Source organism: Moschus berezovskii, chromosome 8, assembly GCF_049115385.1.
Source record: "Moschus berezovskii isolate FMDL1 chromosome 8, NW_MosBer_1.0, whole genome shotgun sequence".
NCBI classification, from domain to species: domain Eukaryota; kingdom Metazoa; phylum Chordata; class Mammalia; order Artiodactyla; family Moschidae; genus Moschus; species Moschus berezovskii.
The window spans coordinates 92,132,313-92,383,856 of record NC_142467.1 but is presented as its reverse complement, the minus strand read 5'-3'; the positions used below and the strand labels follow the sequence as shown (position 1 = coordinate 92,383,856).

Here is a 251,544-nt window from a genome sequence, read left to right as displayed (position 1 = left end):
ATGAATTGGGAGAATATTTCTGGCAACTTTAACCCTAATGACGGTCATTTAGTAGGGAATTTTCCATTACCCACCCTCGATTTTTTTCTCTCTTGAGAACGTCAAGTTTAATTCTACGTTAGTCTTCATTTTCGCTGTTTCCTATAGCTGGAGTGCTTTTCTCCTGTTCTTCAAATTTATCTGCGGAAGAGAGACCCTCCCCAACCACCCCAGCCAGTTTACCCCCCAATCACAACACACCACGTTTTCTTGCCATAGAGTAAAATCTGTTCATTTATATACTAGTTTATAGTGTACCGCAATACCGAGAGCAAACATTTCCCTTTATAGTTGGCGTGCATATTCGTTGACTACTAGGTACCTGCTGTGAACAAAAATCTGTGAATTATTATACTTTACTCTGGACTGAATACTTATTATACTTTATGGACTGAATGAATAAAATAATGCACTTGTAGGAGGATGAATGGGTAAAAAAATAACAGTTGTTCGCATTTAAAGAGCGTCTGTGATGCTCCGAGCGCCAGATACCCAAATACAGCTGCAACACGTGGCCGACTCGGCACCACGTGACGACTCAGCCAACCCACAAGAATCCTCCACCGTCCCATGATGCACCACTGCATTCCCGCTGTAGAGGACAAGTCAGTCCTGATTTCCGGCCTCCATTCGCTCGCAGTGGTTACTTGCCCTAACGACCAGCTTGTCCCAGCCTCTAAAGTGCGTCACTTCCCCTTACGCCAGCCTTGATAAGTGGCGCGCCTGCGCAGAATGAAAGCCAGGCGGTGCTGCCTCCTTCTGCGCAGGCGCCGCAGTTGGAGGGGAGGGACCGGGCGGCGCCGTGGTGCGCAGGCGCAGCCGTCGGTGGGTCCCGGGTTCGGCTGCCTGAGAGGTGAGTAGGGGGGCACGGCTCTGGTCCGAATGGGCCTGAGGTCCGCAGTTCCGGGCGTCTGAGGCTCCTGGGGCTCCTGTTCCCGTAGGAAGACGTCGATCCGGGCCCGGGGTCGCCATGATTTGCGGAGTGTTGTGAGTGGGCGGCGCGGAGGGGAAACTGAGGCCAGACCGCGTCGGGCAAGGCCTTGACTGCCCAGGCTTCCTTCCTCCGGACTTCAGGCCTATGAAGTGCGGATTAGGAGGCCCGGGGGTGGATAGTGGGAGGCATAGCGCCCCGCACACAGTGAGCACTCGCAGGGTGTCCGCTGTGTCCCGGAAACACGGTCTTTTTGAATCGGGGCCCTGGTCCTTGGGATTCAAGTCGGGGCTCCCTGTCCCGGCACCTCCACTGTCCACCTGGGTGACCTTGACCAGCCTCTTGGCTTTTTGGAGCCTGTTTCCCCCTCCGTATAACGGGCGTCGTCACAGTCCCTGCATGGAGTAGGGGGACTTTCCGAGAGGACTAAAGCCGCAGGGCCCCCAGCGCGAAGTGACAGCTCCAAGGGATCAGCAGCGGTTAGTCCGATTTCACGAAGACGACATCTGCCTGTTGTGCCGGAGACGGGGGCGAAATCTGGCGCTGAGGACCGGCTCGTCCACCTCTCGCTGGCTCTGTGAGCTTGGGCAAGTCGCTTGCCCCCTCCACGACCCTTTCCTGCCACGAATAGGGGCTGTAGAAATATGTCTTTTACGGTCATTATGAGGTTAAGTACACGTGAAACCCTCTTTCATTAGGTTCTTGCTACTTGTCTAGAGCTTCCTAGAGGACAGCTGGTTTTGTTATCAGATGCCAGGAAATGCGTGAGCACTCTGCATCTCTGCCCAGCAACATTTCCCATTTTCTTTCGTTTCTCTCTCTGGTTATTTGTTTTGTCTGCTTTTCCTCTCCCTAGGGCAGGCATTCTGTCCTCTCAGGGAACACGGGGCCATGTCTGGGGACATCTATGGTTGTCATAACCAAGGGCGCTCCTGGTATCGAGGGGGTGGTGACCAGGGATGCTGCTCCACATCCCACAGTGCCCAGGATGGCCCCGCGGAGAACAGTCTGGCCCTCAGTGTCCACAGTGCTAAAGTACGTCCTACCTCAGACTAGTGGTTTTTCACTCGTGGTCTCCAGAGGGGGTGAAGGGTGTGAACCCCCAATAAATCATGTGCAAGGTTTGGTGTGGGTGTCCACTTTTGTGGGTGAGGAAAGGGTATTTTGGAGTTTGGAGCTCTAGGAATCAGGCTGCGCAGGTTCAAACCTGCTGATGTGCATCTTCCCTGGATGACCTTGGAGGCTGCTCCCATCCCTCTGGGCCTCAGTTTTTCATGCTGTACAGTGGGAGTTCAATTAAACAAATGTGACCGGGGCAAGGGGGCAAATCCCATTTCAGCCTCTTTTGTGGGGGGGGTCTAGTTCCCTGACCAGGGATCGAACCAGGACCCCCTGCATTGGGAATGTGGAGTCTTAGCCACTGGACCACAGGGAAGTCCCTGCAGCCTGTTTTTGTGAATGAGGTTTTGTGGGATAGAGCCCACTGGATCACAGACATGTTACCTGGAGCCTGTGAAGCTGAACGCCGTCACTCTGGCCCTTCTTTTCAGAAGATGTTTGCTGACCCCTGAAATAAGCAAGTGTGGGTACAGTATACAGCCCAGGCCTGTAAGTGCTGGGCACTCCAAAGATTTCATTCAGGGCTTTATAATTAAGTCTTCCTGGAAGGGTGAGTGGCCCTGCTGCTGCTGCTGCTAAGTCACTTCAGTCGTGTCCTACTCTGTGTGACCCCATAGACGGAAGCCCACCAGGCTCCCCCGTCCCTGGGATTCTCCAGGCAAGAACACTGGAGTGGGTTGCCATTTCCTTCTCCAATGTGTGAAAGTGAAGTCACTCAGTCGTGTCCGACCCTTAGCGACCCCACGGACTGCAGCCTACCAGGCTCCTCCATCCATGGGATTTTCTAGGCAGTAGTACTGGAGTGGCTTGCCGCGGGTTAAGTGCTGCCCTGTATTGAGAGCTATAGTCTTTTTTATAAACTTTTATTTTGTTGTTTGTTTATTTTGGGCTGCACTGAGTCTTTGTTGCTATGCATGGGTTTTCTCTAGTTGCAGATAGCGGGGATCTCTCTAGTTGTGGTGTGTGGGCTTCTCATTGCGATGGCCTCCCTTGTTGCAGAGCAAGGGCTCTAGGGCACCTGGGCTTCAGTAGTTGCAGTTCAAGGGCGCAGTTGTTATGGTGCTTGGGCTTAGCTGCCCAGCCACATGTGGGATCTTCCCGGACCAGGGATCGAACCCATGTCCTCTGCTTTGGCAGGTAGATTCTTAACCACTGGACACCCAGGGAATTCCTGAGGCTGGGGTGTTTTTAGTAAGAAAATGGAAAGGTGGATGGAGAAGCCAGCAGGGCTACTGAAGGCACCAGGAGGAACTGGCGCTGGGTCCCTGGCCTCAGCCACACCCCAAGGCCATTGTCCATTCCCGGCCAGTCTCCTGCCTGCACCCCAGGCCTGCAGCCAGTGCCCCTGGAGCCCTCTGGGCCTCACAAAGCCCTTGCTGTTCTGTGAGAGAGAACGGTCCTGCTGAGGATTCTGTTACCCAGCCAAAGCCTGACAAGTCGGAATTGTTCCCGAGACCCCGGTGCCCAGTAGCAGCTGAGGAAGCGCATGTGCCAGCGTTTCTGGACCCACTTTGCTGGGAGCAGGAAGGTGATGCGGGCCACCCAGATGGAGGAAAATGGCCACTCGCATGGACCGCCTGTGTCCAACAGGCGCCAGTCCCACTGCAGACTCGGTCTCTTGTCTACAGTCCTGAAACCCATTGTGCATGCATGCTGAGTTGCTTCAGTTGTGTCTGATTCTTTGCAGCCCTGTGGACTGTCGCTCTCCAGTCTTCTCTGTCCATAGGATTCTCCAGGCAAGAATACTGGCATGGGTTGCTGTGACCTCCTCCAGGGGATCTTCCTGACCTAGGGATCGAACCTGCATCTCTTCTGTCTCCTGCCTTAGTGGGTGTGTTCTTTACCATTTGAGCCACCTGGGAAGCCCCATGTAACCCAGCATACTCGACGAATGCAGGATTTGCTGAAAGTTCGCACCCAAGTCATTTGGCCAGAAAATCTGCCCTTTATTTTTCCCACGTGGTGTGTATCAGTGACTTTCAGCTGGGGGTTTGGTGACGTCTAGAGACTTTTGTGATTGGCAACACCCTGGGCTGGGTGGGGGGATTTTCCCGGGATCAAGGGTGTGAGGGAGAGGGATGCTGCCCCATCCCTCACAGCTTCCAGGACGCCCCCTGCACAGTGACCTGACCCCTTGTCAGCTGTGCCGAAGGGGAGGGCCCCTGCATTCATTCACATTTGAGAAAAATATTGAGTCTGATCCCTGCTCACACTGGACACCACAGTAAGTTCCCGATGGTCAGACAATGTGAACAGGAGTGCCCCAGTGTCATCTCCCCACACTGGGTCACCTCCGCCCCCTTCCACTCAGGTGTGTATTTAAATATGATCAGCGTCCCAAGACCTCAGAGGTCACATGGTGATTCAACCAAGTCTTGTCCCACCCCACCCCCCGCCCTCTCCCAGAAGATGGATGCAGAGGATGCTGCTAAACACCCTTCAGTGCACATTCTCCCCAGCCCTCCATGTTGACAGAGCCTGGGGGAGACACCTGCATGAGGTGCTGGAATCTCCCAGCAGCCTCCATTACCCTGTTTTATAGGAGAGAGTGAGGACATCCTTTGGGCCCCCTTCAGATGGGACGCGGAGCATCCCAGCCCTGGGGCAGGGGGTGACATGGAGCTGGCCTCAGATGGAGACTGCTGGGCCTGAGGCATTAAGACTGTAGGGCCTAGCATCATCCTTGGGTGGGCTCCAGGGCCCTGGTCTTGGCGCTCAGTGCGTCAGATTGGGGGCCACACCTTGGGAGAAGGTCCTGTCATAGACGAGAAGTAACCCTGGAAGCAGGAAACCGGGCTGCAGTGGCCTCAAGGGAGGCATTTGTCGGGGGAGAGGGCTGTTCCCAGTACATGAGAAGGTCCTGGGGTATGGCGGGGGATGGGGCTGGAAGAACTGGGAGTGTGCAGGGAACACACGTGACTTCATCTCTCAATTCCCTGGCCCCCCAGCAATCCCTCAGAGTCACTCCCTCCGTCCTTACAGCTTGGTCACATAGACATCAGGTTGCCTCTTTATTTTCTTAACTAAATGCCTGTTGTTACAGAGGCCACGTTTATTCCCTGGGAGGGAAAGCAGACCCCCGCCCCATACCCTCCCATCCCAGCATGAATCTGAGTGACCTAGTGCTGCCTCTCATGGGTCTGACGGGGGCCATGCCCCAAAGTGCTACCTGAAAGACATGGGGGAGCCCCAGCTACCCAGTCCTGTGACCTTACCCTGTCACCTATTGACATGTGACCCCCCTCTGGGAGACCCTGACACCCTTCCATCCAGTTCATTGAGAAGTCAGCAGGGGGGTGGAGGGTGAGCTGGTAAACATGAAGGCCTGGTGGTCAATTCTCGGGTTGAGGGGCAGTGAGGAAAACTGAGCGTGTTACGGAGGCACTTCTGTAGCGTACAAATGCAAAAGACATTTTCAGCTAAATAGGTGGCTGCCAGGTGTGGCCCTTGACCCTTGATTTAGAGCAGAATATACGAAAGGACTAGGGTCCTGGAGTCTCAGAGGTCTGCATCCTAAGAGGACCACTTTGATTTTTGCAAACAAGTATTTTCTGATTACAGTAGAATACACATAATATAAAGTTCACCATCCTAGCTGTTTCAAAGTGCACAGCCCAGTAGCATTAAACACATTCACATTGTCGTGCAACCATCCCCACCCTTGTCTCCAGAACTTTCTCATCATCCTGAACTGAACCTCTGGCCTCATTAAACACTGACTCCACTCCCCTAGCCCCACCATCTACTTCCTGTCTCTGTGGATCTGACTCCTCCAGGAGCCTCCTGTGAGTAGAGCAAAACAGTGTTTGTTCTTCTGCGTCTGCTGCTCTTGCTGAGCATCATGTCTTCAAGGTCTGTCAGGTGGCAGCAGGTGTCAGAACCTCCTTTCTTTCTAAGGCTGAGTAATATTCCACTATGTGGATGGACCGCATTTACTGATCCGTCGTCCATCCACTGACATTGCATTGTGTCCGCCTTTTGGCTGTGGTGAATGAAGCTGCTGTTTGCAAAACAAATACTTGTAAAAACCAGGTGGTGAAGATGGTGAAGATAGGGAAGCCTGGCGTGCTGCAGTCCATAGAGTTGCAAAGAGGACACGACTGAGCAACTGAACTGAAAAACCAGAACACAGTTGACATTTTGGGTGGCAGCTTGCTGGTTCAGCTGGGGAATATGACTCAGTGTTGGGGCTTCACTGTCCTCTGAGCAAGTGAGTTGTGTGGGTTGGTCTCCATGGCCCCTCTGTGTTGTTCCTAAGATCCTGTGGCTGCAGTGCTGGCCGTGTGCCCTGGCCCATCCTGACCTTAGACCTCCTAGTTCCGGGGATACGGTTGAGCCAAAGGCGCTTGCTTGGTAAAGGCTCATTGTGTCCAGAAATGGGGGAGGAAAGTCATTCCACTTCCCCCACCCCGAAGAGCTTTGGGGAGTGGGACAGTGGCCAAGATGCCCTGTCCAGCTGCATAAAACACTGCTTCTTCAAGTTCACTTTTTAGAAATTGAGATATTCACATCCTATAAAATTGAGTAGATTTCAGTACATTCACAGTGCTGTGCAACTGTCCCCTCTGCTTCCAGAACATTCCCAAAGAAGCCCCAGTCCCTGACAACCAGGGACCCACTCTCTGTGTCTGTGGATTTGCCTGTTCTGGACATTTCCCATCAGTGGAATTGCACATCGTGTGGCCTTTTGTGTCTAGCTTCTCTCCTTTTTTTAAGCTGTCAGTGATGTAGTTTTCTGCAAACCGGAAACAGAGCCCTAAGTGCCTCCAGGGTCACATGTCTTGAACCTGAGGGCCAAGGGTGGACAGCACCTGTCTGCTCTCAGCCAATGTGCAAAGCCTGGGGCTTAGGACTTGCTCTAGTTTGATTTACCTGCCACTGGCCAGTGATGGGTTAGTGATAAGTTGGCCAGGAGGCTGCCCCTCAATTTCTAGGCCACACAGGCTATTCACCACATGGGAGCACGTTAGGGGAACCAAGATATTTCACACTGCACATCCCAGCTGCCAGGTCAGCCCTGCGCAACCCTGGTAAGCATGGGCTGCCCCCTCTGAGCCTGTTTATTCTCTGACTGGGAGGTGGTCCCCTTCAGGGGGCGAAGCTGCAGGGATGTGAAGTACCTGGCACATCATGGCACTGTGGGGGCCTGCCTCCCCAGCCATGACAACCATAGGTGTCACCAGGGTGTCCTGGGAAGGGTCACACAAGGCCTAGGAATACAGCAGGGTGTGGTGGAACCCAGAGGAGGCCCTCGGGCGGCCTGGAAGGGAGGGAGTCAGTGCCCTCTGGGCCTTTGGTCTGCTCAGGCCCACCCGCTGGTCCTGTCTGACCCTCATGGATGGTGCTTGTCCTCCCAATGTTTGGGACTCAGAAACTGTCAGAATGTTTTCTTGTCCTGAGTTTAGAGAAGCAGCAGGTGCGGTTGTGACCCACCCTCTGTGTCCCTGGGGAGCCCTGTGTACCCCATCCAGCTGGTGAGGAGTAACGACCACGGGGCCCAGGGCCATGTCACCCTGGGGCTGGAATCATTCGGGACTGCAAGGGGCTCTGGGTGGCCTCAGTGTCCCGTACGTGAAATGGGGAGAATTAACTTTCCTGCTTCTCTCTTTGAGCAGGTACAACTAGCCAGTGAGTTAAAGTGGCTCCTGCAGGTGGGGTGTGGGGGGCCTGGATGGCCTGGAGCAGGTGGTGCATGATGGTAGATGTGGGGGGCAGCGGAGGGAAGGCCTGGCTGTCCCTGCCACGCTGTCCTCATGCCCTGGACCGTGGCTGCAGATCCTGAAGCCCCCAGGCCTGTCTCCTCCTATGTCTGCAGGTCCTGAAGCTCCCAGGCGTGTGTCCTCCCACCTCACAATGGACAACAAAAAGCGTCTGGCCTATGCCATCATCCGCTTCCTGCACGACCAGCTCCGGCATGGGGAGCTCTCGTCTGATGCCCAGGAAAGCTTGGAAGGTATGTGGGGGCGTCACTGCTCTCTCTCCCTCCTTGGAGCTTGGGTCCTCTGCCCTCTGCTGCCAGCTACTTTCCCCCATCCTCCTCCTCCCTTCCCCCATCAGTGCCTTGGAGCTTTGTGGGGCAAGTGTGATGGGCTGGTCCCCGTCCTCTTTCACAGGGAGGGACGCTGGGCCTCCTGCTGGTTTTCTGTCACTTCCTCTTACAGTGAAGTGCAGCCCCCTAGGGTTCTGAATCCTCCTGCTGAATGTGTGTCCCTACCCACCAAAGATGGAAATGAGGCTGGGGAACCCAGGCCAGACTCGGCAATCAGACCACCCGGGCGGCCCCAGCATTGTGACCCCACAGACAGCCCTGAGGTCACCATCTGCTCCCTGCTAGGCAGGGATAGCACCGTCTTCTCTCCTCCCAGCCTCAGGGCTCGAGGGGTAGGTCCGTCCTCTACTTCTTGAGGAATCAGAACCACAACCGAGCGTTCCGAGGCCTTGGCGAGCTGGCCCGAGAAGGGAAGCTTGAATCTTGCCTGCCAGGATTGCAGGCTCGGGGCTGGGGTCAGCAGAGCGCACCTCTGTTCTTGCAGTTGCCATCCAGTGCCTGGAGACCGCCTTTGGGGTGACGGTGGAGGACAGCGACCTCGCACTCCCCCAGACTCTTCCGGAAATATTTGAAGCAGCTGCCGCGGGCAAGGTGAGCCTTCAGGTCCCACAAGGCCATGGGTCGGTCGCAGAACAAGGGCCTGAGTCACCCCCAGAGGCATGAAGGGTGCTGAGCTGGGGGAGGGGCATGAAGGGTGCTGAGCTGGGCGAGGGGCATGAAGGGTGCTGAGCTGGGCGAGGGGCATGAAGGGTGCTGAGCTGGGTGGGGCAGGGGGACGGTGTTTTCCTACTGCCTCTCCAGCAACTCAATTTTGCTTTTGGGACAGGAGCTGCCACCAGATCTGAGGAGCCCCCAGGAAACCCCGCCTTCGGAGGAGGACTCGGCCGAGGCAGAACGTCTCAAAACTGAAGGTGAGGGGCGCCCCACAACCTTGCCTCTAGGTGCTGCAGGAAGTAGAAGCCAGCTGGTCTGTCAGAGTAGATGGCGAGCCAGCCTTGGAGTCAAGGTCAGGGGCTTCTACATGTATGTGGAGACGTAGAGAAGTCAGACCCTCAGTGGGAGGGCGGTAAATGGCAAGGCCACTGTGGAGCTTCCCAAGTGGTTAGAGTGATCACATGACCCAATCAGTCCACCCAGGGGTGTGCCCAGAAGGTGTGCAAACACATCCACAAAGGTGCGTGTGCACTTGTGCTCATAGAGGAATCCAGCCAGTTGCCCATCAGCCAGTCAGTGGTACACACATGTGGTCTCTCCATAATCGGGAATGTCACTTAGTCCCAGAAAACGGTGAAGCGCTGACACTTGCTCCCATGTGGATGGACCCTGAGAACACGATGCTCAGTGAGAGAAGCAGACACAGAAGGACACACAGGGTGCGATTCCACTGCTGGGAAACGTGCAGAACAGGCCAGTCCACCAACATAGAGAGTGGGTTCCTGGTTGTCAGGGGCTGGGTAGTGGTGACAGCTATTGGTCCTTATTTCAGCTGATGGAATGTTCTGGAGTTAGTGGTGATGGTTGGGCCACTCTGCACATACTAAAAACTGCAGAATTATGTACTTTTAAAGGATAGGATTCACAGTATGTAAATTCCACCTCACTAACACTGGGCTCTTTCTGAAGGAATGAGCAAGAGTGATGGCATCCGAGGCTTAGCTTCTCGAATGGCCCAGCTAGTCCACGACAGTTGCCACCACCCTGACCTGTGTCTTGAGTGTCACGTCCTGGGCGCTGAAACCCCATCCTCTCATAGGGAAGCCGAGAGAGCTAAGAATGCTGTTTCCAACCCCAGGATATATGTTTCCTTTCCTTTTTCTTTAGGAAATGAGCAAATGAAAGTCGAGAACTTCGAGGCCGCTGTGCACTTCTATGGGAAAGCCATCGAGCTGAACCCTGCTAATGCTGTCTACTTCTGTAACAGGTGTGACCTGGAGCGTAGGGGAGGAGGGAGCTGCTGGCAGGGGCCTGGGCGGGCTGTGGGGGAGGATAGAAAAGGTGGTCGCACCTGAGGGTGGGGTGCTGATGGCGCAGCTGCCGTCCTAAGTGACACACCTGGCTGGGTGGGTAGCCAGGCGTGAGTGAGCATGAGCAGGTACCAAGCATGGGCACTCAGCTTGCCCAGGCATCCCACTCTTCGGTGATCCTGCCTCTGCCCCACCGGGTAGCCAGGGAGACCAGGCGAGGGGCTGCGAGGAGGAGCCAGCGCCCTGACCTTTCTGCTTGTCCTACCCCAGAGCCGCAGCCTACAGCAAACTGGGGAACTATGCGGGGGCAGTGCAGGACTGCGAGCGGGCCATCTGCATAGACCCATCCTACAGCAAGGCCTATGGCAGGATGGGGTGAGTGTGCCTGCCCATCCACCCCGCGGACACCGTCTGCCAGGTGCGCTTGTGTTAGGGATGAAGCCCCACACCATCCCAAGTCCAGGCTGACACCTGAGCTTCTGACCCCATGGCTGTAAGTCAGAGCTCTCATGACCCCTCCCTGGGCTCAGCGATTCCCCGGGAGGCTCACAGAAGTCAGGAGAACGTGTCATTTAGGTGATTTTCTTTTTTCAATATCTCTTTGGCTGTAATGGGTCTTAGTTGTGGCACATGGGATCTTTTAGTTGTGAATTCTCAGTTGGGGCATGTGGGATCTAGTTCCTGGACTAGGGATCAAACTCAGGTCCCTTGCATTGAGAGCTCAGCATCTCAGCCACCGGACTATCAGGGAATTCTTGTGTCATTTAGTTTAATCAGCTATTTGTGAAGAACACAGATGGACAGCAGGTGCAGAGACATGGAGGGTGAGGCTGGGGAGGGTCCCAGGCAGAGCATCTCTCCCCATGGGGTATGGGGTATACCCCACCTGGCACTCGGTGGGGTGTCATCATGAAGGTGGGTTTTATAACTGTCTCTAGCACTTTCCTATGTGGATGTTGGGGGTGGCTGGCTGGTGTCCTGGCCTGCAGCCCATCCTGAGGCTCCTCCTTGGCATGAACTCCCAGGTGGTCCAGGAATGCACCTGAGACCAGCTCTGCCAAGCAGGGAGGTAGGGTTCTGACCCCCCCACCACGAGAACTGGGGCTGCCTCCCGGGCTCTCCCCCATGCCCTCTGTCCCTCCGTTTGCAGCCTGGCACTGTCCAGCCTGAACAAGCACACAGAGGCCGTGGCCTACTACAGAAAGGCCCTGGAGCTGGATCCTGACAATGAGACCTACAAGTCTAACCTCAAGGTGGCTGAGCTGCGGCTGAGAGAGGCACCCAGTCCCGTGAGTCCCCTGGGACGGCGGTTGGGGGCAGGGCAGCTGGGGTGGAGGGCGAGGCCTGACTCGGGTGTGGAGACCCTCTGGTGCTGGGGGCTGGTCCTCTGTTCAGTTGGGTCCTGTCCTGAGAGAAGAGGCTGATCCCAGAAACAGAAGGGGACATGTCACCCAGGGAAGCCACTCCTCAGGGGGTGGGGTCTAGAGCCTGTCAGTGGTTCCCTGGGGAGGAGTCAGCCCTCAGGGCCAGCAGGCTCAGAGTAGCTGTTGTGAATGATCTGAGGTGACCAGGGTGGGGACCGCGGCTCCCACTGTGGGGGCCCCGTGAGGGAGGGGTCATGTCGGCCTGTGCTGGGAGGTGTGCGAGTGAGAGGTGCAGTCGTGGGTGAGTTGGTTATCGTCTCTAAGGACTTGCTGCTCTCGGGGGGCACTGTCCCTTCTCAGTCAGCATCAAGGTAAAACCTGAGGTTAACATGCTGAGCTTCTCCTGGGTGACCCACACATGGTGTTTCCTTCTACAAAGCTCCCTCTGGCTGCAGGCCTGGACTTCCTGAGCTGCAGGGATGCCCAGGATTCCAGCAGGCCCCCCATGGGAAACCTTACCCCTTACTTCCTGGGGACTAGCCATCGAGGTCCTGTGTCCCGGCACCACTGACCAGGGCTTTTCTCATCCACAGACGGGAGGTGTTGGCAGCTTTGACATCGCAGGCCTGCTGAACAACCCGAGCTTCATGAGCATGGTAACGGCCTCGCCTCCCTCACTGCCCCTGCCTACGGTCAGAACAGCCACAGATGTCCCAGGGTGGGGGTACCTGCAGCACCCCATCAGACTCCTCAATGTCAAGCACAGGGGGCAGACTGAGCCCACCTCTCCCAGCCCTGCACCCCCAGCTGAGCCCCTCCTCGGTGTGGACACGGTGACTACAGAGTGGCTACACCTGCTCCCTGAGGTGCAGATGAGACTCAGCAGGGCATGGGGGCCCCAGAGAAAGGCCACCATGCATGCAGAGGTGCGTGTTCTGCACGGTGCATCCTCTGGGAGCAGGCACCTGGCGTGTCCACACACCTGTGCAGTTCCAGGTGGTCTTGCTGGTCCTCAGGGCTCACTGCTGGCTCGAGGGGCCCCAGGGTCTCAGACCATTAGGAAGAGGAGCCCAGCTGCCAGAGAAATGTCTCTGCCCCGGTGAGAAGTGTCTGGCCTTCCATGTCATAGCTGGGCCTCCGCTCTCATCCAGGAACAGGTGGCCACAAGGCAAGAGGACACCCAGCCAGGGAAAGCAGCTGGTAGCGGCCGCTCCTTTGGTCTCGTCCATTGGGGTCAATGATCACAGCCCCCCGAGGCTTTGTGCAGTGCTGTTAGTACCCAGCCATGCCTGGTGCTCACACAACTGTGACCTGAGACAGCCACAAGGGGCGGTGGACAGGCCACGGCCAGGCGGTAGTGCTGCCTTGCCCCTTTTGGAAAGAGCCACAACCTGGAAGTCACCCCCCTCACCTCTGCTCATGTTTGTCTTAAAATTGGCCCAGAGGAGATAGTCCCAACTCGGCGGTGGAGGGGATCAGTGCAGAGGAGATTCCCAGGTGTCATCATTTATCCACGGAAGAGAACTGGGACCAATTCTTCTGGGGCGTCCTCCGTCCAGGGTGGTGATGAGGTGCCTGGAATCTCCTAACATGAGAGTCCAGACAGTATGAAAGTGGGGAAGTGGGGGAGGGTTGCAGCGCAGGGGTGGTGAGGCCTGGGAAGAGGTAGGCGGGTGCTCCGGGTGCTGGACTGGAGGCCCATGGTGCTCATGGGGTAACCTTATCCGTAGCAGGATGCGTTGGGGAGCATGCCCTATCTGACAAGTCTCTTCTCTTCTTCAGGCATCAAACCTGATGAACAATCCCCAGGTTCAGCAGCTGTAAGTGACCATTGTTCTCCTTCGGGTCTTTTTGAAATGTTTTTTTGGCTGTGGTCTTAGTTGTGGCACTCAGGACCGTCATCACAGTGTGTGGACTCTCTTAGTTGTTACATGCGAGCTCAGTAGTTGCAGTGAGTGAGCTTAGTTGCTCTATGGCATGTGGGATCTTAGTTCCCCAGCAGGGATTGAACCTGCTTCTCCTGGATTGCAAGGCAACTTCTTAACTAGTGGACCACTAGGGAAGTCCTCTCTTCTTTGGACCTTGTGGTTAAAAATTACTGTGGTAAAAGATGCATACAGTTTCCTGTTTTAGCCATTTTAAGGTCTATAGTTCCGTGGCATTGAGTACACTTATAACGTCCTGTAGCTAGTCACTACAATCTAATTCCAGAACGTCCATCACCCCAAAATGAAGCCCCACCCCCATGAGCATTGTCTCCCAGCTCCTGAATACCAGTCACCCATCTGTGGATTGGCCTGACGGTGTTTCACATCAGTGGACTCAGACATTCTATGGTTTTTCGTGTCACTGGCATGGCCTGGTGTCCCTGGGGGGCAGCATAGCCCCACTGAGAATTACTGTTTTTAAGTCAAAAATGGATGTTCCTGGGAGAGTTGAAATTGACTGGTTATAGTCAGAAGGGTGGGCTCAGGGAAAGTTGGGTCCCAGGGGACATCTCTTGCCAGCAGAGGGGAAGGGTCGAGCAGGGCCGCAGGGGGAAAAGGGAGCTGAGCCGTCTTCAAGTCCAGGACTCTCTTTGCAGCATGTCTGGCATGATTTCGGGTGGCCACAACCCCCTGGGAACTCCCGGCACCAGCCCCTCGCAGAATGACCTGGCCAGTCTCATCCAGGCGTGAGTGGACCTGCCAGGCGGGGCTCCTGGGTGGGGCAGGGTCCAGGGTCCTCAGGTGCTCTGTCGGGCCTCGTCCTCCAGGGAGGGGTCTCCCTACCCTCCAGGGGCATGTCAGGTGGGGAGAGGCGGCTCGGTGGGTGCCTTGGACCTGGCTGAGCCCAGGCATGCCTCCCCTGCCCCCACCTGCAGGGGCCAGCAGTTCGCTCAGCAGATGCAGCAACAGAACCCAGAGTTGATAGAGCAGCTCCGCAGCCAGATGAGGAGTCGGACTCCCAGTGCCAGCAACGACGACCAGCAGGAGTGACCACCCCGTGAGTCCCCAGGGCTGGGGGGCACCTAGGGCCCTCAGGTGTCTTGCCGGGTGGGCCTACTCAGGTGTTTCTCCCTCCAGCCTGCCATCGGGTCCTTTCCAGCCTACAGGAAGCCTTCTTGACCTTTGCCGTCTCCTCCCATTGGATCGCCCACGAGAGAAAAAGAACTTGGACCTGCATGTTAAGCCGGATTTTTATGATGTTTACTTTTACCTCCTCCTCTCCCCGTTTTTGTACTCTTTCACGGCCCCCAGATCCTTCTTGAAACAGAGCCAGCAAGCTATGAGTGCAGACCATCACCTGTCTCTCTCCAGGCCCCCTGCCCTGAAGACCTGGTCACTAAAGTATTTTCTAGAACATTCTGAGGTGGGGGTGTTCTTCTTACCACTCTCTGAGAAGTGGCCCATGGGGTGCCGTGACCCTGAAGCCCCTTCTTCAGCCCCCGCCTGCCCTCCCAAGTCTGTCAGCAAGGCCTCCCAGCCCCTGAGAAGCCGCTTTCTGAGTTGACCTTGACCTCCCTGGCCACCCCTGCTCGAACGAGCTCACTGCCAGCCAGCCCGGCCCAGCAGACCAGGGTTCTTACGTGAGGAACTCCAGTTGCAAGTGCCCCGGAGGCAGTTTCTGCGGCCAGCGGGGGCCGAAGCGGACATCTTGGGTGCACACGACCCATTTCTGGGACTTGAATTCCAGTCCAGTGCTCAGATGGACTTGGGTCTGATTGCCATGCTTTTCCCAGTACTTAAAACTGACAGACTGCGAGGGGCCCTCTCATGACCTTTGAGCTGGCTCCTGAACCTGTCCCAGCCTGGCTGTATATCCCAGCCACTGCCCTCTGTCCACAGGTGGTCCTGCTGGCCTGGCTTGCCTGCATCCTCAGCGGACTCTCATCCCGCTTGGGGGTCGGGGCTATGGGGGTCCCTGACGGCCACCTGCCTGGGCCTGAGATCGCTGGGCAGCCACCGTGGATGTCCCTGCAGCCCAGGGCAGGGTGGAGAGGGTCCCTGGCACTGCGGCTCGGGCCACAGTGTTGGTGATGGGATCGCTGGAGGCTCCCTGGTGGTGTCGGGTCGTGTGGGAGGCGACCCTGTACCAGTACTGTGTGTGTAGGTAACTCGTAGAGAGACAGCCCCACACACATCCCGCGAGGCGTCCTAACTCAGTGCTACCATGGTGACGAGATAATGTGTGGGGAATAAATAGACATCATGACCTCTGCCGGCCTCTGTGTGGACCTCTCAGTGCTGCTCTGCCCCACCCCCTCATCTCCCAGAGCTTCCAGGAGCCCCCAGTGTGGACCCTGCATGGGTCACCCTGAACCATTGACCCAGGTTGTGCATGATTTCCCTGTCACCATGGAGACAATCTCACAAATGCAGTGGCCTTTAACCACACACAGTGTCTCCATCCTGGAGGCCAGAAGTCAGACCCCCTTGGGCTAAATCCAGGTATGGATGGGTCTGGCTCACTCCCTGTCCAGAGGCTGACACGTGTGGTGTAGGTACAGGGGGTGTCAGGCCTGCACTCTACTCCCCCGGGTCACTGGGCTGTGGAAATGCTTTTGGGCCATACCACTTTCTTTGGCTGTGACCTCTGTGGCTTCCAGTGGGTATACTTATAGTCTCTGGTGACCTTGAGCTGCTGTGTCCTGCTGAGGTGACCTCCCCATGTTCCCTGACACTTGGATGGTGGCCAGTAGGTCACAGAGGAAGTTCAGAGGGGAGGAGGAGCCCATCTCCCATGCTACCGTGGGAATGAGAGCTCTATCAGAGCAAAGGGAAGGCAGGTCCTGGCCGTGTCCCACAGAAGGGTGGACTGGCATTTATGTTGCTCCAGCTACGTGCCTGAGGAAGTGGTCCCTCTTTAAAAACAGACAATAGATTTTCTCAGTGGTCCAGTGCTTAAGACTACCCACTCACTGCCGAGGGCCTTGGTTCAATCCCTGCTCTGGGAACTAAGATCCAGCGAGCCATGGGTTGCTGCCAAAACAAAAGCAAAAGTTGCCACAAACTGAGCGGTTCAAAACTGGTTCCTTCCCAGTGTCTGTGGGTCAGAAACCAGTGAGGCTCAGCTGGGGCCTCTGCTCAGGGTTTCAGCCAAGGCCTCATTCTCATCTGCCCATAGACCATCTGCAGAGTTTAGTCTTTATGGTGTGGACAGTATGAAAGGGCAAAATGATACGATACTGAAAGAGAAACTCCCCAGGTCGGTAGGTGCCCAATATGCTACTGGAGATCAGTGGAGAAATAAATCCAGAAAGAATGAAGAGAGGGAGCCAAAGCAAAAACAACACCCAGTTGTGGATGTGACTGGTGATAGAAGCAAGGTCCAATGCTGTAAAGAGCAATATTGCATAGGAACCTGGAATGTTAGGTCCATGAATCAAGGCAAATTGGAAGTGGTCAAACAGGAGATGGCAAGAGTGAACACAGACATTCTAGGAATCAGTGAACTAAAATGGACTGGAATGAGTGACTTTAACTCAGATGACCATTATATCTACTACTGTGGGCAGGAATCCCTTAGAAGAAATGGAGTAGCCATCATGGTCAACAAAAGAGTCCGAAATGTAGTACTTGGATGCAGTCTCAAAAAGGACAGAATGATCTCTGCTCGTTTCCAAGGCAAACCATTCAATATTACAGTAATCCAAGCCTATGCCCCAACCAGTAACGCTGAAGAAGCTAAAATTGAACAGTTCTATGAAGACCTACAAGACTTTTTAGAGCTGACACCCAAAAAAGATGTCCTATTCATTAAAGGGGACTGGAATGCAAAAGTAGGAAGTCAAGAAACACTTGGAGTAGGCAGATTTGGCCTTGGAGTACGGAATGAAGCAGGGCAAAGGCTAATAGAGTTTTGCTGAGAGAACGCACTGGTCATAGCAAACACCCTCTTCCAACACCACAAGAGAAGACATTACACGTGGACATCACCAGATGGTCAACACCGAAATCAGATTGATTATATTCTTGGCTGCCAAAGATGGAGAAGCTCTATACAGTCAAGCAGCTTAGCAGGGCCAAAAAAAAAATTTTTTTTTAATTGTTAACTGGCTCTAGAATGCTCCTGTTATCGTTGCAGCAAAGATTTCATCCCAACCTAGGTAACCTGAAAACCCCAAACTGAGTTGGCTTCCACACCCTATCTGACCCCTCCCCAAGATTGACCGCAGCCTTTCAAAATGAATTATTTGAATCAATGATCAGAACACACAATGAACCCTCTGGACTTGGCCCCCGTATGTTAGAAGCTGAGGCCACCAGAGGGCGCGCAGGCGCCGCCTGCATCCGTGAGCATCAGGACCACAAAGAACACCGTCGCGTCCGACCCTGAAACCATCCGGACTTGAGCCTAGAAACGGCCCGCGTCCTAGAGGTTGGGGTTGCACGTTTAGAGCCAACTCTCGTTTCAGAAGTTTAAGTCATCCTCAGCAGGGACGTTCTGTGAGGCTCTGTGCTGTGGTGGGAACACCACCCTGGTTGCCTGATGTGATACTCGGTCACAGAATGTGGGTCGCTTCCGCGGTGAGGTTGGAGGGTGCCGACCACGAATGGCAATGGCAAGCCACTCCAGTACTCTTGCCTAGAAAATCCCATGGATGGAAGAGCCTGGTGGGCTGCAGTCCGTGGGGTCGCTAAGGGTCGGACACGACTGAGCGACTTCACTTTCACTTTTCACTTTCACACATTGGAGAAGGAAATGGCAACCCACTCCAGTGTTCTTGCCTGGAGAATCCCAGGGACGGGGGAGCCTGGTGGGCTGCCGTCTATCGGGTCACACAGAGTCGGACACGACTGAAGTGACTTAGCAGCAGCAGCAGTAGCAGCAGCAGCAGGGCTGTTCCCGCGGTCTTTGTAAGCTCTCGCGGACTTGGGGAGGAGGTCGGAAATCTCTCTCTCACTCTCATCACTGTGCTTCTTAAACTTTTTATCTGCGTGTAGCATACGTGCACTAAAGTGCGCACATTATAAGCAAACAGCTCAATGAATTTTAAAAAATATTTATTTATTACTTCTTTGACTGCTCCAGGTCTTATTTGTTGCATGCAGTATCTTTTAGCTGCAACATTTGAACTCTTAGTTGCTGCATGTGGGATCTGGTTCCCTGACCAGGGGTTGAACCCACATCGTCCACTGCATTGGAAGGTGGAGTCTTAGCCACTGGACCACCAGGGAAGTCCCGACGTGAAATTCTAGAGCTGAGCATCTGGATACCCTAAAACCTCTGGATATACAATTTCACCCAAGCCCCCCCCCCATCACCCACTGCCCTGGGAATGTATGCCCAACAGCAACCTTCATGAATGGCCACCCAGTGGCACGCAGAGGAATGATGGGGGCAGTGCCCTTAGCAAAACCAACACTGGAAACTACCCAGTTGAACAACCATGACAGAGTGGCAGTTGTTTGGGGATCGGTGGCGGGGAGGGGCAGGATGTCATTTTTTTCAGTGGGTGCAGGTTATGTTCACTATCTTGATTGTGAGGATGGTTTCTCAGGTGTGTACATATGTCAACACTTACAAAGTGTATACTTAGAACATGAGTGGTTTATTGTACATCATTTACATCTCAATAAAGCTTTTCAGATGGGTATTTTTGGTGGGTATTTTTGGAGGGGCCATGTCACGTAACATGTGGGATCTTAGTTCCCCAACCAAGGGGACTGCCCCCTACAGTGGAAACAAGGAGCCCTAACCTCTGAACCTCCAGGGAATTCCCTGTTCAGATGGTTTTATTTCCTATTTCCATGATTATCTGCACAGCTTGAGTATCTTTTCCTGTAATTATTCACCTCTTGTATTTGTTCTCCTAAGAATTGTCTGCTCATCTCCCTTCCCATTTTATTTTAGGATGTTTGCTTGCTATCAAGAGCTCGATTTCATCTATTTTCAACATTTCCTCCTGGCCTGTCACTTCTCTTTTGAGCTCACTCAGAATCTTTCACGATGGGAGATTTTTCAAGTACTCATTGAAGTCAAATTTGTCAATATTTATTTCTATTGTACTCTGAAGATATCTGCTCTAGTATAGGTCCTGGAGACTAGGAAGCTTTCAAAAATATGTCTGGAACTAATAAAAGCTTGAAGCTATGCAGTTCCTTCTCTGAGCAGCCTCCTCCTCTAAAGAGTTATGAATAAATATTTCACACTATTGGAGGAGGAAAGGGTACCCCACTCCAGTATTCTTGTCTGGAGAATCCCGTGGAGGAGCCTGGCAGGCTACAGTCCATGGGGTCGCAAAGAGTCAGACATGACTGAGTGAATAACACACACATTACACTTTAAGAATTCTCCTATAGAAGGGGATCCTGTGGTTAGTTACCTGGTGTGCTGTTATTATGAATGATCTTTTTTGTTGTTGTTGTGAACTATGGAAAACAGAAAAAGAGTCAAGTCACTGTGTGTCCAATAGTAAAAATAGCTACCACACATATATCGGCTTCCCAGGTGGCACAGTGGTAAGAATCCTCCTGCCAATGCAGGAGATACAAGAGACTCAGGTTTGATCCCCGGGTGGGAAAGATCCCCAAGAGTAGGAAATGATAACCCACTATGGACAGAAGAGCCTGGTGGGCTACAGTCCATAGGGTCACAAAGAGTCAGACACAACTGAGCGACTGAGCATGCACGCACACCCCACAGATACGCAATGAATACTATTCAGCCATAAAAAATAATAATGCCATTTGTAGCAACATGGATGGAGATCAACATACTAAGAAAGTCAGAAAGAGAAAAACAAATACTGTATAATATCACTTAGACCTAGAATCTAAAATATGACAGAAATGAACTTACCTATAAAACAAAGACAGACTCAGACATAGAGAACAGACTTGTGGTTGCCATGGGGGAGGGTCGCAAGGAGTGGCTGATGGGGAGCTGGGGATTAGCAGATGCAAACTATTACACTCAGAATGGATAAACAACAAGGTCCTACTGTACAGCATAGGGAACTACATTCAATATCATGTGATAAACCACAATGGAAAAGAATGTGAAGAAGAATGCATATATATTGAATATATATATATCTCAGTCATTTGCTGTATAGCAAAAATTGACAGACCATTGTAAATAAACTATGCTTTATTTAAAAAAAGTGGTACCATATATTGCATGCTTGTCGTGAAGCAAGTTCCATACAGGCAGAAAGTGGCATTAAACGTTAAGAACTTATAGACTTGTCATACTTAAACTCTGCAAAGCCAAACTTAGTCTTCTGACACCTCCAATGTCTGTGCCTCCTCCAGTCTTTCCTATTTTAGTGAACACCACTGGGATCTATCTAACTGCTCAAACTAGAAAACTACAAGTCATCCTCAACACCTCCTACTCCTACAACCCACAGACAAACCAGCACCAATGCCAAGTCCTGTCAGTTCACTCTCCAAGATGGTTTTCAGATTCATCCACTTCCCTGCATCTCCCTTGTCAATGCCCTTGTGTAAACTAGCATCAGTTCTTGGGACTTCCCTGGTGGTCCTGTGGTTAAGACTCTGAGCTTCCACTGCAGGAGGCATGGGATTGATCCCTGGTCAGGGAACTAAGATCCCACATGCCACACAGTCCAGCCAACAATAAAGAAATAAAAATAAACCAGCATGAGTTTTTCCTCAAATTACTCCATTGGTCTCCCTGCCTTCACTTGTTCCCTTTACAGTTCTATCTTTCTGTGGATCAGGAATCCAGGTTCACTTAGCTGAGTCCTCAAAGTTTGGGATCTCTCAAAGGCTTCAACCAAAGTGGGGACATAGGTCTCAAAATCGCTATAAAGCATCAGTTGGATCACAAGCTCCTCCTGCTTGTGCTTAGTTACTCAGTTGTGTCCAACTCTTTGCGGCCCCATGACTGTAAACCACAAGGCTCCTATGCCCATGGGATTTTCCAGGCAAGAATACTGGAGTAGGGTGCCATTTCTTATGCCGGGGAATCTTTCCCATCCAGGGGTTAAAACTGTGGCTCTTGTGTCTCCTATATTCTTTACCACTAGTGTCACCTGGGAAGCCCTCACCAGCTTAGAACTCCTCAATGAGTTTTCATCACTGAATCACAGTGCATTGATGGGGAAATCCAAATGCCTTAACATGGTTTCTGGGACTGACCTTCAGCTCTCCTCATCACTCACCAGCATCCAGCCAACCTGACTTTGCAGTTCCCCCAATGTGGCCAGCTATTTTTTTTTTTTGGCCGTGTGGCATGTGAGGTCTTTTTCCCCAACCAAAGATTGAACCCATGCCTCCTGATGGAGTCTTAGCCCTTGGACTGCCACAGAAGTTCTCTTTTTTACTTTCACATCAAACATTCTGTCTCCCCGCTTACTCCTCACCACTCTTTATTTGGTTAATGCAGAACTCTTTTTTTTTCCTGAATAATTCTTGGTACAATCTACAGTTTTCCCTTTATATATATATATATGTATTGTTATCTTTTGCTGCATAAAAAATTACCCCCAAACTTAGTGGCTTACCACAACGATGTTTATTAACTCAGTTTCTGTGGGTTTCTGTAACTCAGTTTCTGTTCCAGGTTCACCTAGCTGAGTCCTCAGTTCAGGATCTCTCAAAGGTTGTAACTGAAGTGTCCACTGGGCATGAGCCCTATGAATGCCCAACAGGAGCAGCTCTGAGATCACACATGGTTGTTGGCAGCATTCAGTTCCCTGCAGGCTCTTGTGCCAAAGATCTCAGCTTTTAGGCTAAAGGTCACCCTCAGTTTCTTGCAGTGTGGGCCTTTTCAGCATCTCAACTTGTTTTACCAAAACATACAAGCTGAAGGAGTTTCCTGGTGGTCCCATGATTAGAACTCCATGTTCTCACTGCTGAAGGCCAGAGTTCAATCCCTGGCAGAAGGACTAAGGTTCTACAGCTGCACAGCGCAGCAACCCTCACTCAAAAAAAAAAAAAAAAAAAAAAAGGCTGAAAATCCGATAGAGAAAGTTGTGCTAGGAAGACAGAAGTCAGTCTTCTGAAACCTAATCATGAAAATGACATCCCGTCACTTGACAATATTCTCTTTATTGGAATCAAGTCACTGGGTGCACCCTAAGCTGGAGAAGAGGAGATTATACAAGGATGTGACTCCTAGGATGTAGGAGTCTTTTGGAATCACCTTAGAGGTCTGCCTATTAAGTCTGCCTCTGTGCTCACTCACTCAATTGTGTCCGACTCTTTGCTATCCCAAGGGCTGTAGCCCGCCAGGTTCTTCTGTCCATGGAATTTTCTAGGCAAGAATACTGGAGTGGGTTGCCATTTCCTCCTCCAGGGGATCTTCCTGACATAGGGATGGAACTAGCATCTCCTGGGTCTCCTACATTGGTAGGCAGATTCTTTACCACTGAGCCACCTGGCAAGCCCCTGTGGTGAGATATGCGTAACATTAAATTTACCATTTTCACCACTTTTAAGTACACAGCCCAGTGGCATTAAGCACATTCACATTGTTGTACAGCCACCATCATTTCCAGGACGTTCTCATTTTCCCAAACTGAAACTCTGTCTCCGTGAAACACTGACTCCCTAACCTCCCCCGGCCTCTGGTCCCACCATCTACTTCCTGTCTCTATGGATTTGACTCCTCTAGAACCTCCTGTGGGTGGAATTATACAGTATTTATCCTTTTGTGACTGTCTTATTTCAATTAGCCTAATGCATTAAGATTCATCCATATTGTAGTATTCTCCATTTTATTCTTAGTAACTCTCCCATGCCTGGCTCATGGCAGGCTGACAATAAGATTTTAGTTAACAAATGAATACAGTCTCTTCTTTCTTAAGTCTGGTTGCTTTTGGAGGGCTAACATCAAGCCATTTTTTTAAAGTCTTCTTCTCCCTGCCTAAAAAATATCCATTTGTCCCAGAAAATTCATTCCTGGGTATATATCCTAAAACAATCAAACAAAAAAACCTCAAAATAGCAATTCACCACTCAACCCTCTATTTTTAAATATATTTTAATTTTATTGGAGTAAGACTCGCTGGAAAAGACTCTGATGCTGGGAAAGGTTGGGGGCGGGAGAAGAAGGGGACGACGGAGAATGAGATGGCTGGATGGCATCACCGACTCTGTGGACATGAGTTTGAGAGTACTCTGGGAGTTGGTGATGGACAGGGAGGCCTGGCGTTCTGTGATTCATGGGGTCGCGGAGAGTCGGACACGACTGAGCGACTGAACTGAACTGAACTGAAAGTTGATTTACAATGTTGTGTTGGTTTCAGTCTACAGAAAATGCCTCAGTTATACATATACATGTATTCATTCTTTTTTAAAAGTGTCTTTTTATTTTTAATTGATTGAAGATTGGTTTACAATATCAGTTTTTCTGTCATACATTGACATGAATTAACCACAGATGTACATAAGATATTCATTCTTTTTTTTGGATTCCTTTCTCGTATAGGTTATCACAGAATTTTGAGTAGAGTTCCCTGTGCTATACAGTAGGTGCTGTTGGTTATCTATCATATATAGTAGTGTGCGTGTGTATATCCCAAACCACCTCCCAACACTCTTGATAACCCTCGCTTGGCTCTATTACTCCAGAGCACTTGTCACCTTCTGATATAATTTTATTACTTATTATTATGTTTAACAATTATTTCCTGTCTGTTAGAACGTAAGCTCCAAAAGGGGAGAGAGCTTTGTTTTGTTGACAGATGTTCTCCAAGAAAATATTCTGGCACATAGGAAGCAGAGATGTTGAAGGGATAAATCTGCTTCTTAAGCCAACAGGAAGGGAATCAGCAGCCAGGACGCTCCGAGAGGGACAGTCACTCGTAGTAAATCCTTTCCTGACAACGGCCAAGCCTCGATCCGAACGGGTTTCAGCACCAGGAGCCCCTGGACAGCTCTGGAAGCCAAATACTTCCGGAACCCTTCTTCTAAGGTCTGAGTTTCCCACCGGAGCCGCCCTGTGGCCGTACCCGCTGCTCAGTGGGAGGAAACTACTTTCCCTTGCCGGTAGGAGAGGTGGAGTCGCAGTTTGAGTGGCAACTATAACAGCCAATGGCGTGCAGAACGTGCCCCGCGGCGCTTGGGATGGCCAGTGGTCAGAATCGTGGGCGGGGCGTGGGCAGCGGCGCGCCGAGCTACGGCTCGGCCGGGAGCCCGGTAGAGGGGTCGACACCACCCGGCAGTTGAGCGGCAGACGGCTCTGGCGGGCGGGCGAGGGCCCGACGGAGGTAGGTGCGGGCTGGGCCAGGGCGGCTCGGGGCCAGGCGGGCTCTGCTGCCCGTTAGCCGAGGCCCCGCCTTTGATTTGCGTCAGGTTTCCCCAGCGGAGCGCGACTTGTGCCCTGTCGAGTGGGGCGCCGGGTGCAGCGCTGGGTACACAGAAGGTGCTCAATAAATGCTGAGTAAAAGGATGAATGAATGAGACCGTCCCCTCTGCCTAGTCCCATTAGCCCCTGGTTTGAGAGCGTCCAGGCCATTCTCACCCCTACGCTACAGCCTGGGGCATCCTGATCCTCGACATGTATTTATTGGGCGCCTACTGTGTACCTGGCTTCGGACTGGGGAAGACAGACTCCTTGACCCTGTGGAAGTCGCAGCCCAAGGCAAGTAAGGACATTCGGGGATTTTGTGTAATTTCCTGTAGCACCAGTGATGCCTAGGGACAGGGTGCGAGATATCTACCCCCTTGGCATCTGAACTGACTAGGGGACACGGGCAGTGAGAACTGAGAGGTTGGGGAGCAGCCGCAGTCTCTTGTATTAATGGTGAAATTTTCGGGTCTGTCTAGGGCGAGATCGACTTCAGTTTGGCTCATCGAGGTCCACATGCTTCAGCTCATAAAGAGGTCCACATGCTTCAGCTCATCCGTTTGTTCAGCCAACTGTTACTGAGCATCGGTTCTGCTCGGAGCCTTGAGGTGGGTACAGGCGGTACCATTTAGGGCAGGGGGAGGCCCCCTCAAGGGGTCCTGGAGGCAGCGATCTGGAAGACAAGCATCACTGGAAGGTTAGGGGAAAGTGGCCTGGGGAAGAGAGCAACAGGTGCAAAGGCACTGAGGTGGGAGTAGGCTTGCCACAGTCAGGGACCACAAAGGCCAGTGAGGGGAGGTGGTGCAGAACCTTTGTTTCAGGGTAAAGCTGTTGGATTTTACATAAGGGCAGGGGAACCAGAACACTGTGCAATGATGGAAGTGTTCTCTTTGCTGTCCAGTATGGTGGTTGCTAGACTCAGGTGCCTACTGGACACTTGAAATATGGTTATCACGACTGAGAAGCTGAATTCTACTGAATTTTATTTAAATGTTTATTATTTTTTTGGCCTACACTGGGTCTTAGTGTGGCATGTGGGATCTAGTTCCCTGACCAGGGATTGAACCCAGGTCCCCTGCACTGGGGAGTCTTAGCCTTAGTCTTAGTCCCTGCACTGGAGTCTTAGCCACTGGGCCAGCAGGGAAGTCCCTATTTCTGCATTTTATTTAATTAACTTACACAGACACATGTGTCTAGTGACTGCCATACTGGACAGCGCAGCCGTGGAGAATTTTCTGCAGGAGACAATGATGCTTCCTAGGCCTGGAGTGGGTAGAAATACTGGGCGTGATGGGCTTGGTTTCTTGAGCTGGTCAGAGGACCAGTCCAACAGCTGACGTGGTTGCCCCTGACATTCACAGAGGCTGGACTGAGACATGAGCCCCCAGCTGTGTGGTTGGACTCCCTAGCGCGTTGTGGGACGAGAGTGTGTGCCCACACATGGTTTGGCCAGGTGGCGACCAGAGCAGCCAGCAGACGCCACCATGGTGAAGCTGTTGGTGGCCAAAATCCTCTGCATGGTGGGCATGTTCTTCTTCATGCTGCTTGGCTCCCTGCTCCCTGTGAAGATCATCGAGATGGATTTTGAGAAGGCCCACCGCTCGAAAAAGATCCTCTCACTCTGCAACACTTTTGGCGGTGGGGTCTTTCTGGCCACGTGCTTCAATGCTTTACTGCCAGCTGTGAGGGAAAAGGTAAGGCTCCCTGGGCTAGCAGTAGTGGCCCATGGCACCTTATGGCCAAGCGTCTCTGCTGCTTTTCTTTCTTCCTTTTTTTTTTTCAAACTGAGATATAGTTGATGTACAGTATTTTGTCAGTTTCAGGTATGCAACATCAGTTCAGTTCAGTTCAGTTCAGTCGCTCAGTCGTGTCCGACTCTTTGCAACCCCATGAATCACAGCACACCAGGCCTCCCTGTCCATCACCAACTCCCGGAGCTCACTCAAACTCATGTCCATCGAGTCGGTGATGCCATCCAGCCATCTTATTCTCTGTCATCCCCATCTCCTCCCACCCTCAATCCTTCCCAGCATCAGACTCTTTTCCAGTGAGTCAACTCTTCACATGAGGTGGCCAAAGTACTGGAGTTTCAGCTTTAGCATCAGTCATTCCAATGAACACCCAGGATTGATCTCCTTTAGAATGGACTGGTTTGATCTCCTTGCAGTCCAAGGGACTAGGAATTCACAATTTTATAAAGATTATACTCCATTTATAGTTATTAAAGGGCTTCCCTGGTAGCTCAGCTGGTAGAGAATCTGCCTACAATGCAGGAGACCCTGGTTCAATTCCTGGGTCAGGAAGATCCGCTGGAGAAGGAATAGGCTACCCACTCCAGTATTCTTGGGCTTCCCTAGTGGCTCAGCTGGTAAATAATCCACCTGCAATATGAAAGACCTAGGTTGAATCCTTGGGTTGGGAAGATCCCCTGGAGAAAGGAACAGCTACACACTGCAGTATTCTGGCCTTGGGAGAATTCCATGGACTGTATAGTCCATGGGGTTGCAAAGAGTAAGACACAACTAAGTGACTTTCACTTTCTTCATAGTTATTAGAAGCTATTGCTATACTCCCCATGCTGTATAATACATCCTTGTAGCCTATTTATTTAATCTTTTTAGTCTTTATTTATTTCTTTGGCTGCACCGGGTCTTAGTTGTGGCACATGGGATCTTCACTGTTACATGCACAATCTTTGTGGTGTGCAGAATCTTTAGTTGCGAACTCTTAGTTGTAGCAATTTGGACTCTTGGTTGTGACATGTGGGGTCTAGTTCCCCTATCAGGGATCAAACTCAGGCCCCCTGCATTGGGAGCTCAGAGTTTCAACCATTGGACCATTCGGGAAGTCCCTATTTTATACATAATAGTTTATACCTTTTAATCCCCTACCTTTATCTTGCCCCTCCCCCATCTCTAGTGCTTTTCAACCCTGATACCAAGCTTAGGGACCTTGACACTATAAGGGTGAAGGGAAGTAGAAAATGAACTTGCTGTGTGACCATGAGCTGGTTGCTTTTCCTTTCTCGGTCTTACCTAGTAAACAAAGGGTTTGAACAAGACCTGGGGTTCCCAGATGGTCGGCTCATCAGTCGTTACTTGACCAGACCACTCGCACCAGGCATGTGCACTTTGTCCTGAAGCTGATGATTGTGGCCTCTCTTCAACTCCTGTATCAGTCAGGTGTTTGCGCATAACAAATTATTATAAACTTAGCATCTTAAAACAGCACATATTTTAAGACCACAGTTTCTGTGGGTCAGGAGTCTGGGTAACACTTGGTTGCTGGCTTTCATGAGGCAGCAGTAGAGGTATCTGCTGGACTGTGGTCTCATCCCAAGGTTCAGCTGGTGACAGGTTGGCATCTGAGCTCACGTTGTAAGACATAGTTCAGCTCCTTCCTGATTGTGGAACTGGGGCACAGTTTCTCCCGAGCTCTTGGCTGGGAGCCACCCTCAGTCCCTGACCACATGGGCTTCCTCACTGTGCCGTTTGCTTTATCTACAAGCCCCATCCTGTGCCTGGACTGCTGACATTGAGGACTGGGCAGTATTTTACACTTCTAAGTTTGTGTTCCTCCATTACGGAGCATGGGAAACCTGTGCGCTTGGCATCAGTGAGGATGAGATCTGAGTCCTCTCTGGTGTACTCTGCACCCCTTCCTGCATTCCAGCAGTGTCACCACCAGCCTGGACTACTGTAATGGCCTTTCCCCTCCAGCACACAGGGCCCTGTCATGGTCCTCCCAGAACCACTCCTGTGCCGCACCCCTGCCCCAGACTCCCTAGCACCTCAGTGGGCCAGGCCCCTCCTGGCCACCTGCCAGCCTCCACCAGAGCTCCTGCTTCTTGGTCCAGTGCGGCCGCCACTGACCATTCCAGCTGGTGAGGTTTCAATGAATTGAAATTGAACACAATTCAACAGGCCAGTCCTCAGTTGCAGCAGCCACATTTCAAGTCCTCAAGGGCCATGCATGGCTGGTGGGTTCCATGTCAGACAGCATAGACAGAGAACGTTTCCATCATCTGGAAGGTTCTGTTGAACGGTACTGGCTCAAGGGGTCTGGTGAGGACAGCCAGATATGCTGACGAGCCTCCTGTTGGTTCTCAGCACCTTCACCCAGGAGAGTGGAGTGACAGGGGGCCCCAGAAACTGCCTCTGAGTCATGTGGAAGCAAACCCGTGGAGGCATCAGGGCCAGAAGGCTCGATTGACGTCATGATCTGGAGGCCAGAAGTCCAAGACCAAGGGGTCAGTGGTCTGGGTCCTTCTGAGGCCATGAGAGTGAGTCTATCCCATGTCCCTCCTGGCTTGTGGGGATCGTCTGCAGTCCCTGGTGTCCCTGGCCCTGTGCGACCATCACCCCATCTCTGCCTCCATCATCACATGGCCTCTCCCTGTGTGTCTCTGTGTGTGTCTCCTTTTCTCTCTCAGAAGGACACCTATCATTGGATTCAGGCCCCATCCTTATCCAGGAAGATGTCATCTCAAGATTCTTATCTTATTAATGAGTTTCCTGGGGTGACCATGACAGAAGGTCAGAGATGGGGGGCTTGAGCAGACACTGTCTCCTAGGACTGGAGGCCACAAGTCTGAGATCAAGGTGCTGGCAGGGTGGGGCCTTCTGTGGCCCCACAGCCATCTCTTGCAGCCTCTTCACAGGATGGCTCTTCTTCTTCCTGTTAGGACACCACCTAGTGGTTTGGGGCTGCCCTGACAGCCTTCTTTTAACTGAATCTCCTATTTTAAGAACTTATCTCCAAATAGGGTTGATTTTGAGGCACCAGGCTTAAGAGTCTGTCTGCAATGTGGGAAATCTGGGTTCAGTCCCTGGGTCAGGAAGATCCCCTGGAGAAGAGAATGGCAACCCACTCCAGTATTCTTGCCTGGGAAATCCCATGGACAGAGGAGCCTGGTGGGCTACAGTCCGTGGGATTAGAAAGAGTTGGACACGACTTAGGACTCAAACACACACACTTGAGGCACTAGGGGTTGGGAGACTTTCATATAAAAGTTTCTATTTGTCAGGGACACAGCTCAGCCTGTTGCACCTCAGTTATGTCTGCAAAGACCCTTCTTCCAAATGAGGTCACTTTCTGAAGTTCCTGGTGGATGTATCTTTAGCACACTACACTATTTTATTTTTTTAAATATTTGTCTGTTTGCTTGTTTTAGAAGCTACCTATAGAAGGCTGGAGGAGTGCAGAAAGGAAGGGTATCTTAGAGGGTATCAAATGGTTGCTTTTATTTTTTATTTTTGTGGCCACACTGAGCAGCATGCGGAATCTTTTTTTAACTATTATTTATTTATGTACTAATTTTTGTCCATGCTGAGTCTTCTGGGCTTCTTAGTGCGGTGGTTTCTCCTATTGCAGAGCATAGCTTCAGTAGTTGTGGCCCAGGGGGTTAGTTGCCTCAAGGCATGTGGGATCTTCCTGGACCAGGGATCGAACCTGTGTCCCCCTGCATTGGCAGGCAGATTCTTAACCACCAGGCCATCAGGGAAGTCTCTACACCATTTACAAGTTGGTCAACAGAGTGGAAGTGGCGTGAGCCCTATTCCCTTTCTAATCGATTTTTTTTTCAATCCATCGAGGATGAGTCACTGTCCCCTCCCCCTTTTAAAACCTGTATGAACTGGGTATTTCTGTTAATTGAATAGTCATATCTGGTGAACCTGTTGTGTGGGCAGTGAGGTCACGGCCTCTGCCCTCTGAACCTCTCCCATCCTTTCCCCCGGCACCCTCTGTTCCAGCTCCAGGAAGTCCTGACTCTCGTGCACATCAGCACCGACTACCCGCTGGCCGAGACCATCATGCTGTTGGGCTTCTTCATGACTGTCTTCTTGGAGCAGCTGGTGCTGACCTTCCGCAAGGAGAGGCCGGCCTTCATCGACCTGGAGACATTCAACGCCAGCTCGGATGCTGGCAGCGACTCGGAGTACGAGAGCCCCTTCATGGGCGGCCCACGGGGCCATGCGCTCTACGCGGAGCCACATGGGCACAGCCACGGCCTGAGCGTTCAGGAGCTGTCATGCTCCAGCCCGCTGCGGCTCCTCAGCCTGGTCTTTGCCCTGTCAGCCCACTCAGTTTTCGAGGGCCTGGCCCTGGGCCTGCAGGAAGAAGGGGAGAAGGTGGTGAGCCTGTTCGTGGGAGTAGCCATCCATGAGACGCTGGTGGCCGTGGCCCTGGGCATCAGCATGGCCAGGAGTGCCATGGCCCTGAGGGACGCAGCCAAGCTGGCCGTCACTGTGAGCGCCATGATCCCACTGGGCATCAGCCTTGGCCTGGGCATTGAGAGCGCCCACGGCGTGCCCAGCAGCGTGGCTTCTGTGCTGCTGCAGGGCCTGGCGGGTGGCACCTTCCTCTTCGTCACCTTCTTCGAGATCCTGGCCAAGGAGCTGGAGGAGAAGAGTGACCGGCTGCTCAAGGTCCTCTTCCTGGTGCTGGGCTACACTGTCCTGGCTGGTATGGTCTTCATCAAGTGGTGACTGCTCTGTCCCCACCCAGCCAGAGCCCCACAAGACGCAGAGGGCCCTGCCCCACCTCCCCTGAGGGTCAGAGCTCAGCCCCCAGGCTGTGCCTGCACATACAGGGGCCGTCTGGGACCACACTGCACCCCAAATCCTGCACCCCGGGCCTTGGGGCCCCACTCTTACTTTTACAAATTCTTCTCTTAAAAGTATTTCCCAAAGCCATGTGGCCATGTCGTCCTCGGGTGTGGGGATCTGGTGACTCATAGGGGAGGCGGGGTGGGACCCAGACCCTCCTCCCCAAACACCCCAGCTTGGACGATGTGGAAGTGGCCAGCTTCTGTCCTCCTTGCCCGTGGTGGCTCAGTGGTAAAGAATCCGCCTGCAATACAGGAGACCCTGGTTCGATTCCTGGATTGGGAAGATTCCCTGGAGAAGGGATAGACTACCCACTCCAGTATTCTTGGGCTTCTCTAGTGGCTCAGATGTTAAAGAATCTGCCCACAATTTGGGAGACTGGGTTCGATCCCTGGGTCCGGAAGGTCCCCTGGAGGAGAGTATGACTTACCCATTCCAGTATTCTTGCCTGAAGAATCCCCATGGGCAGAGGTGCCTGGCAGGCTACAGTTGATGGGGTAGCAAAGAGTCAGACAGGACTGAGCGACTTAGCACCTGTGGCCCCCCTCAGCCTCCCCTGGAGACCTGCAGCACGCAGCTGGCGGAATGTCCCCAGGGTTAGCAGAGGGGCCAGGCACTGTCACGTGACACCCTGAGTGGTTTCCATTAGGAGGGCCCTTCAGGGAGCCTCTGTTCAGGGTTAGTTGGAAGCCTTATTCAGGGTTAGTGGTTCCTGCTGCCTGAGGCTGTGCTTGGTGGGCAGAGGTATGGTTTAAGGAACCTGGAGACACCCTGTTCCCTGTTTTCAGTACGGCCTGCCTGCATGGGGAGGTTGCCCCCCAGGGTCTGGGGCTGAGCTCTTTGGTTCTGGCCCAGAGAGACGTATGGGCAGGTTCCAGGGGGTTCAGCCTTTGGTTCTTGGCCCCAGGTGCCCAAGGACTCCTGGCAGGCCAGGGTCAGGGGCCACGTGACTCAACTTCCCCCACCAGGCACAAATGAAGCTCAGGTTCAGGAGTGCAGGGGACTAACAGCCCTGTGGGGCTGGCATACACCCTCCCCTCTGTAGGAACAAGCTGTGTTAGTGTTGTTGGGGCAACCAGCAGGCGCCCCCAGGGATGAGCCAGGGCTGAGGGCCCTTTCTGGGGGCTTTGCTGCATCTCTGTGGCACGGCCTTGGCTCCCCTAGCCCTGACCCCATTACCCATACCCTTCCTGCCACCTCCTTCTTCCATTCAGCCGGGGGCCCAGGCCCCTTCGTAGAATCTCTAGTCTACTCCTGTCTCAGTCAGGGTCACTGCCCCGACCCACGCCAGCAAGACCTGCTGTGGCAGTGGGGTTGTTTGAGCTTCCTGGCGAGGACAGGCCCCTGTGCCCTGTGGGCCTGGGCTCTCTGGTACTCTGGCCCCAGGGTGTACCTGGAGTATCTAATTGCTGTTCGAGCGGGCACCCCAGGTCCTGGCCTGCTGCTGCTAGCCAGGCTTCAGAAGCATGAGGATGCACAGCTCCTTTAGTTTCCCTGCCAGTCTCAGGGAACAAGGGTGTATGTCCAAGCACCCCCACCACTGCTGACAAAAGTATTGGGCCTGTTTCTAGGAACATCTATCTGGCTTTTACCAGGACCCACATCTCCCCTGCCAGGCGAGTGACCCCCATGGGGGTAGGAGCATCACCTGCACCTTGTTCTAAACCCAGTGTTGCTGGTGCCTGCCTGCCCCCGCTTCACTCTGCCCTCAGTGGGCAGTATCCAATGATCTAGATTCCGGGGCCTGTCTTCAGATGGAGGGGTGTGGCCCATGCAATGGGGTGGGTTCCCTCAGGGGCTCCTCTCCCCAAACCCAGTAGGAACCTCCCATGGGGTCTGCTCTAGGAGTCCCCACTCCGTACACCTCCCCGTCACCTAAAGCACACACACAGCAGGGTCCCCGCCCTCCTGCCTGCCATCAACTTCCTGGGATGTCCTGGGGACACCACAGGCCTGTCCACCCCTCAGTCCCCACATTTCCCCTTCCATCCGCCCACTGGAGCCCTCAAGGTCCTGTTGTTCCCCCTCACTCTGAGCCAGCTTATGGACCAGGAAGGGCACTGCAACACCAGCAAAGAGGGGGAACCCAAGTGGACCCCACTCGCCTTGGACACTGCCACCCCAGTCCCTGGCGTCCTTGGATCCCCAGCCTGCCCAGCCTCTGTTGGGCTCTGGCCTCCCTCCAGGGTCCTACCAGCCCCAGGAGAATTGCTTCCAGGCCCCTAGGGATGCCGGAACCCCCAAAATTGGTGGGGGGGAATGCTGTGTGGTGTAGGAGAGGACACAAACTGTCTCATCCACCAGCCTCTCCCAAGGCTACCCCTCCTGTCTGCTGTTGGAGGAGCCAGGTCAGCCCCAGGGTCTGCTTCTCACTGAGATGATGGTGTCACTCAGTCAATTGTCAGCTCTCCCCACTTGGGGTGAGGGTCAAAGCTGAAAGTTGAGGTGAGAAGAGAAGTGGTCATCTCATCCAAGAGGGGCCTGGGGGGCCGACCTTACTCCTGAGGGCCCCTGGCCCAAGGTGGTTGTGTCCGGTCTAGACCGGGGTCTTCTGAGGACAGCTCAGTGGCTCCACCTTCCCACGGTCTCTGACATGAGATTGCCACATGGTGAGCTGAAGAAGCCTGTGGGTTGGAAACCCACCTCCTGGGACCCTGGACCAGCCCTGACACAGAACTGCACATTGGCCACAAGCCTTCATCCATTTCTATTTAACTTTGCACCTTTGAGGAAGTGTCACTCTGAGCTCTGTGTGTGTGTCTCACGGAGGAGAAGGGGGCGGACACCTGCTGATGATCTGTTTAATGTGTTGCGTGGTGACCAGGCACAACCACCTTCGCTTGGACGCGAGCAATCCCAGATAGCACAAATGCCTTTCTGTTTGAAAAATAAATAAAACACAAGGCTTTCAGCACAAAATACCAGGTGCCACCTTTATCCGGATGTGCCCAGCTGGGTCAAGGCCACCCCTAGCCACTTGGCCCTGACCAGGCAGGCTCCTGGTGGTACGATTATGGGGACACTAGGGCAAGGGCAGAGGCACTGTTTAGAGCTCTGCAGACAGTAGAGTTGACCCAGAACCTGGCTTCGGTCCTCAGCAGAGCATCACCCTCCCTCGGCCCCGCTGCCCTCCACAGTCTGCCTGGAGAGGAGGGGAGTCGGGGCTCCCAGTACAGGCAATAGCTGGATGGAGTCGACTGGGTTCCCCTTCCTGATCCTGAGACAAAAGAGGAGAAAATTAGGAGGCGGCACCCAGGCTTCGCAGATTGAATCAACCATAATAACAGTGTGTCTCAGTCTCTGTTGTCTGCTGTTTACATTTCTGGTGGGGAATTCATTAGCATGGGGCTGGGAGAAGGAGCCTGTTTCCCAGCACTTCTGTGTCTTTTGGGCCTGAAAAGCAGACATCGGACGGTTGGCGTGTCCCTGCGCACTGCGCCTCCGGGCCTGCCCTGGCCGCCAGCCCTACACCCTCAGCCCTGCTGGGAGAAGAGGGCCATTGCAGCCCACCTGTCCTTGCCCCTGTTCACCATGAGCAGCTGTCTGTCAGCTTTGTGACAGAACCAGTGAGCTACCCACCTGACCTTCCAAGAGCCTTCCGCAGGCCAGGAAGAAGCCAAGGAGGGCTGCTGTAGGGCATGGGGGTGGTTCTGAGAAGGCCCCAGAACTCCATCACATTGCTGAGGCCAGATTGGGCTGCAGAAGCGAGCCCCTCCCCCCACCCGCGCCTGTCACCCCCAGACCTCTACAGCTCCCAGGGCAGAAACAGCTGACCGGCCAGACAGCAGTGTTCTGGCCAAGGGCCCAAGTGCTTGCTGTGTGCCCAGCCTGGCTGGGGAGAACAGGTGGGCAGTTGGGCCTTTCAGAGCCCCCGACCCAGTGCCTACAGGCACAGCTGAAGTGCTGTGTTTAACGCAAAGGAAATGGCCATCATGGTTCACAGTCTCTCAAGGGACCGGCTGGGCCTCCCTCTGAGCTAGTTCTGGTCCTTCCACTCGGGTGGACAAAATGCCCCTAGAAAATGATCCCCACACCCCCCCCCACTCACACCCCCGACCCCCGCCGCCAACCTCCTGCTCAGCACTGGGGACATTCACCCATCCTGAGCCTAATAGGATGTGAGCAGCAGTCCTGGTTGGGGGTAGGGTTGGAGATTTTGCATTTTCTCCAAACTCCCAGGTGATGTTGGTCAGGGGACACATTTGAGATACATTTTGACCCACACCAGGGTTCCCTCAGAACTGCTGACCTGGGGCCAGTTCATCCACCGGGGAGGTCATTGTGGGTGCTGTGAGATATGGAGCAGACTCCCTGCCCCCACCCACTTGACACCAGGAGCTCACCCTGGTCATGACAGCCACAAATGCCCCAAGATATCTCTCAGTGTCCCCTGGGGGCAGGATCATCCACAGGTGAGACCCACAGTCGTAGAGCCTAAGCAGCTCACTTTCCAGCGAGTGAGACACATGATACATGGACAAGAAATGCACTAAGTGCCTTTAAGATGAAGAAGAGCAAAGTGGGGCTTCCCTGGTGGCCCAGTAGTTAAGACTGTGCTCCCAATGCAGGGGACACGTCAGGGAACCAGATGCAAGCTCCTGGTTGGGGAACCAGATCCCACAGGCTGCAATTAAAGATCCCGTGTGCCAAAACTATGACCTGGCACAGCCTAAATAAGTAAATTTTTTTAAAAAAAAAACAAGATGGAGGGAGAGCCAGGAAGGGAGGTAGAGGCTATTTTATTTTTAAAATTTATTTATTTTAATCGAAGGATAATTATAATATTGTGATGGTTCAGAGATGATTTTAGCATCGTGGTTGGGGGGAACCTCTGAAGGTCTCACTTGAGTCAGAAGATGGGGGAGGAGGATTTCTGGTGGAGGGAGTGGCCTGCAAAGGCCCTGAGGTCTCCTGCACATCATGGTCCTTTCCTCTGACTGAGCAAAGCTTCCCTGTCCATCTTTCGGTTAAAGGGGTTCATCCTGCTGGTGGCAAAGTCTATGGTGATGGAGGTGGTGATAACCACACAGCCCAGGATCTGGAGGAGCCCCTCTGGCTACCTCCAGGGGCCAGGCAGGCGACCTCAACCAGGGACCAGCCTCTTCCACTGGGGCCTGGGGTCCAGCTTCCACAGGTGCTAGCTGACAGAATTCAGACTTGAGACACAAGCCTGTTCATTCATCAAGGCAATGTATGTTTTGACAAACGATATTCTTATTTTTAAATGTTGACACCAAACTTAAACAAAAAACCCTCTGTGGGCCAAACAGCATCAGTGAGAGGCCACAGCACCCAGCCTCAGCTTCACCCACATAACTGCATTAATTCCAGGAGCACAGAGAGAGCAGAGCGTGAGACCCAGCTGCTTTGCTCCCTGCACAGTGGGCCTGGAGTGTCCCCTGCCTGGAGCAGCCAGCGGGAGGCCCCTAGGCTGTGAGGCTAGACAAGGAGCCGGGACCTCCTTTTAGGTGAAGGGATGTCCCGTTGCATAAAGGAGGACTTGTGCAGATCAAGGACAGAAAAGGCCAGGTGCGGGTCCCTGGCCCAGGCCCCCAGACAGCCAGGGACAGCGGGCTCAGAACCCAGTGGGCCCCAGCTCTAGCCCCTACCTTGCCTCTTCCCAGCTGGGCCACCCTGGGAGAGCCAATTCCCTTTGCTGACCTGGAGAAACCCAGCACACTTCCGTGCTGGCTCACGAAGGCCAGGGCTCTCCTGACTGCTGCCTTGGTTTGGGGTGCTCGGGGGGAGTTGGGCCCCATGCCCAGGGAGAGCCAAGCAAAGACTCTGGGCCAGTCCTGCCCTGGCTCACGAGGCTGAGAGGCTGGCCTGTGAGCTATAAATAGCAGCCACAGAGTGGAACTGCTGTCGGTGCCCACGCTGCTCCGCATGAGTCAGCCTGCCCCGGCCTGGGCTGGCACCCTGAGCAGCCAGAGGGCTGGCCCAAGGCCTGAAGCCCAGACCAGCACCGTTGGTCACTCAGGAGACGGAGGCAGGCAGGCAGTCAGAACGGGAGAGAGCTAGGGCTGTCATCTCTGAGCACGCAGGTGACCAGCAGCCCCACCTAGGTGGACGTCAGGCCCAATCGCTCCCAGCAACCCTGACAAGGAACACATAGTGACCTTCATTCACAGATGGGGAGACTGAGGCTCAGAGGCACACCGGGCTGGGACACAGAGACCCCAACCAGAGTACAGGACCTGTCTGCATACGGGGCTGTCTCCATTGCTGGCTGAGAGCACTTGAGAGATGCCAGCTTGGGACCAGGCCACCCTCTGTGATACCCCACGAGGCCAAGGACAGGACAGGAGGGAGGTGTGCCCAGGGAATAGCTCCAGGCAGCCAGGGTTGGACGGGGAACCAGAGGGGAGATTGAGGAGGGCTGAAGAGGACGGTTCAGGGAGGCCAGGAAGGAGGTGGATGGTCCAGGCATGAGAGGTCGGGAAATGCAGTGGAGGGGCAGAATCAGGGAGAAATGGGGCGGACCTCAGGGACCTCAGGGGTCCAGACTCTGGGAGAACCAGGTGGTCTTGGGGATCGTGCCCACATCTCCAAGGGAGCAGGAAGGGTCTGGCTTAGCTGGAACCACAGACATGATGGGTCAGCAAGAATCTGGAGCCAGAGGGGCCCTTGGGTTCCAGCTGACCATCTGCTCACACATCTCATGATGGGGAGCTCATCACCTTATGAAAAGCCTCTTTAACCCTGTGACCACTCTGATCCCAGAAGGCACTTCCTTGTGGGACCCTAGTGTCAGCCTCCTCATCCAATCTGGGGGTACCTGCCTCTAAGAGGCGTGGGCCCTGGGGTGGGCTCAAAGCCACCCCTGCCTGTGCCCCAAAGCCTGGCCTGCTCAGAGTCTGCCCCCCGAGTCCGCAGGAGGGAGGAGTGATGGCATCCTGCTGGCTTAAACGTGGATGCTTGGACATCAGACACACAGACACTTCCCAAAGGCAAATGTCTGCTCTCAGAGACAACTCTGCTTTGAGACAGAGAACATTTTTCTATCAGAAAACTGCAAATCCTTGGCTCCCTTTGTTCACCCCTCTACCTTTAGAAGCATCCCCCCACTTCAAAGGCCCAGTTGCCATCTCTGTCTCAGTCACCTGTCCTTATAGCCATCAACCCAGACCAAGTCCCACCCCTGCCAGGAAAAAGCCTCCCATGAGGATTAGTCTCCTGAACACCCTCATTGTCCCAAGCCTTCTTGGACCACCTCTGCCTTCTCACACATCTATTTATTGATTGATTATTTATTCATTCCATCAATGCACATTCCTTCCCTTGCCCCTAAGCTGGACACCTCCCACCCCCTGGACCAGCCCAAGGGGTTGCCATTCTGTCCCTCAGTACCCTTATCTACGGTTCTGCCAGTTGGCCCCTTCTCTTTGCTCCTGGGTGCCCCTTATCTTGCCCAGCCGCGGCTGCAGGGTGACCCTGGGATGCTCCAGCTGCATCCCGGAGAAGCCGACCCCACCCCCATTGCGTCCCTGGCAGCACTCTGTGTTTGCCAGGCGGCGATGTAGGGGCGAGGGTCTGAGCCGGGCCCAGGAGGGACTGTGGGCGCGCGGCCTGGCGCGGGGCGGCGGTGACCTTGGCCGGGGGCGCGGGTCCCGGGGGAGGGGCGGAGCGCGGCGCCAGGCGGCGGGCGGGGACGGGCGGGGACGGGCGCGGGCGCGGCAGCGGCGAAGGCAGCTCGGGCGGGCGGCGGCGGGCGTGCGGGGGGCGGCGGCGCCCAAGCGGACACGGAGCCGGTCAGCAGCAGCCGCGGCGGCGGCGCAGGGAAGAGCGCCCAGGTAGGTGGCCAGAGCGGGGGGCGGGGGGCGCCGGGGCCCGCTGCATCACCCCGCGAGGCCCGCAGGTCCTCTCCCCGCGCGCCCCTCCTTTGTCTGAGCCCCACCCTCCGGGGCCGCGGGGCTGCGCCCTCCTTCCCGGCGAGCCCTCCACCGGAACCCCCTCCCCAGTCCGGCCGGGCCCTGGCTGGGCCGCCCTCCGCGCGCCCACCTTGGACAGCTCCCTTTTGGCATCACCCCTCCCCCACGGTACTGACCGGGAGCCCTTCGACCAAGCCAACCCCTCCGGCCCACCGCAGCCCCTCCTCAGTCCCACCGTCAGGGCCTCTCCAGGAGGAGTCAGGTGGGCCCCGAGCTGGTCTGTCCCGACCACACACCCATTCAGCCCTTCCGCTCCCTCTCCAAGCCAAGCCTGTCATCCAGGAACCCCTCCTCCGGTGGACACCCCCTCCCCCACCACTTAGATCCTCCTTGGGCCAAGGGGAGCCCCTGGGCTGGCCTCCCCTGACAGGCCCCTCTAGAGCAGGTCCTCTGTCATCAAACCCCTCATTGGTCAGGTAGTCCCTAAGTCAGACCCCCTTGGGGCAGCCAACCCCTGCCCCCAGGCCCTCCCCTGAGCTGGGCCTGCTTTCTTGCACCTAAGGTCGCTCCAACCTTCCTCGCTGGACCCCGGGGCCCAGGACTGGGCAGATTCGTCTGGCCTGGGAGTTTCAAGTTGGGCTGCCTTGCACTGGGGAAGGACCCCAGGCCTTGCAGCCAACCAGAGCCAGTTCCAACCCTGCTCTGCTCGGCCACCTCTCTGCTGTGACCTTGAGCCTGTGCCACCCCCTCTGGAACCTCGGTGCCCATGGCCCCCTCCTCCTTCCACCCCAGCCAAGGGGAGGTGAGGGTGGGAGTCAAATGGCACCCAGGGAGCCTCCTGGCGTGGGTTTAGGGGTTATGGAACGGGGCTCCCAGTCAGGGATCACAGGCCCCCATGGACCCTTCCTGGAGGACACCCTTGTGGACATGCCCGGAAACCTGCCGGGGGTTCTGCACTCAGTGCAAGGCAAGGGCTGGGTTGAGGCAGCCGAGCCAGTGGTTACCAGCCACCCCAGGTCCCTCGGCCAGTCTGGGCGGTGCCCGGCTGCAAAGTGCTGAGCCCACTTCTCAGGGTGCTCACCCAGGAGAGGGCAGTAATTGCAGAGCAGGCTGCCAGCCCCACCAGCCACTGCCCCCCAATGCTATGCATGTCACCGAGATGCCTAACAGTCCCCCACGAGTTAGAGCCGCTAAAGCTCCTACAAGTTTGCCTGGCACGTCATTTGTGGGGTCTGTGTCAGCTGTTAGCTTCACTGTCTGTCTTTTTCTGACAAACCTGTTACTTTTGATCATTGAGAACGTGCCTTCCCAACCTGCCACCAGCCAGGTGCTTTACACCTTGGGTCCTTGAGATGGAGAATCATGTCTGTCCATCTTTACTGAGGGCTCTTGTGTGCCAAGCACCCAGCCAAGGGCTTTCTCCAGCGTCTGGCACTCTTTGTCCCAGCACCTCCATGGAATGGGCGCTGCAACTGCTCACATTTCACAGATGGGAACACTGAGGCTCGGGGACATCAGTTTACTTACTGGGGTTTTCATTGCCAGGTTCACGTCATTGGGTCTTGCACACTACCTTCCCCCACCCCGCAATACCTGAGGGCAGTAGCATGGCCAGGGGGGCAATCTTGCCATGTCTTCTCTATCTCATTGTGGACGCACCCCTCCATGCTGAGGGACTCTCAGAGATGGCTGAGAGGAGGCAGGGAAGGGGTCTCTGCTGTTTCTATAGATAAGGAGGCAGATGCTGGAGACAGGATTCCTGCCTTCTCACTCCCAGGCCACAGTTCTTCCCCCACCATCATCATTTTAGGAATTGCTGTGCTGTGTGACCTCCCGAGGTCACTGGACCTCTCTGAGCACAGAGGAGGGGACAGAGGATGAGGGGACTCCCTCGCAGAGAGTTCTGTTGGACACATCAGACCTAGGTGGCAGGCCAGACTGTAGTCTGGTTTGGAGTTTAGGAAGTGGGGCTTTCTCTAGGCTAAGTTTAGTTTTCTCATCTACAACCTGGAAAACCAGCTTTATGATTTGCAAATTTTTGGACCTCTCGAACCAGTATCACACTTAGGGGATGCAGGAAGGAGAGCAGTTTTAAAATGCAAATTCCTAGGACTGTGGCCCTGGACCAAAGGATTCACTGCTTCCAGGGCTGAGGCCCTGTCATCTGCATTTTAAAGGTACCCCACCATGCAGCTCCCATGGGATTGAGGGAGATCAGAGAGCCTGTGATGGCTGGAGATAGGCACCACTTCACCTGTTTTGCAGAGGAGAAAACAGATTCAGGGTGGCAAGGCAGCTTGCCCCGGTCACAGACCCAGGGAAAAGCCAGTGCCTCCTGGGGGCTGGGGGAGCACACAGGTGGAGGAAGCTGAGGGTGTGCACCCCATGCCGGCATCTCCACGCTCCTTCCAGTCAAGTCTTTCCACACCCTGAAAGGAGCTCAAGCCCCAGATTTTATTGAGGGAAAGCAGACAGGCAGAGGGTGCAGCTCTGAATGGCAAAGTCAACCAGATCAACAGGGAGGCAAGAGAAATGCTGCCTCCTCCGAGAAGCCCACCCCTCCCACTCCCTCCCAACCTGGGTGGGCCTTTTGCATCTGACACTCCTCTCTGTGCAGGGTCGGTCTGGGGTTCTAGCAGCCACAGCTGCGAGCTCTCCCGGCCCCACCCCCCACCCCCGTGTGGAAGATGCCTGAACAGAGCAACGACTACCGAGTGGTGGTGTTCGGGGCGGGCGGCGTGGGCAAGAGCTCGCTGGTGCTGCGCTTCGTCAAGGGCACGTTCCGGGACACCTACATCCCCACCATTGAGGACACCTACCGGCAGGTCATCAGCTGTGACAAGAGTGTGTGCACGCTGCAGATCACTGACACCACGGGCAGTCACCAGTTCCCGGCCATGCAACGGCTGTCCATCTCCAAGGGCCATGCCTTCATCTTGGTATTCTCGGTCACCAGCAAGCAGTCGCTGGAGGAGTTGGGCCCCATCTACAAGCTCATCGTGCAGATCAAGGGCAGCGTGGAGGACATCCCCGTCATGCTGGTGGGCAACAAGTGCGACGAGACCCAGCGGGAGGTAGACACCCATGAGGCCCAGGCTGTGGCCCAGGAGTGGAAGTGCGCCTTCATGGAGACTTCAGCCAAGATGAACTACAACGTCAAGGAGCTCTTCCAGGAGCTGCTCACGCTGGAGACACGCCGGAACATGAGCCTGAACATCGACGGCAAGCGCTCCAGCAAGCAGAAGAGGACAGACCGCATCAAGGGCAAATGCATCCTCATGTGAGCCCAGGGAGCCCGCCACCGCCGCCGGCACCCCTTGGCCCGGGCACGGGTCTCTCCCCAAGTCCTGTGCCCTCTTCCTCCTCCCTTTCTCCTCCTCTCCCGGCCTCCCTCCGCCTCTTCCACTTCTCTTCCTTCATCCACCATCTCCAGTGGGGAAACTGAGGCCTTGCCGAGCCTGTGGCAGATCTGGGCTTGTGGCAACCCAGCTCTGTTGCATCACTCTGCTGTCCCCTCCCTCTTCCCCCCGACTCCCCATCCTGTCTGTATCCCCGGAAGGCGAGTGCTGGAGGTGGCCCCCATGATCTGCATGTGGGAAAACAGGCGGTGGGGGGGAAGCTGTTTGTCCCCATCTGGACTGAGGATGCCGGATTTTTCCCCCATCTCCGTGTCTGCCACTTCTGCCCCTTCCCCTTGGGTCCCTCCATTAGATCACTGTGACCTTGCTGGGGAGGAGGGAGTTGAAATGCACATGGACCTCAGATTTTGTTTTCTCCTATTTGGTGTTTAACATACACTCCCCTCCCCCTTCCATCCCTCATGACCTCTGACCTGGGCCCCCCCCAACCCAGGTCCCAGACCACTCCTCTTGCCCCCGTCCCCACAGCTTGGTGGGGGGCTTTGCGGGCTGGGTCTCAGGCTGCCAGGCAATAACCAAACAGGGCCCTCAGCAGTGCCCCACCAGCCCAGAATCCCACTCCACACCCGGCCTGGGCCTGGGGTGCAGGCAGAGGAGGCCCAGAACAGGCCAATGGCCACAGCACAACTCCAGGAGACTGTCTGGGATGAATATGGAGGGCCTTCCTGGACACAGCCCATGGACAGAGAGCGACACAGCTTGTTATCACTGAGCCTTGGGCAGGGTGTTGGGGAGGGGGAGCTGGACCCTGTCAGAGGCAGGCATCCAGACCCAGCACTAGCAGGGTCCATGGGGCTGGAGGCAGAGCTCTGCACAACCTGTTGCTTTCCACCTACTAGGCATGGGGGCTGCCCAGGAAGGCGTGTGTCCTGGAGTCAGGGTGTGCCCGCCACCCTGAGATTATGTTTTTGTAAGTGTCTAGATGACACCACAATCGTGGAACCTGGTGAGGCTGTGTCGGCCAGTGTGAAGGTGACCTGTAGGCCTAGGGTGTGGGGGATCCCATGGGATGATGAACTGGGCACCTCGGTGTGCTGGGCGGATGGCTTATGTCTAAGCATGTTTGGGAGGCTCCTGTGTGTGTGACAGTATGCAGTATGATCACAGTGTAGGGTGTATGGAGATGTGGGTCATGCGGTTGCCAGCAGGACTGGACGCTTGTGATGGGTGACCTTGGCACCTGCAAGAGTGTGGCTGTACGTGGCTGCATTTTTAGGTGTGGGTGATGTGATTTATTAATAGCAGAAAGCACTGGTACACTTTTTGTCCTGACTGAGGAATGCCACACCTGTTTCACTCTGTAGTAAGGTGTCTCTCAGCCTGACATCTGTATCCATCAGCTGTTGCTAGGGAACACATGACCGCAAACTCAGCAACTTGCAACAGCGTGCATTTGTGGCCTCATCTGAAGGCATGACCAGGGAGGGACCCACATCCCAGCTCGTGTGCTTGTGGGCAGCATTCAGTGGCCTGTGGTCTTGGGATGGAGGGTCTCAGCTGCCTGCCTCCTGGGCCTCTCCCTGGAGCCACTTAGCAGCACTGGCGTCAGCAAGGTGAGGAAGCTGTGTGTGTGTGTGTGTGTGTGTGTGTGTGTGCGTGCATGTGCACATGTGAGAGGGAGGCCCTGTGGCTGCTGTCATGTGACCACGTGGACTGTGTGTGGGTGAGAGGGACTGTTTGTGTCCATCTTGGTAGCAGTGTGTTTTCCCCCTAGCGTCTGTGTGGCTGTTCATTCCGCAAATATTTACTGTGTGTGTGTGCATATGCACATGTGTGTCACTGCCCGGCATGTGGACAGGCCCACAGAAGAACAGGTAACATCCTGTCTGGGTATAGCTGAGGCCCCTAACCTGTGCTGGGTCCAGGGCCCACAGCAACTGGTGTTGACCCCTCCCACTTGAAGGTGCCAGAGAAACTGGGGCTGGGCGGGGGTCTGCGGCCCTTTCTCAGGGACATACCCTGATAGCACAATCTCCCTGGGGCCCTGCCCGCCTCCAGGCCTCTCCTGCCCCAGGCCCTGCCCTGACCCTGGGGGACAGAGGGGTTCTGGGGACTGTGCCAGGCCATGCTTGCTGTGACCCCGCCCCTGCCCCTTTGCCCCCTCGCATGCGGGTGTCCCCCTGCCCCCTGTTGTGGGGTCTGTGTAGCATTCACTCTAGAAATAGTCTTCCTGCAATAAAGTTGTGGATTCCACATTCCCCACCAGTGCTCCTTCTTTGCGGGTGGGGAAGTTAGCTGGCCACCTGGAAAGGATGAGGGACCCCGGAAGAATGGGGAGGTGTGGGGCGGGGCTGAGGGAGGGGGCTGTGGGAAGAGCTTGGATTGCTGTGAACGAGGACTCTGGGGCGCCGTGGGGATATTTCAGTGCTTCTCCTCTGTGGTCCCCACCAGAGATCTCACAGGCCCTGCTGGACCCACTACTTACTGCAGTCAATGGAGGGGCTCTGGCAGGCATGATGATCCCCATATTATGTGGGGGGAAAACCTGCAGGACCTCAGCTTTCCCATCTGCTAAATGGCTCAGGACAGAGTTTGCAAATTTATTTTTTTTAAACTTAATTTATTTGACTGCACTGGGTCTTAGTTGCGGCACGTGGGATCTTTAGTTGAGGCATGTAGGGTCTAGCTCAAACCCAGGCCCCCGGCACTGGCAGCTCAGAGTCTTAGCCACTGAATTACCAGGCAAGTCCCCAAGTTTGCCAATTGATAAGTGGGGCTGGGACTACAGGGAGAAGCATTGAAATGTCCCCATGGTGCCCCAGGCTGAGGAGAATGAGGCTCTCTTCATGGGTGAGGGAAAAAAAATACTCATCTAGATATATATTTTAATGCAATGTTTAATGCAAAGGAATCCATGATGAACAAAACATCACTATTTGAAATAAAGATAGGCTCTGTCAGGAATGGGGCTAGAGGGTAGCAAAGGAGCTGGTGTGCACACAGAATCAAATCTTGTCTTTCTCTAAAACTATACTTATTTTGTTCACCATGGATTATTTCTGCATTTATTTTTAATTTTTTAAATATGACATTTATGGGGAATTCCCTGCCAGTCCAGTGGTTAAGACGTTGAGCTTCCAATGCAAGGGGCGCAGGTTCGATCCCTGATAGGGGAACTAAGATCCCACAAGCTGCATGCCCTGTGGCCAAAAATTTAAAAAGACATTTATATAGTATTTATCTTGATGGTGAATGTTTGGGAACACCCCTTTAGGTTCTAGATTTGAGAAAAGTGTCTCACTTCCCTTGCCCCAGCCCTGCCCGTATCTGTCTTTGGGCTCACTGGCAATCAGTCCCTTCACCTGACAGCTGAAGGAATTGCCAGACCTAATTTTTCAAGAGCTCCTGGAAATCTGAATTTCTTTTCATGAAACATCCTAGTTTTTCAATTTTGGCAGCAAATTTAGAATTTTTACAGGATTTGGGGGCCACATCTTGCCTCGGAGCCACCAGTTTGCCACCTTTGTTCAGACAGTAATTCCTCCTGAGGGATAGAGCTGGGGAGGGAGATGCAGTCCCCAGATCTCTGGTTATGTCTGTGCTCTGCGGGGAGTGAGCAGGGAGATTCCTGCCGGGATGACAGCAGCCCTGGGGCGCCCAGCTGGTAGGCCAGCAGTTCAGATCATAGAGTAACAATGTTGCACAAAGTTCCTGATGTCCCACAGTACAGTGGCTTCATCCTCCTGTATGAGAAACTCTCCTCTCCATGACTGCTGTATACTTTCAGAGACACACCAAATGCTTCCCAACATCACCAGGGGAGCATATCAACAATGCACACTCCAGGTGTCCAGTTGCCTTCGGGATTCTGGTTCATTCCATCTGGGTGAGGGCCGGTAAATCTGCATTTTACAATCAAGACTCAGGAGTTAGGATATTATGAAACCCTGGACAGGGTTGGGTGATGACCTTGAGTTTGACCTCTCTGAGACTCAGTTTCCACCTCTGTAAAACGGGGATGATATCGTTTCTTCTCCTAGCCTTATGCAGACCATTCAAGGAGAGGGAGCAGTTATTATCATTGTCCCGAGGTCAAGAGACAGATCGGGAGGGGACGTTCTTACCCTCAAGTGAGCTAGGATACGGATTTGAACCCTTGATCTTACCAGGGATTTGAACTGGCAAATCGCCTCTCGCCTCCTTGACGTCAGTCACCAAGTCACCTCTCAAATTCAGCTCGACCCTGGCGGAGCTGTCCACTGCTGCTGCTGCTAAATCACTTCAGTCGTGTCCGACTCTGTGCGACCCCATAGACGGCAGCCCACCAGGCTCCCGTCCCTGGGATTCTCCAGGCAAGAACACTACAATGTACCTATTTGCATATTAGCATAGCCCCGCCCCCCGCGCGTTCTTCCCTTGCGGGTGGCCAGTCGCGTTGCCACTCAGCGCTCCGCCTCCCGGCCCCGCCCTCACCCCACACCCCGCCCTCTCTCCAGGGCGCACCCTACCCCGCTGCCTGCTCTGCGCCCCGCCCCCAGCCCTAGCTCCCGTCGCCGGGGCTCGCGATTGGCCGCGTCAGCCTCCAGTCCCCGCCCCCCGCCCGCTGGCCCTGCCCCCGCAGAGGGGAGCGAGTGCTAGCCCGCCAGCTGTGGGTTCGGCTGCGCGGCGGGGCTGAGGCGGCCGTGGTGGCCCTAGCGCAGGTAAGGGCGCTTGCCGCCGCTATTCGGGCCTGGGTCTGCCGCCCCCGCCTCAAGCCCCGGGGGCAGGGCGCGGCCGGGGCGGAGGGGAGGCCTGGGCGTCTGCGGGTGGGGGAGTCCTAGAACGGCTCCGATTTGGCTAGGGACGGAGTTGGGGGTCGGGGTCTGTGAGGAGGCGCCCGGAATTCTGGGCGGGAGCTGAGGGTCGGGGTCTGTGAGGAGACACCGGGAATCCGGGCTGGAGTTGGGGGCCGGGGTCTGTGAGGAAGGACCAGGCATATGGGCTGGAGTTGGGGGTCTGTGAGGAGGCACTGGGGATTTGGGCTGAAGTTGAAATTCGGGGTCTGTGAGGAGACACCAGGGACCCGGGCTGGAGTTGGCGGTCCGGGTCTGTGAGGAGGCACTGGGGATCCGGGTTGGAGTTGGGGGTTGGGGTCTGTGAGGAGGCACTGGGGATCCGGGTTAGAGTTGGGGGTTGGGGTCTGTGAGGAGGCACTGGGGATCCGGGCTGGAGTTGGGGGCCAGGGTTCCTGAAGATAGGCTGGGCCCTGGGTTGGGTCAGAGTTGGGGTCTGGAGCTGGGGGTTGAAGGTTAGCTGGGGAGGGGGCTGCTGATGGAGTTGAGGGTTGGAGTCCCTTGAGGAGGAAGAGGCTGAGGCTGGGAATTTGGATTGGAGTTGGGGGTCAGGGTCCACTGAAAGGAGGCTGGGGATCTGGGCTGGAGTTGGGGGCTGTCATTGGAGTTGGGGATCGGGCTAGAGCTGGGGCTCCAGGGGAGTGGACTGCGACAGAGTTGGTGATGGTGGAGGAACTTGGGGTCAGGGTGAGCTGGCACAGGGTCAAAGAGCAGACTTCGGGGGAACTGCGAGAGTGGGAGGGGGTCAGGCTTCTTTCAGAAGGCATCTGATGGCTGAAATGGAGTGTCTATGAGGGATGAGAGAGAGAGGAGAGTGGAGGGAGGTGGGCTAGAGTCTGGGAGACGACCCCCCCACCCGCCAGGCGTTTTGCAGGAGGTTGACTATTCAGGAGTAAATAGGGGGGTCTAGGTTTGAATTGAGTAATGAGGATAGTGGAAGGGAATCACCCCCCCATTCCCCGCTTTGGCTAATCATCTGGTATAGGCAGAGACCCCTTGGTAACTCAGTGAGTTGCAGACAATGGATGCTGGACACCCTGAGGTCTGTTTCTGGCATGCAGGGCACAGAGGGGAAGTGGAAAGGCTTGTGTTGGTGGCTGAATTTTTCAGGAATTTTGGGAGTCAGGAGTCAGGAATAAAAGTAGAAGTTTTGGGGACAATGATATTGAGGGAAGTGGGTGGCACTTGATTTTCCCTGTGAAGCGGGGGTTGCTCAGGGCTGGAATATGGGTGGGAGAAGACAGGCGTGATGAGCAGCAAAGAGCCTTCACCATTGCTGGATGTCAGCAAGGCAAATGCCAAGTTCTCAAATTTGCTCAGTTGCAGGCTATGGTTTTGCACAGGTTGAGAGTGGAGTGGGCTCTGATAGGTGGGCCTGCCTTCTCCTGTCCCCTCTGATTGCTCTCTTGGCTGTATCACCTCTGGGGGTTTAGTTTACTCCTCTGTAAATGGGAGTAATAAAACTGGAGCAGGCACCTCATAGGATCGCTGTGAGGGTGAAACGAGGAGATGCGTGTACCTCGCACACTCCTGGCACATGGCGAGGATACGTGCGTGTTGATAATAATGTTCTAAATTAAGGTTTATTGGGGGGGAGGAAGGTGGGTGGGTAGAATTACTGGGTTGTCAGGGAGGAGAGGGAAGAAATCACTTGGGGCTTGATTTCAGTCCCTCAATCTTGGGGTGCACGTAAGAATCCTTTCTGGAATTTTAAAAAAAGAATCTGCAAAAATAAATTTTCTTCACATTATTAAAAATGAGGGAAAAACAATAATGACAAAGGACAAATCTACCTGGATCTGCCTGGATTCTGAAGCTTTATCAAGGAACAAGCACATCTACTTAAGAGAAAGGTTCTTGGGTCATTCTGATGAAGTGTACCCCATGGGACCCATTCGGATGTGTGCCCTGAAGGGGGCCACTGGGCCACAATTATATGGTCTTTAAATACATGAGCTTTACATGGGACTTCCCACTCTGCCTTCCAATGCAGGGGGCGTGAGTTCAAGCCCTGGTTGAGGAATTAAGATCCCACATGCTGCACAGTGTGGCCAAAAAATAAACTAATAAAAATAAATATATGAAATTTATAAGTTGACTTCCTGTGATGGGCCAGGGTCTTTCCGCTTGGCAGTGCTCATAAACAGTGCACTGCTGGCCTTAATGCCAGGTCATCCTTTGTGGGGGGCCATCCTGGGCCCTGTGGAGTGAGGAGCAGCATCCTTGGCCCCATCCACTCAATGCTAGGAGCACCTCACCACCAGTGTGACAATGACAAATATCCCCAGATATTGCCCCCTGTCCTCAGGGGGCAGAATCACCCCTGGTGGAAACTCCCTGTTGGAAACAAAACTAAGTTATTTTCTCCTTTAAATATCACATCTCGCCTTTCACCCTTGGGAAGTATGGTCATTCAGATTTGGGTTGGTTTTTATGTCATCTAGTGTTCATTTGAGAGGAGAAAAAAAAAATCACACCACTTTTAGAAAAATTTAGAAATGCTGAATTCTTTCTAGGTGGGTCTTTCATGTGGCTTTCAAACACTTCTACTGGTTTTGAGTATGGGATTAACTGGTCGGCTGCCAGCACTGAAAGAAGCCAACATTTGTGATTGTTTTCCTTGGTTGTAACTGAGTATAGGCATCTTCCTCAAAAGCTTGAGTTCTTCAGATGGTTCTTGGTCTTTTACTGAAAATGATTGTAATCAGTGCCATTGCTTTCTCCTCCATGTTTCATAAAGCCCAGGGCCCTATAGTTTGAAGGGAAAGACAACTGAATATGAATTACCCTGACGCAGTAAGTTTTTTGCTTGCTGAATGGAGGCATTTTTTTGGGTATACCCTGTAGTAGTGTAAAAAGCACCTTCTTCCCTCCGAGGTGTTATTACAAGTTTTCTCATTTGCAGCTGGTAATAAATAATTATCTTTAAAATAGTGTTTTCTGGGGCATTTGTGTGTGTGTTATTTTTTGTGGGAGGGGCTGTGCCATGGGTCATGCGGGATCTTAGTTCCCCGACCAGGGGTTGAACCCATACCCCCTGCAGTGGAAGCTCACAGTCTTAACCAGTGGACCTCCAGGGAAGTTCTGGGCAATTGAATTCTTGAAACTCCTTTGTAGTTTCTTAGAGAAGCGTGGTTGGGCCTGGCCTCCATGACTTTGGAACTTTCTGGAGCTTTCTAGAGGGGATGGTTCCCAGAACAGTTGTGTGATTGCAGGGTGTGGACACGAACCTCTTCTCTTTCCATTGCTCCCTTACAGGTGGCTGTGTCTTCACAGCCCAAGGATGATTGGCCGAGCTGTGTCTTTGTTCTGGGAAGGTTTGTCTTCTTCAGTCTTCTGTCCTTGATGATGTCAAGGTTCACCATGTTCAATGCTCACTTCAATAGCTCTGGACCTCACTTTTCACCACTTCTTTCTCGTGCTGCCCTTGGGCATGGCCTCTCTTTCTCCCTTCAGGGTCTAGAAGAAAGTGTTCATTCCATGTGACACCCAGGAGACCTCAGAGACCAGAATGGGTCACTGCAAAGATGGGTGACTTGTCCAGCTGCTCAGGTCCCGCCTTCTCCTCTTCCATTCTGTGATGCTGCATCTTGTCCCGCTAGCTGGTGAGCAGGGGGGCTGGTGGGCAACTCTGAGACTCTTCTAGGAAAAGTACTAGTTCTCCTGGTGGGTGAGTGCATGTCTGACTCTTTGCAACCCCATGGACGGTAGCCCACCAGGTTCCTCTGTCCATGGGATTTTCCAGGCAAGAGTACTGGAGTGGGTTGCCACTTCCTTCTCCAGGGGATCTTCCCTGACCCAGGGATCAAATCTGAGTCTCCTGAGTTTCTTGTTTTTCTTTTCTCGTCTTCATTTTTGTCCTGCGTTTCTTGCATTGGCAGGCGAATTCTTTAGCACTGTGCCACCTGGGAAGCAAGTTCTCCTGGAGAACCTTGCAAAGGGAAAAAGTCTTACTGCTTATTTCTTAAATGGAGATACAATTGCCACATCATAAAGCTCAGCCACTTTAGCACACACTTCAGTTTTTTGGTAAATTTATCGAGTTTTGCAACCATCTCCATAAACCTGACTTAGAACCTTCCAGTACTCCAGTAAGACCTCCATCCCCATGAGCAGTCACCCCCACCCCCTCCCTAGCTCCTGACCACCAGCAACCCACTCTTTGTGTCTGTGGATTGGCTTGTTCTGGGCGTTTCCCATCAGTGGAATAACACCCTGTGTGTCCTTCTGTGTCTGCTTCTCTCACTGCGTGTCATGTTCTCAGGGTCTGTCCACGTGATAGTGAGTGTCAGGGCTTCTCCTTTTCATGGCTGAGTGATGTTCCCGTGTGAAAAGACACATGTGTTTATCTGTTCACTTGTTGGTGGACATCTGGGCTGCTCCTGCGTTTTGGCGGTGAAGAATTGGTCTGCAGTGTCAATGACTTTTTCCATTCCTGAGCATTTGACAGCCCTCCAAACTGAAACTCCATAGTTGGGGGTTGTTCGGGCATGAGCCCTCTGGTTCTGTTTCTCTTTCTCTTGTCTGCATTTCTTCCCTCCTTGAGTTAAATGCTTCCCGGTTTCTTGCTCAGAACATCCCAGCTGGCAGATCAGCCTCTAGTCTCTCCTCCTCTAGTGGGTTGACCCTCACCCCCACCATAACCAGCATCTTCTGTCTAAAGCTGAGATTGGTTCATCATTTTCCCTGCCATCTTCACCAACTCATCACCCACTCCACAAAATCAAATTGCTCCCTCGGTAGGAAGTCGGCCCCACCCCACCTTCGGGCTGACCTTCACTTTGACTTCAGGAATGGCCCCTCCCGCTCTGCCCACCCAGCTCGTACCCCCAGCTTTCCTGGATGGTGCAGTTTGCTGTCTCCTTTGTCTGAAACCTTCCTTCCTTCCTTCCTCTCCCCAACAAAGCCTGGTTGTGTGCCTATTTTAAGCTTCAGACCGGGTGCCAGGCGCTGGGAGCACCACGTGAATGAAACGCTTGTGTGTGTGCAGGGGGCGGTGTGGAGACGGGCCCCTGGGGCCATCCTGTCCCTGGCCCGGCCCTCTGAGTCAGGTCCCTGGAGGGTGGCGGGGCTGGGGGCCCTGGGCTGTGTATTTCGTTAGCTCCCCAGGTGTACAGTGAGAGGAAGCAGTCTTTCAGGGCACAGAGATGTGGGGGTGACACCTGTGCCCAGGACATCAAGAGAAGAGGCCAGAGAGAAGGTCTGTGCTGAGAAGTTTGCTAGGAGACAGGTTGTGGGGGGGTGCAGTCATCATGGGCAAAGTCTCCCTCCTCCCCAGCACTCTGGACACCAGGCCTGGTCATCCTGTCTGGGGGGGCCCTCCTGGGCACCGTGCCTGTGGAGCAGCCTCCCCAGCCCCTGCCCCCTCCATGCTGGATTCAGTGCCAAGGGAGAAAGACTGATTTGTAGAAATTGCTCCTTTTTTGGAATTTCTGAAAGTTAACTGTTTGGAGATGATAAAATACAAAAAAGTGACCCATCTTTGCTGCATGACAATTAGTTGAGAGTCTGCTTTTCATAACTGTGGGTGTGGGTGAGTGTGTACATGTGTTTTCTGCACCTCTGTGCTGACATGAGGAGGTGCCAGGGCGAGGGGCCAGGTGAATCTGGGATGCAAATGAATCTGCAACCTGCCTGGCAGCTTCGTGATGGTGACCACTGGTCATATCTTGTCCTTTTTTGTCAAGGCCATGACCTCAGCCCCTGCCTTCTTAAGAAACCCCTTAATTTGGTGGACTCAAAAGTCAAGGGAAATCAAAGACAGGAGGTGAATCAGGCCAAGTCCATGTAGCTCCCGGGCTAGACAGACAGGCAGCTGCTGGGGGATGGGGCGGGGTGGGGGGAGGTTGAGAAATAATGTGCCAACCCTAGCAACCTTGTCTTTGGCTAATTGTGTGACTTTCCTGGGGCCCCCGTTACGAAGCACCACAGACCATGTGGCCTGAAGCAACAGAAATCTGTCTTTTCCAAGTCCTAGAGGTCAGAAGTCTGCAATCCTTGTGGACAGAGCCATGCTCCCCCTGGGGTCCCCAGAGCAGGGGCTTTCTTGCCTCTTCCGGCTTCTGGAAGGTGGTGTGTGTGTGTGTGTATGTGTGTGCTCAGTTCCTCAGTCGTGTTTGATTCTTTGAGACCCTTGGGACTGTAGCCCTCCAGGCTCCTCTGTCCATGGGATTTTCCAGGCAAGAATACTAGAGTGTGTTACCATTTCCTTCTCCAGGGGAATCTTCCTGAGCCAGGGATCGAACCTGCGTCTCCTTCGTCTTCTGCATTGCAGGCAGAGTCTTTACCACTGAGCCAACTGGTAAAGTCAATTCTCTTTCCCTCTGAGAAGGGAAACCCTTCTGAAAGACGGTGGTTGCCAGTAACCCCTAGTGCCCTGTGGCTCACAGACATATTACTCTGGTCTCTGCCCCTGTTGTCACATGGCCTTCACCCTGTGTGTCTGTCAAAGAAAACCCAGAGCTGGACAGTAGTTAACAACAGTAAAAACAAGAGTTTACCCAGAAATGATTGCAATGGGGAAAAGAAACCTCATTTTAGAACCAGGCTCCACTCTGAATACAGTGCAGACTAGTGGCAATGAATAGCCAAGGAGCAGGTGAGGGTCAGGGGATGGGAGATTGCTCAGAGGAAGCACTGGGGGAATTCTGGATAAGGGATCTCTCAGATTCTGGGTGCAGACATTAGCTGGAGGAGGGGCTGAGGAGCCCAGTGAAGTATGGTGGTGATCAGATGTGGAAACTGGGGGGAATCTCAGTCCATCAGCTTAGCAGGATTCTTGCTGAAATTATAGTGTAGAGATGACCATGAGACCCAAACGTTGAGGCCCCATTGAAAAGTTCAGGTAGCCTGAGTAGAACTGGTTAAGGAGAGAATCTGTATTAAGCCTCACATGTGTCCGCATTTCCTTCTTCTGAGAATGCCACCTGTTGGGTCAAGGCCACCCTACTCCGTGTGACCTCGCTTCAGCTCAGTGACACCCCCAGAGACACTATTTACAGATCAGGTCCCATTCCCAGCCACCAGGCTTAGGAAGCATACATATCTTTGGTGGGAGGAGTACACAGTGTACCCCATACCACCTAGAAAGTGGCCATCCTTGCAAGGTGAAAGTCAACTTTTTGGGGGGCTCTCTGGTCCTAGTTGCTAAATGCGCCCCCCACCCTGCCCCACCCCATTCCCTCTTTCTCAACACCGGAAAAGTCAACATTTGCATCATTGCACAGCAAATGGAGAACTTGGGGCCAACTGGGCCCCTGGGAGGAAGTGGGAGTTTTCAAGTTCACTGGGACAGGGGGGTAGAGGAGGTCACAGGTGACCTTGCAGCCCCAGGGAAGCTCTTGGTTATTTGTCATCTGCAGGACACCTGTCTTGGCTACCTTCATGGTTGAAATGAAAGTATAAGTGTTAGTCGCTCAGTCGTGTCCAAAAAGTGTTAGTTGCTCGGTCTCATCCGACTCTGTGACCCCATGGACTATAACCTGCCAGGCTCCTCTGTCCGTGGAATTCTCAGGCAAGTATACCGGAGTGGGTTGCCATTTCTTCCTCCAGGGGATCTTCCTGACCCAAGGATCAAACCCAGGTCTCCTGCATTGCAGGCAGATCCTTTACCATCTGAGCTACCAGGGAAGTCCCCTTCCAGGTTGTGCAGATCCAATGAAGCATCTCCAGAAGGAGGCAGGAGGAGTTCTCTGTAAATATGAGATGTTGTTATTGACGTGGTGGTTTTGATTAAGGCAAGAGCTCTCCTCCTTGGCACTGAGGACTGCGAGACCAAGTCATCCACTGTGGGGCCGTCCTGGGTGCTGTGGGGTGAGGGGCGGCCTCCCAGGCCTCCACCCACTCAATGACAGGAACAGCTAGCCCTGAGGACCACAGATGCCCCTGTCATGGCCCAGCATCCCCTGGGAGGAGGCAGAATCACCTTCTGATGGAAACCATTGGCTAAACTATTTCTAATAAGGTTTTATGATTCTATGATTGCACTAAAGTAAGAAGATATTTTTCCATAAATAATTTTGTTTATTTATTTTTGGCTGTACTGGGTCTCCTTGCTGTGAGCGGGCTTTATCTAGTTGCAAAGAGTGAGGGCCACTCTCTAGTTGCCATGTGTGGGCTTCTCTTTGTGGTGGCTCCTCTTGTTTGCGAAGGCATGGGGACTTCAGTAGCTATGGCGCATGGAGTTAGTTGCTCCGAAGCATGTAGGATCTCCCCTGATCAGGGATTGAATCCATATCCCCTGCATTGACATGTGAATTCTTATTCATTGCGCTACCAGGGAAGTTCAATTTTTTTTTTTAATGAACTTTATTTTTTAGAGCAGTTTTAAGTTCACAGCAAAACTGAGCAGAAGGAACAGAGGTTTCCCCATGTGCCCCTACCCCCCACCTGTACACAGCCTCCCCATCATCCAAGTTTCCCACCAGTGGGACATTCATTATAATCAGTAGACCTGCATGGACCTGTCACTATCACCCGATGTCAGTAGTTGACCAGAGGGTTCATTCTTGGTCTTGTGTGTTGTATGAGTTGAGACAGATGTACACTGACACGAATCCACCACGAGAGAATAGTTTTACTGCCCTAAAAATCCTCTATGCTCTGCCAATTCATCCCTCCCTCCCCAGTATTTTGTTTTTATGGGAAAAGAGCTTTAGAACAATTAGTAACTTCGAAGGCCTGTTGGGAAAGGTCTAACTCTATACTGTGTGGAGTTTGACATGAATCATTCCTCTTCATTCTCTACTCTCCAAAGCCATGCTGTCCAGCAGAAACAGGGCTGAGCCTCAAATGTCATTTTATTTTTAAAAAGTTTATTTTGTTGAAGTATAGTTGATTATGTACATGGAACAACAGACTGGTTCCAAATAGGAAAAGGAGTACGTCAAGGTTGTATATTGTCACCCTGCTTATTTAACATATATGCAGAGTACATCATGAGGACTGCTGGGTTGGAAGAAGCATGAGCTGGAATCAAGATTGCTGGGAGAAATATCAATAATCTCAGATATGCAGATGACACCACCCTTATGGCAGAAAGTGAAGAGGAACTAAAAAGCCTCTTGATGAAAGTGAAAGAGGAGAGTGAAAAGGTTGGCTTGAAGCTCAACATTCAGAAAACAAAGATCATGGCATCTGGTCCCATCACTTCATGGGAAATAGATGGGGAAACAGTGTCAGACTTCATTTTTTGGGGCTCCAAAATCACTGTGGATGCTGATTGCAGCCATGAAATTAAAAGACGCTTACTCCTTGGAAGGAAAGTTATGACCAACCTAGATAGTATATTAAAAAGCAGAGACATTACTTTGCCAACAAAAGTCCGTCTAGTCAAGGCGATGGTTTTTCCCGTGGTCATGTATGGATGTGAGAGTTGGACTGTGAAGAAAGCTGAGTGCCGAAGAATTGATGCTTTTGAACTGTGGTGCTGGAGAAGACTCTTGAGAGTCCCTTGGACTGCAAGGAGATCCAACCAGTCCATTCTAAAGGAGATCAGTCCTGGGTGTTCATTGGAAGGACTCATGCTAAAGCTGAAACTGCAATACTTTGGCCACCTCATGCGACGAGCTGACTCACTGGAAAAGAGTCTGATGCTGGGAAGGATTGGGGGCAGGAGGAGAAGGGGACGACAGAGGATGAGATGGCTGGATGGCATCACCGACTTGATGGACATGAGTTTGAGTGAACTCTGGGATTTGGTGATGGAAAGGGAGGCCTGGCGTGCTGTGATTCATGGGGTCGCAAAGAGTCGGACACGACTGAACGACTGAACTGAACTGATAGTTGATTTACAATGTTGTGTCAATTCCTGCTGTACAGCAAAGTGATGCAGTTATACATATATATATATATAGTCTTTTTCATATTCTTTCCCATTATGATTTACCACAGGATATTGAATAGAGTTCCCTGGTCTGAGCAATAGGACCTTGTTGCTTATCCATCCTGTATATAATAGTTTGCATCTGCTCACCCCAAACTTCCAGTCCTTCCCTCCCCCATCCCTCTCCTCCTTGGCAACCACATGTCTGTTCTCTATGTCAGTCATAATTTTATTGACATCTCATCCTCTGTTGCCCTCTTCTCCTCTTGCCCTCAAATCTTTCCCAGCATCAGGGTCTTTTCCAGTGAGTCAACTCTTCACATCAGGTGGCCAAAGCATTAGAGCTTCAGCTTCAGCATCAGTCCTGCCAATGAATATTCAGGGTTGATTTCCTTTAGGATTGACTGGTTTCCTTTAGGATTGATTTCCTTTAGGATCGATCTCCTCACTGTCCAAAGGACTCTCAAGAGTCTTCTACAGCACCATAGATCAAAAGCATCAATTCTCTGGTGCTCAGTCTTCTTTATGGTTCCATTCTCACATCCGTACATTGACTACTGGAAAAACCATAGCTTTGACTATATGGACCTTTGTCAACAAAGTGATGTCTCTGCTTTTTAATACACTGTCTAGGTTTGTCACAGCTTTCCTTCCAAGGAGCAAGCGATGGTGCCTCTGATGCTACCTAGTAGTGGCTTGGATTCCCATAGCCTTCTGGGTAGGCAGGGGTTAATGATTTGGGAACAAATGTATGGAATGATTATATTTCCCATTGCATCGTGTCCTACTGAGATGATCACTGATTTTCTTTAGTGTCTCGAAATGTGAGAGACATGCATCTTAGAAATGACAGGCTCTTAGATTCGAGGAACTGTGGCTTCTGATAGCTCAAAAAGAAGTCATATTTTAAAACATCAATTATGTTTATTACAACATTCTTTAAAAATGTACAAACGTGAAACTTTGTTTATAAATGTCTGTGCTCATAGCTTTTACATTATAAATCCCCCAGAGCATGTAAAGTAAATTAAAACAGATGCAGTGAACACATATTCAGACAAACTCTTGTAATGTCAGGGCCTGGGTGTTTTGTAGAATCATATTCCAGGAGTCACAGTTTGCCAGGCAAAGTGTCCCAGAGTGAGCCTGGAAGAGGCCGGGTTGACGTGAAAACTAAAGCTTCCTGCCCTTGGCAGGGCGCCCACAACGGGGCTCCTTGCTTAGCAACTGCTGAACTTAGCAACGCCTTTCTCTTTAGGTTGAGAAACTGACAGATTAATTCCTCCAGGCTGACTTTTAAATATTTGAGGCAAGAGTGAGAAATGGAATTTTTTTCCCCCTCAGATTGCTGCTTAATGAAATGCAGAGTTGTTTTTGATTTGAATGATCAATAGCAATGGGGTTGGTGGGGCTTTGGGGATGAGCTGGGCATTTATTGTTTAAAAAAATAGATTGGCTTTTCTCTCTCTCTTTGTCTTTGTCTCTGTCTCTCTCTCTGTCTCTGGCTTCCTGTCTCTCTCTGTCTCTGGCTTCCTGTCTCCCTCTTTCTGTCTCTTTCTCTCTGTCTCTGGCTTCCTGTCTCTCTCTTCCTGTCTCTGGCTTCCTGTCTCTCTCTCTCTCTCTGTCTCTGGCTTCCTGTCTCTCTCTTCCTGTCTCTGGCTTCCTGTCTCCCTCTTTCTGTCTCTCTCTGCCTCTCTGTGTTTGTATCTCTCTGTCTCTCTTTCTCATCAGACATGTTCAGGAGCCTCTCCGGGACTGTGTGAAGAAAGACTGAAACACATCCAGTGCTGTTCACAAACCTCAGGCGTATGTTCAGGTTTGGGGTGATGAAAGACAGGGGGCCAGGGTTCTGGAAACTTGGGTTCTAGTCTCGGCTCCATCTCTGATTTCCAAATTGTCAGAGTCTCCCCACTCCTCTGGGCCTTCACTTCCCTCGCTGTGGAATGGGTGTAGGATGAGCTGGTACCCATACCCGCCACTCTGGTACCACCACTGGCATCCTACATGTCATCTCTAGGAAAGACAGTAGACTAAGTTTTGAGATCTATTCCTTTTTTTAAAAAATTTTATTGAAGTATAGCTAATTTACAGGGTTGCATTCATCTCTGCTGTACAGCAAAGTGACTCAGCTGTAATATATACATTCTCATTCACATTCTTTTCCATTATAGTTTATTTCAGGATATTGAATACAGTTCCCTGTGCTCTACAGTAGGACCTTGTGGTGTATCCATCCTGTATATACTAGTTTGTATCTATCTGCTAATCCCAAACTCCTTGTTTCCTTTTTCTTTTTTTTTCAACTAACTTTTTATCTTGGACTAATTGCAAATGTCACAGAGGTAGTACAGACGATCCCGCTTGCCCTTCGCCCAGTCTCTCCCATCCCAGCACCCTTCCTCCCTAGAGCGCCTTTGCCACCCCCAGAAATCACCATTGACTCAGGCCCTCACTAAGTTTGGATTTCACTGGCGTCCCTTGATGTTCTTTTCTGCCCCAGCCCCGCTCCAGGATCCCACGTGACATTCAGTCGTCACATCTCCTTCGCCGCTTCGAGCGGTGACAGTTCTCTGACTTTCCTTTTCATGCTGGGAGGCCGTGAGGAGGCCGGGTCAGGAGTTCTGCAGGACATCTCTCCGTCTGGGTTTGTGCGATGCTTTTCTCAGGATTAGATCAAAGTCGTGGGTTTGGGAAAGAACACACAGAGCTGAATGCTTTCTCAACACGGTCCAGGGTCCCTGACACCCACATGGCTTCACCCAGATGTTAATCATGATTACCTGTCTCCTCCCCCAGGGCACATAGAGGCCTGGATTAGTCTCCTCGGACCCCCAAATCACCTCACTGTGTTCCCAGTCCGATGCCAGATCCTTCATCCTCTGTGCTGAGAACTTTTTTTAAAAAAAAATTTATTCATTTATTGGGCTGCCTCAGGTCTTAGTTGCCATACATGGGATCCTCCATCTTCATTGCAGCAAGCGAGATTTTTAATTGTAGCATGTGGGATCTAGTTCCCTGACCAGGCTCCTTGCACTGGGAGCAAAGTCTTGTCCACTGGACCACTGGGAAAGCCCTTGCACTGTGAACTTTGCATTCAGTCTTTGCAGCGTGATGTCAGCTTTCTCCTGGTTCAGTCGTACCCAATGAAGGCTGTGTTTCTGGAGATGAAACTGAAGAGTTGACAGCTCATCATCTTGCATGATCTTGCATCTTCCTGCAGACACTGTGGGATGTTGGGGAGAAATGTCTTCATCCTACTGTGAGACACATGGGCCCCACACATCCCAAATCCATGCATGAGGGCTGGGGGACTTGGGCTCACTGCTGGTGACTGAAATCCCAGTGGAAGCCTGCCTAAGGGTTCTGGCCCAGTTTTGCAAAGGTGCCATGTTCTGATCAAGGAGGTGAGTGAAGTCACTCAGTCGTGTCCAACTCTTTGCGACCCCATGGATAGAAGCCTACCAGGCTTCTCCATCCATGGGATTTTCCAGGCAAGAGTACCAGAATGGGATGCCATTTCCCTCTCCATCAAAGGAGGGGGAGCTTTGAAAGCCCAGTGGAGAGTTTTGGCACAGGTAGCCCAAGACTTGGAAGTTCCGTGAAGCTGCTGCTGTTCCTGCCCTCTCACCCTGTCTCCCAAAGCCACACCCTGAGTGCTGGCTCATATGTGGGCAGAATGTCTGGCCAAAGCAGAGAGCTACTGGAAATCAGGCTGCTTTCTGGGGAGGTGTTTGAAGTGTCCTTTGAAAGTGAAACAAAACTGGGCGCCTCTGGGAGATGTCCCGGGAGAAGGCAGGCAGGAGTTGCTCCTGCTCTGGGGTGTGAAGGGAACCCTTTGTTGAGCCGAAGCCTTTTTCTCAGTGGCCTCTTTACTCAGCCCACAACGGCGGGATGGTGCCAGGGGTACCATCCAGAGGATGGGGGTAGTGACCATCCGTGCTGCCTGTCTCCTGTCGTCCTAAGGGAGGGCCCTGCCGGTCACAATAGTTTCTGGAAATCAAAAATTAGTTTACCACACACGAGACACAGTCCACCTTCTTTCTCCCCCCCCGCCCCCACCCATCTCTCTGCTCAGTGCTGCATGAGTTTCCTAACTCAGCTCCTTGCATCCACTTCAGCCCACTCTGATTTGCTTTGCTTTTTCATTGTGATGAATTACGTGTCACGTCAAATTCCCTGCTTTAACTGTTTTTAGGTGCACAGTTCAGTAACATTAAGTACATTCACGCCATTATGCAACCATTCTTCCCCTGTCCCCCATCTACCCGGCACCTTTTCATCCTCTAAATTTGAAACTGGCCCTGTTAAACACTCACCGCACCATCCCCTCCTGAGCCCCTGACAGTCATGAACCCACTGTCTGTGTCTGTGGATCTGCCTCTTCTGGACGTTTCCCATCAATGGAATCACACCCTGTGTGTCCTTCTGTGTCTGCTTCTCTCACTGAGCATCATGTTCTCAGAGTCTGTCCACTTTCATAGTTTAGAGCAGAATCGTGTTCCATCATATGCATCAGTTGTGTCTTGACGCCTTCATCTATCAATGGGCACTTGGGGTGATTCCACCGTTAGGCTGCCATGACTTGCGCTGCAGTGAGCATCCATCTTCAGGTTTTTGTGTCAATGGTTGTTTTCAGTTCCCCCGGGTGGGTCCCCAGGAGTGGCATCATGGGGCTGTCGTCTATTTTTAAACCTCTCGATTGTTTGTGCTTCTCTGCCTGGTGGGGTTTTCGTCCATTTGCTGCTTCTCCCTCAGCTCAGCCCTGGGGACTTTGGAAGGACTTGAGTTCTTCTGGCTGATTGCATTCATCCCCCATCCCTGCTCTCGTCCCCACCCTTGTTAACTGTGCAGCCAGCCCGTGGCAGCTTTCTCTGTACTGTTCATTTGTCTCCCTCCTGCCTCTGGGGTCACACTCCTGCCTCCCCTGGCCTGGAATGCCCTCTGCTCTGACAAACATCACCTGCTTGCTGTTGACCCGCCCACCTTTCCACTAAGGCCACCTTTCCACTGCACCTGGCCTCCACCTGCCCTCGTGTCCAGTGACACCGCCCCGAACCCGCTGGACTCCCATCGGACTCCCAGCCACTTCCGCTCTGCAGTTGCCAGGGGGCCTCACACAATTTTCTTTAGCCAGAGCTTCAGTTTTTGGTTGGTTGGTTTTATCTATAAAAGAGGCTCCTCTGTCAAGGGTGGTGGAGCAGGCCACACAAAATATATGTCTTGTAGCCAGCAGGTATTAAATATGCAGAAAAATGGATTAAAAGAAAAAAATTCAGACAAAAACATGGAGGAAAAAATCAGAAGCAAGCTGTGATAGAGTGATGGGGCCCCCAAAGGCGCGTCACCTCATGGGGCAGAGGGGACTTTGCAGGAGGGATTAAGTTAAGTAAGGCCCCTGAGATGGGGATGACCCTGGATTCCCCGGGAGGCCCAGTGTCATCACAGGGTCCTTATAAGATGGAGGGGTAGGGTCAGAGGCAGAGACAGGAGATGCTGAGCCGCTGGCTGTGAGGTTGGAGGGAGGGGCCGTGAGCCAGGGATGCGGCGCCTCTAGAAGCTGGAAGAGGCAGGAGCTTTTGCTTCCCTGGGGCCTCCGAAAAGACTAGCCCTGCCCACGCCTGGATTTACCCGCCGTGAGGCCTGAGCCAGACTCCCGAACCCCAGAACTATGAGAGAATCAATGGGTGTGGTTTTAAGCCCTGAACTGGTGGCAGTTTGTTACAGTAACTGCAGGAAACTGATGTGGTTTAGGGAACTACAGTGCAGATAAAGCTCTGTGTCCTCACAGCTTCTCGTCTCGTTTCTGGTACGTGATGCAGATCAAGAGCCTCCTGTCATGGGCTGCGCTGGACCCTAAAGGGCAAGTGGAATTCCCAACCACACACTTTCTACCGTGTCTGTGGCTGAGCCCACGATGCAGGATTCTATCCTGGAGCCTCTTGGAGATGAACTTTCCATTTTAGTTATGTCACCTGCATGTCTCTAGAGGGGTTCTTATTCACTGAGCCCAGGTTGAATCTTCCAGAATGCTCTAGAGTCTGCGTTCTGGGGCTAATGTGATGCCCTCCTGTCTCCAGCGCTGCAGCTGCGTCTTTCTCCCCATCCCCCCCCTCCTGCCCCAGGTCAAGGTTCTGGGGATGTGCTGGTCACTGTTGACATGCATTTAACTTTGTGCATAGTGGTTCCCACCCAGGGCTGTATTGGCCCCAAGAGCACCCACCTGGGTCCCCAAGAGGACCCTCTGAGGTTCTGTCTTCAGATAAGGAAACTGAGGCTCAGGACTGGGGAAGTGACACCCCAATGTTCATAACAACACTATTTACAATAAATAAGATGTGGAAGCAACCCAAGTGTCCATTGACAGAGGAATGGATAAAGATGTGTATATATACAATGGAATACTACTCAGCCATCAAAAGAATGTAGTTATGCCATTTGCAGCAACATGAATGGATTTAGAGAGTGTCATACTAAGTGAAGTAAGTCAGAGAAAGACAAATACTATATGATATCACTTATATGTGGAATCTAAAAAGTACTACAAATGAAACTTATTTACAAAATAGAAACAGACTCACAGACTTAGAAAACAAACTTCTGGTTACCAAAGGGGATTGAGAGGCATAAATTAGGAGTGTGAGACTAACATATACACACTACTGTATATAAAACAGATAAACAACAAGGACCTACTGTATACCACAGGGAACTAAATCCAACATCAATATTATGATCTTTTAATGAACTATAATGGAAAAAATGTTAAAAAGAATCTAGGTATATACATATACAAGTATAACTGAATTACTTTGCTGTATACCTGAATCTAACGCAATACTGTAGATCAGTTGTATTGTATACTTCAGTTAAAAAGAAAAGAAGCAGGGAGCCAAGCCAGGAGGGACCCAGCCCCAGGCCCGCCACTCTGTAGCTCTTCCATGAGACGAAGCTGATCATCTTGTATGAATTTTGCACAGGCTTTTTTGTCTCAGTGACAGAACCAGCCATGCTTCCTTCTGGCCGTGTAATTGGGTATGTGAGGCTGGCTTTGGTGCACCTGTCTCCTAGGATTAAAAACTGTGGTGTTGGGAATTCCCTGGCGGTCCAGTGAGTACAACTCAGTGCTTTCACTGTTGAGGGCCTGGGCTCAATCCCTGGTCAGAGAACTAGGATCCCACAGGCTGTACAGTGTGGCCAAACCTGCCCCCCTCAGACGATGGTCTCATGAAAAGATTCTCCACACTATTAGCTTTCAGAGAAATGCAAATCAAAAGCACAGTAGGACACCCCTTCACAGCTATCAGGATGACTAGAGTTGAAAGACAGACAGTGACAAGCGTAGGCGAGGGTGTGGAGAGGAGAGAACCCTGTGCCCTGCTGGCAAGAATGGGAATCAGGCAGCTGATTGGAAAACATGGAGTTTCTATACGACTCAGCAATTCTACTCCTGGGTGTCCACTCAAGAGAAATGAGAATATTCATCCACACAACACCCTGAACGTCAGTGTTCACAGCAGTATAATTCACAACAGCCAAAAGGTGGAAACCACGCAAATGTCGTCTCATCAGCAAACAAGCAGATAAACAAAACTGTGTTCCCTCCACACACGGGAGCATCCCTCAGCCACGGAAAGGAGAGAAGCCCTGACACTCGCTACCACGTGGACAGACCCTGAGAACACATGCTAAGTGAGAGAAGCAGACACAGAAGGACACACAGGGTGTAATTCCACTGATGGGAAACGTCCAGAACAGGCAGATCCACGGACATAGAGAGTGGGTTTCTGGTTGTCAGGGGCTGGGCATGACTACTGATGGGAACCGGGCTTCTTTTGAGATGATGGAATGTTCTGGAACTAGTTAGTGGTGATAGTTACACAACTCTGTGAGTAGTAAATGTTACTGAATTGTATACTTTAAAATGATTAAAATTATAAATTTTCTATTATGTTTATTTTACTACAACCCCCGCAACCTGTTGGTCTAATGAGTGGTGCCATTTCATGGAGTGAGCCCGCATGCAGTCCTTGACAGGCCGTGAGGGATGCCCGTCTCTGGCTGAGGTCAAGCCGTGATCTGACACTTTCTCCTTCTAAGCCCTGTCCTTCAGAGTCTAGCACAAGACGTGAACTCTCCTGCATCCTGGGCTGTCGAGTTGTCACACCTTGGCCGTACTTCTTGCCAGCCCTGGGCCCTAACCAGCCATGGGTGGAGCTCGGAGGGAAGGGGGTTGCTCTGGGGTCCCTGGGAGAAGGCAGCAAGTGAGACTCGGCTCGGGGAGTTTTGAGAGTCCTTCCCTCCTTTGTGGGATGGGGACTCCCAGGAGGGGTGAGATGTGGAGGGGATGTAAGATCAAAATGATGGAAACTTCTGGAACCTTTTGGAACCTGGTGGAATGTAGAGGGCCTTGTGGCACAGTGAGACTTTGGGATTGGGGTGACTACTTAGACCCTGGATGACTTTCTCCCTGGGCAGTTTTGGGCGAAACCTCTTTGTTTCTGTTTCCTTGTGGGCAAAATGGAATATAAATCACTGCCCAGGATACTCCTAAAGGCCGAGATGGTGGCCAAGGCGGTGACCCAAGTCAGGGGTAGAAAGGTTATTACTGCCTTTGTTGTAATATTATTATCACTGTTAATGTTACTATTTATTATTATTAAAAATTTTTTTGGTGACACCACATGGCATGTGGGATCTTAGTTCCCCTACCAGGTATTGCACCCACGCCCCCTGCAGTGGAAACAAGGAGTCCTAACCACTGGACCACCAGGGAAGTCCCTTGATGTTATTATTATGTCACCTTAGAGATAATATTCGAGTTACAGTCGGTGTGTTGTGCTGGGTCTTTGTGGCTGTGGGGGCTTTTCTCTAGCTGCAGCGAGTGGGGGCTACTCACTTGTGATGCATGCCTCTCATTGTGATGGTTTCTTTTGTTGAGAAGCACTGATTGGCAGGTGGATTCTTAATTCCTGTGCCACCAGGGAAGCCCTACAGTGTATGTTAATATTAGTACTATTGTCTTCCCAATGGCTGCCACCACAGCCATGGACCAAACTGAGGAAGACACCAGGTCTGCCCCTGGGAAGATGGGATCAGGTGTGGAGGAGACTCAGTCACGGTGGATGTGACTGAACACTGATGACCATCCCTCGGCCCAGGAACTGAGCACCAGGGATGAGGCTGAATGGACTGGAGGTGAGGTTGGGAAGGAGCTGCCCACTGTTCAGGCCCTACCCTAGGCTGGACCATCCCATCTGTGCTGCAGACAGGGAATCTGAGGCAGCATCCCAGGGGAGGCCCTGAGTCGGGGCAAAGTGAGGACTTGGTCTCGTTTACTGCGGCGCCACCCCCAGGGCAGGTGATGGTCCATGAGCCAAGTGAGGCCAAGCGGAGGAGGGCCTAGGAAGACAGCCTGCCAGGTGTCACCCTGTGTGGTCACTTGTGGTTCCTCCTACATCCCTTCCTGGGCCCCCCAGCCCAGCCCAGCCACGGGAACTGTGTGCCACATGTCCACCTCCCCGTGTGTTGCTAGGAGTTGGGGACATCCACTGCCCGTTGCTCAGGGCCACACGCAGGGGATGGGACCCCATCAACTGTCTTCCGTGGGCTGCTGACCCTCCACTGACCTTGTTTCCAGGCCCTGGTGTTCAGAGGCAGGCGGCCGGAGGATAAGAGTTTTGGACAGGGTGAGAGGGCTTTAGGGTGTCACAGGGCTGGATTTGTCCTTCAAGCCCAAGGACCACGTCTGTGGAAGGGTGTCAGTGCAGGCCACGCGTAGTCACTGCTTGGGCAATGGCCGGTTACCCCGGAGTGGCTGGTGGGCTGGGGAGTATCTGTTCCCTCCTCTGCCCTGCTGACATGGGCTGGGTCACCCTCTGGGGGCTGTCCTAGGTGCTGTGGGGGGTGGAACAGCATCTCTGACCCCACCCCTTTGATGCAGGGATCCCACCACCATGCCCCCAGTCGTGATGACCACAGATGTCCCCCAGAGTCCTAAGTCCTGGCGGGTGGGCATGCAGCCCACTACATATGTAATGGCTCAAAGCCAAAGCTAATGTGTTTGAATTGTCGGCGGCAGGTGGCACTGGTGGTAAAGAACCCACTTACCAATGCAGGAGACAAAAGAGTGGAGGGTTCAATTCCTGGGTCGGGAAGATCCCCTGGAGAAGGGAGTGGCTACCCACTCCAGTGTTCTTGCCTGGGAAATACCATGGGCAGAGGAGACTGGTGGGCTACAGTCTGTGGGGTCGCAAAGAGTCAGACACGACTGAAGTGACTTAGCACACACTGTGATGCCTGTTGACAGCAGCTCCACTCTGACTCAGCACCTCCTGGAACGTTCTGTCTCCAGACAATGTTCCCAAACTGCCTTCCCTAAAAAAGTTCCCGGTAGCACGTATGGAAATGTAATTACGCGACTGCTTTTCCACCGCGGGCATGACACAGATTTGGGTCTGTAATAAAGACAAACGAGTCCCTCTAGCCCTGAGGGCCAGGCCAGGCGGGCTTTCTCAGCCTTGGCCCTGCTGACATCAGCGCCCCCATGAGGCCAGGTTGTCCTCTGTGGGTTGTCCTGAGTGCTGTGGGGGTGGTGCAGCCTCCCTGACCCCATCCCCTCGATCCCAGGAGCACCCCACCCCCAGTCATGATGACAGTGGACATCCCCAGACATCACCGAGTGCCCCCCAGGGGCAAAGTTATTTCTCTTCCTCATTGAAAACTACCATGCAATGTATGTGAATGTAAGCTTTTCCTGTGTTTTTCTTGGCATTCTAGAGGAATGGGCCCCAACCTTTTTGGCACCAGGGATGGGTTTTGTGGAACACAGTTTTTCCATGGACCGAGGTGGGAGATGGTTTGGGATGATTCAAGCACATTACATGTATTGTGCACTTTATTTCTGTTATTATTACATCAACTCCACCTCAGATCATTAGGCAGTAGATCCCAGAGGTTGGGGACCCCTGACCTATAGGACCCTGGGGAAATGTTCCCCAGCACTTCTCTGGGTGGGGGTAGGCAAGGCCCCCACGTGAACCAGTTTAGGTCACGGCTGTCCTTCATAGTAGTCCTAGGAGAGGGGCCACACAAACTGAGATTTGCAGTCTCTCAAGATCAATCCTGGGTGTTCATTGGAAGGACTGATGCTGAAGCTGAAACTGCAATACTTTGGCCACCTCATGCGACGAGTTGACTCACTGGAAAAGAGTCTGATGCTGGGAAAGGTTGGGGGCGGGAGGAGAAGGGGACGACAGAGAATGAGATGGCTGGATGGCATCACCGACTCTGTGGACATGAGTTTGAGTGTACTCCGGGAGTTGGTGATGGACAGGGGGGCGTGGTGTGCTGTGATTCATGGGGTTGGAGAGTCGGACACGACTGAGCGACTGAACTGAACTGAACTGAACTGAACCAGTCTGGTTTGGTAAATAGTGTTGCCTGCCTCTTTACCTTCAAGCGACCTTTCTCTCTTCTTGCTGGCCAGCATTTCCCAGTCTTTGCAGTCACGAGTTTTCAACAGATAGCACTGAACTTGGCCATGACATTCTCCCCTCCAGCGTTGCCGTTTCATAAAAGCTAGGATCCTGTTTCCTGTGATGGTCCAGGGGGTGTAACCAGGCCTGCTCTGTGGTGGAGAGACCCTCTAGACCCTGCATGCATCTGTCTCCAAGAGTGTGATCTGTTTAGATTCACTTGAGAATATGACCAACTGTCAGGGCAGTTGGCACAGTCAGGATATGTTTGAAGAATATAAAACAGTTTGCAACCTCATAGAATGTTCCATGTGTTAAAACATTGCCGGTCCCAAGTGTGTAAAAATCTGGACTTTTATCTATTCTAGTCTCAGCCAGAGAGGGAGGCGTCATGGCAGTTCTGTTTTAAGAAAAGTAGTACGATATATATATATATATATACATCTAACATATAGTGTTGTTTTCTGAATCAATTTTTCTTTTTAGTGACACACAACAGCACAGTTTTCAAACCCAATAATGCAGAAAAACTGCCTGACGTAGTATATGCAATTGAGTGTGAAAAATCTGGTTATAATCGTCAGTTAAGTAGAATCTGTTTTATTCATTACCCCAGATTTCATATCTCCATTTTCAAACAATCACCTTGGGAGTCCTTGTCCTTGAAACATTGCTCCAATGTGATTGCCTTCAAGACCAGGCTGGACTGCTTTTGTATATTTCAAATCTAGAAACTTGTATGTTTCAAATACATTTCAGATTTCACCTTTAGAGGGTAGGTTTGAATTTGGAAACAGGTCTGTATTAGTGTGCTAATGCTGCTGTAACAAATCACCACAAACTTAGTGACTTGAAACAATGCATGTTTATTGCCTTAGGGTTTCTGTTTCTGTGAGTCAGGAACCCAGGTGCAGCTTAGGCTGGGGCTTCTGCTCAGGGTCTCTCAGGCCGTAGTCAAATTCTTGGCCTGGGCTGCTGTCTTTAAAATATATATATATTTATTTATTTATGGCTGCATTGGCTCTCTGTTGCGGCACGTGGACTTCTCTCTAATTGTGTTGTCTGCATCTAGTTGCCTCGCAGCACGTGGGATCTTAGTTTCCTGACCAAGGGTTGAACCCATGTCCTCTGCATTGGAGGACAGTTTCTTAACAACCACCAGGGAAGACCCCCTGGGCTGCCATCTTACCTCAGCTGAGAAAGGATCGCTTCCAAGCTCACTCACATGACTGCTGGCTGGAGGCTATTCTCAGTTTTTTGGCTGTGGGCCACTGGGCCTCCCCAGCCTGGAAACCTGCTTCATCACAGCAGCAAAGGAGAGAGGCTGCTGGCAAGGTGGAAGCTGCCTTCTCACATGACATGGTCATGGAAGTGACATCCCATCTCAATGTTGTATGCTAGTACAAGTCATGGGTCCTGCCCACACTCAGTGAGAGGCAGGGATACAGGCACAGGGACCAGGAGTTGAGGATCACTGGGGGACTGTTTCAGAGTGCCCTCCACCCAGCCAGAGGTCACTCAGTGCTGAATAAGGTAGATGGCCCAACAGGAACAGGTTGCTTCTGGTTGAATGTCACGTGTTATTATTGCTAAGTCACAGGACAGCATTTCTTCTGAGACTTTTCCTTTGTCTCTGATGGTTTCCAAGGACACATCCATGAGATGACATCTTGTTCAGAAATAGTTTCTCAAGGCGGCTGTTTGAAGGGAAGGACGTCAGCTTAGTTCTGTCACTGCGGTTCATCACCCAGTTATTAATACTTGCCATGGATCACTTCATGTGTTAATGGAAAGTTGGAGACTAGCTTTTGCTGTTTGAAGGGACTATGCAGATGACACCACCCTTATGGCAGAAAGTGAAGAGGAACTAAAAAGCCTCTTGATGAAAGTGAAAGAGGAGAGTGAAAAAGTTGGCTTAAAGCTCAACATTCAGAAAACTAAGATCGTGGCATCTGGTCCCATCACTTCATGGGAAATAGATGGGGAAACAGTGGAAACAGTGTCAGACTTCATTTTGGGGGGGCTCCATAATCACTGCGGATACTGATTGCAGCCATGAAATTAAAAGATGCTTACTCCTTGAAAGGAAAGTTATGACCAACCTAGATAGCATATTAAAAAGCAGAGACATTACTTTGCCAACAAAGGTCCGTCCAGTCAAGGCTATGGTTTTTCCAGTGGTCATGTATGGATGTGAGAGTTGGACTGTGAAGAAAGCTGATCGCCGAAGAATTGATGCTTTTGAACTGTGGTGTTGGAGAAGACTCTTGAGAGTCCCTTGGACTGCAAGGAGATCCAGCCAGTCCATTCTAAAGGAGATCAGTCCTGGGTGTTCATTGGAAGGACTGATGCTAAAGCTGAAACTCCAATACTGTGGCCACCTCATGCAAAGAGTTGACTCATTGGAAAAGACTCTGATGCTGGGAGGGATTGGGGGCAGGAGGAGAAGGGGATGACAGAGAATGAGGTGGCTGGATGGCATCACCAACTGGATGGGCATGAGTTTGAGTGAACTCTGGGAGTTGGTGATGGACAGGGAGGCCTGGCGTGCTATGATTCATGGGGTCGCAAAGAGTCGGACACGACTGAGCAACTGAACTGAACTGAACTGAGATGAGGGGGAGGGAGGCATGCTTGGAGTACTCCTGGATCTAGAGTTCTTCAGGTGTGAGTTGCATCCAGGCTGTGCCATTCAGCAGCTCTGTGATGTTGGCAAGTCACTTAACCTCTCTGGATCTCCATCTTCTCATCAGCAAAATGGAGGTGTAGGAGTGTCTTAAGAATTAGGGATGACACGTTGTTGTTCAGCCCCTAAGTTGTGTCCAACTCTTTGCAGCCCCATGGTCTGCAGCACGCCAGGCTTCCCTGTCCTTCACTGTCTACCAGAGTTTGCTCAAACTCATTTCCATTGAGTCAGTGATGCCATCCAGCCATCTCATCTTCTGTTGCCCCCTTCTCCTCCTGCCCTCAATTTTTCCCAGCATCAGTCTTTTCCAATAAATGCAATGTGGTATCCTAGATGGGATCTGAAACAGAAGAGAACCTTTAGTGGAAAAACTAGTGAAATCTGAATAAATGGTGGAGCTTGGTTAATAGTAGCGTAGCTACACTGATGTCTTACTTGTGACAAATGCACCTTACAGAAGAAGCCAGGTGAAGGATAAATAGGAGATTTATGTATTATCTTTGCAAGTAGTCTTGTTCAAATCTAAAATCATTCCAAAGTTAAAAAATTATTTTACAAAACCCCAAGAAGACTCTATTTTTCACCTTTAAACTGGTGAATATTAATAAACTAATACCCATGATAATGAGGATGTGGATAGCAGGATAATATGAGATAGCATAATCTTTCTCAGCACCAATTTAGTAGTGTGTTTTAAAGAACCTTAAAAATGTGTAATGGTTTCTGATCCCATAATGCCATCTCTAAAAATATATATTAAGAGATACATCACGGGACTTCCTTGGTGATGAAGTGGCTAAGACTGTGAACTTTCAATGCAGGAACCTTTGTTTCCTGCATCTCCTGCATTGGTGGGCAGATTCTTCACACGGAGTCACTTGGGAATTTTTTTGTGTGTGTATACATCCACATATACAAATACATCTTTTTAAGAAAAAGATTTTAATTTAGATGGATTGTACTAGCCAGTATACTGGTCTGCAGTTCTTGATGTGGACTTTTTTTTTTTAAGTCTTTGCTGAATTTGTTACAATATTGCTTCTGTTTTATGTTTTGTTTTTTTGGACCCTGAGGCCCCTGGGATCTTAGCTTCCTGACCATGCTTGAACCCACACCACCTGCACTGGGAGGCAAGTTCCTAACCACTGGACCGCCAGGGAAGTCCCTGTCCTGCAATTCTTGGTAGTCAGAAGTACCTGGGGTGACTTCCAGTGTTAGTACACGTGGGTCTGGGCATATGACAAGATGTTAGTCCCCACCTGTTGAGCAGGGTCTCTCGCTCAGCTCTGTTGACATTTGGGTCTGATCAGGCTCTGTGTGGGACCATCCTGGGCACCGTGGGGTGTAGAACAGCATCTCTGACCCCCATACACTTGGTCAATGCCTGGAGTGCCCCCCTGCCCTACCTGATGTCTCCAAACAGCACTGAGTGTCGCCAGGTGGGAACCGTTGGGTATCCCCCTTCATGAGCTTTGGAGTTAAAGTCAAGTTTAAAGTCTTTCTTTTCCACTTACTGACTGTGGGCAATGCCTTACGTTTTGTATTGTTGTTGTTGTTCAGTCGCTCAGTCGTGTCCGACTCTTTGCGACCCCATGGATTGCAGCACGCCAGGCCTCCCTGTCCTCCACTGTCTCCCGGAGTTTGCTCAAATTCACATCCATTGAGTCGGTGATGCCATCCAACCATCTCTTCCTCTGTCGTCCCCTTCTCCTTCTGCCTTCAATCTTTCCCAGCATCAGGGTCTTTCCCAATGAGTAGGCTCTTCGCATCAGGTGGCCAAAGTATTGAAGCTTCAGCATCAGTCCTTCCAATGAATGTTTTGTCTAGCTTTTTTTTTTAAGCAGCTTTTTTCCTTACCTGAAATAGACAGGAAATGATTCCTGACCTTGCAGGTGTACTGACCTCAAGGTTCTCCAGGGTGCCAGCTCCAAGCTGGGCAGCTGTGGTCACTATTCCTGCTTCACAGTGGTGTCCACAGACATGGTTTTAAGGCCCTTTTTGACTCGGAGGCTGCTAGGGGCCAGGGACCTCCACACCCCTCGGTACTGTGAATGGCTGTACCCCATGTCTCCTCTCAGGGGCTCCCCACCTCCTAACTTTTTGTGCCATCATTTCAAACACCTGGGAGCTTAACTAACCTAGCTTTTCTTTATTATTATCATTATGAATCTTTTGCTGCACCAGGCAGCATGTGGGAAGTGCAGATTCTTAACCACCAGGGAAGTCCTTCCCCAGTGGTTTCCTAATTTCTAAAAAAATGGTCATAACTGTATACTTACGTTTATATGGTGGTCCCTTTGGAGAACAAGCCCGTCAAGTTTGGAAGACATATTTATAAGGTAGTCCTGAGCGTTCTGCAGTGTCTTATGCTATATACCTTGTTTCTAGTGGTCAAGGTTTCCTTTAAAGTAAACTCCTCTTGAACCCGCGTTGGATTTACAGAAAAGTACAGACAGTGCAGGGAGTTCATTCCCACCTACCCCATACTCAGTTTCCCCTGCTAGTAGCATCTTAGGTCCAGGGCTGTACATTTGTCACAGTGGTTGAACGGATATTGATAAATTTTATCTTCATAGTCCATACTTTATTTAGATTTCCCTGAAAGTGTTAGTTGTTCAGTCATGTAGGATTCTTTTTGACCCCATGGGCTGTAGTCCACCAGGGTTCTCTGTCCATGGAATTCTCCAGGCAAGCATACTGGAGTGGGGTGCCATTTCCTCCTCCAGGAGATCTTCCCAACCCAGGGATTGAACCTGGGTCTCCTGCATTGAATGCAGATTCTTTACCATCTGAGCCTTATTTTTACCCAGACGTCCTCTTTGCTGCCTCAGGGCACCTTCCAGGACCCCACATGGAGTCATCGTGTCTCCTTAGGCCCCTCCCAGCTGTGACAGTTTCTGGTGACTGTCCTGTCCCTGACTTTCTCGGACTGTTGTGAGGACAGGTCAGAAGTTTGGCAGCACCTCCCCTGACCTGGGCGTGTCTGGTGCTTTCTTGTGCTCAGAGTAGGATTGTGGATGTGGGTGAAGAAACCCAGAGGTGAAGCGGCCCTCTTGTCACACCCCACTGTGGGGCTCGTCCTGCCCACGGCACTTATTACTGTTGGCTGCCTGAGGCAGAACCTAGTGTTTGTTTGTTTGTTTTTTAATTTTAATTAATTGATTTATTTTGGACTTCTCTGGTAGTGCAGTGGTAATGAATCCGCCTGCCAGTGCAGGGGACGGTTTGATCCCTGGGTTGGGAAGATCCCCTGGAGGAGGAAATGGCAACCCACTTCAGAATTCTTGCCTGGAAAATTCCACAGACAGAGTCTGGTGGGCCACAGTCTATGGGGTGGCAAAGAGTCAGACATGACTGAGTGCACGTGTCCACATTTATTTTTTGGCTGTGCTGAGTCTTTGTTGGTGTGCAGGCTTTTTGCTAGTTGTAGCGAGCAGGGGCTACGCTCTAGTTGCGGTGCCTGGGTTTCTCATTGCTTTAGTTTTCCTTTTGCAGAGCACAGGCTCAAGGAGCACAGGCTTCAGTAGCTGTGGCATGTGGTCTCAGCAGTTGTGGTGCTTGGGCTTAGTTGCTTCTTTGCATGTGGGGTCTTCCTGGACCAGGGATCAAACCCATGTCCCCTGCACTGGCAGGTGGATTCCTATCCACTGTACCACAGGGGAAGTACCCCAGTGGTTTTAGATGTTGAATTATTATTGTTGTTGTTCACTTACCCAGTCATGTCTGACTTTTGAGACCCATGGACTGCAGCACGCCAGGCCTCCTGGTACCTCACCCAGAGTTTGCCCAAGTTCATGTTCATTGCTTTGGTGATGCCGTCCAGCCATCTCATCCTCTGACGCCCTCTTCTCCTTCTGCCCTCAATCTTTTCCAGCATCAGGGACTTTTCCAATGAGTCATCTGTTCACATCAGATGACCAAAATACTGGAACTTCAACTTCAGCATCAGTCCTTCCAGTGAATATTCAGGGTTGATCTCCTTTAGATTGACTGGTTTGATCTCCTTGCTGTCCAGGGGACTTTCAGGAGTCTTCTCCAGCACCACAGTTTGAAGGCATCAGTTCTTTGGCATTCTGCCTTCTTTACAGTCCAGCTCTCATAACCATACGTGACGACTGGGAAGGCCATAGCCTTGACTATATGAACCTTTGTCAGCAGAGCAATGTCTCTGTTTTTCAACACATTGTCTAGGTTTGTCGTAGTTTTCCTGACAAGAAGCAGTCGTCTTCTGATTTCATGGCTGCAGTCACCATCTGCAGTGATTTTGGAACCCAAGAACAGGAAATCTGTCACTACTTCCACCTTTTCTCCTTCTATTTGCCATGCAGTAATGGGAGCAGATGCTATGATCTTAGTTTTTTAATATTTAGTCTTAAGCCAGCTCTTTCACTCTCCTTTACTCTCATCAAGAGGCTCTTTAGTTCCTCTTCACTTTCTGCCATTAGAGTGATATCATCCATATGTCTGAGGTTGTTGATGTTTCTCCCGCCTATCTTGATTCCAGCTTGTAACTTATCCAGCCCGGCATTTCTCTTGACGTGCTCAGAGTATAGATTAAACAAACAGGGTGACAGCAGACAGCCGTGTTGTACTCCTTTCTCTATCTTGAGCCAATTTGTTGTTCCATACAGGGTTCTAACTTTTGCTTCTTGACCCACATACAGGTTTCTCAGCAAACAGGTAAGATAGTCTGGGATTCCCAGAATTACTGAATTACTGCCAACATTTAAAAGCCAGGAGCTTTTGGACTTCCCTGGCGGTCCACTGGTTAAGACTCTGCGCTTCCACTGCAGGAGCCCCAGGTTCGATCCTGTTTGGGAAACTAAGATCCCATGAGCCAAGTGAAATAGCCAAAAAAAACCCAGGAGCTTTGACATTTAAAAAAAAAAACCAAACCTCCCAGCTTCTCAGGATACTTGGAGGGGCTGATGACATTGGGGCCACTTCCCATGTGGTGACAGCTGAGCCTGGAGCAGTGCCCCCTGCCAACAAGCCAGGTGTCATCTCCCCAGGGACCAGCATTGCCGTCACCTGCCCATCTGCCTCAAACTTGTGACCCCGGGACGGGCATGCAGCTCAGCACGCCTCCTCCTCCAGGGGGAATGTTGCCAGTGAGCTCACAGCCCTCCAGGTGGGAAGTCAGGGAAGCAGGTGGGACGCCGGAGAAATGGCGACCCGGGAGTGCTTTCTGATGGGCATGAAGGACACGGCTGGGGGGTCAGTACAGTATGTGGGGGTCAGGAGAGCTGGGGTTCAGGGCAAGGCTGGGAGAGCAAGGGGGAAGGCCAAAGAGGGGGTGTTGTGAGCTGAGCTCTGTTCCCCCCAAAGATATGTTTCAGTCCTCACCCCAGCACCCGGGCATCTGGCCTCATGTGGAATTAGGGTCTCTGCAGATGTAACTAGTGACAGTGAGCCAAGGACCTCCCTGGCGAGCCAGTGCTTGAGACTTCGCCTTTGATGCAAGGGGTGCTGGTTCAATCCCTGGTCAAGGCTGAGACCCCACATGTTTTTGCAGCCAAAAAAGCAGAACATAAAACAGAAGCAACACTGTAACAAATTCAATAAAGAACTTAAAAGAATGGTGGTTTAGTTACTAAGTTATGTCCAACTTTTTGTGACCCATGGACTGTCGCCCGCCAGACTCCTCTGTCCATGGGATTTTCCAGGCAAGAATAGTGGAATGGGTTGCCACTTCCTCCTCCAGGGGATCTTCCCAACCCAGGGATCAAACCTGCGTCTCCTGAAGAACTCCTCCGGATTCTTTACTACTGAGCCACCTGGAAGCTCAGCTTATATTAGCCACCAGAATAAATCCCTGATGGTCAGATGGTGTGAACCAGGGTGGCCCCCAGCATCCATGGGTCACCTTCCCTCCCTCCCACTCTGGTGTGTATTGAAATGTAAGAAGACTACCAGACCTCAGAGGTCAGATGGTCACGGGACGCATGACTTCCTGGGAGTCCATGGAATCTCTACCACAGCAGTCTCACTCAGGGTGAGTCCACCCCCAGGGGACACTGGGTGACATCTGGGGACATCTGTGGTTGTCACGACTAGGGGGTGCTCCTTGCATGAATGAGTGGGGGCCAGAGAGGTTGCTGTACCCTGGAGAGTGGCCTGAACGTCCGCAGTACTGGTGAGGAGAAAGCCTAGATGGAAGTGACCTTCAGATGACAGCGCGATCCGTGGGTCTCAGCACTGGGACCAGAGCGGCACCGAGGCACTGGGGCTCTGGGAAAATGAGCTGGGGCAGCTGTATGTGTCCTTGCTCAGCACACTCTACCCTCCGGAGGCTGCAGGGCTGACCGTGCAGGCTCAGGGAGACATGGTTCTGTGAACCCCAGAGCTCAGAGCAGAGGCCTGGCTCCATCCCATGTGAGGGCAGGGTCAAGATGAGAGTACAACCCACATACCTCGGGAGACGGGCTGGCATGCTGCCTGCTGCCAGTCAACCCGACAGTCCTGCACACTATGATGACATGTGCTCCTCCCGCCAGGGCAGGACTGGCGGATGGGCAGGGGTCAGATCCCCTCCTGGCAGAGAAGCTGACGAGTCCAGGGACTGGCCTCCTCATCCTTTCACTGCCAGCGAGGCGGCCTCTGCTGTCTTCATTCCTCCAAAAAAGTCTTCGGTGAGCACTCAAGAGTCTGAAAAAACCATGCAGGGCTTTGAGGAGATGATGGAGGACCTCTGTAAGGAGCCAGTAAACTCTATGAAGGGCCAGCTGGTCCTTTGTAGGCATGAATGTCATATGTTGTTGTTCAGTTGATGAGTTGTGTCTGATTCTGTGACTCTATGAACTGCAGCATGCCAGGCTTCCCTGTCCTTCACCATCTCCATGAGTTTGCTCAAATTCATGTCCATTGAGTCAGTAATGCTATCTAACCATCTTACCCTCTGTCATCCCCTTCTCCTCCTGCCCTCAATCTTTCCTGGCATCAGGATCTTTTCCAATGAGTCAGCTCTTCACATCAGGTGGCCAAAGTATTGGAGCTTCAGCTTCAGCATCAGTCTTTCCAGTGAATATTCAGGGTTGATTTCCTTTAGGATTGACTGGTCTGATCTCTTTGCAGTCCAAGGGACTCTCAAGAGTCTTCTCTAACACCACAATTCAAAAGCATCAGTTCTTCAGTGCTCAGCCTTCTTTATCGTCCAATTCTCATATCCATACATGACTACTGGAAAAACCATAGCTTTGACTATACGGACCTTTGTCAGCAAAATGATATCTCTGCTTCTTAATATGCTGTCTAGGTTTGTCATAGCTTTCCTTCCAAGGAGCAAGCATCTTTTAATTTCATGTGAATGTCATAGCTGGTATAGAAATCAAAGGATGTGGCTGTGTTTCAACAAAACTTTATTTACAGACACAAGAGGTGGGCCAGATTTGGCCCTCAGATGCTGACAGGTCAGCACTGCTGCCCCCTTCCCAGGCAGAGGCCCCTCCTTGTTAAACATGGTATTGGCCACTCCTGACTACCCCTTCTCTGAGATATCCTCCTGGTGACCAAATGCTGGCTTTATCGCCTCTCTGAGACTCAGTTTCTCCATCTGTAGAATGAGGATAATTACACTCCTGTGGTCCTGTGTGTACATTGTTAGTTGTTGTAGATTATTGTAGGTCAACGTTTCTCCCCTAGGATGTCCTATCCCGGGGGACACTGTTTGGGACATCTGTGGTCATCAGGACTAGGGGTGCTCCTGGCATCATGGGAGCAGGATTCAGGGAGGCTGCTGCAAACCCCCCAGTGCCCAGGATGCCCCAACAGGGAATGACCTGGCCCTAAATATCTGCAGGGTGGAGAGGGAGAAACCCTGGTCTAGATGAAGGTGTCCAGTAAGTCAACTTACAAAGACCAGGATGCCATGTCACATCACCTGTTCGTTTGTCTGTCTTTGGACCACAGCTTCACCCTCACGTTCCAGAACTCTCCATCTGTAAAACCACCACCTTCCCCCAAGCCCAGGCTCTGGCTGTGCACTCAGCAGACATTGCTCTTGAGTATATGTACCTCATTGCCCCGATCCGCCTGGGACGTTCCAGACATTTCCTCCTGTGGAGCAGCTCCTGGGCTGGGGTCTACCCTGATTGTCTCGGGAACCACTCAGCCACCTGTCTTTTCTCCCCCTCCTCACTCCTCTCCTAGGAGCCAACTTCCCTGCAGATTAGCATATCCTGTTTTTAGCGTCTTTCTTCTCTGGGCTTTATATAACCCTGTCATTATCGGATGCTGTTCATGGAACTTAATGTTCCCTCAATCACATTTCAAAGCCTCCTCAAGCAGAAGTAGCTAATTGTCGTCACTCCCCTCTCTCCTTTTTCTTCTTAGATGAACTTTTCATTTCAGACTCGTTTTAGATTCACACGAAAATTGGGAAGATAGTGCAGATAGATCCCACGTACCCTGTCACCCCTGTTCTTCACATCTTACATCAAACCTGATACGTTCATCCCAATTAAGAAACCAACACTGATATTTTTAATTTTTGGAGTATAGTTGCTTTACAATGTTGTGTTAGTTTCTACTGTACAATAAAGTGAATCATATATATACATATATTCCCTCTTTTTTGGATTTCCTTCCCATTTAATTCATCACAGAGCATTGAGTAGAGGTCCCTTGGCTATACAGTAGGTTCCCAGGTGGCACAAAATCCGGCTACCTATGCAGGAGGTACAAGAGGCACAGGTTCCATCCCTGGTTCAGGAAGATCCGCTGAAGAAGGAATTGTCAACCCGCTCCAGTATTCTTGCCTCGAGAATCCCATGGACAGAGGAGCCTGGCGGGGTACGGTCCATGGGGTCGCAAAGAATTAGACACGACTGAGCACAGCACAGCAGAGCAGCAGGTTCTCATTACTTATCTATTTTAAACATAGTAATGTATATATGTCAATTCCAACATCCCAGTCCATTCCCGTCTGCCCCATTTCCCCCCTTGACGTCTGTGTCTCTATTTCTGCTTTGCAAATAGTGTCATTATTAACTAAAGTCCACACTTCATTTGGATTTCTTTAATTTTCCCCTGACACCCCTTTCTGCCCCAGGACACACACAGGTCCATAGGACACTGAGTTGTCACATCTACAGGTTTTCTCAGTCTCTCCGTCTGCAGAAACCATTTCTTCCTCTTGGGTTCTTCAGGGCTGTTGCCGGTGGCAGTTTTGCAGATGGTAAACTGCCCTGTCTAGAATGATTGGAAAATAGTTTGCTCACCAGGTCAAGATCTTTAAGATGCCTTTTGCAACCAAGGTTGATAAAGAGCTTCTATACTTGCTAACAGAGGTTGGCCCATGGATTTTTCCCAAGGTGTTGAGAAAGCATCAGCCCCTTCTCTGAATCTGAGGGAAGTGGTGTCTGTGTGGTGGCGAGGTTCTGTGTAATGGATGGCCTGGGGTGAGGGGCAGCTGGGGGCTTTCTGTGAGGACCCAGGATCTCATTTACCTTTGCACTGGTGCCTCCCTGTGAGGCCTGGTGCCATCTGCTCACAGACCGTCTTCCAGTCTGGGAGTCGAAAACTCCAGCCTCCAACCTCTGGGCTGGATCCAAGTCGCCTGGGTTAGTCAATTTCTTTTCTTTTGGCTGGACCTTGAGGCGTGTGGGATCTGAGTTCCCTGACCAGGGATCAAACCTGCACCCCCTGCATTGGAAGCATGTAATCTTAACCACTGAACTGCCAGAGAACTCCCCAAATCATGCAACATATGCAACTTTAGTTCTCCAGCCAGGGATCGAACCTGCATCCCCTGCTTTATTCACACAGAGCCTCGCCTACTGGTCCACGACTGGCTGGGTTCAGTAGTAGCGACAGTGACCAAAAACATTTGCCACCTGGTCCTTCACAGAGTCACTCTGCTGAGTCCTGGCCTTGTCAACAAAGCAGTTACTAGATGTTCTAGGATTGTGAAAAAGTTCCAATGATAAAGAAGTGATCCACTATGAACAATATGGCAGGACTGATTTATGCATTTGCTAGATATTCGCTTGTTTAATCCAAGAACCCCACCCGCTCAAGGGGTGCCATCCTCACCCCCACCTTGAAGATTTGGAGACAGGCCCTGGGGGAGTTAGTCAGTTTCGAAGTTGGGGTAGAATGAAACCATGCTGCCTGTCAGATTCGGGAATATCTGTCCCCACCCACCGCCTTCCGGGGGACGGACAGAAGCTATTTTAAGAGGAAAAAGAAATCTGTGCATACACATTTTTTTTTTTTAATTTGTCAATTTGATCCTCTTCCCAAGTCAGTTGCCTGTCCCTCCATACAGGACAGTGCCAGGAGTTGGGAGGTCTGATAATCAATGCCTGGCTCAGCAGGTGATCCTGTCCCCAAGGGGACACTAGTGATGTCTGGGCACATCTGTGTTTGCCACACTGTGGGGGCTTCTGACTTTGAGTGGATGGGGGCAGGGAGGTTGTTCCACACCGCACACCTCTCAGGACAGCCCTGCATGGAAGATGATGTGCCCAGTATCAGCAGGGCTGGCGACGGAGACCCTGTGTTCATTATTTGGAAAAATATTGAGTTTGGTCCCTGCTTACATCATGCTGTTGTTTAGTCACTAAGTCATGATTGACTCTTTTATGTGACCCCTTGGACTGTAGCCCTCCAGGCTCCTCCATCCATGGGATTTTCCAGGCAAGAATACAGGAGTGGGTTCCCATTTCCTTCTCCACCAGATCTTCCTAACCCAGGGATTGGACCCATGTCTCCTGCATTGGCAGGTGGGTTCTTTACCACTGAACCACCAGGGAAGCACTAGCAGAATAAACCTCCAGTGATTAGAGGGTAAAGCAGGGAAATGCTGTGATTTCTCTGGTGGTCCAGTGGTTAAGACACTGAGTTTCCAATGCAGGGGGCTCAGGTTTGATCCCTGATCGGGGAACCAAGATCCTACTAGCTGTGCAGCTTGGTCATAAACAGGAAAGTGGGGAGACCCCACCCAGTGTTAGGTGGAGGAGGGTTGAGAGACTCAGGACACAGAGCCGGGGTCAGCACCCTCCTCTCCCTACATCTGCTGGGCTTCTGGAGACCTTTAGCCCCTGAGTCAGCCCTCCTGGCCCTTTTGTCCCATTGGACTGGACTGTGCTGGCCCCTGACCTGGGTCAGTTTTAAGACTTTGAAGTGGCATGTCCAGCCCAGGCACTTCTCCAAGAGACTCCAAGGGCTCAGGTCTGGGAGCTCAAGCGGCAAGGCTCAGGGTGCCGTCCCCCACCCCAGGCTTCTCCTCCTGCCTCATTTGCAATCAGAGCTCCTCGGGGTGACACATTTAGATGGTTGCTGTGGTGATGAGTGAAGGCTGGGGTGATAACTGCAGTGCAGGTCTATATCAAGCCTCCAGCAAGGCAAGGTGTTCCTGCCACGCATTGATGGGGTGTCGTGTGGGGAGGGAAGGGGGCGCAGACATCCCTGGCCCACCTGCTTGGTTCCCAGGAGTGGGACCTATACCCCAAGCAGGGGGGCTTCCTGTTGCCAGATGCTGAGTCCCTGCTGTGCCTGTCCATGAGGGACGTGCTTAGAGCAGGGATCTCAGTGGGAGTGATCTTACCTCCCAGGGGATGCTGGACCATGTCTGGGGACATCTGTGCTTATCATAACTGGCAGGTGGCTCCTGGAATGAGGGGTGGGGCCAGAGAGAGTGTTCTACCCTCCACAGTGCCTGGAAGGACGCCCCCATCAATCAAGGAATGACCAGCCTCCACATCAGTAGCACTGAGGGCAAGACCCTGCTTTATTTTTTATTTATTTTTAAAAATATTTCTTGTTTGTTTTTTTTTTAATTTGGCTGCACCGGGTGTTAGTTGCAGTATGCAGAATCTTTAGTTGAAGCAGGTGGGATCTAGTTCCCTGACCAGGAATGGGGCCCCCTGCACTGGGAGCACAAAGTCTTAGCCGCTAGACCACCCGGGAAGGCCCAAGACCCTGCTTTAGAGGGAAGCAGATCAAAGTAGTGGACTTGTTTGGTCTCAGAACTAGGCGATGGTATCTCTTGATAATCTGTGAATCCCAGAGACTTCATTTTCTCATCCTAATTGTTCTACTGCTCCTCCCTTGTTGAATTTACCAAGTCCCTTTAGTCTGTCTCCCAGATGATCAGATCTATAGATGGGGGAAAAACCAGAAAGTGAAAAATCCAGTGCTGTTGGTTGCTTGCCATTAGAGAATTGTAGTGGTTGGAAAAGATAAAATAACGTGGAGCTGTCAGGTGGATCAGCCTGGATGACAGCTGTATTAGTTATCTCTTGCTGTGTAACAGATTACCCTGAAGACTTATTTTATTTTTTATTTTATTATATTTTATTTCATTATTTTGACTCTACTGGCTCTTCGTTTCAGTGCATGGGCTCTCTAGTTGTGGCTTGTGGGCTCAGTTGCAGTATGTGGGACCTAGTTCCCTGACCAGGGGTGGAACCTGGGCCCCCTGCATTGGGAGCACAGAGTCCTTGCCACTGGACCACCAGGGAAGTCCCTGAAAGCTTAGTGTAAACCACCAGTGTTCACTCTCTCACAGTTTCTGTGGGTTGGAAACTTGGAAACAGCTTCCCTTGGTGGTTCTGGCTCAAGGTCCCTCCGGAGGTTGTGGAGCACGTGTCAGCCCAGGGTCGCCTCATCTGAAGGCTCAGTGGGGTCAGAGGAGCTGCTTCCAGGATGGTGCCCTACATGGTCCCTGTCCACGGTGCTGCTTGAGCTTCCTCACTCCATGGTGGCTGGCTTGCTGTGCGCAGGCAGAAGCCACACATCTTTTATGACTGATCTCAGAAGTGACCTGCTGTCACTGCAGGTGATCACGCAGAGCCACCCTGACCCCAAGCGGGAGGAGAACTGACCCCGAGTGGCAAGTGGGAGGAGACAGCAGGTAGGGCATGAACTGACTCTCTGGAGGCTGGCGATGTTGGAAACGCTGCCACAGCAGGTGAAAGGAGCTCTGGAGATCAGGATGGGGGGCATTAAGTTACTTGCCCAGTGTCCCTTAAAAAAAGGTGTACCACTGCCACCAAAGGAGAAGTGCTCTGAGGAGTGACTGTTTTGGTGATTTCACCAGGAATTGGGGTCACAGTCCGTTCCCAGACAATCTAGGGAGAATTGCAGTTTCTGGAACCCTATTTGGGACACCTGTGCCCACTTACTTCAGCTGCTTTCACCCTCCACCCCACAAAGCTTTGATCTCAGAAACAGGGTGGAGGGACTTCCCTGGAGGTCTCGTGGCTGACTCCACACATCCAATGCAGGGGCCCAGGTTGGGGAACTAGATCCCATATGCTGAAACTTAAGACCCACTGCAGCCAAATATACAAAATATTAAAAAGAGAGGGAGATTCAAAAAGAATGGGTGGAGGACAGACTTCTTCTGTCTCATTTCTGCATTTGCATGCACCTTGGAGCAGAGGGAGGAAGAAGGACCTGGCCGATGCTGCACGCCAGGAGGTGGAAGGGATGGAATCTCTCCAGGCGAAGTGGCAATGGGGATGGTGAGGGTGGGAATGGTGAATGGGCGGGAAGGAAAGAGGTTGCCTCCTGTCCTCAAAATCTGCAGAAATCGGCTCAGCACCAGCCAGAATATGCTTTCCACTGGCCAAATGGGATTTGGGAGTAATCCCAGGGCACATTCGATTAGGCTCTTGTCTGATCCGCCGATAAGTCCGCCCTGGTCCCCTGGCCTGGGGACGGCTTCGGAGTAGGTTAATCCAGGCTGGAGGGGTCAGGAGGTCTTGATCTGGGCAGTGTGATCCTGTTATGATACTGGCAGAGGCCTTGGGAGAAATCCACTTGGCAGGACTGACCAGCTTGTGTCTGGGTCTTGGTTCACAACAGCCTGACCCACCTGCTGGTCACGTGTGTGTGGAGCCTTCACCTGGGCTACGATGGCCTCACTCTTTCCTCTCTCCTTCCTTCTTTCTTTTCCTCTTCAGAATTCCTGGTTCTCAGTATAACTCTCCCAATTCATCCCACTTTTTTTCTTCTTCTTTTTTAAAAATTTTATTTATTTACTTTTGGATGCGCTGGTTCTTCATTGCTTTGCGAGGGCTTTCTCTAGTTGCAGTGAGCAGGGGTTACACTCTAGTTGTGGTGCACAGGCTTCTTGTTGCAGGGCATGGGCTTTAGGGTGTGTGGGCTTCAGTAGTTGCAGCACATGGGCTCATGGTTAGTGAGCTCTAGAGTGCAGACTCAGTAGTTGTGGTTCATGGGCTTAGTTGCTCCTTGCCGTGTGGAATCTTCCCAGACCAGAGATGGAACCTGAGTCCCCTGCATTGGTAGGTGGATTCTCAACCACTGGACCACCAGGGAAGTCCAATTCACCCAGCTTTTAATAGGCTGATTTTTAGAGTACTTTAGGGTTACAGAAAAATTGAGCAGAAAGTACAGGGAGTTCCTATATACCCACTCCACACACAGGCACACACATCCATACATACACTTTTCTCTATTATTACCATCCTGCATTAGTGTAACTCAGTTATACTTGATGAGCCAAATCCATATATTGTTACTTTAAAAAAATATTTATATACTATTTATTTGGCTACACCAAGTCTTAATTGCAGCACATGGGATCTAGTTACCTGACCAGGGATGGAACCTGGGCCCCCTGCATTGGGAGCACAGTTTTAGCCACTGGACCACCAGAAAAGTCCCCATATGTTGTTACTAACTAAAGTCCACAGTTGATGTCTGAGTCTAGTCTTGGTGCTATGTGTTCTGTGAGTTCAGACAAATGTATCCATTATGAGTCATTTCACTGCCTCTGGGCCCTACCTGTTTATTCCTCCTCCCCACAACCCCCAAAACCCCTGATCCTTCTAGTCTCTAGAGTCCTGCCTTTTCAAGAATGTCCCACAGTTAGAATCACAGTGTATAGTCTTTTCAATCTTTTAACGAATTAATCAGCTTTTTTGGCTGCACTGTGGGATTGACCAGGGATTGAACCTGAGTCCCCGTGCATTGAGAGCACCGAGTCTTAACCACTGGACCGCCAGGGGAGGCCAGTGTGTGGCCTTTTCTACTGGCTTCTTTCACTTGGTGACTTGTATCTGAGGTTCCTCAGTGTCTTTCCCTGCTTCATAGCTCATTTCTTTTTTAGCACTGAGTAATGTATGTATGGATGTGAGAGTTGGACTGTGAAGAAAGCTGATCGCCGAAGAATTGATGCTTTTGAACTGTGGTGTTGGAGAAGACTCTTTCTTGAGAGTCCCTTATACTGCAAGGAGATCCAACCAGTCCATTCTAAAGGAGATCAATCCTGGATGTTCATTGGAGGGACTGATGCTAAAGCTGAAACTGCAATACTTTGGCCACCTCATGCGGCGAGTTGACTCACTGGAAAAGACTCTGATGCTGGGAAAGGTTGGGGGCGGGAGGAGAAGGGGACGACAGAGAATGAGATGGCTGGATGGCATCACCGACTCTGTGGACATGAGTTTGAGTGAACTCCGGGAGTTGGTGAGGGACAGGGAGGCCTGGCGTGCTGTGATTCATGGGGTCGCGGAGAGTCAGACACGACTGAGCGACTGAACTGAACTGAACTGAATATTCCTTTGCATGTAGGTCCTCTTTTGTGTGTATATTCTTAATAGTGAGCACCCACAAACTCACCACTGAGCACAAAAACCAGAGCCTCACCAGTTCTCTTCTGTTTCTGAGACCCTCCCCACCCAACCCACCCACTGGCTCTGGTCTCCAAGACAGCCGAGGTGGAATATCATGTCACATTTCCTGTCTTTTGTTTAATTCTGTCTTGTTTACATGTACTCCTTAACAGCATACTTTGAGTAGATTTTTACTCCTAAAAATCTATTTTAGAAAGTTAAGTTGTTTTTAACGTTATAAATAGGATATCATGCTACATTGTACTCTCTTGGGATCTGCTCTTAAATGCAAAATTCCAGGGCTCGATTCACTTATGTTGTCAGGTATTACCGTATGCAGTTGGCAGAATAATGGCCCCCCAAAGATGTCCCCAAAACCTGTGTGTCACTGTACGTGGTAAAAGTATTCTGCAGATGGGAAGAAGTTAAGGCCCCTAGGATGGGGTCAACCCTGGATCCTCTGGGAGGGCCCAGTGTTATCACAGGGTCCTTATAAGAGGGAGGGGGAGGGTCAGAGGCAGAGAGACGGAAGATGCTGGGCCGCTGGCTGTGAGGATGGAGGGAGGGGCCGTGAGCCAGGGATGCGGTGCCTCTAGAAGCTGGAAAAGGCAGGAGCTTGTGCTTCCCTGGAGCCTCCGAATAGACTAGCCCTGCCCATGCCTGGATTTAGCCCCATAAGGCCCGGCCCGTGTTGGAGTCCTGACCGTAGGGCTGTGAGATGAGGGCTCAGCCAGGCTGAGGGTGCTATGTCCTGGCTCCGACCATCCCACTCCTGCTTGGCATTGCATGTCAGGCCTCCTGCCCCTGGACACCAAGCCATTCCAATCCTCTTCCACATGATGGTCAGGGAACATGTTACCTAGGGTGGGCCTCTCCCAGCACCACACAACTCTGTGTGGGGCCAGCACCCTCTCCCCAGACCCACCAGGCTCCTCAGGCTGTGCCCTTGGTACCAACTGGATTGTGCAGAATCCCCAGAACTAGCGAGATCCCACCGTGGGCCGGCTCGGTGATGGTGGCATGGACTGCGTGGTGAGCAGAGCACCCACGGCTCCTGCAGTCTAGGATCTCGCGTCTCCCTGGGAGCCTCAGCTTTGAACCATGTGATGCTGATGAGCGCGACAAAGGTGTCTTGGGATTAGTGTGATGGTTGCAGAACCTGTGATTCTCCTGAAAGCCATCAAACTGGACATTTTATAGTAGGTGAATTCTATCTTAATTTTTTAAAAAGAATAAAAAAAGGAAAGCATGTGGGTGAGGTGGGGCTCACAGATTGTAAAAAATTTTACCTGGGGGACTTCCCTGGTGGTCTAGTGGTTAGGATTCCATGCTTCCAAGGCAAGAAGCACAAGTTCGATTCCTGGTGGGGCACTGAGATCTGAAAGCCATGTGCTGCGGTCAGAAAAAAAAATGTGCCGCCCACGACAAGAGTATGCATTTGTCCTATCCTCTTGGGTCCCTGATTGCAACTGTTGTGAGCTTGGCCTCTTTCCTTGCAGTGAAGTCACTTGTTGGCAGTTCCAAGGGCAGGTGTGTGTGGGGTCAGCAGGCCCAGCTTCTTACAGTCCCTGCACCCCAGGTCTCTGTTGTCACTGTTTTGAAATTTGTCATAATTTTTGAACAAGAGGTCCCACAGTCACATTTTCCACCAGGTCTTCAGATTAAAAGATGAAAATTGAAAGATACTTGCTCCTTGGAAGAAAAGCTATGACAAACCTAAATATCATATTAAAAAGCAGAGACATCACTTAGTCAACAAAAGTCCATATAGTCAAAGCTATGGTTTATCCAGTAGTCATGTATGGATGTGAGAGTTGGACCATAAAGAAGGCTGGGTGCCAAAGAATTAATGCTTTCAAATTGTGGTGCTGGAGAAGACTCTTGAGAGTCCTTTGGACTGCAAGGAGATCCAACCAGTCAATCCTAAAGGAAATCAACCCTGAATTTTCATTGGAAGGACTAATACTGAAGCTGAAGCTCCAATACTTTGGCCACTTGATGCAAACAGCTGACTCATTAGAAAAGACCCTGATTCTGGGAAAGATTGAGGGCAGGAGGAAAAGGGGATGACAGGGAATGAGATGGTTGGATGGTATCACTATCTCAATTGACATGAGTTTGAGCAAACTCAGGGAGATAGTGAAGGATGGGGAAGCCTGGCAGACTGCAATTCATGGGGTCACAAAGAGTCAGATACAACTTAGTGACTGAATAACAATTGCAGATTCTATAGGAGATCCTCCTCATGGCCCCACCTCCACAATTCATGGGGGCCTCTCATGGGGGCTTGGAGTTCACCCTGGCGGGAAGGTGAAAGCCCAGCGCTTTTGTCGGTGAAGGTCACGGGCACAGCCTGGCTCCAGCTGGTGCACCTCGCAGCCTGCTGTCTGTGCGCCCTGGGGATGAATTTTGTCCTCACTGCTCTCTGCTCTAGTCTAAGCCGGTCTGGGCTGAGCAAAGCCAGGGTGGGGGGTTCTGTGGGGCTCATCTCCCTGCCCAAGTCCAGCTTCAAGGGCTAGAGGACAGCCCACAGCTGGCGTTAAAGGGCTGGGGATGGGAGCATTGGCAGATGGTAGATGTGAGGGCAGAGAAAGATGCCATCTCTGCAGTGATTCATAAGCTACCCGTGTTCACAGCAGTGTGATTCACAGGAGCCAGAAGTGGAAACAACCTGAACATCCATCAGGGGACTATGGATAAACACAGGGTCCCTCCACACACTGGAGCATCACTCAGCCACACAAAAGAGAGATGCCCCCACACTGGCTCCCATGTGGACAGACCCTGAGAACATGATGCTCATGAGAGAAGCAGACGCAGAGGGACACACAGGGTGTGATTCCACTGATGGGAAACGTCCAGAACAGGCCGATCCACAGACACAGACAGTGGGTTCCTGGTTGTCAGGGGCTGGGGAGCAGGGGAGTGACTGCTGATGGGGACAGGGCTTCTTTTGGGGTAAGGAAAATGTTCAAAAATTGGTTGTGGTAACGGTTACACAATTTTGTGAATGTACAAAAAGACCACTGAATTGTGCATTTTGAATAAGCAAATTGTGTGGCATGAGAATTGTATCTCAGTAAGACTTAAAAAAAAAAAAATGGTGCCTAGTTTATCAGTCACTCTCTCCAGTTTGGATGATGTTCCCGAATTGTGTAAGGAGCGGCCATCAGGGAGCTTGGTGAAGACTGTTCCCTTGCACCCTTCTGTACTAGTTTTGCAACTTCTCATGAGCCTTTAATTGATTCAAAATTGAAATGAATCAGACGTGTAGATGGTCCCTTCAAGGTTGAGGCACATCTTGGCCTCGGGTCTGTGGGCACGTTGCTCCAGCCCTCTCATCTCTCATCCCTGTGGGCCACTGTGGTCTACGCTGTCTAGGGTGCCTCTCTGGCCTCAGTGGCCAGAGAAGCTCCAATCCTAAACTGTTGGGCCGGGTAGAGCAGATGCTGCTATTGGGTGAGTTTCTATTAGAGCTGCTTCTAGAGCCCAGAGGGTGTTCCTGAGGCTGCAGCACCACCTGCAGGTGATGGTGGGGACGTCGTTCTCCATCCTGGCCTCTAATTGACAACCAGTTAGACAGAGGGCAGGAGGAGAAGCGGGCAACAGAGGGTGAGATGGTTGGTTGGCACAGCTGACTCGATGGACATGAGTTTAAGCAAGCTCTGGGACATAGTGAAAGACAGGGAAGCCTGGCATGCTGCAGTCCATAGTGTTGCAAAGAGTCGGACCCAACAGCGACTAAACAACAAAGAAACAATATAGCATTTACATTTTTTAATTTAATTTTTATTTTATATTGGGGTATAGTTGGTGTACAATGTTGTGTTAGTTTCAAGTGTATAGCAAGGTTGTTCAGTTATACATATACATGTATTCATTCTATCTCAGTTTTTTTCCCCATATAGGTTGTTACAGAGTACCGAGTAGAGTTCCCTACTATATACAGTAGGTCTTTGTTGATTATTTTATATATAGTAGTCTATATATGTTAATTGCAAACTGAATTTATTCCTCCTCCCCAAACCGAAAATTTGTTTTTGAAGTCTATGAGTCTGTTTGTGTTCTATAAATAAGTCCATTGTATAATTTTTTAGATTCCACATATAAGTGATATCATGGTATTTGTCTTTATGATTCTTCACTTACTATGATAATCTCTAGGTCCATCCATGTTGCTGCAGATGGCATTATTTCATTCTTTTTTATGGCTTAGTAGTATTTTGTTGTGTGTGTATATATATAGGGGCTTCCCTGGTGGCTCAGATGGTAAAGAATCTGCCTACAATGCAGGAGACTCAGGTTCGGCCCCTGGATGGGGAAGATCCCCTGGAGGAGTAAATGGCAACCCACCCCAGTATTCTTGCCTGGAGAATTCCATGGATAGAGGAGCCTGGCGGGCTACAGTCCAAGGGGTTACAAAGAGTCGGACATGACTGAATGACCAACACTTTGTGTATATGTACATATCTTATGTTCTTTATCAGATACACCATATCTTCTTTATCAGTTCATCTATTGACGAACTTTTAAGTTGTTTCCATGTCCTAGATATTGTAAACAGTGCTGCTATGAACATTGAGGTGCATGAATCTTTTCCAACTAGAGTTTCTCCAGATATGTGCCCAGGATTGGGAGTGCTGGATCCTGTGGCAGCTCTATTTTTAGTTGTTTGAGAAATCTCCACACTGTTCTCCATAGTGGCTATACCAGTTTACATTTCCACCAACAGTGTAGGAGGGTTCCTTAAATTTTTATGTATTTAAAACTTCATTTATTTTGGGGGAACACTACGTAGCTTGTGGGATCTTATTTCCTCAACCAAGGATTGAACCCACGCCCCCTGTGGTGGAAGCTTGAAGTCCTAACCACTGGACCATCAGGGAAGTCCCTCTCTAAATTTTTAAACTGAAGTTTTTAAAAAAGTTTTTTAGAATAATTTTAGATTTTCAGAGGTATTTCAAATTACCCATCACCTAATTTCTCCCAATGACCGGGTCATTCATAAGCATAGTGTGTTTGTGATAACCAAGAGGTGGACATGGATATATTTCTGCCACCTCGATCCACTCTTTATTCAGATTTCACTAGTTTTCCCTAATGTCCTTTTTCTGCCTCAGGCCCCCACCTTGCATTTAGTTGGTCACATGCCTCAGGCAAACCTGGGCGAGCTGCATACTCGATGGCAGGGGTTGACTCAGTCCTCTTGCCTTCCTCCCAGGAGACCATGGGGGTCCAATGATGCGGGTGAACATCTATAAACTATAAAAGGTCATATTAACATCCAGTCCTTTCATCCAGTTCAGTTTCGGAACACGTGGAAACTTCATCACGGATACCACCACAGATCACTAGCAAACCTTTCTGGCAAATCGCCCTGTTATTCTCATCTCTCTGCATTCTGAAGCGTCCTGTCTGTACCATCCCCAATGTCTGGCAGAGTGATCAGAAGGCAGCCCTTCCACGCTCCCCACCCACAGCCAAAGGGTTTTTCTGTTTCATCATAGTACCGCTGACCCCCATGTGGCAGTTAAGGCCAAATCAGGCCCAGCTAACATGGTTTGTTTTTCTTCCAGGGAGCGGACACTGGGTTTCTGAACCTCGTCGCTGAAGACAGCTAGGACTTGAGCAGGCACAGGTTGGTGTCATGAGGTTTTTCTTTACTCTCTGTTTAGAGTTCACTCAGGTGTTTGGTTGGCTGTTCGGAGCCAGGATGAGTTAAGAGGCGTCCTCCGTGCACTCCTGCATCTTCTCAGCTTTGCTCACTTCTGGGGTTTGTCTCACCTGCCAAGAGCCCATGGGAGCCACAGGGAATGTCTTCCATCCAGGCTCCCGGGGGCAGGGGGGCAGACATAGGGCTGGCAGGTTGGGTCCTAGAGCACCCGGGATGGGCACATGCCCATAGTGGCACCTGCTTCCCAGCTCTTAGCTCCCTCCTTAAAAGGCTTGATTAGGGTCTGCGGCACTTCATCCTGATTCCCATGTGCATGGGGGGTGACCCATCAATGCCGTTCACTCAGAGCAGAGCTCAGTCATGGGACTGAACAAATATCTGAACCCTATTACTCCCCTGGTGGGACAGCAGATTGAGAAATGTACCAGAGACCTCAGGAAGAGTTAACTCAGGAGCGAAATACAGCTCAGTCCTGATCTCTCAACTGTTATGCATTTGCTTGTCTCTGGTTTTATTCCCATGAGGACTTTGAGTGACATTTGTGACGTAGGAAGAGGAAACAGCATGGGGATGAATGAGGTGGCTCCTTGGCATCCGGGAGTGCCTCGCCCAGTCCATTTACTCTAAGTGTCTGGCGGGGACCAGCTGTCTTTAGAATCAACTTCCGGTTTCTAGCAAAAGTTCTGATGGATTTTTGATTCAGGCTGTGTTCCATTTAGCAATAAATTTGAGGGAGATCTGATGTCTTTATAACATTTATTTTCATCTAGTGCGTGTGTGTGTAAAATAAAAAATGTTAGACAAGAAGGCAGACCCCAAAGACAACATATCGTATAATTCCATTTAGATGAAGTCAGCACAAAATGTGAATCTGTTGGAACAGAAAGGTGACTTGGGCTTGCCAGGGCCTGGGGTGGGAATGGGGTGAACTGTGTTTGGGTGCCAGACACATCTTACAGTGCTGAGGGGAGGGTCCAGAACTGTGGGGCCGGGATGTCAAGCAGCTTGGTGAACTGACTAAGAATCTTCGAGTTGTGTGCTGCCAACCAGCTGATTGTATGACGTGTAAAGCGAGCCTCAGTGAAGCTAAAATATATATTTTATCTCAGCCCGGGAGGGAAGCTGTGCCCACAGACAGAGACCAGGACTGAGATTGGAGCCCTGTGGTCCATCTGGCTTGTTTGTGCTCCTTGAAGGTCCCAAACAGGTTCAGTGTTAGCTCTGTGTCACAAAGTCGCCAAGCAGGAGGGGAGTTTGGAGAACCACCTGGGGCCGGGCGAGGTCACATAGAGTGTGCGTGTCATCACAGCATGATAAGTGAGCCCACTCAACCCTTCTCCGGCGTGTTAATGTCTGACCAACTGATCGTAAAAAGAAACTGAATGGACAAAGGAGAGACAGCACACCCCAAACCCCACCCCCAGCGGGGACCACTGCTCACCCCTCAGTGAACACCCTCCCGAATCTCTCTGAACTCCATTCACTCAGGGGTTTCAGGTGAGAAGGGTTTTCTCTTTGTTGTGTTCTGGGGTGAGTGTCCTTGTGCAAACTTTGTTCATCCTTGGTTGGTTGGTGTTTGGGGTGAATTCCTGGGAGTAAGTTTGCCTTGCCTGTGACTTTAAGTCGGGGTGTTTTCATTTTTGTTTTGACCTTTAGCCACAAAGAAATACACCATTTTCCATCCCAGGATGTGTCTCACCACCCTCTCAAGTGCAGTTTTATGTCCTGGCCAAGCCAACAAGCCAGGACCATTTTAGTTGCTGTGTCCAGGCCTCTTCTTTATGAGCTCAGCTGTTCTCTAAGGCAAACGGCCCGTTTGCATCCTTTCTGTTAGGGTTTCTGTCCTGTGCTGTATTTAGTCACTCAGTTGTGTCCAGCTCTTTGCAACCCCATGGACTGCAGCCCACCAGGCTTCTCTGTACATGAGGATTCTCCAAGCAAGATTACTGGAGTGGGTTGCTATGCCTTCCTCCGGGGGAATCTTCTCAACCCGGGAATCAAACCCAGGTCTCCCTCATTGCAGGAGGATTCTTTACCAACTGAGCCACTAGGGAAGCCCTGGTAATGTTTCAATTCTCCCTATTTCTCTGTCTGGACACAGTCCACTGCGAGTGTTTTTTGGAGCGTGTTTCTGAACTCTGCTTATGGTGCATTTTTGTCATCAGAGATCTGAAACTTTGAGCAGACCTGTCTTCTTTATTTTGTGTGGTTGTCTAACACGTCAAGATTATAAAAACACAATCCACCTGCATTTTGTTTTGGATGGCATATTCTGCACTTCAGTCCTTGAGCCATCTGAAATTCAGCTGTGCTAGGTCTCACCTGGGGGGAGTGATTCTGACCCCCCTGCTCCCCTTTCAGGGGACACAGGTCCATGTTGGGGGACATCTGAGGTTGTCACACTGGGGGGGGGGTGCTCCTGGCAACGAGAAGGTGAGGCTAGGAAGGTTGCTCCACACACCACAGGGCCCATGATGGCCGAGGGTGACCAGCTGACTTGTCATCAGTGCCCGGTGGACACTGCTGGGAGAGACAGAAAACACTCCTGAGCTGGTACACATGGCCAGCCTTGCAGTGGTTCTCTGTTCCAAGGGATCCTGCTGTCCTACAGGTGGGCGGAATCAAGGCTTTTCCTGATTACTTGTTAGTTTCATAGTCACTAGGAGCACTTCCTGTTTGCCAGGCCCCTCACATCCAAGGTCCCTGCAGTATGGGGGGTACAGACAGTGGACTCTCCCATTTCTGGGCCACTGCCTGTCCAGGGGAGACAGTGTCGCCGAGCAAGGGCCACACTGTCCATCCTGGTGATGGCACCTTGATCCACTGTGCTGAATGTCTGCAGAGGCCAGGACTAAAAGTGGGACCTGGAGTCTGGGGCTCCAGAGGAGGGGTCTGGGGCTGGGGCAATACCCAGAGTGCTGGGATTCCCACTGGTGGCCACTAGGGGGCAGTGAAGGTCCATGAGGTCTCCAGCGCAACTAGCAGGGATGGATGTGAAGAGGGTGCAGAGGTGCAAGTGAGCACCCAGCCTCTTCAGTCAACCCCTTGGCCCTCGTGGAGCCCTGTGACCCTCTGTCTACATGTTCCAGGACATTCTGGTTCAGCTCCCAGGGTCCACCATCACTCTTTCCTGGGGGCCTCCGCGTCACAGACCTGGAGCCTCTGTGAGTTCATTGGATGTAAGAGGAATGTAGAAAGCACAGACTCTGTGATCTTGGAGAGCTCAGGATCCCTGCACCCCCCCAACTCTCCCGGCCCTGGCACACCCCAGTGGCTGGAGCAGAGCTGGGACCAGAGAAGGAAGGCCAGAGGGTGGGGGTGGGCAACCCTACTGGGACGACTGGATCTTGCTTCTGGGACTCCCCCTTTGTCGCCTGGAACCAGCCAGTGGCTCTGACCCTGGGCAGGAGCAAGGGGGAGGGGGTTCTCCCCAGGCCAGTTTCTCGAAACACCTCCTTTGGGACTCAACTTAAATGCCAGAGACCCTCAAAGCCCCCTCAGGTCTCCTGGCTGTGGAATCTGCCCAGTGTCTCCTGAGGCACCCTTGGGTGGGCAGTGAATGCTCGGCCTGGCCAGATGTGGTGACCCTCCCCAGAATGTTCTCCATTCCCTCAGCAAGGGTTTCTTAGTGTCTGCCAGGTCAGGCTCCAGGGGACACCAATGTGCAGGGTGGATGTTCTAGTGAGAATTGTGGACCCATTCGGAGTCCTCCACATCCAACACTGCTGACATCGGGCTGGGTCACCCTGTGGGGTGAAGTGGGCATCCTGGGCGCTGTGGGGGGAGGGTGGAGCAGCCTCCATGCTTCCATCCACATGATGCCAGGAGCCCTCAGTTTTGACAACTGAGCCCACACAGATGTCCCCAGGCATCACCCAGTGTCGCGTGGAGGCAGGCCCCCTGCCTCACTGGTTCCTTTCATAAGGTCTCTGGATGTGGTTGCCCCCTGCTGAAACCGGATGGATCTTCCCATAAATTTGGAAGCTCTGGCAGAGAGGAGGTGGGGGGTAGGGGGTAGGGGGTGGGAGGCTGGGACCATAGCCAGTTGGCTCCCGCCTGGTGGAAGGATGAGAGCATGGGCCTTCATGGCACTGGCTTTCCTTATGGAGGTGCCACTACCCTTTTAGCCAGAGCTGGGCTTTCCAGTAGGGTAGCCGCGAGTCCCTGGCAGCCACTGAGCTCCTGAAAGGGGCTCAGATGGAAGTGAGTGTATTTTGCACAGACCGGGATGATGATTCTAAGGTGAGAACGATTTTTCCAGCTTTCCACTAGCCCTCCCGCCTGAAGCAGAGCTCAGTGATCTCCCAGCAGCGGGTGTTTTCCTGATAGCCCCTGTTATCCGGGAGTTTGTGAACATTTCAGCTGAAAGCGCCTCCAGGATCTTTTATCTGAAGAGGGTGGCCCTCATGTGAGGGACAAACTCCAACCTGGCACGCCGCGTCAGAGACCGTTTCTTCCTCCTGGTTGGTCCCCCGCTTCAGATGTGTGTTGAAATGCCCACAATTATCAGTTCTCTCCGCGGACAAGCTGTTCTCCTGAAAGAGCTGCCAAGATAGACAGTTGAAACCTTAAAACATTCTTGCAGAAGGTCATGGCTGCTGCCGCAGCCTCCCGATATATATGTAATTACTGGATCCCCACACAGAAACCCACCAAGGGCACCCCCCTACAGCACACAGGACCCAGAGCCACCCCCACCCCTGTAGCCCATGGCTCTGATTCTGGAATCTTGGGGGGAGCAGGCCCCAGGGTGCTTCTCATGGCAGCAGGGGCTGCTCAGACATAACCTTGACCCCCTCCAGAAGGGTCTCACCCTTGTGATCCTGCCCCCAAGGAACACTGGGCAATGTCTGGGGATGTCTGTGGTTGTCATGACTGGAGGGGGTCCTAGCATACAGTGGGTGGGGGGCCTAGGGGTGTGCTCCACCCCCCACAGTGCTCAGGACAGCCCCACAGAGAATGTCCCAGCCCGCGTCAGCAGCACCCGGGAGAAGTGGGGAGTGGGGACCCCGCTCCCCGAGATTCTTGCTCCCAGGGTGAACCAGCGTCGCTTTCTTTGCGCTCTGTGTATGTTATCACACCGGCTCCCACCCTGGCCCCATTCTTCCACATTCTGCGGGCGAATCCCCTCACGCACTGGTTAGTGCTGCCACCTAATTGGACCAACTTGAATACTGAGGCCCAGAGAGGCTCCCATGTGATACTGCAGAGCCAGGCTTCCGCCCCTGGGGCAGTGAGAACTGTCCCAACCCAGGCAGCAGACATGGCCTGGAGACCCACGCATCCCCAGGCAGGCACGTTGCTAGGCAACGGCTTGACTGGTCAGCCTCCCTCAGAGTAGGGATGATGCACACGCAGTCATCGGTAGTCAGATTCAAGGCCTCCTTTGACTCAGAACACACATGGGGTGACAGTCATGTATGGTAAGGTGGGGGCAGGGGGACAGGGAGCCACGGGGAAGCTGAAGAGGGGCTCATTTGTGGTGGGTAGAAGGAGCCCCTACATCTCAGGGCCCATTCCCACCCCCGCCATGATGCACAGACCTGAATCCATCTGAACCGGTGCACTGAGAATGTGGTTCTTCCTTCTGTTCTTCCTCTCTGACTTTGTTTGTTGAGTCAGCAGACAGCTGTGTGCCAGGCCCAGCTGGCTAAAACACGTGTGTCTGGGTACATACACTCCCAGTACAGTGTACCCGGTGAGCATGTGAAACGGAGGACAGAGGCATGACCTGGGGAGGGCCAGGCTGGGATGAGCTCAGAAGTTAGGGGCAGGGGGAGGGTTCTGAGGGCTGAGGGTGGGGTGGGGGCTTCAACAGGCGCCCCAAATACAGGGTCACAGGGAACTGGGGTATCAGGAGCTTGTTTCTAATTGCCACTGGTATCCCCCCAAATTCAAATGTTCAAACCTACTCCCCAGTGTGGTGGGAATTGAAGGTAGAGCCTTTGGGGAGTGTGGTCTTGGGACTTATGTTAATATTAAATACATATTTTGAACTTCAGCCACGGTTCCTAGCTCCCAACTCCCAAAGCCCTTGGAATTTCTTGAGCCAGTGGAGCATCCCCTGCGTGTGACTAAATGTGACAGTGATTGTGAAATCCCAGGCTCTCTGCTCTGCCATCACACGAGGAGGGTGCTGGCTAGCTATTGCTACTTAGTAAGCCACCACAGACTCGGCACCTTATACCTCCCCTGTCTCTCCAGGCAGAAGTGTGGCTGAGGCTTCTGCTCACAGTCTCGCTGGCCCTGTCCCAGGCTGAGTTCTCTCCTGAGGCTCACCTGGGGAAGAATCCATTTCCCAGTTTGCTCAGGCCATTTGTAGGGTTTGGTTCCTTTCAGTTGTCAGGCCCAGGTGCCCGTTGTCTTGCTAGCAGCCCACTAGGGATGGCTCTCAGCTCTTGGAGGCTGCCACCAGGTCTTGGCCTGGCTGCATGAACTCCTCCAGGGGGCCCCTCATCCCTCCAGTCACTGCAGGAAGGGCCCTGCCCTAGGGAGCGAGGGCTCACCTGATTAGGTCAGGCCCACCTGTGCATCCTTTTGATTAACTCGAAGTCAACTAATTTGGGAATTTATTTAATTTTATTTTTTCTCTTTCTTTTTTTATTTTTTAAATTATGAAGCTATGATAACACATTTATAGGAGACTTGGAGAATACAGAACAAGGTTACATATAAGTTCCACTGTATATGACAATTACTTTTTAAGTACATAAATTTTTAGTTGGGGTTTCAATATCAAACTCTCAAAAAGGAATAGAATGAACATACAGAGAAGTAGAAGGATGCAGTCGGAGAAGGCAGTGGCAGCCCACTCCAGTGCTGTCACCTGGAGAACCCCAGGGACGGGGGAGCCTGGTGGGCTGCAGTCCGTGGGGCCGCGAAGAGTCAGACAGGACTGAGTGGCTTCACTTTCACTTTTCACCTTCATGCATTGGAGAAGGAAATGGCAACCCACTCCAGTGTTCTCGACTGGAGAATCCCAGGGACGGGGGAGCCTGGTGCGCTGCCATCTATGGAGTCGCACAGAGTCGGACACGACTGAAGCGACTTAGCAGTAGCAGCAACAGCAGAAGAATACAATAGACCTGAAAAGCTGTATGAGCCAATTCAACATAATTAAGATTTATACAGTTTTCACAACAGTAGGATACAAATTCTATTCAAGTTCTCATAGATTATATGACTAAAAGACATATAATATGTCTTTTATTATATGATTATAAACTAAAGATTATATGATTATAAACTAAAAGACACTGGAACATATCTGGGGACATAAAACAAGGTGCAAAAATTTCATGGTCTAAAGGTATTGAAATGATACAGAGCCTATTCTCTTATCACTGTGGAATTATATTAGAGATCAGTATCAAAAGATATTTGAAAATAACCCCCATATTTTCAAGCGTAATGTAATGTTACCCAGAGAGGTCTTTGACTTAGTCATTGAAAGCCTCAATAAAGTTAGAAGACTGAAAAACCACAGAGGATGATTACAGAAAAGAAAGCGTTTAGATGAGAAATTAATATCAAAGATACTTTATTTATTTATTGGCTGCACCACACTGCATGTGGGATCTTAGTCCCCTGACCAGAGACTGAACCCATACCCCATGCAGATTCTAACCACTGGACCACAAGCGTGGTATCTAACTTGGGACTTTAATTATACCCTTGAATTCCTTCCTCTCCAGGAAATTACCTAATCAGGGGAATGGCATCTTATCACCTTCATAGTCCTGCCAACCCCTGGAGCTTGGTCCACCAGGAGCCAAGGGTTTGGAGACTTAGACTCCTTCTGGCCACCAAGGGGCAGCAGAGGGCCTGGTCACTGCAGATGCAGGCACCTGTTCCTTGCTGGCGGTCCCACAGGCAGGTCAGTGTCGGGTAGAATGGCAGTGGTTGGAGAAGGCGTGCCTCGTTTGTCTCAGTCACACCTAGACACACCTATAGTTTCATTTGTTTTTTGTTTTTGTTTTTTTCTGTGGCACTGCTTGACTTGTAGGGTCTTGGTTCCCCAACCAGCAATCAAATCTGAACCCCTTGCAGTGGAAGCTTGTAATCCTAACCACTGAACCACCAGGAAAGTCTCCTCACTTTTTTTTTAAAAAAAGAAAACCTATAATTTGAAATAATTCCAGATTCATGCATGCATGCTCAGTCATGTCTAACTATTTGCCACCCAAAGGACTGTAGCCTACCGGGCTCCTCTGTCCATGGGATTCTCCAGGCAAGAATACTGGAGTGGGTTGCCATTTCCTTCTCCAGGGGATCTTTCCAACCCAGGGATTGAACTGGCATCTCCTGTGTCTCCTGCATTGGCAGGTGTATTCTTTACCACTGAACCAGCTGGGAAGCCCAATTCCAAGTTCATAGGAAGGGCTTCCCTGGTGGCTCAGAGGTTAACGCGTCTGCCTCCAATGCGGGAGACCCGGGTTCGTATCCCTGGGTCGGGAAGATCCCCTGGAGAAGGAAATGGTAACCCTCTCCAGTATTCTTGCCTGGAGAATCCCATGGATGGAGAAGCCTGGTAGGCTATAGTCCACGGGGTCACAAAGAGTCGGACACGACTGAGCGACAGAACAGAACAGAACAGGATGTTGCAAAAACCATGCAGTGATCCCATGCACCCTTTCCCCAGCTCCCCACAGTGGCCTCATCTTGTAAGTATGATAGGAAGTTGGTGTGTGTGCAGGCCCCTACCCTCTGTTTAATCTGTGGGCATGCAGGACCGTCACCCATCTGCAGAATGGAGAGTTCGTCCATCCTTGAGGTGGGGGAGGGGAGACACAGAAAAACAGACACGAACGTCTAACCGTGGATGGCACTGGGACCCACGCCTGCTGTGCAGACCCAACTCTGTGCGTCTTGTCTGCTATCTCGTCAGGCAGCCAGCCCTTCCAGTGGGTTTATTCTTTTGGGGGAATTCTGCCAGTTTGTGGGGGCTCCCAGCACCAAAGACTCAGGTTCAAATCCAGACACACCCCCACCTTCAGGGCACCCCAGGAGACTCACTTCCGTTTCTGAGCACAGAGCTGGACTGGCTGTCACCACCACAGTGCTGGCACCCACAGGAGGATCACCAAGTGCTCTCCTTGAGGATTCTCCGGAGGGAGGGGTGACTGGGAGGGCCAGGAGTTATCCTGAGGGCCCTAGAGCTTTCTGGAGGTGAGAGTCATCCCCCGTCCTCCCCCAGCCATCTGCCCAGGCTCCGAGGCTGCTGAGACATCCCCATGTTGGAGTCAAAGCCTCTTCAACTTCCCCGGAGGTCTCTGCTGTCTTCTCTGTGCCCCACGTGATCAGTGTTCTGGGGGTGGGGCAGGGGGGGCGTTGTGTGCTTCTTACTCCCAGGAGCCCGGTCAGTAGCAGCTCTCCTCACGTCTGTGTACCTCCTGAGGGAGGGGGAATTCCAAGATGGTTCTTTAGATCTCCACCCCTGGTGTCCACACTCTGAACCTGGGGAGGGTGGGATCCCGCTCCATGGTTAGACTCACATGATGTGGCCAAAGGGACTTGGCAGTTGTAACAGAGACCCCTGATCAGTGGACTTTGGGGTTCATCCCAAGGGGGATTGTCTGGGTGGACCTGACCTAATCAGATGAGCCCTTACAACAGACCAGAGACATATCTAGAGGAGTCAGATCCACAGAGACAGGAAGTAGATGGTGGGGAGTTAGCGTTTCATGGGTACAGAGTTTCTGTTTGGGAAGATAAGAAAGTTCTGTGTGGTGGTCCAGACAGTCACACAACAATGTGAATGTGCTTAATACCACGGAGCTGTTCACTTAGAAATGGTTAAAATGGTAAATTGCTTTTTACCACAATAAACAGAGAGGGAGAGAGAGATCAGAGCAGCAGCAGACACTCCTGCTGACTTTGAAAAAGACCAACAGCCACATTGTGTGTGTGCTGCCCGGGAAGAAGGCCATGCAGCTGGGAGCTGAGAGCACCCCCCACCCAATAGCAAGCAGGAAAACAGCGCCTCAGTCCCTCCACTGCAGGGCGGTGGATTCCGCCAACCTCCTGTCGAGCTTGGAAGGGGGCCCTGCGGTCCCAGATAAGGACTCAGCCCAGCCAGTCCCTGGGTGTCAGGCTTTTGAGACTCCAAGCTGAGGGCCCAGTGAAACCACATCCCCATTTTCTGACAGAGCAACCGGGAAACAACAAAAGGTGTTGTTTTGGAGCCTATGTTGGTGGTGACTTGTCACACAGCAGCAGCTGACTGATGCACCTACCCTGCTGCCTTCCCACATGCTCGTTCTGGAACTCGCCACAGCCACATGGCTATCTCCACATCACAGAGGAGAAACTGGGAGCAAAGAGAGGCTGAGTAACCTGCCCAGGGCCACGCAGTCACTGTTCTGTGACATTCAGATCAGCTGCTTGTGCCACCCAGGCTGGACTGTAAGCTCCTCCAGGTCAGGGGTCTTGCCCAACTGCCCAGCCAGATGTTTAGGGAGTGAGGAGAAGAAGGGAAGAAGGAGGCTGGGGGAGGAATCGTCACCTGACCTCCTGCGTGGAGAAGTGAGCCTGTGACCAGGGTGGGTGACACAGCAGGGCCGGCGGAGAGCGAACTCACCCTACCGAGACCGATCCCACGCGGTAATCCCTGCGGGCTCCCAGCTGAGTCAGTGGCCGCACCAAGGTTTGAGCTCCTGAGCCTCCTGGAATGGGACGTGCTGTCCCCAGCTATCTGACTAACATCCCGCTGAGTGACAGTTCTGGCCGGATGAGAGGCAAGAGGCGAGCCAGAGCCCTCTGCCCACAGGAGTCGCAAAGCCAGGCACCTTGGAGGCCCAGAGAGCCGGGCTGCCGGCTCTGGGTTCCTCATTGTGAGCCGGGGCTGCAGACTGAGGATGGGCTTGCAGGGTAGGCAGTAAGAGAGGCAGCCACACCCGCACACACCCCTGGCAAACCAGCAACCAGATCTCCCTTGTCCCGGGGCCGAGGGGCAAGGCTGGCAGGTCCCCTTGGCAATGCGGGGACCATCCTGGGAGCTGAGGGGTGCCCCCACTCCACCGATGCCAGGAACCCCCAGTCCTGACAACCACAGATGTCCCCAGATACAACCCAGTGTCCCCTGGGTGACAGACTCACCCTAGTTGGAACCCTGCTTGAGGGGCTTCCCTGGTGGCTCAGTGGGTAAAGAATCTGGCTATAGTTCAGGAGATGCAGGAGACACGGGTTCAGTTTCTGGGTTGGAAAGATCCCCTGGAGGAGGAAATAGCAACCCACTCCAGTATTCTTACCTAGAGAATCCCATGGACAGAGGATCCTGGTGGGCTATAGTCCATAGGGTCCCAAAGAGAAGGACATGACTGAAGCGACTTAGCATACATGCACACATGTATTACCTGATAAGAATAATAATAAAAGAGACCCTGGTCAAGTGAACTGATGGTGACAGCACTGCCTGAGGACAGCAGCAAGTGCTCCCTCTGGGGCCTCACGCAGGGAGGCCTTCCTGGAAGAAGTGACATCTGAGCTGCAGTTGACAGTGCCCTGGAGTGGATCAGGGTGGGAAGGACTCTCCAGGTGGTGGGAGTGGTGTGTGCCAAGACCCATCCTGGTTCTAGGATGGTGGGCAGGGATGCAAGGTGAGGGGAAGCAGGAAGGCCTCAGGTGAGACCACTTTATTCTGAGGGCAGTAGGGGGCCAAGGAGGGTTTCAGCCCTACCCATGGCAGCAATCAGTTGACCTCCTTGTTTTCCCGATTAGGACACCGAGGCACAGAGAAGGTGATGGGCCCTGGTCACCACCAGCAGCAGTGGGCAGAGGCCTAGGGAGCTTCAGGGCCATTTCTACAATGCTTGGGGGTGGTGTGAGTGCTGGAGCCAGACATGGGATGCAACACTTCCCAGCTCCAAGACCCCTGGTCAGGCAGGCTTCTGCTCCCACCCTCCGTTTCCCTTCGGTAAAATTCACCCAGGGCTGCTGGAGGGGTGAGGGCATCAGCTCTGTAACCCATGTCCTCAGGCGGTGCAGCGAGGGCCCTGGGAGGACAGGAAGTGTGTCCTGTCACCCTGCTGTCCTGGGGTCTCCCGCCCGAGCCCCACATGCCTCCCCTCTCTGGGCTCTGACTTCCTTCTTCCTGAAGACATCAGGGGTCGTCCGGCCTCTCTGGTATCCATGGAAACCTGGGCCTGAGTGAGGGACCCCAGGCCCTTCAGCAGATTGGTGGTGAGCCCTGACCGAGGGCGAGAAGGAAGCGGGGAGCAGTGGGGAAATGATATGCCCCTGGCCCAGAGCCCGCGCCTCCGGGAGGTGACCAACAGGGGTCTACCCTCCACAAGTCCCGGCCCCACATCCACCAGGAAGGACAGCTGCCAGGGAGGTGCTTCCCTGTCCTGAACTGAACTTGTTTTCCTGACCTCGGGGCAGGAACTGCCTGGCCCGTGAGGTGGACACGTCCAAGCTCAGTAAACAACCTGGGAGCCGAGAGTGGGAGCTGAAGTGCCGGTGCCTTCGCACCCACCTGCCCTCCTCTCCGTCCTTGGGAATCCTCAAGAACACTCGGGGAACCTGGTCCCTGCTCCCTTCCCTTAGGACTGAGATGTCAGCCACCTCCTGGGGGTGGGGGGAATGGCAGAAGTGCCACCTGGGGACGGTCACCTGTGTTGTGAGACCACCAGGACTGCCGTGTTTACTCACAGGCGACTTGGCTCCACATGCACAACTGAGATGCACACAGGCTCTTGTGAGCATTTGGAGCATCTTCGTGTCTGTGTGTGTGTGTGTGTGTGTGTTGAAATACCCATAACATAAAATTCACCCTCTTAATCATTTCTAAGTGCACAGCTCATGGCGTTAAGCACATTCACACTGTCGTTCAACCATCCCCACCATCATCTCCAGAACTTTCTCATCTTCCCAAACTGAAACTCTGTCCCCATGAAACACTCACTTCCCGTTCCCTCCCCCAGCCCCTGTCCCCACCATCTACTTCCTGTTTCTGTGGCTCTGACTCCTCCAGGGACCTCCTGTGAGTGGGATCAGAGAGTGTGTGTCCTTCTGTGTCTGGCTTCTCTCACTGAGCATCACAACCTCAAGGTTCACCTGTGTTGTAGCAGATGTCAGAATCTCCTTCCTCTTTAAGGCTGCATCGTTTTCCACAGTGTGGAGGGACCACGTTTATTCATCCATCCTTTGCTGATGGACACTTGGGTTATTTACATCTTTTGGCTGTTGTGAATTGTGCTGCTGTAAACACAAGTGTATAATTATCTGTTTGAGACCCCAATTTTTTTAAAAAAATTGTGTTTATTTGGCTGTCTCAGATCTCAGCTGTGGCACGGGAGATCTTCATTGAGTCACGTGGATCTTTTGTTGAGGCTCTTGAACTCTAGTGGCGTGATGGCTTAGTTGCTCTGTGACATGTGGGCTCTTAGTTCCCAGACCAGGGATCGAACCCCTGTCCTGCTGCATCAGAAGGCATTCTTAATCACTGGACCACCAGGGAAGTCCCTGTGTGTCCTCCCTTAATAGGGACCGGGTCAGGGCCCACCTTATCCCAGAGTGACCTCATCTCTCTTTAGCTAGTGACATCTGTGAAGATCTTATTTCCAAGTGAGGTCTCTGGACTAGTCTACTCAAACTGCCACAACCTGATACCACAGGTAGGGGCCTTGGACAGTGGACACTTATTCCCTCCCAAGGCTGGGGGCTGGACGTCCTGGATCAAAGTGTCTACAAGCTGGCTCCCTCTGAGGCCTCTCTTCTTGGTGTGAGGATGGCCACCTTCTCCCCAAGTCCTCGTGTGGTTTCCCGTCAGTGTGTACCTGTGTCCTAATCTTTTTTTTTCCTAAGATTTTTTTTTTTTGGTGCGGACCATTTTAAAAGGCTTTATTGAATTTGTTACAGTATTTTATGTAACATAAGATATTAATATCTTCAGTTTTATGTTGTGCTTTTTGGCCCAGAGGCATGTGGGATCTTGGTTCCCCAACCAGGGATAAAACCTGCACCCTCTGAATTGGAGGGTAACATCTTAACCACTGGACCACCAGGGAAGTCCCTAATCTTTCTGATAAGGGCCCTTGTCCCATTGGCTCAGGGGCCACCTTTCAGTTCAGTTCAGTTCAGTCGCTCAGTCGTGTCAGACTCTTTGCAACCCCATGAATCACAGCACACCAGGCCTCCCTGTCTATCACCAACTCCCGGAGTTCACTCAGCCTCATGTCCATCGAGTCGATGATGCCATCCAGCCATCTCATTCTCTGTCGTCCCCTTCTCCTCCTGCCCCCAATCCTTCCCAGCATCAGAGTCTTTTCCAGTGAGTCAACTCGTCGCATGAAGTGGCCAAAGTATTGGAGTTTCAGCTTTAGCATCAATCATTCCAATGAACACCCAGGACTGATCTCCTTTAGAATGGACTGGTTGGATCTCCTTGCAGTCCAAGGGACTCTCAAGAGTCTTCTTCAACACCACAGTTCAAAAGCATCAATTCTTCGGTGATCAGCTTTCGTCACAGTCCAACTCTTACATCCATACATGACCACTGGAAACACCATAGCCTTGACTAGACGGACCTTGGTTGGCAAAGTAATGTCTCTGCCTTTTAATGTGCTATCTAGGTTGGTCATAACTTTCCTTCCAAGGAGTAAGCGTCTTTTAATTTCATGGCTGCAATCAGCATCCGCAGTGATTTTGGAGCCCCAAAAAATGAAGTCTGACACTGTTTCCACTGTTTCCCCATCTATTTCCCATGAAGTGATGGGACCAGATGCCATGATCTTCGTTTTCTGAATGTTGAGCTTCAAGCCAACTTTTTCACTCTCCTCTTTCACTTTCATCAAGAGGCTTTTTAGTTCCTCTTCACTTTCTGCCATAAGGGTGGTGTCATCTGCTTATCTGAGGTTTTTGGTATTTCTCCTGGCAATCTTGATTCCAGCTTGTGCTTCTTTCAGCCCAGCGTTCCTCATGATGTACTCTGCATATAAGTTAAATAAGCAAGGTGACAATATACAACCTTGATGTACTCCTTTTCCTACAGGACCTCATTTTACCTTAATCTCCTCTTTAAAAATCCATCTCCAAATACAGGGGCTTCCCAGGTGACTTGGTGGTAATGAAATCTGCTTGCCAATGCAGGAGATGCAGGTTCAATTCATGGGTCAGGAAGATCGCTTGGAGAAGGAAATGGCAACCCACTCTAGTACTCTTGCCTGGAGAATCCCATGGACAGAGGAGCCTGGCAGGCTACAATCCATGGGGTCGCAAAGAGTCAAAGACGACTTAGCAACTAAAACAACAGCTCCAAATACAGTCACAGTCCAGGGTCCTGGGGGTCAGGGCTTCCACTCAGGAGTTTGGGAAACACAATTCAGTTCAAAACAGTCACCATCTGAGGTTCTGGATGGGCGTGAATTTTGGGGGAATTGCTCAACCTACCACGGGGGAGCTGGGTTGAACTCAGTAAGAGATTGAGGGGGTGGTCATGGGTATGGGGAGCCTGCAGCAAATAAAAGCACCGTGGATGGGGCCCCTGTTGGCAGCAGCCCTGAGCAAGTCACTTAGTCAAGATATAATCTCCGCCCTTGGAATGTGCTGCCAGCGAGGGAGCCTTCACGCCTCTGTAAACTATGGCTGGAGGAGGTTACCCAAGGTCACGAGACAGCCTTGACTAGAGCCAGCACCTCCACCCCGCGAGGTCATTCCTTGCACGCCGCTGGCTGCCCAGCCAGGGATGATGGTGGCATGGGTACACCCTGGGGCCCCCTGTGAAGCTGGCACTGTGGTCCCAGGATCCCGCCCACTGCTGGGACATTGCCTTGAAATCTCTTCTGCCTATAGTTGCTTAAAAATGTATTCTTGCCTGAGATCTTTGCAGTTTGCTTCAAGGAGGAACAGCTTTGACTTTTCCCCTTCTTTATACTGTGTTGATCTTGCAGTGTGAGCCACCCCTTGGGGTGCCACAGGCCCTGTCCTGGGGTGTAGCTGGGGGAAGGGTGCGGCTGTTACTGTGTCTGAGGGGAGGGGGAATTGCAAGGTGAGGCAGTGGTGGGGAGACCAGGTGTGTAGGATATGGAACAGGACAGTGTCCTGCAGCAGGAGCACAGGCCTGTGGGGTCTTTTTCCTTTATTGAGTTGTAGTTCACAAACCATAAAATTCATCCTTTAAAGTGTACAATTCAGTGTGTTTTCATGCTTAGTTGTGCAACAGCCACCATTAGCTAATTCCAGAACATTCATCCCCCCAAAAAGGAGCCATATCCCCATCAGCAGTCACCACTCCCCCCTCCCCAGCCCTTGACAACCAGGATCCCACTCTCTGTCTGTGGATCAGGCTGTTCTGGACATCTGCCATCAGTGGAATCACACCCTGTCTGTCCTTCTGTGTCTGCTTCTCTCACTGTTCTCAGTGTCCCTCCACATGGCAGTGAGTGACAGGGCTTCCCTCCTTCTCATGGCTGAGGGATAGTTCATGGTGGTGTTTGCTTTCGATTATGTGGTAAACATCTTGATGGTATTTGATGTTTCTGGGGGTCCCACACCCTAATAAGGTTTTGGCCTGATTTTTAACAAGCACTTGCCCCAAACTTGCTATAATGTAGATCAATGGTAGCAAACTTTCTGTAAAGGGCCAGACCTTAAATATTCTCTTGGTTGAAGGTCAAGGTATCTCTGCTGTAGCTACTCAGCTCTGCCCTTGTATCTTGAAATCACCAGAGACAACACCTGCAGAAATGGGTGTGGCCATGTGCCAATAAAGCTTTATTTAAAAAAAAGCAAGCAGAGGGCCACACATGGCCCTCAAGCCAGAGCTTGCCAACCCTGCTTTAGGATGAAAGTTCTCCAACATTTTGATCCTGCAGGTTCCAAGGAGTTTCTGTGTTTTTATTTTAATTAAGAAATATTGTTTTATTTTTGGCTGCACTGCATGGCTTTGGGGATTTTAGTTCCCTGACCAGTGATTGAACCCTGGTCCTCAGCATTGAGAGCACCAAGTCCTAGCCACTGGACCACAAGGGAATTCCCCAAAGAGATTTTTTTTTTTAAATTTGGGTTATATTTATCAAAAGTTACCAGATTCAAAATTAAAACTGAGAAAATTTTTAAATATTTACTAATTCATTTTAAAATAACAATAATAAACCCTAAATGGCATTTTTAAATGGAAAGAAACTTTTTTTTTTTTTTTCAAAACAAACAGAGAATTAGTGAGAAGATGGTGAGGAAAACCACGAGGCTGTCATGATCCAGAGTTGACTAAGGACATGTGACAACTGAACAAAGTGTGGGGTCCTGAGGCAGAAAAAGGACACGGTGGATGGGGGAGCTAGTGAAATCTGGATGCAGTGTCCCCATGTCACTGTCCCAGCTGTGACAGACACGCCACAGGGAAGAGTAGTCTGGGAAGGACAGATGGCACCTTCTCTACTGTCTTTGCAACTTCTCTGTAAACCCCAGCTTATTTCAAAGTACATGTTTGTTGAAAAAAAAAACAGGACAGAACAAAACAACTGTTTGGTCTAGTGAGGGCTCTGGCCACATTTAGAGGAGGGTGAGGCCAGCATCAGGGAAAGTGGCTGGAGAAGCTGGGCGGCTGAGGAGTGAGTGGTGGGTCAGGCGGGGGTCAGAATAGCGCCCTGGTGCCCAGCACAGGCCAAGGGCGATTGTAGGTGCTGAACCCAGTGGTGAGACCAAGAATGAAGCCCTGTTCTCTGAGGACAGCGCTGGCCCAGACACCCAAGCAAACAAGGACAAGAGGAAGAAACCAGGAAAGGTGCCGGGTAGGACGGAGCAGAGACGAGAGCCTGGGGTCCAGGGAGGTCTCCCTAGGAGACCACGTCCACGCCTACCCCTGGAGGTGGGGAGAAGGCAGGCGCTGAGGAGGAGGGAGCTGGGAATTGGTGGGCAGACTGTGGACAGTCCTGAGGCATGACTGCCAGATGTCCTAGAGAACGGCGTTCTGTCTAGGCTGGTCTCCTGCGTGTTTTTTAATATTTATTTGGCTGCATTCAGTCTTAGTTCCAGCGCTTGGGATCTACAGTGTGGTGTGGGCTTCTCTCTAGTGGTGTCCAGGCTTAGTTGGCCAACGGCAGGTGGGATCTTAGTTCCCTGACCAGGGATGGAACCCAAGTCCCCTGCATTGCAAGGTGGATTCTTATCCACTGGACCACCAGGGACGTCCTTGATCTAATGCTTTCTATCAGACCAACCAAGGGCCACAGCTCGCAGTCCCTGAGGAGGGTCAGAGCTGCAGTGGCCAGTCGGGCTCGGCCCCAGTGTGGGTCAGCCCAGCCTCCCTGCAAGAGCCCAGTCCCCCAGCTAGGATGGCAGTTCTAACTGGGTTGGTTTTGACCCCCCCACCCCCGTGTCCAGGGCATCTGTGGTCATCATGATGGAGGCATCTGCTATCCAGGGGGTGGGGCTCAGGGAGGCTGCCCCACACCCCACAGTGCCCAGGATGGCCCCCCACAGAGAATGTCTCAGTTCTGAGGTCAGCAGTGCCAGGGGAGACCCTGCGCTGATTATTTGGAAAGAGCATTGAGCCTGATCCCTGCTCACACTGGACACCTGAGTTTAGAGTCGGGTGGATTCCAAATGGCTCTCTACTTGCAAATTCAAATGCCTATGGCCCTGGGCTTCCCTGCCCATCCCCTCCCCCATCCTGAGCGTCCCCCAGGGGGTTGGTGGCCCACATGGTGCTCAAAGCGAGGAGGCCCCAGGAACTCCCCATCTTTCAACTGCAGCATTGAGACAGAATCTTCAGGGCTGGGTTCGAGAGGAATGGGCCCCTTGTCCCAAAGTCACCTAGAGAGTTAAAGCAAGGGGCGGGGGGGGCGGGGCCTTGGGCTAGCGCTGGCTCAGCCCCAAGGTCGAGGCCAGAAGGAGGGGGTGCTCTCGGCCCCACGCCCCACCCCCTCCCCAGGCAGGGCTGTGTCCCTGGGCTCATCCCCCCAACGGGTGCCCCGCCTGCTCTAGGCCAAGCCGCTGTCCTTGGCGCCCAGCCTGTGTTTACTTCACCCGAGGCCATGCGCTGGCGGGCCGGGTTGACCAGGAAGGGGCTGGGAAAGACGGTTCTGCAGGGAGGCCTCCAGGGCCATGGCTGCAGACCCGGGGGGAGCACGGGGCCTGGGCTCTTCCTTGGCTTGGCCGGAGCCCTGGATCTATGTCCTCCAAGCCCTGTCCTTCCTGGTCATGAGGGCTGTGGCTTCTCTCCCCCAACCTCTTCTCAGTGTGTTCCTGACATGTAGATGGGATACACTGCCTAAGTGGGAGCAACATGAGGCCAGTCCCAGATCCTGGGGTCACCCCAGTTTGTACTGTCTGACTGGCAGGAGCTTATTCTGTGTCCAGCATGAGCAGGGATCAGACTCAACTTTTCCCCAAATAATTAACCCAGGGTCTCCCCCTCGGGGCTGTGGATACTGTGGCGGTAGCGGGCAGGGCATCCAGGGCACTGCGGGGCACAGAGCGGCTTCCTGATCCCCATGCACTGGATGCCCGGGACACCCCTGGTCCTGAAGACCACAGATGTTCCTAGACTGCCCCCCAGGTGAGAGCCGCCCCCAGTCCAGGACCTTGGAGGGGGAGGCAGCACTGCAGAGTCCCGCCTCCTGGGTCAGCTGGGTCGCTTTCTCAGCACCTGCCGGAAACAGGCCCAGGTCAATCGGAGCTGCTGTGGCCACAGTGCCAGGAACGCAGCCCGGCCTCGGCCGGGTTTCTTGGCCAAGAAATAGAAAGGCTGGAAGCTGTGCTTTCCAGGGATTGGGCAACAAGGAGTCTCTGCATCTGTCTTCTCTTGTCAGATACACAGCAGCCCAGGACCCTGTGCCTCCACGGTTCCTCACTCTGAACCTCACATCCAGGACCCTGGGCAAGGGGCTGAGCAGCTGCTTCCAGAGTCATTTCTGTTATTGGACCAAGACAGGCGGTCTCAGAGGGGTTCATCCTGCCCCAGAGGACACTGGGCAGTGTCAGGTCTCATCTGTGGTCGTCATGACTGGGGGGCTCTAGGCATTGAGGGGTGGGGTGGAGGATGCTGCCCCACACCCCGCAGTGTGCAGGACAGCCCCCTAGAGGATGACCCACCCCAGTGCTGTCCCCTGGCTCCTTCCAGTCCTGAGAGTTTAAGAGTCTGGTCTTGGGTCCATGGAATGACGCCAGGATGCTGGGACAGCCCCCTCTTGTGATGGGGCGGTCACGGGTATGCAGGAAACTCGTCCGGAACGCCTGCACCCCCTGCACAAACAGGGCACTGTCCTCTGGGGGTCGTGGGGTTCAGGGAGGTGCATTATTATCCTTGCGCCTTGTCCCATTCCTCGGAGCCTTTTCATGGCAGCCCATGTTCTTGATGGCCGCGGCCTTTCATGGCGATGTCAGTGGACCACTCCGTGGTCACTGGCCTGCAGCTTCCAGGAATCTCACGTCTGCTACCAGGAGGGAGCTGGGAGGGTGGCGGTCGCCTGTTTCCAGCAAACTACGATGCGTAGGGAGCCGGGTGAAGTGGACAGGGAGTCAGGGCCTGGACCGGACAGCGCCTGCAAATCCCCTCCAAGGTGAGACGGAGCTGCAGGTCCCACAGCCAGGCTAAGTCAGGGCTGTGTCACTTGGAGAGAAGGAGCCCCAGCTCAGCACCAGCCCAGGCAGCCTCTGAAGCCCTGTCAGGTCACATGACCTCCCGGCTCAGCACCAACCCCCCCCACCCCCACCATGTGCCCCTGCCCCAATCTCCTGAGGGCTAATGCTGCCCTCTTGGGGGCCACAAGCCCTGTCAGCTTTGGACCTCGCCACTTGCTCCCCCAAAGGACTTCCTGGTGGCTCAGTCTGCAATGCAGGAGATGTGAGTTCGATCCCTGGGTCGGGAAGATCCCCTGTAGGAGGAAATGGCACCCCACTCCAGTATTCTTGCTTGGAGAACTCCATGGACAGAGGAGCCTGGGAGGCTATGGGGACAGGATGTGATTACCCCACAGCAGCTGCACAAGGCATGTGGAGTTCACCGTTGCCCAGCCCAGAATAACCACATTGGGGTGACCATCAGGATGTGAGGGGACATCAGGTGCCCACTTCTTGAGGGCCCCCCTCAGGGCACCTTATTGGACTTTCATTCTTCTAAAAAGTGAATAAAATCTTAATGACTGTATAGTAACAACCCAGTGTGCATTCATCTTTACACGACTGCAGTTATAAATGATCACTTCCCAGGTTACTCGTTCGTGACAGGGGCCTACGAGGCAAGCCGGCCCCCGGCTCCCCCCTCCCAGCCACGGGCACCTCCACAGTGCCGGGGACAGTCCCCCACAGAGAATGACTGGGCAATGCCCAGGAAGAAACTCTGAGTTCGTTACTTGGAAAGATGTTAAATTTGATCCACAGCTCAGATTAGACCTTGATGGTCAGAGGGTGTAAACCAGGGTGGCCCCCTGCCAGTGTGAGTCACCCCTCCCCCTCCCCCTCAGGTGTGTATTGAAAGGTTTGCAGCCTCCCAGGACCTCAGAGGTCACATGGTCATGGAACATAATCTCCTGGGAGGGGGGATGGTCCGTGGGATCTCCTGGCCCAGGGGGTCTCACCTGCCCTAAATCCATGCAAGTTTTTCACACTCTCCCTCTTCATTCTCAGGATCCTAGGGGGCTGGGACAGCCCCCACCCCCACCCCTTGTTCTTAGCTGATACTTCACCTGGGGTCCACCTGCCATGTGCAGTCGCGCCCACCAGGTGGCAGCACAGTTCTCCCGCTGGCTGGCGTTTCTGCACACACCCACCCCCCCCTCCGCAACCCTAGCATCCCAGAAACACCACAGTCTAGACGCCCGCCGGCCGGATGCCTCTCCCCTGAAGTCAGTCTGCGGAGACCTTCGCGCTCCTCGGGCTCGGTCATCGTCTCCCACGGTGCATTTCCAGGCTGTCTCGCCAGGGGCCAGATCACTGGGCTGAGCGGCTTCTTGATGGTCTGGGCGGGGGCAGCCCCGGTCGGGCACCCAGCTCCCTCCGACACTCCCCACTTCTTGGAAGGCACGAGGGGAAGGGAACTGGCCCGACAGCAGTTTCAGACCGCCACCAGGGCCAGCGCAACCAGCTGAGCTGGAAGGTGACGGTTTGTGAGGACCGCCGTGGCCTTGCTCCCAACTGGCCCTCAGCCCAGCCCGCGAGCTCCGGCCCAGCGCCTGCCCCGGGTCTGTTTGAGTTTCTTCCGTTTGCTGCCTTTTGAGAACAGAGAGTCCCAAACTCAGTGCTCCGAAGACAGACGTGCGCACCCTTGTGCGTGCGTGCATGCATGCATGCTGTCGCTTCAGTCATGTCCGACTCTTTGCGTCCCTAGGAACTGTAGCCCGCCAGTCTCCTCTGCCCTGTGCCCTGAAGCCAAACCAACCAGGAAGAAGCGTACCCCCAGCCCGCCTCGCTCCGGACCCCACCTGAAACGCGGCGGCGTCTTGCAGAGCTTACAGCCAGTCTTGTCACCTCTCCCGAGGCTGCTCGAGCCCGCCCCCTTGTGGCTGAGACCCTTGAAGGGTCATCGTCTTCTCTGGGGGTTTGAGGGTGGAGACCAGGAGTTGCCAGGGTCCCAGCAGAATGTTCTAGGGTGGACAGTCTGTGGCTCTGGGCTCTGAAAGCCATTCCAGCGTAGGAACCAGCGCACTGGTTTTCCAGCGTGGTCATTGTGATAAATGTACCATGAGCCGAGTGCCTGAAATAACACAAGTTTATCCTCTCCCAGTTCTAGAACCCTAACACCAGCCTCTGGACCCAGCCTGAGGGTCCTGGACTGGGAACCAGTGCCCCGGGGACACCTCCGACCTTGCTTCCTGGGATTATGGCTCCTGGGACGCAGGCCTGACTTGGCCACATCAATGGAGCACCTATTCAGAGCCAGGCAGGGCTGAGGGAGGTGCCTACTGGTGCCACTTATAGAATAGATAATTTTCTAAGAAAGTGCTGATGAGCTTCCTTGAAGCCCTGTAGGTTGGAAGGTGGTGGAAAGTTCCCTGAGGGACTTGAGGTGAGGCCAGCGGCCTCCTCCTTCAGTACACACATGCCAGGACGGTTTTCAAAAGGACCTCACCAACACAGAGCACCTGCAACAGGAGCTTTGTTGTTTTGTTCAGTTGCTCAGTCATGTCTGACTCTGCGACCCCATAGACTACAGCATGCCAGGCTTCCCTGCCCTTCACTGTCTCTTGGAATTTGCTCAAACTCACATTCATTGAGTCGGTGATGCTATCCAACCATCTCATCCTTCGTTGCCCCCTTCTCCTGCTTTCAATCTTACCCAGCATCAGAGTCTTTTCCAATGAGTCAGTTCTTCACATCAGGTGGCCAAAGTATTGGAGTTTCAGCTTCAGCATCAGTCCTTCCAGTGAATATCCAGGGTTGATTTCTTTTAGGATTGACTGGTTTGATCTCCTTGCAGTAAAAGGGACTCTCAAGAGTCTTCTTCTCCAGCACCACAGTTCCAAAGCTGACGCTTCGAAGATTCATATTCACATTCTTGGGTGCTCAGCTTTCTTTATGGTCCAACTCTCGCATCCATACATGACTACCGGACAAACCACAGCTTTGACTAAAAGGACCTTTGTCAGCAAAGTGATGTCTCTGCTTTTTAATACGCTGTCTAGGTTTGTCATAGCTTTTCCTCCATATAGCAAGCATATTTAATTTCATGGCAGCAGTCACTGTCTGCAGTGATTTTGGAACCCCAAAAAATAAAGTCTGTCACTGTTTCCATTGTTTCCCCATCTATTTGCCATAAAGTCTTGGGACTTGATGCCATGATCTCAGTTTTTTGAACGTTGAGTTTGAAGCCAGCTTTATCACTCTCCTCTTTCACCTTTGTCAAGAGGCTCTTTAGTTCCTCTTCACTTCCTGCCATTAGGGTGATGTCATCTGCATATTTGAGGTTATTGATATTTCTCCTGGTGTTAATGTTTAAAAATGTTTACATTTATATATATATTAAATCAATAAATTGACTATTGGATGTGCTGGGTCTTGGTTGCAGCACTGGCTTTCTCTAGTTTCGGTGGCAGGCTTCTTATTGCAGTGGCCTCTTTCGTTGCAGAGCACATGCTGCAGGGTGTGTGCTTAAGTAGTTGTGGTGCTCAGGCTTAGTTGCTTCAGGGTGTGTGGGATCTTTCCAGACCAAGGATCAAACCCGTGTCTCCTGCATTGGCAGGTGGATTCTTAACCACTCTACCACCAGGCAAGTCCCATTTCGATTTTTTACAACAGCATATGAAGATATTATTTATCTTTTTTTTCAAATTTTAAACTTTTTATTTTGTATTGGAGGATAACCAATTAACCTTGTTGTGATAGTTTCAGGTGAACAGCGAAGAGACTCAGTCATATATATACTTATATCCTTTCTCCCCCAAATTCCCCTCCCATTGAGGCTGCCACATAATACTGAGCAGAGTTCCATGTGGTGTACAGTAGGTCCTTGTTGGTTATCCATTTAAAATATGGCAATATGTACATGACCTTCCCAAAGTCCCTAACTAAGATATTATTTATCTTAATCACTGGGTTTTTCTGGGGGATGTGCTTCCTAAGATCCTCACCCCCCTCGCCCCAGGCCGTGTAGATGCCTATCAGATAGAACCGCACCAGCCACTGTAAGGAATTACCTTCCCTAAAGCCGGCTGCAGAGTGAGGCGGCCTGGTCTAGAGCATCTCAGGGAAGGAAAAGTGATAAAGGAGTCAGGTGACCAAGAGAGTCCACTCCTAGGTGTGTATGCAAGGGAATCAAAGAGATACTCAAGCATACACACGTACATCGTGTTCACAGTAGCGAAAAGGTGGATGCTCCCAGACCAGGGATTGAACCTGTGTCTCCTACATTGGCAGGCAGATTCTTTACCACTGAGCCACCAGGGAAGTCCCTGGAATGTTCGCTTTCAAAGGCTGAATCTGATTTTATACAGCCTCACCTCAAGTCTTTGAAAAAGTTTGCAGAAGGAGGTGTGGCTTTAGAACAAGCACACGGGTCCGGGCTGTGCTCACAGGCTTGCAGGCATCCGACAGAGACCATGGGGCTGGCCCAGAGGGTGCCAGCAGACTGCAGGCCTGGGAGACCCCTGCGCTGCCGTGTCCCTTGCTTCTGTCCCCTCCAGGGGGTACTTGGGGACCCTCCCTCTGAGCTCCTCACAAGAGAAGAGGAGGCCCTGAACGCCTTGGCCTGGGATGTCTAGTGGAAGGGAAACTCCACCAGGATCCCTGCCTCGTGACTCGGGGCTGAGTCTAGGACCGCACAGGTGTGCCAACACTGGGGCCACGTGAGCCAGCTGCTTGCGTCCCATCGCAAACCTGCGTCACTCGGAGGAGGACGATGCACTGTACCCTCGGCTCGCTCGGTGCTGGCTAGACAGGCCACCCCCGAAGGAATATCCATGCCCCCCTACCCTTGCTGTGTGTGTCACTGTGTGTGCGCACACGCATGCACACGCATGCACACATGCACAGAAAGCCTCCCAGGTCCCATTTGTCATCTCAGTTCGCAAGTTTGCCCTTGCCTGGTGTTGGGTTTCTGTTTGTCACGGGGCAGATCCTCTGTGGGCAGAGAGCCTTTGCTGAATCAGATCTTGCTCTCGCCTTTCGGTTTTTCTCCTCCTCCCTCCCCCTCACCTCCTCCTTTCCACCTACTCACCACCTGCAAACTGTTCTGACTTTTAGGTGTCGAAACCGAGGTGGTTTGTGTTGCGCAGCAGCCAGGCAGCCAGGAGGCTCAGTGTCACCTTTTTTTCAAATGCCATCTGATCTCAGGAGCCCCTTGAGGGGCTGCCGGTGATGCATTTGAGCCCCCCCTGACCTTCCCGGCCCCTCCGCCACCGTGTCCCACATGCCATGTGCGTGCATGCTTCCTGGCTGCCAGCCAGGGAGGAACCTGCTTGCTACCACCTGCTGCAGCTGCAGGCCAGGCTGTCTCAGGCTGCTCCCTCGATAACCTCTAACTTGTTTTCAGTGGTGGCCACAGGTTAATCCTGACACCCCACTGTCTCCCACTGCAGTTGGTATCAGCAGGGGAATTGAATGGGGTGCTGCCGGAGTGGGTCCCCTGTGCCAGGCAGAGCCCGGATGGGGAGCTGAGCTGGGACACATTTTATCTACCATCTTCAGTTTTCTTTTCTTTTTCTCTGGCTGCACCATGGGGCATGTAGGATCTTAGTTCCTTGCCAGAAATCGAACCCATGCCACCTGCAGTGGAAGTGCTGACTCTTAACTGCTGGACTCTGAGGGAAGTCCCCTCTCATCAAAAATATAGTTCTACCATTTTAATCTTTTTTTAATGTATTTATTTATTTGGCTGTACCGGTCTTAGATGCAGCATGTGGAATCTAATTCTCTGACCAAGGGAGCCTGAAGAGGCTGCCTTGGGAGCCTGGAGTCTTAGCCACTTCGCCACCAGGGAAGGCCCCCATTTTGATCTTTTTGAAGTGGACAATCCATTGGCATTCAGCACATCCAGAGTGTTGTGCGACCATCATCAGCTGCCTTCGTGCCTGTGGAGCCCACCTGGCTCTGGGCACAGGGGCAGAGTCAGCACACACGTTTGCCCTGAAAACAGACTTCGGGGTGGGCTGAAGAATGGCCCCCAAGCACATCAGGTCCTGAGTCCCAGGAATCTGGGCTTCCCCGGTGGCCCAGTGGTTAAGAATATGGCTCACAATGCAGGAGACACGGGTTCGATCGTTGGTCGGAGAACTAAGACCCCACATGCCACAGGGCACCTAAGCCTGTGTATTGCAACTAGAGAGTCCATGTGCCGCAACTCAGACCCAACACAGCCCAATCACGTTGGCGTATTTCTCAGATGCCATCTGGCCTCCAATATAGTGGAGATAATATATAGCCAAAAATATTCAATAAATATTTTTAAAAGATAAATAAACCCCAGGAATCCTTGAGTCTGCTACCTGAACAGGCAAAGATTTTGCAGGTGTGATTCAATTAAGCCTTCTGAGATGGAGCGATTATCCTGGCGGGCGCTTAAAGCAGTCATAAGTATAAGGAGGCTGGAGCTCCAATACTTTGAGCGACTAAACAATAGATCATACTCCATTCCTGAACGTGGTGGGAGCGAGACGCAGCCCCTTGAGGCGAGAAGTGGAGGGCGGCGGGAGAGGTCTCACCGTGGTTCAGAGGCTCAGAAGAGAAAGCATTCAGTTCCTCAAAAAAGAAACATCCCTCCCTGGGATCTCAGTGGTTCCTGGTGGTCCAGTGGTTAGGACTCTGCACTCTCACTGCCGAGAGTGTGGGTTTAATCCCCAGTTGGGGAACGAAGATCCTGCAAGCTGTGCTCTACGCCTTCCACCCCCCACCACCAAAAAGAAAAAAGAAAAGAAAAAGAAACATCTCTCCCTCTCAAGTTCAGGTGAAATGAATCTGTGTGTGTGCTAAGTCGTTCTGTTGTGTCAGACTCTGTGCCGCCATATGGACTGGAGCCCACCAGGCTCCTCTGGCCATGGGACTCTCCAGGCAAGAACACTGGAGTCGGTTGCCGTTTCCTCCTCCGGGGCCCCAACCCTGATCTCGTACATCTCCTGCATCATCGGCACGTGGGTTCTTTGCCAGTAGTGCCACCTGGGAAGCCGTGAAATGAATCTAGGTGAGGCAGACTCTGAAATTCCTCCCGGCTCTAATGCCCTACAGAAAAACCAAGCAAACAAACAAAAGATCTGTGAACAGTGAGTAAAAACAAATGTATGTTATCCTCCCAAAAGCAGTGCTGCATTCTCCAAATAGTCAGTTTCCTTATTTTTAGCCGCCACCCCGCCAGCGTGAGCCCTTCTGTGGTTTTGGTCCGTCTCAGATCCAGGCTCTGAGAACATGGTCCAGCAAGTACGTTTCCCAGTCCAGGATGGCTGGACTCCTTGGGCTTCTCCCGGGAGCCCCCATGGTTCCCTCTGCAGCCTGGTGGTGTGGAAAGAACACAGCGGGTCTGCTGTTAGTAGCAGGATGCCTGCCCTGCCCTTTCGCCCTTGCCAACGCCTGACCTCTGACCTCTCAGTGCTTCTGTGCCCAGCGCCTGTCCTAGAACACAGGGTCCAGCTTCCATCCTCCATCTGGCCTGACCTCCCAGGTCCTACCCTTCAGCTGTTGCCACTCTTGCCTTCTAACTTCTTTGGATTGTTGAGTATCAATCTGCCTATAAAAGGCAATTCTGGCCTAAGGAAAAGTGGAAAAGAGGAAAGGGGTGGCCGGCTGCCCGAGTCAAGACCAGCTTCTGCTTGCAGCCTGGCGTCTGGGACTCATTTAGATTCCCAGAATACCGTCGGAGGTGGCTGTTCGTGGTTTGCGCTCAGAGGCTCCAGGGCCCCAGCCCAAGATGTCCTGGCAGCCACCCGCGATCTCTGTCCATCTGCTTGAGGACTCAGCGTTGGGGTGACCCGGGCCCCTCACACAGACTGTTCTTTTCTGCCAGCTGTTTCTCCCCACGGCCCAGAGGGAGCAGAGTGAAGCCGGAGCTGGTGGGTAGTTCAGCCTCCATCAGAGTCATGTCTGGGCCCGGCGGGCTTCCTTCCTGGGGACGCCTCCAAAGATGCTTCTCACAGTTTCTGGTAGGAGCATGAAGAATCTTTTGGGATTCCCACTGTCTTTTCTTTTCCTCGACGGCATTTGGCCGGGGCAGGCGACCTCACTCCCTTTTCTGCAGGCGCCTCTTTCCCTGCTGCCCCGCAGTGGGGACGCTGGGGCAGGGCTGAGGTGACAGAGGCGTATCCTGTATGGGGGTGCCTAAACCTACAAAACCTCAGGATGGTCCCTTGGAGGAAGGCATGGCAACCCACTGCAGTATTCTTGCCTGGAGAAGAATCCCATGGTCAGCGGAGCCTAGCGGGCTACAGTCCATGGGGTCCCAAAGAGTCAGACATGACTGAAGCAACTTAGCACGCATGCACCTCCATCATGTCACCTTGGAAACACCAGGTGTCAGTGGTCGGCCCAACTGAACTGAGGCATGGTTGGTCTGGGGCTGCCTACCCACGGCCAAGGTCTTTGGAGACACAGGGTCCCAGGTCTACCAGGGGACTTGAGCCGCACTTGGTGGACTTGGGCAGGTCTGGTGCCAATTCCGAGCTCGTTTTCCCAGCGGTGACCTGGAGCTGAGATCCTGCAGCTGGTTCTCCCTGATAGTGTGTGTACCAGGGCTCAGCACCCCTGGCCTGTGTCACCCACGTTTTCTCACATGTGTGTGCCGTTTTCCAGTGGTTACGTGGCTCTGATGTCACAGCAGATTGAACACAGGAGCTGGTATGAGAATCCAGCTGTCTTCCGTTAAGCCACACACGGAAGAAATTTGCAAAATGCAGCAAATACCACTATTCTCCCTAAAAAACACATTTTTGTGTTTGAAAGACTTGTCATTTAAAAATGTAGTCCTGCTAAAATTTTAGAGATAGTTTTTTTTTTTAACACGAGCTGTCTGGGGTCCTGAATACACATATTTTTTAAAATAGACATTTTTAGGTTCACAGCAAAATTGAGAGGAAATACAGGGTTCCCAAAAAGCCCCTGCGCCCCCACTCATGCCCACCCTCCCCAATACCTTTTTATCATCATGACAATGTACGTGTGTGTGGTTTTTCTAGGCAAGTTCCTCATCCAGAGATAGGACTCGCAAATATGTTGTCCTATTCTGTGGGTTGTCTGTTCACTTTCTTGCGGTGTCCTTTGAAACACAAATACTTTTAACTTTGATGAAGTCCCCCCATTTATCTATTATTTTCCTTGTGTCACTTGTGCTTTTGGTGTTGGGTTTAAGAAGGTTTCACCTGTATGTACTTAAAATCTTTTTTAATTTGTTTTTAAATATTTATTTATTTAGCTGTCCCAAGTCTTAGTTGCAACATGTGGGATCTAGGTTCCTGACCAGGGATGGAACCTGGGCCCTCTGCATTGGAAGTGTGGAGCTTAGCCCTTTGACCACTAGGGAAGTCTATACTTTTTATTTTTAAATACAGATTTATAGGGAGTTGCAAAGAAGTGGGCAGGAAGTCCTATAGACTCCTTCCTCCTCCAACTTTTTTTTTCTTTTTTTGGCCATGTCACTCAACCTGCAGGATCTTCAGTTTTCCAACCAGGGGTTGAATCCGTGCCCCCAGCAGTGGAAGCTCAAAGCACTAACCACTGAAACACCAGGCAAGTCCCCTCCTTCAGCATTAACATGTTGAATAAATGAAGTACAATATCAAATCTAGGAAACCGACATGGGTACAACCCGCAAAACTCATTCAGACTTCACTGGTTTTACACACACTCAGTTGTGCTTGAGAGTCTTGTATTTTATCACACATGCGACCTTAATCATTTTTTATATTATTTATTTGGCTGCACCTGGGTCTCAGTTGCGGCATGTGGGTTCTAGTACCCTGACGAGGGGTTGAACCAAGGCCCCCTGCTTTGGAAACGTGGAGTCTTAGCCATTGGGCCACCAGGGAAGTCCTGCCTCAATCATTTTTAAAGAGTGTAAATGGGTCCCTAACCAGAAAGTGCAAGGATCCCTGGAGTAACAGTTCCAGGAGATCTTTCCTCATTTGCCTTTTAAGGCAAATGCTGCTACTGGCTTCATTATACAGGCAAGATGCCAGGAGATTCATTCCAATTCCGTTTCCCCATCTCCCATAGCCACTGGACAGCAGAGATCAGACTGGAGAACCAACTCTCCTAGAGTCGGTGTTGTCAGCTGCCAGAAGTGTTCCTCTACTTGTCATCTTTTAAAAGATTAAAACAGAGATGAGGCAAAATGTCCCAGGGGACCTGTCACTCAGTGAGTTTGACATGGCCCGTTTCAGAAGCAGATGGCTTTCATTTAGGGACTGTGCTGTTAAAAATAGTAAGAATAGAAGTGGTCATCACACAGTGCAAAGCTTTTCACCCTGAGAGTGTCTGGAACAGGGACTGAATGGGGGCAGCTTAACTGGGCATTACCATCTCGCTCTGGGCGCGTCCCCTGTGAGCGCCTTCACAGAATGATGGGTGGACTTCCTCTCTGCTCCGTTTACAAAACTTCCCTCGTGTTGTGTTTTCAGTCCCGCTCACAGTCATTGAGTTGAATTAGTGATGCTGAACGCTCAAATAATGAGACACACCTTAACACCCCCACCCCTAAACACAAGTTGCTCCCAATTGTATTAATCTAAATTTTTGCAAATTGCATCTTATTTTTTAAGATTTATTTATTTATTGGTTTTATTTTGGCCACTCTGCATGGCATGTCATGGCATGTGGGATCTTGGTTCTCTGACCAGGGATCAAACCCGTGACCTCTACAGTGGGATCACAGAGTCTTAACCACTGGACCACCAGGGAAGCCCCTGGATTGCATCCTGTTGTAAATGCATAAGGGACTTTCATTAAGTGGTCAGCCCAACCTGAAGGCCACGAAAAGGCCGGACTAGACCTTGGAAGGCCTGGAATTCCAAGGAAAGAATGCTATTAACGACCTTATCACAGTCTTGGAGGCCACAGATCAGTTCCTTTGTCAGTCGTTTTTCTAAACTCCTGGCTGACATTTTCCCAAGTCATTTGAAGGCTGCAGATGGAACTTTATCAAGGAGGACACGGATGAGTCACAGGGGGTCATTTATGGCTTCCACGGGTGTCAGCCAGACTTCCCCACATTGCTGTGCCTTTTTTCTACATTGTTCCTTTGTGCTTTACCCATCCGTGGCTCCAAGTGGCAAGCACCCACTGGGGCACTGACCGCACAGCCCCAGGAGATGCAGGAGGGATTGACTGACTTACCAGGGCTGGATTGCCAGGGAGGAGGAGTCCCCAGACCAGTCTTTCAGCAGTTTCACTGTGGGCGCTCCTTGAGCTGAATCCACAGAGGCCAGTTGCTTGTTCAAGTATGCGTTCTTCCAGACAAGGGCTCTCACCTGGGTGGACTGGCCCCCAGGGGACCCTGGGTGATGTCTGGGATGTCTATGGTTGTCATGACCAGGGTTGGGCTCCTGGCATCAAGGGGGTGGGGCCAGTGAGGCTGCTCCACACCTTACAGTGCCCAGAATGCCCCTCAAAGGATGACCGCCCTGAGTGTACACCTGAGAACATTGTTCCTATCCCACGAAGTCTGTTAACAAATGAAGAAGCCTGCCTTAAAAAATACAAGAGGCAAGGATCCCCCCAAGGTTAGGGCAGAGAGGGAGGGTGGGAGTGGGGAGACCACCACCTCCCTTCCTTCAAGTGCTTCTATGTTGCTTCTGAACTCTGTTTCAATTAGCAATAATCACGCCTCGGATAAATCTCATTGGCTACGATACTGCCACTGTGCAAAGCTGCTTCTGAACTTTGATGTCCCAGACTAAACCCTGCTGGACAACCTACTCCACAGCCTTAGAGAAATTCCCAGACTCCCCAAATTTTGGAACTTTGGTACCCCCAGGGCATGCAGGGCTGCCGAGGGCTGAGGGCCTGTCTGCCAGCTCCCACATCCTTCATTCCGGAGGCCGGCAGGGCTGCACCCATCTCCCCTTGAAATGCTGTCAGAAAACAGGCCTGGTTTATTTGGATGAAGCGAGGAAGGGCTGGGCCAGCGCAGGATGTATTTTGGTGAAACTGAAACCTCAGATCCCAGCGTAGATTCTCGAGAAGACTGACATTCCCAGAGTCAGCAAGGAAAGTGCAGCACTCCACAGGGTCAGCCCGGGACAGCGGGACAGCCAGCGGAGCACCACGTGGTGTTTACGCTCGCAGGACCCAGCAGCATTCGGTTATTCCAGCCCCACCCCCACCTCCCCGTTCCCCTCCCCTTCTTCACCGAAATTCAGTGGAAATGTTCCTTGGAAACTCAACTTCCCATTTTTGGAGAAGCTTCTTAGAAACAAGACATATTCCAGCTTGCAATAAGATGACCTTTTAGCTCAGCTTCTATCTTTTGTTTCCTTCATATAAACGTAAGTTAATACAGAAGTGATACTGGCTCCCTATAAATCAGCGTCCTCTCAACCTTCTGTTTGCTTTTGTGTTTTTCACTGTCACTCCCCACCCCAGAGCCTTGTTAGACTTGCTTGTCATAACTGTTCATCATAAAGAACAATGCGAGTAGTGGATGAGAATGCACAGTGTATCTAAATGCCGTGAGTTCATGTGGTGCATTTTTTTTTTTTGCCATGAGTATAGCAAAATAGATTTTTTAAATTATTTATTTTTAATTGGAGGAAAATTGCTTTACAATATTGTGCTGGTTTCTGCCATGTATCAGTATGAGTCAGCCATAGGCATATATATGTCCCCTCCCTCTTGAACCTCCCTCCCACCCCATGTGGTACTTTTTAAAACCTTAATTGTCCCACCCTCCTACACTGTTGGCAGGAATGAAAATTGGTGCAGCCACTATGGAGGACAGTGTGAAGGTTTCTTAAGAAAGCAAAGATAGAGCTACCACATGATCCAGCAATCCCACTCCTGGATATATTTCCAGACAAAACACTAATTCGAAAATACATGCACCCCAGTGTTCATAGCAGCACTATTCACAATAGCCAAGACATGGAAGCAGCCTAAGTGTCTGCTGACAGAGGAGTGGATAAAGAAGATGCAGTGTGTACACACAGTGAATGCCGCTCAGCCATAAAGGGATGAAATAATGCCATTTGCAGTAACCCGGAGGGACCTTGAGTTTCTCATACTAAGTGAATTAAGCCAGAGAAAGACAAATATCGGATGATGTCAGCAATATGTGGAATCTAAAATATGATGCAAATAAATTTATTTATAAAGCAGAAGAAGACTCACAGACATAGAGAACAAAGTTATGATTACCAAAGGGAAAGTGAGAGGAGGGATAAATTAGAAGTATGGGATTAACAGACACACAGCAATAAATATAAAATACATAAACAATAATTTACTAGAGAGCACAGGGAACTATATTCACTATCTTGTAATAACCAATGATGGAAAAGAATATGAAAAATTATATATATATATATGTACACACTCACACGTATATAGCTGAATCACTTTGCTGTATTCCTGAAACTAACACAACATTGTAAATCAACTGTAGTTCAGTTTTTTAAGGAAAAAAAAAAACTCCTTATTTGTTCTCCTTTGGAGGTTGATCATTATTGGGGAAAAATGAAGTTCTGGTAATCAAAGAGCTGATGACAGAAAATTCTCCTCATGGAAGACCTGTAAAATGCTAACAGCACAGGTACACTGTGTAACTGCTTCTGTGCTGTCTGCACAGCTATGCTTCATGCATAAAGAGAGTAAGATTTTTTTCTAGCCTCCCCAGGAATCGAGTTCCACCACCCTTCCACCATCAAGAATGTATTTATAGGGCTTCAGGGGTGGCTCCATGGTCACAAATCCCTGAGTCAGGAAGATCCCCTGGAAAAGGAAATGGCAACACACTCCAGTGTACTTGCCTGGGAAATCCCATAGACGGAGGAGCCTGGCCGGCTACAGTCCATGGGGTCTCAAAAGGGTTGGACACGACTCAGCGACTAAACAACAACGATGGTATTAGTGATATAATACTGTCATAAGCATTCAGAAAACTGAATGAAATGCCAAATAAAAGACACCCGTGACAAAGAGCAATAGTTGAAAAAGTGAATCATCCTGACAGTGTTCAGAAAATGTCTTTATGAACACCGCATGCATGAGAAAGTGGAAATCTCTAATGGCAAGCCCCACTACCCGGAATTAACCCCGACTGAGAGCGTGGGGTGGACAGGAACTGACGGTCACTGACGGGGGACAGAGGGTGGGCTGAGTGTCCAGTCTAGATTTTGCCCACAAATTTTAATTATGAGTCTTGAGAAAGGTTCTTTGTTTTGCTGTGTTTCAGTTTCCTTGTTTGTTCGATGGAATAATAACTATCAAAGCGATATTGTGAGTGTGAAATTGGATAATTTATGGGAAAAGTTAAGTGGAAGGCCAGATGAGAGTAATGTGTTAACTAAATGCCATCCATCACTGTTCCCGTTTCACCTCTGACCCTTCTTTCTAGACTTCCCTGTGCTCGGGTACCCACGGAGGCAGGAGTGTGTGAAGATGCCAGGTGTGCTGCACATTTGTGGTCCCAAGCTTTGTCTGGGAGCATCCTGGGTGACCTGGGCTTAAGAGTATGTCCCTTTGCAGTGGTTTGGTTCTGGCAGGTTCCTCAGATGTTTGGGACCACATTATAGGTTGATTTCTTACTTCCAGTTTCTAAGCCACCTAGGGGTGAGAATAGGACTCTGGCATCCAATCCTCAGGAAAGCCCATAGACTCAGATGGAGGCAGTGTCTTACTGCATCTCTGCACGCCCAGGTGGACTTTCTGTCTAATCTCTTCCCCTGAGGATGCGGCCCCATGGGGGTCCTGACCTTTTAAATATACATATATATTAAAATTAACCATCGCAGCACCTAAGTGTAGCGTCTGGTCCTGGGTGGGATCCTATGACTGAAAAAGAACATTGAGAAAATGCTAAGGAAATCTGAATAAATATGGATTATTGCTAATAATAATGTATCAGTATAGGTTCATTCACTAAGACCAATCTACCATGCTGATGCCAGAAATTAACAGTAAGGGAACCTGGGTATGGAGTATATGAAGACTCTATACTGTCTTCACAATTTATCTGAAAACCTAAGGCTACAAATTAGAAAGAGAAAGAGATGATGAACACAATAGCAACACAAAGGTGGCTGAGCCCAGCTCCTGGGCTCTCGCCTAGCAGTGGAGACACCACCTCCCACCATCCAGGTGCCCAGTCCTCTCACATCTTGAGTTTCTGCTAGTTTTCTTCCTTTCTGTGAGCCCGGGGTGTTAGTTTTCTTTCATCGAGTATTGCTTGGGCTTTACAGGACGGGAGATAGAGGCAATGAAGTCTGCCCTGTTGCTAGCAACATGTCCCATGACAGAGGGTGATCTTTCTCAAAGCACAACAAAAATACAACAACTCTACTTTTCTGCCTTTAACAAAAATTTGACAGTATATTTTGCCTATCACTTTTTGTCGATTACAATAAGTATGCCCTATTTTATTTCAATAGATTTTATTTTTAAGACACTTATTGGTTCATAGGGGAAGGTGCAGAGGTTTCCCATGTGCCCTTCCCACCTCACCTGACACATTTAAAACCAAGTTAGTCATTGAGAAATAACCTTCTACAAAGCTTCTATCAATTTAAATGCCCTTCAACAGCACCATTGCCCCCACAGCCTTGCCATGATGGTTAGTAATTAAATGTAAAAGTTTTGCCAGTCAGTGGTGTGAAAAATGAGTCTCAATCATCAAATGATTAATTTGATGTATTCATCTTCATTTATTTGGTCATTAAAGATATTGATCACCTTTTTCTTCCTTCTGTTTCTTTCTTTCTTCCTCTCTCTCTCAGTTATGTGTATCTCTTCATTAAGTATTTTATTTTTCCTGAGATTTTCATCTTATTGATTTGTAGGTATTCTTTACATATGATGGTCACTAACACTTTGTCCATTACATATGTTGTGAGTAATTTTCCCAGTTTGTTATCTGCCTTTTTATTGACTTTATTTATGGCTCTCACCCATCCTGAAGCTCCCAGATATAAAAGAGAGTTTTTAGTCATTAGCCCTGGGGAAAACTTTTCCTGTACATTGGTTCTGTAGCTGAATAGCCCTGTCAGGGAGTTGGGAGAGAGAGGAATTCCAGGTCACATGCTTGGTCCCTTATAATCTCCACCTTAAAAAAAAGTCAATTACTTTTTTTAAAATGACAATATACTGAAAAATCTAGGATATACTAAGAAAGCATAAAGAAGAAGCGTGTTTTTCCTCTTAAATACCACCACTGCTTTTCAGCCTAGCTTCAGTAAAGCAAAATTTGCCCTGAAGCTCTGCAACCCTGATCCATCCTTGGGAGCCATGGGTTGGGGGCAGTTCATGGGTTTTGTGGAACACCGAGGTTGGATCCTGCTTGCATCACTAGCATCTTATGAGAGAAAGCAGAGCAGGGCAGAGTGGAGATGGAGCAGTTTTGGCAAATAATGTGGGCACCTAGGAGTATTCCTTACAAATCTTGTAAGAGATGGTGAGGAGGAATGATTATTTTTGCCCTCTGAATCTTTGGTTCCCAACAACTGTGAGTGGAGCATGCTGCGGGAGAATTTTCTGCCTTATCCTCTGAGAGATGTTGCGTTGCTAGGTTACCAAGTATACCAGGCTTCCAGGGAACAACGTACCAATAAGAATCATGTTCAACTTTGAAAATATATAAAATAGATATTGATATTTTTAAAGGGTAAGAATAGTATTGGAACACGATTTGCAAGTCCTGAGTTGCAATTCTGCCATTTCAAGTAAAAATGCCGCTTCAAGTGTGTGTGGATGGACGGATGAACAGGTGGATGGAATGATGAAGAATGACAGCTTTATTGACATACAGTTCACATAATTCTGCCATTTCTAAGCCTTGGTTTTCTCATCTATAAAATATGTGAAAATGATTCTGTGCTCAATAGAGTTGAAAACTGCCCCCCTGTTTTCCCTTACCTGTTCTGATTCCCCCATAGCACCTCTGATCTTTTTTTTTTTTTAATGATATTTTAAGATCAACATGTCCAGAAAATTCATTTGGATAAAGGGCCTGACTTCTTGATAATGTAGTTCCCTATCATTTATTTTCTAACAGCATTATGTAGTTTAAATTTATATACTGTAGGATTTCCCTGGTGGTCCAGTAGTTGGGTCTCTGAGCTTCCACTATAGGGGACCCAGGTACAACCCCTGATCTGGGAACTAAGATCCCACAGCCACATGGAGCAGCCAAAAAAAAATATTTTTTGAAAAAAAAACAAAAAACGGACATTAAAAATTTTTTTTCCATACTATAAACTTTACCATTTTAGATGTACCATTCAACAGTTTTTAGTATATTTACAAAATTTACAACCATTGCCACCATCTACTTCCAGCACATTCTCATCCCCCCCCCACCGGGGTCTAAAGGAGACCCCAGCCCCATTAGCAGTCACTCACACCCACCCCCCCAGGTCCTGGGACTCAATAACCCACTCTCTGTGGATTTGCGTATTCTGGACACTTCACGTAAATGAAATCACATGCTATGTGGTCCTTGGTGTCTGGCTTCTGAAACTCCCCTGATTTTGTTGTTCAACCATGCAGGATTGTGAGTGCTGTTACTTTTTAAAGTTTAATTTTTAAGATTGATTTTTATTGAAGTAGAAGTTGCTTTACAATGTTGTGTTAAGTTCCACTCTACCGCAAAGTGATTCAATGATACATATATACCAATATATACACATGTGCATTCTTTTTCATATTATTCTCCCTTATGGTACAGGATATTGCCTGTAGTCCCTATACTAAATGATCATAAACATCACACAACTGTCTGTGCTCAGGGCCCAGAGGGGTCAGATCAATGTTTTATTCCCCTTCCTGCTCCCATGGTCTGGACATGGGAGGAGAGGACAGGATTCAGGCAGTAGAGGCAGGGATGATGCAGGAAGGCTGAGACAGGCGGGAGGAGCCATGTGATAGGAGGCCTGGCAGGGGGACAACACTGGGATGTCAGGGTCCCACTTAAGACCCCAGGAGAATGATGGTGCCCCCAGCCTGGTGCTAGGAGCCTGGAGGTAAAGGGGATCCACTGGGGGAGATGGTGGGGCGACCACCCACCCTGGTTGGCCAGGGCTGAGGTGTTCCCAAGATGCAGGACTTAGAACACTCAACCAGACGAGCTGGTTCCCTGGAGTTTGGGGTTCCCACGGACCAGACAAGGTCAGATACGTCAGCAGACAGTTGGGAGCAAAAGTCAGGGGACTATGGAGAAGAAATACAGCCCCGACAGGACAATGTTCCCACAGGGCCAGCATCTGGCTCCAGCTGCCCTCTGTCCCCACCCCATTCCCAGCCAAGGAATTGGCCCTTTGACCCACCCTGCTGGGCTCTGGGCAGCTGTTGACTTTCAAAACAAAACCCAAAAACCTCATGACGTGTTTTCTGAGGTCTATTTACTACCTGTCCATCTGCAGAGAGCCTGTTGTGGGCCGATCTTGGTAGGACTTTTTCATCTGATGCCCTCCTGGTCGTCCCGAGGGAGTTGAGGAGGCTGTAAAGCCCAGTCGCAGTTCTGCAAGACCCCCATCGCCCCCACCAGCCTATGCCCCTACCCCCACCAAGCTCAGGAGAGACTCAGGCAGACCCAGGGCAGCTGGGTTTCTCTCGGGGGCAGGTTGTGCGCAGTCCACTGCTGTGCAGTTTGTACCTGATCATTTCATCTGCACACAAACATGCTTTTCCTTCTTCCTTTCCTATCTGGATGGTTTTTATTTCATTTTCCCACCCAACTGCCGTGGTGGGAATTCCTAGTAGACGTCAAATAGAAGTGATGAGAATAGGAATCCTCCGTTTGCCTCTGGTCTTGGAGAAAGGTGTGCAGATTTGAACTGTGAGCACCCTGGTGGCTTCAGGGTCTGCACAGGTGCCCTGGTCAGGCTGAGCAAGTCCCCTCCCAGTCCTGGTCCTGGTCTAGGGAGTGTTTTTATGACAGAGAAGTGCAGACACCTGTCCCGTCATCCTCTGAATCCTACTGAGACGATCTCATGGGTTTCACCCTTTATTCCATTGACCTGTAGTATGTGGCCTGACTGTCAAATGTTAAACCAACCTTGCATTCCCCAACATGTAGAATCATTTACACATGTTTCATGCATTCGGTTTGCTAATATTTTGTGGAGGAAATCACTGCAGATGGTGACTGCAGTCACCAGAAATTAAAAGATGTTTGCTCCTTGGAAGGAAAACTATGACAAACCTAGACAGTGTATTAAAAAGCAGAGGCATCACTTTGCCACCATAGTCCATATAGTCAAAGCAGTGATTTTTTTCTAGTAATCACATATGGATGTGAGAGTTGGATCATAAAGAAGGCTGAATGCTGAAGAATTGATGCTTTTGAATTGTGGTGTTGGAGAAGACTCTTGAGAGTCTCTCAGACTGCAAGGAGATCAAGTAATCATAAAGGAAATCAACCCTGAATATTCATTGGAAGGACTGGTGCTGAAGCTGAAGCTCCAATACTTTGGCCACCTGATGTGAAGAGCTAACTTATTAGAAAAGACCCTGATGCTGGGAAAGATTGATGGCAGGAGGAGAAGGGGACAACAGAGGATGAGATGATTAGAGAGCATCACTGACTCAATGGACAGGAGTTTGAACAAACTCTGGGAGATGGTGAACACCAGGGAAGCCTGGTGTCCCTTGGGTCACAAAGAGTCAAACATGTCTTAGAGATTGAACAGCAAGTAGAGGAAGAAAGACCAGAGCTCTCTGCTGTGCGAGTTCACAGCCGGAAGGTGGCCATCTGTAGGCCAGGACATGGGCCCTCACCAGGAACCAGTCACACTGGCACCCTGCTCTCAGACTCCAGAGCCTTTTAGGCCTCTGAAACCAGAGAAATGACTGTGCTTTAAGCCCCCAGTCTGTGCTGTTATTCCTGCAATCCAAGAGGATGAACACGCTAATCATGATACTAACTATAATTGTAAGCTGTTGCTACTGGGGGAGGTGGGGAGAAGGGTCCACAGGATTTCCTGTGCATGGTTTTTGCAACTTCCTATGAATCTGTAATGATTACAGAAGTTTTTTGAAATTCCTTTTTTTAAAGCAGAAATTAAAAACAGAAAAGACAGTGAGGAGCTGAGTGGAAGAGTGTGGCCAAACCCATACAGAATGGGCAGCCTCACGGGTGGCCCTAGGCCCAGAAAGGGACCGTGTATGTGGAGGCTTCTACCCAGGACAGTGCAGGGTGGGGCCTCTGGTATGTCCTCTCTCTGAGCTCAGTGTGGCAGCACCGAGTCGGTAGTCTCCTTGTGAACACGGAGCAGAAGTGCCAGAAGCTTCCAGCAGAAGAGGAATGGTCATGCTCTCAGCACCCTTGAGAGCTGCCAGCCACCCTGAGGTTCACAGAATTTTCCCATAAAAGGCCAGGTAGCAACTAATTTTGGTTTTGGAAATGAGGAGGCCTCTGTCACCACTATGCAATTCTGCCATGTAGCCTCCAGAAACTTCTTGTAAAGGAATGTAGACGGCTGTGTTCCAATAAAACTTTATTTACAAAAGCAAGCAGTGGGCCAGATGGGGTCCAGGCTGGGCTTTCCCCTGCCATTCTCCTGTCGGTTTAATGTGGGCATGAGCAACTTGTCAAGAATCACCTGAGTCTCCCGTTTTGCTGGGTTTTGGTGAACAAGCAGTGAGACCTTCTGGCATGTGGTCAGGAACCTATAACTGGATGCAGAGAAAGACAGAGGTCTGCTGCTCCATGGGCACAGGGATCTCCTTAGGGGCCTCTTGTGTCAAGTGGAAGAGCCTCACAGAGACCATCAGCCTGTGTGTGGGGATGGACCAGCCTCATCATGTGCCTTTGTGGTGTCATAGCTTCCAGCTGACTGGTTGTGTCTCCTTACCTGTGTACTCATCTATCGGTTGTCTATCTCAGAATCTGTGTGTGTGTCTGCTTTTCTATCTGTTAATATCTGTCGTCTATCCATCTATCTTTATCATCTATCTATTTATCTACCTACCGTCTGTCTCTCTTTGTTCAGCCTCTGTCCTGTCCAGCTCTTTGTCACCCCCATGGACTGTAGCACACCAGGCTTCCCTGTTCTTCATTGTCTCCTGGAGTTTGCTCAAATTTGTGTCCATTGAGTCTGTGATGCCATCGAACCATCTCATTCTCTGCCATCTGCTTTTCCTCCTGCCTTCAATCTTCCCCAGCATCAGGGTCTTTTCCAATGAGTCGGCTCTTCACATCAGGTGGCCAAAGTATTGGAGCTTCACCTTCAGCATCAGACCGTCCAGTGAGTATTCAGGGTTGATTTCCTTTAGTATTGACTGGTTTGATCTCCTTGCAGTCCAAGGGACTCTCAAGAATCTTCTCCAGCACCACAGTCCAAAAGCATCAGTTCTTTGGCGCTCAGCCTTCTTTATGGTCCAGCTGTCACATCCATACACAACTGCTGGAAAAACCACCTGTCTGTCTGTCATCTACCGTCTATCTATCTATCTACCTACCTGCCTGCTAGAGGAGCCGCGCGTTCACACTGAGATCCCATTTCCGAGCCCACCCCTCCTCACTTCTTGTCACCCCACCTTCTCATGCTTGCAGACATCTCCTCCAACCACAAGAAACAAGACTCTGAGCATCCCCAGTGTGTCTCTTTCTTTGCTCAAAGATACCACCCTCTGGATCTTGCCCAACTCTTCCCCACTACCCCACTCTGTCCAGCACCCCTGTCCTGCCCCCTGGTCCCAGGAAGCATCCCACCAGCTCAGTGCTCTGGGCGCTAGTTCGGCTCCCCACCCCCTTCTCTGCCAGGTGGGGGACCCCACTGCCTGCCCTGAGCCAGGGAGTGAAGATGAGGGGCCTGGCCTCCATGGTTCTTCCTTCCTGAACGTTTACTCAGGAAACAGATCAAAATTGCAGAGGAGAGTGAGGGGGGGTCATTGATAAGTGTCTGCTGACCAAGTGGGGTGCCGCCCGGAGGCTTCACACTGAAAATTGTGTGTGTGGGAGCGGCACCAAGAAGGAGGAGATGCTGATCTAATCAAGCTCCCCTTCCACGAAATCCTGCAGTGAGGGACCATCCTTGTCTCCTTATCTGGGGTTGATCTGCACTTCTGAGTTTTCTGGGAAGGAGAAGGCAGCACCCAGCTCCCCAGAGAGGAGCCAGCGGATCCTGTTGGCAGAGCACACCCCGCCTCCCCCTCCCTGCACTTTCTCTGAGTCATCCTGTCTTCCTGACCTTGTTTCCTTCTGAGCCCAGAGCCAGCATCAGGCCCCTCCCCCTCCCTCTGACCCTGATATGTTTGATCCAGATGCTGACCCAATTCACGGTGCTTGTGATAGGGGAGGCAGGGCAAGGTGAGGGGAGGCTGGCTGTCACCCAGCAGGAGGCTCGCCCCAGGCTACTCTGTATACCAGGACACTGGGCACTGTCTGGGACATCTGTGGTCATCACACTGGGAAAACTCCTGCCATCGAGGGTGTGGGGCCAGGGAGGCTGAGCTAAATCCCACAGAACCCAGGATGGCCCCCCACATAGAAGGGCCTTCTGGTCAGCAGGGCCTGGCGGGGACACCCTGGCTAAGATTAAACCCCCTCCCCCCAGGAGACCAGCATGGAGCCTTCCTGGCATCTCTGAGTCCTGTTTCATGAGCAGCAGTCAGATGCTCCTCCCACAAGCTCCTGGAAGCTGAGACGGCCTCTTGGTCCTTTTACACCACAGTGATTGTCATGACGCTGCCTCGAGTTAATAACCTTCTTGAAATGCCACGAGCCCCAGAGTGACTCAGCAGCTCCGCTGTGCTGCCCTCCTTCCAGGGCAGACTCTCACCTGCAGCCCCCAGCCAGTCAGTAGTCAGTGGGTGGTGGCTGCACATCCCATTCCCCAGAGGCCCAGCTCCCAGAACCCGGGCCCCCTTGCGTTCCCAGGCCCAGGTGATAGCTCCTCTTGGTCCCCTGACACTCCCAGACTTCAGCTGTAGCTCCAAGGCAGCTGGAGTTCTTATCACAGAAATCCATCCATCTGTCTGCTGACATCTGGGGCAGCATGTCAGCACCAGAGTCCTCCCCAGGTAGAGGAAGCAGCACAGAGCTGCAGGTGAGGTCCAGGGGCAAGAGACACCCAAGTCCCATCAGGAAAGGGTTTGGTCCAGATCTGGAAGCCCAGAAAGGGTCCAGTGCCAGTCTCCTGGGTCTGAGTCAGCCATGGTGAAGCCCCCAGTTCTGTGCAGTCCTCACCCCATGATCCTAAGGTGACTGACATGCCCGTGCTCATCACAACGCCAGGGTCAGGGGGTTGGGCTCCTGGGATCCAGTGGGGGGAATGGATGCTCAACACCCTATAGCGCCCAGGACACCCCCAGAAAAGGACCCGCCCCCGAATATCCAAAGTGCCAAGGGGGAGACAGCCAGGAGCACACCCGAAATTTACAGAGTCAGGCTCTGGGCCCAGAAGGACGGCAGCGTGTGGGGAGGGTGCAGAGGGGCCAGGCCGGAGCGATGAGTGGCCCTGGAGGACCTACAGATGTGACAGGACGGTGCCCAGCGGGGGCTGGCAGAACACGAGGCCTCATCTATTTATCTGTCTCTCTGTCATCTGTTTGTCATCTATCTGCATATCATCTATTTTTTTAATAATTTTATTTATTTGGTTGTGCCAGGTCTTAGTTACAGCATGTGGGATCTAGTTCCCTGACCGGGGATCTAACCTGGGCCCTCTGCACTGGGAACATGGAGTCTTAGCCACTAGACCACCAGGGAAGTCCCTGTGTTCATTGTTAACAGTTCATTTTGAAGATTTTGAGATAGTTTGCTTGTGCCCTCCAAGAGTGTCTGTTTGCCCCAGTCCTTTGGAAGCTCTGTAATCAAATCCCTCTGGCCTTCAAAGTCAGACTCCCTGGGGATTCCCAGTCCCCTGGCTGGATCCCCAGGCTGGGGAGCCTAATGTGGGGCCTAGAACCTTCACAACGGTGGAAGAAATTCTTTGGTGTTATTGTTCTCCAGTTTGTGAGTCGCCCACCCAGCGAGTATAGAATTTGATTTTATCGAAATTGTTCCCCTCCTACCCCTGGTAGCTCAAAGCATCTGCCTGCAATGCAGGAGACCCAGGTTAGATCCCTGGGTCAGGAAGATCCCCCAGAGAAGGAAATAGCAACCCACTCCAGTACTCTTGTCTGGAAAATTCCGTGGACAGAGGACCCTGGTAGGCTATAGTCCATGGGGTTGCAAAGAGCCAGATACAACTGAGCAACTTCACTACACCACCTACCATTTCACTGTGATTTCTCCTTTGTCCTTGGATGTGGGATATCTTTTTTTGGTAGCTTCCAGTATCTTCCTGCTGTTCAACGCTAGTTGTGATTCTGGTGCTCTGGCAGAAGATGAGCACATGTCCTTCTACTGCGCCATCTTAATCTCATCTCGAGATAGTTTGCAACTTAGAGAAGAGGTGCAGAAACAACAGTACAGAGGGTACTCTTACACCCTTACCCAGCTTCCCTGGGCTACATCTCTTCCATAACCATAGAACATTGATCAAAGCTGAGAAACTAGTCTTGCTGCAGTGCTACTGACTAAAGCATAGAACCAATTCAAATTTCACTGGTTTTTCCACTAATGAACTTTTTCCCTTTTCCATCCTATCCAGGACCCCACATTCATTAAGTTGGTTTGTCCATCTCTTATTGATTAATTGAAAATCTTTATATGTGAAGGACCTCATGGTTTTATCCCTCCTACCTGTGACAAAGTATTTCCCATTTTGCCATTTCATTTTGTTGTGGAGAAATGGGAATCCCATAGACCACAGCCCTAACTCCAACCAGAGGGGATGGGGGAGTCTCCTAGGAAGATGCTGCATCCCACGTTAAGGAGAGTTATGGGAACATCAGGCACCCAGCAGGGCACTAGCCACATGCCGGGCCCTCCACAAACTGTTCCCACACCTTCCCATCCCCCTAAACATTCACTGTTCCCCTAGCACGTGTTGAACAGCGACACATGAGCATGTGAAAACCCTCAGGATTTCACCCCTGTGAGATGTGCTCATGTGCTGGCAATGAGCAGAGCTTCATCCCTCTGAGCCAACATCTGTTGAATGAGGAGTCAGTGAGGGGCCCTCACCAGGCACGCAGGGAGGCGGGGTGTGTCTCGAGGATTTCCAGGGAGGTGCAGAGGCCAGTTCTCACCCTCCTGTGGTCTGGGAACTCTGCTGACCTCTCCGGGGAGCCCTCCTGGGCAATTTGCAAGTGAGAAGTTTGGCACCTGGCATCCAGGCCGCCCCCTCCCTACCCTTCTGTCACCTAGATTGTCCTTTTTTTTTGGTTGTTTTCTCTCTTTTCTCATTATGGGGGGATTCTCTGTCCTTAAGACGAACACTGTTGGGAGCAGGTAGAGGCTGCACCGTAGATTCACAACTTGTGAGTCTGGGATTGTTCAATATCGCACTTCTGACGTGGGGGACTGCAGAGACTAGTCTACACATTACAGGTTGAATCTTCCTCATGGCCTGATTTGAGGCTAAAGATGGAATGAGAAATGGACCCTCAAGAAATGGGGAGGGGCATCTGGGCCAACGAGAGTTCTCCTGTGCAGACAGGGGCAGAGGTCACGGGCTGAGGGCCGAGGCTGAAGATGGGATGAGGGGAGGGGGTGATATCAGCTGTGGCATGTGTCACCCATCCCTCCACACACATCCCTCCTACTCCTCGTTTCATAGTTTGTCAAACACTTATTGAGTGTCTGCTCAGGACACCAGGGGTTCAAAGATTGCTTAAAGTCCTGATGTAGCCTAGCGGAGTGGCTGGAGAGGCAGTGGCACTCAGGCAGTATGATCAGGGCAAAGCCAAGCCAGGAAGGCTTCCTGGAGGAGACGGCGGCCAAACTGAGTTTGAAAGAAAGGCAGAATAAAGGCCATCAGCAGACTGGTGGATGGACTGGGAATCAGGTGGGGGAATCCAGGAGAAGTTCTCCCAGCTCCAAGGTGATGAAAACGTTAGGAACTTTTCTGTTTTATTTTTTTTAAGGTTTTTTTTTTTTTTTTCTGATGTGGACTATTTTTTAAGTCTTTATTGAACTTGTTACAATATTGCTTGTGTTTTTTTGTTTTGTTTCGGTTTTTTGACTGCAAGTCATATGAGATCTTAGCTCCCCGGCCAGGGATCGAACCTTTTCCCCATGCACTGGAAGACTGAGTTGTAACCACTGGACTGCCAGGGAAGTCCCGCTTTTCTCTGTTTGAGATTCTTCATTTGTATTATCAGAATCTCTTTCTCTCCTGCTGCCTAGTCCTCACCAACTCTGAAAATGGTACCTGCTGAGCTGTCTGGGGCAGCCCAGAACAGCACCAGGAACGCACGGACTTAAACAACAGGGACTTATCCCCCACAGGGCTGGAGGCTGAGTGTCTGAGGTCAGGGTGTGGGCAGGGCAGCTCCTGCTGAGGTGGGGTGCCTTCTGTGCTCCCCTGCTTCTGGGGGGTGCTGGCAGTCTGGCGTTCCTTGGCCTGGAGAAGCACTGCCCACCTTTGTCCCTGGTGGAACCGCTTGTGTGCTCACATCCCAGCCCTGAGCCTGCTGTCTGACTCCTGCCAGATGTCCACGTTGTGACTTGCCCATTCTCCATACTCCCTGGATGCCTGGCTCCCAAAACCAGCCCCACAGCCAGGGTGAGGGTCAGCATCCTCCCTGGGCCCCCTGTGAGTCACCAGCCAAGGGTATGAGTGCCAAACCAGCCACCCCTCTGCAGGACAGGGGCCTGAGGCCTAGGAGGGTGGCCCCCTTTGGTGTGGTTAATGTGACACGTGTCAGGTGTGTCCAAGCAGCGGTCTCCAGGCCTCTGTGTCTGGCCCTGTCCAGGCAGGGGCAGGACCCCAGAGTGAAGGTCCCTCCAGAGCAGGCAGGGAGGGCGGGCGGGCAAAGGCCAGGGGAGAGAAGTGGCTTACATTCTCAGGATGTTTGTCCAGTCCACCGTCCCTCCCAGCCATTTCCTGGCCCCTCTCAGACAAGCGGCGCAGGCAACCAGCCAGGGCTGGTGGTTTTCCACGCAGGGGATCAGTCTGGGTCCACAGCCCCAACCTGGGAGGCGGGACACACAGGTTCCAGGCCCCCCACCCCACTGCACCCCTTCCCAGCATGTGACTTGGAATTCCTGTGACACCTGACACTGTGGACACTGGGGCTGTGTGACTTCCAGAGGGAGGGGCAGGGATGCTGTAACAGTCCCAGCACCGTAACCCAGGACCACCCCCCACAGAGAAGGACTTGCCTGGCTCAGCAGCACCCAGGGGCTTCTGTGTCCAGGTCCCGGATCCTGGAATACCAGAACCAAGGGTCCTCTTCACCGGACCGGGCGGTCCTCACCAGCACTCTCGCCTGCAAGAGTTGAGTCTGTCACCTGCGCTCTGAGCGCCGTTTCTGTGGAGTTATTTACATTCTGCCTCATTCCACAAAGAACTAAGGTGACGTTCAATCAAATAGAAAAACACAAATAGCTTTATAAAATCAAGTTGGGGGCTAAGACTCTGTGCTCCCAATGCAGGGGGCCCAGCTTTGATCTCTGGTCTGGGAACTAGATCCCACAAGCCACAACTAAGAGATGGTGCAGCCAAATAAATAAATGAATAGATATTTTTAAAAAATCAAGTAGGGGGCAATGCTATGGGGCCCTCTCGGAGCTCCAGTTCTGGCACTGTCTTCTCCCATCTCTGCCACCAGCCAACAACCCTCAGGGAGTGTCAGAACCTCATCTCAAAACCTCCACCCTCTGTGATGTGATGCTGCACTCGAATTGCATTTGCTTTATGTGGGAAAACCCTACTTTCTTTTTAGATTTGTTCTTGAGTATATATATGCAGTATGCATAAATGTATGCATAAATGTATAATATGTTAGTCGCTCAGTCGTATCCGGCTCTATGCAACTGCATGGACTGTAGCCTGCCAGGCTCCTCTGTCCACAGGATTCTCCAGGCAAGAATACTGGAGTGGGTTGCCGTTTCCTCCTCCAGGGGATCTTCCCGACCCAGGGATCGAACCCATACCTCTTTCATCTCCTGTATTACCTGGCATGTTCTTTACCACTGGGTCACCTGGGAAGCCCATAAATGTGTAATGCATGTGTGCAAGGTCACTTCAGTCATGTCCGACTCTTTGTGACCCCATGGACTGTAGCCCACCAGGCTTCTCTGTCCATGGGATTCTCCAGGCAAGAATACTGGAGTGGGTTGGCCATACTCTGCTCCAGGGGATCTTTCCAACCCAGGAATCAAACCCTTGTCTCTTATGTCTCCTGCATTGGCAGGCAGGTTCTTTACCGCTAGTGCCAGCTGGGAAGCCCATAAATGTGTAATACATGCATATAAGTGTATAACAAGTGCATACAGCATACTAATATACATGTGGTATATGCACATGTGTATTTGTGTATGTATATGTGTGTTACACACACGTTATACGTGTCTACAATACATGTAGCAGCAGATCCACTGTCAGAGGCCCTTCTCCACTTTAGATTCCTCCCCTCGGAGTCCCGGTTCAGCTGCCTTGAGAACCATAAACCTTCTCCGTGTCTGTTCTCAGCTCTGGGGCCCAGGAAGGTGGTCTTGGGCACGTGCTGACTTTGTATCGAGATGTCCACCCTGCCCTTCCACTCCCATGCCCTGCGTAGTCCCCTCTCCCTAAGCCTGAGTGAGACCACCACTTGCTTCTCCCCAGGAGAGGGTGGCAGAGGTGACGGGCTGTCAGGCCTGCGTATGGGTTACATCCTCTAGGGCTCCCTGCAGCAGGCCCCCTCGACACCCCCTCTTGCCAGCTTCGGTGAGGTCAGTTGCCACGTGATGAGAGGGTGTGTGAAGGGGCCCACATGGCCAGGACCTAGGGGCAACCTGTGGGATCTGAGAGCTGAAAGCAGGGACCCCAGTCCTGAGCCCTGAGGAGGTACCTGTAGCAACAGCCTGAGGGAACTCAGAGGTGGGCCCTTCCCCAGTAGAGGTGCTGATGAGCCGACAGCTCCAGCTTCACCTGAATTGCAGCCCTGGGGGCCCTGGGGCCGAGCCCTGACTTAACTGTGCCTTGACTCCTGAGCCCCCAACCCTGAGACACTAGACGGTGGAAATTCGTCACTCAGCATAGAAAACGAACCTGCAGCCCTGGTGCCCCAGCCTGTGCCCTACAGAGGAAACACAGAGATACCAGGCTTTGCACACATGCCAGCAGCCCGCGTGACCGTGTGCAGAGCCAGTGAGCTCAGGCTCCCCATTCCCCAGACGATGGAGGCTCGCCTGAGGCTGCTTCCAGGCCCTGCCCCTCCTGTGCCGGTGACCCCGTCCTCCAGGGGGCTTTGCACGTGTCCAGGAGCCATGCTGGCCCTGCAGGAAGGGCTGGACCCCACCCCGTGCTGAGCCCCAGCGCCCCACGTGCAAGCCCGGATGGAGCTAGCTGCTGGAAGCGACCCCAGCGTGTTTGTTTTTCTTGCTGGTCTCCCCGGCCCTCCAGGCTGTATGTCTGCACGTCATGTGGGTTGGGAAACTCAGTCTCGGAGGCCAGCAGCCCTGTGACCCCTGCTCTAGGAACATGCATGCCTGCAGTGTGTATTCGTGTGTCTGCGTGTGTGCGCGTGCATGTGTGCGTGCGTGAGGGTGGCATCCCTCCTCCTGGGCTGTTCATCTCCCAGCAGCTTTCCAGATGGGTCCCCAGGGAAGGCACACACACTCACAGACAGACACACACACACATGCAAGACAACCCAACCAGCATTTCTTCCCTCATTCTCCAGCAGCCCAGGGACAAATGTTGTCCCCTGAAAGCAAAACAAAGCCTAACATCCAAACACTGTCTTTCATGGGGCCACCCAGCAGGCCTGTGGGAGGAGCCACGAACCCACTAAATAGGTATGTGAGTGTGTTCAGCTGTGTCCTATTCTTTATGACCCCATGAACTGCCGCATGACAGGCTTCCCTGTCCTTCACCATCTCCCGGAGCTTGCTCAAACTCATGTCCACTAAGTCGATGAGGCCATACAACCATCTCATCCTCTGACGCCTCTTCTCCTCCTGCCTTCAATCTTTCCCAGCATCAGAGTCTTTTCCAAAGAGTCAGTTCTTCACATCAGGTGGCCAAAGTATTGGAGCTTTAGCTTCAGCATCAATCCTTCCCATGAATATTCAGTACTGATTTATTTCCTTTAGTATTGACTGGTTTGATCTCCTTGCAGCCCAAGGGACTCTCAAGAGTCTTCTCCAGCACAATTCGAAAGCATCAGTTCTTCGGCACTCAGACTTCTTTATGGTCCAACTCTCACATCTGTAAATGACTACTGGAAAAACCGTAGCTTTGATATACAGACCTTTTGTCAGCAAAGTGATGTCTTTGCTTTTTAATATGCTATCTAGGTTTGTCATAGCTTTTCTTCCAAGGAGCAAGCGTCTTTTAGTTTCATGACTGCAGTCATCAAGGACGTGGCTGAAGACACTGAGGCTCAGATAAGAATGTAACTTAGAACAGGTTTTCATGTGAAGACACGGAAACCCTCTTGCCCTGTCGACGGGAATGTGCCTGGGGCAGCCACCGTGGAGAACAGTCTGGTGGTTCCTTAAAGAACTTAGCTTAGAATTACCGCTGGATCCAGGATTGAAACCAGGGGCTGGAAGAAACACTTGTACACCCATGCACATAGCAGCGTATTCACGATAGCTGAAAGGTGGAAACACCCCAAGTGTCCATCAGTGGATGGTGGATAAACTAAATGTGATATATGCACACTGTGGAATATTACTCAGCCTTATAAAGGAAGGAGATTCTGACACCTGCTATAACATGGATGGACCTTGAGGACACGATGCTCAGTGAGAGAAGCAGATGCAGAAGGACAAACACTGTCTGACTGCACTCACAGCAAGTCCCTGGCGGAGTCAGATCCACAGAGACAAGAAGATGGTGGGGCCAGGGCCCGGGGAAGGGGATGCAGTCCGTGTTTCATGGGGACGGAGTTTCTGTCTGGGAAGATGAGAAAGTTCTGGAGATAATGATGGGGATGGTTATACCACAATGTGAATGTGCTTAGTGCCACTGAGCTTAAAAATGGTCAGAGGGTGAATTGTTTGTTAAGTGTATCTGCGTGTGTGTGTGCGCTCAGTAGTGTCTGACTCTGTGACCCCCATGGACTGTAGCCCACGAGGCTCCTCTGCCCCTGGGATTCTCCAGGCAAGAATGCTGGAGCGGGCTGCCAGTTCCCTCTCCAGGGGACCTTCCCGGCCCAGGGATCGAGCCCACGTCTCTTGCGTCTCCTGCCCTGGCAGGCGGGTTCTTTACCAGTTGTGCCTCCTGCTGCTGCTTTGTGTCTGACTCTGTGCGACCCCATAGACGGCAGTCCACGAGGCTCCTCTGCCCCTGGATTCTCCGGGCAAGAATGCTGGAGCGGGCTGCCAGTTCCTTCTTCAGTTGTGCCACCCAGGACAGTTCAAAAAAAATAAAAGCTCTCCCAGTGCCTCTGCCCTTCTGGCCCCGCCCAACCCCACAGGAAGGCCCCCTTCCCCCCTGACACCCACCTCTCTCTGTCACTCCCAGCTCTGAACCTTCGCTGTAGTTAGCCTCCCAGAATTAATTTTTTTAATTAAATTTTGAACAAAAATCAGGCTTTCCTGAAGAGGAAGCTCAGACTCCAGCTTGGCAGGCACTGACATGTGTCCACAGCGGACCCTGATTCTGATTTCTTGTCACCAGCCCCTCCCCACGGTGTCAGACCAAGCCAGCACCCGGGGTGTGTGTGAGTCCCCCAGGGGACAGAGTTACACACAACAGAAGCATGTCCTCCTGCAGCTCTAGGGGCCGGAAGTCCAAGACCAAGGTGTCGGCAGGGCTGGCTCCATCTGAGGCCATGAGAGAGGATCTGTCCCAGGGTTTCTTGAGGCATCTGTGTACGCCTTGCCCGATCTCTGCCTCTGTCTTCACGTGGCCTCCTCCTCGTGTGCATGTTTGTGTCTAATCGTCCGTGTCTTATCTGGATACTGGTCATGTTGAATTAAGACCCCCCTTGCTCTGGTGTGACCCCACCCTCACTAATTACTCCTGCATGTGTGCGTGCTAAGTCGTTTCAGTTGTGTCCAACTCTGTGCTGTCCCATGGACTGTAGCCTGCCAGGCTCCTCTGCCAATGGGGATTCTTCAGGCAAGAATACTGGAATGGGTTGTTGTGCCCTCCTCCAGGGGATCTTCTTGAACCAGGAATCGAACCCACGTGTTACTGCTGCAACGGCTCTGCCTCCAAATCAGGTTGCATTCTGAGGTCTGGGGTTAGGGTTGCGATACGGGAGAGACACTATGTTCCCCGCACCAGGGTGTGGGGTTCCCCCGAGTGTCTTCCCTGAATCTGGAGAGGAGTCTTCCAGCTCAGTCAGTAAGCATCGTGGAGGAGACGCTATTGGGTGATGGGCCTGGGCAGGGGGATGGTGGAAGGTCACAGAGGGTCACCAGAAGACTCCCACTCCCAAACCAAGGACATTCCTCAGAGGCTGGCTCCAAACTCTTCTTCACTGAGAGCCGGTGTCTCCATGGCTCCCCCTGCCCCCACCCCTGGCCCAGAATGCACCCTGCTCAAAGGCTGCAGTGACTTCTCAGAAAAAAGGATGTGTCTGGGGGTGGCCTTGCCTGACAGAGTAGACACCCCCACCTTCCCAGTCCAGGACCACCTCCTCCTCTCCCCGACAACCTACACTTCCGTCTGGGTGAGGAGCACCTCCCAGAACCTCAGATCCTTGTCGATCCCTCCCTGACCTTCTCAACCACTTCAGTTCCTCTCCTTCCCCACCATGGCCTCCATCCAGGCCCCCCTCATGGCTCTCATCCAGACCGTTCCCACCTGGGCTCCAGGTCTGCTCATCCATGGAGCCCACGAGAATGCTTTAACATAACATCGGAATATAACCATGCATATGGTAACCCAGCCTGGATGCATCCATCTTTACACCAATGTGGTCATAAAGTGTGTTTAGTTTTTTTTTTTTTCTGGAGAGGGACCTCAAACGTCATAATGAGGCCCTGCTTCTTATCCTCCCACCCTGAACCCATCACTGCCAGCATGAAAATTTCCCTCCGCCCCCAGGAAGAGGCCCAAACTCCCTACATGGCAGGCATGTCCATTTTGGGCCACACTTGTGTGGCTTGAGCCCTTGGTCCCCTGTCCTCTCTGCTCTGATCACCCACATCCTGGCTTGAACTCTGGGGACCATCCAGCCAGGGCCTCCCATGGAACCCCCAGCCCTGGGGTTACCCATCCTCAAGCTCTGGGCCTGGACACTGTATACTGCAGGAAGCTTCTCATACTTAACACCTTCTTTTTAGACAATGAGATATAATTCACATACCATAAAATTTGGGCTTCCCAGGTGACTCAGTGGTAAAGAATCCACCTGGTAATGCAGGAGACACAATAGACGCAGGTTCGATCCTTGGGTCGAGAAGATCCACTGAACGAGGCAGTGGCAAGTCACTCCAGTATTCTTGCCTGGAGAATCCCATGGACAGAGGAGCCTGGTGAACTACAGTCCATAGGATTGCAAACAATCAAATTTACCCATTTAAAGTGTGCAATTCAGTGTTTCTGGTACATTCACAAGGTTGTACAATTATGACCACTACCTAATTCCAAAATATTTTCTTCACCCCCAAAATAACCCTAGACCCTGTTCTCTCTTCCCCAGCCCCTGACAACCAGGAACCCACTCTCTGCATCTGTGGATTTTCCTGTTCTGCACATTTCCCATCAGTGGAATCACACCCTGTGTGTCCTTCTATGTCTGCTTCTCTCACTGAGCATCGTGTTCTCAGGGTCCGTCCATGTGGTAGCAAATGTCAGGACTTCACCCCGTTTCATGGCTGAGTGCTGCTCCTGTGTGTGGAGGGGCCACAGTTGTTTATCCATCATCCGTTGATGGACATTTGAGTCCTGTCCACTTTTGGCTGTTACAGATGATGTAGCTCTGGACATTGTGCATACTTTTCTGTGTGGACATGCGTTTCCATATCTCCTGGGTACATGCCTGGGAGTGGAATTGCAGGGTCAGGGGGTGATTCTATTTTAACCTTTGGAGGAACTGTCTGTCATTCTTTTATCTCAGAGGCTGTTCATCTCTCCAGCTCAGGGTTCTGCAAACTGCAGCCAGGGGAATGGAATCTGGCCCTCTGTCTGTTGTTGCAAATAAAATTTTATTGGCACACAGCACGCCCACAACGTATTGTCTGTGGCAGCTGCCAAGTTGAGTTTTTGCCACAGACACTCTGAAATATTTCCTATTTGGCCTTTTATAGAAAAATGCTTGTTAGTAGATAACACTTATATGATATGCTATGAGCATCTATTTCTGCATCTTGAGAATCCCTCCCTTCTCCCATGCTCCCGCCAAACAGAAAGTTCCCCAAGGGCGGGAACAGGATCTCTCATTCCTGTTTCCTACCATCACTGAACATGTGGATGCCCTACCCTACCCTCCCATCCGGGAGCACTGAGCCTGTGGATCGCCTGGGCCTCTCTTTCCTGTGGATGCGAGCCAGCCTCACTCAGGGGTCCCACCCTGGCTGCCTGTGGAAGTCACCTGGGGCCCCTCCAATGGGCCATACCCCAGCCAGCTGCCTCAGCTCCCCCAGATGAGTGGGACATCACCCTGGGGGATTCCAAACTTTGGGAACTCCTGATGACTGATTCCTCATCCCAGATGTCTGCAGTTCTTGGGGATTTAGTCCTGGAGGCTAGGAACCAACAGACCCTTTCTCCCACTCAAACAGCTCCAATTTATACACCCAGATGGCTCAGGGGTCTAAAATCTGCCTGCCAATGCAGGAGATACAGGAGACTCGGGATCGATCCCTGGGTGGGGAAGATCCCCTGGAGGAGGACATGGCAACCCACTCCAGTATTCTTGCCTGGAAAACCCCATGGACAGAGGAGCCTGGTGGTCGCAGAGTCAGACATGATTTAGCGACTAAACAACAACAAGGTATTCTCAGTGGAACAGAGGTGGAGGCAACTTTGCCCCCCAGGGGACACTGGCCCATGTCAGGGGACATCTGGGATTGTTGTGACTCTGGAGGGAGCTGCTCCTGGCATCAAGGGGGTGGGGCCAGGGATGCTGCGGATCCCCTCACAGTGCCCAGGATGGCACCCCCCACAGAGGATGAGCCAGCTCTGATGTCAGCAGAGCTGAGGGGGAAAGACCCTGTCATAAATACTGAAGATAAGGATAGCTTTCAACTGAAAAAAAAAAAAAGTATATATATAGTTTATTTGTTATTTTCAGCACCAGCTGTAGGTGTGTCCCCTGCAGCTGTAAGGAGCTGGCCCCCTGTTGGGCAGAGGACAGGCTGAGGGCACGTGGTAGCAGCAGCTCCAGGGAGTCAGCCTACTGTGAACCTTCTGAATTGCTGGATTTTTGCTGCAAAGCCCCGAGCGGGTAGAGGGCATGAGTGCTCACTTTGGAGCCCAGTTTCATTCTAAGAAGTAGAATGCAGAGAAACTTCTAAGAGAAGTGCCCGAGGAAGGGGATTACCCTTCTCTCTCCCCAGAAGAGTTGGTGAAAATCTATAAGAAGCACTTCTGGTTTCTTTCCCTGCCAGGGCAGCTTCCTCTGCTGGAGGCTGTGCTCATAGGTATCTCTGAGACAAAGCAAAAAAAAAAAAGCAGGTGATCTTATTTTTTAAGCCTTCTAGGAGAGGCCCTTGGAGGTTGAGCAACTAAGCTGAGAACAGCCAGGGTGAGAGCTTTAGGCCAAGGCGCCCAGAGGTGGAGCCCAGAATCCCAGGCCAGGTGGAGCTTGTGCAGAGACAGGGACTGGGTGCCCCACCCCCACCCCTCTACCTCCCTGCCTGGGCCTGCTGACCTCAGCCAGTCATCCTCTGGGGGCGCCGTCCTGGGGGCTGTAGGGTGTGGAGCAGCATCCCTGGCCCCCACCCACTCAACACCAGGAGCCCCCCAGTCCTGATGACCATAGATTTCCCATGGGGGGCAGAGCTTCCCTGGGGAAGACCCCCTGCCCTAGTGACCCACTCCCCCAACTGCGCGTGCACGCGCGCGCACACACACACACACGTGTGTGTGACCATCTCCCTCCACTCCTGCATATACAGCAAGGCCCTGCTAATGAAAACGCACAGTCAAGGAGCCAGGCTTTCTGGAATTTTCCTCCCTGTCTCATGACTGAGCCAGGGAGCAGCCTGTGTCTCCCAAAACATCAGGGACCCTGCAGACTGGGTCTGCAAAGCAGCCATAACACCTTTCTCAGGAGAAAGAAGCTAAATTTAGTTTCTCACCCAGAGTAAACCCTCAGTGAGCATGACCGTCCCACCCCAATCCCCTGTGACCCCAGCCCAGACCCTTCCCCACCGAGGCTCCACCATCCAGAAAGTGAGGATCATATCGGTAGGGACCCAGAAGCCGGGCCACCCCAGCTGTACCCATGGCAGCCCAGGACCCAAGGCCTTCCCACTGACCCAGGCCACTCTGCCCTTGATCCCAGAGCCACAGCTCCTACTTCTCAGGATTCAGGTTTAGTTAAAAAATACTTTGTTGCATAAAAAAACAAAAAACCACTAGCCATCATCTTTCGCCTTCAGCAGTTGTAATCTTTTTGCTTGTGGATAGTCCTACCTCCATGTTGAGGACGGGGGAGGTGGGCAGAGCAGTTTCTTAAAATAAGACAACAATGAAGTCTGCAGAATTGATGGGCTCTTCCTCTTATGAATGGTTTCTCCGTCATGTCCAATGCCCTTTTATGGCATTTTACCCATAGGAGAACTTTCTTCACAGTTGGAGTTGATCCTCTCAAACTCATCAGCTAAGTTTGTGTCCTGCCTCCTGTCCTTTGTTGTCATTTCAACAGTCTCCACAGCTTCCTTATCAGGAGGAGATTCCATCTCCACACCCACTTCCTTGGACTCAGTGCAGAGCAGCACTCTTTATTCCTTGTAGGAGCATGTTGCCACAGACATGCAATTTGTAAAAAACAAAACAAGAACTCGATATCCATGAAGTAGAATAAAATGAGGCAAGCCTATGAATTGTGTGTCACATCCACTGTGTTATTTTTATCACTAGATCGGTGCTTCCCCCCTCAATGGGCACCGAATTTGTCTCATTTCATCCTCACCTTGACCCTGAGAGCAATGTCGTGGGTCATCATGTTACAGACAGGGCTTTAGGGTTCAGAGAAGCAGAGAACTGATGTCCAGACAAGTGCCCAGAGCCAGGGCCAGAGCTTGCTCAAAATCCCCTCCCTGCACCTCAGTTGGGCCAGAAAGACCGACTCCTCTCCCTCTCTGAGCAGATGTTGGCGCTCTGTCTTCTAGAACCTTCTAGGAAGTTCTTCCTCTCACCTAAATGGGCTCATCCTGTGGTCAGGATCTGTACCCTCTTTCCCACCTTCAGAAGTAAAAGTCAGGATGATGATGATAAGAAGAATAAAATGTAATTCCATCAGAACAGTGATTTCCCTGGGGAGGAGGCACTGGGGAAACTTTGGGGGTCCCGGAAATGTTCTGTCTTGATGCAGGTGACAGTGACCCAGGGGCACACACTGTTTAAATGTATGGTCTATACATGAGCCCTGGTGGCTCAGACAGTAAAGTGTCTGTCTACATTGAGGGAGACCCAGGTTCGATCCCTGGGTTGGGAAGATCCGCTGGACTGCACTTAGTTTCACTTATACATGAGCCATCTGCATCTGATACATGAGCCATCTCTCCTGTAGGCATGTCCTGCGTTAATAAAAGAGTGTAGCGGGACTTCCCTGGTGGTCCAGTGGTTAGGACTCCGAGTTTTCATTGCCGAGGGCTGGGGTTCAATCCCTGATTGGGGAACTAAGATCCTACACATGTCTCACAGCCAAGAAAAAAAAAAAAGTGTGAGAAAATAACGTGTCTGAATCCGAGAAAACAGCTTAGTGCCCAGGCCTGCTGAGGCAGTGGACAAGTGAGCAGCCTGGTGGCCCTGCTGGGGCTCTGTTGCCATCTTCCTGAAGACCAAGCTGGGAGTTGATCAAGTCCTCTATACCTTTCAACTCAGTGAAAGTCGCTCAGCCATGTCCAACTCTTTGCCAATTCTCCAGGCCAGAATACCGGAGCAGGTAGCTTTTCCCTTCTCCAGGGGATCTTCCCAACCCAGGGATTGAACCCAGATCTCTCACATTGCAGGCAGATTCTTTACCCGCTGAGCCACAAGGGAAGCCCAAGATTAGGGAGTGGGTAGCCTATTCCTTCTCCAGAGGATCTTCCCCATCCAGGAATCGAACCGGGGTCTCCTGCGTTGCAGGCGGATTCTTTACCAACTGCACTATGAGGGAAGCCCTTAAACTCAGAGTTAACTTTTAAGAATTCATCCTCGAGGGGGAGGGAAAGAGAGGTGTACACAGAATTTCGTATGCTTGGACATTTGTTACATGTGCGTTTGATTTTTGTGGTATAATGATTTAAGTAAAGGAAAGAATCACAAACAACCTAAACATCCATTGGACTTCCCTGGTGGTCTTAGGTGTCCGGTGGCTAAGACCCTGTGCTCCCAATGCAGGGGGCCCGGGTTTGATCCCTGGTCAGGGAACTATATCCTGCATGCCAAAACTAAGAGTTTGAATGCCACGACTAAAGATCCCACATACCACAATGAAGATTAAGATCCCGAGTTCCACAACTAAGGCCTGGCATAGCCAAATAAAATTAATTAATTAATATCTTAAAAAAGAACAACAAGCAACCTTAACATCTAATAGTGGGTAACAATATATATACACCATACTTGTTCAGTCATTAAGTCGTGTTCAACTCTCACGGACTGCAACACGCCAAGCGTCCTTGTCCTCCACTATCTCCCTGAATTTGCTCAAACTCATGACCAGTTGAGTCGGTGATGCCATCCAACCATCTCATCCTCTGTTGCCCCCTTCTTTCCTGCCCTCAACCTTTCCCAGCATCAGGGAGGCCTTAACTGTAGTGGTTCCCTCACAATGTGATATTAAGCAAATTAAGAGTTTTAAAGGCAGGTAATCAAATAGTATAAAGAACCTGAATTTGTAAAAATGGATAGATATGTGTATATGTTTTTTAAAAAATCAAAGTGATAGGATTATGGATGATCTTTGTGACTTTACCTAATCTCTAGATTTGGGAACATGAAATTGTGTTCCCTCTGTGGTCGTAAAGAAGAGAAAACATGGAAACAGTAGATTATCATCATTGGCAGCAGTTCTGGGCCAAACAGTTGCCACAAGCACTGAATTAGTGAACCCTGCACGCCGCTCCTGGGGACACTCAGGGCCAGGCTCCCAAGAGCCTCTGTCGCCTTGTTGTCAATGACCAATCCCCACTCAACCTCGTGTGACGTGAGTTTCTGTTTAGAGACACCCAATCTGATACCAGTTCTTTGATTAAGTCACTGCAGGGGCTGTGACCCTTGCCTGAATGAAGCTCATTTGATACACTTATTGTCTCCCTGAGCACCTCACTGCCCTGCTGCACTTGGATCCAGGCCAGCTCTTCAGCTTTATGCTTGGGGCCATTAGATACAAAATCACCCAAAAAAACCCCAAAAGCCAAAAACGTGGCCCTGAATGGTGGAAAAGGACCCTGGTTGCCGCCTGGTTCCACCTCAGATGGGAAAATGCTTCTTGTTGACTCAGATTGTTTCACTGCTCTGCCTGCGTCCTCGAATGACTGCACACCCCACCCCCGAGTATCAATATGGGGGTTACAGGTACCTTCTAGCCCGTAGGTGGATTCCCAAGCACAGAGGCCACAGGTATCGAGACTTTGCCCTGTTCCCAGGGCAGTATCAGGGAGGGCCCCAGCCCTCGAAGGGAGCATGTGTTGGTGGTAAGGGGCCACCTCTGCACCCCGGAACCCCAGTGCCTCAACACACTTGGCCCAGCAGTGGTGTGTCTCCGCACCCCACAGGCCACAGGAGAGCCCAGTGTTGACCTTTAGCAGGAGTTGGGGACCCCGCCCCCACCTCCCTGGATCAAGGCAAGCACTCCCGCTGCCAGGTGCCTCCCTCTATGTCTGTGTCTCACCCAGCACTTCCTCAAGGCAGAGGTCTCACTTGGGGGTGATTCTGCCCCCAGAGGACACGGGGCCATGTCTGGGGATGACTGTGTTCAAGACTCGGGGGGCTCCTAGGGTTGAGCAGGTGGGGGCCAGGGATGCTGCTCCACATCCCACAACGCCAGGGACAGACTCCAATGTCACCAGTGCCAAGGGCGGAACCCCTGCTTTATAGAAAGCTGCCCCAGCCCCCTCCTTCCTGAGGCTGGGACCTGGCTGGGTCTCCCCGGTGGCCTCTTATGCCAGCCCCCTGGGCCCAGGGCCACTGAGAAAGGGTCACCCTGGCCCAGGAATGGCAGCAGTGGCATGTCCCTTTGTGCAGGTGGAAAAAAACACTGTTAGTTTGTGGAAAGAGCTAATGTTTGCAGAAAAGAGGGGCCGGCTCTTGGAAACCACCAGGGACCTTCGGAGCCTGGGGGAAACAGCCTCACCAGAGGCCAGCCTGCAGCTCGGGAAGGCTGGTCTGTGCTGAGCAGGGGGCGGGGGCTTCTGTTGGCCTCCCCAGGGCGGGCCTCCCTAGAACTCAAGAGTGGGCTAGCTGCCAACTTTTCTGTTTCTTTCTTTTTTTTTTTTAATTTATTTATTCGGCTGTACCAGGTCTTACTTACAGCTTGCGGGATCGTCATTCTTCGTTGTGGCTGGTGAACTCTTAGTTGCAGCATGTGAGATCTAATTCTCCCACCAGGGATCGAACCCGGGCCGTCTGCATTGGGAGTACAGAGTCTTAGCCACTGGACCACCAGAGAGGTCCCTAGCTGCTGGCTTGTGAGGTGTAGTCGGTGGCCTGGCAGCTGCAGGGGTCCCCGGGGAGCCCAAACTGAGGTACCTGTGTGGCCGAAGAGGATGGGCCTCCATAGCCCACAGCCTCCTCCTCCTCCCAGGGGAGGCTGGTACCAGCTGTGTGTGGAGGGGACAGGTGACTGTTTGCCTCGTCCCCTGGCCTTGGCGGGTGCCTCCCCAGGCGGTCTGTTCTCAGGGCAGCGGGTGCAGCGTGGGGAGCAGCGTGGAGGCTGGCATTCAGTCTCTGGGTCACCCTGACAGCAGGACGTGGCTGCCCTGGAGCCCCTCGTGCCATGCACACCAGTCATCAGACAGAGGCTTGGCTCCGTCCAGGGTTCCACTCTGGGCAGGGGGTCCCGGCATCTGGAGAACGACAGCTCTAAAGCACAGGTGCCCACCCCGCCCCCGGGGTCCACTCACAGGGACTTCCTTTCTTTCCGGGTGACCTCTCAGCCTGGGGCAGCCAGCTTCAGATCCCTCGGCTTCCTGCTGCCATATACCTGTCACCTCTTCCACCCTGAGGTTAATTGCTTTGCCCCCAGATTGCATTTTCCACCTCTCCCTTTTTTTCACCCTGGCACATGGCTTCCATCAAAGCCAAAAACCAAACATGGAAAAATCCCAAGCCTGACACGCGTCAAGGCTCGGTTCCGTATCAAGGCTTGGGGTCCTTGTGTCCCAGAATGGAATAGTACAATTTCCAGAAGAAAACTCGATGCCCCTCCCCCACCCCCAGAGAAACACCATTGTGTGTCCTGCATGGATTGGTTATAAAGAATGAAGTAGAGGGGACTTCCCTGGTGGTCCAGTGGGTAGAACAGCATGCTCCCAGTGCACGGAACCTGGGTTCAATCCCTGGTCAGGGGACTAGATGCCACATGCAAAAACTAAGACCTGGCACAGCCAAATAAATATTTTTTTAAAAAGAGAGAATGAAGTGGGTTCTCCAGAAATAACCCCCCTTTCTCTGGAGGACACGGCCTGTTTCCACATCAAATGCCACATTTTCAGTAACAGTCAAGTATTTCTCTGAGAAAAGCTGGAGATAATTAAGTTAAAAATATTTAACCAGGATTTTTTTTTTCCTCACTGTCTTTCTAAACAGGGTAAAGCAGTGCTGCTTCTTGGAAAAACTGAAAAAGGTATGTCGCGTTTTCTCTTACTTCACGAGCTTGGAATCCCTTGTTTTTCAAAAAAAGGGAACAAACAAGTGGGAGTATTTGGTGCACATATGACACACTGGGGATTGTGTCACCGGGAACAGAGCTCTGGGCCACCCGCCAGGAAACCCGAGTTCAAATCCCAGGCTCGCCTCTGCCGTGTCTGGGCAGGTCCCTTTCATCTCCCTGCAGCGGAAATAACACGCTGTGACTTCCCAAGCGTGGTCGTGTTGAGATGAAGGGAGGGAAGCCGTCAATAGGAAACCAGGCGTCGAAGGGCCTCCAACCAGCAGGCTGGAAACATGGGTCTTTCCAGGAACTCGGTCCGTTTCGTGTAGATTACCTAATCTACTGCTGACCTCTCTCCCTCCATCCGCAACATCCTCCTACAACTCTCCCCTCCTATGGCCCTTCCCAGGTCCAGGAGTCCGGCAGGCACACCCCGCTCTGGTCCCTGGCATCTTCCCCCAACTTTCTCCTCATCAGTCTGGCTGAATGCCGGTCAGGGTGGCCCCTCTTGTCAAAGCACCAGTTTCGGTTTCTCTGGCTCCCCTTCTGTTTCTCTCGTCTATGTCCTTTATCTCAGGCTGTGTCACTTCCTTCCCCCTGCGGGCCTGGGGTTTCACTGGCCCTTCTGGTCCCTGTTCCTCCAGGTGTCCAGTCGGGTCATGGATCTGGGAACTTCCCTGACGTGCCATCTGCATCTGGCACTTTTCCTCCCACGCCCTCATCCCACAGGTTTCAGCAGGTCTCACCGAGCATTTTCCGCCTGCCCCCATGGTTTCTCCATGGCCCCGTTGGTCGTCTGAGAGCATGTGAGTTAATTTCCACAGGTTCCATGGCTGCTTAGGAAGGAAAGGGCATCGCAGCTCCTCTCTTGGTGAAGGATGTTGATGGTGGTGTGGCTCAAACAGGGTTCTCTTGGGACCCTTTGCAGGACTGCTGAAGACGCAGTGGGAGGGCTGGTTTGAGGTGGGGGGCTTCACTCTGGACCCGGCTTCTCTGCTTCCTCTCTGAGCCGTTTTTTGGCCAAGCTGTGCAACATGTGGTATCTTAGTTCCCTGACCAGTGGAAATGCAGGAACCCTAACCTCTGGACCACCAGGGAAGTCCGGAGATTAAAATTTCAATTAAAGAGGGAATTGTTTCAAGCTAACTCCAGCATAGAGTCGGACACGACTGAGCGACTGAACTGAACTGAACTGAACTCCAGCCCTATCAGATTCTGTCTCTAATGAATGAATTTTTTTAATTTTTAAAATTTATTCATCTATTTATTTAGTTTTGGTCACACTGGGTCTTCTTTGCCGCATGGGACTTTTCTCTAGAGTTGCACTCTTTGTGCGATATGCAGGCTCCTCATTGCCATGGCTTCTCTTGTGGAGCACGGACTCTTGGGCACACAGGCTTCAGTAGTTGTGGCTCCCGGGCTCTAGATCATGGGCTCAGTAGTACAGACTTAGTTGCTCCACAGAGTGCGGGATCTTCCCAGACTGGGGATCAAACCCATGTCCCCTGCATTGGCAGGCGGATTCTTTACCACTGGGCCACCAGGGAAGTTCTAAAGAAAATCTTGACACTTGATTCCTTGTGGATATTTTGCATTCATTTTGACTTCTTAAAAAATGTCACATGAAGATACTGATCGCGGCGACTGAGTTTCCGGTTTCCCTCAGATTCCATGCCCAAGGCAGGCGCCATGCTGTCATCAGCACAGTCTGGCCAATGGGAACTGTGATGATGAATACATGCTCTGAAACGAGGGTGCTTCCCAGTGGTCACCGGTCCCCTCGTCTCGATCTTTTCACATTGTCCATCAGCAGAGCACAGGTCCAGGGCCCCTTTTCCTAACAGGGAGGCCAGACCTCAGGTGCGCCAGGACACACACATGTCTGGAATCACGGCAGAGCCACAGCTGCCAGGCTCAGGTGTCAGGAGAGCGGGGGCTGCAGCCACGTGGCCTCGTGCTGGGGGATTAGGTCCCCACACTGCCTCACCTGTCAGCCGGCAGAACACCAAGCTGCAGCCGTGACATCAGCCAGCTCCACCCAGGCCCTGGCCCTGCTCCCAGGCGCCTGGCCAGCCCCTGCTGACAGCCCCTTCCCGCTTCCTCCTCTCCTGCTGCAGACCCCACTCAGCAAGCTGGCTGGTGTTTATCAAGTGCTTCCTCTGGGCCAGGCCCAGCTACTTGGTCTGATTTTGTTCTGGTAGGAGCCCGGGGGAGCAGGTTTCCTTGTCCCCATTTCTAGGTAGGGAAACTGAGGCAGCAGAGAGACTCAGTGGGACTCAGGGCTGGTGGACCACGAGGCCAGGGTTCAAGCTCCTTTCTCTCCGCCCACAAGGCACCTGGCGGTCCGTATTACTCAGGGTTCTCCAAGAAACAGAACTAACAGGGTGTGAATACAGAGAATTACTTTCAGGAATTGATTATGGAGGCTGCAGGGTGGAGACCTAAGAGAGCCAATGCCAAAGGCCATCCCTAGAGGGTTCCCTCCTGCTCAGGGGAGGCCTGGTATTTGTTCTGTTCAGGCCTTCCTGTGAGTAGGAAAGCTCCCTTGCCACCTCCCACATCCTAGGGAGTAATCCATTTGACTCAGCATCCACCAGTTTAAGGGCTTCCCTGGTGACTCAGATGGTAAAGAATCCACTTGTCAATGCAGGAGAGGTGTGTTCAATCCCTGGGTGGGGAAAATCCCCTGGAGGAGGAAATGGCAACCCACTTCAGTATTCTTGCCTGGAGAATCCCATGGACAGAGGAGCCTGGTGGGCTACAGTCATTGCAACAAGTCAGACACGGATGAGCAGATAACACTTTCACTTTTGACCAATTTAAATGGCAGTCTCACCCAGAAACACCCTCACAGAAGCATCCAGAAGAATGTCTGACCACATATATACCTGGACATCCCATGGCCCAGCCAAACTGACTTGAAATTAGCCATCAAAAATCTCTCTCTGTGTTTTTAATACTTATTAATTTGACTGCAGTGTGTCGTAGTTACAGCATGTGGGATCTAGTTCCCTGACCAGGAATCAAACCCAGCCCCTCTGCATTGGGAGCTCGGGGGTCTTAGCCACTGGACCACCAGGGAAGTCCTTCTTCCTCATTTTTTTTTTTTTAGTTTTTTAATGACAAAGTCACAACTTGGCACCAGGTCTATTGACCACCAGCCCAGTGTCCCTCCCACCCACCCACCCAACAGGTTTGAATTGGCAGTGCATTCTGAGGAGATGGAATTCTGCTTGGTTGGATTGTTTGAATTCTTTTTTATCTGTCCGTGCTGGGGTTTCTGTGCTGCATCATGTGGGCTTTCTCTGGTTGTGGTGAACAGGGACTACTCTCTAGTTGCGCTGTGCGAGATTCTCATTGCAGTGGCTTCTGTTGTGGCAGAGCACTGACTCTAGGCACGTGGGCTTCCGTAGTTGTGGCCCACCAACTTCGTTTCCCTTAGCAGGCAGACTCTTAACCACTGTACCACCAGGGAACCCCTGTATTGAATTCTTTAATTCAGAGACAAAGTGAGCACAGTCCATCTCTTTTCTAAGTGTTGGGTTTGGGAGAATTGGGGCTGTGCCACCTTTTCTCTAAAAAACAGTAAGATGTCATTTGACCAGGTTACTGCTGCACAAAGACTAGAATTATCAGATTTTTCTTGGTTGGGTTATGCAATGAAAATGGGTTTTAAAAAGTCTCCAAAAATATCTGGGCAGCCCATGCATGAGTGTGTGCTAAGTCACTTCAGTTGTGTCCTACTTTTTGAGACCCCATGGACTGTAGCCTGCAGGCTCGTCTGTCCTTGAGATTCTTCAGGCAAGAATACTGGAGTAGGTTGCCATTTCCTTCTCCAGGGGATCTTCCCAACCCAGGGATCGAACCCGTGTCTATGGCCCAGCCAAAGTGACACATAAAATGAACCATCACACAGTCTTCCAGGCCCCTTGCCCACTTGTGTGGGACCCCCCTGAGCCCTGTGGGGCCATCCCCACTTTCTCTGAGCATCAGGGCAGGGCCAGAAGTGGGAGTTCAATGAGGTGAGCTGAGGAGGCCAGCTCTGAAAAGCCACATACTCAAACAGATGCTTGTTCAGAAATGTCCACAGCAGCAAAATTCACCTCAGCCAATGGTGGACACAGCCCCACTGTCCAGCAGTTAATGATGGACACACACACTATATCCCTTCACAGATGGGAGCGTGGCTTAGCCACGAGAGAGAGAGAAATACGCTGACACTTGCTACCATGTGGACAGACCCTGACAATAAAATGCTCAGTGAGAGAAGCAGACACAGAAGGACACAGGGTGTGACTCCACTGATGGGAAACGTACAGAACAGGCAGATCCACAGACACAGAGAGTGGGTTCCTGGTGGTCAGGGGCCGGGCTGGGGATGGGGGTGACTGCTGATGGGGACAGGACTTCTTTTGGGAGAGATGATGGAATGTTCTGGAATTAGGTAGTGGTGATAGTGGCTGAACTGAACTGATAGCGGCACAATAATATTAACGCACTAAATGCCAGTGAAGGGTATGCTTAAAATAGTTAAAATGACAAATGTTATGTCATATAGATATATTTTTGTAATTTTTAAAATCTAGTAACATAATATATCAAAAAACCATTGAATGAGTGAACGCTTTCAGTGGTGAACTGTTTGTTTTCTGACTTTATGCCTCAGCAAAGCTGCCGAAAGGGAAAACAGGAGGAAGCACTGCAGTGTGCATGCTGCGGGGGTGTCAGAGCAGTTGAATCACAGAGGTTGGTTTTCTTCCCCGTGTTCCCAGCATCTCGTGGCTGGGGTAATGGAGACAGATACTGGGGAGGCGTGAGTGGTGAAACACAGGGACGGACTCCTAGGCCCGCCAGCCTCTGCCCCAGCAAGTGGATGGTGGGGTGTTGTCGCTGTCCCCACAGTGCCCTGTGTGGGAGCTACCTGGGTACAAGCGAGACCCTCTGGGCACGTGCAGTGAGTGCTGGAGGGAGGAGATGCTGAAGGGCTAGGGGTGGGGTTCCAGGTGATTTGTTTTAAAAAGTGCAAGAAGAGGACTTGCCTGGTGGTCCGGTGGCTGAGACTCTGCTCTCAGTGCAGGGGGCACGGGTTCAATCCCTGGTCTGGGAACTAAGATTCCCGCCTGCCAAGGAGCAGCACAAACCTCGATCTTCTTTTCCCGGCTGTGCCCGGCTCTCCTGTCTCCACCATCACTCTGTCGCTCCCCTGCTGTCAAGGGAGCCTGGGGCCTGGCTTTTCAAAGCAGGACACACAGCTGGACCTTCCCAAAGTGGTCATTTTAGTCAAAGACCTTGGGGCCAGGAGGGAGTCATTATTTCTTTGACACTCATGTTGTATTTTCTTTTGTTTTTTTTAATGGTACTTTATTTTGGGGGAGTGAGGGACAAGCCATGCAGCTTGCAGGATCGTAGGTCCCCGACCAGGGATATAACCCATGCCCCCTACACTGGAAGCACCAAGTCCTAACCACTGGACCACCAGGGAATTCCCAGTGTTATATTTTCTATTTATATTAATTTTACAGTCATGTAGATGAATTCAGGAGCAGCAGGTCCAACTGACGTGACAATGTAGGAAAAAATGAGGGAACCTCAACAGATGACCTTAGGCCATATCCTGTTCTATCTCCTCTAGGCCTGGGTCCTCTCTGCACGTCCTCTGATGTGTTAGTCAGTGATGCTGCATAACAAATACCCCCAAGTTCCACCCACTCATCATCTCACGTGAGTCAGGGCTCTAGGCACAGCCTCACTGGGTCCTCTACTTGGGTCAGAGCAGGCCACCATCCAGTTGTCAGCCAAGCTGCACTCTCACACAGAGGCTCGGCTGGGGGAGAGTCTGCCCCAGGGTCCCTAGGGGTGTTGGCAGAATTTGCCATGGATGCAGGACTGTGTCCTGGGTGCTTTCTGCCTGTCTGCTAGGGGCTGCCAGCAGTTTCTGAAGTTTACCCCCACTGCTCCCAACCAAGTGCGCTTCTTAAACACAGCCACCTGCCTCAGCAGGCCACCGAGGAATGCCCCTAGCGGCAGGGGCAGAAGTCTGAGCAGCCACCGGCACTTCCACACCAGTCCCTGAGGGTCCCACAAGGTCACGCCCATGCATTCCATGCACCCTCTCTACTTCCAGTGTCCAGTGGGCCCCCAGCTGCCTCTCCTAAGCCCTGCAGAGACTCCTAGAACCGGGCACCCAGCCCTGCGGCACAGTTCCCCTTTCCAGTGAGGGCCACAGGAGACCTGGGCGCTTCCCAGGCAGCCCGGCGCTTGGCCAAGTTTCTGCATTAACGAGAAAAGGCGTAATGGAATTTGGACGGCTGAGAAAGAGGATGTCAGTGTGAACAGATCCAGACACTCAATCTCATTGTTAGAAATTCCTCACGGGTCACAAAAACCTCATGTTGGGGCAGAGGCCACTGAGAAGCTGAGATTAGCTCACTCTGGCTGGGGGTTTCTGCAGACCCTGCCCTGGTCTCCGCGCCCCTGCTTCCCACCCACCTGCAGTCACCCGGCTCCTGTAATCCCACCCAGTCACTGGGGCTCAGCACTCCCTAGATGGTCAGCAGGGGTAGTTGCAGGGGTAGCCCTCTCTAGAAGGTTCCACAGTGTCCCCAGATGAGGACACAGCCAGACTGCACCCTGGTCAAGGCCGAGACTTGCAGTCTGGATAGAAACTGCTGCTTCTCTGCCCATCCCCCGCCACCCTATATTTGAAGCTCAGGCTTCCAGCTGAGACACACAGGAGTCAGCACCCGAGTAGGGGTTCCGTCCAGACATCCTGATGCTGTGTCTTACTGCAGGGCAGCCTGAACTTTGACCCCAGACCCCCCTATCTGCTGGGCACCTGGGGGTCCTTGGAGTTGGACACTGAGGACGTGTGGTGTTGCCTGGAGCAGGTGCCCAGGAGCCACATTGGCCCACGTGGGCTCCGCAATGGACCAGAATCATGCATTCATTTCACAGGAAAGGGGCTCCTGAGCGGACACACTCCTCGGCTACTCATATAGGGGTCTCCCCCAGACCCCAACTGGGCACTACTGACATAGACCGGCCGTTCTCCGAGGGGCCATCCTGGGCGCAGTGGGGTGTGAAGCAGCCTCCCTGCCCCCATCCCCTCGATGCCAGGAGCCCCCAGAGGGAAGACCACAGACCTCCCAGACACGGCCCTAAGCCGCTGTTCTCGGGTCTGGCTCCCCACACAGGCGTGCCTCTAAAATTGTGCACCTAATTGCACTGTTTTCCCCCCACCTTTTTAATATATAAAATGTCCCTGGACTTCCCTGGTGCTCCAGTGGTTGGGAGTCCAACTGCCAATGCAGGGGACACAAGTTTGATCCCTGGTCCAGGAAGATTCCACCTGCAAAGGGACAACTGGGCCCATGCACCACTGCCGAGACTGAGCATCACAGCTACTGAAGCCCACATGCTCAAAAGCCTGTGCTCTGCAATAAGAGAAGCCACCTCAATGAGATGCCTGCACACTGCAACTAGAGGGTAGCCCCCACTCACCACAACTAGAGAAAGCGCTGTAGCGACAAACACCCAGCGCAGACAAAAAAATTTTTAAAAAGAAAAAAAAATGTCCCTGACTAAAGCTAACCCACAGGGAGAGTCCCTCTGGGTGTGTATGGTTCCAGGACTTTGTAACCACATCAGAGGTGGAGTAACAGGTGCTTAGTCACCATTGGTCATTCTGATGCTGGGCTGTTTCGCCTTTGGTCCCAAGGGTGTTGACCAGCGACCCAAGGCCCAGAGCAAAGAGCTGGAGCCCGGCACCCAAGCCCCAGGTCCATCCACAGCAGTGCCTCTGCCCAGGAAAGGACCTATGCACTCTGCTCTCCTGGGCACATGCCCTCGAGTGGCGTCCGCTACGGACGTCAAGTGTGGCCAGGTGCACTGCTCTGGTGGCCTGATCCTGGGGGGGGTGCCTGTCCAGGCAGAGAGATTGGCCCTGAGGACAGAGTGAGTTCCGGGACGGAGCCCCCTTGTAAACGCCCTGCCCTGCAGCCACCCGTCCTTTTGGTCCAGACGTCACTCTGGTGCCCAGCTTCCCAGCCACGGCCCCCAAAGATGCCCCTGTCCTGGTCCCAGGACTTGTGGACACATCACCTCATTGGGCAGAGGCGACTTTGCAAGAGGGATTATTTAAGGCCCCTGAGATGGGGACGATCCTGGAATCCCCCCCGGGAAGCCCAATGTCATCACAGGGTCCTTATAAGAGAGAGGGGGAGGGTCAGAGGCAGAGATGGGAGATGCTGCTCTGCTGGCTCTGAGGGTGGAGGGAGGGGCTGCGAACCAGGGATGAGGCACCAATGGAAGCTGGAAAAGCGGGGAGCAAGTGCTTCCCTGGAGCCTCCAGAGGGACCAGCCATGCCCACGCCTGGATTTAGCTCCGTGAGGCCCGAGTCAAACTCCTGACCTCCAGAACCATGAGATAATCACTGTGTGTGGTTTTAAGCCAGCAAATTTGTGGTGATTTGCGACAGCAGCCATGGGAAATGCAATGCCAAGGAGCATCCGCAGAGCTGTGGCTACCCCAAGGAAGGGTTCCAGCGCAGGCTTGTGCATAGATGGCAGACCAGGGGCTTCTCAGAGGGGCATGACACTTCAAGGGGCTTTGCAGGATGTGTAGGAGGTTGTCCAGTCTCAGGTGGGAACACCGCCCTGCCCTCTGCCAACCTCCTGCCCTTTGGATCCAAGCTGCAGCCTCCCAGGGCCAGGGTGACGGCATTTCCTGGGTGCCAGGAAGCCAAAAACAGGGCTGACATTAGCCACAGGCACTCAGCACGCTGGCCCAGCTGGGTTACCCGCTTGCACACGCTCACATGACTGCAGTCATCCTCTGGGTGGACAGAGAAGGCCCTTTCTTCTGCTTCTGCACCAGGCGCACTGTCAGCCCTCTGTCACCGGGGCGCATTGTCCGCCCGCCTCCGGGCTCCGGTCGAGGGCGGCCACACGCCCTGCAGCTCTGTTTTTCCCTCGCCTGTGGGCACCTCATTCATTCCCTTTTTTTTCTAGCCCTTTCTAAAAATAGCTGCCAAGGGACCCAATTTAGCCCGTGCATGAAAGGACCAGCTGACAGCGAGTCACAAGACCCTGGTCTCCAGGGGGTGAGGGCCTCCTGTGGGGAAGCATCTGCCTGGCGGAGACCCAGCTGGTCTTTCATGGCCCCTGCGGCCCACCAAAGGTCACCATGCTCAAGGCCACAGAGGCCATCACATGGCTGGCCCGCCCCACGCCAGGCCGGGGCGACCTTGAGCCTGGGGAAGCTCAGGTCCAGATGCGAGACCAGGAAGGGGGAGCCCAGAGACAACCTGGCTGGAGATGGGGATGGGGGAGGGGTGGGGAGGGGGAGAGGTGGGGGAGGGGTGGGGAGGGGTGGGGATGGGGGAAGAGGTGGGAGGGGTGGGGATGGGGAGAGGTGGGGGAGGGGGAGGGAGGGGTGGGGATGGGGGAAGAGGTGGGAGGGGTGGGGATGGGGAGAGGTGGGGGAGGGGGAGGGAGGGGTGGGGATGGGAGAGAGGTGGGTGAAGGAGTGGGATGGGGGATAGGTGGAGGGAGGGTGGGGATGCTGGGGAGTCAAAGAAGTTTGGTCCCCCTCATACTAAAATCCAGGTGCCGGTGTGGTGCCCGTGACCCTCTGCATGCAACCCTGCTTGGGACTGGGAGCAAGGCTAGGAGGCCCCCACGTCCAGCTGCTGGGGACACTGCAAGGCACCCTCCCCTCCCTCTGACCTTATCACCCAAGGTCCAGCATGTGCCATTTCTGTGGAGTCTAGAGCAGGTCTCTCCCCACCCCCAGGCACAGTGAAGGAGAGAGGGCCAGGCCATCCTCTATGAGGGCCCATCCCCGGCACTGTGGGGTTTGGAGAAGCCTCCCTGGCCCCACCCCTTTGATGCCTGGAGCCCCCCAGTCGTGACAACAACAGATGCCCCAGACATCATCCCTGTGGAAACACCCTACTTAGGGGCTTCCATGCTGTGGACTGTGGTGCAGGGGGTCCCCCAGAGGCGAGCAGAGTGGAGGCCTCATGCACACAGTAGGTGTGTAAGAAACACAGGGTAATCAGCTTGCATGCGGGCACAGCTGGTGGCCAGACAGCCCCCAAGTTCTACAGGAGGGCAGCCTGTTCTTAAAAGAAGCCCAGATACTGTTCTCTCAAACCTCATCTCGTTCTGTTTGGCTTTGGGATTTTTTTTCCCTCTTTCCACACAGTGGCCCGCCTCCTCTTCTTCTGAACATCGTGTTCTAGGGGGGCGGTTACCCCCAGGATGGTGGAGCCTGCTTTCTCACCCAGGCCTTGTTTGTCCTCCTGTCGAGTCTGGCTGGAGGTTTGTGTTTTGAGGGGGTTGTTTTGTTTCCTTCCTGTTTCATGGCAGGCGGGGAGGGGGAGTCGAAATTCAGAAGCTTGGTGAGCTGTAAAGCTACCAGTTCTGGAAGTGTTAAAGCAGAATGAAGGCTGTTTCTGTTCTCTCTGAGGATGCGGACTCGCTCCTGCCTGCCTCCCCTCCCCTCCCTGCAGGCCAGGGATGAGGCCTGGGACACAGGCTCCCACTGCCTGCAGCTCCCCCCCCTCTACAAGGCCACCTTCCTGGGCTCTGACTCACCCACATGGCCTCGTCCGCCTGGATGAGGAGGTGGGGAGGGGGCTTTCAGAACCGCCTGGAAGCAGCCGGCTTTGTCTGAGCTTGGATTCACTGAGATCAACTTCCTATGCCTTTGGAGATGAAATTCATGTGGCACTCATGTCCCAGGGAGCAGGAACCTCAGGGAACAGGTTGGCTACTGATGGAGATACTGCCAGCAACTCCTCTGGCTTTAATGCTTCACCAGCATCTCAGGGCCATTACAAAAGAGAATGCATCCTGTGCCTGCTCATCGGGAGGAGTGGCTGCCAGCTGGAATTATCCAGCATCTGGAACAGAGAGTGCTAGAAAGAGGCCAGGCTGACGGTCAGGAGATCCCACTTGGGCCTCGCCCGGCCAGTATATCAGCTGTCCATGCCAGATAACGAGCCAGCACAAACCTCATGGCTTCCAACTCGAGGCCCTGAAGGTCGGCAGTCGGGCCGTAGTGTGGCTGCCCCCTCTACTCAGGGTCTCTCCCGGCTGCTGTCAGAATGCCTCACTTGCGGCTGATTCGGATTGTTCCAGAACTCAGTTCCATGGAGCTGTAGCAGGGGGTCCCCCTTCCTTTGCAGCTGCCCCTGTGTCTTGCCACACATCCGCCTCCAGCTTCAAAGCCAGTGACAGAGGGTTTCCCTTGTGCAGAGTCCCCTTCACACTCCCTCCCCTAATAAGAGCAGGCCCACCAAGGGTATCCCCCTCCCACATCTGTGCCGCACGACACCGCCCCGCCCAGCCCAGAGCCAAACCCCATCCTTTGTTCGGGCCCTGCCCGCACCCCAGGAAAAGGGATTCTCCAGGTCACTAGGGATCATCGTAGAGGTGTGCACAGCCCCGAGGACCCCTGGCTAGGTTTCTGGTGAAGGTCGGGCGTGACAGATGCCTTCTCATCATCAGTCAGCCCCCCCGAGGAAGTGGGGTCCAGGGGGTCACTCCAGGCCACAAGTGACATCAGGCACATTAGCTCTGACTCTGGATGGGCCCTGAAACCAACGTGTGTGTGCCTGTGTGTGTGTGTGTGTGTTCAGTTGTGTCTGACTCTGCAACTCCGTGGACTGTAGCCCACCAGTCTCCTCTGTCCATGGGATTTCCCAGGCAAGAATACTGGAGTGGGTTGCCATTTCCTCCTCCAGGGAATCCTTCCATCCCAGGGATCAAACCTGAGTCTCTTGTGTCTCCTGTATTGGCAGGCAGATTCTTTACCACCGTACCACCTGGGAAGCCCTGTCACACACAGAAAAAAAAACCCTCCTTCCATTTCCTGTGATGCTCTTTATCTGTTTTTTTTTAAGGTTGACAGTCCCCATACATTCTTTTAAACATTTATTTCTTTATTTGGGTGTGTCAGGTCTTAACTGCAGCTTGTGAACTCTCTAGTTGCAGCACGTGGGCTCAGTAGTTGTGGCCCATGGGTTTAGTTGCCCCACAGTATGTGGGATCTTAGTTCCCTGAACAGGGATAAAAGGCCACGTCCCTGCATTGGAAGGCAGATCCTTAAACACTGGTCCACCAGGCAAGTCCCATCCTTATTGCCTTTAATAGTAAAATCCAGGGCAGAAACATTGTTGAGAGAGCTCCACTGGGGGATTCTAACCTGATTCTTCTCAAATGAGTGGTGGTCACAACTGGGGGGCTCCTGGCATCAAGGTGGGGGGCAGGAATACTGCTTCACCCCCCAACAGCTCCCAGGACAGCACCAATGTCAGCTGACTTGTCTGTCCTCCTCAGGACAGTAGGTGGCTTTTTGTGGGGGCACTCTGTCTGAGAGTCAGGGGGTCCCAGCCCACCTTCTCTCAGGCCTGGCATCTTGTGCTTATGGAAGTTGCGGCCGAGGCTTTCCAGGGAGCAGCTCATCTCACACTGAGGCCCCGGGGCTGCAGGTCCACCTTCAGTGCATGGAATTCAGAGCCGGGCCGACTCATTGGAAAAGACCCTGATGCTGGGAAAGAGTGAGAGCAGGAGGAAGAGGGGGCGACAGTGGTTGAGATAGTTGGATGGCATCACTGACGCAATAGACGTGAGTTTGAGCAAACTCTAGGAGACAGTGAAGCACAAGGGAAACCTGGTGTGCTGCAGTCCATGAGGTCAAGAAGAGTCGGACACGACTGAGAAACTGAACAACTGGGGCTCTGCCTGGGTGTCCACCCACTGCAGGCAGACACTGCACCCAGGGAGCGGTCCCCAGTGGCCCCCAGTCACACCTCCTCTTGGACCCCCAGGACCAGGAGCTGCCACTCTTTCAAGGCCTTGCTCCTCGCCTCTGCCCCGCCAATGAAAAGAATTTTTCACATTCTTTTCCTTTTACACAGCTTAGCCAGCCAACTTTCAGAAGCGTCCCCTGGCGTCCCGTTCTTTCCCTTCTGGTAAGAGAGCAGCCCCAGCGGCTGGGTTTCGGTTTATCGTGAGCAGGCTGGGAGTGGAGCTCTTCCCAGCTATGAGAGCTATGCGCGGAATTCAGAGGAATCTCCTGCATTTTTGTGTCTCCCTGTCACTGCTTCCTGTGCAGCTGGAAAACACCTCCAAGGGTGGAGATGGCATCACAGGCTGAACCGGGGAGCACGTCTGCTCTCGTCGGCCTCTGCTTCTGCCCACCAGAAACATGCCCCGCCAGTCAGGGCTTCCCTAGATGCCTGGGTGTGTGCCCAGTCCACTTTCCCATCAGCCCTGCTGCTCAGGGTCCCCGCAGGGCCTGTGCTGCCCCAGCCGTCTGTCTCCTTCTTGGTTTTGTTCACGAGGTCGCCGAGGCTCAGCCCGCCCATCACCGTTGAGGTCTTGGGTACCTATTTGCCACGCATCCCCCCCACCCCCACCCCGTGAGCGATATGCACATACAGTCGTGCTGAGCATCTTGGCAAGACCTGGAAGCCAAACGGCATCTTAGAGCTCCTGCATCTGCACCCATTACTCCATCTGACTCTCTGAGGCAGAAGGAATTGGACTCGACCACCAGGAAATGCAAAGCCCACATCACCAGGAACCAGGGGACAGAGACGTGATCTTGAGATCACACCTGGTGGGGGTGCAAGGTGATGATGCAAAGGTCTCCCCGGCACACATGTGCGGCCCCATTGGAAGCTGACATGACAGTCTGCTCAAGGTCTTCAGAAAAGCGTCCAGGATTCTAGGAGCCCCAGGGTCACTTACAGACCACCAGAAAGGAGGCGCCATGCTGGGGCTCTCTGCTGTTCCATCTCACTTGGGGTTTTCTCTCTCCCTGATGGCCACACAGTTGTCGTCAGCATCCCCAGCATTCTGCACAGTCCTTCCCCAAAGAAAGAAGCCACATGAGGGTCCTGACACCTCCCCTCATGTGTGGATCCAGTCCCTCAGATCCAGGATCACTGTATGTCTAAACCCTTTGCCAAATGCACTGGGCCATGGAGGATGCAGAGACTGTGTCCCTCGGCCTCTGAAACTTGCCTCTGGGTTCAGAGCTTTATGAAGCTTTATGAGCTTTATGTTGGGACCTGCCCCCTCCAGGGAGCTCTGGTTTTGGAATTAGATGCAAACCCTGACCCAACCTCTACCTGATGCATGGTCTCGGGAAGGTTATTAACATACTCATGGCTTCGAGGCTCTGTCTCTCTCCTCATCTGTAAAAAATGGGCACAGTAACACCTTCATGATGTCTGACATGAGGTCCACCCCTTACACTCTGTCACCTGCACAGCAAACACAGTGCTCATCTCTCCAGTGCACTTGTCCACAACCCAAAAACACACAGCCTGTATTCCTGAGTCCAAGTCAAACAAACCACTGATTTTTACCATCTTCCACCTCCTTCCTAGTTAGGAAAATATGTGGCTACCATTTTTTGGCCTTTTGGCTGAGATCAAGTGTAGTATGGGGGCTTCCCTGGTGGCTCAGTGGTAAAGAATCCAGCTACCAATCCAGGAGACACAAGAGACACGGCTTCAATCCCTGGGTTGGGAAGGTCCCATGGAGAAGGCAATGGCAACCCACTCCAGTACTCTTGCCTGGAAAATCCCATGGATGGAGGAGTCTGGTAGGCTGTAGTCCATGGGGTCTCGGAGAGTCGCTTTCACTTTTCACTTTCCTGCATTGGAGAAGGAAATGGCAACCCACTCCAGTGTTCTTGCCTGGAGAATCCCAGAGACGGGGAGCCTGGTGCGCTGCCGTCTATGGGGTCGCACAGAGTCGGACACGACTGAAGCGACTTAGCAGCAGCAGCAGCAAGCAGCTAAGCACTTCAACAACAGCGAGGAGAGCTTTTCTTTTTCTTTTTTTGAAAATGTGTGCTTAAAAATGTTATTCCATGCACACAAGGAAATATTACCCACAGAAAAGAGAGAAGCCCTGACACTCTCTACCACGTGGACAGACCCTGAGAACACGATGCTCAGTGAGAGAAGCAGACACAGAAGGATGCACAGGGTGTGATTCCACTGATGGGAAAGGTCTTGTTTCTTCCTGGGGCTGCTGAGGGCTGGACCGAGGAGAAGTCACCAGGGACAGCTGGCCTGGTCCTCATCACTCTGGCCTTGAGCCAGTTTCAGTAGACAGACATGTATACGTGTTTTTTCAGATGCTGACTTTTTTTTTTGGACTGGGTGGAGGTAAATATCGAGTTGATGGCTCTTGTGATTCTCTTGTGGTCCAAGGGCTTTTAGGGTTTTCACTTCCTGCTTATTTTCCTATGAAGATTTTGAAATTATTTTATCAAGTTCTTCCCCTTCTTCAATACTTTGGTTTGGTTTTGTTTTTCACGCCCTCTTAAACCTCTCGCCTTCCACCTGGGGTCATTTATCTCTAATATCTTTTTGTTTTATTTCTAATAAGGAAGGTCTGCTGGTGACAGACTCTTTGTCTGAAAATGTCTTTTGGCATCGTTGCCTGCATGCTCAATCTTGTCCGACTCTTTGCGACCCATGGACTGTAGCCCACTAGGCTCCTCTGTCCATGGGATTTTCCAGTCAAGAACACTAGAGTGGGATGCCATTTCCTTCTCCAGGGTATCTTCTCGATCCAGGGATTGAACCTGCATCTCCTGTGTTCTCTGCATTGGCAGGCAGATTCTTTACCACTGACCTGTGAAGTCCGAAAATGTCTTTGTTTTACCCTAATTCTTAAAGTTTGTTTTCACTAGATCTAGAATGTCACTGGATCCATAAAACTGTTAGTCCTTTTTCCTCCAGCACCTTATGTTTGTTCATTGGTTTTGTAATTAACTGATTTTATTTATTTTTTCAAATATTTATTTATTTATTTGGTTGCCCTGGATCTTAGTTGCAGCCTATGGGATCCTAGTTCCCCTAGCAGGTATTGAACCCGGGTCCCCTGCGTTGACAGCGTGGAGTCTTAGCCACCGGAACACCAGGGAAGTTCCTAACTGAATTCCTCTTCTGTAAAATGAACAGATCTTACATAGGTAGTTTGATGACTTTTGACAAGTCTATACACCTGTGTACACTAATACTTCAGTCAAGACAGAGAATATTTCTAATGTCTGTCTTCTTTCACCTGACCAAGTATTTTGAGAGTCACACACACGGCTTCATTTGCCGGTAGGTTCTTTCCATGGTGTGAGTATCCGTGGTATGAATTACCACAGTCTTTTACCCATTCTCCTGTTGACAAGCATTTGGGTTACTTCCAACTTCTGCTCTTACGAATACAGACATATAAACATCTTGTACAAGTCCTTTTGTGGAAATATGTTTTTATTTATCTTGGATAAGTCTCTAGGAGTGGAATTGCTGGGTCATAGGTTAAGTATGTGTTTAGCCTTATAAAATCTGTCTTTGCTGTGCTCAGTCATGTCTGGCTCTTTGTGACCCTATGGACTGTAGCCTACCAGGCTCCTCTTTCCATGGGATTTCCAAGGCAAGAGTACTGGAGTAGATTGGCATTTCCTCCTTCAGGGGATCTTCTCAAACCAGGGATTGAACCTGTGTCTCCTGACGCTCCTGCATTGGCAGGTGGATTAACCTTATAAGAATCTGCTAACTCACTTTCCAGAGCGTTGCACGCTTCTGTCAGTAACATGTGAAACTTTCTGTTTCTTCATCCTCCCCAGGACTTGGTGTTGTCAGTCTTTTAGATTTTTGCCACTCTAGCAGCTGCGAAGCAGACTCCGTGATGATTTTCAGTTATTCTTGCTCTGATGACTAATCATTGAGCACTATTTCATGTGCCCATTGGCCATTTCTCTGTCCATTTCTAAAATGTTTCTCGTGCCTGAGGTTCTAGAGCTTCTTGAATCTGTGGCTTAAGAGTTTTTCATTTTTGTTTTTTGTCAGTTTGGGGAACTTATCAGTCACTATCTCTTCAAAGATTGCTCCTGTTCCAGTCTCTCTCTCTCCCACTTCCAGAGCTCTGACATGTGTCAGACCTTACTAGAGCTTCCAGGGGGCACTAGTGGTAAAGAACCCACTTTTCCAATGCAAGAGACACAGAGACACAGGTTCAATCCCTGGGTCAAGAAGATCCCCGGGAGAAGGAAATAGCAACCCACTCCAGTATTCTTGCCTGGAGAATCCCATGGACAGAGAAGCCTGGTGGGCTATAGCCCATGGGGTCTCAAAGAGTCAGACACACTGAAGCGATTTGGCACATGTGCATACCTTACTGCATCCTGTGTATCTTACCTTGTTTCATGTGGCCCATGCTTCAGTCTGGATATTTGCTATCGTCTGGCTCACTGATTTTCTCCTTAGTTGTCTTTAATGATACTACTTCTTCTGTTGTGTTCATTTCATATATTGTCAGTTTCTACACATTCAGTCTTTTTCTTTAGTTTCCAATTTGCTGCTAAAATTCCAGCCTCACTTATTTAGCATGGTTAATATAGTTATTTTAAACTCTGTCGATTTTAGTGTATGGAACCCCTGAGGGCCTGTTGGTATAGCCTATTATTTCTGCCGATTTTTGTTTATGTGGTCCTATCTTCTTGTGTGCCTGGTCATTTCTTCTTTTTTAAAAAATATTTATTTGGTCTTAGTTGTGGTGGCTCAGAGGTTAAAGCATCTGCCTCCAATGCAGGAGACCCGGGTTCGATCCCTGGGTCGGGAAGATCCCCTGGAGAAGGAAACAGTAACCCACTCCAGTATTCTTGCCTGGAGAATCCCATGGACGGAGAAGTCTGGTAGGCTACAGTCCACGGGGTCGCAAAGAGTCGGACACGACTGAGCGACGGAACGGAATGGAACGGTGGTGCATGGGATCGTCAATCTTCACTGCAGCATGTGGGATCTAATTCCCTGACCAGGGATCAAACCTGGCCCCCCTGCACTGGGAGTGTGTAGTCTTAACCACTGGGCCACCAGGGAAGTCCTGCCTGGTCTCTCCTGATTGTGTGCTAGATATTGTGCCTGCTGACTCATTTGTAGAAATAACATGAAGCCTAAGGTGATGCTATTTTCCCCCAGAAAGGATGGACTTCCATTTACTTCTGCTCGGCATCTAGGGTCACATTAATCTGGTGTTGGGGACAGAGGTTACTCATAACTCAGCTACAGTTGCCATGAGCGCCTGTCTGCTGCCTGTGGACCTTTTCCTTAGAAGGCAGCCCTCTTATCCCAGCTCATATCAAGGAGGTGGGGGCTCCCCAATCTGTCTCCCCTCAGGATGCCCTGTATCTCAACCTCTGTGCCACTAGCCTCATGCAACCCCCTCAGCCTCTTGGCAAACCCTCCACCCCAGGAAAAGGCAGCCCCAAAGCCAGACTCCTGGGCTTCCATCCCCCTCCCCAGATTTGGGATGGAAATCCTTCACTCTCTCAATGGTCCTCCAGTGCCTTTGAGCATCTCGACCCTGTGCAGCGCTGCCTGCTGCCCTCATCAGAAGGGTGTCCACACGAGCTGGCCACCACTGTGCTAGTGGAATCTGCAGAGAGAAAGGTTTATCCAAGGTCCAGATGGCTAAGGAGGAGGCCAGGAACATAGATCTTTGTGATCTTAGAGCCACAGAATGACCAATGGGGATCCAGTCTCAGCTTTTATTATTTTTTTAAGATTTATTTATTTATTTGGCTTGGTGAGTCTGTGTTACAGTAAGTGGGGTCTACTCTTTCCTGCAGTACACAGGCTTCTCACTGAAGTGGCTTGTCTTGGTGCAGAGCATGGGCTCTAGGGTACAGGGGCCTCAGTAGCTGTGGAGCATGGGCTCAGTTGCCCCGAAGCCTGTGGGATCTCCCCAGATGAGAGATGGAACCAGCGTCCCTTGCATTGCAAGGTGATTCTTAACCAAGGAAGCCCTGGGCTTTTACTTTTTATTTTATTTATTTCTGGCTCCACTGGGTCTTTGTTGCTGCACGTAGGCATTCTCTAGTTGTAGCAAGTGGGGGCTACTCTCCGGTAGCAGAGCACAGGCTCTAGGGAGTACAGACTTCAGTAGTTATGGCTCGTGGGCTTAGTTGCCCCGTGGCATGTAAGATCTTAGATCCCCGACCAGGGATCGAACCTGCATCCGCTGCGTTGAAAGGTGGAATGTTAACCACTGGACCACCTGGGAAGTACTATTCTCAACTCTTAGAACATCCACCCTCTTCTCTGGTTGAGAAAGCCCAGCCCCAGGCCAGGGCAGTGAGTCCAGGATCTCCCATTTCCAGACTTTATCTTTAGGAACAGGGAGACAGCCTCGTCCCCTGGACTGAGATCAGAGGCTCTGTGGACTTAGCAGGAGAGTTTTACAACCGAGGATCACCTACCAGTAAAAGGCCACTAACCATGTCCAAATATGGCAGGAAAGTGACTGGACGTGGCCGGTGTCGTGGGTGCCAAGCCCAGCTGGAAGTCTCACCTCAGTCTCACCTCTGCTTCTAGGCTCAAGGGGAGGGCCCTGCAGGCATTCAGTCTGGCGGAGGAGATAGACCGTCCACATCTCTCCATCTCTGACTCTGCTACTGATTCCATTCATTCCTAGTTTTAACTCAATTCACTTCAAACTCTGCCCCTCTCTCTCCCCCATCCTTTGTGACACCCCACCCTGCCTGGCCCCTGGGCAGGTGAGAGGAGTGGCCACTGAGCTGCCAGCCAACTGTGCAAAGAGCAAGATTTCTCAACAGCTTCCAGCAAACCTGCCCGTCCACGTTGGCTGGGCGCAGGAGGTCTAGGTCACCTTCTCTCTCACCCCGTCTCCCCGGCAGCTGTGTTTGTAGGGTGGACCCACCATGGCTACCAACCTCAAGGGTCCCTGACCCCCAGCATAGGAACTTGGGGACCTGGAGGTTGGTCAGTCCCTGTGCTTGAGACGGGGTGTCCCTCTGAGCACTGAGCAGAGCTAACTGGAGCTCAGAGCTGCACACCTTGGGGATCTGGGGCAGAATTTGGGTCTGCTCTTTCTGCAAGACCGCTGCCTCCCACCCTGCCCCCACCCCCAATCAGAAGGCTGCGCTCGCTCCCACTTCTGTTGTTGGTTGAGTTCAAGGGAACCTCTGACCCTGTGTGACTTCTCCCAGCCAGGTTGTTGGATACTAAGAAATTTTGTTTCATATTTTGCTGTTGTTGCCAGGCTGAACCGCTTGTGGGATCTTAGTTCCCTGACCAGGGATTGAACTCACCCGCTCCACAGTGAAAGTGTGGAGTCCCAAGTACTGGAACACCAGGGAATTCCCAGATGCTAAGATTCATGGGGTCGCGGAGAGTCGGACACGACTGAGCGACTGAACTGAACTGAAGAAATTTAAAACCTGTTTGGAAACAAACTTTTGTTCTGCTCAGTATCACTTCACTTCAAGCTGAACCATCTCAGTTCCCAAAAAACTGTTTGTATTTTCCTAAAAGAATCTCTTTTAGCTGCAGAGAGTCTTCTGATAAGAGAGTTCCACAAAAGCTTTAAATCCTGCTCCCAGGGGACATTGGGTGGTATCTGGGGATCCATGGTTCATCACAACTCAGGGGGAAGGGGCACTCCTGGCATCAAGGGTGTAGGGGCCAGGGAGGCTGCTCCACACCCCACAGCTCCCAGGACAGATCCCCACAGAGAGTGATCCGGCCTTAGTGTGAGCAGGGCCTGAGGTGACCTTGTTCAAACTAGGTATCCAGCCATCCTGCAGCCCACTGTGGAGAATAATTGCCCTCCCCTGGTTATGGTTGATCCTCAGGTGCACTGGGGCCTGGCACCCGGGTTGGGGTCTGCAACGCTCAGGGGTGATCCTCTGTCTGTCATCAGCCCAGCTCACAAAGCATCCTGGGCGCTCTGACCCACACGGCCCTTGCCTCTCCGCCACACGCCCTCAATACTTCTGTGGGAGCCTGCCTGACCCCAGTGACTTCCCGGCCCTTTACTGGGAGGCCAGCCAGGGCCCAGTGGCGTCTGTTAAGCTTCTATTTTTAGGCAAACCTCACCCCCAAGTCATGCCCCCGGCCTCGCCAGGCCTGAACTGGCCTCTCCCCAGGCAGGAACCTGACCGCGGCCTGCAGCTCCAACCGCCTCCTCACTCCCTCCTGGAGGGCCTGCTCCCATCTTCTCCCCCCGCAGCTTCTCAAGGCCCTGCCTGGCGTCCAGGGCCTTCCAAAGCTCCGCTGGGCCCAGGCAGGCCCAGCCAGGTCAGGTGCCCCGGGCATCACGTGCCTCTGGCAGAGAGGCCGCTGGTGAGGAATGTTCCGGGCTGACTCAGCGCCTGTGCCTGCCCGAGGGAGTTGACCTAACCCCGGGGGCATGCAGTGAGGCCGGCCTGGGCCTGCCTCCACCAGGACCAGGCTTCAGTCTGCTGTCTATGTAGCTGTGACATGGCCACGTCTGGTCTTGGCCGCTCAGCACACTCATGCCCACACATGGATACACGCTGATGCACACTCATGCACATACAAACTCATAGACAAATAGGCATGCATGCAAAGACACACATACTCACCTACACATGTGTGCCCACATACCTGCACACAATTACACGAAACCCAGGGGAGCCCCCTGTGACCGTCCCCAGGTGCCTGGGGTTATAACCCAGCCCAGAGGGCATCTCTTAAGGGCATCATGCCCAGAAGAGGAAGCCAGCAGTGCTGAGGGACTTAGTGCCCACGAGGGAGGCCGTGATTGGGGTGCCCCCACAGGGTGTTTGGGGCTCCCAGGGTCCTGGTGGACATTCCAAGTGTGGGTGCTGAGCAGGACTCCCCAGCCTTCCAAGGAAAACACGCCATGGGGCCACCCCGTTTGTTCTCTGTCAGCGTCTATATTTAGCACTGAGTAATTTCGGTATTTTTAAGTTGAACCAAGGGCGGTTTTCCCTGAGCTGGATGTTTTGTGGCCGCTTTGAAGCACTGTGCTGAATCAGAGCACTTCGGGAGCCCACACGTGGGCCCCGCGCGTCCGGAGCAGACACATTCAGGCCTTTTCTGACCCAGAGAGGGGCCAGGATGTCTGGCAGAGAGGCAGGCGGCAGGCAGCAGCACAGAAGGGATTTTTTTTTTTTTAATGGAAACTTGGATTGAGATCACTGTAGATTCACACACGGTTGTATCAGATCACTGACAGAAAGGCCCTGTATCACCTGTTGACACAGATTCCTGCGGTTTGACGTGTGTGCATGTACTAAGATCTTTGCCAGTTCATCCCCCCACCCTGGCAGACCTGTGAACCTCCCCCCACACACAGTCTGGATCCTTGGCTCTTGAGTGAGGACCCCTGGTGCATGCCTGTCTCCCCAGACCCCTCCCCAGGCCGCCACCGCCCTGAAACCAGGAATCCCTCCTTGACATCTCAGAGATGTTTTGTGTGCAGAACCACACAGCATGGACTCTGGGGGCTGCCCTTTTCACCCCGAGCGATTTCTTGGAGGGCCATCCAGGATGTACACTTCCACAGTCCATTCCTTTTGTTGTTGTTGTTTTTAATATCTATTTATCTGTGCTGGGCCTTAGTTTGCGACACGCTGGGTCTTCAGTCTTCGTTGCAGCACAGGGGATCTTTAGTCGCGGCATGTGGGCTTTAGTTCCCTGACCAGGATCGAACCCAGGCCCCCTGCATTGGGAGCACAGTCTTAGCCACTGGCCCACCAGGGAAGTCCCCAGTCTATTCCTTTTTATTGCCCAGTGGGAAGTTTTTTGAAAACCTGGAATCTGCCTTTCCTTTTCGGACACTGTCCCTGTCTACTGACTGGGAAACAGACAGAGGCTCAGTGTATCGAACCTGGGCTCTGCATACTCCATATTGAACTAATATCATGCAGACCCACTGGGAGCTTCCTCAACCCAGACAACGTGCTCACTGGGGTTAGGTCATTTTCTGCTCTGATCTCAATGCCAGAAGCCCCTCCCCCAGTCATGGCAACCACAGATGTCCCCAGGGGTCGCCCAGTGTTCCTTGGGACAGGATCTCCCTGGGTGAAAGCCCCAGGTTAGGGATCCCATGGACCCCACAGGGCACTGGGTTCCTTGACCATGTGACCCCTGAGGTCCTCAGATGCTGCTCATCTAAATACACACCTCAGGGATTCCCAGGCAAAGTCCAGTGGCTAGGACGCCACACTTTCACTGCTGTGGGCCCAGATTCAAGCCCTGGCCCAGGAACTAAGATCCTGCAAGTGTACAGAGGAGCCAGATAAATAAATAAATACATGCCTGAGTGGGAGGGAGGGGAGGTGACTCACAGACACTGGAGTCACCCTGGTTCACACCATCTGACCATCAACGGTTTATCCTACTGTCTAGTGTGAGTTGGGATCAGATTCCATTTCACAGCCTTGGCACTGTCAACATTTGGGGCTGGGTCATCCACTGTGGGGGGCCACCCTGAGCACTGTCAGGGTTGAGCAACATCCCAGGTTCTGATGACCACAGATGTCTCCAGACATCACCCAGTATCCCCAGGGGGCAGGATGATCTCAGTTGAGAACCTCTATCCTAGGGCTTACTAAACATGGATTGGATGGAATAGGTAGGATTTTTAACCACCTTAAGGAAAAGAAAAAAATTTGCATGACTAAATTATAAAAATAAATTGATATAACTCATACATGACTGGTGGGTATGTACAATGGTGCAACCACTCTGGAAAACAGGTGCTGTCTTAAAAAAAAGTCAACAAGCAGTCGCAGTCCTCAGCATTTATCTCTGAGAAATAAAGGTTCATGTTCATACAGAAGCCTGCAGTAGCTCTGTGCTGACATGGCCAGCACCAGAAACTGGTCCAGGTGTCCTTGGACAGGTGAAGGGTCCACACCATCTACCTTCACTTGGCCTGCACATGAGTGGACTCTTGAGCACAGCTACCGGGGTGAGGCTCCAGATCATGAGGCCAAGTGAAAAGCAAAACCAGTCCCAAAAGGCCCTATACCCTATGTGTATATGTGCTTAGTTGCTCAGTCGTGTCTGACTCTTTGCAACCCCAAGGACTGTAGCCCGGCAGGCTCTTCTGTCCATGGGGATTCTCCAGGCAAGAATTCTGGAGTAGGTTGCCGTGCCCTCCTCCAGGGGATGTTCCCAACCCAGGGATTGAACCCAGGGATCCCACATTGCTGGTGGAATCTTTACCATCTGAGCCACCAGGGGAACCCTCCATACCATATGGTCCCATCTAAAGAGCATTCTCGTAACTAATTGAACATGGATGTAAGTCAGGTGGAAATGGGCGTTTTTAAAATATTTATTTATTTGACTGATCCAGGTTTTAGCTGCAGCACAGGGGATCTTTGATCTTGCTGCAGCATGCAGGATCTTTTTTATTTAGTTGCAGCATGAGGACTCTCAGTTGTGGCATGTGGGATCTAGTTCCCTGACCAGGGATCTAACCCAGGCCCCCTCCATTAGGAGCTAGGAGTACTAACCACTGGATCACCAGGGAAGTCCCAAGACATTTTATATTTAATTATATTTCAATTCACTGAACAAATGACCAAATGAAGGCAAGAAAACTGGCCCAGGCCCTCCAGAGGAAGAGTAGGGTACCCAGGACCCATGGGTACAGGCTGCTCACATAATCTGCCTGCATCCAGGGCCAGGGGTCTAGCCCTGGACAACTCTGCCTCCATCGGACACTGGGCCATGTCTGGGGACATCTCTGGTGGTCACACTGGAGGTGCTCTTGGCATCCAGAGGGCTGGTGTACACCCCACAGGGCCCAGGACAGCCCCCCCAGAGAGAATGACTGGCCTCAGTGCCAGCCATGTTGGGGGAGGGGCAGGTGCAGGAGTCAGAGAAAGCCCCCCTCCCCTATTCTGAGCCAGCCAGGAGTGGAGGCGGAGGTTTTGTGAGCTCTCCTGGGGCCCTTGGGAGGTCACGTCTGGGGAGCACTCACCCCCAACCAACCATGGAGGGAACTATAGGAGAAGGTGCCCTTGGCCAGACCTTTCACCAGGGCTGGGTTCAATCCCTGGGTTGGGAAGGTCACCTGGAGGAGAACATGGCAACCCACTCCCCATGGAGAGAGGAGCATGGGAGGCTACAGTCTACAGGGTCGCAAAGAGCTGGACATGACACGACTGAAGGACATGCATGCACCCAGCACGACCCAGAGGACATAGGCGTCATGACTGCAGGATGGCCAGGCTAGGGGCCCCAGGAGGCTCCGGAAGGGGGCGCATCCCTGCTCGCCATCCCCTACCTGCAGTCCCAGGACTTCACGAGTCAGCTCATGTCTATCTGTTCCCCACCCAGCTCTCTGGACGACGGGGGCCCAGAGCTGATGGCAGACAATGTCAGCCACTAACAACATAGCCCAGGCTCGGAAGCTGGTGGAGCAGCTCCGCATCGAAGCTGGGATCGAGCGCATTAAGGTGAGTAGCGGAGAGGCTGCTGGACACACCTGCAGCAAACGGTGGGCACAGAGGCTAGCAGGGCAGTGGGACTTCGCACTTGGCTGTGCCTCTTGATGTGTGACCTTGGTTACTCGCCTAACCTCTCTGAGCCTCCATTGCCTCAGCAGAAAGACACACCTCCTATTAAGCTAGGTTGTGTGTTGTTGTGAGGGTAGATGTGCCAGTGTGCTTCATAAACATGGTGAGACCAGAGGCAGGCCTCAAGGTCTGTTGTGAGCCCTTCAGGCCTTGGGGTCCATCCCTGGATGGCCCCAGAGAAGGCCGGATGGGGCCCCTCCAAGAGGGAGAGCCTGAGGCAGGCATTTTCTCTTCTGGCCCCTCATCCTCAGAGCTCTGTGCCACTCCCTTGTTGTGAGAGATGCAAAGTCAGAGACCCAGCCCTGGGCAAGGGAGGACACGGGGTCTTTCGATGTTTACTTTTGGCACTTCTGCATGGGTTGCATGTTTGGAAATAAGCATGTTTTGATTTTTATGCTAAAAAAAAAAGAAAAAGGACAAGCAGTTCCTCCTCAGAAATGCTTAACCCATCAGGGACCAGGAACATGCAAAACAAGATACTGCATAATTGGGCAGTCAGCTTGGCAGGCTTTTTTTTTTTTAATTATTTGTATAAAGTTAACCATTTTTAAAGTGCACAATTCAATGGCATTTGGTGAACTGAAAACGTTGTGCAACCATCATGACTAATTCCAGAACATTCCATCACCCCAAAAAGAAACGTCCTCATTAGCAGTTACCCCCATCCCCTCCCCCAGCCCCTGACAACTAGGAACCCACTCTCTGTGTCTGTGGACCTGCCTGCTCTGCACGTTTCCCATCAGTGGAATCACACCCTGTGTGTCCTTCTGTGTCTGCTTCTCTCACTGAGCGTCGTGTTCTCAGGGTCTGTCCATGTGGTAGTGAGTGTCAGGGGTTCTCTCCTTTTCATGGCTGAGTGATGCTCCCGTGTGTGGAGGGATACATGTATTTATATAGCTGAATCTTAAGTCCACAAGTGGACATCAGGATGACATCCAGGGCTTTCAAAGAATAAGGACCAATGGGCCAGTCATGGCCTCTTACACAAGAAAGGTGTCTGCCACTTTTCAAAATCATCTTCTCACCAAACCCGTGTCCACTTTGCCAGGGATGCCAAGCTGCCTCCAAGCAGCTGACTCCTGCCACAGACCCCACCCAGCTTGCAGGTGAGCGGGCGAGGGCCAGGGAGTAACCGTCTGGAAGACACTGGTGGTTTACGCTCCCTCATTAGCCAGGCTCCAGCTGCCCACTGCATTAGTCAGAGATACACGACGATATATTACAGAGAGTGAGGGAGCGTAAGAGGCAGCTTAAAGCACTGGGTCACGCAATCGTGGAGCTGGCAGTTCTGAAGTCTGCTGGGCTGAACGATCGGCTGGAGACCCAGGGAAGAGCTGCTGCAGCTCGAGTCCCAAGGCCATCAAGCAGTCATTTTCCTGAAGGTCTTCAACTGATCAGATGTGGCCCCCCACATTAGGGCATGTCATCTGCTTTATTCAAAGTCCATCAATTTAAATGTTAATCTCATCTAAATTTAAAAGTTAATCTCATCCCTGGTAGCTCAGCTGGTAAAGAATCCACCTGCAATGCAGGAGACCCCAGTTCAATTCCTGGGTTGGGAAGATCCCCTGGAGAAGGAAATGGCATCCCAGCCACTCCAGTATTCTTGCCTGGGAAATCCCATGGACAGAGGAGCCTGGCGGACTACAGTCCATGGGGTCTCAAAGAGTTGGACACGACTGAGCAACCAAACAACAACAATAAGAGACATCTAGGCTGGCCTTTGACCAGACAGCCAGGTACCCATGGCCTCGCCAAGTGAACACATAAAATCACCCATCACTCATGTGTTTGTTCAGGGCTTGCCTCCCCCAGCACCGTCATCCTCTGTCATTGTTCAGTGCAAACACTCGCCCTGTGGCCCTGCGGTGGGAGAGGGAGGATCTTTGAGCGCCTGGCACCTCCAGCCCAGCCAGGTGGAAGGAGGTCGCTGCAACCCCCGGGTGGGGTTGGGGGGCCCCCCATGAGGCGTCTGAATGTTCCAGGACTCTGAGCACTCAAAGCATTCCTCAAGGCTGAAGACAGAGCAGCCCGGTTGAAGTGGTTTCCTCCGCCAGTCCCAGCCCTGGCAGAGATCGCTGACTCACCCACCCATTTGATGTTGGGAGGGCTCCCTGGCAGCCTTTGAACATGGGGAGGAGCAGAGTCAGGAGTGACCCATCTCCCTCCCAGTCCCTCCTGAGGTTTTGTGGCCCCAAGACAGCAACCAGGGACCACAGGGCCAGCCTGAGGGAGAGGCGGGGAGACGAGGCTGAAGGCACGTGGCATCCTGTCTCCAGGAATCCAGGCGGAGCAATAGGATCCGAGCCTGGGGCCCACGCAGAGGCTCCTCTGCAGACTTTCTAGAGAACCCCTGCCCGCCGCTTCTGCGGGTGGGGAGGGGACTGCCGAAGAGTCAAGGGCTGGAGCCGCAGAGGTGTGCCTGTGCCCCAGACTCAAAATGGGGCTGGAGCGGGCAGCCTGGACAGGGCAGCCTGCCCCCACCCCTGTCCTCCCTGCACCGGACACCAGACATTGCTCTCCCCAGGTCATCTTCCCCAGCACCGGTTGGGCAGTCCCTTCCTCTTCTCGCTCCTCTTCTGGGGACTCTGATGCAGAGGGCCCTAAGTGTCAGCTTCCTCACCATGGTCACGGCAACCCCACTGGTCAGACAGCACAGGAATCGACCACTGAAGGACCTGTCCCCCATGCCGGGCCACCTGCCAGCCAGGCTGTCCCCCATCAGGTTCTTTCTTGGATGGACATGGAGACTTAGACCCAACCCTCCCCTGACCTTCCCTTCAGACTCCACACAGGCTCTGCTAGAGGGGGCTCAGTCCTGTGGCTGCTGCTTTAATCTTAAAATTCCAATAAAACACACATAAAATTGACCACTAATGATATTTTGTGTGTTGACAGTGCTGTGTAACCATCACCACCACCTAATTCCAGAACATTCCATCACCCCCAAAAGAAGCCCCCTCTCCGTTAACAGTCACTGTCCCCACTACTACCCCAGCCCCTGACAACCAGACACTGTGTCTGCGGATCAGCCTGCTCTGCACGTTTCCCATCAGTGGAATCACACCCTGTGTGTCCTTCTGTGTCTGCTTCTCTCACTGAGCATCCTGTCCTCAGGATCTGTCCACGTGGTTCCAAGTGTCGGGGCTTCTCTCCTTTCTGTGGCTGAGTGGTGCTCCCCTGCATGTGGGACACGGTGTGTGTCTTCAGGTGACGGGCACTAGGGTTTCTCCATCTTCTGGCTTCTGGGGACACAGAGCCTCAGCCCTTTCTCATCTTCCCTCTCTCCTCCTGTGCCCACACCCAGGTCTCCAAAGCCTCCTCGGAACTCATGAGCTACTGTGAGCAGCACGCCCGGAACGACCCCCTGCTGGTGGGAGTCCCCGCCTCCGAGAACCCCTTTAAGGACAAGAAGCCTTGTATTATCCTATAGCTTGATTGTCTTGCTCGCTCAACTCCTCCACCCCGCTCCCCTTCCCCCGGCCAGGGCGTCAAATCAAGGAAAGCTCTGAATTCCGAAAGAAATGCCAACAGTCACCACTGCCCAGATGGGGTAAATTTACCGTCTGGGTTCAAATGGATTACCAGACCCAGTATTGCAACCCCATCAGGGGCCGGGCTTCACCACCACTTCCAATGGGGAATAGCTGACATGCCCCAGCGATGTGGTGACAATTTCTGAAAACTGAACTGCCATTTGAATCGTGGTTGGGGCAGAACTGGGCCGGAGGGGGGAAGGGAAGGAGGTGGGTGGATCCACCGCTGGCGTGGGCAGCCCGGGCAGGTGGCAAGTCTCACACCCTTGGCCATTTGGGAAGACTTCTGCCGAGTGGAGGATGCGATGCTTTTCTGGGGAGGTGGGAGGCTGTTCAGCGGAGTAACATTGGGTGGGAGTTGGGAGGAGGGACATAATGCACCCTTTTGTGGAAATTTTTCTCCTTTTCATTTAAAATCTTGTAATTCCATACCACTAAGATCAGGCATCATCGGCTGAATCTGAGGCAAAGCGGGGTCATGTAACAATGCACACACGGATTGTAGGGGCCAGGAGGAGAGCTCTGCCTGTGAAACACTGTCCCCCAGGGCCACCCCGCTGCGTGGCTTTCCTGTGGCCCGTGTCACCCTCCAGCCACGCTGCGGCTCCCACCCACCCCAGAAAGGGATTTTCAGCCTGTGGCCCCGGTCACTGTGACATCCAGCTGTGTTTTCTTTAGTTTTAAGCAGGAGACTTTGGCGCTGGCAGTGAAGAGGCCATGGCCCTGTTTAGCTTCTTGGTGTTTTGTTTTGTTCCGCTTTCTGCATCTCCATGGCTGTTTTTCCAACAGAAACGCCACCTGGGGAGACCTGCCCGGGGTGCCTGGTGCTTCCGGGTTTGAAAAGGTGTGGGATTGTCTGGAAGTCGCTGCAGAAGCCGTGGAGATGGGAGCCTCTGCCCAGACACGGAGAGGCACTCGCCGTGCTCCACTCCCACTCACACCCGACTACCCGGTGTGTATGTAAGGTGTCCTGGAGTGGCCAGTGAGGGACAGGGCAGGGGGCTTTTTACAATGGCTGTTTCCTATGCTATGATATTGACAGTTCAAGAAGCAGGAGGCTGGAGGACTGGCCGAATGCACACCTGCCCTTCTCACCTGCCAGGGCCACCTGCAGCCTCCAGGACCCCATGGCCTGAGCTCCAGGGGCCGCCTGCTCCTACAGCCGGGAGTGTCAGGCTCCCAGGCCGAGCGCGAGGGTCCTGGGCAGCCAGCACAAGGCACATGGGCTGGCAGGACCCAGAGCCTCCGCTCCTCTCGTGCCCCTGGGCTCAGACCTCGCCTGGCTGCACAGGCTGGTAGGATGCCCAGCACCCCAGAGTGCAGACCCAGGGTTGCGCTCCCCTCCCCCAGCACCCAGCTCTCTCCGGCTGGTCCGGGAGCACCTGGGGCCTCAGGGAGCCTGGCTCCCCCGCACCTGAAATTGGACTGGGAAAAGCCCCTGAACCCCTGACCCCTACACTGCAGCCCAGGGTGGGGAGGCCCCACCTGCCCACCCCTGGCAGAATAGCAGGATGGAATGGAACAAAGCCTATTCCAGAAACCCTGGGCACACCCCAGGGGTGGGGTGGGGGCAGCCAGGGCACAGTGGGGCTCAGCCTGAGGGGCAGCAAGGGCAGCCCACGAGCCATCTGCTGACCCATCACCCTTTGCTCTGGGACAGAAGCCTTAATCCCTTGAGCCAGAGCTCAGTCCACGCACACCCAGCCTTCTTCCCAAGCTCCCACTGACCCAGGCTCCCACCGCTGGGTCCCAAAGAGGACAAGTGGTCCTGATCTCCTTGGGAGCACCCGGACCCAGACCTGCCCCTCTCTCTGGCCCCTGCCCTGCCAGCTGTGCCAAGCCCAGCACCACCATGTGTCCCCATCAAGTGACCCTGGAGAAGCCAGCAGAAAGCAAAGCTCAGGACCCCTGGCAGAGGGGGTGGGGGGAACCTGAGTTCAGCAGCCCCATCGCTGGCTCCAGGCTCAGCCAGCTGATGGCCACCCACCCGCTCAAACCCTGAAGCAAAATCAGACCTGGGCTAGAGCTCCCACCTTCCCCCCTGCTTGAGACCCCAGGGACTCAGTGGTCTGGGTAAAGTGAGGTCCAGAGAGCATGGGGACCACTGTGCCCCCGCCCCATGGCCACACCCGCCCAGCTGCCTCCCAGGTACCCACCCACAGCCTCTGAGCCCAGGGAGGTGGCGGCGGTAGGAACCCTGCTGTGGACTTCCTTCCAGCAGAGGAAAAAGCGCTTTTTCCCTTTTTTATTTTTCCTCCTCAACATCAGAGTCCCTAGGGTAGGCCTGGAGCATCGGGGCACACAGGACACTGTTCTGCTTGTGCTTTTCTGGCATGCATGTCAGCAGGAAAACACAGTTTTCAGGGTGTCTTGGAGATGGTAAGCGCCCCACAAGGCCAGTGCCTCTCAGCCACGTCCCAAGGAAATTAGGGGGACACACACACACCCACACACACACCCACAAAAGGCGGTGCTGGGCAATGGCTGAGTCTCCTCTCTGGAGCCTGCAGTGCTTTCCTGGGCCTGGCCCAGCCCCCATTCCATGCCCCTGCCCCATCCTCCCCAAAGGCAACCCCCAGGCCCAGGACGAAGTGACTCGGTTGTGACCTCCGCCCCATGGGAATGCAGAAGGTGCTTTTTCTTCCTCTGATGTTCTGGCCGCCCTGTCTGGTAGACTAGGCTGGAGCCCCCAGGCGGGCAGGAAACAGTCATTAGACCTCTGCCCCAAGCCTGAGTGATCAGGAGCAGTTTCTGGGCCATGGGGAGGTCACCACAGGTAGCTTGTCCTTCAAGAGCCTGCGGCTGGGTCCCCTGAAAAGAAGCCATACATCGACACCCCGCCGACTTCCCCCCAACCCACCCCCGTCCCCGGAGACTATTGCCAAATGTTGTAAAGACTGGTCACCAGGTTCTCAGAAGCAATCTGTGGTTCTAGCAGGTTCTACCCCATCTGTGTGTGGATGTCCAGTGGTTTTTATTTCTGATTAAAAAAAAAAAATTGTAGGTGTGCCACACCCACTTTCCTCCAGTGTTTTAATATCGTGTGGAATTGTTACTACCGAGTGAATTAATCCACAATAAAAAGGCTCACTGCTCCTTTCCTCCCGCCTCTGGCCCTTCCTTGGCTCCCTGGCTACTGCTCGTGGGTACCGGGAGGGGTGTGCGGGCTTGGCTTCCGCAGTGGTGACAGTGGTGACGGCTGCCCTGCCACCCCAACTCCCCCCCTTCCCCCACACCAAGAGGCAGACAAGTCACCTTCAGTTTCTGATCTCTGGTTAGAGAATGTACTGTGTTGTTTAGTCACTAAATCATGTCCGACTCTTGTGACCCCATGGACTGTAACCCACCAGGCTCCTCTGTCCATGGAATTTCCCAGGCAAGAATTACTGGAGTGGGTAGCCATTCCCTTCTCCAGGGGATCTTCCCAACTCAGGAATTGAACCTGCACCTCCTCCATTGGCAGGTGGATTGCTTACCACTGAGCCACCAGGGAAGCCAGTCAGAGAATTCAGAGGGAAGCTATCTGAGGTTCTGGCACATGTGAGCCGTGGGTCCCAAGGTTTGAGGGTCGTGGGAAAGCACCATGCTCCTCTGAGAACTTGGAGCCCGGGAAAATTTTAATCTCACCCCTTCCTTTCTCCATCACCCAAACTCCCAGGAAGAAGAGATGGGGCTCTTGGCCCCACCTCACAGCACATCACAAAGAGTTAAATCTTGTTTTTTCCCTAAAGATGCTTACTTAAATTTGCTTATTTTTTGACTGCACAACATGCAGGGCCTCAGTTCAGTGTCCCCTGCAGTGGAAGTGCAGAGTCTCTCTCTTTTTTTTTTTTTTTTTTTTTACTGTGGGGGGGTCTTTGTTGCCGCATGTGGTTTTCCCTATTTGTGGCGAGTGGGGGCTGCTCTTCATTGCAGTGTGTGGGCTTCTCATTGCAGTGGCTACTCTTATTGCAGAGTACAGGCTCCAGGTGTGCCAGCTTCAGTAGTTTCAGCATGTGGGCTCAGTAGTAGTTTCGGCTCATGGTCTCTAGAGCACAGGCTCAGTGGTTGTACCACACGGGCTTAATTGCTCTTCGGCATGTAGGATCTTCCCAGACCAAGGATCGAACTGGTGTCCCTTACATTGCAAGGCGGATGCTTAACCAGAGAAGCCCCAGAGTTCAGAGTCTTAACCTCTGGACCACCAGGGTTCATCTTTAACTCAGATGTTCAGGGATAGAACCATCACATCGTCATGGCAGTCTCCATAGCCAGGTCCGTAACACAAGGTTCATTCAAACACATCATACTAATTCGTTCTTTTGATTTATCAAAACGCTGAGCGGTGTAGAATGGGACATGAATATGGAGGCGAGAACACAGAATTAAGGTGCCAGACCCTACATCCACCTGTGTAACTGGCCTTAGAGCCTCTTGAGACCCTGATGCTCTAGCCAAAAGATTGGACGTGAGAGGCATCAACGGACAGGACTGAAAGACCAGATCTGGGACTTCCCTGCTGGTCCAATGGTTAAGACTCTGAGCTCCCAGTTCAGGGGGCCAGGGTTCCATCCCTGGTCAGGGAACTAGATCCCACATGCTGCAACTAAGAGTTCACAAGCCGCAGCTAAAAGATCCCATGTGCTAAGACCCGGTGCAGCCAAATAAATAAATATTTTAAAAAAGAAGATCAGATCTATCACTCAATTTTAAATCTGTGGCCAGTCACCCGACCATAGCTCAATGAATTCCTATGTCTGCGGTATCTATAAATCCTCTCATCACTTCTAAAATCGTGTATTCCATTTTTTCTACATTTTTCTCTTATACAGTTTCTTCATCCTGTTTTTACATTTCTTCCTCTTCATCTTTTTGATACATTGAAAAACCTCAACAAGTGGAACCTGCTCAGCCTCCTGGGGAGCTTGGGCAAGTCACTCTAACTACAGGCACTTAGTTTTTCAGAGCTGAGAGCAAGACCAAAAACATCAAGTGAGACCTTCAGGGTTTCTTCATGATGATAAGAGGCACAAGCCACAACGGAGATGAAACTCACTCTGATTACACTAGCTCAAAATATCCAAAGAACCTTAGGGGCTGTCAAGATCCTGTGATAGTTCTGAAAGATGAGTGCTATTATTCTTTCAACATTTCTTTTTTTGTCAAGTAAGAAAATAATTTTTTTTTATTTTTTAAATTATTTTTAAAATTAATTTGTATTGGAGTATAGTTGCTTTACAATGCTGTGTTAGTTTCTACTATATAGCAAAGTGAATCAGCTATAGGTATACATAGCCCCTTTTTTGGATTTCCCTCCCATTTAGGTCACCACAGTGCACTGAGTAAGGTTCCCCGAGCTGTACAAGTTTTTAAAAGCTTTTGTTGTAGTTGACTTACATTCCATTCCGTCGCTCCGTCGTGTCCGACTCTTTGCGACCCCGTGGACTGTAGCCTACCAGGCTTCTCCGTCCAGGCGATTTTCCAGGCAAGAATACTGGAGTAGGTTACCGTTTCCTTCTCCAGTGGATCTTCCCGACCCAGGGATCGAACCCGGGTCTCCCGCATTGGGGGCAGACGCTTTAACCTCTGAGCCACCAGGGATTTACAATGTGTTAATTCTGCTATACAGCAAAGTGATTCAGTTATGTGCGTGCTAAGTTGCTTCAGTTGTGTCTGACTCTGTGTGACCCCACGGACTGTAGCCCACCAGGCTCCTCTGTCCATGGGATTCTCCAGGTGAAGACTACTCGAGTGGGTTGCCATGCCCTTCTGTAGGGGATCTTCTGTCTCTTGCATTGGCAGGTGGGTTCTTCATCACTAGCTCCACCTATACACACACACACACACACACACACATATGTTCTTTTTTAATATTCTTTCCCATTATGGTTTATCACAGGCTATTGAATATAGTTCTCTGCGCTATCCAGTAAGACCTTGCTGTTTATCCATCCTATATGTAATAGTTTGCCTCTGCTAACCCCAAACTCCCAATCTGTCCCTCCCTCTACAGCCTCCCCCTTGGCAACCACAAGTCTGTTTTCTGTGTCTGTTTTCACCATTTCCATAATGTCAAGTTCATGCACACACACACACACACATACACACACATGCACAGTTGTCCCTGTGTTACAGGGGAAGGTTGGGTTCTCATGGAAACACTCTGCCTTGTGTTCACAGTGCTTATTAGAAAGGACTTCTGGGGTCACCACATGTGGAGGAGAAAGGAGGGGGCCTCAAGCTACCCCCAGAGGAGCCCTGGAGCTGGGACAGTCTTGCAGAAACGCCCCTGTTGAACCCAAAGGCAGGTCTCTCTAGCTCCATCTGGATCAGCCATTGGACGGGCTGCCTCCAGGACGCAGGGACCCGGGGCCGGGCAGCTCTCTGCATCTCCTAAAGGAGCTGATAGCTGAAGGATATCCACTGACAACACTCCAGAAGCCAGGGTAATTCGTCCCTCCCTCCTTGAAGGGCTGCGGGCAGCACATCTCCATGCCCACCTGCCCCACATACCTCTTGAGTTTTCATATCCAACATTCTTCTACGCATGAACTAGTAGCCTCTACTTAAGAGAGACTTTTGGAAACTGGTTGACATCAATGAGAGAAAGATAACACGTCCTACCAGCCAGACTTCACGTCGCACGCATGTTACTTATGATTAGAAAGTTTGTTTTTGTGCTCAGGAAAGGGTAAGCAAGCCTTCCAGGAGGTTGCGGTGCAGAAGCAAAAGTGCTTATCTAAGCGATGACTCGAATCCTGTTTATCTGCACTTCCGCCTTTGACTCGCGGCCAGCCTCAAGCCCCTCCCCCTGGGGTGGTCCAGCCTCCGAAGCCCGGCCCCTCGCCAGTTCCCAGCCCTGTGCTAGAGCCCAGGCAGCCAATGAGGTGGCTCAGGATGCAGTCTCCTCCGCAGAGCGCCCAAGAGATGAGGGACCAGCATCACATACGACTGGGGCCTTTGGAGGCGGCAGCAAAACCTCCAGGACGAGGGTAATGCCCCTGGGTGGCCACGCCAGGCCCAGCCCTTTCTGCGGTACACGTGTGGCTGATCAGGAGAAGCCAGCCACACAGTTTACAGTGGAAAGAATGATGCAAGGCCTCAATGGAGAGCCAGCTCTAGGAACGTAGGGCTTTTTCTCAGTAGAATTTATCACTCTGGGAAAAATTCCAAAGCCACGGAGGACAAAGGCATTTTTCCCATGGTCGGAACACAGTCTGCATCTCGCACCTAAGTGAAGTGGTGGTGTGGAGGCTGGGCCAACCAGCAGGTGTTTAGGGTCCCATCTTATACATTCGGTTTCCATAGCCAGTCTCAGTGATGCCTGTTAACTCGCCTCCTATTATAGAGAAAACGTATAACCACAGGTTGAGCACAAGTACGTGTGACACACCCTCTTCAAGAGCCTCCAGTCCTAAGTAGGAGGTCAGCTATAAGCAGAACGGGGAGTTTCCACTCGACAGAACATTAGGGAAAAACTCTGCATTCACAGCCTCCAACCCACTCCCCACGTTATCAGGAGAATCTAGATGAGTCTGGCACTCACGTCCCCGTGCTCAAAGGAAGCTCAAAGCCACGTGCAGCTGCCCCAAAGAAGAGGAATTCTCAGACCAAGGGCTCAAAGTTTCACAGGATAGTCTGGGCACACTGCCTGGGGTCAGAATTGCAGTCCCCCATCTGGTGCAAGGCTTAGGGGTGAAAGAAAGACAAAGCTTGAGCCTTGGGTCAAGCAACTGCTTCCCCAGCATCATCCTTCCACTGGGAGGAAGTAGTGGAAGTCCCCCTTCCCCCAACATTCCTGTTTCCCTTGACCCTCTGCTAGCCTCATCCTGGCCACCTTTGGAGCAGAGAGGAAGTACCCTTCGTGTCTGGTCTCCTTCCTGGCCAGAACACTTTAAGACATTCCCTCTGTGGGCTCTTGGAGGTTGTGTGACTTCAGAAGGAACCTCAGATCTGGAGGGCCCAAGATCTTGGAACCCAGTATCTTCCTGTAACTGTTGTGACTGTTTGGGAGGGTGGGGACAGGGGCACAGCTGGGCAATAGGTCTGCATGGCCTCGGAGAGCAGCCCAACCAGAGGCAGTGCCCTGAGATGAAAAACAAACAACCTAGGCAGGTTCCTCCACCATTAGCTGCAGGACTTCAGCAGCTCAGTTCTCTGAGTCTCCATTTCCCTGCCTGAAAAATGAGGATAATTAGTAGCATGGAGGTTGTTATGAAGCTATTTAATAGGTGTAAAGTACATAGTAAGCATCCAACACGTAGAACTTCTGGCTGACAGTTTAAGATGCTGTCATGCCCTTGACATCCCACTGTCTTGTGGGACAAATGAGACAGGCAGGGATCTGTGATTTGAACCTGGAAAACTGTCTCCTATAGCAACAGAAGACAGAGAAACTACAACGGACTGAAAATTAACTGCACACGTGCAGCTGGGCAAATTAGGAACAAAAAGGTACATAAAGGCCAAAACCCAACTGCCACTTCTGAGGTGCTAAGAGAAAAGGGGGTCATGTTCAGGATCCCCACACACAGCACCACCAAGGGGGTGGGCAGGCCACCTAAGTCACACCTCCTGCATCCACCCCTACCTTCACCCCATTTGAGCGGCCAGTTCACCCCTCGGGGATCCTGCAAAGGGAACTGTTACTTATTCTCCCTGCCTGGGGCTGCCGCACAAGTCTCAATAAAGCCTTGCCTGAATTCCTCCTCTGGCCTCTTATCAATTTCTATTGACCAAAGAGTCTCAGGACCCAGGTCAGTATCAACTACGTGATCACTGTCTCTTTTAAGTCCCGGGGGCACTTCTCTGTTCCTGGGCCTTATCTCCCCTGCCAGACTCCCCTCTTTCGGATAGACACAAGAGGGCTGCAAGTATCACCCAGCACTACAGGAAAAGTAAAAAATAAACATAGGAGATCGCCTGCTGTGATCGAGGGCGAAGGTCAGGGACGGTGAGTTTAGGCAACGCCTCCTTCCATCCCAGCACCTAGGCCCCCTTGGCCCGCCGCCACTTCCTCTCCATTTCCTCCCCATTTCTCCGAAGATGGGCAGCCGCATAGGAGGATCCGGCCTCTTCTCAGAAGGGGCGCTTTGCCTTCGCCCTGCTTCCTGGGCCTGAGGGGTCGAGCACTCCGACCTGAGGCCTGGGAGGGGCCGTTACGGGTGTTCATTGCCCCAGGCTCGTGAAAGTGCAGTCGCTCAGTTGTGTCCGGCTCTTTGCGACCCCGTGGACTGTAGCCCACCAGGCTCCTCCGTCCATGGGATTCTCCAGGCAAGAATACTGCAGTGGGTTGCCATTTCCTTCTCCAGGGGATCATCCCGACCCAGGAATCGAACCCAGGTCTCCTGCATTGCAGGCAGACGCTTTAAACTCTGAGCCACCAGGGAAGCCCTTGCTCCCCTCCAAAACTGTCCCCACGTGCCTGCCATGGCCAATTTCGTGGGAAGCCAGAGCGAAGCCCCGCCTACCTCCAGGCCCCACCCCTTCGAGGCTGCGCAGAAGGCACCAGAGTTAGGGGGCATGCGCATCCTCACACCCTGACCTTAAGACTCGCCTTCTGATGGGCCAAGCCTCTCAGCGAGGACGCGCCTGTGCAGGCTCAAGGGGCGGAGCTTCAGCACCGGGCCCGCCGACCCCAAGGCTGGGCAGAGCTGTAAGAAACCTCTAGAAAACCAGTAAGTGAGCTCCTGTGTGTGAGACTGTACGTGGTCTCCTTCTCCACACCCAGGTCACTGTCATTCTAACACACGTTTTGGATTATTTGTTACCCTTAAGACTCTTCCCTGCCAAGTTATAACTTGTGGTCTAATCACCCATGAGAGTACTATATAGTTATTTTTTATGACTCAGATATTAAATGAGAAATACATATATAATTTTTAAAAAATTATTTTACCTGTAAGTATGTCCCAAGTACTATTTAAATATACTAGTATTATATGAAAAAAAAATGTTGCTTATCCATAATGCCAAATTTAACCCGGTGCCTTGTATTTCATCTGGCAAGCCTATTTACAATCACCTGTTCATGATTGTGACGACCTGATGGATGTTGCCATGGATCCTGGTGATCCACGAGGGCAAGCACCTGCCAGCTTTTGGGTCTCATTGTCCAGCACCCAGCAGGGTCTGGCCAAAGACAGGTAACTGAGATAGGCTGAATAAGCCCCCTCTCTGCAAAGATGTCCGATTCCATTGCCAGACTACTTTCCAGACTTTGCTGATGGGATTAAATTAAAGATTCTTTGAGATGGGAATGATCCTGGATTCCCTGGAGGAGCCCAGGTCATCACGAGGTCCTCATGAGAGAAAGTGAGAGAAAGGCAGACAACTCAGAGAAGGTGATATGATGCGCGAAGCAATAGAAAGAGCATGAGATCCAGGGCCATGAACGGAGGGATGCGACCCTCTCTAGAAGCTGGAAAAGGCAAGAAAATGGATTCTGCCTGAGAGCCTCCAGAAGACACGTGGCTGGCCTTGCAGAAACCTTGATTTACTCCAGTAAGAGGGACTTCCAACTCCTGACCTCCAGGACTTTAAGAGAATAAATCTGTGTCGTTTGTGGTGACATTACAGTAGCACTAGGAAACTCCTACAGTGCCCAACAAATATTTGCTGAGAGAAGGAATGGATGAAAGAATGCAAAAGGCAGCTTTGGAATAAGGCCTAGGTCAGAGCCCAGAGCATCAGGACACTGCTTTGGCCTCCCATGTATCACCAGTCATGAGACCCTTGGCCCGTGAAATGATCCCAGGGCCTCAATTTCCTGATCTGTAGCATGGGGTCACTCCTGAGACCCTCAAAGACTGTGAGCCAGCCAGAACCCAAAATGTTCCTGTTGGCTCCAGCCATCCCATCACCGCATCCTTTCTGGGAACACCCGCTCCATCACCTGCCAGAACTGTTCTAAACTCTTTCATCTCTTCACTCACGTTTTTACAATAACTCTATTGTGGTTATTACCCTGTTTTCCTGAAGGAGACAACTGAGGCACAGAGAGGTGGAGTCACTACTCCAAGGTTGCCCAGCGGTTAACCTGGAGAGAGTAAAACCATCAGGGAAGGAGCCCTAGATGGGTCCCACTCCTGCCCTGGGTCCTCTGTACCTCGGTGTATGCTCCCCTAGCAGATATTTCTTTTGGGGACATGAGTCTCCCTGCCAGAGTGTGGAAATGAAGACCTATTCTCAGCAGAGCGGACGCGTCACAACCCTGAGAGGAGGTGAAAGGTGAGTGTGGGGAGCCCCACCCTGTCCTGGAGATGGAATTCAGATGTGGGATGTCACAGATTCCGAGAGCCCGGAACGTCTGGCTCACCTGGAACTTGGGAACGCCCTTGAGAGGCCCCTCCCCCACAACCTGGAAACGGGGGCGATGGAAGGAGGGTCCTCTCATCAATCCAGGTTTGCACCAAGGGAGGACCCCCTCCCCCGCAACACACACACACACACATTCCTGCCGGCTGTGTCCCCGTCTGCCCTTTAAAATCCAGGCGAGCCTTGGGTCAGCCAGGAGGAGGAAGAGGAGGAGAGGCGGGGCGGCTAGCCTGGGTGGAGGAATCCCCAAACCGGCTATTTTTAGCCGGGGAATTTATTCCAACACCTTCCCAAAATAGAAAGCAGCCTCCTCGCCTAACAAAAGGCCAGGGCGGCTTGAAGAAGGTGGGGCTTCAAGAAAGGTGGCCTCGGGCAACCCCGCCCCGCCCCTCCCCCTCCCCCCCAAGCCGCCGCACGTCCAATTTCTTCCCAGCCGGTACGTGTAGGACTGGCTGTGCGCAGAAGGGGCTTCCCCGGTGGGCGATCAAGGGACTTAGCGGGGTCGGGATGCCCAGGAGCCGTAGGGACCCTGGAAACTGGAGTCCCATCCCCCTCCTCACTGCCCTGGCCCGAGGGCTGCTGACCCGGGAACTGGGAGTGCCCGAGCCACGTAAGCTAAAAATAGCCCTCGCCTCCTCCCAGGCTATTTTTAGAGTCCATTCGTCCTGTCCTCAGCACAGAGGCAGCCAGCCGGTGGGCACACCCCGCCGGCCAGCCGGGGCGCCCAGGCTCAGACGTGGGCACCGCCTCTGGCCACCGCAGGGGCCAGGACTGGGAAGAGACCAACAGCGTGGACAGATCTGGCTTGACTGCCAGACTTGTTGGGTGGCGCCAGGATAACCCAGGCCTCTCTTAGCCCGCTTGCTGCGGAAAACAGAGGGAGACAAGCAGCTGGGGGGTCCGGACCCCAGATGGCGCTGGGCAAAGGAGTCTTCCAGCCCCGGCCCCTCACTCCGGACTGAGCCACGGCCTATGCCGCAGGCAGACAAGTCTCACAGATGAGGGCCCGCGGGCCTCAGTTTCCGCATCTGTGAAGTGGGGACCTTGGTCGCGCTCAGGGCCGGTTGGAGCTCAGCCCGCGGCCGGGCAGGTACCAGGCCCTGCGCACGTGTCACTTTCATTTCTCCGGTTCCCCCTCCCCTCCCAGGCCGTCTCCACAAAAGCTGGGGCTGATGTCATCCCAGCCGGGTCCAGCCTCCTCGCACGGCCGACGCAGGCCGGCGCCGCCGTCACAGGCGTTTCTGCGCCAGGGAATCCCAGCCCCCGCGCGGAGGCCCCAGTGGAAACCCGTGACGCCAGCGCCCGCTGCCGCCGCAGGTCTTCCGGCCCGGGCGGCGGGGTGGGGCGCGGCGTGATCCTGCTGGGCCCCTCCCATTCCACCACCCCCACCACTGCCAACGAGGGTCTGGGGAGCGCGCGTGCACGCTCCCGGAGCGCGGAGTGCCCGGGCGCCCGCGAGGACGCGCGCTTGCGGGGTGCGGGCGTGCATAAGTTCACGGGCATGATCTCGTGTGGAAGGCACCGTAGGCCTGCGTGCGGAAACCCGGCTAGTTCTAGGGAGTAGGTGGGAATCCCTTGCCTGGGATCCATCTCATACCCACCAGGGCCTGTGTTATCTGGGGTGGGGAGGTGGGGCCCAGCCTGGACACACACTCACTGCCGAGTGCCGGTGGCCTGTGGGCGTGGGGCCGCCGCGATGACTCTGAGCCTGTTCACCGTCTCCGCGCCAGTCTGGGAGCTAATTACTGTCAGGACTAGACGGGTTGGCTGGAAAGATGAACAAATCGCAGTGTGTCTGCAGCACGTCTGGGTCTGCAGGCCCCACCGGCGTCTGTTCTGGGGGTGTAGGGCGTGACAACCGCGCTGCGTGCTGTATGCGCCGTGGGGAGCCCTGGACATGTGCGTGGGACCTGGCGGGTCTCCAGTGGGTGTTGGATGCAAGATCCCAGCCTGCAGGTGTGTGTGTGTGTGCGCGAGTGCAAGTGTGAGAGATCTGTGGAAGCGTTCACTTCCCTTATGTATGAGATGGATACATAGTTCTCACCTCCTATATTATGGGGAATAAATTAATAAATGTGAGGTGTTTACCCACGGGAGGGGGCCCAGTGACTCCACTCCTGGGTATATCCAAGAGAAATGATTACTTGGGTCCCCACCCAGACCCCACTAGCAGCTTTATTCTTTATCACCAGAAACTGTAAACAACCCCAGTTATCTGTCCCAAGTGAACAGGTAAACAGGTCAAGCCATACATACAATACTAGCCAGCAATAAAACAAACTGACTTTGAAATATTGACCCTCAGTTAGAGAAGCAGACACAGAAGGCCATACAGGATGTGATCCTATCGATAGGAATTGTCCAGAACAGGCCAATCCACAGACACAGAGAGTGGGTTCCAGGTTGTCAGGGGTGGCGGGGAGGCCTGGGGAGTGTCTGCTTGTAGGGCCTGGCTGGTTCTAGGGGGTGATAAAAATATTTTGGAATTAGAAATGATGGTTGCACAAATCTGAATGCACTAAAAGCCACTGAATTATTTCATGGCATCTGAATGGTAATCTTTTTTTTAAGGGGACAAACTGCTTGTACAGGCAGCAACGTGATGGGTCTCAGCTGCCCTGTGCTAAGTTCAAGGGCCAGACTCAGAAGGCTGGATACTGTGTTATCCTGTGTATGTGACTTCCTGAAAAATCAGGCTGAAGCCTAGGGCCAGGGGAGATGGGTGGTGGCAGGGGATGGTTGTGGGGGAGGGGTGGACTACACAAAGCTCAGGAAGGGAAGTCTGGAGTGGTGGCCTGCTCTCAGCCTTGATTATGTAAGGGTTATACACTGTATCCTGTCCACACGCACCAAATCACACACCCAAAAAGTATAAACTTACTGTTTACAAATTAGACTTCTATACACTTGGCTTCAAAAAAAAGATTTTTTTAAAGTTTTTTTTTAATGGACCATTTTTAAAGTCTTTATTGAAAAGAATTTGTTAAAATATTGCTTCTGTTTTATGTTTTGGCCCTTGTAGCATCCTGCATTGGAAGTCAGAGTCCTAACCACTGGACCACCAGGGCAGTCCTGAAAGTAAGGTGTTTGGAGAAGCGCCCATTACTTAGTAGCAACAGCAGATGCCAGCTGTTGCTGTTATTGCCCTTGTTGTTGACGCTTATGTCTGTGCATGTGTCTTTGCATGTGCAAGGAGCCTCAAACCCTAGGTCCCCAAATATGAAGCTTGGGTCTTGGGGACACCTGGAGCGCTGGAGCCTCCCTCTCCAACACACACACACATCTGTGAGCACTTACACAACACACAATCACATGAGCACGAAAGCACGTGTGTGGACATACATACAAAAATACATATGCATGTGGACTTCCCCGGTGATCCAGTGGTTAGGACTCTGAGCACTGCAGGGGGCGCGGGTGCAATCCCTCATGTTAGGGAACAAAGATTCTGTAAGCTGCGGCCCTCAAAAATATACATGGGCATAGACACACACACAAAACACATCCATGCACACATAAACACACATAGAAGCACACGGGTGTTCATACAAATGCACACATGGGCACCCACCAAAACATGCACACACAGCTACACAAGTGCCCACATACACAATTACACACAAAAAACCACATGTACACTCATACACACAAAAACATACACATGCATGTCACCTACACACACACACACACACACACACACACGACACACACTGGCAGGGCAGGCACCCCAGGAGCCCCATCTGGAAGCTGGGGAGGAAGCCTCTGAACCAAGACAGGAAGGGGACGCATGTCTGTGTGTCCCAGATTGGGTCTCTGTCACCGTGTGTGTGTCTGTCTGCCGAGGTGGGCGTTTCTGGGCCGCCAGCCTCACTCTCTGTCTCCAGGACGCAGACAGGCCATCTCCCCCCAGGCTTCCTCCCCGCCTCCCCCCACCACCACCTTGCCCCACCCTGGCTGCTGGCCGTGGGAACCTACTGTTTGGGCTGAAAGAGGGGTAAGAGGGGCCTAACGGCATCCGCTTCTCACAGTTCCCCTTCCCCTCTGGGCCTCAGTTTGCTAAGCTGAAAAATGGAAGGATGGTTTCTGGGGCGATCCAGGAGTCACCTCTCCAATCCCCCCAACTCCGCACAGCTCAGACCCTGCCAACTCTGACTGTGTTTTTCTGGAGGCTTCTGCAGACATAACCTAAGACTAAAAAGAATTTCAAAGGGTGGAAATCCAGGCCGCAGTGCCACCTGGTAATAGATGTTCATAAGGTCAGGGGCAGGGTTCATCATGCCCAGAAGAGCCCCTCCAAATCCAGGTGTGGACACCCAGGGGTCTTGGGAGGGCAGGTCTGGAGCAGGCTGGTGTGGAGAACACAAGCAGATTTCAGACACAGAAGAGGGGAAATTGTATGCCCAGGGAAGTATTTCTCCGCAAGGCCAGTGTGTGCATACCTGACTCTGGTTTCTGCAAGTGAATGAATTAAGGTGGCCTCAGGTGTTTCCTGATCCATGTGCATGGTACTCCCAAGTGTGCACAGGTGTGAGCTTATTCACACCCTGCATACATGTCTAGAATGTCAGTCCAGGGATCTTTCTGTTGTTCCCAGAGGTACAAGTGCCCAGCACTTGATGAACACTTGGTACATCGTTGCATAATGATGTTTCCACTTACTATGGTTCACTCCACAAATACTTAGCCAGAGCCACACAACTGACCGTGGAGACACACAGGAGCCTAAGGCTGAACACAGACCCGGGGCCATCGCCTGTGTCGTGTGGTTAGCATACAACCCACAAGTGAATGCAAGCCTGTGTGTGTGCACAGCAAACATGTTGGCCAGTGGGCTGCAGGGTTCACACATGCAGGCACGGGGGGGTTGTGTTTGTGTGCCTGAGCGTCCCCAGTGGCTCCTGTGCAGGCATGTGCAGGCCAAGCCAGGCTCCTTCTTGGCACTACCTGCCAGCCCCACCCATCTGCCGAGAGTGCCCGGGGCCAGGTGGGGCCAGGCGGGCCCGGAAACCTCTCCCAGCTGCTGTGCCCAGTTTCAGGGAAGCCACCCGCTGGCAAGCTGCCTTCGAAGCCTGCCTGCCTTTGCACCTGCCCCCTGGGCTTCCAGGAAGCTGATGGGGAGAGGCCCTGCCCCCAGCCTTGCCTGCCTGTGTCCACTGCCCAGACCCACAGGTGGAGGGGAGAGTGTGCAGCCGGCTTCCTTTCCCTCCTTCGGAGCCCCTCACAGCCAGAACCAGTAGAGACTCAGGAGGGGAAACTGAGGCATGCGCAGGGGCCCGTTGCAGAGGGTCCCAGCTCTCAGGGGGTGCCCCCCCACCCCAAATCCGCCTGGGGTCGGGAGGTTTGTACAGAGAACGTTTGACCTGGGGAAGAGTTTGCAGTCTTGGGACCCTCACGTGGGGCTTGCCTGTGAAGGTATGCGACAGGCGGGTTTCCATCTGCTCCTGGGGCCTGCACAGACGCGGGAGTTGGAGGGCACAGTCGTCTCAGTGCCTGCTGATAGGTGTTGGAGAGCCTGCCAGTGCCTGTGCACAGTGGGTGCAGGCACGCACTCAGGTGCCACATACGGCGCTGTTTAACGTCAGTGTCTGCACGCTGTGGGCGACGCACGCACGGAGGGCGGTCCTCTCCGCAGGTGTTTGCAGGCAGGTGGGTGCCCGCACGCAGTAAGCCTTGCGCTCAGAAGGAGGGCCGCCCACAGTAGCATTTGCAGGGAGGAGAAGGGGCTGCCCACGGAAGGCCCTGCACGCAGGTCGGACAGGGGCTGATCCCCGTGGGCGTCTGCAGCCGAGAGGAGCTCCGCACGGCAGGCCTCACGCGCGCAACCCCGCGCCTCCGCGGCCAGCTCCCCACCCCCGCGCCTGGCCCGGCAGGTCAGGCAGCTCCGGCGGGGCGTGGGGCGGCCGGCGGGGCAGGGAGGCTATTCCGGGGCTGGCGCAGTGCCCGGGCCCTGCGCGCCAGGCCGCCCGGGGAAGGCGCCGCTCACAAAAGGAGGGTCTGTGCAGACGCCCCGCCCTCGGCCCGGCCGCCCGCCGCCAGGGCCTGAGCGGGGAGACGCCGCTGGGGCCGCCGCCGGCCTGGACACCCCACCTCCACACCGGGGCAGCCGCAGACACCGCGCCTGGCGGGCACCACAGGGAGACTGGCACCGCGGGGCACAGGAGGGGGTCGGCGGCGGGCGCTGAGGCTGCGCGCCCAGGACGCACCCGCGGGGCGCTGGTGAGGGTCGGCACGTGGGGAAACTCGGGGAACAGATCTCTGCATTTCGCCCACTCGGGAATTTCTGTCTCACACACCCGCCTCTGTCTCCAATTATCCAATTTAAGGATCGAGGAAGCCGGGACTCCTGCCTGCTGGGAAGGGAGGGGCGTCTGGGGTCTGGGTCAGCGCCCCCAGCCCAGTGTCTGGCGGGAGGGCGGGGTGGAGGGAAGGGGTAATAAGCGTTCTCCGGGCCCAGCGCTCTGGTGTATTATCTGCTTCGCCTCGCCACGTGGGAGGGTGGTTAGACTTTCCCTTTTCCGGAGGGGGAAACTGAGTCAAGCTTGCGCACACCGGTAGCTGGTTAACCGCCAAAAAGAGATTCGAATCCCGAGCTCTGCGATTGCCCTTCCCCCTTGAGCCTGAACTCTGCCCTTCCTCTGCCCTGCCAGCGGACCCAGAGGCACTTATGGTGCGCCTGCTGTGTACACGTTGGTACAAACGCCATCCCGCGCCTGCACGCAGGCAATTGCGCGCTCACGCCTGGGGCAGGAGCACACACGTGTGCAAGAAGGTCGTAGGCTCCTCCGCGACGCCCCTCACCCCACTCCATCCCAGAGCAGCCGCGGAGCTTGGGAACCTGGCACCCGGGAGCAGGGGATGGGTGGGAACGAGGAAGAACAAGGAAGCAGGAAAGAATAGGGAGGGACTGCAGACTGACCCCCGCCCTCTTCAGATGGAGTTGCTCTCTGTGTGTATGTGTGTGCATGCACGTGCTAATCCCCGGGCATCCTAGGGGTGGGGGTGTCACTCAGGCTGTGTGTCACGCTAGGTCTCTGCAGGCGATCACTGTGGGTCCCTGGGTACCCATCTGCAAGGCTGTGGGTGATGGTGAATTTATCTACCTGGAGCCTCTCTCTCTACACTGGAGGGTGGGTCTGCCCCCCCCCCCAGCCTGCAGGTCTCCCAGACTCCTTGATGTGCAACTGTGGGGGAGGAGGCATCATTCCCAGACTTTTCCTTTCCAGCAGACAAGGCCAGGCTCCTCCAGCACTCCCCATTCCCTGTGCCCAGGGAACTACTGCCACCCCATAATCTAATAAGGAGGTCACGCCTTCTGCCTGGGTATTGGGGTCAGGAGAGAAAAAAAAGAGCAGCTGAGGCACTGTGGGGTTGGAGGGGGAACACACCAGACAGGGACCATGGGCCAAGGAGAGGACCTGGGAAGTACTTGGTGGGGGTTTGCAGAGGCCAGGGGACAGGGCTTGACCCTGAGAGCAGCATTTGAACACACTTTTAGGACTGCAAGACAGCAAGGCCTGGCCACTTGCGCACGTGAACTTCAGGGACCCCATGTAGTGACACAGATCTAACCACCTAGATGCGTAGCCATGAAGTTTCAGAGAGGGATCTCAACTCACAGGGACACTGAGAGGCAGAGGCCCAGCACAGGTAGAAAGAATCAGATAAATAATCACATACCAACCAGCTCTCCTGGAAGTCTCTCCTGGCTGCTCTAAATGCCTTGCATATTTTCACTTATTTAATGCTCAGGATGCCCCAGAGATGGGCACTCCTATTCATGTGCCCATTGTACAGATAAGGAAACTGAACCCAAAGAGGAGAAGCAATTTTCCCAAGGGCGTGGCCTCCACAGCGTTCCAGCTTCCCTGACAAGGTGGTGTCACTGTGTCTGGCCGGGCCCCAGCCCTTGGCAGGTCAGTGTGTGTGTTCTTTAGGGACAAAACAGTCTGTCCCAGGTCACCCAGATGACTGATGGGTAAATCTTGGTTATTCATGCATCCAGATCTGGCCTTGAACCTTCACACCAGGAGCACTGAGGGTCCCACGAGGGGCTTGGCCATGAGGGGACTGGTGGGGGTGGAGGGAGGAGAGAGGTGAGAAAAACACAGATGGTAAAGAGTCTGCCCACAATGCAGGAGACCCAGGTTTGATCCCTGGGTGGGGAAGATCTCCTGGAGGAGGAAATGGCAACCCACTCCAGTACTGTTGCCTGGAGAATTCCACAGACAGAGAAGCCTGGCGGGCTACAGTCCATGGGATCACAGTGTCGGACATGACTAAGTGACTAACACACACACCCAGCCCAGTTGAATCTGCAGCCTAACCTAGGAGACAGTTAAGGCACAGGGGGTGGCAGGATGAAGTGTCATTCCAAACCCTCAAGACAGGGATGAGGTAGGGGAAGCAGATGGAACCAGGAGATGGGCTTTCAGGGGTCCTGCCTGCCTGGAGGACTTCCCTGAGGAGGAGGCAGGTGAGGTGAGGACAAGAGGGTGTGTGGGTGTTAGATTGTGGAAAGGGAAGGACAAAGGGTTCTGGGCAGAGGTTAGAGGGCCAGGTGTGCAAGCAGCCACTGGACCCAGGCTGCTAATCTGCTGCTAAGTCACTTTAGTCGTGTCCAACTCTGTGTGACCCCACAGATAGCAGCCCACCAGCCCCCCCCCCCCACCGCCTGTCCCTGGGATTCTCCAGGCAAGAACACTGGAGTGGGTTGCCATTTCCTTCTCCAATGTGTGAAAGTGAAAGTGAAGTCGCTCAGTCATGTCTGACTTGTAGCGACTCCATGGACTGCAGCCCACCAGGCTCCTCCGTCCATGGGATTTTCTAGGCAAGAGTACTGGAGTGGCTTGCCATTGCCTTCTCCGCTGGACCCAGGGTGGGTGTGCAATGACACATGCCAGTGGTGGGGTGGGACGCCTCCACAGATTCTGGGTTTCAGGGAGGTGCTAGTGCTGCTGGGGTCCCAGAGACACAGGGCAGGCAATACAAGTTCAAACTTTGGCAGGGACACATACCCTGCAAAATGGATGTGCCCCCAGATACAATGCAGGTGAGAAAAGTAAGACACAGAAGGCCATGGAATGTGTGATTCCATTTCTACGAAACGTCCAGAACAAGGAAATCCACAGAGATAAAAGAGTGGATTCGTGGTTGTCAGGTCTAGAGGAGAATGGGGGTGACAGCTAATATGTGTGCGAGTGTGGGTGCCCTGAGAGGAGCGTGCACCCCAGTCAGGCATGTACCCAGCTGGGAAAGAGTGCTGGCCTGTACCCTCTGGCTCCTGGTACCCAACCCTCAGCAGTGGCAGCCTCAGCGAGGGGGTGCCTGCAGTAGTGGCCAAGCCTTGATGACCTGTGGCCACTCCACCCTGAAATTTGGTGGGGGAAGGAGTGTATTGGGGTGCAACCTGCCCAATCCCTATACCCCTGGGTTTTTAAGACTCCTGGCCAAGCCCGGGCTCCTCCATGCTGGGCCTCAGGTTTCTCTTCTGGAAGATGGAACAACAGCATCGTCCTCAGTGGACAGTGGTCAAGTTTAAGGCTGTTTGCATGCAGAGAAGACTGAATCAACGAGTTGCTGTTAACTCCGCGGAACAGCCGTTGGGTTCCGGGTTCCGTCAGGAAGACGCAATGCTTTTTTAACGACAGCAGCAGCAATAGTAGTAAACAATAATGGGAGACCTAGTTTGAGAACGTAAGAGCCATGACCTTGGACGTTCCCATGTTCGCGCAGTGGCTGCTGCTGCTGCTAAGTCGCTTCAGTCGTGTCCGACTCTGTGCGACACCATAGACGGCAGCCCACCAGACTCCGCCGTCCCGGGGATTCTCCAGGCAAGAACACTGGAGTGGGTTGCCATTTCCTTCTCCAATGTGTGAAAGTGAAAGGTGAAAGTGAAGTCGCTCAGTCGTGTCCGACCCTTAGCGACCTCAAGGACTGCAGCCTACCAGGCTCCTCCATCCATGGGATTTTCTAGGCAAGAGTACTGGAGTGGCTTGCCATTGCCTTCGGCAACCAAGTTCAAAGCCTTGGCTCGCCTCTCCTAGAAACCACGCCCCTAAGAAGCCACGCCCATGTAAAAGCCACGCCCCCTACGAGCCTACGGTTCTTCGATCCGAAGTTTAAATCAAACCGGGTCAGGAACGCTGCCCGCGGAGAAACAGAGGGACAAATCAGTTAATCCTCTCATGATTTACAGGTTTTGGTCCCCAAGGGATTTTCTCTCTTTTTTTTTTCCTAATGTTTGCATCCGAGTTAAAAATACATTGCTTGAAAATATTCTTCATCTTGCCGTCTGAGTTTTTGGACGCTTGCTCCCTAAATTTTGCACGGAAAGTGTGTGCCGCTCGCCTCACCCTAGTCTCGGCTCTGCTAATTCACAGGATGGCTGTGCGAGGATTAAAGGAGACGATTCTGGAAATGCAGGGGACATAACGAGTGCTGATAACAGCCCTCGTCGTAATAATGGGTAATCCTTTTAATACATTCTGTGTTAGGGAAGCTAATCTGAGGAATATATATTTCGTTTAACCTCAGCAATTTATGAGGCAGGCAGGCAGCATTATTCTTCCCTCTTTTCAGAAAGGGAAACTTTAAAGGCACAGAGAAACTAAGGAACCAGCTCAGGGTCACACAGCTGAGGTCCCACCCATGCCCTGTGTCTCCTTGGAGCCCAGGGGCCTGGGATCGTGACCCCACTGCACAGGAGACTTAGGAGAAGGTCAGAGGTCATACGGCCCTTCTGTGTGGCCAAGGTCAGGACGGGGACAGAGCGGCCCACACCCACGGGGGGAGCCAGCTGGAGCTTTCCCACAAGCTGACCCGACTGGGGGATCTCCAGGTCAGCTCTGGGACAATGACCCCCCCACCTTAGTCCTTCCGCATCGCGCCGCGCCCCGCCCCCCAACACTGAGGTCTCGGCCTCGGCTCCCTCTCCCCTCTCTGGGCCCTATCTCAGGGATCCTGCTCCCCATTCCCCCACCCCCTCACAGGCCACCTCCGTCACGAGGGCCTTCCGTCCCCTCACCTCCCAACTCCAGCAGGAACCCCCTCCCCTCTCCCCTCGGACTGTTGGCTCCTCCTGCACCCGCTCAAGTCTTCTCTCTCACTTCGCGCGCCCACCCACTACAGGGATTCCTTGGCTCTTCTCCCACTCTGGGCTCCCCCTCGCTCCACCTCCACCCCCCAGGGCTCCAGTCTCTCCACTTATAGAACCTCCCCTCCCCCAACCCCCTACAGGGATTCTTTTCAACCCCCGCTTAGACCCGCTGGACACCCTCCTCTCCCATAGGCGCGAGCCGGGTATCTCCTCTTAGCACCTCCCCTCCCCCACCCCCTCCTGGGATTTCGCCCCCTCCCCTGTGCCGGGTGGGGGTGTCCTTACTCCCTCAGTGCTGCTTCTGCGTCTCCTCGCCCCCCACAGATCCCCCCTCCAGGAGGGGTCCCCGCCCCTCCCCCAGCTCCCCCTCTGGGACTTCCCCTTTGCTCTTTCACTCCCCCATCCTCCCCCGGCGGGGCTCCCCCCAGCCCCGTGACTCCCCCGGGGCCGTCGGGGTTTTCCTCACGCGCCCACGTGGGGCTCCGTGGAAAGGTCGCGGCCTGGGCTGGTCCCCGGGTCGGGTCGCCCCCCAACCTGGTTCCCAGGCCCAAGGTGCAGGGCTGAGGGGAGGGGGTGTTGCACAGTTGTCGCGAGCCCACTCCGCAGGCTCCGGGCGGGAAGACTGAAGCCGGAATTGGAGCCGGGCTGCGCTCCTAACCGCCCTCCACCCCGCCGCAGGGGGTCACCCGCTTGAGACCTTGGGAGAACGGGGAGGTGGACGGCCAGGCCTCACAGTTTCGATTTAGAGGAAAAACGTAGCCGCCTGCCAAGCCCAGCTGGGCCGGGAGCACGACTTCCTGGGGTATTTTTCTGCTTGTTGATTTTAGTTTGAGGAATGAAAAAAATTTTTTTGTCTTCAGTGGAGTGAAGAGGCCCATCCTAGGATGGAGCAGGCTTGGGTGGGGGCTGCCCTCTGGGGGATACCCAGCGTTCTTCCTGCTAGGCCCGAGCCCACCTCGCTGTGTGGTCACAGGTGGCCCCTTGACCTCTCTGGAGCTGGGCTGCGGTGGCGGCTGAACAGGCAGGGGCTGCAGCCAGCCCCCCAGGGGTGCGTCTTCATGTGCCCAGAACCTGGGGTTGGCTCCAGCACCGCCAGTAACAGCAGCCGCACGGAGGCCAGGTTTCGTAATAAACCGGTCTTTTAATTGCTACGGGGCAGGAGGGGGGGAGAAGAAAAAAAAGAGGCAAAGATTTGTTGGACTTGGGTGGCGCCGGCTGCAGAGAGAAGAGGCACTGTTTTTGCAAGGAGCCTGGAGCGGCTAACTCGGACTTAAGTAACACTTCCTGGTGAGCCTGCGGGAGGGGGTGCAGGGGCACACTGCTGGAGTGCGGGGGTGGGGGGGGCTGGTCCCTCACAGAGGCTGGACTGCAAATACACAAGAACCCAGAAGCTTTAAAAATTTATTACAAGGCCATCGTAGTAGAAGTAAAAATATATGTATCTGTAAGCTTCCCGTCTGTCTTTCAGTGGTTCCAGTAACAAGTGCAAGTAACAAAATAGATTGTCAATATATTGAGTTTGCAAGCTGGGAGTTCATGGGTACAGAGCAACATGAGCCCCTGCTCCCAAGTCCCAAAGTATTGTCCTGGCCGGGCTGCCGACCCTCGGCCAACCAAGGCCCGTTTTTTGCAGATGTCAGCTCGGGTCTCAAGAAAGGTGGGGGCTGCAGTCAGTCCCACCCCACCCCCGAAGTGTGGAGCCCAGGCCCTCCTCGGTAGGGGAAGCAAGCAGCTCCCCGGCTCCTGCGTCTGCTCTGTCACCAGGCCTGAGCTCCCGGGTCCCCTCTCCTGCTGGCCCGGGTCCTGTCTTCTCCTCACACAGTGGCCACAGCTGGTCCCCCGGCTCCAAGCTTCCCGCCCTGGGGCGGCCGCGCACTCCCTCTCCTGTCTTCAGGCTCCAGCGATCCTGCCCCCGATGATCTCACGGGTTGGGTTGTTGAGGGGGTTGTTCTGGGAGGGAGGGGGGGTCAAATATTTATGTGGTTTTGTGTTTTCGGCAGCAACAGTTTCCGACGCCCGGCGGGGTCTCAGCGCTCCTGGAGGGAGATGTAGGGAACCCACTGGTTGTTCCCCCTACTTTCTTCGCAGTAACTGGCCACCTCCACCAGGCCATGGCTTTTCCAGGTGTCTGTGTGAGGGTTCTGTGGGATGGGGAGAAAAGGGGGTTCAGCAGGAGCCCCCAGGAGTGGGTAGGGAGTTTCCCTCTCCCAGGGCTCCCATGGGGAAAACAGGCTGGCTCAAAATAACTCGCTGGGTGAAGAGGCCTGGAGGCCAGCGGATTGCCCACGGGACATGCCAAGCGTGGCTGAGCGCTGAGCTGGTGTACACCGGCCAGCTCCACTTTGTTGACAAACACGGACCCAGGTGCCGGGTGGGGGTGGGGCGGGGCGGAGGCCCAGTTTGCTCACCGTGACCAGCAGACAGTGCAGGTCCCGGGCCTCGGCGGTACCCTGGGTCTCGGCCGGCTCGCCCAGCAGCTGCGCCAGGCGCTGCATCCCCGACACCCGCACGATGTCGATGTCGTTGTCGCAGCAGAAGGACTGAATGAGCGTGAAGTGGATCTGCAGGGCGATGTCGTCCTCCTCCTCCTCGTCGATGGCCAGGAGGCACAGGACCACGCTGTCGGGATCCCTGAGGGGCCAGAGGGGGATGGGTGGGTCAGCTGAGGACTCGGAAGGGCCCCCCTTCCCGTTCGGCGGGGAGTTTGCAAAAGCAGAGAGCAACTGCAGGTGTGCAGGGGATGGCGTCTGCAAGCAGATGGTGGGGGAGAAGATTCTCGGTTCAAAGGCCGGGCGGGGCTGGGGGGTAAGTCAGGGACACAAACAGGCAACTGTTTGCAAGTGATGTAGCCCCAGCATACTGCAACCTCCACGCCTCAAAAAAAAAAAAAAAAAAAAAACAAGCAGAAAGATCCCCAACCCACAATGGGTACACTTGGGGGGTGTCTCAGACCCATGCAAGAGAAAGGTGCAGCAAGGAGATTGCAGAGCGGAGAGGGTCCCCACCCGCGCCCAGCCGGGAGACAGAGTCTGACTCACACATTCATCAGCTTGGCCGACTCGTACACCCCCACGGTGAGGCGATCCTGGCGCTGCGCGGCCACCAGCAACTCCTCCACCGCGGCGCTCACCGTCTGCATCCTGGGACCAAGGTAGAGCGGAGGTCAGCACCAGGCCAGGCACAGGGCGCCCCGGCCCAGCCCGGCCGACCTCAGGCGGCGGGGGCGCCGCTACTTACTTCTGTGCCGCGTTGTCGCACGCCACGAGCTCTTCCAGTGTCATGTTGCAGTTATAATCCACAGTGGAAAACAGCCTCACGACAGGTTCAAGGAAGAAAATGCAATATCCAAGGCTGGAGAGCCCAAAGCCTTCCCACGGAAACCAAGTGTTCGTCAAGACCTTCGGAAAGCAGCGAAATCCACCCCAAAAAAGGCGGAAAAGATTGCAAGTGTCTCAGCAAGAATAATCCGACTATCAACTGCCAAAGATCCGAGTCCTCGGCGTCAGCGATCTGAGTTTGCGATGGCCGGCACCGCCTTTTATAGACTAGGAAGGTGGGGGGCGTGGCCCCAGTGACCCGTTCGCCCCTCCGATTGGACAAAACACAAAGGCGAGAGAAATTCGCGCTGCGGTTGGCCGGCAGCGGGGAGGGGGCGGGGCGCCGCGCGGGGGTGCCCCACGTGGGGGCGAGAGCCGGGAGGAGGGCGCCAGGGGGGTGGAGCCGAGGGGGCCTGAGTGCCAGAAAAGAAAAAAAAGCAGAAGTTTTCTCCTGATTTCCCGGCAGCCGCGCCGCGTTTCGGGGCGCGCGCGGGATTTCCAGCGCGCGAGGCGGCCCAGACTTTCGGGGGGGCCTGGAATCCCCTCCCGGTTCCCGGAGAGTCCCCGGCCCGAGTCTTTCCAGGTTCTGCAGGAGTTTTACACGGAGAGGGAGCCCAGTCTGCAGCCCGATCCTTTCTAGGTGGTGGTGCGGGGGGGTCGCCCCAGGCTGCAGGGACCCCAGCCCCTGGGTGACTTTACATTCTGGGCCTTTCTGCCCTTGTCTGTCTAACGGGAATGCAAAGTTGGCCTCATTAGGTTGCTAATGCTGCTGCTGCTGCTAAGTTGCAGACAGTCCTAAATAAAGTGAGGGATGCATAGTAAGCGCTTAGCATGCGGTGGTGGTCGCAGGAGGCCGCCTCTAGATCCCCAAAATTGCAGGCTGCGAAGGCGGCCTCAGAGTCCCCACCTGTCCTATGACAATGCACACCGGCCTCACTGGGTTGCAGGAAGCATTAACTAATAAGGAGTACACAAGCGACACTTGATAAATGTCGCCTGGTAGTCTGGGAGGTCGCCTCGAGTTCCCCAGAACCAGGGGCTGCAGAGCCCAGGGCCGAGACCCGGTGCCCCCTCTCCAACCCCGCGAGTTTCAGGGTGGGGCGCGCGTGGGAGGCGCAGGTGGCTCGGCCTCGCAGGCTCCACGCCCCCTGCAGGCGCCTCGCATGGCAAGGTTTGACTGCCCCTCCTCACCGCGCCTCTGTGGGGGGAAATCCAGGCCCGAGAGAGGGCAAGGGGAGCCGGTTCATCTGTCCGCCACGCGCTGCCACCTTTGCGTGCTGCCACCTTGGCGCGCTTGCTGTGATGGTGGCCGCTTTTATTCCTTCCGGAGTGGGCGCTGAATGTATGGAGCGCGCACTGGGTCCCAGGCTCTCCGTATCACGGTTCATTGAATCACCAAGAACCCGGGAAGCATGGGCTATGCTTATCTGCAGGATGCAAAAGGGTAAACTGAGGTTTGGGGAGGCCTCCACTAATCCAGGGCCCCAGTTAGTTCGTGCTGGAGTTACACGTGTGCGCCAGGCGCGGCCGCGCGCTCGGACAGCCGCCAGCCACGCCATCTCCCTGGGAAAGCAGTTCACGAACCAGGGGGGCAGGCCCGCGTGGGACTGGCTCCCACGGTCGATCGGGGGCTCCCGTATGACTCAGCTGCACCCCACCCCCGCCAGCCTGGGGTCTGGCCTCGGCCTCACGGCTTGATTCCCCCCAGCTCCCCGGCCCGCGGTCCCGCTGACGCATCGCACCGCCTCCGCGCCGCCCACCGTGGGGGCGCGAAATGTCCCGGGCGCTGCGAGGCGCGGCGCCGCCACCTGGTGGCCACGCGAGGTCCCTGCGCCCTCAGTTCCGGAAGGGACCAACCGGCGGGGGCGGAGTGTAGAGGAGGTGAAAAACCCGGAACGGGTGACAAATGCAATACTTTATACACACACACACACACACACATATATATATATGCAACATGTATTAATAACTTTATAGATTTAATTCTTTAATCAAACTACTGCCTAGGCTACTGTGGGGTTTTTTTTAATGGTAAAATATGCACGATATTTATCATTTCGATATTTCTAAGTATACCAGTTGGTGGCATGATATACATGCACAATGCTGGTTAACAACCACCGTGATCTAGACCCAAATCTTTTCTATCATCCCCAGAGTAAACTATTGGGAATGGAACACGAACTACCCCCATCTCCTGACACCCACCACTGACATTTTGTCTCTATGAATTTGATCCTTTAGGGACCTCGTATAAATCGAGTCATACTGTATTTGTCCTTTGAGTCTGGCTTACTTAACTGAACGTAATATCCTCAAGACTCATCCACAGTTGTTCACTCATGTGTGTGTCACAATTGCCTTCTCTTTGTGGCTGAATAATATTAGACTGTATGGATGGACCACATTTAGTTCATCTGTTGATGGGCACATGGGTTGTTTCTACCATTTGGCTATTATGCACCCCATTTTTTGTCAACAAAGTTTTATTGGGACCAAGGGTAAGGGAATTGAGGTTCTCACCTCAGGTACAAATTTTAAAGGAATGCCACAAAACTCAGTCATCAATATAATATTATAAGGACTTGCCTGGCAGTCCAGTGGTTAGGACCCTGTGCTTCCACCACCTGGGAGAGGCAGGTTTGATCCCTGGTCTGGGAACTAAGATCCTGCAAGCCACATGGTAAGGCCAAAAGAAAAAAAAGATAATATCTTAATATAATATTCTTAACCAAAATCAATGCCCCCAAATCCCCATCCATGATGAGCAGAAATCAAGGTTTTAAAACAGGCATGATCTGACAGGGTAGCGGGTAGAGGGCAGGGAGGTGAGTTGTTCACTTGCAAGGTTAAATCCTGACTTTTTTTCCAATTTTGATCTTTTCTTCATCATGATTTTTTTTGCATTGATTTGTATTTTTGAAAATGTTACATTAAAATATTTATCTTGGGATATCCCCGGCAGTCCAGCGGCTAAGAGTCTGTGTTTCCATTGCAGAGGGCATGAGTTTGATCCCTGGCCAGGGAATGAAGATCCCACATGCCATAGAGCATGGCCAAAAGAGGAAAAATAAATAAATGAAATATTAATCTTGATGATTGAGCTTCGGGCACCCTCTTAAATTTTGCTCCTAAGGTAGGTGCAGCCATGAGAATGTCCCTGTCTGCACTAGAAGAGGTGGCCCTGTCTTCCGAGGGGGAAAACCACACCCTCCTCCTGGAGAACCTGTGCGTTGGGGACTTCTCCAGTCAGGAAGCTGAGCATATCCACGCTCACCTTGCAAATGAGATTCCCTTGTCTCTCGAACTGATAAATGTAAGTGCTTTACAATTTAATTTTACATTGCATTCAAGGTACACATAAGAGGACTACCTGGTGGTCCAGCAGTTAGGACTAGGACTCTGTGCTTCCACTGCCGGGGCATGGGTTTGATCCCTGGTCGGGGAACTAAGATCCCACATGCAGTGGCCAAAAAAAGCCAAAAAAACCTACATGGATATGCATAAGAACAAACTTTTCTTGAGGATTTATTACATGCTAAGACTTTCATAAGCAGTTTCTCCTTCAGTGCCCAGGAAGCAGCCCTGTATGGTGGGTGCACATTTGCAGGGGGTGGTACAGAGACCCAGGAAGACCGTGCTGTTTATCCAGAGGCACAGACAGCTCAGAGCTATCTGAGGTTATTCCAAGATGCTTCTGAACTGTGGTGTTGGAGAAGACTCTTGAGAGTCCCTTGGAGGCAAGGAAATCAAACCAGTCAATCCTAAAGGAAATCAACCCTGAATATTCACTGGAAGGAATGATGCTGAAGCTGAAGTTCCAAAACTTTGGTCACCTGCTTTGAAGAACTCACTTGTTGGAAAAGACCTTGACGCTGGGAAAGATTGAAGGCAAGAGGAGAAGGGGACAACAGAGGATGAGATGGCTGGATGTCATCACCGACTCGATGGACATGAGTTTGAGCAAACTCAAACTGAAGGACAGGGGGAAGCCTGGCATGCTTCAGTCCATGGGGTCGCAAAGAGTTGGACACGACTGAGTGATTGAACAACAATTCCTAGATACTGTAGCTATTCCCAGAGGCGGGGGTTAGTACAGGATATGTGATCCAGAAGGAATGGGCTAGGAGGATGCAGGTCACGGAGGTCAGACTGGGGACCAGACAAGCAAAGTGAGTTTTGAAGGATGAGTAGGTATTTCCTGGTGGAGACAGGAAGTGGTCTGCCCAGCAGAGAACACAGCCTGGCCAGGGACTGGCTCCCTGGGGAGACACTGATGAGGCTGATTTAGAAGGACTTGGCTTGCCCTGGTGGGACCAGGATGAGAAAGGAAGGAAAATTGTTGGGGAGGGGGGTGCAAAATTTAAAGAGGCACCAAAAACTTGATCATCAAGATAATCTTTTTTTCTCTCTCTCATTTTTTATCAAGATGGAAATCACATACCATAAAACCCGCCCATCTAGAGTGTCTAGTTCAGTGGGTTTCTGTGGAATCACAAGCTTATGCAACCATCACCAGTAGTCCAGAATTAGACAAACTATTTTCCTTTTTCTTGGCTGCACCACACGACTTGTGGGACCTTAGCTTCCTGACCAGTGATCTGAACCCAGATTCCCTGAATTGGCAAGTGGATTCTTAACCACTAGACCACCAGGGAAGCCCCCTGATCCTATCTTGATTTACAATTTTGATAATGTAGTCAGCATGGTGTGTGTTTTTGTTTTTGTTTTGCATTTCTTTTAATTTTTTAAAATATTAAAGGATGTTTGGAGGTGGGGCCTTTGGTGGGGGTAGGGTGAGATAAGGCCCTGAGGGTGGGGCCCAGCGTGCTGTGATTCATGGGGTCGCAAAGACTGAGCAACTGAACTGAACTGAAGGAGAGGAAGCGACAGCCCAGAGCGCTTTCTGCCAGGGGGGGACACAGTGAGACCAGGAACCAGGTCTTCAGCAGGAACCAGACACACCAGACTTCCAGGACATGGAAGAGTCATGTCTATGATTTAGGCCCCTCCAGTCTGGTGTTTCTGTTATGGTAACTCAAGCCCAGTAAGCCAGGAGGGGTGTGAGGGGCTGGGGTGAGGAGCATCGGGCAGGGGCAGTGGGGGTGACCAAGGAGACCACCTGGCTTTGAATCTCCCTCTGACCATCCTGCCACCCCACACCTGTGCCTCAGTTTCCCCCTCTGTGAAATGGAAACAATGTATTACCTAGGATTCTTCTGAGCATGGAATGCATTCATTCTGGTCCACACTTAAGAGAGGGCTCTGTGCATGGTGACTGCCCTCTAAGTGGGGGATTTAGGCATTGATTGAAGGCCTACGGGGTGCTGATTCAGCTCTGGGAGTGGTGATGATGCAACTGTTTCGGGTGGCGTGGTCAGGGTGGGCTTCTCTGAGGTGACATTTGAGCTGAAATCTGAGGGTCGTGAAGAAAGTAAGCTAGGAACTTCCATTGGTGGTCCAGTGGCTAAGAATCCAAGTTCCCAATGCAAGTTGCCCAAGTTCGATCCCTGATCAGGGAATGAGATCCCACATTCCACAGCTAAAAGAAGATCTCGAATGCCGTAACTAAGACCCAGCTCAGCCAAATAAATAAATGTTGGGAGTGTCTGAATTTGACTTGGGGTCAGTACAGCAAAGGAAACCATTGTCAGGCTTGAAGCAGGGGAGGGACTGGCCTCTGACATCATTTTTTTTTTTTTCTTTTTTCTCGAAAATGAACAAGACCTGATTCCGGTCCCCAAGGAGCAGCTTCCGGGTGGAGGTGAGTCACCATCTGAACTTGGAGACTCTGGGAAGACAGGATGGGCTGGGAGGAGGTGAACAGGACACACACCAGGTGGCAGAGATGTCAAGGGCAAAGGTGAGGAGGCCTGGTCACATCTGGGGGTGCTGGGGAGGATAGCAGTGGGCAGGAGGAAGCCAGAATGTCTGTGTCTGTGACATCTGGGCCAGGTGCTTGGTAGGGGCCACTCTGCTGTCAGGCTCACCTGGTTCAAATCCCATTCCACCCCTCACAAGTTGTGTGTTCTTGGGTTGGTGACCTAACCTCTCTGAAACTCCCTTTTTTCCTGGGGAAATCAAGTTGTGAAAAGGATGATAAAAACCCATGACCTAGGCTTGGCCTGTGGAAAGAGCACTGTACACCTTCCCTTGAAAGCCACTTGAAGCCAACCCCCTGTCCCCAGATGCTTGTGCCCCCCGCCCCAAACAATTCTCCCTGGAGCACCCAGAGGGCTTCCTCCAAACCCACAGTCTCACCATGCCCCTCTTCTGCTCACCCTTCCCGCTGTTCTCTGATTGTGCATTTGCCCTGACCGGTCCCTCCCCCAAACCCAAAACAGAGATGCATTTTTTAAAAAAGGTAAAAGCATGATTCTTACTTGAATATCCAATCAATATTTGTCAGAGTTTGCAAGGAACTTGTTAACTAATGAGGGACAGGTAAAATGTCTTCTAGGCCATCCAGAGACTGAATTGAATTTGTTTAGTTGATGCAAAATGATACAGTACAATCGTCCTTTTTCCATGATTTACATCGATGATTTACATCTACATGATTTACATTTGTATAGATGCATGGAGTTCAGCCCATTGTTTTTTAGGTGGACATAGTTCCCATAAGACAATCCTGACTTCAGATACCAACTGTAAGTTCATCATGGATGGAGATTTTTTCACATATGTTTCAGTTTAAAAAAAATTACATTATAATATTACTTTTTAAAAAAAATCTCACCACTCAGGTTGTGTGATCTTAGTTCCTTGACCAGAGATTGAACCTGTGCCCTCTACAGTGGAAGCGCAGAGTCCTAACCACTGGACCATCAGGGAAGTTCCCTCAGAGTTTCTTCTTAGGGTAATGAAAATGTTCTAGAATTGATCGTGGCCATGGTTGCACACATCTGTGACTATACTAAAACCACTGAATCATACACTTTAAAAAGTGAGTCACGTGATGTGTGAATTACATCTCAATAAAGCTATTAGAATAAAACAACATGGTTGCAATTCTAGGATTTCTTGGCAGGCCTATTTCCCTCCCCTTTATCTGGGCTGGGTCTGTAATGGCCTTGGCCTCAGGGTCGTGAGGGAGCCAACACTGCCAACCACCATCCTTAACTTCAGGAGCAGCTACTGTCTTGCTCTTAGAGGAGATGTCTTAGATTCCTGAGATGTCTCATAGGAAGTCTGTGCTGTACCAATGGGCCCTGGGGAGACCCTGAGGCTACAAAGAAGAAAAAGGGGCTGGTGAGGCTGCAGGTTGACCGGAGAAGGAGCTCAGATCCCCCAGCCCAGCTCCAAGTTGGACACCAATGCTACATGGGACAGAAGAACCATTCTGCTGAGCCCCACCTGCATTCCCAACCCACAGAATCATGAGACATCATAAAGTCTGGGGGTAGTTTGTTACACAGCAATAGACTGGACTCGAAACCTGCAAAGCCTCCTGGCACGTCTGGTTCACATTTAGGATTCTCAGACTCCTGGTGGTTCTGCACAAGAATGTGGCAGTGTGGGCAGGGCTGGCCCCACGCTGGTGGCCTGCTGCCTCTGATTTGAGGGTTTGCCTTGGATCGTGAGTGTCCTCATCTGCACACAAAGGGCACCTAAGATGACAGATCCATAGCCCTCCCCCCAAACAGCTGCCCTCTGCCACCTCTGGGTCTTGCAGGTGTGCAGACTGGGGGCACTGCCTGCCTTAGGAGGATGTACCCTGCATTGGAGACAAGGAATTCCCAAGTCCTAGGTACCAGAGTGAGGGCTGGAAAAGGAGGTATGGAGAGAGGTCCCGAAGGGGGACAGGCAGGCTCTAAGTGCAGGAGTGACCCCAGCCCAGGTCACTACAGTCCCTCACCTGGGGACTATCCAGCATCCTCTCTACCTGTGCTGGCCAGGTAGCAAGCAGCTACCTGAGGCTACCAAGCCCTTGAAATGTAGCTGGAGTGACTGAGGAACTGAATTTCAGTTGAATTTCATTTTAATGAATTAAAATCCACAAACAGGGACTTCTCTGGTGGTCCAAGGGCTGAGACTCTGCGCTCCCACTGTAGGGAGCCTGGGTTCAATCCCTGGTCAGAGAACTAGATCCTGCATACCATAATAAGACCTATGCAGCCAAATAAATTAATAATTAATTAAAAATAAAACAAACCTACAAATAGAAATGGTGGAGGGACTTCCATGGTGGTCCAGAGGTTAAGACACTGTGTTTCTCCTGCAGGGGGCAAGGGTTCAATCCCTGGCCAGGGAACTAAGATCCCATATGCAGTGCAGCCAAAAACTAGAAAAGAAAACAAAGAAGTGGTGTAAAATACTTTTCCATTAAAAACAACTTTATTGTTTCCTTAAACTGTTGAAAATTGAGTATCCAAGTTTCGATAGGCTGAAAGTATGAAAAACAGTGGATTTCAAAGACTTAATGTGAAAAAGCAAGAATGTAAAATATCTCATCAATCATTTGTATTAATGGAAAAGAATATGAAAAAGAATATATATAAATTATATATAAAGTCACGTCCAACTCTTTGCAACCCCATGGACTATACCATGCATGGAATTCTCCAGGCCAGAATACTGGAGTGGGTCGCCTTTCCCTTCTCCAGGGGATCGTCCCAACCCAGGGATCGAAACCAGCTCTCCCACATTGCAGGCAGATTCTTTACCAGCTGAGCCACAAGGGAAGCCCATATATATTTATAACTGAGTCATTTTGCTATATGGCAGAAATTAACACATTGTAAATTAACTATGTACTTCAATAAGTTTTTTAATACTTTGATACAATTTTTTAAATTGTGTATGTTGATTATAATGTTGGTTAAAATATTTGGGGTATGTCAGGTTAAGTAAAACATATTAAAAATTAATCTCTCTCCTTTTCTTCACTCTTTAAAGTACTGACTAAAATATTTAAAGTAATGTGTTAGCCGTTCAGTTGTGTTGGACTCTTTTTGACCCCATGGACTGTATTCTGTCCATGGGATTCTTCAGGCAAGAATATTGGAATGGGTTGCCATTTCCTTCTCCAGGGAAATCTTCCGACCCAGTGACCAAACCCAGGTCTCCTGCATTGCAGGCAGATTCTTTATCATCTGAACCACCAGGGAAACCCTAGAATAATATAGATGGCATTCTATTGGTGTTCTATTTCTTTTTTTTTTTCCTTGAAGATATTCCTTTTTTTAATTGAGATATAATTGAGATATAACATTGTGTAAGTTTCAGGTGTTGATTTGATACATTTACATGTAATGGTGATACATGTTACGGTATGATTGCCACCAAATGTTAACCCCTCCATCCAGGTCACATAATTATCATCTGTATTTTTTTGTGGTAGGATATTCTGTTTGTGTTGGAACCATGTCGTTCTGCACAGCAGTCTGAGGGAGGTTGTTTCTTTCATTTTTGAAACACAAAACATCAAACAGACAACGAGCATCTATGTCTTAGGCAACCAGCCTAAATAAAGCATAGAAACATTCACAACTAGCGGGCTTACAAAACACAACCACTATGCTGACTTCTGGGTTAACCACGTCCCCACTTTTCCTTTAATTCTCTAATATTTATAGCACCCTGAAATAACTATAAAAGCAGTAGCCTACTGTAGATAGTCTTCTGCACATTTTTTTTTATGTGCTCTGTTGTTTAGGTGGTCATTCTGGGCACTCACTTTTACTGCTGTATAGTATTCCACTGTGAGTCTACACAAAGGTATCAGTGTATTCTGTTTTGAAATCTTTTAAATTTATTATTATATTTTGGAAGGGGCAGGTTGCATGGCTTGTGGGACCTTAGTTCCCTGACCAGGGATTGAACCCAGGCCACTTAGACACTTAGTGAAAGTGCCAAGTCCTAACCTACTGGACCACCAGGAAATCCCCTCACACACACCATTTTTTTCAAATTGAAGTACAATTGACAATGTGCTCATTTCAAATGTACAGCAAAGTGATTCAGTTATACATACATATATATATATATATATACTTTTTCAGATTCTTTTGCATTATTGTATCACAGGATACTGAACATAGTTCCCATGGGCGTGTTCTTATTGAAGGATATTTGAGCTGTTTTCAGTTTTTGTTTCCCTATAACAACAAACAGTGAGGATTTCTAAACTCAAATCAAGTCCTCTCCTATATGATAAGGAACTAAGTTCTGGGACAACGGCCAGCAAGGATGTATGTCCTTTTAACATCAGTACCAATGTGCTTGGGAATGGACTCTGCTCCAGGGGACACCTTCACTGCAGCATCATGAACCCTGGAGCCAGACCACCCAGCTAAACTGCACTCAGCTTCCATGATCAAAGGTCCCCCCCACCTCCACCACAACATATTTATGTGTGCGTGCATGCTCAGTCGCTTCAGTGGTGTCCAACTCTTTGTGACCCTATGGACTGTAGCCCGCCAGGGTCCTCTGTCCATGGGATTCTCCAGGTAAGAATACTGGAGTGGGTTGCCATGTCCTCCATGAGATCTTCCCAACTCAGGGGCTGAATCCGAATCTCTTACATCTCCTGAATTGGCAGGGAAGTGTTTTACCACTAGTACCACCTGGAAAGCCCTACTTATTATTTCCTTTTTAAAATTAATTAACTAATTAATTTTTGGCTGTGCTGGGTCTTTGCTGCACGTGGATTTTCTCCAGTTGCGAGCGGGGGCTACTCTCCAGTTGCGCTGTGCTTGGAGTTCTCATTGTAGTGGGTTCTCTTGTTGTGGAGCCCGGGCTCTAGAGTGCAGGCTCTGTAGTTGTGGTTCTGCAGCATGTGGGCTCTTCCTGGGCCAGGAATCAAACCTGTGTCTCCTGTATTGGCAGGCGGATTCCTCACCACTGAGCCACCAGGGAAGCCCATGTACTTATATTCTAACATGCCACTCCTGCAGGCTTCCCAAGAGCAGGGACAGACCTTTGTTCTGGTCACTGGTGCCACCCCAGTGCCTGGCACTGGGAGATGTCAATCCACACTTATTGATCTCATTTTCTCCCCAAGCCCATTTAACAAGCAGCTGTCCCTCCAGTCCCAGCGCTCCTCTGCCCCCCAGATTTCGGTTGGGATTTCAGAGTTCCAGATCCAGGTTCCTGACTTCTGATCCTAGATTCCAGGTTTAGCCTCCAGGCTCAGGAATCCGACCAAACTTGTCCTCCTCTGGGCTCTGGAACAGGGCTTCCAGATCCAGGGTCTAGAACCCCAGCTCCCCAATAGACACCAGAATCAGGGTTCCCCAAATTCAGGCCCTTCAATGCGAGTGGTCCCCTCTCCTCCCATCCGGAATCCACGCCCTCCACCCCCACCAGGTTCTGCATTGAGCCCGCCCCACCCCTCCAGATTCCAGATTCCGCGGTCCTGCAGATCCAGGCGCCGGAATTCAGCATCCAGGCCCGTGATCCGGGCTGGGAGCCAGCGGGAGTCGTTGGGCTGAGATTTTGAAAAATTTGGCGCCAAACTCCAGCAAGACGCCGCGGAAGGGACGGGGGATGGGGGATGGAGTGGGGAGGGGCAGGGGACAGCGGGCAGAGACTGGCTGGTCCTCCCGGGCTCGGGGATTTCTCGCCCACCGGCCGCACCCTCCTCACCCAAAGCAGGAAGCAATTGGCCATTAACTCACAAGCGCCCTGGGGTCAGAGGGTCCTGGGTTCGAACCCTATCTCCTCTCCGCCCCTGCTCGCGGGGATTCCCAGGACAGGTCCCCGGATCGCCCCGTGCCTCAGTTTCCCGTCTTGGAAATGGGCCGAGAATCCCACCACCACCACCACCACTCCCAGCCATGTGTCGCGCCTGGTGAGCCCGTGGAGTGGACAGGCCATCTTCTCCTGATGGCCGGACCTAGGGCTCGGCGGGGCGGGGTGGGGTTTGGGGTGAGAGGTCTGGCCCCAGCAGTCGCCTCCCCGCCCGCTCAGCGCCAAAATTTGAAAATTGCCAGCGCCTCCCAAACTGAGCACGCGGAGGGGAAGCCCCAGCCCCACCCACGGGAAGCGCAGGGCTTTCTGGGACTTGGAGTCCAGCCCCCTCCCCCCGGGCTCCTCGATGGGCTAGGGGCGGGGAGGGCGCTCGGGGCACAGATGGGGCGGAGTGTAGGGGCCAAACTCCAGACTGAAGTCAGGCCCGCGCAGCCCGGGGTGGGGGATGAGCGCAGGGAACAGAATTCCTGGAGGAGGGAACAGCGCAGGCCAAGACGTGGAGGCGGATGGGACATCCACATGTCGCGAGGGTCCAGCCTGGTGGACAGAGGGTAGGCTTCGGGGCCTTGCATGGCAGGAGACCGGGGCGGTGGTCAGTGGACCTCTGATGGGGAGGGAGTTGCAGTATGTCTAGGGGGTGGAGGGGAGGAAGGTGACCCCATACTACGCCAAACCCAAACCTTAATCATTTTTCTTCCCTCCCACCCCTTGTTATGTTGTATCACTTATTGGTGACAAGTGTTAGTCGCTCAGTTGTGTCAGACTATTTACGACCCCATGGACTGTAGACCGCCTGGTTCCTCTGTCCTTGTTCCTCTGTCTGTTCCTCTGTTCCTTGCATGGAATTCTCCAGGCAAGAATATTGGAGTGGGTTGCCATTTCCTTCTCCAGGGGATCTTACCCACTCAGGGATGGAACCTGGATATCCTGCATTGCAGGCAGAGTCTTTACCTCATGCTTCCTCACTGTTCTATGCACTGTTTTGTATTTGGTGTTTCTCCTATTTTGAGGGGCCTCCCTGGTGGCTCAGTGGTAAATAACCCACCTGACAATGCAGGAGATTCAGGTTCCTGCATCTTGCCTGGGCAATCTCATGGACAGAGGAGCCTGGTGAGCTAAGCCAGTGGAATCACAAATAGTCCGGCAGGACTTAGTGACTAAACAAGAACATCCAGAGTCAAGACAGGTGAGCACTAAGGCAGACCCTCCACCAGAGGGCTGGAAAAGGAATCAGGTTTTCATGTGTCATTTGCTGGGGTCCCTGAGAAGGTTGTTTGCATCAAGTCCTCTGAGGTTAGATGTCTGGGGAGACGGATTTTCAAGACAGAAACAACAACTGGCAAGTTCCAGGATTAGGGGAAGTGGTTTTCAGTTGAGGGGGACATTGCCCCGTTGGTGATAGGTGGCAAAGTCTGGGGACACTTTGGGTTGTCTTGACTGGAGTGGGTGCTGGTGCTACTGGGAGCCCAGCAATGCTGTCTGACATCCTACAATGAATGGGACGCCACCTCCCCCTCCCTGCTCCCCACCCCCCACCTGCTCCCTCACTAGGGATCAAACCCATTCCCCCTGCACTGGAAGCGCAGAGTCTCAACCATTGGACCTTCAGGGAAATCCCTGGACATTTTATATATGAATGGAATCATACATTTGTGTGACCTTTTGTGTCTGGCTTCTTTCACTGAGCATTTTTTAAAAATTGAGGTGTAATTGTCATAACATGTAGCTTCAGATGTACAAACTAATAATTTGATAAGCCTAGGTAACATCCATCACCTTACATATTAATAGTTACGGAATTTTTTCTTGTGATGAGAGTTTTTAAGATCTACTGTTTCAGCAAATTTCAAATATGCAATATAGTGTTAACTATAGTCACCATGCTGTCCATTACAGCCCCATGACATTTATTTTGTAACTGGAAATGTGTAATTTTTGACTTCCTTCACCCACTTCACATCCCCAACCCCCAGCCATCAATCTGTTCTCTGTATGTATGTGCTTGGGCTGTATACCTGAAACTAACACGACTTTGTAAATAAGTATACTTTAAAAACCAACCCCCCCCAAAAAAAAATCACACATACAAAAAAAACTGCAAAACTTTGCTTGTAGGCCTAAAAAGAAAATGAAATAAATGAAATAATTTAAAAGTTAGATGATTGATACATTGTTGCAAAAATGTAAATTGGTAAACTTCTTCAAAGGACAATTTGGCAACATCTCTATCAGCTTGGGAAATATATATGTATATTGATATTTATTTATTTGGCTGCATCAGGTCTTAGTTGCAGCCTGGAGTATTTCTGATGTGTTGGGTTTTTTGTTTGTTTTTTATTCCATATATTGGTGAGATCACCGAACGTATTTCTGAAGTTTCTTCACCACTCCACCTGTAACTTTAATGAGGCTCCGATGACGTAGGTAGGTTATACAAGTGGGGAAACTGAGGCCCGGAAAGAAACCCGGGGTCACACAGCGGTCAAGCTGTGATTTGGGGTCCTGTTGTTTGGCTCCGGGACAGCGCGGGAAACTGAGCAGGAGACTACAGCTCCCGGCGTGCCGCGCGCGGCGCCGGCCGGACTACAAGTCCCAGGCTGCCCCGTCGCGGCGGCGGCGGCGGGCGACGGGCGCCATCTTGGTCGGCGGCGCGGATTGAATGAGCCCGCCGAGCCGCGGCCGCCGTTCAGAGCAGCGAGGACCCCGAACCGCTGCCGCAGCCGCCGCCATGGCCACGCCGCAGCCCGGCCGCGCGGGCGGGCCCTCCACGCCGCTGTCGCCCACGCGCCTGTCGCGGCTGCAGGAGAAGGAGGAGCTGCGCGAGCTCAATGACCGCCTGGCGCACTACATCGACCGCGTCCGCGCGCTGGAGCTGGAGAACGACCGGCTGCAGCTCAAGATCTCCGAGCGGGAGGAGGTGACCACGCGCGAGGTAAGCGCAGGCGCCGAGGACCCCCTCTGGGGCGGGCCGGCCTCTCAGGGTCCCCGGGGGTTTCGGGGAAGCTCCTGGGACAGGGGGAGACTGGGGCGGGCCCTGCCCACCAAGGCGTCCCCAGGGAGCTTCGGAGGCCCCGCGCGAGAGTCACATGCTTGACTGAGCCGCGGCCCCTGAGGGTCCTCGAGGGTTTCGGGGACTTCTCCCGTGCGAGAGGTAGACTGGGTCCTGCCCCGCCCACCGAGGAGTCCGGGAACTTCTCAGGGTCTTTTGAGTGAGGGGTGCATGCCTGAGGGGCCCCTGAGGAGGTTCAAGGGGCCCTCAGTGAGGGGTGGGAGCTGGGGCTGGCGTCTATGAGGGATCCCCAAGGGTTTCTGCCCCGCCACCGCATGCGAGAGGTGGAGACTGGCACTAGCTCCGCCCCTGAAGGATCCTTGCCGATCTGGGGATCCCCTAAGACAGGGGTGCAGGCTAGGGTGAGTCGTGTCCTCTGATGGGTACCCAGAGGGGGCTGGGGGACCCTGAGTGAGGGCTTCACCCTAGGGCAGGCCCCCCCCATGCACCGGGGGTCTCCAGGGTGTTTCCTGTGTCTTTTGAGTTTGGGGCTGACTAGTCCCCTGAAGTGGACTCGGGATACTGGGGCCCTGAGTGAGGGGTCCATTAGGGCAGACCCCTCCTCTGAGGTGTCCCCAAGGGTTGGTGGTAGGTGCCCTAATTGAGAGATGAATCTGGGCAGGCCCCACCCTTTGAAGGGTCCCCAGGGGACCTTAGAGGGTAGGGGGAGATGGGCAGGCCCTGCCTACCAAGGGATCTGAGGAGATCTGGGGAGCTCCTGAGTGATAGGGTGTGAGCCAGGGTGGACCCCTCCCGCCCAAAGGAGTTGTGGAGAGTCTTTGGGGATGTGTTTGGGTGTTCTACAAGAAGACTTGGGGGAGGTCCTCGGTTCTCTAAGGAGGGGTGGAGGGTCTGGGGTGAGTCAGTGGTCTCAGTTCTCCTTGGAACTTTGCAGGAGTCCCATAATGCATAATGGGGAGTTTGGGGATTGAGTGGGATTAGGCAGTAAGTTCAGTCAGGACTTGGGGTATAAAGAATCTGCCTGCAATGTGGGAGACCTGGGTTCGATTCCTGGTTTGGGAAGATTCCCTAGAGGAGGGCATGGCAACCCACTCTGTATTTTTGCCTGGAGAATCCCCATGGACAGAGGAGCCTAGGGTGCTTCAGTCCATGGTGTCACAAAGAGTCAGACATGACTAAGTGACTAACCACAGCACAGCACAGGCAGTAAGTTCAGTCTTTTACTAGGACCTGGGGGGTAGGGGTCAGAGCAGGGGAGTCCAGAGTCTCCCTGGTCCCATGAGAAATTTGGAAGGCCCTTCATTGGGCCCTGGGATGCCCTTGGCTAACGGGCAGGAGCCTGCGAGAGTCTGGTAGCTTCTGCCCTGTCCTGAGGGGTGTGAGGGGAGGAGGAGGTGTGAGGCCTTGGGGAACCAGGGGAAGTTTTGGTGCAGGTGAGGGGGAAGGGGCTGGATAAGCCCTGCCCCCCAAGTGGGTGTGAGGGCAGGGGTCTGGGGATCCTGGGTGAGGTGTGTCACAACTGGCTGCCAATCTAGGGGGCTCCTTTTCTCCCACAGCCCTCCCCCCCAACCCAAGGGCAGGTCCTCAGAATAAGGGGGAGGGGGCCACCATGTGGTTCCCTGTGGGCCCGGTGGGAGAGTCAGGGCCTGAAGCTGGCACTTAGTGCTTGGAGCCTCAGTTTTCCTCTCCGAAGAATGGGCACAGTGACAACCTCTGGGAGGAGAGCGTGGGGCGTGGAGTGGGAGCTATGGGATTGGTCATTTCTGGGAGCCACTTACTGCCTGTATAACCTTGGGCGGATCACTTAACCTCTCTGAGCTCACTGCCTCTTTTGTAAAGTGCAAATAATAATAAATGCCTACTTTTGGGGCTTGTATGGGGCCGCCGTGAATTCATGTTTGTTTTATAGAATAGAGGCAATAAAATACAGGACAGTGCACTGAGGGAACACTCCATGGGTTCTTTTGCCCCTGCCTGGGTCCCCGGGATCAGGAAAGTGTGTCTCAGGTGTCTGGGGACGTGGGAGACTTGGTGGTAGGTGGTGTGTTAGGTCACCTGGGATTAGATTAAAGCTTGGGATCCAAACCCTGCTTTTAATCTGTGACCTTGGGCAGGTCACTCAGCCCCCCAGAACCTTAGTTTTGTCGTCTGTATGAGGGGACTGGAGTGGCTGCCCCAGTGGTGCCGCCTCAGCAGTGCATGCGGGTCCTTGGAGTGCAGGCCCACGTTTCACCTGCTTGGGCTGGTCAACGCCGGGTCATTCACCCCGGCCTCTCCTCCCTCCTGCAGGCAGTGGACGTGGGGTGCCGGCCCCACTGGATGAGTGTTGTGCCCGAGAGCGCAGGGGCCAGACCTGGGGAACTCGATGCTGTCCACTTGTCTGGACAGTGGCATGGTTTACTTCTCGGCTGCCCATGCTGCTTTGGGACATCAGACTGCCCGGTGGGAGAGTAGGGGCCCCGCCACACTGTGCACCCCAGGGATGTGCCCAGGATCTGGAGCCACCCAGATGACAGGTGTTCGTTCACAGCAGGAGTGGGGAGTTCCCACCAGCCTGATCCCCTGGAGCTTGGGGATGAGGTGACAAATGCCCCCTTCAGCTGGTCAGTGGAGGGAGCCAGTAACCTGCTGGAGCAGTGAGGTGGGCTGGTCATGTGCGCTGCATGGAGGGAGTGACCTGGAAGTGGCCAAGGGCTGTGGGAGGGCATGGTGTGTCAGGCCTCCGACCTGTATGGCAGCTTCTCACCTGGAAGAATCTGCCCCCAGGGGACACTGGGTGATGGCTAGAGACGTCTGTGGTTGTCACACTAGGGGACTCCTGGCATCTAGGCAGTGGGTCCAGGGAGGCTGCCCCACACACTCCTCCCCCGAGCCCAGGACATCTCCCCACAGAGGACGATCCAGCTCCAAATGCCATTAGTGTCAAAGCTGAGAAGCCACGTAAGGAACCCAGTGGTGGTGCTGTTTAAAATGTGAGCGTACTACGGGCTTATATCCAATGCAGAGGGTTCAGGTGCCTAAGATAAAGTCACGTTCCAGCCCGTAGACCCTCGCTGGTCATGTGTGGATGTTTCCCTTTCCCATCAGAAGTCAGATGATGGGTGTTTTGGCCTGGTGAGCTGTACGAGGGTGAATGGCCACGTGTGTCCCTGAAGGGTTTCTGGGAGACTGAGGGCTGACCAAATTTTTGTATGGGAAGAGCCTTGTGTGCTGGGGCGGGGGGGTGGTGGCTCGAGTGTACCAGGGAGGAAAGGGGGTTCTCCAGGGAGTCCTCAACCTAGGTGTTGAGTTCCCCTAGGCTTCACTTTTTTTCTCTTCCTGCCCATGTATCCTGTTGCTGTGGGGAGCAGGGGGCGGGTGCTCCTCAGGTGGACCCAGGGAGCAGGAACTGGGCTCTGGTAGTTGGAGGGTTTGCAGAGGGTCAGGGTTTGTGGAGTTTGGCAGTGGTTGTCCACTCCGGGGCAGTTTTGTTCCTGGGGACACAGGAAGGCCCTCAGGGCAAGTCTGGGACCCTAGGGAAAGGTTACCTCGGGTTATGCGAACTCTGCTCCCCTCACGGCCACATGTGCTAACACATCTGTTGGGATTCCTCAAGCTCCGCACTTGTGCAGTGCTGGCTGTTAAAGTCAGAACAAAAGCCAAAGCTGTGCCTGGGGCTCCCACGGGACACCCCAAGTGTCACAGCACATGGAGGCACAGGCCTGCTGGGAACACCTGTTCCCTGCTCTGAAAGAGCTTTTGTGACCTCGCATCCTCCTCTTCAGAGTTTTCTCCATCGTCCTGGTGCCGTAGATCAGGTTCCAGGTTCAGTAGAGGTTTTTGGGAAAGGGCTGGGGTTTCAGCTATGTGGGTGAATGGTCTCAAGTGTGAGCTCTCAACTCAGGCATCACAGCTGGCGGGGAAGCTGCTGGGGACAGTACATGGAGGGGCGGGCCAGGGTGTATGCCAATAAAGCTTTATTTGTACACTGAAGTGGTCATTTCATATAGGTACCTGTATCATGAAATATTTTTTTGTTTTTTTCTACTCAGCCATTTAAAAATATAAAAGGCGTTCTAGTTCTGCAGGCGGGTGGCTGGGGTTTTGTGCTGTGGGCCTGAGTTTGCAGACCTGGCTATAGAGAATCACCTAGGACACAGTTTTTTAATATACTGAAGATCTGCGGCAACCCTGCCTCTGGCAAGTCTGTTGGTGCACGACTTCCCTGGCAGTCCAGTGGTGAAGACTTAGTGCTTCTTTGCAGGCGTGTTGGTTTGGTCCCTGCTCAGGGAACTAGGATCCCACAAGCTGTGCAGCCAAGAAAAAAGCTGAACAGGTGCAATTTTTTTCCAGCAGTATTTGCTCTCTTTGGTTCTCTGTGTCACATTTTGATCTTGAGATATTTACGACTTTCTCATTTGTATTATTTGTCAGGGTGATCAGTGACTTTTGATGTTTCTATTGCGAAAGGATTGCAAGTCACTGATGTTCAGTTGACAGTTGGCATCTTTTAACAATAAAGTATTTTAAATAAGGGCTCTACGTTGTTGTCTTCATTCCTTTTTGTTTTTTGTTTGTTTTGGCCTCACCTCACGGCACGTGGGATCTTAGTTCCCTGACCAGGGGTCGAACCTATTCTCCTTGCATTGGAAGCACAGTCTTAACCGCTGGACCACTAGGGAAATCCCCATGAGTGGCATCTTAATGAGATATTTAAAAAATCAAAATTAACTCAAGTCACTGTCAGATGAGTGCCAGGTGTGCACGCTGGGTTTCCTTCACCCTGGGCTCCCGGGGAGGGACAGCTTCCCCTCTGACCTCACGTTCGTTTCCTGCCTTCTTGGCCATCAGTGCTCCTCCCGCCGAAAGGGGAAGCTGGGGAGGAAAGCCCAGTGGGAGCCAGTCTGTGGGGCCAGAGGTCTTGTCCGAGACTGCAGCCTGGGTGCTAGGCCCTCCTTTCGGGTCAGGAACGTTCTGGCAGGTGGGATGGTGGGCGACAGGGCAGAGACGCCCCTGTGAACTGGGTGCCCGGCCACCCGTAGGCAGTGAGGTTGGCCACCCTTGGCGATGGTGGGTTTATTCCAGAAATGGAGATGGGGGCGGGGTGAACAGGGCACAGGAGGGAGAGGCTTGTTTCATCTGGATCCCCACGTGTTTCTCTCTCAGAGCTGTCCCCAGCAGACCTCTCTGGCCTGTACTGACAGGTTAGGAGAGGGTGCTGTGCTGTCCCGTGCCTCAGTTTCCTTATCTGTGAAGTGGCACTAAGAGCCCATACCTGTGGGATGAAATGACTAGGAGAGCCGGACTGAGATGGGAGGGCTGGAGAGGGTGGAGGGGGTCTCAGACCTGCTGTCAAATCCAGCTCTCACGGGTTGGTCCTGATCTGCCTGGGACACTCCAGTTTTAACCCTAAAAACCCCACATCTAAGAATTCCCAGATCTAAGGCAGACCAGGATAGTGATCCCCCTACCAAGTGGCAGGTCCCCGGCAGCTCCCCTGGGTCTTTCCTGCGGAAGGGAGGGTCGCTCCCCGGCCCTAAGCCGCCCTCTGAGCCCGGGCGCAGACACTCAGCTGCCGTCTTATGGCTTTGTGGGGAAGTGGTGGTGGTGGTTCAGTCGCCCAGTCATGTCTGATTCTTTGCAGCCCCATGCACTGCAGCACGCCAGGCTTCCCTGTCCTTCACTATCTCCCAGAGCTTGCTTAAACTCATGTCCATTGAGTAGGTGAGGCCATCCAACCATCTCATCCTCTGTCGTCCCCTTCTCCTCCTGCCTTCAATCTTTCCCAGCATCGGGGTCTTTTCCAGTGAGTCGGCCCTTCACATCAGGCAGCCAAAGTACCGGGAGTTTCAGCTTTGGCATCAGTCCTTCCAGTGAATATTCAGGGTTGATTTCCTTTAGGATTGACTGGTTTGATCTCCTTGCAGTCCAAGGGACTCTCAAGAGTCTTCTCCAGCACCACAGTTAGAAGACACTCAGCCTTTTATTGTCCAGTTCTCACATCCGTACACAATTACTGGAAAAGCTATAGCTTGGACTCGACGGACCTCTGTAGGCAAAGTAATGTCTTTCCTTTTTAATATGTCGTCTAGGTTTGTGACTGTTTTTCTTCTAAGGAGCAAAGGTTTTTTAATTTCATGGTTGCAGTCACTATCCACAGTGATTTTGGAGCCCAAGAAAATAAAGTCTCTCACTGTTTCTCTTGTTTCCCCATCTATTTTCCATGAAGTGATGGGACTGGATGCCATGATCTTTGTTGTTTGAATGTTGTTTTAAGCCAGCTTTTTCAAGCTCCTCTTTCACCTTCATCGAGTCTAATTCCTCTTTGCTTTCTGTCATAAGGGTGGTGTCATCTGCATATCTGAGGTTATTGATATTTCTCTCAGCAGTCTTGATTCCACCTTGTGCTTCATCCAGCCGGGTATTTTGCGTGATGTACTCTACATGTAAGTTAAATAAGCAGGGTGACAATATACAGCCCTGACGTACTCCTTTCCCAATTTTTAACCACTCTGTTCTATGTCCTGTTCTAACTGTTGCTTCTTGACCTGCATACAGGTTTTGCAGGAGGCAGGTAAGGTGTTGTGGTATTCCCACCTCTTTAAGAATTTTCCACTCTCATCTCTTTAAGAATTTTCCACAATTTGTTGTGATCTACACAGTCAAAGGCTTTAGCGTAGTCAATGAAGCAGATGTTTTTCTGGAATTCTCTAGTTTTTTCTGTGATCCAGTGGATGTTGGCAATTTGATCTCTGGTTCCTCTGCCTTTTCTAAATCCAGTTTATACATCTGGAATTTCTCGGTTCACATACTGTTGAAGTCTAGCTTGAAGGATTTGGCCACTTGCAGGGCCAGCTGCCTTGTCACCCTCTGTCGGTCTTTTGTTAGTCCCAGGAAGGGTTTTAACCGCTTTTTTGGTTAGTTGCTCAGTTGTGTCTGACTCTGCAACACGTGGACTGTAGCCCGCCAGGCTCCTCTGTCCATGGAATTTCCCAGACAAGGATACTGGGGTGGGTTGCCATTCCCTTCTCCGGGAAATCTTCCTGACCCAGGGATCGAACCCAGGTCTCCTTCTTTGGCAGACAAGTTCTTTACCGTTGAGCCATCAGGGAAACTCCTGTAACTGCCTCATAGAGGCAGAATTCCCATCTCATGCAGTTCACCCAATTAAACTCTTAAGTTTGGTGGTGTTTAATATATTTACAACTGGGTAGCCATCACTTCTATCTAATTCCAGAATTCCATCCCCCTAGAATGAGATGGCTGGATGGCATCACCAACTCTCTGGACATGAGTTTGAGTGTACTCCGGGAGTTGGTGATGGACAGGGAGGCCTAGCGTGCTGTGATTCATGGGGTCGCGGAGAGTCGGACACGACTGAGCGACTGAACTGAACTGAACTGAACTGAAAGGAAGCTCATTCCTGGGGAGGGGCAAGATAGCGGTAGGGAATTAAGAGGAACAAACCACTATGTATATATAAACTACAAGGATATGCTTAAAACACAGGGGGTATGCTCAGTATTTTATAAGGATAAGTGGAGAATTGCCTTTACAGATTGTGAATTACTGTGTTGTACACCTGTAACTCATGCGGTGGTGTACATCAATCATGTTGTTGATGTTCAGTTGCTAAGTCATGTTGACTCTTCGTTGACCCCATGGACTTCAGCACGCCAGGCCTCCCTGTCCCTCACCGTCTCCTGGAGTTTGCCCAAGTTCATTTGTATCCAACAAGAATCGCACTTAAGAAAAAAAAGGAAACCTCGTCCCTGTAGCTTTCTCCTCCCCCCATACTCCTCCCCGAGCCCCTGACCACCAGGAACCCACTCTCTGTGTCTGTGGATCTGCGTGGTCTGGACGTTTCCCAGCAGTGGGATCACCCTGTGTGTCCTGTGTCTGCTTCTCTCACTGAGCATCGTGTTCTCAGGGCCCGTGCACGTGGTAGTGTCTGGGCTTCACCACTTTTCAGGGCTGAGGGATGCCCCAGGTGTGGAGGGACCACATTGTGTTCATCCATCACCTGCTGATGGGCCCTTCGGGTGTTTCCTCTTTGGGGCCGTTAGCAGTGACGTGGCTGTGAATGCGTGTGCATGGGTTTTGTGTATGTGTGTGTTACTTTTCCCAAGTAGATGCCGGGGGGTGGCATTGCTGGGTCAGTGGTTGCTCTGTCCTTCTGAGGAACTGCCAACCTGTCTTCCATGATGGTGGCACCAACCCCCTCCCTGCCCGCCCGCCATGCATGGGGGTGCCAGCTTCTCCCCATCCTCCTGACACTTGCTGTGGTCTCTGTGATGGCCATCCTATGGGGGCAGACGGCATCTCCCTATCCTTTTGGTCCCTGATACTTCTAAATATGCTCACAGCTCTGGGCCCCTCAGGGTGGGGCAGGGAGACCTGAGTGTGTGTCCAGCTGACAGGTGTGACCTGATAGGGGCTGGTGACCTGGGCAGGCTCGGGGGGCCCAGCTGGGGGGCCCATGCGGGTGAGTGGCATCGTGTTAGTAGGTAAGAGGGCTTCACCTTGGCCTGGCTGTCCCTGCAGGTGAGCGGCATCAAGACATTGTACGAGGCGGAGCTGGCCGATGCCCGCCGGGTGCTGGACGAGACGGCCCGGGACCGTGCCTGCCTGCAGATTGAAATGGGCAAGCTGAGGGCTGACCTGGAGGAGGCCACCAAGAGGTGGGGCTGTGGCGGTGTGACGGCGGGATCGTCACCCTGTGTGTGGTGGGAGGGCCCCAGCTTGCACAGCCCTCCTGGGAGCGGGCCCTATGGGTTCTTGGGGCCTGGCCCTCTGGTTGCCCTGTCCAGCACCGTTATCCCCTCCAAAGAATTGGCCCCCTTTCCCCTCTTGTGCCCACCCTGGGAAGCCGGGGAGCGGTGGGTGACCTTCTCTTCCTGATCCCAAAGCCCCATCTCCTGGCTGCTCCCCAGTGAAAGTGTCCCAAGTCTGGAGAACAAGGCAGCGCTGGTGGTGATGGTAGCAGAGGAATGAAGTGACGTGAACTCAGTGAGTGGTTAGATCAGGACCCCTCCACCCTCGCCCGCGGCCACCCCGACAGGCCAGACTGGCTATGGGGATGCTGAGCATGAGGTCTGGGGACTCAGCCAGGGTTTCCCCCGGCTCAGCGGAAGCAGCTCCGGAGGCCCCTTTCACAGTCCCAGCAGCAGCTGAGGGCCGCCTTCACGTGTGCGGGATTCTTCTTTTCTAATGAGACTTTTTACTTTTTGGGAGGGGCAGTTCTAGGTTTGCCAGAGACTGAGTGGAAAACACAGGGTGCCCCAGACCCCCCTCCAGGGTGCCGGGTTGCCAGAGTCTCCCAGTAACGGGTGTGCTACATTGTTACAGCTGATGAGCCAAGATGAATACATTTTTATCAGCCCAGTCCCTGCCTCACAGGGGTTCACCCTCAGGGTCCTGTGCTCTCTGGGTGTGGACACGTCCACTGACCACTGACGTGTGTGCACCCGCATAGCATCACTGCCCTGAAAATCCCTATGCCTCACCACACCCCCAACTCATCCTCCCCCCAACCCCTGGAGGCCGGGGGTCCTTCATGTCTCCACAGCTCTGCCTTTCCCAGGATGTCCTATGGCTGGAACCACCATGTGTCGCCTCCTCAGACTGTCCCCTGTCACTTAGTGGTGTGTTTCTGGTTCCCGCATGGAACAGAGCAGTGAGCCCAGAGACAGACCCGCACGGCACACAGTCAGCTGGGGTCTGACAAGGCAGTAGAGGCAGTCTGTGCTTCTCAAGAGGCCAGGTAGACAGGATACCACATCCATTTATTATGACTTTGAATTAAAAAGTGACATGCTTTTTGGAGAAGAGTAAGAGAATGAATGCTGGAGGATTCTGGAATTCCCCCAGCCTCTCTCTGTCACATCCACATAGGTTCTGGAATCTTCCAGACATCCTGAACCTGCGTGTGACTCTTTGGGTGGGCTGAGAAGTCACGTTTCTGCTTGTCAGAGTCATAGATGCTCCCTGGGGAGAAAGCAGATAACGCAGTTAACTTAAGGAGAAAAACAAGGGCTTCCCTGCTGGCTCAGTGGTAAAGAATCCACCTGCCAATGCAGGGGACACAGTTTCAATCTCCGGTCTGGGAAGACCCCACATACCTCAGAGCAGCTAAGCCTGTGCACCACGACTCCCAAGCCTGAGTCCAGAGCCTGCAAGTCGCGACTACTGAAGCCTGTGTGCCCAGGAGCCTGTACTCTGCAATAAGAGAAGCCACTGCAATGAGAGGCCCGCACACCACAACTAGAGGGTAGCCCCCACTTGCCACAACTAGAGAAAAGCCTGCGCAGCAGTGAAGACCCAGCACAGCCAAGAGAGAAAAATGAAAGTTTCCATGAACCTCCGTGCAGACAGAACCTCTGAGGCCGATCTGGGGCATTGCCTTTCTGCCTTTCTTAACTTATACTCAGGGTGGACACCCTTAGATAGTGCTTTGTCTAGTTCGAGCCTGGCACTGATGTCACATGTGTCACGACGCCTCCCCAGTGCCTGGGCCGTGTCACAGGCTCCTATGACAGCTTCAGTAACAGCCCTGCCCTGCCATCGGGCACCCGGGCCAGTGACTTACCTTGGCCCCCACTCTCAAGGGAAGGCTTCCCCAGTCTCGAGTACTTGGGTCTGCAGGCTATTTGCCTACCAGCCTCACTTCCTGCTCTTGGGCTCAAAGCCCTGGCAGACGGTGTAGCCCGTGACCCTGCGTAAAGTGCACCTGCTGTGAGGTGACAGCCTGTGCTTTTCTTTTTCAACCAAGAGTACTGCAAAAACGCTGTGATGATGGAAACGTGGGTGGGGGACCTGACAGGAGGGGCTCCAGGAATTAGGGTTCCAGGGGAGGAACTTCGTATGCTGAAGCTGTCAAGCAGCAGAAATTTAAGCCCCTGAGGGTCGCCAGCACCCCTGCTTCCCAGACCATCCCGTGTCCTTCTTTATCTCTGTGGCACAGGTGACGGTGTTGAGAGATTTTCCGCATTTCCTGATGCCTCTGCTCCTGTCGCCCTGGCTGCACAGCTGATCTCGACCTGCCCACCCACCTCACCCTAGGCTTGTGTACTCTCTGCTCTCCCCGGCTCAGGCCCCAGGCCCCGGCTTCTCAAGGGCTGTACCCAGTAGCTCCCGCCCTGTGTGTGTTCCTCCTGTCTCCTTCACCTGAGGGCAGTGGGTCTCACTGCTCTCTGCACCCACGAGAAAGTGCCCCCTGATGATGGGGAATCCATAGACTTTTCTCTAGTGATAGGACAGCATGTCCATGAAACTGGCCCTCAGTAGTGGTCTATTGGACAGATGAGTCTAGTTCCCCCAAACCCTCGAGGGATGTGGGGTTTGCAGCCCACCCTCCTCCCTTGAGTGGAAGGACTGTGTAGTTCAGGAATGTGGACTGCGGGACCCCAGACTCTCATGGAGGCCGTGGGTGCCACGTCTGCCTGGAGGTCCTATCCCAAGGACTGCTGTGGGACCAGCCTGGTGACTGAAGTCACTGGGCTTTATCGCTTCCCTACACACCTCACTCGAACTGGTGTGGGGTCCCTGGTCATTGTCACCCAGGGCGGTCCTGTCCCTGGGGGACACCAGGTGATGTCTGGGACATCTGTGCTTATCAGGACCCAGGAAGGGTGATGCTGATCTGACCCCTGCTGTGCTGTCCCACTGGTGCTGGGCAGGGTGCAGCTTCAGTTCCTTGGTGGAGAAGTGGGTAGCCTTCAACTGCCCACTTCTAATTCAAGAGATTTAGAGCACCGTTCAGAAATGTTCACGCTATTAAGAGTTGTGTGTTGGTACTTGCCTGGTGGTCCAGTGGCTAACTCCGAGCTTCCAGTGCCAGGAACCTGGGTTCGCTCCCTGGTCAGGGAACTCAGATGCCATATGCTGTACAGCGCAGCCAGAAAACAAAAGAGAGAATTGTGTATTTAGAAAGTCTCTTTGGCATCTTAGCTGTTTCACATCGGAGATATCTATTAGAAGTTCAGTGAGCCTGCCTGAAATAGCTTAACTTTACAAATGAGATCCACATTTCAAAGGCCAGGGTTTTAATTACTTACTTTAATAAAGTATACATTTTTTTAAAAAAATCAGAGTTCTCCCTCTAAGTGGTCCCTCCTCCTGTGCCCAAAAGTCAGGGAAAAGGACATGAAAACCCACATCTTGAGGGTTATTTTGAGTGGCTGGCAGGGTCCCCATGGGGCAGAGTGGGTTTGAAGACAGGGCCCCTTTGGTGCTGACAGATGAGGTTCTGATACTGAAAACATGGGTAGGTGAGGCTCTGGGCCCCGAGGCAGCCATGAACTTGGCCTTGGGGTCAGTGCTGCCTACTAACTTCTGCTCCTGACTTCCAGCGCCAAGAAGAGGGAGGGCGAGCTCACGGTGGCCCAGGGCCGCGTCAGGGACTTGGAGTCCGTGTTCCACCGAAGCGAGGCCGAGCTAGCAGCCGCACTTAGCGACAAGCGCACCCTTGAGAACGATGTGGCAGAGCTGCGGGCCCAGCTGGCTAAGGTAGCTGCAGCTCCCCCTTCACCCCCACCCCTGCTCAGTCCACACCCCGGGGGAGTTTGGGGGCTCAGGGGATCCCCAAGGACCTCACGTGGCGGCAGACAGCGCCACCAGCTGCTTGTCCCGCGTTTCCAGGCGGAGGACGGGCATGCGGTGGCTAAGAAGCAGCTGGAAAAGGAGACGCTGATGCGCGTGGACCTGGAGAACCGCTGCCAGAGTCTGCAGGAGGAGCTGGCCTTCCGCAAGGATGTCTTTGAGGAGGTGGGTCGTCCCCCCTACCCCCCAGCGGGAGCCAGGGTACTCCCCCACTTTCTGCCTCTCCCTGCCTCGGGGATTCATCTCCTGATCCTGCCTCCATCAACACGCCACTGTCTTCTGTCTCTCTGTGCATCTGCATCTCTTATAGTGGTACTTGTCCTTGGGTTTGGGGCCACCCAGATAGTCCAGGATGGTCTTGAGCCCTGTATCTTAATCACACCTGCAAAGACCTTTGTCCAGGAAGGCTACATTGACTGACTCTGGGGATCAGCACATGGGCATGCTTTTTGGGGTCATCAGTCAGGCTCCTGCAGACCCTCCCCGGCCTCCTTGCCTCTGGGCCTCAGCTCCCTGGTTTGGCAGGACTGACTAGAGCCCTGGTCCCGCTGGCCTCCCACCTGGTCCTGGCCCATTGTGCTGTCACAGCCAGATGGAACCCGGAGGCAGCCACTGCTGGGCTCACTGTGGTATGCGGGCAGGTGAGATGCCAACACAACTGTGGAGTGGCCTCCTGCTCCTGCCGGGCCCGGCTGCAGCCAGAGCCGCCCTGGATCCCGTGAGGAGGCCGAGGGGGCGGGAGGGCCCCTGAGGTGGGCCAGGGGTGGGGTGCAGGCTGAGGATCCACTGTGCTCCTTGGCTGTTTGTGAACACAGTGGCTTCCTATGGACACGTTCCTGTTGTCATCACCCACAGGGGCCAGACACGTGACTGGGAGTTTCGTCAAGTGGGGCTTCCCCACCTGTCTTTGACCCCGCCGCTGCCTGGTCAGCTCCTGGTGCATGTGGCCAAGGCCAGCCGGTCACTGCCATGACCCACTGCTGTTCCATTCTAGACCCCAGGCTCCTGTGATGGGCCACATTAAGAATTTTTTTTTTTTAAGAATTCTTTTTTATTAACAGCTTTATTGAAATAGTCCCCTACCAGAAAGCATTCAAAGTTTACCATGTAGACTGGATCTTAGTCCATTCCCAGAGCTGTGCAGCCATCTCCTCTTAATTCCAGAACATTACCCCCAAGAGAAATTCTGTAGGTGTTTCCATTAGCATTCTTCCAGTTTTCCTATATAACAAAACTTTTTAAAACATGTTAATTTTAAAACAACTTTTTAAAACAATTTAATGAAATTTAGTATAGGATTGTTCAGCCATCTCTGTTTAGTTCCAGAACATTCTATCACCGCAATAGAAGCCCACCCCCATGGCAGTCACCCCATCCCCTCCCCTAGCTCCTGACAACCAGGAACCCACTCATTCTGTGAATCAGCCTGCTCTGCACGTTTCCCATCAGTTTAATCACACCCTGTGTGTCTTTCTGTGTCTGCTTCTCTCACTGAGCAACCTGTTCTCAGGGTCCGTCCCCGTGGTAGCGAGTGTCAGGGCTTCTTTTCAGGGCAGAGTGATGCTCCTCTGTGTGAAGGCATAGGTGTGTTAATCGGCAGTCAGCTGGGGGCTCTGGGTCATGGTTCTTGGGTGGCTGTGAATCGTGGTGTGGGTGTGATCAGGTGGCCCGGGCCTACCCCAGAGGGTCACCAGTGGCAGAGTTGGGCGCCCTTGCTCAGGCCGCGGGGAGAGTCAGGGACGCCTGTGACAGGGCCAAGGCAGGCAGTGAGCATGTGGCTGTGTCCGCAGGAAGTGCGTGAGACGCGGCGGCGGCACGAGCGCCGCCTGGTGGAGGTGGACAGTAGCCGGCAGCAGGAGTATGACTTCAAGATGGCCCAGGCGCTGGAGGAACTGCGCGCCCAGCACGACGAGCAAGTGCGGCTGTACCGTCTGGAGCTGGAGCAGACCTACCAAGCCAAGGTGCGCACTTGAGCATGCCTGCCGGTGGGCATTGAGCCGTCCACCCCTGCCCTCTGTGCCGGCCCTCATGCCTGCCCTTGTGCCCGCAGCTGGACAACGCCAAGCTGAGCTCCGACCAGAACGACAAGGCTGCCAGTGCCGCCCGGGAGGAGCTGAAGGAGGCCCGCATGCGGGTCGAATCCCTGAGCTACCAGCTCTCCGGCCTCCAGAAGCAGGTGACTCACCAGAGCCCCAGCCCCGACCCCTCCTCGGGCCCTGTCCCATCTCATCCCCTCCCACAGCCCCAGAGGTCTGCAGCTGGGTGGGCTTTCCCCGCCATGACGCGCGTGGACCCTGCTGCAGGCGAGCGCAGCTGAGGACCGGATCCGTGAACTAGAGGAAGCCGTGGCTGGGGAGCGGGACAAGTTCCGGAAGATGCTGGACGCCAAAGAGCGAGAGATGATGGAGATGCGGGACATGATGCAGCAGCAGCTGGCCGAGTACCAGGAGCTGCTGGACGTCAAGCTGGCCCTGGACATGGAGATCAGCGCCTACCGCAAGCTGCTGGAGGGCGAGGAGGAGAGGTGAGCGCGGCAGGGGCGGGGCGAGGAGAGGGGGTGGGGCGAGTGCGCTGTCCCTCCCCCTCCAACACCCCCCACCTGTACACCTCAGCCCCTGGTAACCCCGCCCCCCCCCGCCCCCAGGCTGAAGCTGTCCCCCAGCCCTTCGTCGCGGATCACCATCTCGCGGGCCACAACGAGCAGCAGCGGCAGCGGTGTGTCCATAGCTGGGCGTCCGGGCCGCAGTAAGCGGAAGCGGCTGGAGGTGGAGGAGCCGCCAGGCACGGGCTCCAGTGGCCTTGGCTCCAGTGGCAGCACCAGCAGCAGCGGCAGCTTCCACCTGGCGCAGCAGGCCTCGGCTTCAGGCAGCGTCAGCATCGAGGAGATCGATCTGGAGGGCAGGTTCGTGCAACTGAAGAACAGCTCTGACAAGGTGAGGCCTTGCCCCGTGTTGCACCACCCCCTCAGGGGAGGCCCCCCGGGGTTGCCCAGAGCCCTGTGCCAATGCCAGCGCCCTTCCTCAGGATCAGTCTCTGGGCAACTGGAGGATCAAAAGGCAGGTCCTGGAAGGGGAGGAGATTTCCTACAAGTTCACCCCCAAGTATGTGCTGCGGGCCGGCCAGACTGTCACGGTAGGTGGCTGCGGAGGGGCAGGTTGTGAGGTGTAGCTGGGATGGGGCAGGGGGCCAGGGGCACCGCAGGGTGGTGAGAACAGCCCCTGAACAGCCGCTTGCGGTAGCAGATTGCCTGTGTGTCCACATTTCTTCATTGGAGCCTCCCTGGAGCTCTTGGGAGGCCTGAGTGATGTGCCAAGGGCCCCCGGTGTGGGTGAGACTGGGTCTAGGCTGTCTGTCTGGGCTGGCAGGCACAGTGCCAGCCATGTTAACAGTCACGGGCATGGACTCTAGGGCACCTGATCCCAGCCTGGCCCATTTGCTGAGATGAAAGTCCTTGGCCACTGTGAACCTCAGCCTCTTCTTCCATACTGGGGTGATTAACATCCCTGGGCAGGATCTAAGAGGCCTAGAAAGATTAAACACCCAGGGCAGCAAGGGGGCCTGTGATGAATGGCTAGCTGGTGACCACTAGGACTGGAGCCCACTTTAATGGGGAGGCCTTCCTGTGTCCCCAGGTGTGGGCAGCTGGAGCGGGGGTGGCTCACAGCCCCCCATCCACACTCGTGTGGAAAAGTCAGAACAGCTGGGGCACTGGTGAGAGCTTCCGGACCACCCTGGTCAACGCTGATGGGGAGGTGAGTGCCTCCCACTGCCTGGGTCTTGGGACCCCTTCTGGGTGGATGGAGCCTTGGTCTCTAGGCACACGAGTGCAGCCTGGGCCTGGGTGTCCTGACTGCCTCCCCTGCAGACTGGGCTCCTGGGGTGGGGAGGGGTTTGTCTGCAGCTCTCATCTCGCACAGGAAGTGGCCATGAGAACCGTGAAGCAGTCTTCAGTGGTGCGGGAGACCGAGAATGGGGAGGAGGGCGAGGACGAGGCAGCTGAGTTTGGAGAGGAGGATCTTTTCCACCAGCAGGTAGAAGCTCCCAGGCGTGCACCCACACACACACACACACACACACATCCCAGGCCCTGTTCATGCAGCTGCCCTGGGCATCACCCAGGCCACAGAGCTCACAGCAGACAGGCCGTGGGGTCAGCTGCCCTGCCTCCTGGTCCTGCCTGTCGTGTGGACCTCTGGTACCCGCCTAGGGACCCCGGGAATGGGGTTGCAAAGCTGACCGTGTCTCAAAGTGACCCTGGTACAGCCCCAGGGCTTCTCAGCCCTCCCGCCGTTACCGTGATTCCTCCCGACTGGCATGCTGATGACTTCTTAATAGTTTTATGGGGAGGGTGGGGGCGCCGAGGAACTACACTGAATGGGACACGAATGCAGGACTCTTCTGGGTCTAAGACCATTGTAACAAGTCCTGTGGCTCACAACAGGAGTGAGGGAGACATGGAAGGTTCTGGAACAGGAGCCGCAGAAGCTGGGGTCATCATGCTGGAAGCTGAGCTTCCCTGGTGGCTCAGGCCCCAGCCCAGTCCAGCCCTTCTTGGTGGGAGGGTGGGGGGCCACCAACTACCTGCCCGGTCAGGTTGGCATGTGCCTGCCACCCCGGGCTCACCTCACTGCACCATCCTTCCTTCCAGGGGGACCCGAGGACCACCTCTCGAGGCTGCCGTGTCATGTGAACCGAACACGCCTCATCACATGTCTTTCTTTACCCAGAGCCACTGAAAACTATTTTTATACCATTGGCTTCTTTAATCCTTGGTACATTTCTAGAGAATTTTTAAGCGAACTGCCAGAGCATGGGGGTGGGTCTCTACTGATCTTTCCTGTTGGCGGGTTTCCTGGGACCCTTCACCATTGACCGGACTGTGTTGGTGCCCTGTCCACCAGCCCAGGAGCCTAGTGGCTAGCGGACTTTGGGGAGTCCAGCACGGGTGGGAGGAGGCCCGCTGGCTGCGTGGGTCTCGGCTGCAGCCTGGAGTCGGGGTGGGAGAGAAGGCATGGGGTGGACAGAGCGGAACTGCATAAGGATTCCATAGTTTGTTTCATTTAAGCTTTCAACAAAACCAAATTCAGAATCCAGCCTCTGACCTGGTGGGGAGCAGGGGCACCCCCTGCAGAGTTTCCGTGGCTCAGCCAAGTGAGCACTGGAAAGAGGGCTGGAAGCAGCTTTTACTGTCAGACCTGGGCTTTGGGCGGTTTCTGCTCAGCCCTCGGGAGTCGGGTGTGTGGGCCTCTCTGGCTACTGGAGCCTCACGTTTCTGGACCTTTCTGCAGTCAAGTTCCTCACCCTGTGGGACAGGCAAGAAGGAAGCTTGAGACCTGGGGGCGATTTCTGTCTGAGACTTATCCCCAGGTCAGCGTCAAGGGGATGATTGTGACAACCTTGGACATGACATCCATGTACGACCACCGCTTTCCGCCCTCCCATCGGCAGAGGGTGATGAGGGCGAGCCGTGGGGCTCCCTGACCTCCATCTCTGTGCCTTGCGCACAGGGCATGCCCACTCCTGTGTTCTGGGGTGCACACTGATACGCTGGCTTCCTCTGTAGCTTCCTGCTGAAAGGGTGTTTCTTAGACAGACCTGCCCATGCCAGCAGACCTCTGTGGAATGCTCCATGCCACAGCCCAGCTTCTGATCACCTGGAGACCCCCCTCCCTGCATCAGTTCACCTTTGACCCGTACCACGTAGATACACAGAAGTTATTTTTTTAATGGATATTTATTTTTTTACATTGGTCAGTACAGAGGTTGCCAGGCTCCCACCTCAGGGGCTCACTCAAGGGTCACTGGGACAGTCCCGGGGCGGGGCGGGCGGCAGCATCAGGGGGCTCTGTCCCTGTGGACTTTGTGCCCCTGGCTGACCCTTCAGAAAGCGCAGCTCAAGTCTTAAAGACGCAATACTGAGCCATGGAGGCGGCTGACCCCTGAAGGCAGCGTGCTTCCAGGTAGGCTGAGTGCCAGCCCCTCAGGATTTACCCAAAGCTGGAGCAGCCCTTCCACCTCCTTTCCCTGGGAACTGCTCATGGTGAGGAGGGTCCAAGCCCCAGGACAGGAAAGTGTCAGCCAGCGGCAAAACCAAGCTGCTGCCAAGTATAGAATCTCCCTGCAGGCCAAGGCTTTAAGTCTGGGCATCTTTCCTTGGCCACCAGAGTCCTTGGCTCGAGGGCTGTGTGCTTGCCCTGTGGAGGGAGGTGGCCTCACCAGAAAAATGGTGCAGCCCATGAGAAGCTTCCTGTCCTGACAGCACCTTCTCTGTACCACCCTCCCGCACTCCCCACCCTCCTGCCAGGAGTGCTTCCAGGTGCAGGCTGCTCCCTTCCCCTGTCGTAACAGGAGCTGAGTGGACCATGAGGGTCTGGAGAGCGTGATGGGGTCTGGGTGGTCCTCGGGTGAGTGGAAACTGCACTGGTCTTGGCCACACCCTTCAGGGTATTTTGGAAATCTCTGGAGACGGAAGCTGTCTTCTGGAATTCTGGGTGTGAAGCGCTTTTGCAGGCTGGGCTTGAGGACTTCAGGAAGGAAAGGAGAGGGCCCCACCCTCTCAGCAGGCCCAGAGGGCCTGAAAAACTGCCCCAGGGTTTGCCCAGTGCCTGCAGAACCCCCAGGCTCATTAGCTGACTTCTTGCATCAGCCGGTTCTTGGTCTCCTCCCTGCTCGGTGGTTGTTTGGCTGAGATCTTGAGTGGAGCCTGGAAGTGGCCCTGGCAGGCTGGGAAGCCCTTGACTGTGAGGGGAGGGTGTGCTGGACCGGTGGGCAGTTGTGGCTGGAGGTTGGTGGTAATTTGGTAATTACCAGTCTTTGGTAATCAAGTAGTTGGAAACAGGACAAAGTCCAATGTTACAATGTCAGCCTTGGCCTGAAAAACAATTTGCACTTGTCCTTAAACATGTTTAAGCCACTTGAAATGATGCAGAAGCGATTCTTTTTCTCTGAGCCCGTGTCATGTGAGGAGAAGCACCCTTCTAGAGAAACAACCACTCGGCTCAGCCCTTGGAAGGGACCCAGTGCCAGGGAGACACGGACGCCTTTTTCCCCGTGGTCTGGGCGCTCAGTGTTCATCACAGCCAGGCTCTGACCTGGGCTTGTTTTTTACCACACCGTCTACCCAGCAGTTCTATTTATATCAGCACATCTGAGCAGGGAGTGCCATTCCTCAAGGACATTAACGCTATTGGAAAGGTCTTAATTCCGAGCCCAAAAGGGATCATCAGCACTACAGGCCAGGGGACTCAGTTTCAGCAACCGGCTGTCTAGACACATTTCAGATGGTGATTTTTAAGATGCATGCCAAACGTGTGGTCTTTTGTTTCCTCCAATGATTTGTAATATACATTTTAAGACTGGAAACTCTTTTGTACAACATCCAATAAAACATTTTGGTTTTAAGTTCTGCCCGTGAGTTACTACTCCCACGCCAGGCTGCTGTAGTAGGAGTCCAAGCCACTAGTTAAACCGGGAGTCTTAGGACCCGCATCTGACCGCGCGGACCACTAGTTTTCTGCATTCCCCCATCTAATCCACCGACACCCCGCAGCGCCCTTGGTCCCCTAACACGGTCTGGCGCTACCGGGTCTGCAAAGCGCAGGGTAAACGCCCCCATCCTCCAGTGTGCACTCGCGGCGGGACCTTTGGGAGTGGAGCCTAAGCACGGAGGTGCGGGCCTCGACCCGTATTTCACACGGGAAACCGACTTCGGTCCGTTCCTTTCTGCGCGTGCGCGGGAGGTTTCGCGCGGCCTTATGGGAGTCGTAGTCCGGACCCTGCTCCCACCCATCGGAACTCCATTTCCCGTGGGGCCCTGGGGCAGCGGACTTCCGGCGTGGGTGCGGGTCGGCGCACGCGGCAGCGGTCCGGTTGACTTTGCGGAGCCATGGAGGGCGGCTTCGGCTCGGATTTCGGGGGCTCAGGCGGCGGGAAGCTGGACCCAGGGCTCATCATGGAGCAGGTGAAAGTGCAGATCGCCGTGGCCAACGCGCAGGAGCTGCTACAGGTCCGGGGCTGGCCGGGGGCGGGGTGGGGGGCTGAGAGCTGCGGGATCCGTCAGGGCCTGTGTCACAACTGAGGGCTCGCGTGTCCCCACAGAGGATGACTGACAAGTGCTTCCGGAAGTGTATCGGGAAGCCGGGGGGTTCCCTGGACAATTCAGAGCAGGTAAAACCAGGGGTGGCGGGGTCGCGGGCTGGACCCGGTGGGGGTGGCCTCCGCGCGTGCGCTGACTTAATAAGGCGGCCTGGAAAGTATGCTGCGCGTGCGCAGTCCGCTGCCGAGGCGGGGGCACCAGCCGCGGTCCAGACCTAAGCGGCTCGCCCATTCTTTCTCCAGAAGTGCATTGCCATGTGCATGGACCGCTACATGGACGCCTGGAACACAGTGTCACGTGCCTACAACTCGCGGCTGCAGCGGGAACGAGCCAACATGTGACCGCGACGCGCCAGCAGACCAACCCCCCACCCTTTCCCTATCCCCGGACCTATTTCCATAAACGCTGTTTGTGAGGCGGGGTCCTGCACGTGCGTACTGCCTAACAGAAGTTTATGAGGACGACATTGGTGCTGGGACCGTTGGGACTTTGCCCGTCCTTTCCGCCTAGCCGCCCACCTGCTAGCCGGTATAGCTTGGGTCTTGGTGGGAGCGGCCCTGGCCCCGATGCCACCTCCCTTTGTGCACCTGTTAACGGATTAAGTCGTATGGACCGTGGTGGGGCCTCAACCCGGCTTATGCTGTCTGCCTGGGAGGAGGGTGCTGTTTGACACATCACAAGTTTTATTCAGCGGCCAGAGAATGGAGAAACTTGAACTAGTTCAGGGGTGAACTTCACAACTCCCTGGCTAGAGGGATTTAATTTTATAAGGGAGGAGTGAGGTCAGTGATGGGGAGCCATGTTCATTAGTTTACCTGGCAAGGGGCAGGGCTTTTTTTGAGGGAGTGGGGGACCGCCCCCTCTTTATCCTGTTTTGGTCTTTTAATGTATGGTATTGGCTGCTGGGAGGTGTGTTGTTTAATACGTTCATACAGTAAAATCAACATGTAATGAGATTCAGGGTCTATTGGAGTTTGGATTGCTGCTATCTTGGTCTCAGCTGGTTCCACATGTTTTTTTCTTTGTGTGTGGAGGGGGGCGCTTCCTTTTTTATCTCTGGACCCTTGAACTTAAAGGTTTATGTTAACTTGCTGAACGTGGGGAGGGGGGTGTGGTTAGCAGGTTTTGAGCAAATTCCTGGCGACAAAGCCTTCCCTTGTTACTGTTCTTCTTTCTTGAGGGGCACTGGAGGACAGATGGTCTGACTTCTAAAGCTGTTTTTTTTTTTGCTGAATACGGGGGTGTGGTTGTTCCCTAGTTGAGGGGGGCAGAACTGTTCCCTGATGAGCCTAAAATACGTGTGATGGTCACCAGGCTGCAGTCCATGTGCTTGCATCCTTGCGTTCGAATTGTCCTGAGGTTTGATGACTTCAAGCTGTTCACTAATGGAAGTTGAGGAGGCAATTAAGGAGGCCCGCCCAGAGATGAGCAGGCAGATGATAGAAGTTAGTGGGTAGAGAAATGGAAGAAGCCAGGCTAAACCAACGAGGCCTCTGACCGTATTCTAAATGGAGCTTGGATTGGGTTTTGGAGTGTGTTATATCTGTGTAACCACCGAGCTTGCTGTGTTTTGTGTTTACCTTGATCTGACCAGAATTACTGACACCCATGTAGCAGGTCTTAACTGTGCAGACTTCCCCTTCCTCAGGTAGGAGATAATCAAGGGGCAGCCTGTTGTCGAGACTATTTGCTACTGAGTCCAGAGAAGAATGGAGTCCTAGTAAGGCATCCGCCATATTTTTAGACAAGTCCTCTAGGGTCTGCGTGAGACTCTGGGGGGCTGCTAGTCAGAGACTGATGACTGATCCCTCCTCCTGCCACAGTGAGTCCCGTTGCCCTTCGATCTCGGGGCTGGGTGATGTCATGAATGGTTATATCTGGGTCGTGAGAACTTGGCCGGCCTGGCATGCATTGTGCACAGATTGGGATTTGTCTAAGCAAGGGTGAGCTAGGGACCTCCCGGGCAGTCCAGTGATTGGGACTCAACACTTTCACTGCAGGAGACGGGTTCAATCCCCGATTGGGGAACTAAGGTGCCACAAGCTTTGAGGCATGGTTAAAAAAAAAGGAGGTAACTTAAGGTCTGTGGCAGGTTCACTGATATATTGAGTGGGTGGCTCAATAACTTCTTTCTCAGGTGTAGGTGATGTCACTTTGGTATGGTGGCCCATGGAGTCATGCCCTATAATCGTCCGGCAGAGTGGGTGGTCGAGATTACTTGGGAAAGTCCTGCCTGCCTAGGGTCTGGGCTTCCCAGGTGGCTCAGTGGTAAAAGGATCCTCCTGGCAATGCAGGAGATGCAGGTTCGATCCCTGGGTCGAGGAGTTCCTCTGGATGAGGAAATGGCTACTCACTCCAGTATTCTTACCTGGAAAATCGCACAGACAGAGGAGTCTGGCAGGCTACAGCAGCACCTGGGGGTCTAACTGGCCTTGTGGATTTCCAGCTTCCCAGGTTCTCAAACCCGGTCCCCAGGGAGCAAAGGATGTGAAGTGGTGTCAGAAGGGGAGGCAGTTCCAAATCCCTGTAGGTGTGTGCAGCTCTGCTCTCCTCCTCTCTAAGGCATGTCTCAGTGCGTCCGTCTCCCTGAGATGGGATTTGGAGCTGGGTCCTAGAGGAAGGGGCATCCCTCACATGCCCCCACGTGGACCCCACCTGCTTGTCCTTCAGGGGCTGTCCACGTTCTCACAAGTGCTCTAGGGGAGGGAGAGCCAGGGCAGGTGAGTATCTGGACATCATTTGGCTGAGTTTCTTTTGAGGGTTTGATTTGTTTTACTTTTCCTGACAATTGTGGTCTCCAAGTGGCATGAAAAGCCCACTTAATTCCTAGAGCTCGAAAGACCTCCTTAGAAATTTGGGAAACAAAGGCGGGCCTGTCATGACTCTGGATGGACTTGGGGAGCCTAAACCAAGGGGTTATTTCCTTGGGCAGGGTCTTGGAGAACTCCAGGGCAGTATCCATTTGGGTGGGACATGCCTCTATCCAGCTGGCGAGGGTGTCAGCGACAGCCGGCAAACATCTGACGTTTCCTCGTGTCCAGGGCATTCCTAGAAAATCGGTCTGCCAGTCTTGACCTGGATGTGTGGCTCTATCCCATGTGGGGTCACTCCCTTGACCTTGCGTGGGGTGGGTGAGTGTTGGGCTTATTCCGGAGGCAGACAGAGTGAGCTTCGACCCCATTTAAGGAGACTGGAGAACAGGGATGGTTGTGGACTTGATGAGCACTGACATGGGCCCTCCTGACTGTGTGCTCAGGTGAGCTGCCCGGATGGCCTGCAGTGTGATGGCCGACAGGAGGAACAGCTGCCCGTGACCATTATCCATCCACCCCCAATTGGGGGTTAACCTTGGACCTGGCTGAGGGTGCAGGCAGGCGTGGTTAGGACGTTGCAGGGCCTCCGTCACCAGCAGGTCATCTGGAAGCGCACCTTGGGTTCCACCGTGTCTGCCCCCGCCCCTTTCCTTATGAAGGGCTGGAGATGGTCGGGGTGGGGATGCTCCAGATGGTCAGGAGCTGTCCATAGGCTAATCCTTACCTCTTGAGGAGCCAAGAATTAACAGCTACATCCTGTGAGCACAGGGCAGTCCTTCAGAACTTTGGTCCAGTTGTTCAGAATAGCCTGCAACCTGAGTCAGAGGCCCCAGGTTTGGGGAGGCTCTCCTGGTGAGTTCTTCTGTGTGTGTGTCTCTCTCTCTGTCCTGGTGAGTGTGTGTGAGAGAGTGTGTGTGTGTCTCCTGGCGAGTTATGCATGTGTGTGTACATGCGTGTGAATGGAGCTGTGAATGGGTCCTGTGAAGCTAACCCGGGGACATTCCAGGAGCACTTGATCACAGTCAGGGGTCCACTCTAAAGGGTCAGGCTCCTTCACTTTTTAAAAAATGTTTGTGTATTTTTGGCTCTGCTGGGTCTTCCTTGCTGTGTGGGCGTTCCTCTGGTTGGGGAGAGCGGGGACTTCTCTCCAGCTGCAGTGCACGGGTTTCTCCTTGCACTTGCTTTTTTGTTACAGGGCACGGACTCCAGAGGGCATGTGCTTCAGTAGTTGCAGCCCCTGGGCTCAGCGGTTGTGGCGCAGGGGCTTAGTTGCTCTGTGGCATGTGGGACCTTCCCCAGACCAGGGATGGATCCCATGTTCCCTGCATTGGCAGGCGGATTCTTTACCAGTGAGCCCCCAAGGAAGCCTGGTGCTTCCCCCCTTTTTTTTCCCTAAAGATTTATTCTTGAGACATTTAAAATTTCTTTCTCATATTAAAGTCTTTGCAACCTGGTGTGCGTTTTGTGCTCAGTTGTGTCCGGCTCTGTGACCCCATGGACTGTAACTGGCCAGGCTCCTCTGTCCATGGAATTGTCAGACCAAGAATACTAAAGTGGGTTGCCATTTCGTTCTCCATGGTCCCTCGCTTTTAATTGTTCATACCAGGGCTCAGTAATCTAAGCTAAAGTTAGGGATCCCTATACAACAGAACCTAGCCATCCCCAGGAAACCCCAGAGCTGCTTTGTTATACTGGGGGTGCCCTCTGACAAGGCCCCTCTCTCCTCTCCCTTGACTGTGCCCTGGGCCCCTCTGCTGTGATGAGCCCTCAGAGCTCTGCCTGCTGGGGGAGGGTTGGGTTTTCTCCTTTGAAACTTGAGGTCCTCTCTCAGCCAGGGGATTTACAACATTAACTGTGCTGTGGCAGACAGCTCTTTGATGGACTGGCAGAATGTCATCCATTCATCTGGTGGCACTAGTGGTAAAGAACACATCTGCCAGTGCAGGAGACATGAGACTCAGGGTGGGGTCATGCCTCGGTGGGGCAGATCCCTGGAGGGAGGGAATGGCAACCATTCCAATCTTCTTGCCCGGAGAATCCCATGGACAGGAGCCTGGTGGTCTAAAGCCATAGGGTCACAGAGTTGGACACTACTGAAGCGATTTGGCACACACACCACTCGATGGAGAATAGTTCCTATTCTGACTCGAGGTCCCTACAATCCTCAGTTCGTTGTTGTTTAGTCACTAAGTCGTATGCAACTCTTTGCGACCCCATGGACTGCAGCACGCCAGGCTTCCCTGTCCTTCAGTATCTCTCAGAGTTTGCTTAAACTCATGTCCATCCACCCATCTCATCCTCTGTCGTCCCCTTCTCCTCCTGCCCTCAGTCCTTCCCAGCATCAGGGTCTTTTCAAATGAGTCAGTTCTTCGTATCAGATGGCCATAATGTTGGAGCTTCAGCATCAGTCCTGCCAGTGATTATTCAGGGTTGATTTCCTTTAGGATTAACTGCTTTGATCGGGACCATACAGAGGGACTAACCCCCTCGAGATTAATCAGGCCATTGTTCTTGAAACTGCTTTCCCCAGTGGTCCAGTGATTAGTACTCTTCACTTCCAATGCACAGGGTAGGGGTTTGATCCCTGGTGAGGAAACAGATCCCACATGCTGCTCAGTGACCCCCCCCCAAAAAAATTATTCTTGGCAAAGGGCAATAGCACCAGGGTGACAGAACAGAAGCGAGTCCACAGTCAAAGGTGTTTCAGTGTTGAGGTGTTTGTCTCGGAGATAAACCATAGCCTCCAGTTTCTATAGTACTTCTTTCCATGTTAGAGAAAGCAGGTGTTCCAGGACACACAAGAGTGAGACGACCCTCTCCCAAGTCGCACTCAGGGGCTCTGTTCCTGTAGCTTCACCTCCACTCCCGTCATTCTGCATTTATCTTCACTCATTCTATCCTGTCAAGTGTTCAAGACAGAGTGGGACCCCATGCCCACTAGGAAGTCCACCGTTTTACCCCCGTGGTCAGGCAGCCAAGGCTCCTCAAGGAGCCTTTGATGGACTGGCAGAATGTCATCCATTCATCTTCAGCCCTCCTCCTCAGGGTGTGCCGCCGGCAAGGATGAACCAGCGTGCGTGGCCCCCTGGGCTGGCTTCATGACACGTGGGTCACCCCGCTTCCGCCCTGCTGCAGGCCTTCGTGTGATGACTGGCTTTGAGTTCTGCTCCCCACTGTCATCTTTGGAAGCCAAGGCAACTCAATGATATCGCATGGTCCCTTTAGGGGGGCCAGATCGCTGAAGCCAGGTTACTGGCTGTTGGTTCTGCTCATCTGTCTTCCTTGGTATCTGCCTCCAGATCCCAGTTGTTGAACACCCTAAATGCTGATTCCACACCCGGGAAGTGGGCACAGGGGGCCCTGTCTCCAGCTTCTGTAATGTTCTAATGTCTGGGACGCTCTGGAAAGTGAAATGGGACTTTGCACATTATTGACCAAGGGATTTTTGCAGGAACTAACATCTCTGGCCAGTGATTTGTTGTGTAAGTGAATATTGAAACGTCTCCAGTCAATAATGTTCGGGTAACAAAAGACGCATTCATCCACCTGTGGTCAGGAAGTTGTTAAGAATGGCCCGCCCATCCACTGACCCCAGGTTCATGTTC

The 251,544-nt window shown here is 52.6% G+C and overlaps 7 protein-coding genes and 1 pseudogene across 14 annotated transcripts; 6 read left to right on the top strand and 2 right to left on the bottom strand.

Annotated features, from left to right (window-relative positions):
- The first annotated feature begins 747 nt into the window (after window positions 1-747).
- Window positions 748-15,665, top strand: SGTA (small glutamine rich tetratricopeptide repeat co-chaperone alpha). 3 transcript variants are annotated; one of them, XM_055430123.2, is made up of 12 exons: window positions 748-892; window positions 7,905-8,042; window positions 8,623-8,729; window positions 8,965-9,049; window positions 9,960-10,059; window positions 10,373-10,477; window positions 11,253-11,391; window positions 12,060-12,122; window positions 13,249-13,286; window positions 14,051-14,140; window positions 14,330-14,451; window positions 14,561-15,665. In XM_055430123.2, the coding sequence occupies exons 1-11, from the start codon at window positions 772-774 to the stop codon at window positions 14,442-14,444; spliced, it is 1,101 nt and encodes a 366-aa protein (XP_055286098.1). In that variant the 5' UTR covers window positions 748-771; the 3' UTR covers window positions 14,445-14,451; window positions 14,561-15,665. The 3 variants fall into 3 exon arrangements, with proteins under 3 accessions (XP_055286098.1, XP_055286097.1, XP_055286096.1); XM_055430122.2 differs by having other exon boundaries at window positions 14,554-15,665; XM_055430121.2 differs by having other exon boundaries at window positions 14,532-15,665.
- Window positions 15,666-24,518: 8,853 nt separating this feature from the next.
- SLC39A3 (solute carrier family 39 member 3) lies at window positions 24,519-31,402 on the top strand. 3 transcript variants are annotated; one of them, XM_055430837.2, is made up of 4 exons: window positions 24,519-24,631; window positions 24,899-25,005; window positions 25,191-25,319; window positions 30,465-31,402. In XM_055430837.2, the coding sequence occupies exons 2-4, from the start codon at window positions 24,922-24,924 to the stop codon at window positions 31,197-31,199; spliced, it is 948 nt and encodes a 315-aa protein (XP_055286812.2). In that variant the 5' UTR covers window positions 24,519-24,631; window positions 24,899-24,921; the 3' UTR covers window positions 31,200-31,402. The 3 variants fall into 3 exon arrangements, with proteins under 3 accessions (XP_055286812.2, XP_055286811.2, XP_055286813.2); XM_055430836.2 differs by having other exon boundaries at window positions 24,844-25,005; XM_055430838.2 differs by lacking the exon at window positions 24,899-25,005 and adding an exon at window positions 26,073-26,405 and having other exon boundaries at window positions 24,620-24,631.
- A 10,475-nt stretch (window positions 31,403-41,877) lies between these two features.
- DIRAS1 (DIRAS family GTPase 1) lies at window positions 41,878-42,474 on the top strand. The gene has a single exon (XM_055431283.1). The coding sequence runs from the start codon at window positions 41,878-41,880 to the stop codon at window positions 42,472-42,474; it is 597 nt and encodes a 198-aa protein (XP_055287258.1).
- A 4,685-nt stretch (window positions 42,475-47,159) lies between these two features.
- Window positions 47,160-187,142, top strand: GNG7 (G protein subunit gamma 7). 4 transcript variants are annotated; one of them, XM_088838856.1, is made up of 5 exons: window positions 47,160-47,249; window positions 92,525-92,586; window positions 155,034-155,070; window positions 180,267-180,385; window positions 183,813-187,142. In XM_088838856.1, exons 4-5 carry the CDS (start codon window positions 180,305-180,307, stop codon window positions 183,936-183,938), a joined length of 207 nt encoding a protein of 68 aa, XP_088694982.1. In that variant the 5' UTR covers window positions 47,160-47,249; window positions 92,525-92,586; window positions 155,034-155,070; window positions 180,267-180,304; the 3' UTR covers window positions 183,939-187,142. The 4 variants fall into 4 exon arrangements, with proteins under 4 accessions (XP_088694982.1, XP_088694984.1, XP_088694983.1 ...); XM_088838857.1 differs by lacking the exon at window positions 47,160-47,249 and adding an exon at window positions 53,661-53,682; XM_088838858.1 differs by lacking the exon at window positions 155,034-155,070 and having other exon boundaries at window positions 47,165-47,249.
- LOC129559694 (U4 spliceosomal RNA) lies at window positions 124,778-124,846 on the bottom strand (annotated as a pseudogene).
- A 20,676-nt stretch (window positions 187,143-207,818) lies between the features above and the next one.
- GADD45B (growth arrest and DNA damage inducible beta) lies at window positions 207,819-209,937 on the bottom strand. The gene is made up of 4 exons (XM_055429460.2): window positions 209,669-209,937; window positions 209,470-209,571; window positions 208,840-209,062; window positions 207,819-208,572 (listed from the first exon to the last, which is right to left on the bottom strand). The coding sequence occupies exons 1-4, from the start codon at window positions 209,710-209,712 to the stop codon at window positions 208,459-208,461; spliced, it is 483 nt and encodes a 160-aa protein (XP_055285435.1). The 5' UTR covers window positions 209,713-209,937; the 3' UTR covers window positions 207,819-208,458.
- Window positions 209,938-224,051: 14,114 nt separating this feature from the next.
- On the top strand, window positions 224,052-244,432 carry LMNB2 (lamin B2). The gene is made up of 12 exons (XM_055430511.2): window positions 224,052-224,374; window positions 232,976-233,112; window positions 236,782-236,938; window positions 237,071-237,196; window positions 238,822-238,992; window positions 239,082-239,207; window positions 239,335-239,555; window positions 239,676-239,964; window positions 240,056-240,163; window positions 240,664-240,783; window positions 240,949-241,062; window positions 241,680-244,432. The coding sequence occupies exons 1-12, from the start codon at window positions 224,102-224,104 to the stop codon at window positions 241,719-241,721; spliced, it is 1,884 nt and encodes a 627-aa protein (XP_055286486.2). The 5' UTR covers window positions 224,052-224,101; the 3' UTR covers window positions 241,722-244,432.
- Window positions 244,433-244,858: 426 nt separating this feature from the next.
- TIMM13 (translocase of inner mitochondrial membrane 13) lies at window positions 244,859-246,082 on the top strand. The gene is made up of 3 exons (XM_055429927.2): window positions 244,859-245,036; window positions 245,129-245,197; window positions 245,369-246,082. The coding sequence occupies exons 1-3, from the start codon at window positions 244,917-244,919 to the stop codon at window positions 245,465-245,467; spliced, it is 288 nt and encodes a 95-aa protein (XP_055285902.1). The 5' UTR covers window positions 244,859-244,916; the 3' UTR covers window positions 245,468-246,082.
- Window positions 246,083-251,544: the final 5,462 nt, after the last annotated feature.

Coding starts and splice junctions, on each gene's coding strand:
- DIRAS1 (XM_055431283.1), top strand. CDS start 41,878: ATGCCTGAACAGAGCAACGACTACCGAGTGGTGGTGTTCGGGGCGGGC.
- SLC39A3 (XM_055430837.2), top strand. CDS start 24,922: ATGTATTTATTGGGCGCCTACTGTGTACCTGGCTTCGGACTGGGGAAG. Junction 25,006..25,190: donor TGTGGAAGTCGCAGCCCAAG/GCAAGTAAGGAC, acceptor GGGTCTGTCTAG/GGCGAGATCGACTTCAGTTT. Junction 25,320..30,464: donor GTTCTGCTCGGAGCCTTGAG/GTGGGTACAGGC, acceptor CCTCTGTTCCAG/CTCCAGGAAGTCCTGACTCT.
- LMNB2 (XM_055430511.2), top strand. CDS start 224,102: ATGAGCCCGCCGAGCCGCGGCCGCCGTTCAGAGCAGCGAGGACCCCGA. Junction 236,939..237,070: donor TGCGGGCCCAGCTGGCTAAG/GTAGCTGCAGCT, acceptor CCGCGTTTCCAG/GCGGAGGACGGGCATGCGGT. Junction 241,063..241,679: donor AGGATCTTTTCCACCAGCAG/GTAGAAGCTCCC, acceptor CCTTCCTTCCAG/GGGGACCCGAGGACCACCTC.
- SGTA (XM_055430123.2), top strand. CDS start 772: ATGAAAGCCAGGCGGTGCTGCCTCCTTCTGCGCAGGCGCCGCAGTTGG. Junction 8,730..8,964: donor AAGCAGCTGCCGCGGGCAAG/GTGAGCCTTCAG, acceptor CTTTTGGGACAG/GAGCTGCCACCAGATCTGAG. Junction 12,123..13,248: donor ACCCGAGCTTCATGAGCATG/GTAACGGCCTCG, acceptor TCTCTTCTTCAG/GCATCAAACCTGATGAACAA.
- GNG7 (XM_088838856.1), top strand. CDS start 180,305: ATGTCAGCCACTAACAACATAGCCCAGGCTCGGAAGCTGGTGGAGCAG. Junction 180,386..183,812: donor CTGGGATCGAGCGCATTAAG/GTGAGTAGCGGA, acceptor GCCCACACCCAG/GTCTCCAAAGCCTCCTCGGA.
- TIMM13 (XM_055429927.2), top strand. CDS start 244,917: ATGGAGGGCGGCTTCGGCTCGGATTTCGGGGGCTCAGGCGGCGGGAAG. Junction 245,037..245,128: donor ACGCGCAGGAGCTGCTACAG/GTCCGGGGCTGG, acceptor GTGTCCCCACAG/AGGATGACTGACAAGTGCTT. Junction 245,198..245,368: donor CCCTGGACAATTCAGAGCAG/GTAAAACCAGGG, acceptor TTCTTTCTCCAG/AAGTGCATTGCCATGTGCAT.
- GADD45B (XM_055429460.2), bottom strand. CDS start 209,712: ATGACACTGGAAGAGCTCGTGGCGTGCGACAACGCGGCACAGAA. Junction 209,572..209,668: donor TGCGACAACGCGGCACAGAA/GTAAGTAGCGGC, acceptor CCTTGGTCCCAG/GATGCAGACGGTGAGCGCCG. Junction 208,573..208,839: donor TGCACTGTCTGCTGGTCACG/GTGAGCAAACTG, acceptor CCCATCCCACAG/AACCCTCACACAGACACCTG.